Here is a 288,358-nt window from a genome sequence, read left to right on the forward strand (position 1 = left end):
GACAATCTAAAAATTGGACCAGACATTCTGTGCGCTATTCAGTTTACCATGCCTGATGTTTTTTTCTAGCATGTGTCATACCCATTTTCACTCTCACATACTTTGAAAGCTGCAACTCCTTGCAAAACAACTAGGAGAACATTGTAACAGCTTGATCATTTTGCATTTACTGCAAAGAACACTGCTGACATTATGAAACCATACTCATCACATTAGAGCAGCTTTTACATTGCTCAGACAGCTTTCAACATCCACAAAATGTGCTATGACAAACTGATACACTTCTCCAGCATTTCGCTGCAGAGATAGTTGTTCAATAGTTCCCTTGGTGCTGACATTTTTGGCAACAATCTGTTATTGGAAGTGTAATTTTCTTCAAGATCAGCCCATTGGAATGGGTTATTAATACTGCTGAACTATATTTTTGTCAACTCATTGAGATATACAAAATTAGTTGGGGAGACATTCAAGTTCAGTACTTTGTTTTCTCTATTGAGGTCATGCTATAACACCAGAGTGTAGTCACATCTCCCAGTTTGCTGCTGACTGCTCCATTGGAGCAGTCAGCATCTATATATCATACCAGTGCAGATATGATTGCCATTATCAATAAAGAAGAAATAACGAGGCACTTGGAGTGAAATTGATCCATCAGGCAGATGCAGGATGGATTCAGCAAAGGGAGGTCCTGTTTGAAAAACTTACTGGACACAATTAGAGAGGGGGAGTAGATGGATGTTGCTTACTTGGATTTCCAGAAGGTGTTTGATAAGGTGCTACATTAAAAAAAAATCCTTAGACGCAAGATAAGGATATATAGAGTTAGGAGTAATTAGAATGGATAGAGAATTGATAAAAAGCAGGGAGTTGGGTTGCATGGGTGGTTTTCTGCTTGGCAACCAATGGTGTGGGATGCCATAGGAGTTGATGCTGGCCCCATAACTATTCACAATATACAATAATGTTTTAGAAGATGGGGCAGAGACTAGTGTATCTAAATTTGCTGAAGTCACTAAATTAAGTGAAAAAGCAAACTGTGCAGTGGATACATAGAGTCTGCAAAAAGATATTGATAGGTTAAATGAGTGGACAAGGGCCTGGCAGAAGGAGTACGCTGTTGGTAAGTGTGAGGTTATCCATTCTGGATGGAAAAATGGAAGATCAGATTATTTTTAAATGGCAAGTTATTGCAGCATGCTGCTGTGCAGAAAGACTTGGGAGTGCATGAATCGCAAAAAGTTGGTTTGCAGGGTCCAGCAAGCTGTCAAGAAGGAAAATTGAATGTTGGTCTTCGTGGCTAGAGGAGATTCCAGAGATCAGAAAGTTAGCATTTGAGGAGAGATTGAGTCATCTGGGACTGTACTCCCTGGAATTTAGAAAAATGAGAGGGGAATCTTAAAGAAATATATAAAATGATGAAAGGCATAGATAAGATAGAGGTAGGTAATTAGTTTCCATTAATAGGGGAGACCAGACATAGTCTCAAGATTTAGGGTAGTAGATTTAGGAAGAGATGATGAGGATTGTGAATCTATGGAATTTGATGCCTATTAAGCAGTAGAGGCTATCTCATTAAATATATTTAAGACAAGGTAGATAAGGACTTTCAGTTAGCTGCTCACGGATTAACAACAGCAGCAATCTAACGCTCCTAATTACTTTTCATCTCTTCCTTATTTTACAACTAAAGTGCTCCATATTACTTGCCTTTCTTTCTTCTACATACTGAAATGGCTACAAGAAGTAAATCTAAGAAGAAAGAAGAAATGTTAGCAAATCTGACCATGGAGATACTCAATTAGCACAGACAGGTAATGTTAAAGAAGTCTTGAGTCAGATTAACAATAAATTTGACCAAGTACAAAAAAAAACTGAAGAACGTGGTGAATGTTTAACAACAGTTGAGGAAGAACTGAGCAACATAATTCAATGAGCTCAAGAAGTGAAAAATACATGTTCTGAATTAAATGATAGTAATTTGAAACTTGCAATGAAAGATGTTGATTTGGAATTTACCAATCCTGGGCTTGCTTGAATCCACAGAAATTGGACAGCCTACTAAATTCTTTCCAAAGTTGATTAATGAGGTCTTTCATAAGGAGTTTCTATCAACTCCCCCAGTGATTGATAGAGCACATCACTCTTTATTACCTAAATCTGATCCTGGGCAGAGAGCTCATTCAGTTATTCTTCAGCTACATCTTTATCAAATTAAGAAGTCTTTGATTTGAGAAGCTTGTCAAAGAGGGAACACTTGTATATTGAAGTTAACATATAAGAATTGTAGATGATTACTGTGCTGAAGTCATGAAGTAGTGTAATGAATATGAAGAAGTAATGTCAGAGCTATATAAAAATGGGTTAAAACCTTCTTTGTTATAAGTTGTATGGCTTCATATTACACTTTCTAATGGCCGGAGGAAACAGCTGCATTTAATTAATGAGGCTTAGAGCTTCCTGGAAGAAATCACCACTCCATCGTGCCCTGCAGGTACTTCGGCTTGAAGATTGAAGATGATTGATTATTATTAACTTTAAAGATTCCTACATTTATTACATAATATTTGATGGTTGCATATTGATTGGTTCTTTTTATCTGGGTAAAAATTATATTGCACCAGTCTATATCTTACATTAATTGTACTAGTCATGCAATCATGACATGTGTTCGACCAGGTCTTATCATTAATACTGATATTCAAGTCTGATTCCCATCTTTGTTTTGATTTATATATCTCTCACTTAGGAGTGCCTGATTGAAGTAGAAAGTATATCACTGATATAAATGTCTTTGTGATGTCCTTGTGAATTATAATCTCCATTTCACTGCACTCTGGTAAAATCATGGTCAAACCTACATAGCAACCTTCTACATATCTGATCCTTTTGCGGTACCAGGAATGGAGAATTAAATTGTCCATAGTTAAAGGAATTATTCTATTTTGAGTTTTTGGAGTTACCTTTTTTCCTTGAAACAATTAAATTATTAAGTTTGTGCCAGATATTCAAAATGTGCTTTATTAATAGTGCCTCCTTTTCATCAGAAATAAATTTAGTATACCATTTGTATATTTTGTGGTAATTGATTACTTTCTTATTGATAATCTATTGATCCCTCCTACTCACTCCTTTAGTTATCAAACTATAATAATACCAGATCATTCCGCTGTTTTGCTGACTATAACTTTTACTGACTTTCCGCAAATAAGGAGATATTGGCGTTTTAATTTGAGTTTACTTTCAGATGATTTTTTTGAAATTTATGGAGAAGCAGATAACATTTTTTATACAAACAATTCATTAGAAATGTCCAGTCTCATATGTAAACTTATCTGAGGGGGAAAGTTTTCTCTTATACTGTGAATTTAAAAAGGAAGACCAATAAAGAAAGATTAGAATTACTTAATCAGATTAAACAAATAGATCAACAATATGCTCAAATCAGAAATCCTAAGTTATATAAAAATTGATCTGAACTTCAAACTAAATTTGATCTTATTTCTACATACTGAATTGAAAATCATCTGTTAAGGTTGAGATGTCAGTTTTATATACTGGTGATAAATCATGCAAGCTCTTAGCTAATGAGCTGAGAGGTTTTGAAGCTAAGTGGCAAATGAAAAGAATTCAAATGGAGGATGGCAACTCTACTACAGATCATTCTGAGATAAAAGATATATTCATGAAATAATGTAAACAACTTTATACCTCTGAATTCACAAATGATATAATTCTATGGAAAATTCCCTGGATTGTTTAAATATTCACACGCTCTCTTTGCATGAACAGATAAGACTAGATGAACCTATTCTTTTTTCTTCTTTGGCTTGGCACAGGTTTAATATCAATTCTTTATGATAAGCTACTGGGTTTGAGACATGCCCCTTTAATTAAAATTAAAAATGCCTAGGAAGAGCATTTAAATTTTACTTATCAGATGAAGTTTTGGATTTGATTTTTAAGATGGTTAATATTACATCCTTATGTGTCCGTCATTGCTTATTACAATTTAAAGTTATACATGGGGGTTATATGTTTAAAGTGAAATTATCTCATATCTATACTTATTTTTGAAAATTTTATTTATTTATATGTTATAAATAAGACCCTGATATATTTTTATTAGGGAATATGCAACCGTTGATTGATTTAGAATTAGATAATTACCAGATCTCTTTTATTTACTTGGCAGTGGCCAAGAAATGTATAGCGATTACTTGGAAGAATAGAAATGTATTGTCTTTAGATAGGTGGTATTCAGAGATGAAGTTTTGTTTGGTTATGGAAAGAATATCTTTTTCTATACAAGATAAGATGTCTTTTTATGAGTTAAAGTCGACCCCATTTATTGATTATATACAATTTAAATAAGTTTGAATTAATCATTTTTTTTCTTTAAAAAACTTTTTTTTATTATATATTTTTTTCTATATATATGTTTTCTTTTTTTCTTTCTTTTTTTCTTTTTTTCTTTTTTTTTAGTTTTTTTAAATTATTAGTTGTTTTTTTTTCGTTTAAGTTCTTTTTGTTTTTGTTTTTTTCATATATATTCTTATATAATAAAAAAAATTTTGATTAATAATTAATACTTAATTAATAATTTTTTGGTTTTTTTATATATATCGATCTTTTTTTTAAGATATATATTTTTTTATTATACTAATAGTATTAATTCTTCACTTTATCGTGGCGGTGGGGAGGGGGGGTTTAGGGGTTAAAAATAGTTTTTTTTTAGTCTTAGTTTTTAGTTGTTAGGGGGAGATGCCAAGATTGGTATTGTATTAACTATGTTACTTTGTACTTGTATTAATTTATTTTGTATTTTTTCTGTACGTGAATTACTTACTTTCTTCATATGTTAAAATTAATAAATAAAGTTTCAAAGAAAAAAAATCATCAGTTTATTACCATGGTCTGGAGTAACACCGCTACTGTGCAGCAAGGAGATTTAATAATTCAACCCGATATAATCCTAATATTGGCTCCAAGTTTTACGATAAAAAAGATAATTATCAAATAAATTATATGTTATCTTTTCCAATGGAATACAAGATCTAATTTCCAAATGCCATCTCTGAATATTCAAATCAGTCTCATTTTTCCAAATAATTAACAAACATTTTCTGGCCACAGCTAAAGCCAATCTCAAAAAAGTGATTTGAAATCTATTTAATTTCAATTCCAAGCTAATACTCTTAATATTACCCAACAAAAACACCACAGGATCTAATAGAAATTTCACTTACAAAATAACTTCTAGAAATTCCTTAAGTTTATTCCAAAAGGGTTTCACTGTCTCACATGGCCAAGTGGAATGTAGAAAGGAACCTACCTCCTTATGACATCTAACACATAAATCCGAACAAATAAAATTATATTTCCTTATTTTTTTTCTGGAGTTAAATATAATTGATGAATAAAATTATAATGAACCAATCAATAGCTTACATTTACAATTGTAGTCATACTATCCCTACATAAATTCATCCAAATCATCCTGAGAAATATGTATATGTACATCTAAATCTTTCTCCCATTTCAATTTAGATGAATGCATATCCAGCTTAAGCATTTTATTCTGTAGTAAAGCATACATCTCAGATATAAATCACTTCTTTCTACCATCAGTAAGTAAAATTTCAAACTTAAACCATATAGGTAACCGTAAGTATCCCCAAAATTTTCCAACAGTAAAGCTTTAATTTGATAATAATAAAAAAAGAATATTTGAAGATATATCATATTTATCTTTCATTCTTTAAAAAGAAATAAAATATCCTGCTTCATAACAATCTTGCACCAATTTAATACCCTTCTGATCCCATAACTTCAAAAGTTGATTATTAAGTGTAAAGGGAAAAAGCTTATTTTGGTACAATGGAGTTTTACCTGAACTCCTACCTTGAGTACCTATTACTTCAATTTTTTTTTATATACCATAAACCAATTAAGTGTTTCAAAACAGTTAAATTATAATTACTCAATAACTTAGGATTCCATCTATAAATAAACTGATCCATCTTCTTCTCACCAATTAAAGGTTAATATATTTCAAACATCCTATTAATAAATTAATAAATTTCAAGTATGATATATCATAATAATTTTGAAAATTAGGAAATTGCAAATCTCCTAATGCATATTTTTAAGTCAATTTATGTAATGATACCCTTACTATTTTATCCTTCCATAAACATTTCCTCACCAAAGCATTTAAATCCTTAAAAAAATTTGAAGAATTTTACAATGAAAATACTGAATTCAAGAAAAAATATTCATTTTAATACAATTAACTTGTCCTATTAATGTAATTGGTAAATATTTCCATCAATTCAAATCATATTTAATTTTAAACCATAAGGGCAAATAATTTAATTCATATAAATGACTATCATTAAAATCTACCTAAATACATAATCTGATCCGACTATTTAAATTTCAATATATGCCTACATGAAGAATAATCCATTTCAGCTAAAGGCATAATCTCACTCTTTTCCCAATTAATTTTATAACTAGATATCTCACCATACTTTTCCAATCCATCATGTAAACTCCTCAACGAATTCTGTTCTGTTAAATATACCAAAACATAATCTGCAAACAAATTTATTTTAAATTCATCAGATTTCACATTAATACCTTTAATATTACTATCTTATCTAATCAACTGAGCCAAAGGTTCAATAACTAATGCAAATAGAACTGGTAACAAAGGGCAGCCTTGCCTAGTTGATCTAGTCAACATAAAAGCTAAAGATAAAAGGCCATTGGTCACAGCTCTAACAGTGGGACTTCTATATAAAGCTTTAATCCAACCAATAAAAAAAATCTACAAAATTTTAAATAAAAAAAATCCACTTTACTCTATCAAAGGCCTTTTCTGTATCCAACAAAATAAACATTGGTAGGTTGGATCCCTCACGAGAAACACTAATTAAAGAAATTAACTTTGTAATAATATCGCTGAATAATGATTTTTAATAAAACCCACCTGATCTAAATGAATTATATCTGGTAAGTATTTAACCAACCTATTAGCTAGAACCTTCACCACACTTTTATAATCAACATTTAATAAAGAAATTGGTCTATAAGGTGCTTTCAATGAATCCCTATATTTTTAACTGTAATAATTGCTTGAGGAAAAGAATCTAGAAAAGAATGAACCTCTGTTGTCTATTTCAATATTTCCATCAATAAAGGAATTAATAAATCCTGAAATTCTTTATAAAATTCAGATGTAAAACCATCATCCCCTGGAGACTTCCCATTTGGCATAGCTCGAAGGGCATCTATTACTTCTTCAGCAGTAAAAGAAACATCTAGATCTTTAATATCTTTACCACTCAAAAAGGGTAAATCCAAATCACATTAAAAAATTATCAGTTTTAACCTCATCCTCCACTACTTCAGAAATATACAATTTTCCATAAATTTTTCAGAACACATCATTAATTTCCTGAGGTTTATATGTAATAATTGATTCATGTCAAATAGCATTTATTGTTCTTGAAGCCTGTTCCATTTTTAATTGCCAAGCTAATACTTTATGAGCTCATTCCCCTAATTCATAGTACCTTTGTCTAGTTCTCTGCAGTAACTTCTCAAATTTATGTTTGTAATGAATGATAATGTAACTTCATATTAGTTAAACATATTTTTTTAAATTTCTCTTGAATTTTGCTGTAAATCCTTTTCTAAAATCTCTATCTCCTTCTCCAATTTACTTATACCAGCTACTTGTGGTTTATTAATTTTAGCAGTAAAACTAATAATTTGTCCCCTCAAATATACTTTAAAAACATCCCACAAAACAAATTTACTATTAACTGAATCCATATTAAAAATTCAACATTTTTCAGTAACATAGAATTAAATTTCCATCGATAAATATTATCAATTCTCTGCAAACCAGTACATTTTATTAATAACAAAGAATGACCAGACACAATCCTACTCTTATATTCAGCTTTCAATAACTGGCCTTCTAATTGTGCTGATACCAAAAGTAAATCTATTCCAGAATAAGAATCATGTCAATATGAATAAAAAGAAAAATCTTTCTCTTTAGGATTTAACCTTCTCCATATTTCTACTAAATTCATATCTTTCATTAACACCATCTCATATCTATCCTGATGTAAATCCTTATTGTGATAAATGCAAGAGAGAAGAGGCTTCTTTGATTCATATGTTATGGACAGGTCTTAGCCTTGAAAAATACTGGAGAGAGATATTTCAAACTCTATTTTTAATTTTAAAAGTAAATTTGGAACCTAAAACTCTGATTGCTCTTTTTGTCATAACTGGAGAAGATGACATTCCTCTAATTCCAATTAAATTTTGTATCTCCCCTGGCTAGATATAAAATACTGTTTAGATGGAAGGATGCTGCCCCACCCACTCAGAGACATTATCTTATTTAAATTTAGAAGAGATATGTTATTCAATTAACAATTCAAATATAAAGTTTCAAATGTTGTGGGACCATTCTTGAATTACTTTCTTAACCTCTAGATATATTTTTATTTTTTTTTATATTTGCCATTTTATTCCATGAACAAAGTAGCTATTTTCTTTAGTCATATACCGTGCTTAGGAAATAGGGTTAGAATTTACACTGTAGATGAAAAAAATTCTTTATCTCTTTCAGTTATAATTTTGATTTCTGGTTATATTGTAGTGGCCCACACATGATGACATGGACTGGCTCACAAAATGGCAGTGAGGGCACAGATCTAGGGGTGATACCGGCCATCATCCCAGGTGACCTCCTACATGGCAGGAAGTTGGGAATTGCGGTGGGAATGCCGGCCAATCCCAGGCTGGTGTCCAATGACACAGGGCCCTGATGTCAGCTCCTGGGCCCATAGAAACACAACGACCACTGCAATAAACCAGTCTTGACTTCAAGGCTTTGGTATGCCCACATAGTGCCAATGCTAAAATATGTGTTCTATAGCTTGAAGAGTTATCAAATTTCTCATTTGTTTTTAATATTATATATTCCATAAATGGTTGTTGTATACAGGATAATATTTGAAATTAATGAAAAATGTTGAAAAGAAAAAAGGATGGATAGATTATTAAATAGTAAAAGAATTAAGGGACATGGGGAAAAGGCAAGTAGATGAAGATGACCCTATCATGAGATCAGCCATGATCTCATTGAAAGGCAGAGAAGGCTTAATGGGCTGGAAGACCTACACCAGCTCCCATTTCTTATGATCTTACATACCTATGATCACTTATTCATAGGCAGAAGATCATTTGGAGGTGAAAGAGAGATGACTGATGAACACAAGAAAGAAATGACTTTGATCCACAGCCTCTTCTCCCAAACTGCACAGACAAGACAAGCATTGACAACTTAAAAACGTTACGTTTATTTATCACAAAGTACTTCACCCGAGGACAGACTAACAGATTATCTCTGATGTTCATATCATCATGTAAAGAGCACACTTTACAGATAAAGGGATTGCAATGAAAAGATCAAGGAAGGGCAGGATGAGAGCCCTGTTCTGGGGTCTAGCTGTAATTGCTATATGGTTATATATATATATGGTTAATAGCTGCAGGGAAGAAACTGTAAGTCAGCTAGTGCATACTTTCACACACATAGCCTCCTCTCAATTGGAGGAGTGAGGATATTATTGACAAAGTATGATGGGTTCTTTAACATATTGGCTGCTTTTCCTTGGTAGCCAGAGATCTAGTTGGAGTCCAGGGAGGGGAGGAAAATTTGTCTTATATTTTGAGCTACATTCACTGTCTTCTGTAGGTCCTTCCAATCTTGAACTAGGCAGCTCACATACCATGTGGTGATGCATTAAGTAAGTATATTTTAAAGGTGCATCAGTAGAATATCTATAGGTGATATTTAGTCCTAAGAAATTGAAGCTATCATCTCTTTCGACTTCAGTTCTTTTAATGTCGCAGAGGTGTGGACTCTGCCTCCTATCCTGGTCAATAATCATCTCTTCGATCTTAGTGACTGTAGGCCTTTTCACACTGCAATGTAAAATGAAGATTCCTGGGAAAATTTCCCGGGAACCTTCCCATGAACCTACGGTGTGAAAAGGTCGGCCTGGGAATTTTAACCAGATCTATGGATCTACCTTGTAGGTAGGGTCACGGACCCCAGTAATTTTCCTGGATCATCCTCTCTCTTTGATGTGAAAAGGCAAATGGCCAAGCAGGGGAATCCTCGTGAGGTCAACACTTGTGATTAAAATTAAAAGATTCATGCCTCCTGACAACAGTGGGCCATTTCGGGATGTCACGACAATAGCACAATGTGGGACGATTGGCCATCATTGTTGACCATAATCCCTAATGGAGCTGGAACTGCTCTCTGTTTCCCAGAGTGGTTACAGCTGTGTGAAGGATTATGGGAAATAATGTCAGCCATTCATCTCGCATTGTGATGCAGTTGTGATGTGCAAAAGCGGCCCCAAATCATGGCGGGGGGTGGTGGGGTGGGGTGACCGACTGTTGGATGGCCAGAGGGGAGGGAGGGATTAAACAGATGGCCAGACAAGTGACTATTGGACAGGTTAGGAACTTATTCTTACTCCTGTGAATGTGTAATGCATTATCAGTTGGAGTGGGGACCCCCCCTCCCAAATTTTCCAGGGAGGGCAAATTCCCAGGAACTTGGACTGTGATGTGAAGGGCCCGGGAGGTCCTTTGTAGCTAAATAGCATCCTTCCAACAGCAAGGGATCCAGAAATGCATGTAATATTCCAAATATGGCCTTACCAACATCTTGCATATCTCTCTACCATTAAATCCTAGCTACTGTACTTATATACCTGAAGCATTCCAAATGCCTTCCTCACAACCCAGTCTACTTGCCTACCTATACATGTATTCATGACTCCCTCTGTTCTTCAGAATTCTGGGGCTCTACAAATTATTATGCATCTCCAGCTTGGTTTGTCTTAACAAAATACAACACTTTATTAACGCTAACTGCCATTCCTCAGCTTTCTTACCCAGTTGATTAAGATCCCATTGTAGTCTTTGATAATCTTCTTCACTCTCTACAATTCTCAATCAAGGTTTGTTTCATCAACAAACTTACAAACCATGCTACTGTTCTCATTGAATGTGTTAATATAAATGGCACAAAAACAGTGTATATAGCATTATCTCTGCAGCACACCACATGTCATAGGCCTCTGTTCCGAAAAAAAAATCCTCCGCTACTCCCTCTGTCTCTAACAACCATGTCAATTCTGTCCAATTGCCTCACTCACCATGGCTCCCAATCTGAGATTCCAGACAAACTTGCCATGTAGTTGCTTGTCAAAGGCCTTGCTAAAGATAATACATACAATGTCAATCATCTTGCCTTCATCAATCTCCCCAGTCAACTCATGAAGGAAACCTCCATCAAATTTGTGAGGCACCATTTCCCACACACAAACTCTTGCTGACTATCAACTCTTGAGTTCCCAAATGTATAATGATCCTGTCTCTCAGAGTCCCCTCCTGTAACTAATCCAACAAAGATAATAACTTTTAATTTATTTTTATTTAAACAGTAGAGCAAGGTGGAAGGTGTTTCTGGCCCATTAAATACATGCTGCTCAACTGCACCTAATTAACCAATCAACGCCATTCGCTTTGGAGGGCAAGAGGAAACCCGAGCACTAGGAGAAAACCTACACAGGTCATGGAGAGAAGGTACAAGCTCCTTAGAGTCAGTGATGGATTTGAACCCAGTTCTCTGGAACCATAAGAGCCTTGTGCTAATTGCAACATTGATCTTGCACATTGATTTTTGTTTCCTCAGGCTTTTCTTTTCTTAAATAAAGCCTGAACATTAGCCACCCTCCAGTCTTCCAGCACATTATCATGACTGCTGAGGATACAAATTTACCTGGCAGGACCATCTCAAATTCTTCCTGAGCTTCCCACAATACCAAGGCTACATTTTGTCAGGTCCTGGTGATTTAGGTCTGGAACATCAATGAAGGATGGTTGACTGTTCATTTCTGTCCACAGATTATGCCTGACTGCTCAGGATATTATATGCATTTTATCAAATGGAAAAATGGCACAAATGTAGCAAATAAGAGAGGTTAAGGCTAAAATAAAAAGCAAAAGGGAAGGCATACAAGGAAGCAAAAAATTAATGGGAAAGCAGAGGATGAGGGAACTTATAAAAACTTACAGAAAGAGACAAAGAAAGTCATTAGGGAAAAAAAAGTGAATTATGAAAGGAAGATTTTAAAGAAATATTTAAAAAGTAAAACAGAAACGCAGGTAGGTATAGGACCAATTCAAAATAATGCTAGAGAAATTATAATGGGTACAGAGATGGCAAAGGAACTAAAATTAAATGAATATTTTGAGTTAGTCTTCACTAAGGAAGAAAATAGCAATATATCTGAAGTCAGAGGTCTCAGGCAATAGAAGTAAGTCCAGCCAGGATTACTTGAGTGATAGAGCTTAGTAAGCTGAATTGACTAAAAATAGACACGTCTCCTGGACCAGATGAGGTGCACCTATGGGTTCTAAAGGAGGTGGCTTTGGAGATTGTGGAGGCATTGGAAATCATTTTTCAGAAATAAATAGACTCTGGCATGGTTCCAGATGACTGGAAGGTCACAAATGTAGTTCCGTTATTTAAGAAAGGAGGGAGCTAAAATAGGAAATTATAGGCCTATTAGTCTGAGGTCAGTTGTTGGGAAGTTATTGGAGTTGATTCTAAAAGATGTAGTTATGAAAAACCGAGAGGTCCATGGCATGATAGGTCTAACCCAGTATGGGATTATGAGGGGAAGATCATTCCTGACCAACCTATTGGATTTATTTGAAGAAATCTCTGGTAGGATGACAAGGGAGAGGCTGTGGAGTTTGTGTATTTAGGTTTTCACAAGGCCTTCAATAAACTGTTGCATAAGAGGCACCTTCAATAAAGTGTTGGATAAGAGGCTCCTAAATAAATGAGAGCCCATGGAATTGCAGGAAAGATATTAGATTGGGTGGAGCATTGGATGATAGGCAGGAAGCAAATGGTGTGAATGAAAGAATCCTGTTCAAGTTGGTTGCCATTTACTAATGGTGTTCTGCAGACGTCAGTGTTGGGGCCACTTCTTTTTACAATAAATATAGATGATTTAAATTATGGACTAAATGGTTTTGTGGCTAGGTTTGCAATGACACCAAGATGGGTGGTGGAGTAGGAAGTATTGAATTAATCGAAAGGTTTCTGAGAGACTTGGACACCTTAGGTGAGTGGGCAAATAAATGGCAGATGAAGTACAATGTTGAGAAATACACAGTTGTAGATTTTGGAAGAGAAAATAAACAGGCAGATTATTATTTGGATGGGTAGAAAATACAAAATTCAGAAGTGCAAAGGGACCTGGGGGGGTTGTGCTGCATAACCTAAAAGTTAACCACCAGGTTGGATGGGCAGTTAAAAAAAAGTGAATGCAATGTTGGCACATTCATTTCAAGAGGAATAGTGTATGAAAGTAGAGGTATTGATGAGGCTCTATACAGCACTAGTGAGACCTGATTTGGAGTGCTATGTGCATATTTAGGCCCCTTATCTTAGAAGAGATGTAGTAATGTTAGAGAAAGCACAGAGAATATTTACCAGGATGGTCCCTGGAATGCAGGGGCTCAGATATGAGGAACATTTAAACCAGTGTTTGTCATCCTTTTTCTTTCCACTCACATACCACTTTAAGTATTCCCTATGCCATAGGTGCTCTGTGATTAGTAAGGGATTGTTTAAGTTGGTGTGTGGGTGGAAAGAAAAAGGTTGAAAATCACTGTTTTAATCATACCTAATTGACTCATTATGTGCACGGTTTCATAACTCTGAAGGAAATGGGCCAATAACAATTTTTCTCAAGCAAAATATACAACAGACTCGCCAAGGCAAATAGCGCCTTTGGAAGACTACACAAAAAAGTCTGGAAAAACAACCAACTGAAAAACCTCACAAAGATAAGCATATACAGAGCCGTTGTCATACCCACACTCCTGTTCGGCTCCGAATCATGGGTCCTCTACCGGCATTACCTACGGCTCCTAGAACACTTCCACCAGCGTTGTCTCCGCTCCATCCTCAACATTCATTGGAGCGACTTCATCCCTAACATCAAAGTACTCGAGATGGCAGAGGCCGACAGCATCGAGTCCACGCTGCTGAAGATCCAACTGCGCTGGGTGGGTCACGTCTCCAGAATGGAGGACCATCGCCTTCCCAAGATCGTGTTATATGGCGAGCTCTCCACTGGCCACCGTGACAGAGGTGCACCAAAGAAGAGGTACAAGGACTGCCTAAAGAAATCTCTTGGTGCCTGCCACATTGACCACTGCCAGTGGGCTGATATCGCCTCAAACTGTGCATCTTGGCGCCTCACAGTTTGGCGGGCAGCAACCTCCTTTGAAGAAGACCGCAGAGCCCACCTCACTGACAAAAGGCAAAGGAGGAAAAACCCAACACCCAACCCCAACCAACCAATTTTCTCCTGCAACCGCTGCAACCGTGTCTGCCTGTCCCGCATCGTACTTGTCAGCCACAAACGAGCCTGCAGCTGACGTGGACATTTACCCCCTCCATAAATCTTCGTCCACGAAGCCAAGCCAAAGAAGAAGAAGATATGAGTGGAAAGAAAAAGGTTGAGAATCACTGAGTTAGAGTCTCTTTGACTATATTCATGGGAATATAGAAGAATAAGAGGACATCTCATAGAAACATATGCAATGCTGAAAAGATTGGACAGTGTAAATGTGAATAGGATGCTTCCCTTGGTGGGTGACTCCAGGACAAGAGGGCATCGTTTTAGAATTAGAAGGTGCCCATTAAAAACTGTGATGAGGAGAAATTTCTTTCGCCAAAGGGTTATGGATTTGTAGAATTCTTTGCCTCATACAGCTGTGGAGGCCTAGTTATTGGGAAAGCTCAAGGAGGAGATTGATAGGTATCTAATTAGTCAAGGTATCAAGTGATATGAGGAAAAGAACAGAATTTGAAACTAGGTGTGAGAACAGTTTAGCTCAAGTTGGAGATGCGGAGCAGACTCAATGGGCCGAATGGCCTATTTTGTTCCTTGATTTTGTGATAAAAGAAGAGGACATCATGGAAGTACTCAACAAGTTTGGCAGAACCTGTAGAGAGAGAAAAAAACACAATATTTTGTTTTTGTCCTCACAGTTTTTGTCACAGATCTAAAAAAAATACCTACGTATTTTTATGAATCATCTGTTGAAAATGATTGTTTGGGGCAATGGATCAAGTAGAGATAAAGCTACTGCCCTTCTTATGGTTATCATTTCACCTTGTTAGAGTTTAATAAGCAGAATAATCTATTGAAATTCACTTGCATAAAAATGCAACAACATTTATGTGCTGTGGTACAAACTTAAGAATCTGAGATGTATATGCTGGGAATTACCCAGCATCTGTGATGTTAGCTTGATCTGTTTGTGAATTCAGAAACTGAAGAGCTACTGTTTACTCCATCCAACATCCAAACATATCAGTGAAGATCAAAAACATTAATGGAAGGCATGCAGCATTCAAATTGTTCTCATGTTCAGCTCATATAGCCTTATTTTGGCACCATGACAAACATTGCAACAGCTGGTAGTATAGTCAATACATTTGAAAGATTTGATCCTGAATAATGACTGTAAGACATGCGGTGGAAGCTAAGCCATTTTCTCTGAGTAATGAAAGTAGGTAGATGTATTTTCTTCTCTGAAGTACAAGCTGATGTTAAGTACTCCTATCCTTTGCTGGAGTGTTGATGAGTTATTCTGTTGTGTAAAATCTCATAGCCTCCTTCATCACCTATTGTCAAACACCACAGTATTGCTCTTTAAATCCACTTATATTAGTTGTAATAACTTTATATCCTGCTATATTTGTAAATATGGTTACAGACAAATTCAACTTTAAGGATATAGAAAATAAAGATTTAGGACCTGGAGTAGCTCACATGTCCTCTCAAGCTTTGTCTGCATTCTATTTAGATCATGGACTCAGCTCCATTATTCTGGCAAATTTCTGATTTCCTTAAAATGTAAAAATAATTCCAGTCTTGAATATACTAAAAGTCACAGCCTCTTTACTGATTTGGAACAGTGAATTCTAGAAACTCTCAACTCTTCAGTTAGAAATTCCTCTTTATCTCATTCTTTCCTGAATGACAAGTTATCCTGTGGTAATAACTCTGCTGGGACTTCAAATGAGTCACTTAGAGTTTGGAGCTCTCTATTCAGTTCAAGAAGACATAGCAGACACCTGCTGGAAACATCTCCCCAAACTCAAAATATATCGAGTTTTTATGTCTGCAATGAAATACTTTTTAATAGCTATAATCCAGTGATTTTTAACCTTTTTCTTTCCACTCACATGTGAGTGGGAAGGGAAGGTTGAGAATCACTGCTCTGGACTCAATTGTTGCTGAAATATTTTGCTTGAGAAAAATTGATATTGGCCCATTTCCTTTGGAGTTATGAAACCATGGACATAACAAGTCAATTAGGTATGATTAAAACAGTGGTTTTCAAACTTTTTCTTTTCACCCACATACCAACTTAAGCAATCCTTTAGAGGACCTATGGCATAGGGAATACTTAAAGTGGTATGTGAGTGGAAAGAAAAAGGTTGAGAACTATTGCTAAAATGCAAAGTTTACTTCAATATTTTGAGTGTCATCCAAGCTTGACTGACAGAAAACATATCATTTCTTATCTGCCTAGATTTAATATTGACAACATTAAATAAATAACAAAAAAATCATAAGAAAGAGGTAACATAGGACCAGGATATAAAGAATCATTGTGGCTTGAGTTAAGAAATAGTGAGGGTTAAAGAACACTGTGGGCAGTTATATAGAGACCTCCAAATTGTAGCTGAGATGTGTACAACAATTTACAACAGCAAAAAGAAATGAGCAATGTTTTAGTAAACATGGGAGATTTTAACATAGTGTAATGCGCGTCGAAAAAACCAAAGACTTGTTGATCCAAACCAAGGCTTTTATTAACTAAAAGACTGGAGCATATCACAAGTAGGTCGACCAGTCCAGAATGACCTGGTCTGGCGAGGAGCAATCCTTTAAGACCTGCCAGTAGGTGTGGTTACACTCTCAGCCAATCACAGTCATCCTATACTACCATCTTGTACATATGTGCATATACACATTGGTGATAGAATCTGTACATGGGAAAACTTGATTGGGACTGAATCTCCAGAGAGAAAATTTGTAGAATGCCGACAATATGGATTTTTAGAGCAACTTGTTGCAAAGCCCATAAAGGGATTGGCTGTATTGGATTAGGTGTTGTTTAAAGCACCAGAAGTGGTTAGAGAGCTTAGGGAAAAGGAATTGTTAGGGGCCAGTGATCACAATATGATTGAGTTCAATTTGAGATTTAACAAGAATGTGTCAGTATTTCAGTGGAGTTAAGGGAATTACAGTGTTATGAGAGGGAAATTTGTCAAAGTACATTAGAAGGGAGCACAAGTAGGGAGGAAGAACAGAGCAGTGATGGATGGAGTTTCTGCAAGAAATGAGGAGTGTGGTGGATAAATTCAAACTAAAAAAGAGGAAATATGCAACTGTAAAATTGTCACAACTGTGGCTGAGAATGATAAGTCAAAGGCAACATTAAAGCAAAAGAGAGGGCAGACAAGGAGACAAAAAATATTGGAAAGATGGAAGATTGATAAGTTTTTAAAAACTTGCAGAAGGCAACTAAAAAATCATAAGGAGGAAAAAGATGAAGCATTAAAGTAGGCCTGTAAATAATATCAAAGAGGATACCAAAAGCTTAATAAAAATATTTAATAAAGAAAGAAAAAGCTTCTTCAAGTATATAAAGAGTGCAAGAGGTTAGAGTAGAAATAGAACCACTAATGACACTGGAGATATAATAATGAGAGATAATCAGATGGCAGTGGAACAAATGAGTATTTTGCATGAATCTGTCGAAGAAATTAGCCATGTATTAGATATCAAAGGGTTTCAGTGAAGGAAATTGAGTGCAGTTACTATTTCAAGGGAGAAAGCTGATCGGTCTAAATGTAGATAAGCCTCCTGGACCAGATTTATTTCACCCTTGGTACTGAAAAGAGTAGCGGTTTAAATTGTGGAGGTATTGGTAATTATATTTCAGAATTAGAATCAGAATTTATTCTCACGAACAAGTCACTAAATTTGGCGTTTTGTGGCAGCATCATCGTGCAAACATTTATATTATGAATCACTTTCCAATAACAATACATAAAAATAAGCCGAGATAGGTAAACTGGTTGACCGTTTTGAGTTTTGTGTGCCCGATGGAGATGTGGGGGGGCTGGTAGTCATGGTGGGGAGCTGGCTGATGGAGGACCTCAGTTTTCTTCAGGCTGACTTCCAGGCCAAACATTTTGGCAGTTTCCGCAAAGCAGGACGTCAAGCGCTGAAGAGCTGGCTCTGAATGGGCAACTAAAGCGGCATCATCTGCAAAGAGTAGTTCACGGACAAGTTTCTCTTGTGTCTTGGTGTGAGCTTGCAGGCGCCTCAGATTGAAGAGACTGCCATCCGTGCGGTACCGGATGTAAACAGCGTCTTCATTGTTGGGGTCTTTCATGGCTTGGTTCAGCATCATGCTGAAGAAGATTGAAAAGAGGGTTGGTGCGAGAACACAGCCTTGCTTCACGCCATTGTTAATGGAGAAGGGTTCAGAGAGCTCATTGCTGTATCTGACCCGACCTTGTTGGTTTTCGTGCAGTTGGATAATCATGTTGAGGAACTTTGGGGGACATCCGATGCGCTCTAGTATTTGCCAAAGCCCTTTCCTGCTCACGGTGTCGAAGGCTTTGGTGAGGTCAACAAAGGTGATGTAGAGTCCTTTGTTTTGTTCTTTGCACTTTTCTTGGAGCTGTCTGAGGGCAAAGACCATGTCAGTGGTTCCTCTGTTTGCGCGAAAGCCGCACTGTGATTCTGGGAGAATATTCTCAGCGACACTAGGTATTATTCTATTTAGTAGAATCCTAGCGAAGATTTTGCCTGCAATGGAGAGCAACGTGATTCCCCTGTAGTTTAAGCAGTCTGATTTCTCGCCTTTGTTTTTGTACAGGGTGATGATGGTGGCATCACGAAGATCCTGAGGCAGTTTACCTTGGTCCCAACAAAGCTTGAAAAACTCATGCAGTTTGGCATGCAGAGTTTTGCCGCCAGCCTTCATCAGATGCAAGGATCGACAATGAGATAGACAACAGACTCGCCAAGGCAAATAGCGCCTTTGGAAGACTACACAAAAGAGTCTGGAAAAACAACCAACTGAAAAACCTCACAAAGATAAGCGTATACAGAGCCGTTGTCATACCCACACTCCTGTTCGGCTCCGAATCATGGGTCCTCTACCGGCACCACCTACGGCTCCTAGAACGCTTCCACCAGCGTTGTCTCCGCTCCATCCTCAACATCCATTGGAGCGCTCACACCCCTAACGTCGAGGTACTCGAGATGGCAGAGGTCGACAGCATCGAGTCCACGGTGCTGAAGATCCAGCTGCGCTGGATGGGTCACGTCTCCAGAATGGAGGACCATCGCCTTCCCAAGATCGTATTATATGGCGAGCTCTCCACTGGCCACCGTGACAGAGGTGCACCAAAGAAAAGGTACAAGGACTGCCTAAAGAAATCTCTTGGTGCCTGCCACATTGACCACCGCCAGTGGGCTGATAACGCCTCAAACCGTGCATCTTGGCGCCTCACAGTTTGGCGGGCAGCAGCCTCCTTTGAAGAAGACCGCAGAGCCCACCTCACTGACAAAAGGCAAAGGAGGAAAAACCCAACACCCAACCCCAACCAACCAATTTTCCCTTGCAACCGTTGCAATCGTGTCTGCCTGTCCCGCATCGGACTGGTCAGCCACAAACGAGCCTGCAGCTGACGTGGACTTTTTACCCCCTCCATAAATCTTCGTCCGCGAAGCCAAGCCAAAGAAAAAACATAAAAATAAAATAGTAGTGAATAAAAGTAAGAAGTGTCTTTGAATCATTGATCATTCAGGAATCTGATGCCAGTGGGGAAGAAGCTGTCCTTGTGCCATTGAGTGCTCATCTTTAGGCTCCTGTACCTTTTTCCTGATAGTAGCAGAGTTAAGAGGCATGACCTGGGTGGATGAGGTCTTTGAGGAAAGGGGCTGCTTTTCAGGAATCAATAGATTCTGACATTGTCCTGGAGGACTGGAAAATAGAAAATGTCACCCTACTCTTCAAGAAGAGAGGAAGGCAGCAGAAAGGATATTATAGATTGGTTTACTCTTATGTCAATATTTGGGAAAATGGAGTGAATTGCCAAGGATGAGGTAGCACAGTACTTAGAGACACATAACAAGATAGGCCAAAGCCAGTATGATTTTCTTCATGGAAAATCTTGGATGGTAAACCTATTGGAATTCTTTGAAGAAGTGACAGCACACTAGATAAGGATGATGGAGTGGATGCTGTGTATTTGGATTTTCAGAAGGGCTTTGACAAGTTATCATATATGAGGGTATTTCATGATAAGAACCACTGGTATGACTGAGAAAAAAAATACTAGCAAGGGTGGAGCATTGGCTGATAGGCAGGAAGCAGAGAGGAAACTTTTTTTTTTAAATTTACACATACAGCACGATAGCAGGCCCTTTTGGCCAACAAGCTTATGTTGCCCAATTACATCCAATTGACCTACAACCCCCAGTATATTTTGAATAGTGGGAGGTTTAATGGATAAATATTGGGGGAAATTTTGGTAAGATTTAGAGTAGGTTACATACATACACACATTTTAAAACAGATCTTATTTGAAAGACTGAATAATTCATATTCAGTAACATTGCAGGATCTTTGGAGACTTTTATGCATGTTTCACAAGTAGGTGCTAATTGAAATGATGTCATGAAATGAATGACCATTGTTTGGAGGAGACAAACTGGTTGTTAGAAAGTACTTACAGTGAGCTCACAGAAAGATCACACCTGGGTTTTGTTTATCTAAGACAACAGCTTGACCAAGGAGAAGAACTCCTGTTGTTTGCTGAAGAAGGTGGGGTTTTTTGCAAGGGAGAGACTCACATGGGTTTTTTGGCAGTCATCAGTTGGAGAGAGAGAGAGGGAGAGAAGATAAGCCCTCTCAGCTTGTGTGTGTGAAACTGAAAGTGACTGAACAGTGCAAGCCAGGAAGAGTTGATTGGAAACAGAAAGTTCCAGAACAGTGAATTGCTGGAAGTGCTATCTGTCTGATGTTTCTCTTGGAATAAGTGGAACAGAAAGGAACTCTGTGGTGGTAGCCTGAAGAAAGACATTACCATCTGGAAAACCCTGATGGGGCTAGTTTTATCAGAGAGACATTGAGGTGACTAATGGTGGTACCTCAGTTGTGGAAATCCTGGAACAACAAAATCTCTCTCTGCAAACCCTACAAGAACTTTCCTGAGCAGTAAACATTTACCTTTTGAGCACCAAAGCCTGGTGAACTTTATACATGTTAAATTCTATGCACAGTATAAGAATTGTCTGCATCCAGAAAACTTGGAAGAAGGAGAAGTGAGATTGAACTGTGAACCAAAGAACTTTTCTGAAATTTACACACACATTAATATACATGTATAGTTAGAATTAGAAGGGGGTTAATTTGGGTTAGTTAAGTATAGAGTATATAAGTTAAGTATATAAGTTAAAGTTTGATTCTGTTTTCATGTTTAAAGTTGATTAAAAACAACTTTTGTTTTAAAAACTACTTGTCTTGGTGAATGTCTATTACTGCTGGGTTTTGGGGTCCTTTGGGCTTGTAACAGAGGAAACCAGAGCTCACAGACACAGGGAGAACCTACAAACTCCCAACAGACAGTGGGGGCTTTAAACCCCTGTCCCGATTGCTAGCACTGTAACAGCATGGCACTAACTGTTACACTAACTAAGCCACTTCATAAACTTGTTGGCTTCCAATTGCTAGTGGTGTTCCACAGGGGTTGGTGTTAGGACCGATTCTTTTTATGTTCTATATTAATTATTAGGAATATGAAATGAATGGATTTGTGGCCACATTTACATATGATATGAAGGTAAATGGAGAAGCAGATAGTGTTGAGGAAACAGGGAGACTGCATAAAGACTGAGACAAATTAAGAGAATGGGCAAAGAAGTGATATATGAAATACAATTTCAGAAAGTGTACAGTAATGTAATTTGGTATAAGAAATAAACAGGCATTTCCTCAAAGTATGTTTAACCACCTGATTATTAGTTTATTTATTTAGAGATATAGGAAGTGTGGATCCAAAAAGAGAAATGAGAGAAAATTTTGTAACAGAGATTCCAGAGATATCTATATTGGACAGTGTTCATGGTTTCTATAATATAACCAAAATGTAAGATTTTGTATATTGACTGCCCAATAATAAAAGTTTTGTAAAGCTAAACCACCATTCTTTTTAAGTTTTTGTAAATGGACTTTATTTAGCGAAGGATGTTTATTCTTCCATATATTAGAAGATAAGATTAAGTCAAGGGAATAAAAAAATGACAGGAATAAAAACAGACAAAGCCTGAAAAATGTATAACAATTTAGGTTGTGGTGAACCATGCTACTCATTATCAAACTGGTGCTCGTAGTTGTGAGCCCCTGCAAGATTAGGAGTTCCCAATGGCTGGGGGCGGGGGGGGGGGGGGGGGTGTTGCACAATGAACTCTGGGAGCTTCAAAGGACAGGTTATTGAGGTAGTGCCAACTGTAATTATTTAAACTCCTGTGAAGATTCCATTAAACAGTTGTCTTGGTTCAGCTCGCATGCAACTGCTATTGTGCACCACTCACTACATTGGTGACTTCAATGTCCAAATGACATTTTGGACTTCACTATGGATATTCAGAATGCTGTTGTGCTCAAACTTTCAGTATTTTGCTCCTAGCAGCCACAGGTCTGGTTCAAGCAGGCTGAGGCCCAGTTCCATCTATGCCAGATTACTGCTGACGCAACAAAATATTACTATGTTGTTGCATCGCTGAATCAAGACACCATGGGGCATATTATTGATTTCTTATGTAGGCCTCCAGCCAATGATTGGTGTGAAGGCATCAACGTCCTACTTTTTCGGCCTTTCCCAATGCAACAGGGCAGCACAACTTCTCCATATGGATGGCCTGGACAACCACATTCTTTCCGAACTAATGAATGCGATGCTGGTGCTCATGGATAGGTGCAAGCCTTATCTGCTTTTTGAGCAACTTTTTCTCGAGCAAATGCCAGAAGACACCTGTTTGCTGCTTGCAGACAAAGACTTTAATGATCCCCGTCATTTAGTAGTCCATGCTGATATAAGCACCGCACCATGGTTGACTTTTGGTTGGGCACATGGTGGTGCCTCGGCAGAGGGAACGAACCCTGTCCACTCTGAATTGAGGTGTGTCATCAGACTCAACCAGACGCAGTGCAAACAGAGCAGCGGTGCAATAAAGATCAGAGATGGAGAGCTGCAGACTGCCACTGACATCCCCACTGCATGCACCCGGAAAATGCCAAGGCCAGCCGTTGGTAGTGGCCGTGATGGCTGGCCTCAAGAACAACCTGCTTTTCCTCTGGGATTGATAATCAGGCAATTGGTTCTTGGACAACACTGGAGCAGAGGGTACTGGGTTTCCCTCCTCTGGCCCAGACACGTTCAGGAAAGAAGGACCTTCCTCTCAAGGGTGCCAACAACAGCAGCATCTAGACGTACGGGTCATGGACAATTCCACTCAATTTCAGTTAGTTGTGATTCAGCTGGTTCTTCACCATGGCTGATATATCACAGCCACACCTGGGGGTTGATTTTTTGCAAGTACACTCCCTTTTAGTAGATCTCAAAGGTTGCCACATAGTTAATTTGAAGACTTCTGAGTCCCTTGCCTTGCACCCCTTGGCATTGTCCGCATCTCACCTTGACTTGGTGATGCTCTTGGACAATAAATACACCAGAATCCTAATGGAATTCCCCATCATTATTACTCCTCAGTTCTCAATGGCCCAAGAAATACATGGAGCACAGTACCATATTCTGACTCAAGCTCGAGCGTGCAGTCTACCTCTGGATAAATTGCAATTGGCTAAAGATGAATTCTGACACATGGAGGAAATGGGAATTGTTCACCGCTCCAACAGCTCTTGGGCATATGGTACCTAAAGCGTCTGGAGAGTGGAGATCTTGTGGGGACTATTGGCATCTGAGCGACATCTCTGTGGCAGATCACAACCTGGTTCTCCATAATATGTATAGGATTTCTCTGTGATTCTTCACAGTGCTAAGATTTTCTCCAATTGAACTGTTGCGTGGATACCATCAGATCCCATTTCACCCAGACGACATTTCTAAGACTGCCTTGATTATCCTTTTGGGCTATTTGAATTCCTCTGTATGCCTTTTCATTTAAAAAATGCACCCCAGGCATTTCAATGCTTAATGGACACAATTACCCAGGGCCTGGACTTCTTATTCATTTATTTGGCAACATCCTTATCACTAGCTGCATGCGACAACAGCACCAGGCCCATCTCCATCAACTATATCAGCAACTAGATGACCGTGGGTTAGTGATCAACCTGGCAAAATGCCAGTTTGGCCTCACATCAATCGATTTCCTTGGCCACCATATCACTCAGCACAGAGTGGTTCCACTACCTTCCAATGTCGAGGTCATTTGCAAATTTCCAAGACCCTCTACCAATAAAGACCTGCAGGAATTTGTTGACATGATTAAGGTTTACCATTATTTCGTTCCAGCTGCAGCCATTTTTCAAACTCTTGTCCGGACATCGCAAGGAACTGAAATGGAATGATGAGGCCAAGGCCACATTCGAGAGTGCCAAAGGAGCGCTAGTGACAGACACTATGCTCATGAACCTGAGGGTTGATGTGCTAACGGTTCTGATGGTAGATGCATCAGGCACTGCGGTAAGCGGGGTCCTGGAGCAGCTCATCAACAGTATCTGGAAACCCCTAACTTTCTTCATCATTTGAGACCACTGGAGCAAAAGTACAGTGCTTTTGACAGGGAGCTCGTTGCCCCTCTACGTGGCCATATGCCATTATTTGCGATTTCCTAGAGGGCAGAGGGTTCACGGTCTACACGGATCACAAGCCATTGACTTTTGCCTTCTCCAAGATGTCAGATCTGCGGTCAGCACAATAAAAAAATGACAAATCTACATTTCAGTGCTTATGACTATGATAAAACACATTGCCAGGAAGAACAATCTAGTTGCCGACATGCTATCTTGCTTCCCTCCATTCGCCTGCTCCCAGTATATACTACATGGTTCTGGCTTTGGCAGCAACTCAGCATGAAGATGAAGATGACGAGATGGCTGCGTATCACACTGACATATCGAGACAGAAAGTTGAAGACATATTTTTTTTGTAGAGCAAATGCCTCCCTTCTTTGACTCACCAGAATCCTGATACGTTGTCACTAAATGCTTGAGGAAATTAACAAATCAGCATCAATAAAAGAAAATAGTCAACATCTTGGGCTGAAACTGTCAGAAATAGCAAGAAAAAGGCAGACACTGAATAAAGGGATAGGGTTGGGGATGAAGGGGAAGAGCACAGCTTGGCAGACTGATTTTTGTGTCCCTGAGTTTGTAAAGTTTGTAAAGCTAAATTACAATGAGAATTCATGCATCAAATTTCAGAGAAGGTTTCGCTTAAATTTGAACAATATTTGCCCAATTTTGGAAGAGCCACCTTATAGGTAGATCTTATAGCTCATCTCGGACACGCCAATATTGATGCTGTTTATACTGTGAAACTGAAGCTGACAGAATGAGGAAAATGAACAATAACAAGAAGCTCCAGTATTTAGAGCAGCAGCAAAATATGGAGAGGCTCAACAATGCTGGTCACTCTCACCATGCCAGCAGTAGAGGAAGAGGCAGTTTCCTTGACATAACTCAACTTAAGCTTCCAGAAGGCAAAAAATTACCTATGGGTCGTTGGTGCTGCAAAATGTTGACCTGACCACTACACTAAATGCACCACCATTTTGTAACAGGTCCTTAATTCTCATGTTCACGATTCATGAAGATCCAATGAAATTGGCCAAGGACACAATTGTATGTATCCAATCAATCTTCCATTCCTTCACAAATTTACCTTCAACATTTGCTTAGTGCCTGTCTTATTTATTCACTCTCAGTAGAGGAAGTTGCAGATTGTCATAAATGTGATGTGAGGAATTCTGGGATTAATTATTCCATTTCAGACTTAATCCTATTACCATTAACAACAGCAGTCTGACCTGGCCAGCTAACCGACAAAAATGTCGGTCTGACATGAATGCTGGCATCCCTGGAGATCAGCAGGCACTTGCCTGAGGCAAGTAACTCTGCATTTGGACTGCCAGTGTATCCATTCCTCTGGGTGTAGTTGCAATTCTCTCACTGCTTCTTAATCTCCATGTATTGATGAGGATGATGAAGAAGACATACAGTATGCTTGCCTTCATTGTTCTGGCATTGAGCACAGGTGTTGGAACAGCATATCATGGCATAACAAGACATTGGTGAGGTAGCACTTGAATTTTTGTGAGTAGTTCTGTTCACCATACAATGTTGATTGAAGTGGCGAGCTTGAGTTACAGGGAGGGTTTAGACAGGGATTGTATTTCCTGGAGCAAAGGATAATCCATACAGATTTATAAAATCTTGAGGGACATAGATTTTATGGTACAGGTCCATGGGACTAGCAGTTCACCATGGACTAGATGGGCCAAAGGCCTTGCTTCTGTGCTGTTGTGTTCTATGGTTCTATAGGTAAGTTGCACAATAATTGTTTTCTTTCCCCAGAAAAGGTGAATCTAAGATTAGTGGCTAGAGATTTAAGATGAGAAGGGAAAGATTTAAAGGGGATTTGAGGAATACATTTTTCAAATAAGAGAGTGGTGAGGTTGTGGAGCAAGCACCAGAGGAAGTGGTAAAGCCAGGTGCAATCACAAAGCTTAAAAAAAACATTTGGACAGGAACATGGATAGGAATGGTTGAGGAAAACAGGCCAAACACCGACAAACTAGGATGCAGCAGTTTTGTTGGAATGGATGAATTGAGCCAAAGAGCCTGTTTCTGACCCCATGGCAGTTCTGATTTAATCCATCCTTCATTGCTTGTGAAGCCCAAGAATCTGAGCTGGTGTGCATGAATTTCACATGTAATAATGCATTATCTTCCTCGTATGTTCATGCTGCTCACCAGCTGGAACCACCAATAATTAAAGTTATATGAATTTGACACATGGGAAGGGAAGAGGTAAAAAAGGAACATTTTTGCATTGAATAAGGCAGATGGCTTGTGTGCTGAAGGGAAAGTGGAATTTGAGAGGGGGATTACATCCGGACACTTTCGAAGAGATCCATTCCTCATGAGCCACAGATGCTGAGTCAGCAATCGGGGGAGTCAGTGGGAGCCCAGCCACGCCCATTACTAATCTGCTGTGACAGGTGCAAGCCAAAATATCCTGCAAGAGACTGGAAACAGTGTTGGTGAGGGTGTTGTGTGTGTGATATTTCTGTGATTGGTGAATAGCTGGATTTTTGAAAGGTAGGGATGCATGTGATGATAGAATAGTGCCAAGTGAATGAATGCAGTGGATTATTTGTTGGTGGATGAGATTTGGTGCTGCTCCCACTCACCTTTCCCTGGTGATTGATGACATTATGCTTTTATCTGCATTGGGTTAAGGTCTTCAGGGCATCAAACTGAATATTTTCAATGAGCAATTTATCTCATTACCTGTGCACCTTAACATTAGATGGCTCCATGAGTAAAGGGCAACTTTGGTTATCCTCCTCTTTTATGCTGGTATGGTTAGCATCTAGAAAAGGATGCCCATTCCTTACACGAGGCTACTTTATTGTAATCAGTGCCCAAGCTGCACTCTAACATCCAGCAACAGCTATAGCGATCAATGATCATACCTCTTCATGAGGGAGAAATTATTGGAGGTCAGCAAGCTGTGCTTCTGAAATTACTCACAGTGAAACACTTAGCTCATTGTGTGAGTGAATCACATGCAGGGTCATTCTCTGTAAAGGTTAAAACCTTGTGTTTTCGATTCTTAGTTAATTTTGTTCCTGTCTCTTTAGGAGACTATTGTTTATAGTGTTACTATAGAGACTATGATGTAATATGTCATAATATCTGCCCAGGCTAACAGGTTGCCTCTTATTCCATAAGATGTGAAGGAAGCCTGAGCACGGAAAAATTTCTTTGAATTTTTCTTTAAGATTGTGTATCTTTTTTAAGATTTTGTATCTTCATACATTTTTTTATATCTCTATATATCTTTGTACAATTATACAGTAAATGCTTTATTATTCACCATTATGAAAGTCTTAATGCGAAGCTATGCAAAATGTTTATCTGTTCTATCAACAAATTAAAACTGCATAGAGTGACAGCCACAGAGATTGTTTTATTAGATTAAAGAGATTTAAATTTGGGATATCTTAGCTGACACTTTGGAAGATTATACTCTGAAATTAGGATATATTAGAATATATTCAAATATATTCTCATATATCCTAATTTCAGAGTATATTCAAATATATTCTCATTCTACCTCAGCTAACAATGCCCTTACTGCAAATATTTCTCTGCAGTCTTGTGCTCTCACTCTATTTTCAAAGGTGAGTTAATGTCTCAACACTCACATTCGATAACATCCAAGCTTCAGGACATTTTCTTAAAACTTCTTCTATGCATCCTTTCATAACATCTGTGTTGGATGGATGCTGATTGTATCTTAATATTCTCAAATGACTCCATGCAGATTTAACACTCAGAAATTAAGATAAATTATGTGAAATGAGCCCTGACCTATGTTACCAACAAGGAAATGGAGGTAAATCTAAAACTGTGATTGAATATTTTAGTAAGGTTAATGAAGGAAAAATAATTATTTTAATTTTTCAGTCATTTCTGCACTTTGTTTGTTTCAAATGATAAAAAAAAAGACAAAAGGTATATGCTATCTAAGCTGCTCTTAAAGCCGGTCCTTTTTATCAACAATTGTGAATTCTCTATTCTTTAATAGCGCCTTTGGAAGACTACACAAAAGAGTCTGGAAAAACAACCAACTGAAAAACCTCACAAAGATAAGCGTATACAGAGCCGTTGTCATACCCACACTCCTGTTCGGCTCCGAATCATGGGTCCTCTACTGGCATCACCTACGGCTCCTAGAACGCTTCCACCAGCGTTGTCTCCGCTCCATCCTCAACATCCATTGGAGCGCTTTCATCCCTAACGTCGAAGTACTCGAGATGGCAGAGGTCGACAGCATCGAGTCCACGCTGCTGAAGATCCAGCTGCGCTGGATGGGTCACGTCTCCAGAATGGAGGACCATCGCCTTCCCAAGATCATGTTATATGGCGAGCTCTCCACTGGCCACCGTGACAGAGGTGCACCAAAGAAAAGGTACAAGGACTGCCTAAAGAAATCTCTTGGTGCCTGCCACATTGACCACCGCCAGTGGGCTGATATCGCCTCCAACCGTGCATCTTGGCGCCTCACAGTTTGGCGGGCAGCAACCTCCTTTGAAGAAGACCGCAGAACCCACCTCACTGACAAAAGGCAAAGGAGGAAAAACCCAACACCCAACCCCAACCAACCAATTTTCCCCTGCAGCCGCTGCAACCGTGTCTGCCTGTCCCGCATCGGACTGGTCAGCCACAAACGAGCCTGCAGCTGACGTGGACTTTTACCCCCTCCATAAATCTTCGTCCGCGAAGCCAAGCCAAAGAATTTCAACAATAACTGAGAGTTAAGTAATAATGTATTAGTTGTAAGCACTTTGGTTTCTCCTGAGATTTTAAAACATAATTGTGTAGAAACTTGACATGTGATCTCCTTACTTTTCAGAGAATATAAACATAGATCAGGGGTGGCTAAACAGCGGCTCACGAGCCACATGTGGCACTTTGACATATAATATGTGGCTCGCAACAGTAGCGTATATGCCATTGAATAGGACGATCGACTAAACTTCAAATTTTCATCTTAAATTGGGTCGTCCTATACAAAGAGTCTAAAATTCTTACCTTGACAATGAAGTTGCAACTCCGCTGCATCTTCTTGCTGGCTCCAATGTAATCTTGCTCATGCCCCGTTAGTTATTTGCGAAGTCTCAGCGCTCCTCCGTGGGATCCATCCGCCCTATCTCAGTGCTGTCGGCTTTGTACTGGCTTTAAGTGGCCTGTCACTGAAACCGACAGCGGTTTATTTTACATTATTCAAATAAAATTTAAACCTTTAAGTAATAATTGTTATTAAAATATTGTGATATACTTTTAACAGCATCCACTGGTCAGCAGTAAGTATCAGATTTTTTTTGGGGGGGATGCATTTTTGAAAGGGTATCACTCATAACCAACATTTTAGGTGGAAATTCCAGGGTCGTCCTGTACATCGTCGTCCTATACAACAGCATATACAGTATGGAGGCTGAGACAGGAATCATACCAGCCACTGCTCACAATGGTAGTTTTAGACAGCATGGTTGCGATCACGTGATTCCGGCTCTCAAACTTCCAAAGTTTATTGTTTGTGGCTCTTATGTTAAGCAGACTTGGCCATCCCTGGCATAGACTAAGTGGCAACCTAATCTACTCCTGAATTGCACAAGCATTAATCCCAATTTTAAATTTACTTGGCCAATTTTTACTTGTCCTGAATGTACAGCAGAAATGACTGTGGCCTGCTAAAGTCAGTGTCCAATTCCTTGTCTACAGGTGCACACACAAACATGCACGCACATTCACACACACTGGCTGGTGCGATGGGGGGGGAGGGCGATAAAGGGTAGGTGGAACGCAGTAGGTGATTCGAGAACTGGTTACAGACAGTGAAGGGTAGATTTTTGAAAGGTAGGGATGCATGTGATGATAGAATAGTGGCAAGTGAATGAATGCAGTGATTTATTTGTTGATGGATGAGATTTGGTGCTGCTTCCACTCACCTTGCCCAGATGATTGATGACATAATGCTTTTATCTGCATTGGGTCAAGGCCTTCAGGGCGTCACAGGGAGGAACTCAGCGATTTGATTCCCAGGGTCACTACTTTTGGGTCCCCCTGAAATGCCTGCTGTAGACTTTGTTAATCTTTCGTAGGTACTGGCCCTTTAGATTGTTCATGGCCTCCTGAAATGTTATGGTGTCCCTGATCATTGAGTACACCAGGGTGGTGACTCAGTACCTATAATCCGTTGAACTCCGACCACTCAGTGGCTGAAGAAACCTGCAGGAATGCCTCGAAAAAGCATAGACAGAGTTCGGTTGGGAGATGCCTCAGGTGACTGAGGATTGATTTCCAGCTCCTCTGGCATCAGGATCTGCTCCATTATAGAACTAAAGCTAAAAAAAAAAAGATAATTCCAAAAGACTGAAGTTGAATGAACAGATCACATCCATGCTGCTCGGCTGTTCTGCACTGGGCAAGGAACTGGGGATCATTCTAGACCCTGTGGGAGGAGCTCAAGGTTATTCGAAACTACCTCCTGCTTTTCAGGAGCAGTTGCTGTAGATTGACCAAGAGTGATCAGTTTTTCTCCTTTGGTAATTACACACTCTCCTCTTCTCTTTATCGCCACATCATCTTCCAGTAATGTTCCTTCTTCTCTCAAAGCCAGCAGCAAATAAACAGTAGACCACAAACGTGTCTCATTTGTTGTCCGTCGTGATACCATTTGGATAGAGAATTCCGTTAGAAATAAAAATGACATCAAATTCTGAGTGACTCTTAAGGAGGGAGTCATTTGGAATTATAAAGCTCAAGTGGCAACCTGCACAGAGAACAGAACAACTTAAAATTGACTCTTATATGATAGCTTGCTTGGAGAAAGCTCAAATGCCAGTCAGCAAGAAAAGTGTGGAAAATGAAGACATATTATGCACAATGTACTGGAAATTGTCTTTCTTTTCTCTTTGGCTTGGCTTCGCGGACGAAGATTTATGGAGGGGGTAAATGTCCACGTCAGCTGCAGGCTCGTTTGTGGCTGACAAGTCCGATGCGGGACAGGCAGGCACGGTTGCAGCGGTTGCAAGGGAAAATTGGTGGGTTGGGTTTTTCCTCCTTTGTCTTTTGACAGTGAGGTGGGCTCTGCGGTCTTCTTCAAAGGAGGTTGCTGCCCGCCGAACTGTGAGGTGCCAAGATGCACGATATTGAGGCGATATCAGCCCACTGGCGATGGTCAATGTGGCAGGCACTGGAAATTATTTCCAGGTGAAATTATATTGATTAGGAAATTGGCCTGCCCATATTTTGTGTACAGTTCACCTTAACACAGCTGGTGTTTGCTCACCTACAGTGAAAATGTCATTAGTTAGGCAGTGTACATTTTCTTTGAATTAAAAATACACCAAGGTAGCAGGTCCTTTAAATCAGAATCAAGATTTATTATCATGACATTCGATGTTTCATGGCAGCATTAGAGTACAAATATTCATATTATAACCATCTTAAGACATTACTATATAAAAAAATAATAACAATAATTGTGCACAAAAAAGTTAGGCAGTTCATTGATTATTTAGGAATCTGATGGCAGTGGGGAAGAAGCTGTCCTTGTGCAGTTGAGTGCTCGTCTTTAAGCTCCTGTACCTTTTGTTCGATGGTAGCAGAGTGAAGAGAGCATAGCCTGAGTGGTGGGATCTTTGAGGATAGAGGCTGCTTTTTTAAGACACTGCCTCATGTAGATGTGCTTAATGGAGTGAAGTCTGGTGCCTGTGATGTTGCAGGCCGAGTTCTTTGTGATTGCATCAACATGGCTGCCCCAGGACAGATCCTTGGAGATGTTGACACCCAGGAATTTTAAATTCTTGACCTTCCACATGACTGAGCCCTCAATAAGGACTTGGTCATGTTCCCCTGACTCCCATCTGAAGTTCACAATCATCTCCTTGGTTTTGATGATGTTGAGAGCAAAATTGTTGTCATATCATCACTCAATAAGCTGATCTATCTCCCTTGTGTACGCTTCCTCATTGCCATTTGTGATTCTGCCGACAACTGTGGTGTCATCAGCAAACTTGTAGATGGCATTGGAAATCTGCCTGGCCACAGAGTCCTGGGTGTATAATGAGTAGAGCAGTGGGCTAAGCACACATCCTAGGGGTGTGCCGGTGTTGATGATCAATGAAGAGGAGAGATTGTTTCCAATTCATTCTGACTGTGGTCTTTCGATGAGAATGTCAAGGATCCAGTTGCAGAGTGGGGTGCAGAGACCCAGAGTTTGTAGCTTCTTGACCAGCACTGAGGAAATAATTGTATTGAAGGCCGAGCTGTAGTTGATGAAGATCAGCAGTATGTATCAACTGTTGTCTTTGAGGCGATCCAGAGCTGAGTGAGGAGCCAGAGATATTGCATCTACTGTGGAGCAATTGTGACGATGGGGGAATTACAGTGGGTTTTTTTCCGATCTTTACTTAGATACATGTTAATTCTGGCCATGACCAGACTCTCAAAGCATTTCATCATAGTAGAAGTTAGTGTTACTGGGCAGTAGTTGTTGAGGCAGCTCCCACTGCCCTTCTTGGGCATCACGATGATTGATGGCCTTTTCAAGCAGGTGGAAACCTCTGACTGCAGCAATGAGAGATTGAAAATTCCGTGAACTCTACGGCTAGTTGGTTGGTGCAGATTTTCAGTACACTGCCAGGTACTCCATCATGGCCTAACACCTTGTGAGGGTTCACCCTCTTTTTTTTTTTCAAAACTTTATTTATTAATTTTAACATATGAAGAAAGTAAGTAATTCACGTACAGAAAAAATACAAAATAAAGTAATACAAGTACAAAGTAACATAGTTAATAGAATACCAATCTCAGCATCTCCCCCTAACAACTAAAAACTAAGACTAAAAAAAAACTATTTTTAACCCCTAAACCCCCCCTCCACACCCCCACGATAAAGAGTGAAGAATTAATACCATTAGTATAATTTTAAAAAATAAAAAATATATATCTTAAAAAAAGATCGATATATATATTTTAAAAAACAAAAAAAATAATTAAGTATTTATTATTAATCCAAAAAAAAATTATTATATAAGAATATATATGAAAAAACAAAAACAAAAAGAACTTAAATGAAAAAAAACAACTAATAATAAAAAAACTAAAAAAAAGAAAAAAAAAGAAAAAAAGAAAGAAAAAAAGAAAACATATATATAGAAAAAATATATAATAAAAGTTTTTTTAAAGAAAAAACATTGATTAATTCAAACTTATTTAAATTGTATATAATCAATAAATGGGGTCGACTTTAACTCATAAAAAGACATCTTATCTTGTATAGAAAAAGATGTTATTTCCATAACCAAACAAAACTTCATCTCTGAATACCACCTATCTAAAGACAATACATTTCTATTCTTCCAAGTAATCGCTATACATTTCTTGGCCACTGCCAGCGCTAAGTAAATAAAAGAGATCTGGTAATTATCTAATTCTAAATCAATCAACGGTCGCATATTCCCGAATAAAAATATATCAGGGTCTAATACAATATGAAGATTATATAGATTATTAAATACAGATTGAATACCATTCCAAAATTGTTGTAACCGATCACACAACCAAACAGCATGTAAAAAAGTACCAGAAACCTGATCACAACGAAAACAAAGATCTGACTTACTAAAACCAATTTTTTTAAATTTTTCGGGTGTTAAATATAATTGATGTATAAAACTATAATTAATCATCGCCAATCTAGTATTAATCAATTTTCGAACACTATTACGGCAGATTTCAGACCAATCTTCTTCAGTTATTGTTAAACTTAAATCTTTTTCCCATTTCATTTTATCTTTATCCCAATCTATTTTACTTTCACTTTCCAACAAAATATGATACAAACCTGATATATAACCCTTTTTTGGAAATGAGAGCACATATTTCTCAAAATCAGTTTCAGACAGTAAATTCATTTGACGACCGCATACCTGTTTTACAATAGATCTTAACTGATAATACACAAATATAGAATGACCACTTATATCAAATCTCTTTTGCAATTCTACAAAAGAACAAAAATGACCTTCTAAAAAACAGTCAGATAAATTATGTATTCCTTTCTCCTCCCATTGTTTCAAAATAGTATTAGATACCGTGAAAGGAACAAGTTGATTATTATATAATGGTAATCTTCCCGACCACTTATTTTTCAATCCCATTTTATGTAATTTACTTGTCCATAAATTTATTAAATGTTTCAATATTGGTACATCATAAGTTCGTAACAAATTTTTATTCCATCGAAATAAAAATTCATTCGAAAATTTTTCAGAAATAACTGCCAATTCTATCTGTGCCCAACTAGGCGTATCTTGTGTGGCCATTAATGCGCTAAGCAGAAAATCTTGTGATTGCCTGAATTGAGCTGCTTCATAATAAAATTGAAAGTTAGGTAGCCGTAACCCTCCAAATTGAAAATCCCACATCAATTTTTTCAACGCCACCCTAGGACATTTTCCTTTCCACAAAAAATCCCTAATTACTTTATATAAATCCTTGGGTTCACCCTCTTGAATGATGTTCTGTTGTCGCCCTCAGAGACAGATATCACAGACTTCATAAACTTTTTAGGGATAATTATATATGGGTGGAGTGGGCCACAAGCCTTCTCCACCAAAATACACGCATGTAACCAATTAACCTACTAATTCTGTAGGTCTTTGGAACTTAGGAGAAGACAGGAACATCTGGAGAAAACCCATGCGGACATGAATAGAGCATTCCAACTCCTTACAGACAATGTGGTGGCTATGTAGTAACTGCCACGCTAATCATGCCGGCTGTTATGCTAACCCTGCCATCCACCCTGCTGCCAGAAAACAGCAGCAAACTATGAGCATTGGCATAACTTACAGAAACACTGAGAATCAGGATCAGCCATGAGGTGTCAATCAAAACTGTGACATTGATGTCTTGTGCAGTGCATCGGCCAGCCTCAGTTTGCAAAGATCAACTTTGTGGAGAATGCCTCTTATGTTCACGGATTAGAGCCTTGTTATTCGATAAAATTTCAGCCCAACTTTGCAATGCTCTTGATTACCCTACACTTCTCAGTGGCTTGGGGCCATCTGTGGTACAAGAGGTGATTAGGCTAGTGCATTGTCTGGGTGCTCCCAAGCTTAGAGCAAATTGCCACCTCCTCACACCCTTCTACGATTATCTGCACCACGGTGATGGTCTTTTCTGATGTTGTCCTATAAAAAAAAACTAACATATCCTCCCTAACTTGCAAAATAAATTTATTCTGAACTTGCAGTAAAACCTCTCCATCTGATTTTCTGGAGAAATGCATTTTGAACATTTAATCATTGGAAAATATAGAAAGAAATGTTGATATAGATTGTTGTATTAGGCCAAAGAGTAAGGTGAATTGGGGAACAGCAAGCAGGCCAGATCCAAACATTCTATTTCCATGATATTTTATGCATGCTGATTCTATCAACTTCTATATTGGGACAGGGAACTAGAAGATCCATATTAATGAAAATTCATCTTGATTATGAGGCAGTCATTTTTGAATATTTTTTTTCTGAACATTTCATTTTTATTGAGGTTGATAGCAGAATGCAATTAAAACTTTATTTCAGTTATTTGAAAATAAATTCTGAATTAACATGGAAGTGAAACATGAATTAATTATACTTCTTCAGCAAATTAGTGATATCAGATCAACATAAAGATAATTGAATGATTTAAAAAATTGGAATAAAACTGTCAATGACAGTTTTATTTTTAATTATGGTCCCAATTTTGGTGGGTTTTGCCCATAGTTCCATACAATACGCTGGGCATTTGTCAAAGTAAGTTAAGTCATGTTTTTGGACTCTGTATTAATTTTAATTATTTAATTTTGTTTTTAATATATTTTAAGATTTTTTAAATGATTTTATATATTAATGTCGTACATACCTTATTAATAGTTCTTCAATGCTTTTGAATTTGATGTAATGAAAATAGATTTGAGATTTCAGGTTGATCTTTGATAAGCTTCAATATTTCCTGTTTTTTTTAATTTCAGTTTTTCAGCATCTGCCGTATTTTTCACTTTGAGTGAGAAACCTTGGCAGCTTTCACAACTGCAGGCAATAGTATGGTCATTCCAACTGTGGAGAAAGCTGCTACAGGAAAAACTAAGCTGATGTAAAGCATTCTACAAGTCCATCCATGTAGCATGTAAATTTGTACAAAAATATGGAAATGAGGTCTTTTCAAGTTGGTTTTGAATAAGCAGAAAATCTTGTGATTGCCTGAAGCTCAGAGTTTATTAACCTCTATTTAATATTTTACTTTTTAAAAAAAGTGTAGTCTTGAATCCCATTATTCACTTTATCCCAATATACCAGGAACTTTGAAACATCTTGAATATTATAATATGGATGAAGGTCATTTGGTCCTTTGAGACCATGCTGGCTTTAGTAGAGAAATTTTAGCTATCTTTTTCCCTCTTCATTCATTCCTCTGTGCCCTATCACATGCCCATCAACATCATTATTTGGTTCCATTGCCTTTATGATGTGGGAAGAAAGTGAAGTACCAGAGTAAACCCATGGGGTCAGAGGAAGAACATGCAAACTCTCCACATATAACAAGGTCAGGACTGAACCCAGGTTCCTGGAGTTGGGAAAGCAGCAGCCATCCTTCCAAATGTGTCATGTAACCACAGGATATTCATGGCAATTAAGAAGCCATTATTTTAATTGCATAGAATGAATTGAGTTAGTTTGAATTTAACCAAAATGGAATATCTGAAAATATAATGGATGTTCCATATTTTTCCGACTATATTGATAAGCATGATGATCTGTCATTGGACAGACTTTCTGTTCTATGCCAGTCTCCAAGGTACAATTGTAGTCTTGGCATTTGATGAATCGTAACCTTGAACCTGTAGTCCACCACAGTCTGCAATAGAAATTTGCAATCACTGAAGTGCCAGTCTTATATTTTTCAGTCTACTACTGATGCCCTTACCATGGCTATGGAAGTAGAGTTCATAAAATATATGTACAAAAATGAATTAACCAACATATTCCTGCATTATTTAGTTACACATCGAGCACATGGTTCTAAAAAGAAACAAAAAAATAAACTTTAAGGACAGTATACATTGTTACACAGTTATGCTTGAGTAAATTATTTTTACAGCAGTCAATTTTGTACTGTTAATGTTCTGTGACTTTTTTTAGGAATAGAAGTTATCCATGAACATTGAACAATGATTTAACATTTAAATTAAAATGAAAGCTTTTCTGTCATACCACACTTACCTTGATTAATTTTCATCAGTAATTCTGTTGTACAGTGGAACCCCATTATAATGCTATAATTTGGGGTCCAAATAATTGCATCGCAAAAAAAGAAATGTCGCACTAAATTGGGGTTTCACTGCTGTGTACAATATATACACACATCATTCATAGCAGCACTCACCCCCTTCCCCCATTCAGAGCAGCACTCACCTCCCCCCAAGGAAAACTAAAACAAAAATTATTTATTCTTTCGGATAATTTGATGTTACATGATACTCTGGTAGCCTTTAATAATTAAAAACCAAAATAGTGTTATGATCAACAAATACAGATTAACAGCAAAGCAAAAACTGCACATATTGTAATTTTTTTTTTAAATCAAGAGGTCAAGCTACATCTATGGAAAGAGAAACTGATTTAACACTGAGATTGAAGACCCTTCAGCATACTACATACTGAAGTTGAGAGCAACAAAAACATAGGTAAAAGATGTGAAATCCAGTCAAAACTGTTGCAGAATTTGAAACTTAAGAGAGAATCTTGAAAATGCCCACACATCAACAGTGTTTGTGGAGAGAAGAAAATTGAGTTAAAATCACACCCAATAGCAGAAATAGCTATGTCAGATATAAGGAGAAAGCAAGTTACTTGAAATCATTGCATGGCTGTCATGTTCCCAGGCAGGTGATAAGGTACTATTCTTTGGGACAATGCAGGAAGTCACAAACAGGTCAGATTGGGAATCCAAGGAAAGCATCCAGCCTGGACAGAGTTTATGACTGAGTATTAAAGATCTGTGTTGAACAATTTACCAATGTATTCATGGATACCTTCAATATATCACTCCAGCAGGGTACAATACTCACCAGTTTCAAACAGGTGTTAATCATACTGGTGCCCAAGAAGAGTGTAGTTACCTGCCTTAACGACTATCGACCAGCAGCACTTACATCAACAGTGATGAAGTGTTTTGAAAGACTGGTGTTGAAGCATATCAGCTCCTGTCTGATGGTGATATGGTACATTTGAGTTCATCTATAATAGCAACAGGTCTACAGCGGATGCCATCTCACTGGTTGAAGGCAAAGCCCTGGAACACCTGGACAGCAAAGATGCATTCATCAGGATGCTGTTTATCGAATACAGTTCAGCATTTAACACCATCGTCCCTCAAAACTGATCACCAAACTCCAAGGGCTCAACACCCGACTCTATAAATGGATATTGGATTTCCTCACCTCCAGACCACAATCAATGAAGATTGGAAAAACTTCTCCACAATCTCCATCAGTACTAGAGTACCAGAGCACCACAGGGCTGTATCCTTATCCCTTTGCTCTACTCAATTTACACCTACAACTGTGTGGCTCAGTATGGCAATAACACCATCTACAAATTTATCAACGATGCCATGGTAGTGGGTTGCATAAAGAAAGGCAGTGAGTCAGCATTCAGGATTGAGATTGAAAACTTGGCTGAATGGTGCCAACAACAACCTTGTACTCAAGGTCACCAACCGTAAGAAGCTGATTGTTGACTTCAGAAGGGAAAGCCAGAGGTATACAATCCAGTGATCATTGGGAATCAGAGGTGGAGAGGGTGAGAAAATTTAAGTTCTTGCAAGTCACTACCTTGGAAGATCTTTCCTGGACCCAACAAACTAATGGCATCATGAACAAAGGATGCCAGCACCTCTACTTTCTCAGGAGTTTGTGGAGGATTGGCACCAGCAACCCTGCCAAATGTTTACAGATGTGTGGTGGACCAGCTGCATCACAGTCTGGGATGGGGACATCAATACCCCTTAGCATAAAACCCTGCAAAAGGTAGTGAACACAACCCAGGGCATCACAGGTAAATATCTCCTGACTATTAAGAACATCTCCAGGGAACACTGCATCAAGGATCTACACCAATCAGAACACACTCTCTTCTCACTGCTGCCATCAGTAAAGAGGTATAGATGCCTCAAGACTCACACCACCAGGTTCAGGAACAGCTGCTAACCCTCCACCATCAGACTCCTTAACAAAAGACTCAATCAGTGACTCACTTAAGGATTTTTACTTGAGCACTTTAGAGAGTTTTTTATTCTTTCAAAATTGCACAGTCAGTTTGTTTACATTCATTATTTGTTTACAGTTATTTGTTTGTTTACATATATACACCAGGTACAGTTTCTTTTTGAACTACCAGTATGTGGTAATTCTGCCTCACCCACAGAAAAAAGGAATCTCTGGGTTGTATGTGATGTCATGTATGTACTCTGACAATAAATCTGAAATCTGAAATGTGAAAAAAAGGAGGATAATTAAATTGACAACTGTAAATTTAGGTTATCACTTTGAGGTTCTCTACAAATTCAGCATCCAATCAGTATTTATTGTTTACAGTATAGGGGAGATCATATTGTGACATGCTTGGAAGAAGAGCCAGGATGGACTACTCAGATCCCTGGATTGGTTGGAAGGGATGAGTAAAAGAGCAGGTACTCTGTCTTCCACATGGGAAATTGACCCTTGTTGAACAAAACAAAACAATTTGCAGATGCTAGACATCTGAGAGAAAAAAAAACAGAAAACTTGGAAACATTCAGAAGGTTAGTCAGCATCCCTGGAGAAGGAAGTAGACTTCCTGTTTCAGGACAATATCAGGAGCAAAACAAGAGATGTCCATGTTATTGCCATGCAGTTGATGAGGGCCAAGATGGAATATGAGATGTTCCTTCAATTTGCGGGTGGTCCCTGACTGGCAGTGCATGAGACCATGGACCGACATGTCAGCAAGGGAATGAGGTGTGGAATTGAAATGGGAGGCCATTGGGAGATCCCTGCTATTGTAGTGGACAGAGCTAAGGTGCTCAATAAAGCAATCTTCCAGGCTGCACTCAGTCTATCCAATTCAGAGGAGACCTCAACGGGAGCACTGGACACAGAAGATGATCACTGCAGATACGCAAATGAAGTGTTGCTTCACTTGGAAAGATGGTTCAAGGCCCCCTATGGTAGTGAGAGTGGAGATGTGGGTGCAAATGCAGCAACTTCTTTGGTCACATAGGTAGGTGCTGGGGGGGCGACTGGTGTGAAGTAAGGGAGGCATGGAGGGAGCAGCCTCTGTGGAAGGAGTACAGGAAAGGAGAAGGAAACATGTGTCTGGCAGTGAGACCATGTTGTAGGTGGCAGAAATGGTGGAGGATGATATGTTGGATGTGGAGGTTGATGGGGTCGTAGGTGATGACATGGATAATCCTGGTCTTGCTGCGCATGGCGATGCAAGGGGCCAGGGCAGATGTATGAGTAATAGAGGATATGAGGGTAAGGGCTGAGTTGATAATGGTAGAGGGAAATGTTTCATCTTGTATTCATGTGTGTGAGTTCTTAGATAACACATGGATGAAGGAAAAGGTTCTTTACTCTAAATTTGTTGTAAACAGCAACATGAGGCATCCCAAGAAGCTGCAATCCTCCATTATAGATCTCTCTTACAGCAGTCTCTCCATCTGTGTGATCTCCTGCAGGCAGCCAAGTCTATTCAGACATGAATTATGATCCTTAAAACCTTGGTAGTAGCAAATGCAAACATGGTCACTATCATTACATTTCCCTTTCTTAAAACAAAAGTAGCTTATTTTTAACTAATAGATTTTCTTTGTATAAGTCTGCAATTTTAACTTTAACACCAGGAACAAAAATTTTCATTATAATCAACATTGTTAACATTTTTTAAACTTGTTTTCAGTGTTCACATTTACATACAATAAAACTTGAAGAGCAAATAAGATAGCACTATTTCATTCTATATCAGGAGTCTTTAAGTTTTCTCAGTGAGTCTCTTAGGGGAATTCACATGTCTTGATGATCTCCTGATTGATTGTCCCTGAATCTAAGTTATTGCCTCAAATGATGTCTTCTCAGATGTGTATTCAGGTTGTTCAACAGTATCCGTCTTTCCATCAACTGTGGCTGGACCCATTTGAAGTTCTCGATAATTTCTTCACAGAACAGCACCTTCATCAGTCTGAATGGTGTGTCATCTTGTCTGGACTTCACTAAGGACAGTTCCCTTCTGAGTTCATAAGTTTGTTTGGACTTTTAGCCTTACTTGGTCACCAGTGTGGAGTTCCGATAGGTTTTTTTTCCTCTTTTCTTTCTGTTGTTCTTTGAAATTACTCACTTTATCCCCCTCTTTTATTTTTAGGAAGTTCTCCTGAATGTGTAGATTTGATCTTAGTCTGGGTCCCATGAAGAGTTGTGGTGGTAGCATAGCAAACTCAAGCTGTGTTGTGCGGTATACTAGCATGCTCTGGTAGAAGTCCATTCCACTGTCTTTTGCCTTGTTCATCAGTCTTTTCACTCTCTGTACTGATTTTTCAACTAGACCATTTTAACTACAAATGCAGACTTGACATGGTATGTACAAAGTCCTAATCTTTTGAAAAATGTTGGAACTTTGAATTGCAAAACTGGTGTCCATTGTATGTGAAGATATCATTTGCCATGCCATGTCTGGAGAATATGGCTTTCATAACTGTAATTACAGCATCTGAATTGATAGAGTTCATTCTACACACTTCTGGATACAGGGAGTAACAGTCTGTGACTACAAGATGGTCCTTCCCTTGACATTTGAATAGGTCAGTGCCTACCTTCTGGTAAGGTCTGTATGGTGCTGGGTGTGGCTTTAGTGGTTCTGCAGGATTGCTTGGTTAATATTGTGCAGTTTGACACTTCATTTGCTATATCATTGTTGATTCTTGGCCAATACATCACCTCTCGTGCTCTTTTCTAACACTTTTCGATTCTGAGATGTCCTCCATGGATCCTATTTAGCATCTTTTCTCAGATTATTTGGGATAAGGATTTTACTTCCTTTGTAGATGATCTCTTCAGCCTCTGATAGTTCTACCCTGCAGTTCCAGTACTCTGAAATGTCAGGAGAGCAGTCCTGCTTCATGATGGGCCATCCATCCAAGATGTTTTTTTCTCAGTTGTCTCAGTGTTGCATCTTTGTGTGTCTCTGACTATATTAGCTCCATTTTTGCAACTGATATGTGCAGTGCACTTGTCATCCTGTTCACATCTTCATCTATTTTGTTGTTTGTGGGCTCTCTCATGTCCACAACTTCAGATAATGTGTCTGCTGTGTACATTAACTTACGTGGAGTATACCCCACATAGAGTGTATAGCGTTGCAGCCTAATCATCATTCTTTCTATTCTAAGTGGACATTCATTTAATGGCTTTTGGAACAATGCAATCAAGGGCTAATGGTCAGTCTCTACACTGATATCTTGTCCTGACACAAACTAATGAAATATGATGCTAAGAAGCTCCTTTTCAATTTGAGCGTATTGCATCTCTGCATCTGTCATTGAGCGTGTTACATATGCATTCATCACATTTTTGCAGAAGAACTGCAAAAACTGCAGAAGAACCAAGCCCACTATGTGATGCATCTGATGATATCTTGATGAGTCTCGTTAGGTCATAAAACCTCAGAACTGGTTCCTCTGTGAGCAGTTTCTTTAGGTCCCTTCATGACTTTTCATGGTCATGATCCCACTCCCATTCAATGTTCTTTTCTGTTCATCTTCGCAATGAAGTCATCTTTTCTGAGAGGTTGGATATGAATTTACCCATATAGTTGACCATTCCATTAAACCTCTGTATGCCCTTTTTACATTGTGGCTTTGGCATGTTCCCAATTGCAGACACATTTCTGGGATCTGGTCCGATGCCCACACTGCCAATAATATCTCCTACATATGTTAGTTTGGTCACCCCGAGCTGACATTTCTCTCTACTCAGCTTCAGGTTTGCTTTCTTTGTTGCTTCCAGCACTGTCCTTAGTTTCTCATCATGTTCCATTCTCATGATTCCCCATACTATGATGTCATTCATTGAGTTATCAACTCCATTCAGTTCTCATCAACCATGTGGATAGTTTTGTGATATACTTCAAGAGCTGAGGCAATTCCCAATGGTAACCTTAGGAAATTGTATCTGCCAAATGGATTATTGAACCTACTTTATCCAATTTTAGTGTTAAAACCTGCTGAATAACTTTGCATTGGCAAACTGTCACAATTTCTTTGTGCGTTTGAAGCTTAAAGTGTTCTTTCTCTATTGCTCTCTTTAGATCTCTTGGATCCAGGCAAATTCTAAGCTTTCCATTCTTTTTGTCCATAATGACACGTGAACTCACCCACTCCATTGGGTCATCTATCTTCTGAATCACTTTAAGGCTTTCCTTCCTGTCCAACTCTGCCTTTAGTTGCTTTTGAAGCGCAAATGGAACTTTTCTGCATGGATGTATTATCAGTGGCACATGTTTATCCACTCTGATTGTGTGTTCTTCTGGAAGGCCGACAAGACCCTAAATAGGTCATTGGACTCCTTGATGACTTCATCATAGACTGTCTCTCCTTCACTTTCCACAGCAAGGATTCTTTATACCAGTTCAGTTTCTCACAGGCTGTGAAACCTAGTATGGCCTGTACATCCTTTGGTACCACGATGAATGCTAGCATGTGCTCCTTGTCCTTGTATTTCACTTTGACCATGCATTCTCCTTGCACTGGTATATTGGTACCTGAATATCTTGTCATCTTCAATTTTGTTCCATACATCTTTGGTCTGGGTCTAATCTTTTTAAAATCAGTCTCTGATATGACAATAATTTGTGCTCCAGTATCCAATTTAACTGAAATGTATTTGCATTCTCTTTTAATCTCAGCATCCAGTTTCTGTTTCCTATCTTGTTTTCAATCACAATGTTGAAATAGAATTCCTTTATCTCCCTTTCATCTACTGCATGAACTTTGCTTTGTTGTACTTTGTTCCAAAAGTGACGGGCATAATGGTTGCATTTGTTGCACATAAAGCATGTTTTACTATATGTAGGACACTTTTTTGGTAAGTGTGTACCACATCTCTTGTATTCGTATGTGTGAGTTCTTAGACAACATGTGGATGAAGGAAAAGGTTCTTTACTGAAAGTTGTTGTAAACAGCCCATGAGGCATGCCATGAGGCTGCAAGCCTCCATTACAGATCTCTCTTACTGCAGTCTCTCTGCCTGTATGAGCCCCATTTTGGAAGCCAAGTATAATCAAACAGGAACTATTATCCTTAAGCCCTTGCTAGTAGCAAATGCAAACAGGATCACTATAATTACAGGAAAGCTATGTTGTTTGAAGAAGGAGGACATCTTGGTTAATCTGGCCTGGAAGACCTCATTCAGGCTGCAGATTCGATGGAGATGGATGAATTGAGACAAATAAATGGAACTGCATGTAAAGGCGTATAGTCAAGGTAGCTACGGGAGTTGGTGAGTTTGTCAAAGATATCTGTCTCCAGAGATGGAGACAGAGAGATTGATAAAGGAGGCAGTGTTGATAGAGAGATGGACCAGGTAAATTTGAGCTTCGGGTGGAAGTTGGAAGCAAAGTGAATAAAATTGGCGAGATTGTCATGGGTGCATGAGGCAGCATCAAAGTAGTTGTCGATGTAGCGAGGAAGAGTTAAGGAGCCTTGCCAATGTAGATTTATTGCATGGATTGCTCCACATACCCAACAAAGATGTAGACAAATCTACGTACCCATGGCTACCTTTTTGACTTGGAAAAAGTGATATGTGTTAAAGAAGAGTTATTGTGGGTTAGGACAAGTTCTGCCAAACAGAGGAGGGTGTTAGTGGAAGAGTCTGGTTGGTTCTGTTGTCGCAAAAGACTTTAGAATGGGAGATGAAGGAGTATACTGATTGAATGTACATAGTTAAAATTAGGTGGTTGACTTCAGGGAATTAGAAGTTGCTGAAGTGTTGGATGGTGTGTGAAGAATAACAGACATAGGTCCGGAAGGACTGGACCAAGGGTAACAAAGTAGAGCTGAGTGATAGGATATTTTACAGATTCCAGTTCATTATTTAAGAATCATTGTGTGATATTTTTGAGACACATTCATTAGAAAATGTAAACAGTGGATACCAGTTCAGTGGGGCAGAAGCACATGGAAATGATGGGCCTGCTGGGACAATTGGGTTTGTGGATCTTAGGTAGGAGGTAGAACTGGGCAGTGTGGGGTTTTGAAACAATAGGTTGGAGGCTGTGCCAGGGAGAAGACCGGAAGAGATGAGTTCAAAAATCATTTTACGATTTTTTTTTCTACAATCATAACGTGTTTCACTCCATGCTAAATTACCAAGGAGAGTTTGTCACAATCTCATCTCAAGCATCAAACAAATAGAAAAATAATAAGATAATTTATAGACTGCATCACGGTCAGCTCATTCTCTGTGTCATTTAAAATATAATGTTTATATTTTCTCAATGATTGTGTCTTTAAAAATATAACACAACGATTCTTAAATAATGAACTGGAATTTGTTAAACATCATATTTCCAATGAAACTCAGTAACAAATATGTTAAGGAATGTGTAAATAATCAGATTGCTTTCTGCACAATATTTTCTTCACAGCAAATATGACAATGCAGGTGATTAAGAATCTGTAATCTTGTTGAGAAAAATTTGAGCTGAAGGAAAAGATGACTCCCCTGAAACTATATCAGAATCAGAACTTAATATCATTAACAAAATAAATACAGAATTTTATTTTATCTCTTTTAATCATCTGCAATTTGTAATACATCTAATTGGCTTTAATTCACAAATAATTATTTGCTTAATTATTTTTTTCATGAACTGGACTTTGCTGCAAGTTTAGATCTTAGTGTTCATTCTCAAATGGGATAATACTGAACTCAATCCTTGAATCTTTGCAATCCTGGTGAAAGTGTTCCCACAAATCCGGTTAGAAAATTGCAGCATTTAAAACTAGGTATACTAAAAGATCGATGATATAATTACCGTAATATGTTAGGATAGTGTCCAAGATGCATGACAACCTTCAGGTGGGCTTCCCACTGCCTTGTCCAATTTGCAGGCTAAAGTTAGGAGTTCAGGACGTATTGCTGGATGATGCTGGGCAAGTAACAGAAACTAGTTTGCAAATGATATCACATTCTTCATGCAGTAATGGTAGAATGAAGGAATGGTTAGGCTGGTGAAAGTATTGACAATGTAGTATGTTTGTTCTCAATGGTGTCAAGTTGCTTGAGATTTGTTTAGGCTCCACTCATTAAGTCTGATCGAAAGTATTTCTCCACACTCGTGACTTGCATCTTGTAAGCGGCATAAATAATATGGAATATGAGGGGACAATTTAATCCTTGATGAATATCCAGTCTCTAACCTCCTCTCATCCTGTGGGATTAGAACCATAGAACCATAGAATATAACAGCGCAGAAAAAGGCCCCTTCTGCCGTTCTTGTCTGTGCTGAACAATTTTTTTTGCCTAGTCCCACTGACCTGCACCCAATCCATGGAATCTGCCAAAGCAACCTTGTGTCTTTTTTTTTCTGTCTTTATAATTTATTTCTTGAGGTATTTCTTGCATTTTTATACTCCTCAAGTATCTCATTTGCTCCATGTTGCCTACACAACTCTCTCTTCTACCAAACCAGATCTCCAATATCCCTCAAAAAACCAAGGTTCCCTATGCCTGCTAACCTTGCCTTTAACCCTGAGAAGAACATACAAACACTCTACCCTCAAAATTTCACCTTTGAAGATCCTCCACTTACCTCACACATCCTTGCCCGCAAACAACATCGCAATCCACATATTCTAGATCAGTTCTCATTTCCTCAAAAATAGCCTTTCTCCAATTTAGAATCTCAACCTAAGGTCAAGAACCATCATTCTCCATAATTAACTTGAAACTAATAGCATTATAATCACTGAAACCAAAATTCTCCCCTACAAATACTTTTGTCACCTGTCCTGCCTTGTTCCCTAATAGGAAATTCAGTATTGCACTCTCTATATATTAACTTAGAAAACTTTCTTGAACAAATTTGACAACTCCAAGCCATCCAGCCCAGTATGGGAGTCCTAATCAACATGTAGAAAGTTAAAATCTCCAATTATCACAACTTTATGTTTCCAGCAGCTGTCTGCTATCTCTACAGATGTGCTCCTCCAATTCTTGGTGACTATTAGGCAGTCTATAATACAACCCCATGAGTCTGGTCATACTTTTCCCATTCCTCAGATCCACCCATATAGCCTTAGTAGGTGACTTCTCTGGACTATCCTGCCTGAACATAGCTGTGATATTTTCCCTGATGAACAATGCCACTCCTCCCCTTTCCATCGCCCCCCCCTCCCACCCCGAGTCCCTTTCTATCACATCTGAAGCATTGGAAGCTCAGAACATAAAGCTGCCTGTCCCACCCTACCTGCAACCATATTTTATTAATGGCCACAATGTCATAACTCCACATGCCAATCCATGCTCTAAGCTCGTCTGCCTTTCCTACAATATTTCTTGAATTGAAATAGATGTACCCAAAGACATTTCCACCACAAAAAAACCTGCTGACTTCTAACAGTGCATGCAATTTTCACATCATCTTTTACCTCCTTCACTCCTCTATCTGCTCAAGCACTCTGGTCCCCATCCTCCTGCAAATCTAATTTAAACCCATCGGAGCAGAACTGGCAAACCTTTCCGCAAGGATATAAGTCCACCTCCAGTTCAGATGCAAACCGCCCCATCAGACCAGATCCCACCTTCCCTTGCAGAGAGACCAATGATCTTGAAACTTGAAGCTCTCTCTCCTGCTCCATGTCTTTAGCTATGTGTTAAGCTGCATTTTCCTCCTATTTCCAACCTGGCACAGGTAGAAATCCCGAGATCACCATCCTGGAGTTCCTGACCTTCAACCTGGTGCCTAATTCCGTGACCTCTCCTTGCAGGACTCCTCATCCTTCCTACCCAGCTCATTGTTCCTTACATGGACCATGACATCTGGCTGCTCACCCTCCCTCCTGAGAATGCTATGAACTCAATCTGAGATATCGCGGACCCTGGCGCAAGGAAGGCAACATATCACCCAGGATACTCCATCTCTTTCACAGTAGCTCCTATCTGTACGCCTAACTATAGAATCCCCAATCACTACAGCTCTCCTCTTCTCCTCCCTTCCCTTTTTTGCCATAGGACCAGACTCCGTGGCTTGTCCCTGGTAGGTTGTTTGCCCAAAAAAATCAAACATAGTATCTTGCTATTGAGGACTGTCTGTTTACTTTTCCTCTCCAGACTGTCACCCATTTGCACACCTCGCACCTCCTAGGTGTGATAGTGTCCTTGTAACACTTGTTTATCACCCCTTCTGCCTCCCAAATGATCCGGAGTTCATCCAGCTCCAGCTCCAATTCCTTAACAGTTTGATAGGAGCTACATCTGGATGTACTTCTCACAGATAAAGTTGTCAGGGATACTGCTGGCTTCCGTGATGATCCACGTTGTGCAAGAGGAGCATTCCCCTACATTGGCTGCCATTCCTACTGTCTATATCAAACCTGCCATACCTGTTTTTACCTGCTGAATCCTTTTTGTTCCTCGAGTAGGGTGGCCTTTCTTACTTTATTCCTACACCACCACCTCAGCCTTCTTGCTGAAGCCTTTCCACTCTGGCTTAGCCCACTCTGCTACAGTCCCTCACTTTTATAGTGATGTTTGGGTCACCTGACCTCGATTGCACAATCAACTGCTATCTGCAGAGTGTCTCCTTTTCAACCCTTTTGTCTTTTACTTGAACTCGATTGCCCAATCAGCTGCTCCTCTGTGAAACTTGCCGGGCACCTGCAGGTGATTGTTCCATGAGCCTTATGAACGTTTGGATTTGTTACATGAAATTCTTTTTAGTTTTTGTGCTATTGGGGAGAATTTAAACTAATATGGCAGGGGAGTGGAAATCTACACAGAAAGAGAGAAAGAAACAGAGTGGTTAAATCAAGTTTAAGACAGACTTGAGGAGGACTTCACAGAAGGTGTTCATGCTAGCTTTCTTGAACAACATGTTATCAAATTGATAAAGGAAAATGCTCTCTTGGAGCTGATCCTCCCCAATGAGACATGTAAAATTAATAATCTTGTGGTTAAGAATTCTCCTAGAAAGGGTGATCACAATATGATGGAATTTCTCATACAAATGGAAGGTACAATACATTAATTAAAAAAAAACATGCATTATGTTAAACAAGGGAGACTACAATAGAATGAGGGAATAATTGTCTAGCATAGATGGGGACCACATGCAATATGGTGGGAAACTAAAAGAATATTGAAAAACATTCCAGGAGATGTTTCACAATGCTCAATAATAGTATCGTCATCATGGCTTGGATTTGGGAATGAAGATTTAGGAAGGTGACTGTCCACATCAGCTGAAGGCTCGCTGGTAGCTGACAAAGCCAATGCAGGACAAACATGTCTGGCTGCAGTTGCTGCAAGGGAAAGTCTGTTCTGGATTTGGTGATGCTGTGTCATGGTTCTACCTCCATCTCCTATTGACCTCAAGGCCAGCCCTCTGTGCGTCCCCGGAGGAGACAGAATGGTGAATGGTGTGTCACCATCTCAGAGACTAGAGTAGACCACTGGTGATGGTCAATGTGATAGGCTCCAAGGAATTTCTTCACTGAGTCTTGTACCTCTTTTTTCGGAGCCCCTCTATTACGGCCGCCATACAGCACAGTCTTGGGCAGATGATAATCCTCCATCCTAGAGATGTGCCTTGCCCAGCATAGCTGCGTCTTCAACAGCATGGTCTCAATGCTGGTAACCTTTGCCTGTTAGAGGACTTCAATGTAGGTGATGAAGTATTTGCTCCAGTGGATGTTGAGGACGGTGCAGAGGCAGTGTTGATGGAATGGCTTAAGGAGTTGTAGGTGGTGGCAGTAGGTGACCCACGACTCAGAGCCATACAGGAAGGTGGTCAGTATAACGGCTCTGTACACAATTATCTTTGTGCCTTTCTTCAGATGTTTGTTGCAGACTATTTTGTACAGTCTGCCAACTGTGCTGTTTGCCTTTGTCAGTCTGTTGTCAACCTCTTTATTGATCTTGGCATCTTATGAGATAGTACACCCCAGGTAGCTGACTGGTTGAGTGTCTTCAGCTCAGTCTCACCAATAGTAATGTGGGGTGGGTGGTAATCTTCTAGAGGTGTGGGCTGATGGAGAACTTCTGTCTTCTTCATGGTGACTTGCAGTCTGAAGAGCGTTACAGCCTTTGCAATGCAGAATGTAATACACTGCAAGGCTGTCCCAGTATGGGCAACAGGGCAACAATGTTGGCAAATAGTAGCTCTCAAATGAGTTGCTCCAATGTCTTGGTGTGGGACTGCAGTCACTTCAGGTTGAACAGGCTGTCATTGGTGCGGTACCGAATGTAGACACTGTCCTCGTCGTCAGGGAGCATCGTGCTGAAGAAGGTAGTGAAGAGAGTTGGCATGAGGATGCAGCCTCGCTTTACACCTTTGGCTATTGAGAAGGGCACTGAGAGGTTGCTGTTCTGACTGACTTGGTTATGCTGATCTTCATGTAGCTGGATGACCAACTGAGGAACTTTGGGAGGGCATTCCAGCCATTCCATGATTTGCCACAAACCTATCCTGCTCACAGTGTCAATTGCATTGGTAAGGTCGAGTGTCATGTGCAGTCTCTTGTTCCAGTAGTATATTCCTTCTTCCAGTAGTATATTCCAGTTAAAATCAGAGACAGAAGTGGTGGGGAGGGCCAGCCTTGGAAAACTAAGAAAAAAATTTATGGCATCAAACTAAAAACTTATGCACACAATGTCTTCCAGTGGGAAACTGGGTAAAATTTTAAACAGAACAAAGAACAACAAATCAAACAAATAATAAAGAGAAGATAGATTGTGAAAGTAAATAATATATTGAACCACTGTGAAAAAGGTAAGAAGCAGGAAAGGTTTATTGGGACTGATAATAGCAGAAGGGAAGAATGAATGTTAATGCTTTATAAAGGAAAATTTAAAGGATGCAAATGAGGTTAAATAGAAATGGTTGAATCATATGTGAAACTATCAACTTATTATTGATTTGCAAAGCTGTGGCATGTACAGTCGGAAAATGAGTTAAGAATTTTTCTGGCTTACTGGAAACATATGAGCCAGAAGATGAAGAAGTCAAATAGGGATGGGGTGCATTGAGTATTAGTAAAAATTCTAGTGAACAGAATCGTTGGATCATATCTGTGGGTTAAACAGGTGAACTTTGCAAAGCATTTGATCATTTTCTCTACTTAGATGAGAACTAGTGTCTTTAAGGTAAACTAGTCAAAAATAGGGATTGAAATCTGAATTAAAAAGAAAAAAATATTGAGAACTTTCAACATCAGAGTGGAAAATGGTTCAAGGCATTGAACGGAGGATGAAAAGTCATCAAATTGAAACATTATGTCTATTTCTCTCTCCACAGAAGCCGACTGACCTGTTGAGTATTTACTGCATTTTCTACTTTTGCTTCCTAAAATCAAAAATATATAGTTATCATTAAATTGCATTTTATAGGATTTTACCATGAACTATGCAATCACCACAATTCTTGCACTTAAAGTGTTTTAATTGGTCATGTCATCTGTAGGCCTATCAAGTTACAAAACGTTCTCTGTGGATTGTAGAGGAACCTTAAGTCGCGGCTCTTACAATGTGATACCAAAGTTCCTTTCACAATAAATTCAAGGATACATGGGAATGGGAAGTCAATGCTGCTCTTGACAGGACACATCTTGAAAACAAATTTTGAATCATATTTTTACTTGTATGACTCATTGTCATATATAATGTTTCTCCAGTCCAACATGGTGGAGAAAAGAAAACGATCTCCTCTGCCGATTCCCAGACATCACACTGATTCCTCTGGTCAATTTGCCATGGTTCACTTGCGTGATAATACTGACTTCTGAGCTACCCGGTAATTTGAAACCAATTTACCTTTCGAATACACATTATATGCATTTTTGTTTACAAGCCAGGTAATATGCGTGTGCAAGGTATGAAGGATTTTTTTTATATAAGTTGAATATAAAAGTGAACTTAATTGAATAGCCACTGGTTCTAAATTACATTGTTCTTTTAATCCCTTTAATGTAAAATAACCATATAACATCTTAAATAACAAGTGAAAAAGCTGAATGATGTTAAAGTTAAAAACAAAAACCATATAACAACTAAAAATACACCAATTAACCTACAAATCACTGTACATTCTTGGAGGGTGAGAGGAAACTAGAGCACCTGGAGAAACCCACTCAGACACAGGGAGAATGTACAAACTCCTGACGGACAGCAATGGTTACTGAACCTGGGTTAGGGTTACTGGTACTGTAATCTTCTTTGGCTTGGCTTCGCGATCGAAGATTTACGGAGGGGGTAAATGTCCACATCAGCTGCAGGCTCGTTTGTGGCTGACAAGTCCGATGCGGGACAGGCAGACACGGTTGCAGCAGTTGCAAGCGAAAATTGGTTGGTTGGGGTTGGGTGTTGGGTTTTTCCTCCTTTGCCTTTTGTCAGTGAGGTGGGCTCTGCGGTCTTCTTCAAAGGAGGTTGCTGCCTGCCAAACTGTGAGGCGCCAAGATGCACGGTTTGAGGCGATATCAGCCCACTGGCGGTGGTCAATGTAGCAGGCACCAAGAGATTTCTTTAGGCAGTCCTTGTACCTTTTCTTTGGTGCACCTCTGTCACGGTGGCCAGTGGAGAGCTTGCCATATAACATGATCTTGGGAAGGCGATGGTCCTCCATTCTGGAGACATGACCCACCCAGCGCAGCTGGATCTTCAGCAGCGTGGACTCGATGCTGTCGACCTCTGCCATCTCGAGTACTTCGACGTTAGGGATGAAGTCGCTCCAATGGATGCTAATAGCACTATGCTAACCACAACACTAACCATGCCGTTCAAAGGAGTTCATTGTTCATTTTAGAAGGAGACCTCGAGGGACCGCACATCTGTCTGTGTTAGTCTTCTTTATTATCCTCTGTAATCCCTTCAAATCGTTCAAAGTCGGATTGTTCACTCCCTTCATTAAAATGCATGAGGACAGGCTGTAACCGTTCTTCCGTCAGTGTTGTCGATACTGACACATCATTGCTGTCACTGCTTTCCTCATCAGTGGTGGAACCAGCATGATCATTATATACTCTGCCAGCTTTTATGAATCCACTGCGTATCATTTCTGGTGTTATCCTACGCTCTGGCAACCCATTTGCAAAGTTCAGTATAGGTTGCTCTTTTCAATCAGCTGGCTGGGGTGAATTCATGAATGTCATTCTGCATCCATTCCTCCTATTCTGAACTGATGAACATCTTGAATGGATGATTAATGGAAATATCAAGTGGCTGCAGTTTATGTATCAACCCACCTGGAATTACTGTAACGTGGGCGCCAACAGAATTTATAGTCTTTTGTGTCGAATGCTCTTTGTGAGCTGCCATGGAATCAAATACAAGTAATGATTTGTTTTGAAAACAAAAATGCCTGGTCTCGGCCTGTAATTCCTTTCCACCCTCAGTTTCATAACAATGGAGTCCATCCAACCTTTTTGTTACAGTACACAATCACAGTATTGGGCAGTTTTTCTCACGGCAATGTTACTCTTCAATTTCGTGCCCTAGCAGTGCATCCAAGGACTACAGTAAAGCACCACTTTTCATGTCCTATCATGGTTGTGGCCAAAGTTTTGTTCCAGAAGCAGCCGCAGTTCTTGTGGTGGAGATGTCAAAGGCCATTGGAACTTTGTCCGCGTTAATGATGTCCATAGGTGTCATTTCAAGTTCACAAATTTCATTGGTAATGAAGCTGTGAAAATCAATGATTTTCTTTGTTCCCACTATTCTGGAAGTCACTGACCTCAAGTTGTTCTAGCTCTTACCGACAATCCGTTTCACTTCATAAACTTAGATATCCAGAGGAACCCCACCTTGAAATTCAGGATGCCTCTATCACATGTTAGTAGACTTGCTTTCATCTAAATGGTGACTGTAGATACAGTCTGATTTTGATCTCTATGACTAAGAACCCATTCCTTCCAGTCAGACTAACTGGGGCCATTTAGCAATGGGGCCATTTAGCAATCGAGCCACAACATGCATGTTTTTAATGGATTCATCCTCTCAAGCTCAAATTTCTCTTTCCTCCAATTGCGGATGGATGATTTGCCAATCTTGGACTCTCTTGCTACCACCCTCTTTCTGGTTTCTTCTGCTCTGGTAACAATGTTCAGTTTGAAATTAGCAGTGGAAGATTTGTGTTCGACTCCTTGCATTGTCAAAACTACCAGTACTCTAGATCTCAAATGCAAAGGCCTTTTATACTGATTAGGCTAGATTGAATGTAGGTGATAGCTATACAGGCTGATACCATTATCTGTGAATGTATTGCTTTGATTGTGATTTTTATAGGACTTTTTATGAAGGTACTGAACAGGACTGCTGCACCCACATTATTTGTGTGTATGCGGTATATATGTACGTGTGTATTATACAAAAATATTTTTACTTAATTTAATATTTTCTGCACATTATTTGCATGTGTGCATTACATAAGTGAAAATACGGTATACATCTTGAAAACAAATTTTACAAAAGCCAATTCTGAATCATAGTTTTACATATATTGCTTCTCCAGTCCGACATGATGGTAAAAGGAAAAGGATCTCTTCTGCTGATTCCCAGGCATCACACTGATTCCTCTGGTCAATTTGCCATGGTTCACTTGTGTAATGATATCGACTTCTGAGCTTACCAGATAATTTGAAACCAATTTGAGGCTTTGAATAAAGCACAACACACATTTGGTGCCAACACTGATATTAACACAGAGATCCTTTGGCTGTAATAATTCCTTATTCTTCCTTTTCTATTTTTTTCCTCTCACTGTACTCCCTCTTGCTTTTGTATGCAGTTAATGACCAAACAAAGTTTCTACCAAAAGCTCTGTGAATGTGAAAGTGACTTTCACATGCAGTATCCTGTGATGAGCTGAAATGGCTTTCCTCATTCTTGGCTAGTCTTAGATGCTGTTTTTATGATAAGAATGTGTACTTTTGTGATATTAGGTGCAAAATATTTACTGCTTTAATTTAGTCCATTATGCCTGATAATTATTTATGTAATTACTCATTTTTTTACTTTAGTGGCAAAGTTTAATGCCAACAATTAATTCATAATGGTAATTACAACTTTACAGTTATAAACAAAGTTAATTTCAACCAAAAATCAATTCTCCACTGAGTGCGTAGACTGCACACACACTGATATCAGGTGTTCCTTGCTGGATAATTAATGGAAAGCATTGCTTGTGTTTTGCGTGTGAACTGCTTTAAAAGGTGTCTGAAAGCTGAAGGACCTATTTCAGGAACTCTCCAACATAAGAGGGACTTCATAATTGCATCTTGACATGATAGAAATATACAGAAATCTGGTTTTAATGGATGCCATTCCTCATTCAGCTTCCCTCAACTAAAAGTAAGAAATTGTTAATAATAATTTGCTCAAGCTCTTGATCATGTAATCCACAGCAATGAGTGATAATGGGAAAATAAATCCCTTCAGAGCTTCTTTCATTTTTCTTTTCTGCCCTGTGTATGGGACCTACAGACTGCTTAAACATGATTCACTCCTCATCTTGCATAATCTTGCATAAACAGCAAGATGATAAACTTTCTGTTTGAGATGTATCTTAATTAGTATTTAACATATCCATTCAATTTATTACTTCACAAATATTTGCAGCATCTACAAACAGGGAATTAATCAACTTAGATTCTAAATTCAGTTGGTTCACACAGAATAAGTAAAAACGCAGAAATGCTGGAGGAACTCAGCTGATCTTTTCAGCGTCTATAAAAGCAAAGATATATTGCCAATATTTCAGGCCTGAGGCCTTCCTCAAGGGGTAAGATTCTTCTTAGGCTCAGGCCTGAAATGTCAGCCACCTATCTTTGCCCTTTTGGACGCTGAAAAGACTGGCTGAGATCCTTCAGCATTTCTGTGTTTTTACTACAATCTCAGCATCTGCAGACTTTCATGTTTCACTCACACAAGTATAATTTGGGGACTGAAAATTATGTGTGATAACGTAACAGTATTTAACATATCTAATTACATGCATATGACATTTTTGTATTAACATTGTTTAACATGGTATTCATATTAATTGTTAAAACTCTGATTACTGAGAGGTGTATTTTGTATTGTCTTATTCAGGAAAAGTCACTGTAACCACATTGACACAATATATGGAGTCAGTGATGCTGAACTGAACAATGGTACTGAGATAAAATAAAGCTGATATGCTTCACTAACTAAGTATGCAGAATGACTGGATTTGTCAGGTGGTGACCAGAGAAAGTCTGTCATTGATTAAAAGAATAAACAAAAATACATTAAGTATACTTGTGGAAAGTATGTGTAATGAGATGTGTGAAACTTAGGCTTTATAGAGGGACCAAAAGGACAAAAGTTGTAATGACTTTGACATGACTCTGAGTACTTCAATATTTAAAAATAAAATTTTTGGGGGAATGATAAACAAACTGTTGTAGGACACAGTGGGTAAACCCCATCGATGGGGTGGAGGGAGACCCTAGTGATCCTCACTGCCACTCTAATGGTCCTGTGAATTGACCTTTGATCTGATTATCTACAGCAACTGTACCACACAGTAATGCAGCCAGCCTGGATGCTCTTGATAGAGCTCCTGGAGAAAGTTCACAGATTTGGGGCCCATAGCCTTTCCTCCCTCAATCTTCACAGGAAGTGAAATTGCTGTTACCCCATCCTGACATGTGAGAAGACATTTTGTGATCAGGGTAGGTCACTTAATATTCACGACCTGAACGTCGGTCTGCCCTCATTGCACATGAACTCCTCAGACTTGACATCGACATAGCCGCTCTCAGTGAAGTCCGCCTGGCAGATGTAGGCAGCTTCAAAGAACGCGGCGCGGGCTACACACTCTACTGGTCTGGCAAGCCTTCGGATGAACGACGCCTATCTGGTGTAGGCTTCATGGTCAAGAGCTTCATTGCCTCCAAACTCGAAAACCTTCCGACAGGCCTCTCGGACCGAATCATGTCCATGCGACTCCCACTTCAAAACAAGCGTCACAACACCCTCATCAGTGTCTATGCTCCAACCCTCCAGGCAGAACCAGCAGAAAAGAACAAGTTCTACACCGACCTGCGCAACCTCATCCAACGTACCCCTACAGCCGACAAGGTTGTCATCCTGGGCGACTTCAACGCTCGTGTCGGCAAAGACTCAGAAACCTGGCCAGGAATCCTGGGCAAGCATGGCGTCGGCAAGTGCAACGACAATGGGCGCCTCCTGTTGGAGCTCTGCGCAGAACAGCGGCTTGTCATTACAAACACCCTTTTTCAGCAGAGGGACAGCCTTAAGACCACCTGGATGCATCCCCGATCCAAACACTGGCACCTCCTGGACTACATCCTGGTGCGAGAAAGTGACAAACAAGATGTGCTCCACACCAGGGTCATGCCTAGCGCGGAATGCCACACTGACCACCGGCTGGTTCGCTGCAAGCTCAACCTTCACTTCAAGCCAAAGCCCAGGAACAATAAAGCCCCCAGAAAGAGGTTCAATGTTGGAAAACTGCAGTCAGACGAAGCGAGAGGAAACTTCCAGGCAAACCTCAAAGCAAAGCTCGACGTTGCAACCCGCCTCACGGACCCGTCCCCTGAAACCCTCTGGGATCAGTTGAAGACTACCATACTGCAATCCACTGAAGAGGTACTGGGCTTCTCCTCCAGGAAAAACAAGGACTGGTTTGACGAAAACAGCCAGGAAATCCAGGAGCTGCTGGCAAAGAAGCGAGCTGCCCACCAGGCTCACCTTACAAAGCCGTCCTGTCCAGAGAAGAAACAAGCCTTCCGTCGCGCATGCAGCCATCTTCAGCGCAAACTCCGGGAGATCCAAAATGAGTGGTGGACTAGCCTCGCCAAACGAACACAGCTCAGCGCGGACATTGGCGACTTCAGGGGTTTCTACGAGGCTCTAAAGGCTGTGTACGGCCCCTCACCCCAAGTCCAAAGCCCGCTGCGCAGCTCAGACGGCAAAGTCCTCCTCAGCGACAAGATCTCCATCCTCAACCGATGGTCAGAACACTTCCAATCTCTTTTCAGTACCAACCGCTCAGTCCAAGATTCCGCCCTGCTCCAGCTCCCTCAACAGCCCCTAAGGCTAGAGCTGGATGAGGTTCCCACCCTGGATGAGACATATAAGGCAATCGAACAACTGAAAAGTGGCAAAGCAGCAGGTATGGATGGAATCCCCCCAGAAGTCTGGAAGGCTGGCGGCAAAACTCTGCATGCCAAACTGCATGAGTTTTTCAAGCTTTGTTGGGACCAAGGTAAACTGCCTCAGGATCTTCGTGATGCCACCATCATCACCCTGTACAAAAACAAAGGCGAGAAATCAGACTGCTCAAACTACAGGGGAATCACGTTGCTCTCCATTGCAGGCAAAATCTTCGCTAGGATTCTACTAAATAGAATAATACCTAGTGTCGCTGAGAATATTCTCCCAGAATCACAGTGCGGCTTTCGCGCAAACAGAGGAACCACTGACATGGTCTTTGCCCTCAGACAGCTCCAACAAAAGTGTAGAGAACAAAACAAAGGACTCTACATCACCTTTGTTGACCTCACCAAAGCCTTCGACACCGTGAGCAGGAAAGGGCTTTGGCAAATACTAGAGCGCATCGGATGTCCCCCAAAGTTCCTCAACATGATTATCCAACTGCACGAAAACCAACAAGGTCGGGTCAGATACAGCAATGAGCTCTCTGAACCCTTCTCCATTAACAATGGCGTGAAGCAAGGCTGTGTTCTCGCACCAACCCTCTTTTCAATCTTCTTCAGCATGATGCTGAACCAAGCCATGAAAGACCCCAACAATGAAGACGCTGTTTACATCCGGTACCGCACGGATGGCAGTCTCTTCAATCTGAGGCGCCTGCAAGCTCACACCAAGACACAAGAGAAACTTGTCCGTGAACTACTCTTTGCAGATGATGCCGCTTTAGTTGCCCATTCAGAGCCAGCTCTTCAGCGCTTGACGTCCTGCTTTGCGGAAACTGCCAAAATGTTTGGCCTGGAAGTCAGCCTGAAGAAAACTGAGGTCCTCCATCAGCCAGCTCCCCACCATGACTACCAGCCCCCCCACATCTCCATCGGGCACACAAAACTCAAAACGGTCAACCAGTTTACCTATCTCGGCTGCACCATTTCATCAGATGCAAGGATCGACAATGAGATAGACAACAGACTCGCCAAGGCAAATAGCGCCTTTGGAAGACTACACAAAAGAGTCTGGAAAAACAACCAACTGAAAAACCTCACAAAGATAAGCGTATACAGAGCCGTTGTCATACCCACACTCCTGTTCGGCTCCGAATCATGGGTCCTCTACCGGCACCACCTACGGCTCCTAGAACGCTTCCACCAGCGTTGTCTCCGCTCCATCCTCAACATCCATTGGAGCGCTCACACCCCTAACGTCGAGGTACTCGAGATGGCAGAGGTCGACAGCATCGAGTCCACGCTGCTGAAGATCCAGCTGCGCTGGATGGGTCACGTCTCCAGAATGGAGGACCATCGCCTTCCCAAGATCGTATTATATGGCGAGCTCTCCACTGGCCACCGTGACAGAGGTGCACCAAAGAAAAGGTACAAGGACTGCCTAAAGAAATCTCTTGGTGCCTGCCACATTGACCACCGCCAGTGGGCTGATAACGCCTCAAACCGTGCATCTTGGCGCCTCACAGTTTGGCGGGCAGCAGCCTCCTTTGAAGAAGACCGCAGAGCCCACCTCACTGACAAAAGGCAAAGGAGGAAAAACCCAACACCCAACCCCAACCAACCAATTTTCCCTTGCAACCGCTGCAATCGTGTCTGCCTGTCCCGCATCGGACTGGTCAGCCACAAACGAGCCTGCAGCTGACGTGGACTTTTTACCCCCTCCATAAATCTTCGTCCGCGAAGCCAAGCCAAAGAAAGAAAAAGAAAAGAATTGGGTCTTAATACATTTACTGGTAAAGTTACCATTTTTATATTATTTTCCCTTTCCAAATAAAGAGCATTATTATGGATTTTATGTCAGGTCTGTAGTGTGAGATACTGGAGGTGGTTTTCATTCAAAATTAGAAAATATAATTTTCCTAAACAATCAGTAGGTCTAGACTATTAAGTGAGTCGTCAATACTTCTTGTATTTGATGAAAATAGTATGGTTAACCAAAGAGAAAGTATCACAGCCACACAGCAATCAAAATTGATACAGCAGATAATGGCTCTCTTTTCGATATTTGAAAAAGAAAAAGCATCTGTGGCAAGATCACTCTATCTCATTAGCCTGAACTGAGCTTATGGGAAAAAAAAATTACAAGTCATCATAAAATTTGTTTATGATGTTTCTGAGAGAGCTGAGCTTACACTCAGTCTTAGAAAAAATATTATATATCAACAACTGACAGATCTCATGTTAAAATTTAACCTCATGTTAAAATTGAACAGCAGAAGTTGTCTCCAGCAGTTCACCTAAGTATGAAGCACCATGACATAGTGATGAAGAAGACAGCAGGTTATCTAAAGCTAGTGAAGCTTGGTGTGATATTAATGGACAAAGATGACAAGGCAGGAACTGTCACATCTCCATGCATGCAAATGATAACATGAAATTACTAATATTAATTTGGAAGCTTTTAACCATATGGCTAAATGTTCTGTAGCTAATTAGGCTTTAAATGTGTCATGTCTTGGTAATAATACAGCAATAGTGTCTCTATTAGAAAATGGTACAATGACAAAAATAGAAGAGCTAATGTCTCATAATGACAGAGACTTGGGTTCAAATATGACCAAGCACAACCAATCCAATCAGGAACCTTTCAACTCCCGAGGCCTTTTAGGAGCCCCTCAAATCCCAGTTCAGATTCCTGATTCCCATGAGCCAGTCTCCAGCAGCCCGCAGCCTTTGTGAGACCTTCAACCTCAAGTCACCATCATCCTGGTCACAATCTGTTTTTTGCTGCTACCTTCAGGCAGAAAGTACAGAGGAACCGTGAGCACTCTGGGTTCAAGAACAAGTTCTTTTAACCAACAGCTATCAGCTCTTGAATCTTCTTAAACTACCCTAATCATAAGCTACTCCAAGACAATCAAAAGATTTGTTGGCATTATTGAAACATCACATTTTCCCCACTAAATGGAACTGTGAATATTTATTTATGTAGCTATTAAAGGATTCTTCAAATGCTGGGAATCGAGAGCAATGCCTGAAACATTAGCTCTCTATTATTTCCATAGATGTTGCATGATCTTCTGAGTTTCTCCATCACTTTTGTGTATTGCTCCATTTATTTTTATTCATCATGGTGATTGCAGTTACTTTGTTTATACTATTGTTGTTGGTGGATCCTACATACCTGTACAGCTACATCAAGTGAGAATTTTGGTGAATCCATACATTATACTTATGTATTTGACAATAAACGATCATATCATATCATACCATATTGCATTAAAATGCCAATTTTTCTTATCACCATGCTTTTGTTGCTGTACCAATGATCCCTCAATACCAACGGATGAAGAAAAGATATGAAGCATCTCCTTTGTGGTTTCTTTTATTGTAATAAAGGAACTTGGGTTCTTTTAAAACAACTATGTGTTATTAGCTAAAGAACTCATGTCTGTGTGGTGGCATCCATCTTGAATCTAATTGAAGCTGCAAAAAACTAGTCTCTGGGTCCTTCTAGTGGTCAGGAGTATCACTAGCACTCCATCACTACATCCACTTTCCTTGAGATGTTTAATCTAACAAGACATAGTAATACATTATTCATTTCAATTTAAAGTTCAACACAAATATAAACACAATGTCAGCAGCACAAAAATTTTAAGTGTGCAGTTCTTTTCCTTTCAGAGATTCAGTTTGGCCGGTGCTTTGACAACACATGTGGATCTTCTTAGCACAAGTACCTGTGTTGGCTCTGCTGGTGGTTTTTCCTCTGCTGCTGTGCAGGTTGGATCTTTTGCATTTGTCTGTTCCTGCAGCGTCTCTTACATTTTCAGCAGGCTCTTTAGATTCATTTTCAGTATTTGACCATCCTCTGTTCTGACAGTGTAGGATCTTGTATTTACTTCCTCCAGAGCAGTGGCCTTCTTGTCCCAGCTGTTGGAATCTCTGAGTCTCACTGTGTCACGTTGTGCCAGTGGCCTTCAGCTTCTTCCTGACTTGTCATAGTTTGTTTTTTGTCTCCATTGCAGAAGCTTTTGTTTCCATTCAACATCCTCAACATCTCTGCTCTTGTATGGGTCTGCAGGGTAGGGAAGTGTGATATATAGTCTACGTCCCATCAGAAGCCCAGTGGGTGGCTTTTTTAAGCAACTGTTTAACTATGTGAGCTCCTTTCTCTGCTTTACTGTTGACTGTGGATCCAGAGGATTTGAAGTCACATGTCTAAATCATAATCTTCTGCAAAGTTCTGGCATTTTCTACAACTGCAGCATGGTTCATTGTCACTGTAGACAATTTGAGGAATTCCATGTCTTGCAAAGATAAATTTCATATATTTGATCACACAAGAAACAGACATATTAGGAAGTTGTAAAATGTCTAGATAGTTTGATAGATAATCAATAAGCAGCAAGTAATTCTTCCCATCAAGGTGGAAAAGATCAGTACCAACTTTCTGCCATGGCTCTGTTGGTAAGTCAGTTATGATCATTGGTTCCTTTGCCTGTTTTGCGTGATGTTTCACACAAGTCTCAGCTGGAAACCATCCTGTTAATGTCAGCATTTATCACTGGCCAATAAGCAGCAGTTCTTACCCTCCTGATGCATTTTTCCATTTCAAGTGCCCCTCATGCAACCTTTTCAGCATCTCTTGTTGCAGTGATTGAGGAATGAGGAACTCTGTCTGAATAGAAGCCCATTGACAACTCTCAGATCAGCTCTGATGTTGTAGAATGGCTGACATTCACCTCTGGGCATTCAGTTTCTTGATGACCTTCTGTTGAACTGTGCCCTTTTCTGTTTCAGGCTGAGATCTCCTTTGATTTTATGTTAGATATGGGAAGAGATTCAGTGATCAGGTTCATGTGGAGATTTATATCTTTCTCTGTGGAACTCTCATTATGTGTTTCAGTTTTCATTGTTGCCCTGGATAATGCATCAGCTAAGACAATAGGTTTCCCTAGTGTGTTTCATCCCTAACGTCGAAGTACTCGAGATGGCAGAGGTCGACAGCATCGAGTCCACGCTGCTGAAGATCCAGCTGCGCTGGGTGGGTCACGTCTCCAGAATGGAGGACCATCGCCTTCCCAAGATCGTGTCATATGGCGAGCTCTCCACTGGCCACCGTGACAGAGGTGCACCAAAGAAAAGGTACAAGGACTGCCTAAAGAAATCTCTTGGTGCCTGCCACATTGACCACCGCCAGTGGGCTTATATCGCCTCAAACCGTGCATCTTGGCGCCTCACAGTTTGGCGGGCAGCAACCTCCTTTGAAGAAGACCGCAGAGCCCACCTCACTGACAAAAGGCAAAGGAGGAAAAACCCAACACCCAACCCCAACCAACCAATTTTCCCCTGCAGCCGCTGCAACCGTGTCTGCCTGTCCCGCATCGGACTTGTCAGCCACAAATGAGCCTGCAGCTGACGTGGACTTTTACCCCCTCCATAAATCTTCGTCCGCGAAGCCAAGCCAAAGAAGAACATCCTCTTGAATAAGCTTAAGTTTTCACATGCTTTGTCACCAAGCAGTGATTCATGTCCATCTGGGACTACTGAAGACTGAATATGCAGAGGAAATGGGCTGCTTTATGACAAGAGACTTGCTCAGTCATTTTGTGAAGAATTGTTTCAGTATAAGTGCTGCCCAGAGCCAAGACCTGGTGTAGTGTTATGGTTGTGTGTACTGGCTGGCCCCCCTACCTGCTGACATCCTTTCCTTGATTCCTCCCTGATTCCCCCATGTGACCCAGGCCATAAAGGTGGAGTCCCCGCTCCCTCTCCTCATTTTCCCTAGCCTTGACCCGGGGCAGCAGTCTCTTGCATAATAAAGCCTATCGTTCCCCTCAGTCTTTGTCTCAGTAATTATTGGGGCAACTGGTAGCACCCAACAATTTATTATACCAGAATTTGAAGGTCTCTGGTAATGGAGAAGTTGCTGCACCCCGAACAGCTAGAGGTAGACCTTCAAGTCCCGGGTGTGTCAGTACTCTTCGAACGGTGAGTGAATTGTTTTATAATTTCCTCGACGCCACTGCTGAGGTGGTCAACTCCGATGAAAAGAATTTGAAGATCCTATAGGCGCGAGTCGGCCAGAGGGACATCCTTGCCATCCAAATCAGCGTTACCTATGACGAGGCAATGGCTGAGCTGCAAGCGCTGTACAAGTTGAAAGTGAATGTGGTCTACTCCCATTACCTGCTGGCACCTCAAAAACAACAGCAGTGTATGTGTGCCAGAGGAGCTTCTGGTTGACCACGTGCATCTTATCAGCTACTGCTCCTAACCTCTACACCACGGCCTACCACACCAATGATGTCAATTCCGCCCGCCATGACTCCACTTCCTCCTTCTTCTTCAACGAGTGCTCTGTGGTCAACGTGGAGATCGCCATCTTGGGCATGCCTCCCCACTGACGATGATGATGGAACAATGCCTGTCCTGGCATCGGTAACACTGAGCCAAGCCAGCTCTCACCCGATCTCGAACTCCATGATGCAGATTGAGGTGAATGGGCATAAGACGAACTGCCTTTTCGATAGTGGCAGGACTAAAAGAATCCCGACATGGTCCGCAAACTCTCCCTTCCTGTCAGGCTGATGACTGGCTCGGTATCGATGACAGCAAAAGACTAACAGACTTGTATCCAGGGTTATTGTGTAGCGTCTCTGTTGGTGGGGGGGGGGGGGGGGAGTGTTACAATGAATTTGTACTGTTGATTACGCCCCATCTCTGCGCACTGGTCCTCCTGGGCCTCGACTTTCAGAGTCAGTTCAGCAGTGTGACGATGGCGTTCGGAGGCCCCCAACCACCACTGACAGTCCATAACCCCCAGCTCTTGTACTCCCAGTCTCCAGCACATCGTCCTGTGGTCTCACCACCTTACAGGAGGACCCCCGTCACTATTCGCGAACCTCACCCCGGACTGTAAACTGATCACCAACAAGAGTAGGCGCTATAGCACGGGGATATACAGTTCATCTGGGCTGAGGTTCAGTGACTCCTGGTGGAGGGGATCATAGCCCCTAGAACCACTCCCTGGAGAGTGCAGGTCCTCGTGGTCAGAGGGGCGGGTAAGCCCCAGATGGTAATCAACTATAGTCAAACCATCATCCGCTTCACCCAGTTGGACGCATACCCACTACCCCAGATAGCCGACTTGGTCAATAAGGTCGCGCAATACAGAGTTTTTTGACCATTGACTTCAAATTGACTTATCGTCAACTTCCCCTCCTCCGAGCGATCGAATCTACATGGGATGGAAGGACAATGGAAAACTATTCTATTTCCTGCAGGTGCCTTTTGGTGTTACTACCAGTGTCTCTGCTTTTCAGAGGGTAAGTGGAGGAGCACAAGCTGACGGCAATGTTACCATATCTTGAAAATGTCAGCATCTGTGGCCACGACCAGCAGGACCACGGCGCTAATCTTGCCAAGTTCTTGCTTACGGCCAAGTCCCTCAACTTGATGTACAATAAGGACAAGTGTGTGTTCAATACGGATCGCCTGGCACTTTCTGGATACATCATAGCACATTGTGTCAATTCCCTGAACCATGACAGCATGCGACCACTCATGGAACTCCCCATCCCAAACCCTGAAACCACTAAAGAGGTGCCTGGGGATATTTTCCTATTATGCACAATGGGTGCCCAATTATGCCGATAAGGCCCATCCCCTAATTAAATCCATAACTTTCCCATTATTGGCGGAAGCCCAGGCTGCTTTTCACCAGATCCGAGGAGACATTGCTAAGGCCACAATGTATGCCGAGGATTAATGCATCCGCTTCTAGGTGGAGAGCGATGCCTCTGACTTCACACTGGCTACCACACTTAACCAGGCAGGCAAGCCAATAGCATTTTTCTCCCGCACCCTGCACAGTCCTGAACTTCGGCACTCCTCTGTCGAGTAGGAGGCACAAGCAATCGTTGAGGCAGTGCGCCACTGGTGGCACTGCCTGGCCGATAAGTGGTTTACTCTGCTGACTGATCAGAGGGCAGTAGCCTTCATGTTCAATACTAAACAGCTGGGTTAAATCAAAAACGACAAGATTCTGAGGTGGAGGTTTGAGTTGTCCACCTATAATTATGATATATTGTATCAGCCAGGTAAACTCAATGACCGCCCAGATGCCCTATTCCAAGGGACATGTGCCAGTGCACATCTTGACTGTCTCCAGACCCTGCATGATAACCTGTGCCACTCCGGAGTCATGAGGCTGTACCATTTCGCTGCCAGATCTGCACCGAGTGTAAAAGGCACACCTCATTAAGGCAACATGCCCCTTTGAACAACTCAGTGTTGATTTCAAGGGCCCCCTCCCAAACTCCAATAGGAATGCCTACTTCCTAACGGTGGTGGATGAATTCTCCAGGTTCCCCTTTGCTATTCCCTGCCCAGATATGACCTTGACAATGGTTATTAAGGCACTGCACAGCATCTTCACCCTGTTCGGTTACCCCAACTAAATTCATAGTTTCCGGGGGTTCAGTACTTCCTGGCCAGAGGCATAGCCACCAGCAGGACCATCAGCTATAACCTCAGGGGTAATGGCCAGGTGAAAAGGGAGAATGGCACCATCTGGAAGGCGATGTTCTTGGACCTCAGGTCCAAAAATATGCCAGTGTCTCGCTGGCAGGACGTTTTGCCTAAGACTCTCCACTCCATCCAGTCATTTCTATGTATTGCTACTAACACCATCTAGCATGAATGCTTCTTTGCTTTCCCTAGGAGATTGGCAAATGGTTTATCCATCCCTCCCTGGCTGGCAACCCCAGGGCTGGTTCTGCTTCGGAACCATGTCAGAGGCCAAAAGACAGACCCACTGTTTGAAGTGGTGCACCTCATACATGCCAACACCCAATATGCATTTGTGAGGTACCCGTATGGCCACTGCGCTGATACGAGATGTGGCCAGAGCTGGAGACCCTGATACTGCCTTGCCGGCCACCGACCATGCCGAGGATCTGATTGTGCTGCACTAGAGCACGACCCTGGTGTCCGAGCTGCCTGCCTCACTGCCGGACGTCCAGGAATCTACTTCCTGCGAAGCAGCGAACCCCCCATCACCCCGGAAGTCCCCCTCCAGCACCCCAACCATGACAGTTCAAGCCACAGACTCTCCCCCGATGGTCCCCTCTCTGGAGGAGCACCGCATGGACACACCAGGCCCTCGGCGGTCCGGCAGAAGGAGTAGGTTGCCTGCGCGACTAAACATCTAGTCGGAGGGAGCATCCTCTTTTTCCGTCTACCCTTTGTTATTATTATTATTATTATTATTATTATTATTATTATTATTATTATTATTATTATTATTATTATTATTGTTGTTGTTCTCTACCCCCGGTTCTCTGTTTGTTCCCGGTGGGTTCTATTTTAAAAGAGGGGGTGAATGTGGTGATATGGTTATGTGTACTGGCTGGCCCCCTACCTGGTGACATCTTTTCCTTGACTCCTCCCTGGTCTCCCCCATGTGATCCAGGCCATAAAGGTCGTCCCCTCTCCCTCTCCTCATTTTCCCTAGCCTGGACCCAGGCCAGCAGTCTCTTGTATAATAAAGCCTATCATTCCCCTAAGTCTTTGTCTCCATAATTATTGGGGCAACTGGTAGCGCGCAACACTAGGTTTATCAGAATCTAACATGATATTGAATCTGTAGAGGCATTTCCGAGTTGTTCAATGATCTTACTAGAAAACAGCTCTTGCAGATGGTATAACTTGCAAAGGAATAGGGAGGTACATCACATGCAGTTTCCCATACGAGAGATTTAATAGACTGATAGTCATAGGCAAAATTTCCACAATTTTGTGAAATTAGTTCTTTTAGCTGGACCACCAGCCTGCAACTGTCGGCTTCAGTTAAAAAGACCCTGATCAAAAGAATAATGTGAATAACATGAATATCAGATGCATTGAGATTAAAATAGGGAATAACTCGTTAATCTAAAGTAATCCAAGGTATTACATAAACTGTGATATTCCTCTTTGAATAATAAGTTTGGAATGATTGCTTTTCGATCATTGAAGAAACCATATCTTTTAAACACATGAATTCTGAGGATCTAATTTTGTCAGAGAATAATTACTGGTATTTGAATGTGTTAAAAGGCTTTTTTTTGTCAAACAGGAGTATTTCCTTTACATTTACACAAAATACATTTTTCTTTGAATACAGTATTTTGGTAATTCACATAAATTAAATCCAACGTAGCCATCTCTATACTGTAAATAAGGCATTTTGATTAAGAGTTGTTTATTGCGTAGAATCAGCCCAAGTATCTTGAGGAAAAAGTTTAAGATTCCTTTACTGTCAAAATTGAATAATACACAAAATGTATAAACTTTTATCTGCTGTAAAGGCACACATACATAACATCAAAATGAGCATTCTGTATGTGGCGAGGAAGGCCGTTTCTTGTAACAATTTACGGAAAGATTCAAGAAACCCTTAAAAATATAATCAACTAAAGGAGGAAGGAAGGAAGAACTTTTGAACATTAATCTTCAGTTGTGGTTTAATTCTTAATTTAAGATCACATATAAAGTCTAACCCAACAACCAGCTTGGAACCTTCCATTGCACTTTTATTCTGATATGGACATGACCAAAATACATCACCATAGTAACTGCTGAAAGGTACTATGTTTGAAAAATAATCCTTCATTCATGCAAAACTGTAAAATCTCCTGTACAGAAGTCGGGTGAAAGGATGGAATTCCATTAGAAGTACAAACGTGGAGTCAGCAAGGCCTGGTTAATATCTGGGTTGATTTCTAGCTGTGAAAATGTGAACTGAACATCTTGTTATCATCGTCTGGAGCAGTAATAAGATGATCATTCAGTGGTACTATGAAGATTATTGATGAGATTAAAAGTGGTGAATTAAAATCTTTGCATCGCCCTGAGGTAAATCTGAACAGAAACCAAGGAAGTTTACAGGTAATGAAGTAAGGATATAAACAGGGAAAGAGAGAACACATAGAGAGAAGATCCAAAGATTATAAGTACCATGGCAAATATTACAAGATTATAACAACCAGTGTAATCAGCAATACTAGTTTTCTATATCATTGTGCTATTTTCATATGGATATAGAACAAACAATATGGTTTCAAGAACAATAATTTATATTTATAAATACACTTAATGTAAAATATGAAAAGGCACCATATAGAAGAATCACCATGTAAGATTTGGTGGAACCCCATATAAGCAGTTATTCAATGGGGATTCAAATATTTGGTTAAGGAACGAAGATTTAAGGAACATTTTAATGGAGAAAGGAGGTGAAAGGTGAATAAATCTTTGAATAGAACTTTCACAAGATCATAAGATCACAAGACAAAGGAACAGAGCCGGGCCACTAGCCCCATCAAGTCTGTTCCGTAAATCTACACTAAGCTACTCTACACTAGTTCCAATTTCTGACCTTTTCCCCATATCCCTTGATGTCCTGACTAATGACATACTTGTCTATCTCTTGTTTAAATACTCCCAGTAATCTGGCTTCCACTGCTGTATGCGGCTGTGAGTTCCACAAATCCACGACCCTCTGGCTAAAGAAGTTCTTCCTAATCTCTGTTTTATATGGATAACCTCTAATTTTCAGACTATGACCCCTTGTCCTCGATTCACCCACCAAGGGAATCATCTTACCTGCATCCACCCTATCTAAACCTTTCAAAATACGAAATGCCTCTCTGAGATCTCTCATTCTCCTATACTCCAATGAATACAACCCAAGAGATGCCAAATACTCCTCGACTGATAGCCCTTGCATTCCAAGAATCATCCTAGTAAATCTCCTCTGCACCTTCTCCAACAACATCACATCCTTTCTAGGATACGGGGCCCAAAACTGCACACAGTACTCCAAATGAGGTCTCACCAGTGCCCCATAGAGCCTCATCAACACCTCTTTACTCTTATACACTATTCCTCTTGAAATGAATGCCAACATACATTTGCTTTTTTCAATACCAATTTCACCTGCTCATTAACTTTTAGGTTTTCCTACACGAGGACACCCATGTCCCTTTGCAGATCCGAGGTCTGAATTTTCACCCCATCTAAATAGTATTCTGCCTGTTTATTTCCACTGCCAAAATGAACAACTCTACATTTCTCTATGTTAAGTCTTATCTGCCATAATTTTGCCCCGTCTCCTAATCTGTCTATATCCTTCTGCAACTTTACAGTTTCTAAAAGTGTTTCTAAAACACTTCCACCTATCTTGATGTCATCTGCAAATATGGTCACAAAACCATTCATACCACAATCCAAATCAATAATATAAATTTTAAACAGCAGCGGCCCCAATACCAAACACCAGTGGAACACCACTAGTTACAAGCAGCCATCCAGAACGGGAACCCTATCAGCCACTTTTCTATCCAGTTTAATTTCTTCCCTGTAATTCCCTCATCTTATTTAGCAGCCTAATATGCGGGACCTTATCAAAAGCCTTTTGAAAATCCAAATAGATAACATCCAGAGCCTATCCTTTGTCTATCCTACTTGGAATTTTTTAAAAAAACTCTAATAAGTTGGTCAGGCAGGATCTACCCTTTAAAAAACCATGCTGACTTGGACCTATCCTGTCACGCATCTCTAGGTATTTCATCACCTCATCCTTGAGGATCGACTCCAATATCTTCCCAACTACCGACGTCAGACTAATCGGCCTATAATTTCCTTTTTCTGTCTCCCACCTTTCTTAAAAGGCAGAACCACATTTGCGACCTTCCAATCCTCTGGAATCACTCCAGAGTCTATTGATTTCTGGAAGATCATCGCCAAATGCACCTCATCTGGTCTGGGAGATTTATCAATCTTTAATCCATTTAGTTTGCCTAGCACAATTTTTCTAGTAACCCTAACTGAATCTAACTCTACTCCCTGAAGCCTCTGACTGTCGGGGATATTACTAATGTCTTCCAGGATGAAGATAGGCGTAAAATATTGATTATGTTCCTCTGCTATCTCTTTATAACCCATTACAATTTCCCCAGCATCATTTTCTATTGGTCCTATGTCAACACATGTCTCTCTTTTATTCCTTATATATTTGAAAAATCTCTTAGTATAATTTTTAATATTGTTATCTGATCTCCTTTTCTTTCTGAATGACTTACTTTGTCTCTTTCTGTGAATGTCGAAAGGAATCCCAGTCCTCTGATTTCCCACTAATCTTAGCTTCCTTGTATGCCCTTCCCTTTGATTTTATCTTAGCCTTCACCTCTTTTGTTAGCCATGAAAAGACACAGCTACCAAAGGTGCAACCAGTAATCAGGAAGGCATTAAAATTAGAGATTGCCAGGAGGTCAAAAATGAAGGAATGCAGATATCTCAAAATATTGTAGAAAATCAATAAACTGCAGATGTTCACCTCGGCAAGTCTGCACGCGCAATATCAAAGAAGTTCCCTTTATCCTATCTAGAATCAGAATCAGAATCAGAATTTATTGTCATGTTTATATCATGAAATTAATTTTGCAACAGAATTCCAGCGGTAAAATTACACTTAAAAAATAGTGCGAGGAGAGAAAGTGAGGTAGTTTCTGTGGCTCATTGCCCATTCAAAAATCTGATGGGGAGGGAAAGAAGCTACTTCAGGCTTCTGTACCTCCTTCCTGATAGTAGCAGTGAGAAGAGAACATGGCCTGGGTGGTGAAAGTCTCTGAACTTAAAGGGTGCACACCGCCTCTTGTGGACATCCTCGATGGAGTGAAGACAAATGCCCATGATGGTGCTTGGCTAAGTTCACAACTCTGTGGCCTTTTCCTGTCCTGTGCATTGGCACCTCCATCGAAAGACTGTAATATAACCAGTCAGAATGCCCTCAATGTAGAATTTTGCATGGATGACATCCCAAACCTCCTGAAACTCCTCATAAATTATAGCCACTGGCGAGCCTTCTTTATAATTGCATCAATATCGAGGCGCCAGTATAGATCTTCAGAAACATTGATGCCCAGGAACTTGAAGTTCTTAACCCTTTCCAATGCTGACCCCTCAGTGAGAACTGGTTTGTGTTCTCCTATTTTACCCCTGCTGAAGTCCACAATCAGTTCCTTAGGTTGTTGTTGTGACACCACTCAACCAGCTAATCCATTTTCCTCAGTTCTGTCTCCACTACGCTCTCTGAAACTGACAAACTATTTTTACTGTTCCCCATTCTTATGCAGTGTCTTCAAATTGAAATATTAACTCGGTTTCCTTTTCTGCAGAGGTTGCCTGAACTGGAGAGTGTTTCCAGCATTAGTTCCTCTCATTTCAGAATATTATCAGCTGGAGGCTACAGTAATAGAGAAATGGGAGATTGCAAAGAGATCTGAAAACTAGAGGGAAATTTTAAAATGGAGATTTTACTGGATCATTTTTATAAGAACTTGATGGACCCTCTGGTGTCAAAATTAGCCATGTAGTGCAATCTTTACTAAGATTTAGTTTTGTTGATCTTGCAAGCTTTTCTCATAAATACCAGAAATCTTACCTAATTTGAGAGAACTGTCTCTTAGACTAAGCCACAGGCTACATCTGAGACAACTCCATTACAATCCTCAGTGCACTCTGTCCAGAGGCAGTTCTTGATGAAATTTATTGGGATACTTTGGCTCTGGGGAACCTTAACTTTAAAACTGGACCCCATTAAGCTTCTTGGCATCTGGTCAAATATTCAAATGTGTGTCCTTCTTATCTTGAATATTTTTTCCCTCATGATGAATACGGTGTTTAGAAAAAGCAAGGGTGCAGGGGTATCCTTTATCAAATCAAGCTGGGCCTGCAGTAAGTGATGGAAGAGCCATTAACAATGGCCCTAGTATTCTCTAACTGCAGATGCATCTACCCATATATATTTTTGTCAAGACAGGCAGCATAATCTGAGTTGTGATCAAACTGTCTTTGCACTGAGAACATTCTCCATTATGTTATATAACCATATAGCAATTACAGCACAGAAACAGGCCAGTTTGGCCCTTCTAGTCCATGATGAACACATTTTTCCCCCTGGTCACATTGACCTGCACCCGGCTATAACCCTCCACACCTCTTTTGTCCATATATCTATCCAACCTTTTCTTAAATATTAAAATTAAACTTGCATCTACCACTTCGGCCGGAAGCTCATTCCACACTCACAGCACCCCTCCAAGTGAAGAAACTCCTCCTCATGTATCCCCTAAACCTTTCCCCCTTCAATCTCAATCCATGTCCTCTTGTTTGAATCTCTCCCCTCTCAATGGAAAAAACCTGAATACATTGACTCTATCTATTTCCCTCATAATTTTAAATACCTCTATTAAATCGCCCCACAATTTTCTATGCTCCAGGGAATAAAGTCGCAGCCTGCTCAACCTTTCCCTGTAACTCAAATCTTGAAATCCAGGCAACATACTTGTAAATCTCCTCTGCATTCTCTCTATTCTGTTCATATCCTTTCTATAATTTGGTGACTAAAACTGCATACAACTTGGCCTCACCAATGCCTTACTGTCACAGTGCCAAATGAAGTGAATTTAGAACATGTCAAAATTAAACATCTATGATATGCTTTGGACCATTAGCACCCTCTGTCTCATCTTGTATTTTACGTGTGAGTTCTTGAGCAACACGTGAATGAGGGAAAAGGTTCTTTACTTTAAAGTTGTTGTAAACAGCAACATGAAGCATGCCATGAGGCTGCAAGCCTCTATTACAGATCTAACATACTGCAGTCTCCTGCTTTGTGTCAGCCCCTGCTGGCAGCAAAATAAAATCAAACGGGTCCTATAATCCTTAAGGCATTGCTAGTTACTTTGTAATCAAGATCATTACTCCCACAATGTAGTATTTAATCTCAACTTTTAACATGGCAATGTACTTCAACCATTACCAGCCAGGGAACAATCAGTGATACAGAAGAACAATCAAGGACAGCATAATATGCAATTAAAAAAAAAAGGTTAAACCACAAGTCTGGTCCAGCAAGGTGCGGCAAGTAATCTCACAACAAGACAAGAGTTTAAAGTTCTATAGTCTAGTTACAGCCTGTCAGGGCTAGTTATATACATACAAGCTTACAGAGGGAAAATCTCCATCAATGCTCATATTCTCATTGATGGATGTCCCTTGCTGGTGAGTACAATACAGAGACATATGGCTTGAAGTATAAAAGAAAAAGTCTGAAAACACTAAGCAAGTCAGACAGCACTAATGGAAAGAGAAACACTTCCAAATGGGAAAAAAAAAGAAAGCATGTTACTTTTTACTTTTAAGTTGTAGAGAAGGTGATGGTGGGATGCATAGGATGAAGGAAATATTTTGGAAATGGTATGGTCACTGTCGCCATCAGGATAATATGATGGTAATTAGGAATTGGGTAAATGGGTCAAGGGATGACAAATGGAATTTAATTCAGACAAGTGCAAGGCATGACTTACACAGTGAATGGCAGTGACCTGGAAAGAAGACCTGAAGTTACAGGTTCATAGTTCCATGGAAAATAACAGCACATGTAGATGTGATGGGGAAGAAAACATTTGGGTATATGGAATGAGCTGCCAGAAGAAATGGTAGATGCATTGGCAATACAACTTTTTTTAAAAAGACATTGAGACAGGTAAAGGGATATGAGTTGAACAGAGGCAAATGTGCCAAGTTTGGTCAGCATGTGCAGGTTAGGCTGAAGAGCCTGTTTCCATACAATGGAATGCTGTGACTCCATGACTGTTTTCCTTACACTTACCTGTTATCTGCTCACTCTCTTAACCTATCTATGACCATTTTGTTTCTTTTTATGTCCTCTTCCTAACTTAACTATCTTTGTTTCATCAGCAAGTTGAGGCTCTCCATCGAATCCAAATACACACCAGAAAAGAACCATCTTTGCCTCAACACCCAATCTTCTGCTATTACTAATACATCTCCTCCTCCCTTAAGAGATTGTGCTTTCCTTTGAGGTAGTACCTCATCAAATGCCATTTGTAAATCTTAATTCATTTACTGGTTTCACTTTACCCACAGCACACATCACATATTATATCTGCTAAATCCCCAATTGGTCAAAGATTATTTCTGGTTCACAAAAGTATGTTGAATTTGCCTGATTACTTTGATATTTTTTAAACACCTTGCTCCAATTCCTTTAGCAAATGTGTCTCACAACTTTACAGTGAGAAATGCTCAACTAACTGGCCTGTAACTTCCTGCTTTCTGATTCCCTTTCCTTTTCTGAATAAAGGCATAAGAGGTCTTTTCTAAACTCAGAGAACTGAGATGGTATGTTTAAAACAGGCCTAAAACACTCATTGCATAAAAACTGAATTACATAATACTGTTTTATTTGGGGTAATGCAATTGATCATTTTATTTTTATCCAGGGGGAACTGCAATTTATGATAATTTCCAGCACATTTTGCATCACTCCAGACATCTGATTGGGAACTTCCCCAGAGTGATTTTCCAGTGATTTATTTCCACACACAATGGTGTCATTCCCTATCAGCATTCCCAGGATAATACAGCACCTGAGTTTAATGGATAATATATTCTTAAGCTTTCCGCTAATGCTTTCACACCTCCCTACATTGCTCCACCTCCAGCCCCAGCCCACGCCACCATGACATCCCTCAGACCCTACAATTTACCACCTGTCACTGCCTGTTACTGATCGACCCACCCACTTCCTCACCCTCCAAATGAACAGTATTGGTGCCTTAATTAATTTGCCGTCTACCTCTCTACCCCTCCTATCCATTTTACCGGAAAGACTCCACTGTCTGATTCAACCCTCCACCCTGACATAGCCCAATTGTATGCTGTAACACACTCCCCCCATGCAACTTCCCCCACTGGAATCACTCAGCATGGCCTGTGAAGGAAGACTCAGGCAACGTATTCCAGCAATTGCAAAGCCTGCTTACCTATAAATGACATATTTGGCAGTGGTGGGAGGAACTTGACAGTAGTGACTGAGATGGTTATTGCCACCAGCAGTTCTGCCTACTTGGCACATCCTTGGATCTTGCAGGCAAACTGTACTGCCTGACCTCCTTTGTTTCTGATGTGCAGCTTTTATAGTCATTTTTGTTCATCTAAATCTGAATGTAATAACTTATCTCATTAGCAACTCTGGTCAATTTAGGGAAAATCCATACAATAATACATTTGCAGGTAGATTTCTTCAACATCAGTGGAAACATATTATTTCTTCCACTTGCTGAGAAATCCAGTCAGGGATCAAAGGTTATAGGGAAAAGGCTAGGCTGTAGGGTTGAGTGGGAAAATGGATCAACTCATGATTGACTGGTGGGGCAGATTCAAAGGGCCGAGTAGCCTATTTCTGTTCCTTTGTTATTATGGTTTTATTATTCATTGCACCAATCCTTTATCTTGAAAAGCAAAATACATGGGAATAAAATATGCAAATAACACAAAGAGGAAGCATTCAGTTAACTCACTTCATGTGCATCTATTAATTGTTTTTACTAATGTTCCTTTGGCTTGGCTTCGCGGACGAAGATTTATGGAGGGGGTAAAAAGTCCACGTCAGCTGCAGGCTCGTTTGTGGGTGACAAGTCCGATGCGGGACAGGCAGACACGATTGCAGCGGTTGCAAGGGAAAATTGGTTGGTTGGGGTTGGGTGTTGGGTTTTTCCTCCTTTGCCTTTTGTCAGTGAGGTGGGCTCTGCGGTCTTCTTCAAAGGAGGTTGCTGCCCGCCAAACTGTGAGGCGCCAAGATGCACGGTTACTAATGTTATAGAGTCATGAAATATAGAAACAGGCTCTTCTTTCCACAGAGTCCTTACTGTGGATCAAGATTCAACTTACAATAATTCTACACTACACTTTTTATTCTCTCCACATTCTTGTCAATTCCCCTCAAATTCTACCACTGACTGATGTAATTGGGGGACTTTACAGTAGCCAATTAAACAAGCAACTTTCATATCTTTAGGGCATAGGAAGAAACTGGAGCACCTGGAGGAAACCCGAATTGTCACAGGAAGGGTGTACACACAGACAGCATCCAATGTCAGGATTGAATCCAGCATGCTGCTAGTAATAAACAGCAATTTTAGGAAGTTGGTTAGAACAAGCTATTAAGATGAAAATAAATGAAGGAAACAGGTTTGTAATGTGCTTTGCAAGAAAAGCAGATGTCTTAAATTGTTCAGTAGCCAATAAATAATTATCAAGTCAAGTCAACTTTATTTATCTTTCATACCATGCTCTCGCTGTAGGACAAGATAGCATTTCTCCAGGAACACAGACCATATTCACATAAATATAAGTTGGGAAAGCAGTTAACACTCTAAGACAAATACACTGAAAGTCCATGACACACTATCCACATCTGTACTAAGAGTTCAGGAGCCTGATGGCTTGGAGGGGAGAAAGCTATTTCCCACACTGGACATAAGGACCCAAGTGCTCTGGTACCTCCTGCCAAATGGCAGAAAGGAGAACAGTTTATACGTGGGATGTATGGAGTCTTTCGCAGGTCAATTTGAAATATTTTTATCAAAATGCAAAAACTGCAGTTGCTCAATAGCAGTGGGATAAATAGCCAGGCAATCTCAGTTTGCTTTGTCATGGTTGAAGGATGGCGATTGGCCAATACTGCAGTAAAACATTCACAAATGATAAGTTTGAAATGTTGAAGTATTGAAGTTTGAAGACTGAAGCATTGTTATCTTTTATCCATTGTTCAGAAGAGAACCATTGGTGAATCCCATTTGTGGGTCAGTGGATTCCAGATTTTTATATCATAGACATGGAATTACAAAGCATGGGAAAAGACCCTTCAGTCCATCTTGTCCAGGTTAACCAAGGTGGCTACTTGAGCTTTTTCTATTCACCTGCTTCTGGGCAAAATCCCTCTGAACCTTCCCTATCCAAGTAGCTGTCAAAGTATACTTTAAACATTCTACGACCTCTACTACTTACTTTGTCAGGTCATTGCATGTATTCACCATCCTCTGTGTGGAAAAACTTGCTCCTCAAGTTCACATTAAATCTCTCTGCTATGCTCTCTGGTTCAGACTGCCCTGCCCTTGAGGAGAAACAAAAATTTAGTTATCTACCTTTATAAACCTCTATAAAGTTCCTCCTCAGGCTCTCATGCTCCAAGTAAAAGAGTCTCACCCAATCCAGTTTCTCCATAGAACTTAAGCCCTAGAATCCCAGCAGGATCATTGTGAATCTGTCCAGCACCCTTTGTAGTTTAATATATATTTTTCCTAAGGTGGATGATTAGAGCTGCAAACAATAGGCCAAGTGTTTTCTCACCAAAATCTTGTACAGTTGACCTCCCAACTCTTCTACTCTATTCCCCGTCAAGTGAAGAAAAGTATACCAAATGCTTCCTTCACTGCCCTGCCTACCTGAGTGACCACTTTCAGGATACTCTATTTTAATATATGTTGGCCTTGCTGTTCTGCAACATGCTGCATGGCCTTACCATTAACCACGTAAACCTTGCCCTGGTTTAACTTCACAAAATACACACCTCACACTTGTCCAAATTAACTTCCATCTTCCATTTCTCCAGTTGACCTAGATCCTGTTGTAATCTTTGACAGTCTTCTTCGCTATTGTACCAATTTTGGTTTCATCTATAAACTTACGAGCTATATCTTCTACATATTTCATTCAAATTGTTAATATAATGACATAATGTGCAACGTGGGAAACACCACAGATTTCTGCTGAAAACCACTGATCACAGGCCTTCAATCTAAAAAAAAATCCTTACCACTACCACTCAGTCAAATTTAGACATGCAACACAGTAACAAGCCCTTCCAGTCCCCAAGTCCATGCCACCCAAATATCACAATTAACCTACAACTCTCATACATATTTCAAAGGTGAGAGGAAACCAACACAGACATGGGGAGAACTCATAAACTACTTAGAGATGATGCTGGATTCTTACCCAGGTTGCTCATGCTGTAAAATGTTTGCGTGAACTGTTAGGCTAACCATGCCACCCCATTTTTGCATCTAATTGTCTAGCTTACCTTAGATCCAATGTGATCTGATCTTCCAGGCCAGGCTAACACGCAATGCCTGGTCAAACATCTTGCTAAGGTCCATGGAACCAACATCTATCCCTTGCACTCATCTATCTTTGCATTACCACTATAAACTCAGGAATGTGTAATAGTATCTGACCATGCACAAGCATGTAAAGGTTTAGAGCAAAGAAGGTTATGGGAAGCTTTCCAAGTAGTTCTTGCCAATGGAAAATATCTTGATTTTTCTTACATTATAGTTAATGATCTTTATTGTCAAATTGTTTTTCAGACATTTCAGTAAAAACAAAAATAATATGAGCATTCTTTCAGAAAAGGTGTGTGCTTTAAGGAAAATATCTGAATATTGATTCCTGGTTTCATTGAAAACCATCTGACCACTCCATTTAATGGAGTTAGATGAATAATTTATATGCATTCAAGATAATGATGCATTTACAACTTAGCTTTTAAGCATATTTTTTCAGGAAAGTAATAAACATTGTAATACCATGTAAAATGCCATGAATATCATGACTTGAGAAAGGCAAAGTTAAGTCTCTGTTCAAATATAAATTGCTTACTTATTTATGTTTTACACACACACACACACACACACACACACACACACACACACACACGCGCGCGCGCGCACACACAAGCATGTGCACACGCACACGTTCACACACACGCACGCACACACACACACGTGCACACATACACACACGCACACACACGCATGCACGCACACATACACACACACACACACACACACACACACACACACACACACACACATAAAATGTTGAAATATTGGCCAACACTCAAGAAATATTGTACAGTCCATGATAACCTCAAATTTGGATTTTTGATGTACATTCTATATGAGGGCTTTGCTCTAGTATGAAAAAGTCTTCACCAGAATTGACATAATGTTTTTTTATATATCTCATTGCTTGCTCTGACAGTATCTTTCTGATCTCTCTCTAATCATCCTTGAGACCCACCACTCATTCAATTTTTCTGTTATCCTTCTGCACTGTTATACAACTTGTTGTTACAAAAAAAACAACTTACACTGCCAGTGATGCAGGACATACTTATTGGTCTAAATTGTTTGTTTATCTTGCACTTGAGCAAAATAAATAAGTTAACTGTGGTTTCTTGAACTGACCTAAGAGTAGACTAAGTCATTCACTTCTTCACTGAAGAAGGGTGTATCAATTAAAACACAACTTGCTTATTATGGTTTCCATTGAAAGTTACATGCATGGCACAATTCTGTTTCAGTAATTAAAAATGTGATAGTGTCCTTAAAATGTGAGTTAACTCACTGTCCTTTAAGTAACCATTACTGTCACACATTTAAACAAACAATGCATTTATTCTGTGTAAACTCTGGGTTAAAAAGCATCTATAATATAATGCAGATTGTGATACCAGGAGTATCCCAATGCCCAGTTTCCAAGCATTGAGTAGCTCTTGCAGAGATTATAAATGAAAATAATGGAGGCCAATTCTTTTCTGCCTTTTAAACTAATGGATGGAGGGTCAATGTGTGACATGCTCAATTTTTCATGATGCACTTTACTGCAAGCTGGGATCTACTCTTCCATGCTTTGCATAATTGGTTTGGGGAAACCATTATGCCTGAGCACAAAGCCCTCCAAAAGCTAATGGACACAGCCCAGGACGTCATAGGCAAAACCCTCCCCACTTTGAGAACATCAACAGGGAATGTTGCCATGGGAAAGCAGCAGCAATCATCAAGGATCCACACCCCCCAGCACATGCTCTTTTCTCATTGCTGCCATCAGGAATGAGGTACTGATGCCACAAGACTGGCACCACCAAGTTTAAGAACAGCTGCTACCCCTTCCACCATCAGACTTCTCAACAAGAAACTCAATCAGGGACTTATTTAAGGACTCTTACTTGTGCACTTTATAGATTTTTTTTAGTCTCTCCCTATTGAAAAGTCAGTTTGTTTACATTCATTATCTGTTTACAGTTATTTATTTGTATAACTGTGTACAGTCTTTTTTGCACAACCAGTAACTGGAAATTCTGCCTCGCCCGCACTCTGACAATAAATCTGAAACCTGAAAATCTGAAATTAAATTAATTGTAACCTTTCAAGTTATTACTATCAGTGTTATTTTCTTCTGAGGTAATATTGTAAATATTTAGCAGCATTCTATAAAAATGAGTGGGCATACAAGTATTAATTTAAACTTATTTTATTGCAGTTCTTTGAAATGCTTTGGGACACACATTGCATTGCAGTGTGTGTATATTAAAGAAAGCTCTGTCTCATCAAGAATGTTGACCATTTTACTGTAAGTGGTTTCAATGGTACAGGCAGGACAGCAATTTTTACTGTGTGAATAAAATAAATTTGAAAATGCATATGATTAAGACTAGAAGACTGATCTTCAAATATGATATGAAAAGACACAGACAAATGGGTGTAAAATTTGCAATCAGTGCACTAAATAATGCAATCAACTTCCATTTTACTTTGCTGTAAAATTGGTATGAATTCATGCAATCCCAGGTAACACAATGGTATAGTAGCACCTGGATCTTGAAATTTCAATCTGAACACTTGAAATTGAAATGAGGAATTGCGGAGTCTGATACTTATGAGTTCATATCCCATTCCAGAGTCTTCATTAAAAAAAAATTGGTCTGATTTATCAGTCCGTTGTTTGATGCTCTATCTTGGTTGAGCATCGATGTTAAGGTTCCAGCCACTCTCTCTTGTAGACATAATAAAATTTATGGCTTAATTTCAAAGAAAATATCAATGATATCCCTGAGGTTTTAATATTTATTCCACACCTAAATAATTTTAACAATTTTGTTGTTCGTTATCACATTGCAATTTGTTAGAACATGCTGTGTCTAAATTGGCTTCTGAGGTTCCTATATCAGACTAATGACTGCACTTCAAAAGAACTTAATTAGTAGTAAAACTTTTTTTTTTGAAATTGCAACCACATGGAATCAAATGAAAATAAGAATGTAATCAGAAAATGCATTCTTATTTTATTTATTGATATGGTATTAATTTTATAAATAGTAATGTAGATCGCATTGAACTATATCCTTTATCAAATGCAACATAAAACGATACAAATAGAAACATTGTACTTTCATCTTGTCCCACAGCCTATTCAATAATTCAAGATGTTTTTCTGATGGCTGCATTATATCATGTGTGGGTCAGTTAGAATGCTAAACTCTAGATATTCTGAAAAAAAGACTGAAGAAATATGGAAGCAAAAATAAGATAATATAAATTGACGGATCTTCTTAGACAAGTTTGCTGCCCAGGTTCGTTAACAATCTGGCCTTGGAGCATGTGTTTTCTAACAGCTTGCTGCCAGGCTTTCTCCTCCCAGGGGACCTGTTTCTAGACTCAGACATAAGTCACAAATTCTGCCGAGGGAATGATTTCACTGCACCACACTCAGGCTAATTGACTGTCACAGCTATCAATGAGATTGACTCTTTGTGGATGTCTTTGACATTAACAATCATTCCAAAGCAATCAGGCATGATTTAAAAAAATTAAATTATTACAAAATTAAAAGCATTAAAAGCTCACAAATACTGGGAAGCAAGTAATTATGTTTAAATTAATTGAATTAATTATCAAGAAAATTAACTTGCACTTATCATTCTGTGGACTGTCATTCATTTCAATGGGCCTTCTGGATGCATTGAATCTAACTTGGTGCCAGATGCTGTTGACAGATATTGGGACATCTGAAGTGTATTTATTTAAGTGAAAGAGTTGACTTGAGTCTGTAAATTGAGATCTACCTGTGGAAGTTTGCAAAGAAAGGACCTTGATTGTTTTGTTAATTATAATTGACTTTACAGTCATTTGTGCAAGAACCTTTTAGGGAATCAGTTCAAAGATATTTGACTTGCTTTGTAGGCCAATCATAAACGCCTCATAAGATCTTGCAGTGGAAAATAACAGTATTCCTTCTAGTTCAGGGAACGAGCACTGAATCAATTGCTTTGCTCCTCAGTTATAATATAGCATAGATAGCTCTGATACATGTCCTTTCTCTGATGTTAAAAGGTAATTAATAACTACCTTCAAATCACTATAGCATTTCAGTGTATGTATGATCAAGAAAATTAATTTGTGTTGAAGCTACATCAGTGATTTGCTGACCAATATTGAACCAAATCTGTTTGTTGCTCCTCAGGTTTGCTGTCATTCAGCAATCAACTAATCCTGCTGTTCTCAGTCAGGGTTGCAAAGCTGGCAGCTGAATATTAAACACATTTTATAGAAGATTTACAACCTTCAATGCCTGGTGCTGTAGACTATTTGTTACGCTATAGATTTTACCAAATATTTTTTTAGGTAACAGCTTCAACTGAAATATATCTTGTGATCTCAGCAACAGTATTAATATAATAATCTGGCACATATTATGATTATGGAGAATTATCAACACAAAATAGCCAGTAGATTGCTGACCTCTTTTTAAAACACACACACACAAACACACACACACACACACACACACACACACACACACACACTCACACACACTCACATACACTCACACACACACATTCACACACACACATTCATACACACACGCTCACACACACACACACATTCACACACACACTCACACACACTCACATACACACACACTCACACACACACACTCACACACACACACTTGCACACACTCACACACACATTTACACACACACACATTTACACACACACACATTTACACACACAAACACACACACACATTCACACACACTCACACACACATTCACACACACACATTCACACACACACACACACTCACACACACTCACACACACACACACACACACACACACACACACACACACACACACGCACACATACACACAAACACACACATACACACACACGCACACTGTTTGTCTATATTAATCCCTTTGACATTTGAGTCTGGATCTTAATATCATCTGATTGAAAATCTGTATGATAATTTGGAAGAATCTTTTCAATTAACATTCAATTAAACATTTCTGAGATAAACTAGATATTCGATTATAAAATTGAATTTTATTTTGATAAATTTTGGAAACGTGTACTGTCTTATTTAGTTAGTATGGTTAAAAAAATACTTAGTTCACCTGCCAATAGTTTGCATTTACATTAGTTTATTCATTTTAATAAGACTGAAAGGATGGCAAGTTCATCAACTGCCTTCAGCGTTCATGAAAATTTTGAGCAATATCTTGCCAGAACAGCAAGGACATCATTATAACACATTGGCCAATAAAACCAGAACATTAGGAGAGAAATTATAAATCATGGACCTCCAGGATGACATGGTTAATTGAAAGCTGAACATTAGTTTGTAAGAAGCAGTTCCATTTGCAAAAATGGCATTAGTTTCCTGAGTTATAAGGACTTACTGCTGTTGGATGTCAATTGCCCATTAAACCCACTACATAAAATTTGGGCTGTTAAGTTAGTATCCTTTTAAATTGTTAATTGTTAATCAATACTAATCATTCTCGTTTAACCAGAAAGGGAATGACTTCAACAGTTCAGCCTCACTTTTCAATCTTGGCTATTTTAATAGAAAGTTAAAACACTTCTTGATTGTTTCCTGATTCTCTTCCTTTATTCTTTCTGTCTTAATCCCATTGATCTTTCTCTTTCTACAGCTAATTTGTTATTAATTACCCACTCCATTTGACACAACTTCTCCATGAGTGCTTTATTATTATTGCAATTTTTTTGCAGATTTCATTGGTTAAGGATACAAAGTCATGGCTTTCCTTGAAGTGCCAGTTAGCCTGAGGTCCTCCTGCTGTGGTCCTCAACTTATGCTTCCAGTAAATAGCACTGCAATAATGTTTGGCGCTAGAGGGTGTTGGGAAATGTGATTGAAGATGTATGCTGTCATCTGCCCTGTTCTATCAACACTTAGCCCAATTATTTAGTGCCTTTTCAAGTGCTCAACATCATAAAAAGACATTTTTAACCACACAGTAGTCTTATTTCTATCATGACCCTATCACCACATTGTATAAGGTCATATAATGTCATTCATTTTCTGTTGATCTCAATGCTTTCCATGCTTTCCTTGAAAGGGAAATGTTGTCGTACCATTGTGAGACCCCATAGGCTCTGGCAACTCTGTGCTCCCAGTTTCTGAGGCAGAAATGTAAGGTGACACTCGGAAAGCATCAGGTCCAGATGATGTACTCAGCTCCACTCTTAAAACCCGTGTGAAATAAATGACTGGAGTTTTTGCACACATTTTCATCCTCTTCAGCCAATGGACTAAGGTCTCCAACTCCCCTTGCTTCAAAAGGGCATTCATTATATTTGTGATGAAGATGAATAAGATGACCTGCCTCAACAACTATTGGCTGGTGGCACTGATGTCTTTCCTGATGAAAAGTGAGGTCAGTTATGGAACTCCTGTCTCAGGAAGAACTTGGAGCCACTTCAATTGACCTATCATCCTAAAGGTCAACAATCGATGCCATCCTGCTGGTGCTCCAGTTTACATCTGATCAGCAAGACGACAAGAACACCTACGTCATTGACCAGAGCCCAGCATTCAACATCATCATATTTGCAAAACTGAACAGACGAAGGGATTTGGGAGTCTCTTCATCCCTCTATAACTATATTATAAACTTCCTCATTGGCAGACTCAATCAGGTGGTCCCATGCTTTGTTCCCTGTATGTTCATGGCTGCATAGCCAAGTTGGCTCAAACATAAGTTATAAATTTGCTGATGATCCCACTGCTGTTGGTTGAATAATGGGAAATAGTGAGTGGGAATATAGGATGGAGATCAAGAATCTTGGTGGTGCCAAAACAACTCTCTTGCTCTAAACTTTATTAAGACTTAGGAACCTGACTGTTGATTTTATGAAAGAGGAGGCCGAGGTTCCACACAATAGTCTGCCTTAATAGCATAAATCTGGAAAGTGTTAGAACCTTCAGGTTACTAGAAATGAATAAATCAGAAGGCCTCTCCTGGAGCTTGGACATCAAGGCAACTGTGAAGAAGGCATATCATAGCTTCTTTCTAAGATGTGTGAGGAAATTTGGTATATGGATAAATTCTCCATCAGACTTCTTCAAGTGCACTGTGGAAAGTATATTGATTAGTTCCATCACAGCCTTGTTTGGTAATTTGAGCATCCAGGAATGCAAAAATTAGCAAGCATTACATCTATGTGAGGCACTCACTGCCTCAAGAAGGAAGCCAACATCATAAGAGACTCCCATCACCATGGACACAACCTCTTCTTGCTGCTATCTTCTGGAAGAAGGTGAAGAAAACTAAAGTCTAGTACGTCTTGGTTCTTGAATAGTTTCTTTCCAGCAGAATCTTGAATCTCTCCTTGCTACACAAACCATAAAGTACTTCAACACCACAAAAAGGTCTGTCCTCATTATTGCAACACTTTTTCTTGCACCCATGGTCCCTATCCAACTATCTTTTGTACTTATTATCTCCTTTTTTAAATTTAGTTTCATGTAGACAATTATAATTGGTGTTTATAATAAAGTACCTGTTTGGCTGCAGAAAGTAAGAATTTCAGTGAATATGAACAATGTACAATTCATATGACAATAAACTTATTACCATGATCAAATTTGTCCTTGCACACATTTCTTTGGCTTGGCTTCGCGGACGAAGATTTATGGAGGGGGTAAAAGTCCACGTCAGCTGCAAGTGTGAATTGCCTATTGTAAATAGATAACAGTTTCTTCCTCCATGTTCAAAGGTTGTTTTGATTTTTAAAATCCTACATTTTAAATTTTCTGTGATGTATTTCTTCATTGAGTATAGGTGAAAGCAGAGTTTGGGAAAGTTGGCTTGTGTTGATATTAACTTAATTTTTGATGTCCTCTTTATTTTCTGTGCCAAACAGTATAATTTATTTGCTGTAATGTTTGCTCTTACCATATACCCCATTGTAGTTTGACCTGCAATTGAATTCATTTGGTTCTTATTCCCTTTTCTAACTCTTATTTTCTTAATTTCATTTTATGGATCCATGTATTAGTGGTTAAACCTCTTGCCGAAGATACCAATAACCTGGCATTTGCAAGGTAGAAATATTACTTGCCACTTTGCCTACTTGCAGATATTTCCAAGTTTTTGCTACATGTAATCATGAGCTGTTTCAATATTGAAAGAGATGTAAAGGAAATGAATATCCCCCTGTACCTTCAAAATATTTTTTCCTATATTTTAGACTTCATCCTGAAATTACCTTTGCCTTGCTCCCTCATATTTGCCTGAATAAGCTTCTTCAAAAACTAAGTTTCTGATTATCCCTTCAGTTACCTCCTTTAATTTATCACCTGATATTGGTTGGCATTCATTTACACATTATGATGCACCAACTAAGCGGCATCGTCTGCAAAGAGTAGTTCACGGACAAGTTTCTCTTGTGTCTTGGTGTGAGCTTGCAGGCGCCTCAGATTGAAGAGACTGCCATCCGTGCAGTACCGGATGTAAACAGCGTCTTCATTGTTGACAGCGCTTGACGTCTTGCTTTGCAGAAACTGCCAAAATGTTTGGCCTGGAAGTCAGACTGAAGAAAACTGAGGTCCTCCATCAGCCAGCTCCCCACCATGACTACCAGCCGACCCCCACATCTCCATCGGGCACACAAAACTCAAAACGGTCAACCAGTTTACCTATCTCAGCTGCACCATTTCATCAGATGCAAGGATCGACAATGAGATAGACAACAGACTCGCCAAGGCAAATAGCGCCTTTGGAAGACTACACAAAAGAGTCTGGAAAAACAACCAACTGAAAAACCTCACAAAGATAAGCGTATATAGAGCCGTTGTCATACCCACACTCCTGTTCGGCTCCGAATCATGGGTACTCTACCGGCATCACCTACGGCTCCTAGAACGCTTCCACCAGCGTTGTCTCCGCTCCATCCTCAACATCCATTGGAGCGCTTTCATCCCTAACATCGAAGTACTCGAGATGGCAGAGGTCGACAGCATTGAGTCCACGCTGCTGAAGATCCAGCTGCGCTGGGTGGGTCACGTCTCCAGAATGGAGGACCATCACCTTCCCAAGATCGTGTTATATGGTGAGCTCTCCACTGGCCACCATGACAGTTTGCACCAAAGAAAAGGTACAAGGACTGCCTAAAAAAATCTCTTGGTGCCTGCCACATTGACCACCGCCAGTGGGCTGATATCGCCTCAAACCGTGCATCTTGGCGCCTCACAGTTTGGCGGGCAGCAACCTCCTTTGAAGAAGACCGCAGAGCCCACCTCACTGACAAAAGGCAAAGGAGGAAAAACCCAACACCCAACCCCAACCAACCAATTTTCCCCTGCAGCCGCTGCAACCGTGTCTGCCTGTCCCGCATCGGACTTGTCAGCCACAAACGAGCCTGCAGCTGACGTGGACTTTTACCCCCTCCATAAATCTTCGTCCGCGAAGCCAAGCCAAAGAAAAGAAGATGATGCACCATACTGTGGTAAACAAGTTCTATAAATGAAAGTCATTGGTGATGTGATTGTAAAACAGTTGATTGCAAAAAATCTAACTAAAGATCCTATAAGTGCTCATATGTTTCAGAGTTGTGAACTGTAATATACATTAATGCACAAAAAGGTCACATGATCTATGACTTTTAAAAGCATCAATTTGAAAACATTTGTGAACAAATTCCATTGTTCTCATTGAAAATGGATTTATATGGAACAGTTTCTTTGCAGAAACTGAGAGATGATGGAGTGAGCGTGAAACTTATACAAATCAATCCATCCCTCTAAAAGCTTTCTAATTTCTTAAATTAAATATTTTACTCCATATCTACTTACATTGGATGTTAGACAGTCCATGCTTCAATGTCTGGAAACTAATTTAAAAAGAATATAAATTTCAATATTGATCATTATATTCAACAAAATTCAGATAGTGTTGTCACTTGCTTTTGATAAAATAAATATAATTTGTTTTAGGCCTGTCGCAACTATTTTAATCCAATGGTAATGTTTCAATAAAGAGCTTTGTGGAATATGATAAGTTTATTCATCATGGTCTAATTTACTGTGATCAATAATTTCCTCTCTAGAGTAACTGATATTGTTGCAATGCATACTGCAGATTTCTACAATCACGTGCAATTTACCATCTCATATTATAGTAAATTACCCAACCTGTCTTTCCAGCTGCAACTCATATTTTGAGAGAATAAAAGTAAGACAAAGATCTGGGTGTTGAATAATAAATACCTTAGACCAACCCTTAAAATATCACAGCAAGCTAAAGAAAGTTTGACATCAAGGATAACATCCATTGTTCAATAAAATGTAGAGTCATGAGACCAAACTAAACAAACTTGTGCATCCGATTTCTGCACATGCTCAGCCAAAGATGAGATGGAGGTCAAATGCCAATGTTTCGAGATGCCTGCAGTAGGGAACACATATAAGAGAGTAGGTGTCACTTTTACCACTGGACCATGAGTCTTGATCTTCAAACATTTTTTTTCCATCAGACAGCCAAAGGCTGTGCTGGTGTCATGAAGATAGAGACAATTTCATCACAGAGAATTTAGAGGTGATCCCAATAATCCATCCACATTATCTAGTTTTGTCTATTATTTTCAGATGGAAAGGACAGATTGATAGAGCACCTCTTTTTTGAGAATGCTAAGTGTAAAATGTATGAGCTACATCTTGCATCAAATCCAGTGAAAAGTCAGGGTGCAGCATCAACCATTTCCTTGGTCTTTTATTTTATTTCATAACAGCTTTGGACTGTACCAATCTTGAGGGATGGTGGAGCACTCCTCTGAAACTTAGGTGCCTGCAAGAATTCATCCTATCATTCTTCAGCTACATAATTCAAAGTTCAATGTTCAAATTTATTGTCAGAGAACATACATGACATCCCATATAACAATGAGATTCTTTTTTTCTTGTGGGCCAGGCAGAATTTCAACTTATCAGTAAATTGTACTCAAGAAAAAGATACATGGACAAAAGCTTCAAACATTTATAAAAAAAAGAAAATGCTTATTCCAGCAATTTACTTGACATATTAAAACAATTATCAACAGGTAAATTTGTTGATGTAAGAATTTAAAATATACATTGCCAGGAATTGGATTCAGTAATAATAAATGAGGGAGGAAGAATTAAAATTTTTACAGAATTTAACAGACTCAACTTTTTTGTTTATTAATTTTTTGGGACATGTTCATTTTATTTGTTTACATTAAGTAAACAAAGCAAGAAATGTAAACAAACTGTGCAATACATAAAAATAAATATTCAGTAATAAATAATTGCAAAATACAAGTTCTTAACTGAGTCTCTGAGTCTGTTGGATTTCGATGGTGGGGGGGTGGGGATAACAACTTTTCCTGAACTTGGTGGTTTGAGTCTTGTGGCATCTATACCTCTTTCCTGATGGTAGCAGCAAATACAGACCATGTAGTGGATGGACACATAATGGCATCCAAGCTGTGATCTTAACTGATAGCTTTATGATAAACATAATCTCAATGCACATTTGTCTCAAGCAAGGCTGTATCATCATCCTAACATGTTTCTAAGTCTTTCTTGCCTTTTTTTTTCACCTCATCACAAATTAGTTCTCCATAAAATTAGAGTTAATCTAAAGAACAAATGGGAAATGGTACTATTCATGTCTTATTCACTCCAGAAGCAGGGTCACATTGTTACAGCCATTGAAATGCTCACTATGCAATTTGGTTGTTGAGCTCTGAGTCATTGTCAACTTGTTATGTCACTTGTATATGAGAGAATTGGCCATGTGCTTAACACCTCTAAAACATAGATCCTCCAATGCAGTTTGTATGTGACTTCAGATGCCCACAATGGACTGCTCTGAAATGGCCAAGCAGGAAATAAAATGAACATGTCCCAAAAAATTAATAAACAAAAACGTTGAGTCTGTTAAATTCTGTAAAAATTTTAATTCTTCCTCCCTCATTTATTATTACTGAATCCAATTCCTGGCAATGTATATTTTAAATTCTTACATCAACAAATTTACCTGTTGATAATTGTTTTAATATGTCAAGTAAATTGCTGGAATAAGCATTTTCTTTTTTTATAAATGTTTGAAGCTTGTTAATGTCCTGTGAATATTTGACAATAATCCTGTTTAAATAACCCACTCATATTTGCATTGTCTGCACCAGTCATGGATTGTAAGGACTGAGTGATCTTGGCTTTTAATGATATTTTTTTAAGTCTGTAAAAATCAACTTAAATGGGATGTATAAATATCAGTCAAGATTCTGTAAGTATCTCACAGAAGTTTGGTATTAAAGTCACTGAGTTTTAAGTAACTTTAAGTGAGTGGCGTAGTAGGCAGAGTGATTATGCTGTTATAGCACCAGTGGGTGGGGTTCGAATCTGCCCTTTGCATTACATGGATGTTCTCCGAATGCTGTGGTTTCCTCTCATCCTCCCAGAAAGCATATGGCTGATTGGCAAATTGGGCATAAATGGACAGCACATGTATCAAAAGGCTAAATCAAATTAGGCAGAAAATAAATAATCAAATTCATGGGATTATAATAGCATTTTTTAGAATCAGAGATTTTTCTATTGTGTATTACTCCATAATTAACCTATTTTTGCCTGATTTTAATGACGGTATTTTTATCAAAATTTACACAGTTCATTTTACATCTTTGCTATGATATGTACATTGCTTCGAACCAATGGAAAAGGAACAGAGTTTATATTGCCTCAAGCTCCAGCCTCCATTCATTATCATCAAATTCTTCTTTAAATGATTTATTTTCATTCCTTAATATGTTCATTGATCATTAAAAAAAATATACTGACCTCTGTTAGACATTCAAAGTAGTCATAGAGCTATACAGCACACAGACACTTTGGCCTGCCATGCCTAATACAAATAATCAAATATCTATCATTGCAAACCCTTCTGCTGTTATTGTTCTTCAACTTCCAATAATTCAGCATTCACTGAGCTTCTGGAAGGAACATTCCAGAACTCCATAATACATTGTCAGAAAAAAAATTCCTGATTGTTTCATAGTTGAGAACATTCCTTAATGGAAGAAAGATGGGCAGAAGGGGATGAGGTGCTAAATTATTTATTAAAAACCAACAACAGCAAGCAAGTAAACTTTTGAATAAATAATGAATATCTAATTGGATCCAAGGGGATAAAATTAAAATGAACTAATCTGAAGATTCAAATAAATTATGAACTGCATTAAGTAAAAACCTGTACATAAATAATACATAGTTAAGGGGATATTGAATAATTAAGTTAAAACGAGGACAGTTTTACTCACATCTATTATTACATCAAAATACATTCACCTCCTACACTGGGACTCATGTTTCCACAAGACATATAATTCTTCCTTCACTTGGCAGCGCAATAAAGTTAGTGCTTGACAGACTTTTAATGACTTCAAGGTGAGGTATCCTGGGATAAAAAAGAAACATAAAACGCTGCAAATATTCAACAGGTCAGGCAGCCTCTGTTCTATTACGGCACCGGCGACACGGGTTCAAATCTGGCACTGCCTATAAGGAGTTGGTACGTCTGCCCTATATCTGCGGGTACGTTGTACATTCTCCCCATGGGTTTTCCGTGGGTGCTCAGGTTTCCTCTTACCCTCCAAAGCATAAGGCCTGTAAGTTAATTTGGGTGTAAATGGGTGGCACATGTTTAAATGGCAGGAATCAGCTTCCAACAAGCTGTAAATAAAATTTAAAAAGTTAAAATTTAAAATTTTATAATTTAGATTTAAAATGGAACAGGGTTAATGTTTCAGAATGAAGACCTTTCATCAGAAAGATGAGAGAGTGAAGAGTGAGGATGGGATAGGTAGAACAAAAGCAACATTTCTGACAGGGTTGCCTTGCTGAGTATTTTTAGCATTATCAGATTTCCACTTTTGGAAGTGACAATATTACAGTTGAATGTAGCAGACCATGGAGCCATGAGGGAGGAATTGGTCAAAGTTGACTGGAAAGCTAGCGTAGCAAGGATGACAGTGGAACAGCAGTATTTCTAGGAATAATACAGATGGTGCAGGATCAGTTCATTCCAAAGAGGAAGATAGATTCTAAGGGGAGTAAGGGGACAACCATGGCTGACAAGGGAAGTCAAGGACAGTATAAAAATAAAAGAGCAAAAGTATAACATAGCGAAGATGGCGGGAAGCCAGAGGATTGGGAAATTTTGAAGAGCAACAGATGAAAACTGAAAAGGAAACTGAAAAGATGAGTTATGAAGGTAAGCTAGCCAAGAATATAAAGGAGGAGAGTAAAAGCTTCTTTAGATATGTGAAGAGGAAATAATTAGTTAATATCAAAGATGGGCCCTTTAAAACAGAAACAAGTCAAATTATTATGGGGAGCAAGGAAATGGCAGATGAGATGAACAGGCAATTTGGATCTGTCTTCACTAGGGAAGATGCAAACAATCTCACAGATGTAATAGTGGAGAGGACCTAGGGTAATGGAGGAAGTTAAGGAAATTCACAGGCAGAAAATAGTTTTGGGTGGACTGATGGGATTGAAGACTGATAAATCCCCAGGGCCTGATGATCTGCATCCCAGCATAATTAAGGAGGTGGCTCTAGAAATTGTGGAAGCATTGGTAATCCAATGTTCTACAGATTCAGGATCAGTTCCGGCAGATGGAAGGGTAGCTAATGTTATCCCACTTTTTAAGAAAGGAAGGAGAGAGAAAACATGGAATTATAGACCAGTATGCCTGACATCAGTGGTGGGGAAGATGCTGGAGTCAGTTGTAAAAGATGAAATAGCAGGACATTTGGATAGCAGTAACAGGATCGGTCCGAGTCAGCATGGAGTTACGAAGGGGAAATCAAGCTTCACACATTGTCTGGAATTTTTTGAGGATTTAACAATAAAACTTGACAAGAGAGATCAAGTAGATGTAATGTACCTGGACTTTCAGAAAGCATTTGATAAGATCCCACATAGGAGATAAGTGGACAAATTTAGAGCACATGGTATTGGGGGATAGGGTACTGACATGGATAGAACATTGTTTGGCAGATTGGAAACAAAGATTAGGGATTAATGGGTCCCGTTCAGAATGGCAGGCAGTGACTGCAAGGCTCAGTGCTGGGTCCACAGCTATTTACAAAATACATTAATGATTGACATGAAGGGATTAAAAGTAACATTAGCAAATTTTCTGGTGGCACAAAGCTTGGTGACAGTGTGAAATGTGTGGAGGATGTTATGAAAATGAAGGGTGAATTGGACAGATTGGGTGTGATGGCAGATGCATGGAAGATGCAGTTTAATGTGGATAAATGTGAGGTTGTCCACTTTAGAGGCAAGAACAGGTAGGCAGATTACTATCTGAATGGTGTCATTACCAAAAGGGGAAGTAAATCGAGATCTAGGTGTCCTTGTTCATCAGTAAACATACAAGTACAGCAGGCAGTGAAGAAAGCTAATGGCATGCCGGCCTTCATAACAAGGGAAGTTGAGTGTAGGAGAAAGGTTCTTCTGCAGTTGTACTGCACCTAACCATATAACCATATAACCACTTACAGCACAGAACAGGCCAGTTTGGCCCTATTAGTCCATGCTGTAACAAATTTCCACCATCCTAGCCCCACTGACCAGCACCCGGTCCATACCCCTCCAGTCCTCTCCTCTCCATGTAACTATCCAGTCTATCCTTAAATGTAACCAATGATCCCGCCTCAACCACATCTGCCGGAAGCTCATTCCACATCCCTACCACCCTTATGTTCCCCTTATAATTTTCCCTCTTCAATCTTAAACCATGCCCTCTAGTTTGAATCTCCCCCACTCTTAATTGAAAAAGCCTATCCACATTTACTCTGTCTGTCCCTTTTAAAATCTTAAACACCTCTATCAAGTCCCCCCTCAATCTTCTACGCTCCAGAGAAAAAAGCCATAGTCTGTACAACCTTTCCATGTAACTCAAACCTTGAAATCCTGTCAACATTTTCGTGAACCTTCTCTGCACTTTCTCTATTTTGTTTATATCTTTCCTATAATTTGGTGACCAAAACTGTACACAGTACTTCAAATTTGGCCTCAGCAATGCCTTGTACAATTTCATCATAACCTCCTTACTCTTGAATTCAATACTCCGATTTATGAAGGCCAACATTCCAAATGCCTTCTTCACCACTCCATCTACCTGAGTATCAGCCTTGAGGGTACTATTTACCATCACTCCTAAATCCCTTTGTTGCTCTGCACTCCTCAATTGTCTACCATTTAATGCATATGACCTATTTAGATTTGCCTTTCCAAAATGTAACACCTCACACTTATCTGTATTAAATTCCATCAGCCCACACCTGCAGCCTTCCTGAATCACCTTTTAATCTACGGTAATCTTCCTCACTGTCCACAACACCACCAATCTTTGTATCATCTGCAAACTTGCTTATCCAATTCTCCACCCCTACTTCCAGATCGTTAATATATATAACAAACAATAGTGTTCCCAGGACCGATCCCTGAGGAACTCCACTAGTCACCGGCCTCCAATTGGACAAAAAATTTTCTACCACTACACTCTGACATCTCCCATCCAACCACTGCTGAATCTATTTCAATGCCTCCACCTTTTTTCCTCACCTCCTGTGGGGAACTTTGTCTAAAGCTTTACTAAAGTCTAAATAGACAACATCCACAGCTTTCCCTTCATCAACCTTTTTGTAACCCCCTCGAAAAACTCAATGAGGTTTGTCAAGCATGATTTACCCCTGACATAACCATGCTGATTATGCCCTATCAATCCCTGTACCTCCAAATATTTGTAAATACCATCACTCAACTTACCCACAACTTACCCACCACAGACGTCAGACTCACGGGCCTATAATTCCCAGGTTTACATTTGGACCCTTTCTTAAACAGCGGAACCACATGCGCCACCCTCTAATCCTTTGGCACTACCCCTGTGACCAGTGACATCCTAAATATCTCTGTTAATGGCCCCACTATCTGTCCACAAGCCTCCCTGAGTATCCTTGGGAATATTTTGTCCGGTCCCGGAAATTTATCCACCTTTATCTTTTTCAACACAGCCATCACTACCTCCTCGGTTATCCTTATATGCTTCATGACCTCCCCACTAATTTTCTTTACTTCAACTGGTTCAATATTTTTTTCCCTAGTGAATACCGAGGCAAAGAAATCATTCAAAATTTCCCCCATTTCCTCTGACTTCTCACTCAGCCTACCTTCGCTATCTACAAGGGGTCCAATTTTATCCCTCACTAATCTTTTACTTTTAATGTACCTAGAGAAACCCTTTAGATTTATTTTTACTCTGTCTGCCAAAGCCTCTTCTTGCCTTTTTTTGGCCTTTCTAATTTTTTTCTTAAGATTCCTTCTACACTCCTTGTCGTCCTCCTTCAAACTCTCAGCTCCCTGCTCTTTATACATCTTGTACACCTCCTTTTTTCTCCTAACCAAATTTCCAATATTCCTCAAAAACCAAGCCTCCCTATGACTTCCAGCCTTTCCTTTGATCCTCACTGGGACATATCTACTCTGTACCCTCAAAATTTCTTATCCTCCATTTTTCATTTACATCCTTACCTGAAAATATCCTGTCCCACTCAATACTCCTCAAATCCCTTCTTATTCCTTCGAAATTTGCTCTTCTCCAATCCAGAACCTCAACTTTAGGCCCCTCCTTGCTCTTCCCTAAAACTACCCGAAAACTAACAGAGTTATGATCACGAGACCCAATTTGTTCTCCAACATTTTTCCACTATACCTGGAGTATTGTGTGCAGTTTTGTTCTCCAAGTTTGAGTAAGGACATTCTTGCTAGTGAGGGAATGCAGAATCACGAGGTTAATTCCTGGGATGGCAGGAGTGTCATATGTTGAAAGATTGGAATAACTGTGTTTGATTACACTGGAATTTAGAATGATGCGAGGGGATCTGATTAAAACATATAAAATTATTAAGGGATTGGACATGCTAGAGGCAGGAAACAAGTTCCTGAAATTGGGAAAGTTTAAAAATAAGGGATAAGCCATTTAGAATGGAGTTGAGAAAGGACTTTTTCACCCAGAGAGTTGTCGATCTGTGGAATGCTCTGCCTCAGAAGGCAGAAGAAGCCAATTCTCTGGATGCTATCAAGAAAGAGTTAGATAGAGCTCTTAAAGATAGTGAAGTCAAGAGATATGGGGAGAAGCCAGGAACTGGGTACTGACTGTGGATGATCAGCCATGAACACAGTGAATAGCGATGCTGGCTCAAAGGGCCAAATGGCCTACTCCTGTACCTATTTTCTATTGTCTATTATCGTATCTGCAGTTATCACATTTCCATTCTGATGCCCTTGACTTTGATTACAAGTTAAGGTCACTCGTAAATATGAGGGAGGGTAAAATTCATTGGCTATCATTATCCAAAATACAGTTATCAGAGAAAACTTGCCAAAAAAAGGAAAGTTATCAAGAGAGACAGAGAGGATTACTCTGTTGCTGGTCCAATCCAATAGGTATTATGTGTTTAATATATATGGAGATAAATTGTGGACAGGAAGGTAAAAGCATGTTCAAGGCACACTTCTGAAGGAGGGCAGACAAGTTGTACCATATTGGGATTCAAAATATAGAAAAATACAAGTAACTGCATAATGTAGAATTTGGGCAAGTGAGGAGAAGCTGGTCAGAAGGCATCCATGGAATTAAAGGGGTGGTGAATGTTACATGTGGCGGCCCTTTTTTGAGACTAAAGTTAGGAAAAAAGATGGGAAGAGATAAAGAATGGGGACTAAGGACCTGGGAGTACATAGAGCTATTGGGTTACTGGACAAATGAAGGTTGCTGTGTTAAATAAAGTAGGGATGGGGACCAATGGCGGGGAGGGTGGGATTGAAAGAAAAGTGAATACTGGAATTAGTGAGAAAATTGGGAACATGTAAAGGACAGGTGAACTTGTGGAACCAGATTGAAGGGGAGGAATGAGGTTACCAGAATTTGGAAAATTTAATGTTCATACCACTGGGTTTTAAGCTCCCCAGGCAGAAGGCAGCACAGTTAGTTTCACATTTAATGGAACACTATTCCAGCACCAATGAGACAGGTTTGAATCTGGCACTGTCTGTAATAAGTTTGCACATTCTCCACATGACTTGTGTGGGTGGGTTTTAACTGGATGCTCTTGGTTTCCTCCCACCATCCAAAACATAGAGGATTATAGGCTAATTGGGTGCAATTGGCACCAGGGATATCAATGGCCAGAAAAGATTTCTACTGTGTTATAAATAAAATTTAGAATTTTAAATTTAAATATCATATACTGTACTTCAAGTTTGTGTTTGGCCTCACTTTGACAATGGATGAAGCCAAAGACACAAATGCCATCGTGGGAATTTGTCAAATGGTAGCTCAAGCAGGTTTGTTAAGGACAGACCTGAGTAAAAAATAGTTATCTAATTTGCACCCTTCCATACATTCACCCAGATATTTCATGCTACAATACCAGGAGGTGTAAATCTTCTAGTACATCTCTCCCCTCACCTCCATCCAGGTTTATGAATAAACCTTGGAAAGGCAGAGTTTGCATACACATCATCCAACCTAATCTATTGCATTCAGTCCTCTTGAAAATAGGGTGACTGCTTTGCTGAGCTCTGAGCTCTGCCCTTGTGTGTTGGCTGGAGTGTTCAGTTGCCAGCTATTTTAATTCCTCTCCCCATTTCCATGCGGACATGTCTGTCTTCAGCCTCACCCAATGCTAACATGAGGTGAAATGCAAGCTTGAAGAATAGTACATCAATATCTACTTGGGTTGCCTAAGACCCAATGACACGAACATTGAATTTCCAGTTTCAGGTAACCAACCCCCTTCCTGATCTAGTCCCAGTTATCATTTGTCCTTTACCCCCTTCTGATTTTCTGAGTCCATTCCAGTGCTCGCCTTTCTCTTGTCCACAGTGATCTCCTTCCCTCCCTGACGCCTCTCTCACCTTCATTTGTCCAGTATCCTATTATCTCTTGGCCTCTTTTTTTAGGATGGAAATACAGTTGTTAAAGGGGATTCAAAAGATAGAGCAATAGTTTGGCCCCTCCACAGTCATTTCTGTGGTTTGCTTTTTTTTCTCTTGGAACAAAGGATACAGCCTCAAATGTTATTTTAAAGCAATAGTCTTGCTCTTTGTTTGGGAGCTATAAAAAAACCCTCAGGCTAAAAGAGTCAACTGAAACACTGCCAAGAGTAGGAACAAAATGTACAAAGGAGGCCACTGTGGAATAATGTTAAGATTGCAGCTCAAGCAATGTTTTAATTAGTACAGGGAGAGATTAGGAACTTGAACATATGGCTGTGGTTGGGGGGGAGGGGGGTGAGAAGGAAGGGTTCAATTTCATGGGGCAGAAGCATTCCATCAGGGAAACAAAAACTGCTGATGTTATAATCTTGAGCAGAAAATGAGAGCTGGAGGGACTCACCAGGTGCAAAGCGAGAAGCAGTCAATCTCGATAAAGGGTTCCAACCTGAAATGTGGTCTGACCATCTCTCCACATGGATGCTGTCTGACCTGATGAGCCCTCCAGCTTCCAATAGCTTGCACTAGTCCTGGGATTGGAAGGAGCTGAACTAATCAGTTAACCACAAAATTAATGATACAGAAGCAAAATCCATTTGTTGCGGACAATGTCAGAGCTGTTGGGAGGGTTATACCTTAACCAAGCTGGAATTAAAGTACAAATAAATGTATTAGTCAGGAGATGAAAGGCCTTTAAATCAATACATGGTGAGAAGGCTCTGTAAGGTAAAAATAATTTAAAAAAATACTTTTTAAGATATTATAAAAGTGAAAAGCTGAATTCATGATGCAGGCATTTAGGCTGAAGCAAATCCTTAATGAACTAAACTAGTTATTGCAAAAATGACAAAGTAATACAGTAAATAGTGTGATAAAAGGTGCATTAAGATACAAAGGCACATTAAAGTCTTTAGTCTGCTGAAGAGTTTATTTCTAAAGCACTAATACATTCCAAAAGAAATAATTGAGTGAATTAGAGATCCAAATACAGTTGGTGGGCATAATTTGGTGGGCATTACCATGATACTCCTTTGAGCAGAAAGTCTATGCTTGAAATTGAAGAATTAAAGAGGATTTAAAATTGATATGAGATTTCTTTGCAGCCTTCCTGTATGCAGCATCAAAGAAACAGAAAGAGAGATTATAAAAGCTTGTGCAAAAGCAATGGGAGACTTAACACATTCAAATTGGAAAAAAAAAGCCCTGTAGCTCAAATCAAAGAGATAGTCAATTTCTTGAATTTCATGAAAAATGCTGTTATTGCCAAATATTAGCCCTTAAGATTGACCTCGAAGAAATCCATAGAAAAATGTCCTCATAATATTTAACAGCTTATGAAAGCTTCTCAAAGACAGCAAAGTTTTAATTAAGAGTTTAAAAATTTTAAAGACATCAAAGTTAAACCTGGGACAGTACATAAAAGGGGAGTACCATAGAAATTCTTCTTTGGCTTGGCTTCGCGGACGAAGATTTATGGAGGGGGTAAAAAGTCCACGTCAGCTGCAGGCTCGTTTGTGGCTGACAAGTCCGATGCGGGACAGGTACCATAGAAATAATGTGTACATTATAGCACAAGCTATAAAGAAAAAAGGTTTTAAATTTCTTTTTGCAATAGGCGGATTGGGACAAAATGACCTTCATTCTTTTTTTTTGATAATGCTGCATCTTCTCTCCTTGGGTGTTCAGTTCTCAAAGAATTAACAAATTGGAAGAAATAAAGTATCATGGGGAAAAATAATTAATCTCAATAGGTAATGCAATATCTGATTGTTTATTGGGAACAAGCAAGAAAGTTTTTTTTTTCCCTTCATTCAACCTTCCATTCCTTTACTAATGGACATTTGCCATGGTCTACTTCTGATCCAGGAAGAGATTTCTATTGCTGAGCTGCTAACATGTAACAAAGTTATTTAAAATGTATCTAGCGACTGTACACATTGGCTTTTCATACTTTCTTTTGGTGTTACTTCACAATAAGACTCAATATATTGGCTCAAATTTGTGAAATTGAGTGCTAAGTATGTACCTGGAGAGAGAAAAAAAAAACCTATATTGGGCCTCTATACTCAGGGATCAATTTTCATTGTGGTGTGTAATTTGTTTCAGATGGGAAGATTGCCCTTGTTAACCATTGTCTGGATGATAGGATGCAGTTGTGCCTCAGCCACAGTAACAAATAATTTTGGATTCATTTGAAAATCCAGATTCCATTTGTACTGTAAACAAGCCAAATTATGCATTCCTAATCAGGCAGCTGAGGAATGGAGCTCCTCCAAACAGTTTTAATTTAGATGTTCAGCACAATATATTCTATTCCATGAGCCCATGCCACCCAATTTTACTCTTGTGACTAATTAACCTTTTAAACCCATATATCTTTGGGATGAAGGAATAAACGGGAGCATCAGGAGAAAGCCAATGCAAAAAAAGGGGAGTACCACAGAACCGTAGTACATTATAGCACAAGGCCAAACTATGAATCTCCCTCATCCCAGTGACTTGCATCCAGTCCATCTTCCTCCATACCCTAATGTTCCTGTCTAAATTCATCTTAAATATGAAGATTGAGCTTGTATTCACCATTTCAGTTGGCAACTCAATCCACACTTCCTCCACTCTCTGTGTGGAGCAGTTTCCCTGAGGTTTCCCCTAAACTTTTCCCCTTTCATGCTTAAGCCACGTCCTATGATTTGTATCATATCTACCCTCAGTGGAAATAGCCTACCTACAATAGCCTACCTAGCACTAACTTCTACAGTGTTGAAATGCTTTAAGAGGATGATCATGGCCAAAATTAACACATACCTAAGCAAAGATCTGGACGTACTCAATTCACTTATCATCACAATTGCTCCACAGCTCTCCCCTCAGCTCTGGATTGCCTCAAAAACAGAAATTCATAGACTGCAGCTCAGTCTTCAATACCATTATTCCCTCAGTACTGGTCAAGAAGCTACAAACTCTGGGCCTCTTTACCCTCTTTGCAACCAGATTCTTGATTTTCTCCTTGGAAGACCACAGTAAGTATGAATTGGAAACAACTTCTCCTCCAGGCACACCCCAAGAATGCATGCTTAGCCCACTGCTCTCTTCATTACACACCCATGAATACGTGGCCAGGCAATTCTAATGTTGTCTACAAGTTTGCCAATGACACCACAGTTGTTGGCAAAATCACAAAAAAACAATGAGGAAGCATAAAGGAGGGAGATTGATCAGCTCGTTGAATGATGTAACGACAACAACCTTACACACAATGTCAGCAAAACCAAGGAGATGATTGTGGACTTCAAGAAGGAGTCAGGGGAACACAGTCCAATCCTCGTCAAGGACTCAATAGTGGAGAGGATCAAGAACTTCAAATTCCTGAGTGTCAACATCTCCGATGATCTGTCTTGGAGCCTCCACGTTGATACAATCTCAAAGAAGGCTCATCAGCAGCCAGACTTTGTGAGGTGTCTGAAGAGATTTGGTATGTCACTGAAAACTCTTGATATCTTGTACAAGTGTACCGTGGAGAGCATTCTGGCTGGTTGCATCACTGCCTGGTCTTCTTTCTTTGGCTTGGCTTCGCGGACGAAGATTTATGGAGGGGGTAAAAAGTCCACGTCAGCTGCAGGCTCGTTTGTGGCTGACCAGTCCGATGCGGGACAGGCAGACACGATTGCAGCGGTTGCAAGGGAAAATTGGTTGGTTGGGGTTGGGTGTTGGGTTTTTCCTCCTTTGCCTTTTGTCAGTGAGGTGGGCTCTGCGGTCTTCTTCAAAGGAGGCTGCTGCCCGCCAAACTGTGAGGCGCCAAGATGCACGGTTTGAGGCGTTATCAGCCCACTGGCGGTGGTCAATGTGGCAGGCACCAAGAGATTTCTTTAGGCAGTCCTTGTACCTTTTCTTTGGTGCACCTCTGTCACGGTGGCCAGTGGAGAGCTCGCCATATAATACGATCTTGGGAAGGCGATGGTCCTCCATTCTGGAGACGTGACCCATCCAGCGCAGCATCCTGGTATGGAGGCACCAACTCTCAGGAAAAGAATAAACTCCAGAGGGTTGTTAACTCAGTCTGCGACATCACAGGCACCAGACTTCACTTCTGCATGAGATGATGTCTTAAAAAATCCACCTCTATCTTCTAAGACCACCACCACCCAGGCTATGGTCTCTAATCTGCTATCATAGGGAAAAATGTACAGGAGCATAAAGACAAACACTCAACATCACAATGGCAGCTTCTTCCCCACTGCCATCAGATTCCTGAATAATCAATGAACTAAAGACACTGCCTTGCTTTTCTTGCACTACTATTATTTTTAAAGATCATAATGTTGTAAGATGGTTATATTATGAATGTTTTCACTATGATGCTACCATAAAAAAACGAATGTCATGACAATAAATTATGATTCTCGTTCTAATTTAATATGTCTACACCCCTCATAATTTTAAATATCTCCATAAAATCTTCCTTCATTCCTCTATGCTGTGGGGAGTAAAATCCTAACCTGTTGAACCTTTCCCAGTAACTCAGTTTCTGAAGTCCAGGCAGCATCCTAGTAAATTGTCTCTACGCTCTCTCTTTCTTATAGTTAGGTGACCAAAACTGCCAACAATACTCTAAATTTGGCATTAACAATGTCTTATACAAGTTTAACACAACATCCAACTCCTGTACTCAATACTTTGATTCATGAAGTCCAATATGCCAAAAGCTTTCATTAAACCCTACCACAAGTGACGCACCTTTCAGGGAATTATGTATCCGTATTCCCAGATCCCTCTATTTTACCGCACCCCTTAGTGCCCTACCATTTACCATTTATGTCCTTTCTTGGTTTATCCTTCCAAAGTGAAACACTTCACACTTGTCTGCATTAAATTCCATCTGGCATTTTTCAGCCCAATTTTCCAGCGGGTGTAGATCCCTCTGCAAGCTTTGAAAACCTTTCTTGCTGTTCACCATGTCTCCAATCTTTGTGCAGTCTGCAAACCTGCTGGTCCAATTTACCACGTTATCATGCAGATCATTGATATTGACGACAAACATCAATGGTCCCAGCTCCAATCCCTAAGGCACAGCACTAGTCAGAAGCCTCCAGTCTGAAAAGTAATCACCCATAATCATACCAGTTTGCTACTTCACAATGAATAGCGAGCTCAGAAAATTCTCAGCTAACTTCCTATGTGGGATCTTATCAAAGGCCTTACTAAAATCCATGTAGACAACACCCACAGCTTTTCCTTCATCAACCTTTCAATCTCTATAAGATTGGTTAAACATGACCTACCATGCACACAGACATGTTGTCTATCCTTAATCTATCCCTGGCAACCAAATACTTGTATATCTGATCATTTAGAACACATTCCAATAATTTACTTGCTATTGATGAGAGACTCGCTGGCATATACTTTCCAAGGTTACTTTTGGTTCTTTTTTTAAACAATGAGCTACGTTGTTTAAAAGGACATTTAAATCTATCTGCCATTGCCACTGCAATTTCCATATTAGCCTCCCTCAAGGTCCAAGGGTATATCTTGTCAGTCCCTAGGGATTCATCCAGCCTTAGTTGCTTTAAGACAGCAAGCATCTCCTACACTTTAATCTCTATAGGTTCTATGAACTCATTGCTTGTTTCCTTTACATCCGTAGACACTTTTACTGCCAGTTTACTAAGTAAATGCTGATGCAAAAATCCCATTTATGCTCTCTCCCATCTCTTCTAGCTCCCTATATAGTCAACCACTTTAATCTTCATCAAACTCACCACGAGTCACAGAACTCTGACTGGAGGCCTGTGACGAGGTGTGGCTCTATGATCATGTTGAGAACCATTATTGTTTGTCATCATATCAATGATCTGGACATACAAACTGAAATAACACACAAATGGAGGAGGAACTCAACAGGTTAAACATTGCCTTTATGTAGCAAAGTTAAAGATACTTCACCAATATTTCATACATATGAACTGCTTACAGACACTGGCAGATTTGAACTTGGGTCACTGGCATTGTAATAACATTGTGCTAATTGCTACCGTCTGTTGAAATAATCCAGTTAGCCCTGCCTGAATCACTTTGACACCTGTCCATGGACCATCATTTTTCTTTTGCCCTGTCAATTTTTTTTTATATCGTTTTAATTTTTCACACTGAACCATATCAATCAAAATATATACAAAACATTTCTCATTAAATATATACTAGCATTTTCTCCCTTTTTTCCCCCCTACCCTCCCTCCCCCCTTCCAACCCACCTCCAAAACCAATAAATATTCAACATATACAATACAATAAAACCATAAAACAATGTCTTCACACAATGAAAAATAAACAAGAAAAATGCGTCATCTGTTTTTACACACTGAATCAAATTGTTTTGTCTTCTTATCATTTTAGGGGGTGATGTTCCAAGTATGGTTCCCAAATTTGTTCAAATAATGTGACTTTATTTTTTTAATTATATGTTATTATTTTTCCAATGGAATATATTTATTCATTTCCATGTACCATTGCTGTATTCTCAGGCTCTCTTCCATTTACCAAGTTTACATTATACATTTTTTTTGCTACTGCTAAGGCAATCATAATGAATCATTTTTTGTGCTTTATCCAATTTGCGGCCTAATTCATTATTTTATGTTACTTAAACGAAAGATCTCTGGATTTTTAGGTATGTTATTTTTTGTGATTTTATTTAATATCTGATTTAGATCTTCCCAAAACGTATTCACTTTCGTACATGCCCAAATTGTATGTATTGTTGTTCCCATTTCCTTCTTACAGCGAAAACATCTATCTGATAATGTTGGATCCCATTCTTTTCATTTTTGAGGAATAACTTGTGTAACCAATTATACTGTATCATGCATAACCTTGTGTATATTGTTAACTGATGTGGCTGCTCCTCTAGTTTTTGAATTATATGATGCTACCCAGTCTCTCTTTAATTTGTTATGTTTCACTTCAGTTAGTTGCGTTTCCTGCACAAATGCTATATCTATTTTTTTTTCAGTAAATTTAATAGCCTCTTCCTTTTAATTTGGTTATGTATTCCATTAATGTTTGTAGTCATATAGTTCAATGTGGCCATCTTATATCTTGTTTACACCTCGCCACCTCCATTCCCCTTTTTCACATTTTCATCTCTCAGTTTTCCCTTTTTAAACTCAATGTATGACAACACATTTAAAACATAAAATACTCCAACAATTCCCACACCCAATATTACCTTAACCCCAAATGCCCCCCCCCCCCACCACTCCACCTCTGAATTTCCTCTTATCCTTTGCCAGGCAACCACAACTTCCCTTTCCATTTGGGTTGCAATTTTGCTCGCAAGCGTCAATTAATTTCACAGTGACGGTTATTCTCTCCTCCCCCCAATCCCTCCAGAAAACACTTTTTTTTACACATTTTTAACAAAGCTCTCCCTTTTTTTCCCCTTCCTTCCTTCTTTCCCCTCTCTTTTTTCTCTTTAGTTTTTTTATATATAGATTGTTTTTACATTTCATATGTACACTTTATCACCTTTCTTCATTCTTATTACATCTCTTCATCTCTCCTTCTATCTTGCAAATGCTCTGCGAATTCTTGTGCTACCTCCAGATCCGAGAACAGTCTGTTTTGCTCCCCGAGTATAAATATTTTAAGCACAGCTGGATGTCTTAACATGAATTTATAACCTTCTTTCCATAGGATTGATTTTGCTGTATTAAACTTTTTCCTCTTCTTTAAGAGTTCAAAACTTATGTCTGGGTAAAAAAAATATTTTTTGACCCTTGTATTCCAATGGTTTATTGTCTTCTCTAACTTTATTCCTTGCCTGATCCAATATATTTTCTCTTGTCGTAAATCTCAAAAAATTTACTAAGTTGGATCTTGGTTTTTAATGTGCCTGTGGTTTCAAAGCTAGTGCTCTGTCTGCCCTTTCTATTTCCATTCCTTCCTGCATTTCTGTCATTCCCAGGACCTTCGGGATTCATCCTTTTATAAATTCCTTCTGTGCCTTCTTCACCTTCCTTCAGGCCCACTATTTTTATGTTGTTTCGCCTACTATAATTTTCCAATATATCAATTTTCTGAGAAAACAACTCTTGTGTTTCTTTAATTTTTTTGTCACTTTCTTCCAATTTTCCTCTTAAGTAATTTACTTCCATTTCTACAGCCATTTCTTGTTCTTCCACATTTTCTACTCTTTTCCCTATTTCTGTCATGACCCGTTCTAAACTTTGCATTTTATCTTCTGTTCTTTTCATTTTTCTTTTAATTGCACTAAATTCTAATGACAACCATTATTTTAATGCTCTCATTTGTTCTTCAAAAAAGACTTTATCTATATTCTGTCCATCTGTTTTACCTTTTATTTCTCTGTGAAGATCTTGGTCTTCTTCTTCCTCTTCCTCTGTGTCTGTACCTGTGTTTGTGTCTTCTTCTTCTCTTCTTTGTATCTGTGTCTCTTCTCCTGATAAGTTGCTTGTATCACTTTGTTGGGCCTTTTCTTGCTGGGCCTCTTGTTGTTGATCCTCCCCTCCTGGGCTGCTCATCTGTCGGGCCTCCTTCTGCTGCTCCTCTTGCCATTCACCCCATCAACTTTCTTCCTCTCCTTGTTCCACACTCCCTCTCCTGCCGCCTTCCTCATCTTCCAGCTGAGAGCCCTGGTGTTGGGCATCCCTCAGCCAGTCACGCTGTGGTTGCCCACTCCTCAGCTGAGACTCTCCCATTGGTGTTTCCTTTTAACTTTGATTGCACACTGCGCACTTTTGTTTGGCTCAGAGAGCCATTTTTGCAGTCCACTGGTTGGGCGGTCGTGAATCCGCAGGGCCAGCACCAACCTCAGAGATTGGGCACTCTTCACCACCACGGCTCCCTGTTCCTTCATGCAGATAAGGCCTTCTTCGTTCTTTTCTGGTGACTTTTCTTCTTTTTTCCCCGTTGTTTTTACTTTTTCCTTCTTGGGTGCCATCTTCTTTCTCTTCTCTGCAACTTTATCTTCTATTTCTTATACTTTATATTTGTTAAGCTTTGTCTTTTCTTGACTTTTTAAAAACAATTTTCTTAATAGGGCTGGTTTTACCCTACCGACCACTACTCCATTACGTGACTCCTCCTGCCCTGCCAAATTTGAGGAGATAATTAATTTTGGCTCTTCTATCCACAGAAATTTCTTCGCAATTCAAAGTTTAATTCACTAGAAACAAAGTAGGAAAGGGGGTTAGATGAAAGGAAACAATCATTGCATGAGAGTCATTGGAGCACAAGTAATAATTATTTGTTATTCTTGGTTTGTGAAACATTGTCAGTAAGGATAGACATTTCAATGAACAGGAGGGAGATCTTTTTGTGATTTGATTCCATTTCCAGGGTTGCATTGTTATATATAAGGGATATTGAAATCAAGTTTGAAAATCCTATATAATTAATTAATCTGATTGTGTATTAGAATGGATATATTTATTTGAGAATTATTCTGAGCTCTGTCATAATTTCTTAGGATTTAGAATTACAATTTATTTGAGTTCAATTTTTTTTGTTTTTTTTTAACCTTTCTTTTGATGTTATTTCATTTGAATTTTTTAATTATTGTTTTAAATGTAGATCTATATCACAGTAACAGGCATTTTCAGTCCATGAGTCCATGCTTCCCAGTTACACCAATTGGCTTACAACACCCATTCTTTTTGGAGGGTGGGAGGGAACTTGAGCACCAGGTGGAAACCTAGGGAAGAACAGGGAGAATGTACAAACTCCTTATAGACAGTGCTGGATTTGAATGTGGGTCGTTGGTTCTGTAACAATGTTGTGCTGTTATACTAACCGTGCCGCCATGCTATCTCCAGTCTACTTTTCCATAGACAATGTTAATGAAATGACTACCTCATATATAAAGTTATAGCATTGTTATGGCAGCACTGCATCTCCCTGGAGACAATGAACCACCCATGTGATGTCAGAGCATGATGACATCATTGCATGCCGAGCATGTGATTTGGGCTATTAAAAGGTTGTGCAGGTGATGAAGAGTAAGTCCGTTTGATTCACACTTTCCTAGAATTGGTGATGCCGATGAGTCCATAAACATATTTTTGGACAAACATGAACTCTGCAGATGTTGCTGTGAAGCTATCACCTTTTAGGACAGCTGAGTCTGAACTGTGGCTCCAATAGGCTGAAACTCAATTTCACCTTCGCAAAGTCAAATTGGACACCTCTTGTTATTATCATCTTCTCAGTCCCCTGATAATATTAGGTTCTTGTTATCCAAGTGTTCATTTGAATACCCAAGGGCTATAGCAGCAGAGGCAGACTTTCTATGGCTGGCTAAAAAGCACAGCAAGGAAAAACAAGTCTGCACAACAAACACCTCCGATATTGACCCCGTGTCACACTCTCATGATCTTAGCACATCACTCCCTACAAGCAGACCATGCCCCAAAACAAAAAAACAACCTGTAGACACTTCATCTTGGTGTTTTTTCCACAGTTGTTGGGGAGTAAATGGCCACAAGTTTATTTCATTATTAACAGGCTTACACCAGCTCATGTGGCCAAGTCTTCCCTACTGCAGCAGCCATAAGTCCGTTGCAGAGGTTGATAACCTAAAAGACAGACAAACCTTTCTGCTAGTTCTGAGTGGGGGGGGGGGTCCATGTAGTGGAGCTATGACAGCACTACAACTCCCAGAAGGCATCGAACTGGCCATGTGACATCAGTGCGTGATGACATCACCATGTGTCGAGCGCATAATTTGGGCTTTTAAAAGGTTGCATGGATGATGAAAAGTAAATCCATTTGATTCACTCTAAAAACACCTTTTATAGTTATTTTGTCATGTCCACTGTGATTCTAGCGGCCACAATGTAATATATTGCTTGTTTAGGATTATTTTATTTGTTGATCAAAATGTTAATATGATTATAAAGGACTACATAGCCAACAATCAGATATAATCAACAATTTTATGCATTAATAATGGGGCTGGCTCCACAGATTACAAAATACCTAACTTATGGAAAGTGAACACTCAATAAAGCAGCCACAATAAAGGATTTTGTCTCTGATGCACCATCAATAACTCCAAAGTCTAGGAGTTGCCAAAACAAATGGCTTTTAATTGCTTAAAACTGTATGTACACTCATGTTGCTTGGTCCGACTCCAGAACTCATACTGGGGGAGCAATCAGCATGTAACAGCCTTTATTAGGGGGTTTCCAGGGGAGGACCTACTGATACATTCAGCACAGAGGCAAGCCAGCCATACACACAGAAGTGTCACCACAGGCTTAAAACTTCCGCCATTCTTCTTCTCCCACTGATGCTTTTTGACTTGCTGAGTTCTTCTAGCAGATTGTGTTTGGGTTCAGATCCTAAAATCTGTACTCTCCTATGTGTCTCACAACTGATGTAAATCCATCTTTCCACCAATTCTCCCATAAATCTTTGAGTCATTTTTCAAGATAAGAAAGCTAGCGACTTAAAATGCAAACACTTTCAGGAGTTATTGAATAGGGGTACCAGCTGGTTAATTCAAAAGACAACCTGTCTGCCAAAAAATATATTTACTTCTAACCCCCTCACGGTAATCAGATACACTGTCAGTTCACAAAGGAATGACACTTAAGATTCAAGATTCCTTTGTTGCCATGTAATAATACAGACCATGTAATATTACATGAAATTGCCTTCTGTCTACTGTACCACAAAAAGTTGCCATTAGTATTGCCTTGTCCCCCTTATAGAAGCAACAGAGAGTCCCTTCAGAGTCATTGAATGTCCATGGATTTGCCTACAGCATTCCTGTAGCCTCAGGAGCTGCACGGGCATCTGTTTGATTCATTGGCAACCCCAGCTTCAGATCTAAACCTCTGACACAATCAGGTGGCCTTCAGCCCAAGCGCCTTTGGAAGCCCTTCATGCTCTCGGCACCATCTCAAATCCCATCTGTGATACCTAGTTCCCATGAGCCAGTCTCCAGCAGCCGTCAACCTGTGTGGGCCCTTCAGCAGCTGAGCTCCTTGCTGGTCCACTGTCGTGGTCACCATCTTGTAGGGTCATCTTCTCTGCTATTTTTCTCAACAGAGTGTGCTCGCCTCGTTTCTGGTGCACTGCGCTGTTCCACTGCTCCCTCGGAGTCTGTAAGCCTTCATAGCCACTGCTGAGCACAGGCACTGCCATCTTGGGTACAGACTTCCGTGGTTGCAGGATTTTACCTACAAACACTGTGAGCTCCTTCAAAAGGCCGCTTATAAAGCCTGTACAGAATCTTTGGCAATAGGACAAGGCATTTAAACCTTTCAGAGCAGCACTGTCTCTGCTCTCCACTATGCGGGTCCACACCAGTGCCTGTGCAGCCATTACAGCAGCTCTGGAAATTTTAGAAACCTCTTGACTTTAAAAAGTCAGTTTGCTCTTCCAACATTTAATTTTAAGAAATTTACTCTAATTAAAATGGACTCTGATTAAACACTGGGAAGATAGAAGGCCTTTTGACTCCATCACAAGGCAAATCTCTTCTACTGACACTTATAAAATACTTTTTTGAGCAATGTAACACCTATGGCCATCAAAACAACTATTGAATATGAGACAATCTGATTCTGTGCCATTCCAAATATACAGAAGACAATAGCTTCAAGTTGATCAACACTCAATGAAATTGTCCGATCCTGAAACTCAGTTCCAAGAAGTCCTCAGGAATAAAAACTAATACATTACATAATGATAAAATTGAGCAAGTGATTTTCTCTTTTTTTGTTCATTGAGCTACCAAGATATCAACAAATTTTCAAAAATATAATGACATTGTCAGCATGAAAAAGCTTCATGGTGTGAACAAAGGTTCTTAAAATAACCAAGTAATGCCACTAATCCTAAACATCAGCAGCTTTAATTTCAGATGGAATTAAACTAATCTCAAAGAAGTATTTGAATGACAGGCATCAGGTAGTGAAAGCAACAATTGAATGGCATGATCAAGGTTATGTAATTTCATTTCCACCATAACCTTCTGTTAATTGTCTTTTCTGTTGATGTGTTAATGAAAAGAGGAGCATACTAGCCAAAGCCTGAACTCCAAACAAGGCAACCAATCTTATATTATACATTTCATTCAAATGACCAATTAAAGCCAAGTATACTCTTTGCAGACGATGCCGCTTTAGTTGCCCATTCAGAGCCAGCTCTTCAGCGCTTGACGTCCTGCTTTGCAGAAACTGCCAAAATGTTTGGCCTGGAAGTCAGCCTGAAGAAAACTGAGGTCCTCCATCAGCCAGCTCCCCACCATGACTACCAGCCCCCCCACATCTCCATCGGGCACACAAAACTCAAAACGGTCAACCAGTTTACCTATCTTGGCTGCACCATTTCATCAGATGCAAGGATCGACAATGAGATAGACAACAGACTCGCCAAGGCAAATAGCGCCTTTGGAAGACTACACAAAAGAGTCTGGAAAAACAACCAACTGAAAAACCTCACAAAGATAAGCGTATACAGAGCCGTTGTCATACCCACACTCCTGTTCGGCTCCGAATCATGGGTCCTCTACCGGCACCACCTACGGCTCCTAGAACGCTTCCACCAGCGTTGTCTCCGCTCCATCCTCAACATCCATTGGAGCGCTTACATCCCTAACGTCGAAGTACTCGAGATGGCAGAGGTCGACAGCATCGAGTCCATGCTGCTGAAGATCCAGCTGCGCTGGATGGGTCACGTCTCCAGAATGGAGGACCATCGCCTTCCCAAGATCGTGTTATATGGCGAGCTCTCCACTGGCCACCGTGACAGAGGTGCACCAAAGAAAAGGTACAAGGACTGCCTAAAGAAATCTCTTGGTGCCTGCCACATTGACCACCGCCAGTGGGCTGATAACGCCTCAAACCGTGCATCTTGGCGCCTCACAGTTTGGCGGGCAGCAACCTCCTTTGAAGAAGACCGCAGAGCCCACCTCACTGACAAAAGGCAAAGGAGGAAAAACCCAACACCCAACCCCAACCAACCAATTTTCCCCTGCAACCGCTGCAATTGTGTCTGCCTGTCCCGCATCGGACTTGTCAGGCACAAACGAGCCTGCAGCTGACATGGACTTTTTACCCCCTCCATAAATCTTCGTCCGCGAAGCCAAGCCAAAGAAAAAGAATATGCTATGTAGAACACTCTTTGATTTTGCAAAGATTGCATCAACTACTTAGTTTGCGAAACATGCATCTCACCATTATTCCAGAAATATTCAATGAACAGCCACTAAAAAGCCACATTTTAATGAAGAATTAACAACAGTATCCCTACAGACTATGCACCTACCTCATGCAAGGCAGTTCATTCTTGCAGTTTCCACTGCAAATTTCTTCATATAAACATGAAACAAGAATTAGTTACTTTTTTTTTCTATCTACCTGGCAAAAGTTAATGTGGAGATGAGGTGGAATGGGGTTGATACCCTCTTGACTCCTTCACTGACTTTAAAAAGTCAGTTTGCTCTTCCAACATTTAATTTTAAGAAATTTACTCTAATTAAAATGGACTCTGATTAAACACTGGGAAGATAGAAGGCCTTTTGCCTCCATCACAAATTTCATTCAGTAGCTACCAATTCTATCCCACTGAAGAGGGGTTCAGGAAGCTCCAGTGTGATTTGGATAAATTGGGGGACTGGGCAGATACATGGCAAATGCACTACAATGTGGATTAATGTGAGGTTATCCACTTTGGTAATACAAACCGGAGGGCAAATTACTATTTGAAAGGCAATAGATTGGGAGATGGGGAAGTGCAGAGAGACCTAGGGGTTCTTGTGCACCAGTCACTGAAGGCGAGCATGCAAGTACAGCAGGAGGTTAAAAAGGCAAATGGTATGTTGGCCTTCATATCAAGAGGATTTGAGTATAGGAATAAGGATACCTTACTGCAGCTGTACAGAGCTTTGGTGAGACCACACCTGGAGTATTGTGTGCAGTGTTGGTCGCCTTATCTGAGGAAGGATGTTCTTGCAATGGAGGGAGTGCAAAGGCGATTCACCAGGCTGATACCTGGAATGGCAGGAATAACTTATGAGGAAAGATTGCAGAATTTGGGATTGTACTCACTGGAGTTTAGAAGATTGAGAGGGGATCTCATAGAGGCATATACAATTCTGGCAGGACTGGACAGAATGGATGCGGAAGGGATGTTTCCAATGGTGGGGGCGTCCAGAACCCGGGGCCATGGTTCGAGGATAATAGGCAAACCATTTAGGACCGAGATGAGGAAAAATTTCTTTACCCAGAGGGTGGTGAATCTGTGGAATTCATTGCCACAGAGGGCAGTAGAGGCAGGTTCATTGAATATATTTAAGAGGGAATTAGAATTAAGGGATATGGAGAGAAGGCGAGGACAGGATACTGAACTTTAAGATCAGCCATGATCTCATTGAATGGCAGAGCAGAATCGAAGGGCTGAATTACCTACTCCTGCTCCTATCTTCTATGTTTCTTTGTTTCTGCTCTCTGCAAAAGCCTGCAATTGAACCATTCTGTTCTTAACCTTGGTGCATATTTTGATTCGAAGGTAAACACATCACTTCCTATCAATAAAGTTATCCTTTGCCAGCCTTCACCCTGCCTCAACAGCTGAAAATCTTGTCCAAGCTGTTGAGAAACTCAATAAGCTTCTGCTCCTCTTCTGGACTCCAGTCTTACTGGCTGAATCAGACAAGTAGATTTGGGAATTCCATGTTTATATGCGGAAGTTTGCAGTGTATGAGGAAAAGGAGAATGTTGGTTTTAGGGAACTGACATAACTACCTATAAGAGGTTGAATTTGGATGGCTTCTCAATAGAGAGCCCAGAGGATAGTTTTCACACTGGTTATGTGAAAGTTGAATGGATGAGATTGAAGTCTGAAATAACCTTTGAATGTTTCTTTTAATTGGTTGAGGTAAATAAATTTTATTTCTCTTAATATAATTTTGCAGGAGACCCCAGTCCATGCCTTTTAAGAAGGGTAGTTGCTGTGACACTGGATTTCTCTGTTCCCTGAGGTTTTTGGAAGCCAGATTATTAGATGTGGTCAAGATAGAGGTTAATAAATACAGGTATTTGAAATGTTGAGAAATTGGTGTCATGGGCACGTGAAGAGTTGAGGCCATTTTAGATCAGCCATAATCACATTGATTGGTGGAGCAGGATTCAGGACAGGTAGTGACCAGTATGATGTTGGCTGTCTTCTTGATATAGTGCATCACATTGATGTCTTCAATGGATGAGAGGTTGGTCCCTGTGATAGAGATGCCTAGGCATTATAGTAAGCATTATATTAATGAAAGCAAAGTTCTCCAAATATGATAAAGTATCCTGAGATTAAATTAAAGCTGCAATTATCCAATAGATAAACATTAAATTGGTAAATGATAAATCTATTTTTATTATTTCCAAGAAGAAAATTATGCTTTAACTTCATAAAATAAGCTCAAAACAGTTCCTTTTTCCAAGCAACCATATATGTTGTATTAGCATATGCAAGAGCTATAACAGTATGAAGCCTGGAATAATGTTCAGGAAAGTCATATTCAACATTTTCTGGTAACCAGGAGATAGGTGACAGTCCATTAATTCCTTTCTTGATCAAAGTTTTACAATTATTACCAATACCAAGTTGACAACATTTCAAACTCTTCATGCACAAGACATGACATCTATAAAAAATGTCTTTCTAAAGCCCTGGGGGTGTGTTAGCTCCTTCAACAGATGTGAAAAGAAATCATGAGCTACAAAGTATAAAATGCATTATACAAGATTCAGATTCTGTTTAATATTTGTGCCCTCCAGTCATGTCCTCTGACATCAGAATCAGAATCAGAATTTATTGTCATGAAAGGCAGTGTCTTTGGTTCATTGCTTATTCAGGAATTTGATGGCTTCAGGGAAGAAGCTGTCCTTGTACTACTGAGTACTTGTCTTTAGACTCCTGTACCTTTTACTTAATAGTAGCAGAGTGAAGAGGGCATGGCCTGGATGGTGGGAGTCTTTGATCAATACTAGATCTAAAATAGCATTCTCCCTTGTTGGTTTCTTAACATGCTGCTCAAGAAAGCTATCATGGATATCTTCTGTGAAGTCATCCTCCAGACTCTCTCGACCAACTTGATTTTCGGAATCTACGTGAAAGTTGAAGACCCTCACGACAACTGTCGTTCCATTCTTATATGCATCAGTTATCTCTCAGTTAATTGCCTGTACCACTGTGCTAGTTTTATTTGTGGGAGATAGACAATTCCCACCAGTGATTTTTTTCCCTTTACTATTCTTAATCTCTATCCAGATGGACTCAACATTCTGCTCCTTAGATCATTATTGCTCTGATCTCATCCTTAATTAACAGTGCCACCCCACCTCCTTTATATTCCTGTCTATATTTCTATATTACCTGATTTCCTTGAATATTTAATTCCCAATCATGCCCACCTTGCAACCACATTTCTGTGATGGCCACTAAATCGTATGCTTGGGTACTGATTTGCGCCTCAATTTCACTAACCTTGTTTCTAATACTACAAGCATTCAGATAAAGAGCCCTTATTCTCATTGTCCTTTTAGGATCTAGTGAACTCTACATTCTTTGCTTTTGACTTTTCTGTCCTCTAGTTTTCTTTTTCTCTTTCCTAACTCTATCTTTGGTCTCTGTACCACCTTCCTCATTCTTTCTTTGCAGGTTTCCATCTCCCCAACCCATTAGTTTAAACCTGCTCCAAGAGCACTAGCAAATAATCTCCCTAGGACATTGATCTCAGCCCTGTCCAGATCTAGACCATCCAGTTTGTATTGGTATCATCTGCCCCAGAACTGGTTCCAATGCCTCAAAAAACTGAAACCCTCCCTCCTGGATCACCTTTCAAACCACATATTCATTCTAACTATCCTGGTATTTCTACTCTGACTAGTTCATGGCACCAGTAATAATCCTGAGATTATTATTTTTGAGGTCTTACTCCTTAATTTATCTCCTAGCTCCTTAAATTCAGCTTGAGGGACCTCATCCCGCTTTCTTCCTCTATCGTTGGTACCAATTTGGACCACAGCAGCTGGCTGTTCACCCTCCCCTTTCAGATTGTCCTTCAGCTGCTCTAAGACATCCCTGACCATTGCACCCAGGAGGCAACACATCATCTGGGAGTCCCATTTGTGGACATAGAAGCTCCTGTTTGTTCCCCTTACAATAGAATCCCCTATAACTATTGCTCTACCACTCTTTGTCTCTCCCTTTTAAATATATTTCATCATGTATATTTAAGGAATTGTATGAAATAATGCATGATTATATAGCCAAGTTTGCATATGGTAATAGGTTGGGATTCAGTAATTAGTGCAGCAAGGAGCAGGATAATTACGCTAGATGTTTATCAATATGACAAAAAGACTAATCCACTTTCAATCTGAGAAATTTAAATTAGAATATTTCTTAACACTGATGAACAAAGCTGTGAGACTGCAAAGGCGTTTTTAATTTCTTGTAAATAAATCATCAAAACCTTGTGTTGTGTTATGGAAATTAATCATAAATGGTAATAAAATGTTCACCTTTTTTCATAAAGTTTTGTAAATCAAATGTTTCATGTGCCTTGGTCACATCTCATTTGGAATAGTATCCAGTTTTGGATGCCACATTTCATGATTTAATAGATGTCCTGTGCAGAGAACCTAGAATAATATCAATTTAAATGGATTAAATTATGAACATGGGGGATAAAGGGAAATGCAATGAAAACCATTTACTGAGCTTGCAATGCATCATTTACCAACTGTTGCCTCTGGTCAAGTTGCACATAAACTTATGCATCAAGAGAGAGAGAGAGAGAGAGAACCATATTATTAATTGCAGTGCATACCAACAGAGTATGCAAGCCATCAGTTCAGTTCAGATAGCTTGCATCAATTGAAGATGATTTCCAACATTCCATCTTTTGGCAAAGTGAATGGATGTCAAAACTTAGAATTTTATTGATGCTTTGCCTGATGGAGAGGAAAGAGGTCTTCCACTTGATAAAGTGGCTGGGGATGAGTTCACAGTTGCGTTGAATGCAAAGAATGAAGTTCCAGGAGACTAATAACTTCATATGTGTACTTCAGGTCAGTGAAGAAGTCATCAACTCCCTTTTCTGAACCATTGAACTATTAGTCCTGCACACACCTCCGTACAATGCACTTCCATCTGGAGCTAATAACTCCTCCATCAGCATGACTGAAGATTAATATCCATATACCCAACTAGAATTTCACACAACCAGCAAGTGTAAAAAATCATGCAATCAATGTTTTGGTATACTTTATTATTTAACCTTGATAGATGTAATAAACTAGATGTGTGACAACCTTCTCACAAACACAATTATTCTCTTAAGACAAATGTGATGTGCAGTTGACTATAGCTGCAGTAGATAAGAAGGGAGGGTAATTGTGAGATAAACAGGAATTGAATGGACATTGGTGTTAAAATTTGATCTCTTAATCCACTTTGGTGGATGTAGCTGCTTCTGCAGCCAAAAAGTTTGAATATGACTGTATTTGCTGATAGCCATTTTTTTTCTTTGCAGGTGGGTAAGAGAGGAGAGAGGGTATTAGTGGGGTGGTTGGAGAGGTTGGGGTTTTTTTATATATCTAATCATGACAGGGAGAGCAGCAGCAGCCCCGGCCCCGGTCCGGGCGAAGGGTAGACGGCGGCGGCCCCGATACGGGCAGGAGCAAGGGGGAGACGGCGGCCCTGGCCTCGGTCGAGTGAGGCAGGTGGAGGCCCCGGTCCGGGCAGAGAGTTGGAGGCGGCGGCCCCAGTCCGGGCACAGAGAGAGCAGCAGCGTCCCCGGCCCCGGTCCGGGCGAAGGGTAGGCGGCGGCGGCCCCGATCCGGGCAGGAGCAAGGGGGAGACGGCGGCCCCGGCCTCGGTCGAGTGAGGCAGGTGGAGGCCCCGGTCCGGGCAGGGAGTGGGAGGCGGCGGCCCCAGTCCGGGCACAGGGAGAGCAGCAGCGGCCCCGGCCCCGGTCCGGGCGAAGGGTAGGCGGCGGCGGCCCCGATCTGGGCAGGAGCAAGGGGGAGATGGCGTCCCGGCCTCGGTCGAGTGAGGCAGGCGGAGGCCCCGATCCGGGCAGAGAGTGGGAGGCGGCGGCCCCAGTCCAGGCACAGGGTGAGCTGCGGCGGCCTCGTCACCGGTCCGGGCAGTATGGACCGACCTAAGAGGGGAGGCAGACCCCTCCAGCCCGGGTAAGAAACCTGCATAGGAAAAGGCCACTCCGATATAAAACCTACGACCCAAGGACCTCACTGCCATGTCCCAGCTTGCTCGGCCACGGCACACGAACCATGGGTGTAAAGGGTGGGGCCAGTACTGCGCGCACTGCACTCCACCTAAAAGCTCCTTTGCGCAGGCCCGAGGACAGGTCCACGTCCTCCCCCTCCACATCCTCCCCCTCCACGTCCTCCCCCTCAAAAGATGCTCACAAACTCAAGCTAGCATGCTGGAACATCAGAACCATGCTAGACAAGGCTGACAGCCACCGACCTGAACGTCGGTCTTCCCTCATTGCACATGAACTCCTCAGACTTGACATCGACATAGCCGCTCTCAGTGAAGTCCGCCTGGCAGATGTAGGCAGCCTCCAAGAACGCGGCGCGGGCTACACACTCTACTGGTCTGGCAAGCCTTCGGATGAACGACGCCTATCTGGTGTAGGCTTCATGGTCAAGAGCTTCATTGCCTCCAAACTCGAAAACCTTCCGACAGGCCTCTCGGACCGAATCATGTCCATGCGACTCCCCCTTCAAAACAAGCGTCACATCACCCTCATCAGTGTCTATGCTCCAACCCTCCAGGCGGAACCAGCAGAAAAGGACAAGTTCTACACCGACCTGCGCAACCTCATCCAACGCACCCCTACAGCCGACAAGGTTGTCATCCTGGGCGACTTCAACGCTCGTGTCGGCAAAGACTCAGAAACCTGGCCAGGAATCCTGGGCAAGCATGGCGTCGGCAAGTGCAACGACAATGGGCGCCTCCTGTTGGAGCTCAGCGCAGAACAGCGGCTTGTCATTACAAACACCCTTTTTCAGCAGAGGGACAGCCTTAAGACCACCTGGATGCATCCCCGATCCAAACACTGGCACCTCCTGGACTACATCCTGGTGCGAGAAAGTGACAAACGAGATGTGCTCCACACCAGGGTCATGCCTAGCGCGGAATGCCACACTGACCACCGGCTGGTTCGCTGCAAGCTCAACCTTCACTTCAAGCCAAAGCCCAGGAACAATAAAGCCCCCAGAAAGAGGTTCAATGTTGGAAACCTGCAGTCAGACGAAGCGAGAGGAAACTTCCAGGCAAACCTCAAAGCAAAGCTCAACGATGCAACCCGCCTCACGGACCCGTCCCCTGAAACCCTCTGGGATCAGTTGAAGACTACCATACTGCAATCCACTGAAGAGGTACTGGGCTTCTCCTCCAGGAAAAACAAGGACTGGTTTGACGAAAACAGCCAGGAAATCCAGGAGCTGCTGGCAAAGAAGCGAGCTGCCCACCAGGCTCACCTTACAAAGCCGTCCTGTCCAGAGAAGAAACAAGCCTTCCGTCGCGCATGCAGCCATCTTCAGCGCAAACTCCGGGAGATCCAAAATGAGTGGTGGACTAGCCTCGCCAAACGAACCCAGCTCAGTGCGGACATTGGCGACTTCAGGGGTTTCTACGAGGCTCTAAAGGCTGTGTACGGCCCCTCACCCCAAGTCCAAAGCCCGCTGCGCAGCTCAGACGGCAAAGTCCTCCTCAGCGACAAGATCTCCATCCTCAACCGATGGTCAGAACACTTCCAATCTCTTTTCAGTGCCAACTGCTCAGTCCAAGATTCCGCCCTGCTCCAGCTCCCTCAACAGCCCCTAAGGCTAGAGCTGGATGAGGTTCTCACCCTGGATGAGACATATAAGGCAATCGAACAACTGAAAAGTGGCAAAGCAGCAGGTATGGATGGAATCCCCCCAGAGGTCTGGAAGGCTGGCGGCAAAACTCTGCATGCCAAAATGCATGAGTTTTTCAAGCTTTGTTGGGACCAAGGAAAACTGCCTCAGGATCTTCGTGATGCCACCATCATCACCCTGTACAAAAACAAAGGCGAGAAATCAGACTGCTCAAACTACAGGGGAATCACGTTGCTCTCCATTGCAGGCAAAATCTTCGCTAGGATTCTACTAAATAGAATAATACCTAGTGTCGCCGAGAATATTCTCCCAGAATCACAGTGCAGCTTTCGCGCAAACAGAGGAACTACTGACATGGTCTTTGCCCTCAGACAGCTCCAAGAAAAGTGCAGAGAACAAAACAAAGGACTCTACATCACCTTTGTTGACCTCACCAAAGCCTTCGACACCGTGAGCAGGAAAGGGCTTTGGCAAATACTAGAGCACATCGGATGTCCCCCAAAGTTCCTCAACATGATTATCCAACTGCACGAAAACCAACAAGGTCGGGTCAGATACAGCAATGAGCTCTCTGAACCCTTCTCCATTAACAATGGCGTGAAGCAAGGCTGTGTTCTCGCACCAACCCTCTTTTCAATCTTCTTCAGCATGATGCTGAATCAAGCCATGATAGACACCAACAATGAAGACGCTGTTTACATCCGGTACCGCACGGATGGCAGTCTCTTCAATCTGAGGCGCCTGCAAGCTCACACCAAGACACAAGAGAAACTTGTCCGTGAACTACTCTTTGCAGACGATGCCGCTTTAGTTGCCCATTCAGAGCCAGCTCTTCAGCGCTTGACGTTCTGCTTTGCGGAAACTGCCAAAATGTTTGGCCTGGAAGTCAGCCTGAAGAAAACTGAGGTCCTCCATCAGCCAGCTCCCCACCATGACTACCAGCCCCCCCACATCTCCATCGGGCACACAAAACTCAAAACGGTCAACCAGTTTACCTATCTCGGCTGCACCATTTCATCAGATGCAAGGATCGACAATGAAATAGACAACAGACTCGCCAAGGCAAATAGCGCCTTTGGAAGACTACACAAAAGAGTCTGGAAAAACAACCAACTGAAAACCTCACAAAGATAAGCGTATACAGAGCCGTTGTCATACCCACACTCCTGTTCGGCTCCGAATCATGGGTCCTCTACCGGCACCACCTACGGCTCCTAGAACGCTTCCACCAGCGTTGTCTCCGCTCCATCCTCAACATCCATTGGAGCGCTTTCATCCCTAACGTCGAAGTACTCAAGATGGCAGAGGTCGACAGCATTGAGTCCACGCTGCTGAAGATCCAGCTGCGCTGGATGGGTCACGTCTCCAGAATGGAGGACAATCGCCTTCCCAAGATCGTGTTATATGACGAGCTCTCCACTGGCCACCGTGACAGAGGTGCTCCAATGAAAATGTACAAGGACTGCCTAAAGAAATCTCTTGGTGCCTGCCACATTGACCACCGCCAGTGGGCTGATAACGCCTCAAACCATGCATCTTGGCGCCTCACAGTTTGGCGGGCAGCAACCTCCTTTGAAGAAGACCGCAGAGCCCACCTCACTGACAAAAGGCAAAGGAGGAAAAACCCAACACCCAACCCCAACCAACCAATTTTCCCCTGCAACCGCTGCAACTGTGTCTGCCTGTCCCACATCGGACTTGTCAGCCACAAACAAGCCTGCAGCTGACGTGGACTTTTTACCCCCTCCATAAATCTTCGTCCGCGAAGCCAAGCCAAAGAAGAATCATGTTCTGATTGTATTAATATATTGTAATGAATGTTACATTATGTGATTTAAAATTTTAAATAAAATATTTTTTAAAATGAATTGAATGGTCCAATAGCCTTGAAAGAACATGTCTATGGTTAATATCACAGAAAATATTAATCACATACATGTGGGAGTAGTGTCCATAAGACTCAGAGTCATGAAGCTATGACTACAAGTGTGCTGTAGTGTTCTGTGCTTCTAAGACCATCAGCTGACTGATTTGCTTTCCAATCAGCGCACATTTATGCTTAGAATGACCTAATTCCATTTTATTCTCCCCAGATTTCCATCAACTCCCCCAGATGCTATCATTATTTCACCAAAGGAGCAGTTCGTTACGGGTGGTTAACCAACCACCCTTTATATCTTTGGAATGCGGGAGTAAACCAGAGCACACAAAGAAAACCCATGCAGTTCAAACTCCAACAAGCTAGTACAGTGGTTGGGATCGCACTAAGGTGCTGGAACTGCGAGAAAGCATTTCTAATACCTAGTCCATTAAGTGCCTCTGTAAGACTTCAGTCGTTGAGTGTGTTCAGGTCAAATGTCTCTTAGACATGCCGCTTATTCACAATTAACTTTGATTTACAACTTTTGGGTGATGTAAGCTGCAGCTCTGACTTTCCCCTGCTTCTGCGCTCAGCAAAATCTTATCCTTGTAATTTTTGTCCTCCAGATTCTCTGAAACTTCATCTGGTCATCACCGTCAGTTCAGGTAAGAAAGAAGTAGATATATGCATCAAGAGAACCAATATCCACAACCCACCCACTCTATGAATTGTAGAATGGTGCTTTGATGAGCATGTTGATGGGTGTGTGCAACGACATATTTTCAGCTCCAGCTGGCCTGACTGAAAACTTTTGTGAGGTATTATAAGAACATAAGAAAAAGGAGCAGGAGTCAGCATTCAGCCCACGATGTCTGCGCTGCCATTCAATTAGATCATGGTCGATCTGATGGCAAGCTCGTCTCTACCTACCTCCCTTTTTCCCATATCCCTTAATTCCTACTATATAAAAATCTATCCAACCTTCTCTTAAATGCCATAGATTAACCATCCTCTAGGAAAAGCAGTTTCATTCTATCTTCATCCTAAATCTACTACCCTGAATCTTGAGGCTATACCCCCTAGTTCTAGTCTCCCAGACCAATCAAAACAATTTATCAACTCTATCTTTCTTATCTAAGCCTTTCATAATGGTGTATATTACTATAAGTTCCCTTCTCATTCTTCTAAATCAAGAGGATGGGATGTCCAATTCCAACCTTGCAAATAATTTGGTGCCAAGCCTGAAGTTCATCCTTAATATTGAAACGAACAATGAACAGTACAATACAAGAACAGGGCCTTCAGTCCATTTGATTGTACCAAACATAACAAATGCATGCATATGCATATTCCCTCTATACTGTAGTTTCCAGAAGACTCTTCCAACACTACAATTGTATCTCCTTCTTCCATTATCCCTGACAACTGATTCCAGGCACATACCACTTTCCTCAGAAATCTCCTTGCCTCTTTCACAAACCTGGGATATATTCCATCAGCACTTATTGACTTTAATGCTCTTCTAAAGACCCAGCGCAACCATTTGCTTGATGTAAAAATAATCTAACACATGATCATTCTCCACACTATGTTCCCTGAGTGTAGTGGTACACCACCAGCCTACTGCAGGGGGAAACCTCTGTACCTGCAAAAGTGTAAGGGGACAAGACAACACCTGGCCAGCTGCCAATCAGTCGGCCTGAATGGATCAAGCCCCACCCGTTCAGGTATCAATCACCCTCTGGGATATAAGCCTGTACTGGCCTCCCAGGGCCTCGCACTGAGTTACTGCAGCCACAGCCACCCTGGATCTATGGAGGTTCCTGTGGATTAAAGCCTGTTGTTCAGTCTTTACCTTGTGTGGTCTGATTCTGTCTAACAGCGCACCACACTGAGTTCTTAGCATCAGTATTCATCAAGGTGAGGTGTATGGAGAATAGTGACAGTAGCCCTGTCACTATCTTCCATGTTCCTCACCTTGGTGAATACTGATGCAAAGTACTCAATTTCTTGCCAATGTGGCAGCGCACTCAGTCAGGACGAACCGGCCCCACTGGTAGCGCCACGTGGTGGGGCAGCCCTGAGAAGATGGCGCTGTCGGGGGTTTCTTCCCCAGTCGAATCTCCCGCATGGCACATGTCCCAGGCAGCTTCTGTGATGTCATCACGCACATGGTGACTGAGCCAACACTGTCCTCAAAGGGTCACGCACCAAATTCAAATAAAATAGATGTTAACGACCCTCAACATGGTGGCTGTGTTTCTTTCACTACTCACACTGCCACAGTGGTTACCCCGACGAGCCCAGATGCCTTTCTGGAGTCAAAAAGCCATGGATTTGGCAGAGCTTAACATTGTCTCCATCAAGCTTTCCCCCTTTTGGACCCACCGACCAAGAAGATGGTTCGGGCAGGCAGAAGCATAGTTTCAACTCCGCAACATCTCTGCAGGCGCCACGATGTTTTACCACATCGTGAACGCCCTGAACCAAGATATGGCGGTGATGGTGGACAACATCATCCACCACACCCCGGCTACGAGGAAGCACACCGCTCTTAAAGATCTGCTGCTGAGAACTTTCGGGCTCACCCCCCAGCCCCCCCCCCACCGTCCCCAAGACCAAGCCAGAGGAGGGCCAGATGTCCTGGTGTTTCTACCACCAGTGCTGGGGAGTGCAAGCCTGTAAAGGCCGCCAACCCTGTGGGTTTCAGTGAAATGACCAGGCCAGTCGCTGTTAATGGCTGTGACAGCTGGCTGCACGAACAGCCTCCTTCATGTGATGGACACATCCACCGGCCGCCGATTTCTGGTGGACACAGGGGCTGAGCTGAGCATCCTTCCCCCACTGGATTAGTAACTCGCACCCAATCTCACTGTCCAACCCTGCGAGTGGCCAACCGCTCCACTATCATGACCTACGGCACCTGCAGGGCACAGATCCAGATCGGGAAGGAGAAGTTCCACTGGAGATTCATCCTAGCCTCTGTGGGTACCACGCTGTTGGGGGCAGACTTCCTGAGTGCTCACAGTCTGCTGGTCAACATGAAGGGTGAGAAGCTGGTCAATGCCTGAATGATCCACTCCACATGACTGTACACAGCAGATGCCTGCAGGCCTGAAATCACCACCGTAGCCACCACCACAGATGAGTTCTTCGACATCCTCCACTAGTTCGCCACCATCCTAGAGTCACAGTTCAATGCTGCCATGCCTCAGCATGGGGTTTTCCACCACAACACCATGCAAGGTCCCCCACTGCATGCTAGGCCCAGACAGCTGCCACCCAAGAATCTCCAGCAAGCAAAGGAGAAGTTCTCCAGGCTCCAAGGACTTGGAATCGTCTGGTATTCAGACAGTGTCTGGGCATTGCCACTCCATATGGTTTTGAAATCATCTAGGGGCTGGAGACCATATGGGGACTACCGTCAGTTGAACAATGCAACTACTCCCTACAGGTACCCGGTGCCCCACATACAGGAATTCTCTGCCAACCTCCATGATGCATGGGTCTTCTCCAAGGTGGATCTCATGTGGGAATACCATCAGATCCTGGTGTATCCAGATGACCCATTATCAACAATTATCAGTGGTTAAGCCTCCCATTATCACCCCATTCAGCCTCTTCCAATTCATGCATAATGCCCTTTTTCCTAAATACTGCAGCGCAAATGTTCCAGTGCCTCATGTATGCAGTTGCTAAGGACTTGGATTTTGTGTTCATTTACTCAGACAATATACTCATTGCCAGTCGCAGCCATGATGAACACAAACCCACCTCCGCACTCTCTTTGCTTGGCTGGCGGATTTCAGCCTCACAGTCAACATGGCCAAATGCCAGTTCAGCAAGGAGACCCTCCAGTTCCTGGGGCACACCATTCAGCGGCTGGGGCCGTCCAATGCCAATGTTTCCCCAAACCCCCCACCCTCAAAGGCCTCCAGGCGTTCCTGGGGATGGTGAACATTTACCATCGTTTCATCCCCGGAGCTGCTTGCACCATGTGCCCATTGTTCACGCTGATAGACACCAAAGAAAAGGCTCTATCATGGCAGAAAGGGGTGGACAGGGCTTTAATTGCAATGAAGGAGGCCCTAGCCAACGCGACACTACTAGTACACCCACGGCCAGAGGCACACATGGCACTCTCCGTGGTCGCCTCAGCTATCACAGTGGGGGGGGGGGGTGACCTGGAACAGTGGCTTGATGGACATTGGTGCCCACTGCTCTTTTTCAGCAAGCAGCTGCGCCCACCAGAACTCAAATATAGCACTTTCAAACGGGAACTCCTGGTGCTGTACTTGGCCATCCGCCAATTTCGCTATTTCCTAGAGGGAAGGCCATTCACAGCCTTCACGGATCACAAGTCCCTCACCCATTTACTGGTGATGGCCAAGGATCCGTGGTCTGCCAGACAACAGGGTCACCTCTCATACATTTCGGAGTTCACGACCGACATCTGACACAGGGCCGGCAAGGACAATGTGGTAGCAGATGCACTCTCACATCCCAGCATCAACTCTCTTGCCCTCAGCCTAGATTATGCCCAAATTGGCCAGGCCCAGAGGAACAATGCAAAGATGCAGGCCTTGTGGACCCTTGGGCCGCAAACTCGAAGATGTCCAGTTGTCCAACAGCCCGGACACACTGCTCTGTGATGTCTCAAAAGCACACTGCGTCTGGTAGTCCCGCCGCACTGGAGAGTGAGGATTTTCATCCTAGTCTACGACCTCACTCACGCAGTGGTGAAAACAATGATGCAGATGGTCGCAGAGTGGTTGGTGTGGCATGGGCTTAAGAAAGAGGTGGCAGAGCTTGCCAGAAACTGCACCAGGTGCCAGACCTCCAATGTCCATAGACACACGCAGGCTCCTGTACAGAACTTTGACTCGGCGGCTCGCAGGTTTGATATCGTTGGAACCCTGCCGGTATCAAGGGAGGCTCGTTACATCCTTAGGGTGATTAACTGTACCACAAGATGGCCTGAGGCTATCCCAATCATGGAAGCCTCTGTGGAGATGTGTGCCAGGACTCTGGTCAACCAGTGGATCCCCCGATTCAGAGTCCCAGTGCACATCACTAGCGACAGGGGTGCGCAGTTCATGTTCGCCCTCTGGACCCAGATGATGAAACTCCTGGGGATGGAAAGATTCCACAGACACCTGAAGGCATCGCTCATAGCCAGGCTCTCCAGTCTAGATTGGGTGGACGAGCTACCCTGCGTCCTCCTTGGGATTAGGATGGCACCCAAGAAGGAACTACAGCCTCGGTGGCAGAGATGGTGTACAGCGAACCTCTTTCCCTACCACGTAAATTTTTTGGCTTAGACCCCGAAACCACGGCCACCGTCACAAACCTGCTGGTGGACATCCGCAGGAGACTGGGCTCCCTGGATCCCCCATCCCCAGCTCACCATGGCACCCAGCCAATCCACCTCCCCAAAGAACTCAATTCGGCTCAGTTCATTTTTGTGCGAAGTGGGCCACAGGACTCACTGCTGCAGTGACTGTACAAGGGGCTGTACAAAGTCTTGCACTGGACCAGCGGAACCTTCACCCTAGACATTGGGGGGTGGGAGGAACTTTTTATTATGGACCGCCTGAAGCGGCCCATCTGGACTTACCTTAGCCGGTGCAGACAGCCAAGCCTAAGTGCCCAAGTGGCGGCACACATAGCTGGTTCTAGGGGGGGGGGGCTGTGTGGTGCCACACTCGCTCAGGGTGAACCAGCCCCGCTTGTAACACCGCGTGGCAAGGAAACCCTGGGAAGATGGTGTTGTTGGGGGTTTCTTCCCCAGTCGAATCTCCAACTTGGAGCGCACCCCAGGCAGGTTCTGTGATGTCATCACGCACAGGGTGACTGAGCTAACACTGCCCTTAAAGGGGCACGTGCCAAATTCAAATAAAACAGTCATTAATGACCCTCAACATGGTAGCTGTGTTTCTTTCATTACTCACACCGCCACACCAATTTCCTTTGACTCCGGCATAAGTTTCTTGATTTGTCCTATCCGTTCCCTCATCATCCTCTTGGCTCCAATGAATCTATGAAGTAATTTAGGATTCTCTTTAATCCTGCTTGCTAAGAGCACTTCATGGCCCTTTTTGCCTGCCTAACAGAAACATAGACCAATAGAACACAACAGCACAGAAACAGGCCTTTCTGTGTCTATGCTGGTCCATTTTTTTCTTTCTCATCTCACTGACCTGCATCCAATTCATCATCCTCCAAACCTCTCCCATCCATGTACCTGTCTAAATGGCTGTTAAATGTTAAAATGGAGCCTGCATTCACCACCAACTGGAAGCTTATTCCACACCCCCACCAATCTGTGTGAAGAAGTTCCCCCTTGCATTCCCCTAGATTTTTCCCATTTCACTCTTAACCCATAATCTCTGGCTTGCATCTCACCTACCCTGAGTGGAAAAAGCTTATCTACATTTACTCTGTCTATCCCCTCATTGTTTTAAATGTTGTGAGCTCTGCTGTGCGAAGAATTCAGACACAAAGTTTGTAGATTGCAAACAGGCTTTAATCTACTTAAACTCACACACTCAAGCTCTCTGTACCTTTCTGGCTCTACATACTCAACTGACTACCAAAGGAGCAGGCATGAATCTTTATATGAGCTGGTGATTGACAGCGAGTAGGTGGGTCCAGCCTCCTAGGTTGCCTACTTGCAGATACAGTGATTGCCCCCTGCAATAGGCTGGAAGGTGTGCAACCAGTGTAGTGGATATATAACTACAAATACCTCTATCAAAACTCCCCTCATTCTTCTATGTTTCAGGGAATAAAGTCCTAACCTGTATAACCTTTCCCATTAACTCCGTTCCTAAAGTTCAAGCAACATCCTCGTAAACCTCTGAACCTTGATATTTTATTAATAGCTTTCCAATAGTTACATGACCAAAATTGTGCACAATACTTTAAATTTGGCCTCACCAATGTCTTATAAAAATTTAACATAATATCCCAAGTCCTCTACTCAGCACTTTGATATGTTAAGGCTAATATGCCAAAAGCTCTCTTTAGTAACCCTATCTATCTGTGAGGCCACTTTCAGAGCACTATGCATCTGTATTCCCAGGCCCCTCTGTTCTATCAAACTCCTCAGTTCCCTACCATTTTCCATGTATGCCCTTTCTTGCTTTGAACTTCTCTGCATTAAATTCCATCTGCCATTTATCAGCCCCATTTTCCAGCTGTCCAGACCCTCTGCAAGCGTTGAAAACCTTCTTTGCTGTCCACAACACCTCGAGTCTTGGTGTCATCTGCAAACTTGCTGATCCAATTTACCACATTATCATCCAGATGTAGATGACAAAAAACAATGGTTCCAGCAGTGATCCATGAGGCACATCACTAGTCACAGGCCTCCTGTCTGAGAAGCAATCCCACATCAATACTCTCTGGCTTCTCCCGTCCAAACAATGTCGAATCCAGTTCACTACTTCACCGTGATACCTAGCGCCTGAACCTTCCTGACTAATCTCACATGCAGGACCTTGTCAAACACCTTCTTAAACACCATGTAAATAACGTTCACAACCTTTCCTTCATCAACGTTCCTGGCAACCTCCCTAATCAGTCCATGGCTGTCTAAAAAATTGAATGTCCAATCTCTTAAAACACATTCCAATAATTTACCTATTTCTGACGTCAGGCTCACCGGCCTAATATTTTCAGGGTTGCTTTAAGAGCTTTTATTAAACAATGGAAGAATATAAGCTGCTCTCCAGTCCTCTGGCATCACACCTGTGGCTAAGGGTATTTTAAATATTTCTGCCAGAGCCCCTGTAATTTCTACACTAGTCTCGCTCATGGTTTGGGAAATATCTTGTCAGATCTTGGGGATTTATCCACCCTTATTTGCTTTAAGGCAGCAAGCACTTCTTCCTCTTTAAACTGTATAGGTTTCATTGCTTGTTTTACTTACTTTCTATGAGGACATCCTCACTTGGGAAAGCAGAACTGTACATAATTTTCCATAGTTTCAAAAAGACTATATATTAATGACTTTGCATCTGGCAGGTAACAATCTCAACATGTTTTAAGGAACATCTGGTGATCAAATATCACCCATTTGATCTGCTGAGGGTACTTTACCATCATTCTGGTAGCTGTGTACATTCCATCCCAGACTAACATCAGGCTAGCATGAGAGGGGCTGAATACTGTAATCAGCAGCATTGAGACAGAACATCCTGATGCCTTTCCGATCATTGTAGGGGACATAAACAAGGCCAACCTGAAGAAGTCTCCGACATACCATCACCAACATATTTCCAGCACAACCAGGGTAGCCAACACATTTGACCACTGCGACACGACCATCAAGAACACCTACCCACCTATCACATGCCTGAACTTCGGCAAGTCTGACCACCTGGTTGTACTTCTGCTCTCCAAGTATAGACTGAGGACTATAGCTCCAGTGAAGAAAGGATGGTCGAGGGAGGCAGAGGAGCTGCTTTGAATTCAAGGACTCATCTTCAAACTTGAATGAATATGGCACAGATGTCGCTGACTTCATCAAAACAGATGGATGAATGTGTGTCCATGCTTACATACTGCGAGTACACCAACCAAAAGCCATGGATGAATCAGAAGATTCATAACCTGCTGAGGGCTAGGTTGATGTTGCTTAAGACCCGTGATCCATATTTTACAAGAAACCCAGGTACGACCTATGGAAGGCTATCTTAACAGCAAAGAGGTAATTCCATGGGAAGCTAGAAACAGAGTCAGATACTCACCAGGTATGGCAGGGTTTTCAGGCCATTCCATCCAACAAAGTAAAGCCTAACATCGTAAATATCTGCGATGCTTCACTACATGATGAGCTGAACACCTTTTATGGTCACTTAGGGATGGCACTGTTAGCGTAGCGGTTAACGCAATGCCTTTACAGCACCAGTGATCAGGATTGGACTTTGAATCCTGCACTGTCTGTAAGGAGCTTGTATATTCTCCCTATGTTTACTTAGGTTTTCTTGGAGCTGTCTGAGGGCAAAGACCATGTCAGTAGTTCCTCTGCTTGCGTGAAAGCCGCACTGTGATTCTGGGAGAATATTCTCAGCGACACTAGGTATTATTCTATTTAGGAGAATCCTAGCGAAGATTTTGCCTGCAATGGAGAGCAGCGTGATTCCCCTGTAGTTTGAGCAGTCTGATTTCTCTGTTTTTGTACAGGGTGATGATGATGGCATCACGAAGGTACTGAGGCAGTTTTACTTGGTCCCAACAAAGCTTGAAAAACTCATGCAGTTTGACATGCAGAGTTTTGCCGCCAGCCTTCCAGACCTCTGGGGGGATTCCATCCATACAAAACTCAAAACGGTCAACCAGTTTACCTATCTCGGATGCACCATTTCATCAGATGCAAGGATCGACAACGAGATAGACAACAGACTCTCCAAGGCAAATAGTGCCTCTGGAAGACCACACAAAAGAGTCTGGAAAAACAACCAACTGAAAAACCCCACAAAGATTAGCGTATACAGAGCCGTTGTCATACCCACACTCCTGTTCGGCTCCGAATCATGGGTCCTCTACCAGCATCACCTACGGCTCCTAGAACGCTTCCACCAGCGTTGTCTCCGCTCCATCCTCAAAATTCATTGGAGCGACTTCATCCCTAACATCGAAGTACTCGAGATGGCAGAGACCGACAGCATCGAGTCCATGCTGCTGAAGATCCAGCTGCGCTGGGTGGGTTACGTCTCCAGAATGGAGGACCATCGCCTTCCCAAGATCGTGTTATATGGCGAGCTTTCCACTGGCCACCGTGACAGAGGTGCACCAAAGAAGAGGTACAAGGACTGCCTAAAGAAATCTCTTGGTGCCTGCCACATTGACCACCACCAGTGGGCTGATATCGCCTCAAACCGTGCATCTTGGCGCCTCACAGTTCGCTGGGCAGCAACCTCCTTTGAAGAAGACCGCAGAGCCCACGTCACTGATAAAAGACAAAGGAGGAAAAACCCAACACCCAACCCCAACCAACCAATTTTCCCCTGCAACCGCTGCAAACGTGTCTGCCTGTCCCGCTTCGTACTTGTCAGCCACAATCGAGCCTGCAGCTGACGTGGACTTTTATCCCCTCCATAAATCTTCATCCGCGAAGCCAAGCCAAAGAAAAAAAGAAGACTTAGGTTTTCTCCAGGGGCTCCTCTTTCCTCCCGTCATTAATTGGGTGTAAATTGGACAGCATTGACTTGCGGGTTTGTGTGCTTACATTTTAAAAATTAAAAGGGAGAATTCAGTGGTACCAATAAGAAACCCTGCGGAAGCTGACGATTCTGCAATGTATGTCCCTGAGGCCAATGACAAAACATCTTTCAAGTGGGTGACCCATTCCATTGCAAGGATTTACCCCCTAATGATGTACCAGGTCAGCACCATCATGGGCATCAATCTTCACTCCATTAAGGACATCTACAAGAGGTGGAATCCCCAGAGAGGACCTCAATCATCAAGGGTCCTCACCATCTAAGCCATGTTCTCTTCTCACTACTATCATCAGAAAGGATGTACAAGAGCCTGAAGAAGAACACCCAATGATGTATCACCCAACAGGTTCTTCCCTTCGGCCATCAGATTACTGAATGAACAATGAACCACAAGCACTTTCTCTTTTTTTGTACTAATTTATTTTTAATGTAATTTATAGCAATTTTTCACCTCTAATGCTGTCGATAAACAATGAATTTTATGACATATGTTCTTGACAATAAATTCCAATTCAGAAATTCTGATTCTGTAAAACACCATCTGGATATTACAAACAATATTGTTAATAAGAACCATAACATTTCTGACATTTTAAACTGTTTCTCAAATACTAAACATGGCTTTTTATAGATACACAGGTACAGATATCAGATGTATACATGTTAAGGTAATATTATTGGCAAAATAACTAGTGATGATAAGAGGTTATAATATTAGGGATATTATGGTTGATTGGTGCCAGAATAACAATCTTATTTTCAACATCAACAAGACCATGGAGCATAAAAATGGGACATGGAGGGACATGCACTTGCTTTCATTGGTGGGAAAACTGGAGAGGGTTAATGCCTTCAAGTTCCTGGGAGTCTAGATTTTGGAGGACCTCTCCGGGTGCCAGCATTTTTGGCCCGAAATTGAAAACTCCATTGAACTACTACAGGTGTACTGTGGAAATTACACTGACTGGCTGCATTAACTGAACTGTGAATATTTATTATCTATTTTTAAGTCACATGATGGATTACAGAAACTTAATTTATGTTACTGATGTTAGTATATCATATGTACATGTGTGGCTGCTACAAGTAAAATCTCTGGTGCTTCTGTACCTCATACATTTTACATCTAATATCACACCATATCATATAAAATGGACAGAAGTCCAAGTTAAGATTTCCAAAATAATCCAAGTTAACCTTTCTCATTGTCCACAGTACCACTAATTATTTACTAACCAGACCATCTACATTCTCTTCCAGATTGTTAACATTATTGATTGATAAGAGTGGACCCAATTTCTGTGCCACACCACTTGTCATGAGACTCCAGTCAGCAAACCAAACTTCCATCTCCATCCTTTGTCTTATCCCATTAGCCAGTTGTGCAGTCCAAAGAAACATACACTATTACAGCACAGAAATACATCCTTCTGTGTCTGTGCTGATCCATTTTTCTGCCTCATCCCACTGACCTGCACCCAGTCCATACCTTCCCCTTTCATGTACTTGTCCAAGTTCTTCTTAAATGTTAAAATTGAGCCCACATTCACCACATCACCTGGCAGTTCATTCTACACGCCCCTCACTACTCTCTGTGTGAAGAAGTTCCCTCTTATGTTCCCCAAGCTAAGCATTCAGTTAGCTAGCTCCCACAGTCTAGCCAGATCAATTTGAAGCCTCTTTGGTCAGTGGAGTCACTCTGAAACAAGGCTTTTCAGACTGTTTAAATGTTAATGAAAATAGTTTTTACATATTCTCCATGAACCATGAATATTTTAAAAAATAAATATTTATTTTCACCATAAAATGAACCTACCATCATGATATCCTTCCAACTCAACCATACCTTTCTGTTCATTCAATGCCAAAACTCCAAATTTTAATCATCTGACTAAGTCTATTGCCTGCCATATTGTGCTTGGTGAAAGAATTAACCTTAGTCCAAGACCATTCAAAATTGCCAAGCATAATTGGGATGACATTGATACTGGAGTGCAAGAAAATCATCTTCATTCTTAAATGTTTCTTAAGCAGAAGGAAAAGAAGAAAGTGGTCAGTTGGGTCCATGAGATTTCAATAACCACTTCCACAGAATCATTATCTTATTTCAACACTATTGCTTCCAGAAATTTTCTTCAGTCCAGATTCAGATTTCAGATTTATTGTCAGAGTACAAACATGACATCACAAATAACCCTAAGATTCTTTTTCCTGTGGGCAAGGCAGAATTACTATTTATTCCAAAAAATGTACAGTGTGTATATATCTAAACAAATAAAGAAATGTAAACAAACTGACTGCATAATACAGAGAGAATTTTTTAAAAATCAATAAAGTCCACAAGTAAGAGTCCTTAAATGAGTCCCTGATTGAATTTGTGGTTAAGGAGTCTGATGGTGGAGAGGTAGCAGCTGCTCCTGAACCTGATGATATAAGTCTTGTGGCACCAAGACCTCTTTCCTGAACTGCAGCAAGACAGAGTGTGTGCTGGGTGACATGGATCCTGAATTATTGCTGCTGGTCACCCACAGCAGCATTGCCTGCAGATTTTCTTGATAGTGGGGAGGGTTTTGCCTGTGATATCCTGGATGGTGTCCACTACCATTTGGAGGGCTTTACGCTCAGGGATATTGGTGTCTCCATACCAGACCATGATGCAGCTGGTCAGCACAATTTCCTCCCTACATCTGTAGAAATTTTCCAGGGTTTCTGGGTCATACCAAACCTCTACGGATTCCTGAGAAAGTAGAGACACTGGCATGCTTTCTTTTAATTTTTTTTTTTAAATTTAGACATAGAGCACTGTAACAGGGAATTTCGACCCTATGAGTCCGTGGAGCCCAATTTATGCCCAATTAACCTACAACCCCACATCATTTTGAAGGGTGGGAGGAAACCGTAGCCCTCAGATAAAACCTATGTAGTCATGGAGAGAATGCACAAACTCGACCCAGGTCCAGTCCAAATCACTGGTTCTGTAAAGGCGATGCACTAACCACAATGCCAACCGTGCCATCCTTTCTTCACAATGTCATTAGTCTGTTGGGTACAGGAAAGATCCTCTGTGATAGTGACTCCCAAGAACTCAAATTTGCTCACCCTCTCCACCTCTAATCCCCCAATGATCCCTGGATTGTAGACCTCTGGCTTTCCCTTCCTGAAGTCAACTGTCAGCTCCTTAGTTTTGGTGACATTGAGTGCAAGGATGTTGTTGGTGCACCATTCAGTTAAGTTTTCAATCCCCCTCCTGTATACTGACTCATCCCCTTCCTTTGTACAACCCACTACCGTGGTATTATCAGCAAATTTGTAGATTATGTTATTGCCGTACCAAGCCACACAGTCATAGGTGTAAAGTAAGTAGAGCACGGGGCTATGAACACAGCCCTGTGGTGCTCCTGTGGAGGAGAAGTGCCTACCAATCCTCATTGATTGTGGTCTGGAAGTGAGGAAATCCTTGATCTAACTACACAGTGGGTGTTGCATTGCAGGTCTTGGAGTTTACTGATCAGTTTTGAGGAGATGATAGTGTTAAATGCCTAACTTTAGTCAATAAAGGGCATCCTGATAATGAATCTTTTCTGTCCAGGTTTTCCAGGGCTTTGTTGTGAACCAGTGAGATGGCATCTGCCATAGACCTGTTGCTACAATAGGTGAACTAGAATGTATCCATGTCACTACTCAGGCTTCAACACCAGCCTTTAAAAATTCTTCATCATTGTTAATGTGAGTGCTACTGGTCGATAGTCATTAAGGCAGGTACCTACACTCTTCTTGGGCACCAGTATGATTGACTCCTGTTTAAAACTCCTGTCTTGTTTTATTGCCATGTCCACCCTAAATAATTTTTTTCAGTCTATTTACTGTGAGGTTAGCATGCTTTTCCAGATTCTGAGACAATCAATTAGACAATTAACTGTACCAGTCACTAGATGTCATCACAAAATGCTTCTCCTGTTGTCCCTTTGTTCCAGAATATTTGATACTTTTCTTGCTAGACAACCATCTTTTAAAATTATGGTCTGAAAAAGGAATTAGAATCTTTGAAGATTGCTATGAACATGTACACTTAATGTCCTTTACTCAATTGAGGGATAAATGTGGAATATCTAGGAATATGCTTTTTTGTATTTTCAAATAAAAAGATTTTTTAAGAGGTAAACTCGTATTGGAGAGATTATTGCCCCCTTGAAGTGAAGTGGAAATTCTTATTAGAAGAGGGATTGTACAGAAATTTACTCCTGCAATGTATCTTCAGTTTCAAAGAGCAACTTCCAAACCTAGGCTTTATAAATCTAAACAAAAATAGGAACAGGATTTAAATATATAATAGATGAACACACATGGACGAATTTGAGTTGATACGATATAGATATAGATTGGTACAGTATAACTTTATGCATCAATTATATATCATGCCATATAAGCTGCATAAAATAAAATTGGATATTTCAAATATGTGTTTTAGATGCAGCATAGAAGAAGGTATGTTTCTGCACTCTACATGTCCAAACGTGAAACCTTTTTTGGGTGAAAGTAGAAGAACTATTAGATTATTCTTATTAGGGAACATGCAAGGGACAAATCCTAAATTGAAACATTCTTTAAATCAAAAGAAATCTGTGAAAATAGCATTGGCGGTGGTAAGAAAATGTATTACAGTTACTTGTGTTTAGGTGTAGGTAGATTACATGCAGAAATTCAGAAATGTATTCCATTAGAAAAAATTACCTGTAGCAGTTTCTACACAGACAGAAACACAACACAGGACACGGTGGAGGTTTCAGTTGACCTGTATATTTGAATTTTGCGTGTGCCCCTTTAAGGCCAACAGAGTCCCACCCTGCACAGCCGTGACATCACCATATTGCCTGGAGCAAACGTGCTGTGGCCTAAGCCACGAGGCAATCAGTAAGCCACGATGATGTCATATTCCTGCAGCTGCCCCGCCAGTGCAGCAATGCAAGCAGGGCCGGTTCGCTACAAGAGATTTGCGCCGCCACACAACCTTCCCAGAACTGGCTTACACATCTCGCCACTTGGGCGGCCGACCCCTCTGCTTAGGTTGGGCTGTGTGCACAGGTTGGTCTCTGTTCACATGTGCCAGCTTCTGTCTGTTGACCATGAATAATTCTTCCCTGCTCCCAATGTCCAGGGTAAAAGTCTTTCCTGATCGGTAGAGGACCTTGTACAGGCCCTCATATGGGGCCTGCAATGGGGTTGGGTGTGGGCCACATGGATGAAAATGAACACCACTGAGGCCAGCTCCTTGGGGTCGTTCGCTGTGAGTTTTCCTTGGTGGGTTAGTGGTGGGGGTACCAGTCAGATGAGTCTGTTGCGGAGGTCCACGAGAAGGGTTGGGATCTCACTTCTGGGTTCTGCGTCCACACCAAAGCACTCTCCTGGTAGTGATAGTGGTGCACCATAGATGATTCCACAAATGAAGCTGGAAGTCCACCTTCGTAGCCATTCGAATGCCAAGCAGGACCCACAGCAGTTCATCTGTCCAATTCTGTCCTTTTAGCCGTGCCATGAGAGCCGCCTTGAGGTACCGATGGAAGTGCTCTACGAGTCCATTCACCTGGGGAATGTTAGGCTGTGGTGTGGTGGAGCTTGATTCCCAAGTGGTTCGCCAGGTAAACACACAGTGCAGAGGTGAACTGGGTGCCCCTGTCGGGGGTCATGTGGGCTGGAACAATGAACCGGGTGACCCAGTTAGTGAGCAGGGCTCTGTTGCAGGACTCGGCAGAAGTGTCTCTGATGGGAATGGCTTCCGGCCACCTCATTGTCTGGTCAACCACAGTCAGGAGGTAGCGGTCATCCCTAGACACTGGTAGGGGGCCCACTTGATGTGGATATGATCACACCTCCTGTCTGGCAGGTCAAAATGTTGTATCAGGGGCTCTGACATGGAACTGGACTTTGGAAGCTTGTCAATGCATGCAATTCCTCGCCATCTGGGCCACTTGTTTTTTTCAATCCATGCCAGACAAAACAATTTGCCACCATGTGTACCGATGTCTTGACTGAGGGGTGGGGCATGTCGTGAATCTTCCAGAACACCTCCTGCCTCCACTGTGGGGGAACTATCGGTCGCAGCAAGCCTGTCGAGACATCGCACGGGACCGTGTCGTGGCTGCCCAGCAGCTTCAGGTCCTCGAGGTGCAGGCCGGTGATGGTGGGTCGGAAGGGCTGTATCTCTTCATCCTCCCTCTGGGCCTGAGCTGATTGGGTGTAGTTCAAGCCAGGGGAAAAGTTTTGGATGGTAGGTCTGGAGAGCGCATCATCAACGACGTTGTCCTTAACGCCTGGTACTGGATGTCGGTGGTGAACTCCGAGATATAGGAAAAGTGTCATTGCTGGTGTGCCGACCAAGGATCCTCAGCCATGTCGAGGGCCTGAATGAGTGGCTTGTGGTCCGTGAAGGTGGTGAGCATTCTGTCCTTCAGGAAGTAGCGAAAGTGCCTGAGAGAGAGGTACAAGGCCAGGAGTTCCCTGTCAAATGCATTATACTTCCGATGGGGTGGTTGGAGGTGCTGGCTGAAGAACACCAGCAGGCGCCACTGCCCATTGACTTCTTTCTCAAGGATGCCCCCTTTAGCCATGGCAGACATGTCCACCGAGAGTGCTGTGTGGGCATCTTTCGACCAACTGGGCTGAGATCAGGGCAAACAGTGGGCGCAATATGCATGCGGCCCCGAGGATGAAGTGGTGGTAGAAGTTAACCACCCCAGTGAACTCCTGCAGGCTCTTGATGGTGTCTGGGCTGGGGAACTGTTGTATGGCCTTGATCCTGTCTTGTGACGGTGCTGCCCCATCCGCAGTGATAGTATGGCCCATGAACTGTAGCAACTCCTTCCCAAACTGACATTTGGCCATGTTGTTGGTGAGGCTGAATTCAGCCAGGCAGGTGAACAGTGTATGGAGATGGGTCTTGTGCTCATTGTGATCTCGATAAGGATGTCATCGAGGTAGATGAACAGGGCTCTACCCAATACGTCCATGAGCCGCTAGAAAGTTTGGGCTGTGTTCTTCAGGCTAAAGGGCATCCACAGGAATTAAACAGGCTGAATGGGGTGATGATGGTGGTTTTGCCAATATCATCCAGGTGTAGGGGATTTAATGGTAGCCCCTCACCAAGTTGACCTTAGAGAAAAGCTTGGAACTGTGTAGATTGGCCGTGAAGTCCTGTATGTGGGGGATGGGGTACCAGTCAGCCATGGCTGTGTCATTGAGCTGGCGGTAGTGCCCACACAGGCACCAACCCCAGAAGGCCTTTGGGACCATGTGCAGGGGAGGCGCCCACTGATTGTCCGACCTGCGGATGATGCCGAGTTCTTGGAAGTGGGTGAACTCCTCTTTCTTGAGCTGCAGCTTCTCCGGCAGCAGTCATCTGGCCTTGGCATGGAGTGGTGAGCCCTGTGTGGCGATGTGGTGGAGGTCGCCATGCTGGGGCATGGTGGCGGTGTATTGTGGCTGCAGAATGGCGGGAAACTTGTCTAGGATGCGGGAGTACTCATTCCTGGGCATGCAGACGGTGGCTCTCCCAGGCTGTGCCCATTGGTTGGCTCACATTGGAGGGTCTGGAAGGTATGGGCATGCACAAGTCTCTTGCCCTTCAGGTTGACCAGCAATATCTGTGCTCGGAGGAAATCGACTCCAAGCAGTGCAGTTCTCACGGTGGCCAGCAGGAACTTCCAGCAATACTTGTCTGGCCCGAGGTGTACCTGAATGGTACATGTGCTGAAGGTCTTTATGTTGGTGCCATTCGCTGCCAGCAGGGTCAGGCCTCATGCTCTCGTGCAGGCTGCGACCTTCCGGGGGGGTCTGAGAAATCTTCATACGCTAGTAGGAGCTGGATGTCTTCTGGCATTTGTTCCAGGAAGGCTTGCTCAAACATCAGGCAGGGTTTGTGGCCTTCTCCCAGTGAGAGCATTTTGTCCACTCGCACGGACGGTGCTCTGTCCCTCAGGCCATCGAGGCTGCACACTACCAGTGGGAAAGACCAAAAGTGCCGAGGAGGAGGGCTTTGAGGGCAACATACTTGCCCTCCTTTGGAGGAGTGTGGATCAGGTTGTCCAATTTGGCCGCAGTTTCTTCATCAAGGGCGCTCACCACATGGTAAAACATTGTGGAGTCAGAGGTGATCTGCCTGAGCTGAAACTGCACCTCCTCCTGCCTGAACCACGTGTGAGGTCAATGGAGGGGAGTTCCATGGAGACAGCGCTGATCGCTGACGAATTCATGGTTGGAGACAAGATAACGTCTGGACTCTGTGGGTTGCTACACACACAGAAACACAACACAGGAGATGGTGGAGGTTTCAGATGAACTGTTTATTTGAATTTTGTGCATGCCCCTTTAAGGCCAACTTGATGTCACCAAGTTGCCTGGGGCGCGATCTGTGGCCTAAACCTCGAGGCAATCAGTAAGCCCCGATGGTGTCATCTTCCTGCAGCCGCCCTGCCTGCGCAGCGACACAAGCAGGACCTGTTCGCTCCAAGAGATTTGCGGGTCTGGAAGGTACGGGCATGCACGAGTCTATTGCAGTTACTTATGTTTAGGTGTAGGTAGATTAAATGCAGAAATTCAAAAATGTATTCCTTTAGAAAAAGAAAACCTATAATTTGTGGAATTATTATAATATATTTTTTACAAATATGGAGCCCATATATGAAAAAGATAGGTCCTGTTGTTTAATTTTATCTCTTCCAATCGCTAGATCCTACAACGCCACCGGTAAGATAAGTTAAGATACTTGTTTGTTTGATAAAGTCCTTGGTTCCCCATAGTCCAATCCAGTACAAATAGTACAATCCAATCGTCCTTTCTTGTTTCTTTCTTTTCTATATGTTACTATATGATACAAAAACATGTAAGCATTGTTTTTTTGATTTTGCTTTAATGGCTTGGGGTATAATTCTTTTTTTGTAGTCAGGATTAATCTGTACAATATGATGGATGTATACAAATGATTATATACTACATGTATGAAAACTTTAAAATAAAGTGTTCAAAAAATACTTCTGGTCTTGGCAGTTCATTGCCTACCTGTTCCAAAAGATGGATTAATTTGAATCTTATTTTTCTATGAACCCTTTCTTCATTGGTGTTGAATACAGGCACAATTAGCATGAGTTAAAGGAAGTGAAATGTAGAAAAATGTAAGACATTTTATATCAAAATATAGTGAAGAAATAAATGCAAGAGGATCAGAGGATTTTTAATAATAAACATTCTAAACCAATGATAATGTCTGGTAAAAGAAAAAATAGGATTCACTTTTGGCATATTGACACCAAAAAAAATCAGGAATACATTTTTTAAAGTGTATTTTGTTTCAATTCTAATGAAAGAGACATCTGTGCTTTCCCCCCTCCCCCCCACCCCCCACTGATATCAAAGCACAAACTTCCATGTGAGATAGTTCTGTCTTTCTGTGCTCAGTTGTCTTGAATGTATTTACATTGATCTCATATGGGACAACTGAAATTCTGTCAATTCACCCATCTTCATTCAACACATATTCCTGTTATGCCATGTGAAATCTTCTTTTTTCTTATTATGTACTTCTAGAATGGAATGATGCACCCTATCATATACAATGCTCAGGTATTTTCTATTCTGTCTAAAATAATATTTAATTCCTATTCTGAATTGAAATACTGCATCTATTTACAGTAATAGAGTCAAACGCTGTTCACAGAAGAAAGGTGTGGTAAAAATAGCATTTGTTTATTTTATATGGTTGGATGACATTTTTTCTATAATCTGTCTCAAAATAAACAAAGGTTTATGGAAAGTTCAAAAAATAACCTCTTATTAAACCATCTAATTTCCAGATTTAGATATGAAACTATTTTACCAAGTGAAGTTTTGCAGTAATATAGGGAGGAGCAATAATATTTATTTTAAAATCAAACAACGGGTCAACATTGATTTTCTTTTGTGTGAACAGTTCTCTCAAAGCCATTAGTTGTAGCTGACAATGCTCGCTGCAATGCTTTTAGTGTGCTGGAGAACTAAATAGAATAAAGGCAGGGTTTTGTCATTACTCCAGAGAGAGAGATAAAAAAATCACCTTAGGTTTTACCAGTTTTCCAAAAGCAAAATTAAAATATCCTGATGGGTAATTCAAACTTAATTACACATTTTGCAATTTATCAAAATAAGACTATAATTTCCTTTTGTGTGTATTATAGACAAATTCATTGTGTCCGCATGCAATTCTTCTCATGTTAATTTAGTCTAAACAATAATTTCTAGCCAAGAGTGCTTTTTTTTTGGCATCTCATCAGTTTTATATCCAGCAATGGATCAAGGATTATTTGCACAATTATTTCACTGATGCAATGAGCTATAGATTTTAACATGTATTTTAATGGAAAAGTTAAAGGAAGAATCTACCACAAATGTCAAAATATGCTTCAAAACTGTTGATCATGGTTTAAATGCTGAAAACAACAGTACCATTTTGGGTGAGAAAGAAGAGGTGACGGTACTTTGTTCTGTTATCATCAAATACATTTAATAGAAGAAGAGGCTTTAATAGAAGACTTGATTGCATTTGCAAATGATAGCAGTGCCTAATTAATGCTTAGTCCAGGCAAAAACTGGAGATGTGTAGATTTGTGATTGAGATCATGCTCTCTTCAGATGTTCTTTCACTCCGGCAAAATTTCTTCACAGTAATTAACACATTTGTAATCTTCTATCCATAAGCGAGGACTGAGAATAATTTCAATTCTTCAAATTGCTTAGAATGGATACAAAGGAAGACACACGTTGAGCTAAACGTTTTGCTCTTCTACTTACTGGAATAAGAGAAAGAATTAAACATGAGGTTTTATATTGCTGATCTTTTAATACAGAAACCCAGTAAATAATTAGGTGAACATGAGTATAAATTCCAGCATGCAGTTTCAGAATGTGACTTACTGTATTTTATGGCATATAAGACCCACATTTTATCTAAAAATATTGCTCTACTTACTGGAATAAGAGAAAGAATTAAACATGAGGTTTTATATTGCTGATCTTTTAATCCAGAAACCCAGTAAATAATTAGGTGAACATGAGTATAAATTCCAGCATGCAGTTTCAGAATATGACTTACTGTATTTTATGGCATATAAGACCCACATTTTATCTGAAAATATTGCTCCAATATATCCACCCTAATATGCAAAGTTGAAATTAAGGTGATAATGGTGAGTAACGCCCACAGTGATCAACATCGGAGCATGGCTCAGGCTCACTACCATCATCTATCATTAGGGTCTGGTGGCAGGCTGTGGGGGTGGGGGGGGGGGGCAGCAAAGCAGTGCGATCAGTGTGGTGACTGGTGGCAAACTGACAGGAAACTTTCATGGTGGCCCACTGTCGGTGCCCGCACTGGTCCCACTGCCTCAATTTCCCCCCACCTTCTGGAGAGAGTGGGACAGTGGGATCAATGCAGGGACTGACAGTGGGCCGCCGGGAGAGAGCAGGCAGGGGGACCAGCGTGGGGACTGACAGTGGGCCGCTGGGAGAGAGCAGGCAGGGGGACCAGAGTGGGGACTGACAGTGGCACTTTATTTTTATAAGATGGCTTCTGCTATGGCTAAGATGCTTTTGTTTTCTTGTAAATTACAGCAGTTTTATTATTAAAAAAATGATTTTTCCTGTTGTCTTTGTTGCATGTTTTATCCAAGTTTTTTTCAGCTACACTGTAGATACATATTTCAATAACATTAAATCTGTAAATACACTAAAAAAAATAATATTCCCTGCTCTGCTTGGGTCTTATATGACATCAAATATGGTAATTGCTTTTAAGATAAACTAAAGTTTTGAAATATTTTTTTAAAATAGAATGGTCTCAGTAAAAATGATCATGGATCTTTTTTTACTAATATCAGTATTTTACCAGTATTTGTAAAAGACACTACTAAAATACTAACTAGCTTACTAATATTCCCTGGAATGGAAACTTGCCACAATCTGCATTGATTTGACCTCCACATAATTCCAACCACAAATGTGATTGATTTTTAACTGCCCTCAGAAACAGCTTATTAGTTGAATCAGGTGATTAAAAAATATTAAATGTTTCACAATGTCTATATCTTGAGAATAAACTGCATGACAAGGCAAATGTGCAGGTGGTAGCTTATCTGCTCCCCACCTGATACAGCATTTGTGAATGACAATTTGTTTGCAGAAATGGGTTGAAAAAACATAGTGACACCAGACAACCTTAACAAATTCCTACTAAACCAAGAGTACTGGTAAATTTAATGAGATAGTGTAATAAATATAACTGTCATCTTTCCATTTTATTCAATTACGATGATGACTTACTTAGCCTAAGGTATTGTGCAATGTTGTTATCAAGAGGGATGTATAGTTGTCATATCATATCCAACAACAAGCCAAGGTTCAGTAGAATTACTGCTGCCTCAACCTGCTGTGCGAGGACATTGACAGACAACTAACATTTATGGACACCTGCAGAATTTTGAGATGAGGCTGTTGCTATACTGAAGAAGTAGCATTCTTCCAATTTACACCAGTTAATATTGCACTACTGATCAGATACTGGATGACGTTCAATGTTCCCACTGTCGTTCATTCCTCCCTCTACCTAATTTGAAAAGTAAGCTGTGGTGTGGGATGTTGACAAATCACTTCATTGATAGAAACATCTGCTTTAGAACAGTGGAATGTAAAAGGGAATTTTTTTATGGTTATTGGAAAACACAAAGAGTTATATCTTTTTCTCTTGTAGATTTCAGGAATCTTGTTCTGTGAAAATGGTGAATGGCTGTAAAATAAGGAAACTGAAATCATGCCACAGTTGTTGCCAAATTAGAAAATTCAAAAAGATTGGTAAAATTAAGAAAACCAGCTGAATAAGAAAGCTGCTTTATATGGATACATAATATTTGATGCATAATGTAACAAGAAGATTGAAACACTACTTTCCAAAAATAGAACAGGAAAACCAAATGTCAAGCTGTCACTGAAGATATCCAGTCAGTAATAATGCTGCCTGAGAGCTAAGACAAGCTGCGGAAAGTAATTAAGTTTTAGAAAGGGCAGTGGAAATTTTGTGATAATGACAGAAAATGAAGGAGAATACAGTTACAATGCTGCATGGGATTTTACTGTCAGGGTTCTGTGAGCTTCTTGTTATTTGCTTTGCAAGGTTAAATCTCTTAGCACCTTACCAACGGTGGTGAAGGAGAAACTGATTTTTAGCTGCCTAGTTAACTGGCTTCTTAACCATAGAAAATGGTTTCAGCATTGCCATCCTTAAATGTATCTTGCCTTAACATCTAACTGCTGAATATGTCAAATGGCATAAAGTACATGACTGCTCAGCCACTTCCATACTACTATTCCTTCAGTGAGTGTGGTTATAGTTTGCTGGATTATTTCTTTCAGGTGCTTCTGCAATGGTGTGTATTTTGATCCTTTCTTGTACTTCGCATCAATTGAGCACATTTTGGTGAGTGAACCGAATAATATAAAAGTAATTTTGAGACATTTAAAACCTCATATTGAAAATATACTTCCAAAATTAGGAGGTCAATGTAAGATTCACAGCTGATGCAATATCACTGGCTTTCCACTCAACTCTGGATCACATACAGTTGTTCTTCATCGACAACAGCTCAGCCTTCATCTATTAAAGAAGCTACAAACTCTGGGCCTCTGTACCCTCCTCTGTAACTGGATCCTTGACTTTCTCATCAGAAGACCACAGTCAGTACAAATTGGAAACAATGTCTCCTCCTCACTGATCATCAACGCAGGTGCACCCCAAGGATGCGTGCTTAGCCCACTGCTCTACTCATTATACACCCATAACTGTGTGGCCAGGCACAATTCTAACGGTATCTATAATTTTTCCAATGACACCACAGTTGTCGGCAGAATCACAAGTAGCAATGAGGAAGTGAACAGTAGATTGATCAGCTCTTCGAATGATGTAGCAATAACAACCTTGCACTCAATGTCAGCAAAACCAAGGAGATGATTGTGGACTTCAGGATGAAGTCAGGGGAAAACAACCCTGTCCTCATCGAGGGCTCGGTAGTGAAAATGGTCAAGAACTTAAAATTCCTGGGTGTCAACATCTCTGAGGATCTGTCCTGGAGGATTCATGTTGATGCAATCACAAAGTAGGCTCACCAGTGGCTATACTTTGTGTGGTGTCTGAGGAGATTCAGTATGTCACCAATTACTCTCGTAAACTTCTACACCTGCACCGTAGAGAGCACTCTGGCTAGTTGCATCAATGCCTGGTATGGAGATGCCAACTTCAGGAAAAGAAGAAACTCCAGAGGGATCTTAACTTGGCCTGCGACATCACAGATACCAGACTTCACTCCATCAAGGACATCTACATGAGGTTGTGTCTTAAAAAAAAGCCTCTTTCCTCAAAGACCTCCACCATCCAGGCCATGCCCTCTTCACTCTGCTACCATCGGGGAAAAGGTACAGGACCAGCACTCAGAGGCACAAGGACAGCTTCTTCCCCTCTGTCATCAGATTCCTGAATAATCAATGAACCAAAGACACTGCCTTACTTTTCATGCACTGTTATTGTTATTTTTATAGTAATATTGTACAATAGTTATAACATGAATGTTTACACTGTGATGCTGCCTCAAAGCTCCAAATTTCCTGACTTGTTCATGACAATAAATTCTGATTCTGATTTTGATTCTATATCTATACAGGTTCATGGAGCTGCAGTGTAGTTTGGTTTATTGGTTCCTGAGGACAATGGCTGTAATTGATACTGAAATTATTGCAATTTATAATTATATACAATGTATAAAGAGATATTCGCTCAATTGACTGAGTGAGTAAACAGCAACATGGTTACCTGGTTCAGTTCTGGGAGAAGCTTTGCTTTGTTAACTTCTTCAATACATTAGGATGTCAGTCCAAGGGTGATCTTTTCTTTCAGGTCATCACAGAAATTCCACAACCACTTTTCACCTACTTAGTGCAGACTGCTCTTTGCGCCAGTTTTTAGCACAGGAAAGATTCTGAAACAGAAAAAATTACAGCCCACATCTCACTCTCTCAAAAAGTTGACTGATGGAATTTCCTATGCTTGGAAACACCCCCAGACAACTTTGTGCAAGATTCTGGCTAGTTTTTGAGGAGCAGTGTAACATGAAGGGTCATTTCACTGATTGGAGACTAAGCATTTTATCTCACTCTGCCTGCAGCCATGACTATTAGATCTCCCCACAGCCAACACCACTTGGTCATCCTCCTCACTTAATGTCACGTAAATTGTTATCTGGGACCAACTTTAGATCCCAGGTGTATAAAAATGAGCTCATGCTTGACTCATTTTTCTTTGAGCACCCTCCTGGCTATGATCCACAGGCAGCACTAGAGAATCACTAGTAAGGTGTGCAACATGAAAGAGCTGAGGGCTCAGTCTTGGCACACCTGAGTGAATGGTTTACCCAGTTCAAGTTGTATATTTGTAGGATAGCTTGATAGCTTCTTTAATCCATGTGCTCTACCTGTACATCGGGGGAGGGGTGGGTGATGTGTTGCTTCACTTGGATGAAGCAACAATTCACCTGTCAATATGAAGGGGTTATTTACTGCATGTACTGATCCCAATGTGGCCTCCAATAGTTGAGGTGTCTGGAGGCAAGAGATAATTTCTTTGAGCAAATTCACTCTGCTCACTGAAACAGCAGGTCTTTCCATTGGTCAAACATTTTATTTCTACATACCATTGCCACACTAGCAGGTCTGTCCATGGCTTCATAGACATATTGAGGCCACCCACAAATTGGAGAATGCGACAAATTATGTAATATTTTATATTGTATATAGATATGTTTTAAAGGAGATAAATTGTGGCAAGTTTTTTTTTACTTAAACAAAAGTTGCTTTAAATTATCTTTGGTTGACTTAACCTAACTTAACCCCTTCTAATTCTAAGCGCATGTGTATGTAATTTGTGTGTAAGTTCAGAAACTTTTTTCGATTCACAGTCCAATCTCACTTTTCACTCCTCCAAATTCACTGGTAGCAGGCAATTCTTTAACTGTGCACAGAAATTAACATTTATGAATTTCACCATTGAAATTGCTTGAAAGGTAAATGGTTACCGCCTAGGAAGGTTCTTGACAGTTTTCAGAGAGAGATTTGTTGCTCGTTGGACACAAACTGTTTCCTTCCGATCAGCCACATCAGTGTCTTGCTGAAGAAACTTGCCCCATCACAGTTTTCCAGATGATAACCTCTTTCTTTTAGGTCATCACAGAGTTATTTTCTGTTTCCCTTATTTCAAGTGAAACATTATACAGCCAGCCATCTACTCTTGTATTCACCACAATGGCTTTGAACTGGCTGAACTAAGAATTCACAACCAAAATTGGGTTTTTCCACAAGTTTGCCAGCTTGTCCTGTTCCAGTCCCAGCTGCTGCTGCTGAACTGTAGAACAGAATTCTCTCTCTCTCTCTCTCTCTCTCTTTCTCTCTCTCTCTCTCTCTCTTTCTCTCTCTCTCTCTCTCTCTCTTTCTCTCACTCTCACTCTCTCTCTCTCTCTCTCTCTCACTCAGAGAAAACCACATGACACTCTTAGAACAACCAACTGCACTCAGACTGCATCACTGGACCCAATCTTCTGAGTTTGTTCATCTGTTGCTTTTCAAAACAATAATGCATCACTGTTTTTGCAAAGGCGCCTGGAACCTGGCCTGTCTGGCTTGAACGGAGCTCTGGGATTTTAAAAGAGATCTGTTTTGAAGTGTTTGTATGAGACCAACACTAAAAAACCTGCCACAATTTATCTCCTTTAAAACATATCTATATACAAAATAAAATATAACATAATCCATCATAAGAACAACATCTTTTATTGTATCTCAGCAGTATCCAATCAGACGGCATTAAATTTGACCTCCAATTTCAGTGATCCCCTGGTTTCTTTTTTCTTGCCCTTCTGTTTCCTTTCCTCCAGCTCCCCACCCCTTCCCTTCCTTCTCCTATCAGACAGCAACCCCTCTTAGTCCTCTCCTCTCCCCCTATAGCTTATTTCTCTTCTATCTGATCCATCTATTACCTCTTATTTGTTAGACTGTGCTCCTCTCCCTTTCCTTTCCTCCATCATCTCCTCTCCTCCTTCCCACTCCCCCTTTCCTTTTTATTCAGGCATCTGTCTAATTTTGTAGATTCCTGATGAAGGGCTGGGCAGATTTTCTTATTTAATAACGGTTGGTGGGTTCTAAGGTTACAGAAGGTGCATGAAAAGATGAGCCCAAGACAGCATGGTTTCCTTAAAGGAAATTCATGCCTGACAAACCTATTACAATTTTTAGAAGAGATCAAAAGTAGGATAGACAAAGAAGATGCAGTGGATATTGCATATTTAGACTGTCAAAAGGCCTACGATGAGGTGTCACACATAAGGCTGCTAAACAAGATGAGACTTTGTGGAATTTGAAGAAGGATACTAGCATGGATAGAGCATTGGCTGGTCAGCAGGAAACAGAGTGTGAATAAATGGATCCTGTTTTGGTTGGTTACCTGTTACCAGTGGTATTCACCAGGGATCGGTGCTGGGGCTGCTTCTTTTTATGTTGTATATAAATTTCCAGATGATACCAAAATAGGGGATGGGGAGATGGTGCTGAGGATATCGAAAGGCTGCAGAAAGACTTGTCAAGATTGGAAGAATGGGCAAAGAAGAGGCAATTGAAATACAATGCGCTTTGGTTGAAGAAACAGATGGGCAGACTATTAGTTAGATGGGGAAAAAGGACTTAGCTATCCTCATGCAGGATACTCTAAATGTTGATCTCCAGGTTGAGTCAGTGGCAATTGCAAAATTTGTATTCCTTTCTAGAACAATAGCATACAAGAGTAGGGATGTAATGTTGACATTCTATAAAGCACTGGTGAGACCTCACTTGGAGTACTGTGTACAGTTCTGGTGCTTTATTTTAAAAAAGACATGCCGGCTTTGGAGAGGGTTCAGAGAAGATTTCCCAGAATGATACCAGGAATGAAAGGGTTGGCATATGAAGAACGATTGTCGGCTCTTGGACTGCACTTATTGAAAACTGAAAATCCTGGACAGAGTAGATGTGGCAAGGTTATTTCCCATGAGAGGGGATTCTTGGACATGAGGGCATAATTTCAGGATAAAACGGCATTCATTTAAAACCGAGATGTGGAAAAATGTTTTAGTCAAACAATTGTGAGTCTGTGGATTGTGCTGCCACATGCATCTGTGGAAGTGAGGTCATTTGGAGTATTTAAAGCAGAGATTGACAGGTATTTGATTAGTCAGGGCATCAATGGTTGTGCTGAGTGGGTGGATGGATTGGCTCATGATTAGAATGGCAGAGCAGACTCAATAGGCCAATAACACTACTTCTGCTCCTATAGCTTGTGATCTTGTGAAACTTGCTAGTGTGGGTAGAGCACTGGCTGATTAGCAGGAAGCTGAGTGTATAAATACTGGGATCATACTCTTGTTGGCTGCCAGTTACTAGTGGTATTCCTCGGGGTTGGTTTTTGGGCCCTTTTTTTACGCTGTATATTAATTATTTGAATTGTGGAATGAATGGGTTTATGACCAAATTTGCAGGTGATACAAAGACAGGTTTAGGAACAGGTAGTGCTGAGGAAACAAGAAGAATGAAGAAGCACTTGGACAGATTCTGAGAATGGGCAGAGAAGTGGTGAATAAAACACAAAACATAATGTCAGAATATGTACGGACATGTAGTTTGGCCAATTCTTTAAATGGGGAGAAAATTGAAAATACCCAGATGCAAAGGGACCTACGAGCCCTTCTGCAGGATAGCCCGCAGGTAAGCATGATGATGTTGAAGCTTCATAATGCACTGGTAAGACCTCAGGGAGTACTGTGAGCATGTTTGGGCTCTTCATTTAAGAAAGGATGTGCTGATGGAAAGGGTTCAAAAGAGGTTCACAAGGACAATTTGGGGAATTAAAAGGTTATCATAGGAGTTGAGTTTGACAGTATTGCCGGTATTCATTGGAATTTAGGAAATGAGGGGTGATCTCATTGAAACATTTTGAATGTTTTTTTTTAAACTTTATTTAAAGATTTTATCACATGAATAAAACAGAAAAAAATACATTTAAAGAAAAATGAAAAATAAAGTAATTATTACAACACAACATTAATAACCTAACTTAAATTAGTCTAACCCGCCCCCCCCCCATATATACGGTCACTAAAAAAAAATTATATATTAAAAAAACCACCCCTCCCCTCCAAAATAAAGAGTGAAGAATTAATGAAGTTAATAATATTATATATTAAAAAAAACTTACAGACAAACAAAAAGAAAAATAACAAGTAAAAATACTAATAAAAAAAGTTATCAAATCTAAACTATCACACATAAAACATATTTAAGTCAAACTTAATTACATATACTTAACAAATAGAGTCCACTTCAGCTAAAAGACGTCCTATCTTAAATTGAAAAGAATATCTTTTCCATAATTAAACAAGACTTCATCTCTAAATACCACCTACCTAAGATTAATATATTTCTATCTTTCCAAATAAGCGCTATACATTTCTTGGCCACCACTAAGGCTAAATAAATACAAGAAATCTAATAATCAATTAAACCTAAATCAATTAATGATTGCATTTTCCCTAATAAAAATATATCAGGATCTAATACAACATAGATATTATATAAACTATTAAAAATAGATTGAATACTATTCCAAAACTGTTGCAATCAATCACAAATCCAAACAGTATGTATGTAAAAAAAGCAAGTTGATTATTATATAATGGCTTAATTACTCTTAAATACTTGTCCAATAGAGGCTCCAATACCACATTTAAATCTCCCCCAATCATCACATTAGAATTTACTTGTCCAAGTAATAAAGACATATCCACAACAAAAGCTATATCCTCAACATTTGGAGCATAAACATCAAGCAAAGTCCAAGCCTCGTTAAAGATTATACAATTCAGTTTTAATAATCTTCCACCATCTTTCTCTTCATTCTGTAACTGAAATAGTAGATTCTTGTACATCAAAATTGCCACTCCTTTTGCCTTTGAATTAAATGAAAAAAAAACATTTTGAATGTTGAAAGGCCTGGAGAGAGTAAATGTAGAAAGGTTGTTTCCCATGGTGGGAGAGTCTAGGACAAGAGGGCACAACTTCAGGATTGAAGGGTGTCCAGTTAGAACAGAGATGTGGAGGCATTTCTTCAGCCAAAGGGTGGTAAATCTATGGAATTTGTTGCCAAAGGCAGTTGTAGAAGCAAGGTCATTGAATGAATTTAACATGGAAATTGATAGGTTCTTGAATGGCCAGGGTATGAAGGGTTATGGGGAGAAGGTTGGGCAGTAGGGCTGAAGGAAAAAATTAATCACCTTGTGATTAAATTGTAGGACAGACTCAATGGGCTGAATAGTCTATTTCTGCTCCCATATCATTTGGTGTTATGTTCTTATACATATGGCATGTTAAAAGGAGCTGACAATGTTTTATTTTAAATCCAGATACTTCAGGGTCTGGACCCAAGCTGGAGGAACCTGTATCAATGAGGGGTTGCATACTCCAAGGTAGCAGTGGATTGGTGCTGGGCAAGGGGAAAATGCTCTTCCCCCCATCTTTGAATGAGAAGCAAAATCGTATAATCGAAGGACAGTTACCATGGTGATGGACCAACAAAGGGCTCTGAAGCTGAAGAACACACACAGGTGATGAGCTATTGATGTTTTGTGGGTGAGGAACCCACAGAGGCTGTGGGTTGCTGACAACTTGAAGTCAATGGACCCACACGAGATTCAGGCTGTTGGACACTGGTTCATGAGAATCAGATATTGGAACCAGGATTATAGTGGGTGCTGTGGGCAAGAAAGGCTACCTAAGGTCCCTGGAGTTGAAGATTTTCTCATCATGATAGTGGATTAGATCTGGGCTCAGCTTGTCAATGGTTTGAACTGAACTGGAGTCTGTGCAGCTGTAGTGGCTGAGGGAGCACTGAAGGTGCATCCAGACACTCAGTGTCTCTTAGGGGCTCTCTTTGGCTCTGATGATAAGGGCAATGCTAACAGGGAATGCAAATTTGTGGCAAGAGTTTTGCAAAATGAAAATTTTTGATTTCCAACATTTAAAACTGGTTGGGAATGTGATCAAACAACTTTTGAGTAAAAACACACAACTTTAGAGGGTGTTTATTAATATCAGAGAGGTCATATCCACAGTGACAACTTTAGCCTGAACTACTCAGCTTGTTTGCAACTTGGAGTCTTGCCTCAAAATGTACCCTTCAGCCACTGAAATAAAATGTGAAATATTGCAATAAATTGATATATCTTTAAAAAACAGTGAAATATTGCATTTCTGCTTTATTGCATGACAATAAATATTATCTGAATCTGGATTCTAGTGCAAATTTCCCAAGTTCAGACTTATTTGGAGATTATTTGAAGGTGATTGATAGAAACTCCTCAAGCTCAGTTTCAAGTTCAAGTTTATTATCAGCCGATTGTATAAGCCCAAAGTGAAGAAACAGTCCTTGATGCAAAACACACAATTAGATATAACACATAGAGACAATCAATACATTTGCAATACATATATGTAAATAAATAGTAAACTCTTGGAGGGTAATTATAAGCAGTTTTTTTAGCAGTCTCACTGGCTGTGAAAAGACACTAATGCTCAGCCTGGCTCAGTACTCCTGTATTTATTTCCCAATGAGAGTAGATGAGAGATGCTGTGTCCAGGGTGAAAAGGGTCCTCAATGATTTTGTACATCCTCTTCAGTCAACAATCCCAGTAGATCATGTCGATGGGGGTGAGGGGGGGTGGGGTGCAAGTGGAGGTAGACTCCAGTGATCCTCTCTACTGCTATTATGGTCCTGTAGTTTGACCTCTGATCCATTTCACTGCAGCAACCATACCACACTGTGATGCAACTGGCCAGGACACTCTTGATAGAGCTCCAGTAGATAGGTGACAAGATGGTTGCAGGTAGTCTTGCCCGCCTCAGTCTTCGCAGAAAGTGCAGTCGTCGTTGTGCCTTCCTGACAAGTGAGGAAAGGTTATGTGTCTCGGGTAGGTCACTTGTTAAGTCGATTCTGAGAAACTTAGTGCTCTCCACTACAGAGTTATTGATGTGTTCTGGCGGCGTTGTTCCTAGTCCTCCTTAAGTCCACGATTATCTCCTTTGTTTTGTTCACATTGAGGTAAGGTTCTTTTCTCACGGCATATCATGAGATCTCTTTTGCTGATGAGGCCAACTACTGTTGTGTCATCTGCAAACTTTAGTTCATTATACACACTGTAGGATATGAATTTGAGCTTAATAATTATAACTTCTTTAAGACCACAAGCAATTCCTGTGAATATGTCATGTACTTGGAATTGATATATGCAGTTACCTCTTACATTGTTTCATAATCCAGCTGCAGAACTCTGTGAAATGCATTGGATGCTGAATATATCTGCTCTTAACAACCTTTATCATCAAGATGTCCAGTACATTGAATGATTAAACTTTGATATATTCCCGCCATTGAACAAAGTATACTGGCACAAATTTATCTTTCATACAAGCTCTTGTACCTCCTTCAATCTCACGTCACCTTCTTTTTAAGGCAGCTCAGAAGGACTGCTTGGCACTGTCAATGCTGCCCACTTATGTAGTGAATTTTATGAGAGGTGCTGGTTCTCTGAACAAACATTTAAAACAGCAGATGACTGTTTCACAATGCATATAAACGTCAGGCATTACTCTCCCACGTTCCTCCTTCTACTCTCAAATCCTAATCAATGTGACCTTGATTTCAGAATGTATTGTGGAGGAATTGTTTTGTGATAATAATGTGATGAATATAGAAATTCAAATATTCATGAGCTAAATTTGATCAGCTGTCAACAACCAAAGATTAGAGAATGACAATACAGCTAACTTCATGAGGATTCAGTATCTGCTTCTCTTAATAACACACAAGCAAAGGTAACATGAAGACGTTACATGCATTTTATTGTTATTTACAATATTCACTGTAAAGTGAATGGTGATGCCTGTGTATTCATCATCAAAATGCACAAAAAGGACGAACTGCTAATCAGAGACAGGAATTTGAGACACAATGTGTGTACGCTATTCTGAGTTCTATCCCTCTTGTAGAACTGTACTAAAGTGCTACTCACTGAGGTATGAAAGGAAGCAATGTACACATTGTAGAGCTGAGTTCAAACTGATTTATTCATGCCTTTAACCGGTGCTTTTATACACATATGTTCCCATCACTCGGGCCAGAAGTGACATCAATGGATAGGACAAAAACCCATTGCGTGCATGGGCTTTTTCCCGCATGTAGCAGTGTGTCCACCATTTTGGAAGCTGGTTTGCTTGCTGATAAGTGGGTCACCACATGACCCCCCCCCCCCCCATCCCACCCAGGACCAGCAATCCCACTCCAGGCATCCAAACCCTGTCTCTGTCTCTGTTTGGGTGGTCTGCCCCTCTGCCAAGGTGCCTGAACCTCGACTGCCTGGTGCAAATCCCGGAGGGCCAGTTTTTGAATCACTCTATGGTAAAGGCTTCCTCTCTCCGTCCTACATCTAAAATGCATGTGGAATCATTTGTTGGGCACTACCAGTTGCCAATAATCGCAGAGACAAAGACTGAGGGGAACGATAGGCTTTATTATACAAGAGACTGCTGGCTCAGGTCTAGGCTAGGGAAAATGAGGAGAGGGAGAGGTGACTTGTCCTTTATGGCCTGGGTCACATGGGAGGAGACCAGGGAAGAGTCTTGGAGAAGATGTCATCAGGAGGGTGGTCCAGCCAGTACATACACCCCTTCTTTTTAAATAGAAACCACCAGGAACAAACAGAGAAAACGAGGAGAGAAAAAAAACGAACGGAAAGGCGGAGCTCCCTCTGACTAGAGGTTTAGTCGCACGGGCGACTTCTTTCTTCTGCTGGACCAACGAGGGGCTGGCGTATTAGTGCATCGCTCCTCCAGAGAGGAGACCATCGCGGGAGAGTCTGAGGCAGGAAATGTCTGGGCTAGGGTGCTGGCGCAGGACACCCGGGGGGATGGGAGGTCCGCTGCATTGTGGGGGGGTAGGTTCCTGGATGTCCAGTGGTGAGGCAGGTGGCTCAGACTCCAGAGTCATGCTCCGGTGAAAAATGATCAGATCCGAGGTCTGGTCAGTGGCCAGCAAGGCAGTTTCAGGGCCATATTTCGGATTGGCATAGTGTCCTCATGGCCATCAGGATACCTCACAAATGCGTATTCAGGTTTGGCGTGAATGAGGTGCACCGCTTCCACCAGTGGGTCTGTCATATAGCCCCTGACATGCTTCCATGGCAGGACCAGCCCTAGGGATGCCAACCAGGCAGGGATGGAAGAATCATTCACCGATCTCCTAGGGAAAGCAAAGAGGTGTTCATGTGGGGTGGTGTTAGTAGTGGTGCATAGCAATGACCAGATGACATGGAGAGCCTCAGGCAAAACGTCCTGCCAGTGGGAAAATGGCATGTCCTTAGACCTGAGGGCAAGGAGCACCACCTTCCAGTGGTGTTCTCCCTTTCCACCTGGCCGTTACCGTTGGGGATATAGCTGGTGGTCCTGCTGGTGGCTATGACTCTGGCTAGGAAGTACTGTCGCAGCTCCTCACTCATGAACGAGGACCCCGGTCACTATGAATATAGTCAGGCTACCCGAACAGGGTGAATATGAGGTGCAGCGCCTTAACAACCATCGTCGAGGTCATATCCAGGTAGGGAATAGCAAAGGGGAACCTGGAGAATTCATCCATCACTGTCAGAAAGTAGGCATATCTACTGAAGATTGGGAAGGGGCCATTGAAGTTGACACTGAGTTGTTCAAATGGGCATGTGGCCTTAATGAGGTGTGCCTTCTCTGGCTGGTAGAACTGTGGCTTACACTCAGCACAGATCTGGCAGCATCTGGTCATGGACCGGACGTCCTCAATGGAGTACGGGAGGTTTTGAGTCTTAACGAAATGGTACAGCTTCATGACTCCAGAGTGGCACAGATTGTCATGCAGGGCCTGGAGATGGAGGAGATGCACATTGACACATGTCCCCAGGGATAAGTCATCTGGGGGGATCATTGAGTTTATTCGGCCGATACAAGATATTGAAATTATAGGTGGATAACTCGATCCTCCACCTAAGAATCTTGCCATTTTTGATCTTACCCCGCTGTTTTGTATTAAACATGAAGGCCACTGCCCTCTGGTCTGTCAGCAGGGTAAACCTCTTACCGGGCAGGTAATGCCGCCAGTGGCGCACCCGCCTCAACAATTATTGTGCCTGCTTCTCGACAGAGGAGTGCCGTACATTGGGACCGTGCAGGGTGCGGGAGAAAAATCCTATTGGCCTGCCTGCCTGGTTAGGTTTGGTGGCAAGTGCAAAGTCGGAGGCATCACTCTCCACCTGAAAGGGGACGGATTCATTCACACCATGCATCGTGGCCTTTGCGATGTCTCTTCAGATCTGGTGAAATGCAGCCTGGGCTTACACCGATAATGGAAAAGTTGTGGACTTAATCGGGGGTGGGCCTTATTGGCATAATTGGGCACCCATTGTGCATAATAGGAAAGCAGCCTCAGGCACCTCTTCAGTGTCTTTAGGGTGTTTGGGACTGGGCATTCCAAGAGGGGGCACACAGCCACCATAGCCATTAGCGACAGGTGGCCCCGGCATTTCATTGGACCACACAGGGAGGGTGACAGCAAGGAGCATCTGTGGTGATCTTTGATGATAGAAACAGCATTGGACGTTATCCTTATCCCTTTATCTTCTGGATGACTGCCGGTCTGTTGCTGGGTTTGATCAGGTTTGCTGTTGTTTTCAGGGTCTGGCAATTTGTCCTATTGAAGCCCTGCTTTCCTGCTTAGCCCACTAAAGTATGTCCGCATGGGCTGTGACCCTCCATTGGTCACTGAAATCCTCCTCAGCCAGTTACATATCAATATCCTCCAGCAGTTGCTACAGAAAGGCCTAGTCGAACATCAGGGAGGGATTATGTCTTTCCATTAGTGCCAGCATGTCATTCATTAGTGCAGAAGGCGTGCTGTCTCCTAAGCCGTCCAAGTGGAGTAAGTGGGCCGCTCGCTCGCGCCATGAGAAACCAAAAGTGCAGATCAAAAATACCCCGTACTTGCTCTCCTCTGGGGACTGCAGGAGGAAGTCAGAGATTTGGCCTACTGTCTCCTGATCCAAGGCACTTACTGCGTAGTTGCAATTTGCGGAATCCAATGTTATCTGCCGCAACTGAAATTGGGCTTCTGCCTGATCAAAATGTTGGCAGTTTTAGTGAAACTGCATGTAAAGAAGAAAAGTTCTCCATCCTCAGGTCCAAATATCAATGTAGCAAAGTACTATTCACTGAGCTATAAAATAAAGCAGTGTGCACGTTGTAGAGCTAAGTTCAAAACTGATTTATTCAGGCCTTTAACCTGTGCTTTTATACACATCCGTTCCAGTCACTCGGGCCGGAAGTGGCGTCATTGGATAGGACAAAAACATGTCCCGTGTGCGGGCTTTTTCCTGCGCTTGTAGCAGTGCATCTGGCACTTTTGGAGCTTGTTCACTTTCCAGTAAGTGGGTCGCCACAGACCTTCATTAAATCTGGAAGGATGTAATGAATGGATATTTGTCTCTGCCCACTAAAATCAAGTAGCTATTTCTAGGAGAATTTCTAAGGACCTTCAATAATTATGACCATAATATTTTCAATAGGACTGCTGAAAATTTAAAAATTGATGGCAGTCATGAGTTTTTAAGATCTTTAGCAGATCTTTCTAACCAAAGGTAATTGATCGGGCAGTAGATATAATCCTCAGTCTCAGGAGCAGAGAAAGGCCAAGAATTTTTGTTCTCTCTGTTCCACGGATGGTCCGCGTCAACCATAAACATTACAATTAAATTATCAGATATATTAAGATGACCAAGACTGAAATCTGCAGAGGAATGCTCTTCAAAAGTTAGCAGAAGAGTTTAAAAGATAATCAAAATGGCAAAAGGGTGTCAGAAAATAGACAAAAGGAGGAATTAAAAAAGAAATATGTAAACATTAAGAACTTTAAGGGATAATGTTGGATACAAATTTATTAGGATGTAAAAATATTAAATGGTGAATATTCCAAAAATTATAAATTTTGTAATACTTTAAAGTAACTTCCCTAAGAAAAAAACTCCAGAACAATTTACCTTCATGTCACATCAACACCAAAATCTAAATGTCCAATTTTATGCTTATGCCAATATTCCTAGTATAGCATCGCAATTTAAATAAGAGTTAAAGCTTAAAAATAGATGATCAGAACCATGCCATATTGTGGTTAATGTATACCACATGATTACTCAACATATTTGATAGATTTGCAGGTTTTTTTTCATGTAATAATTGGAAGCTATTAACTGAATTATTTGTGTTTAACAATCACCAACTCTTAAAACATAGAAATCTAAAGTCTTGTGAATAATTAACTTGCACTCAGTACTACTAAACTAATTAAACATTATGCAAGGTGCAATTTTCTCACCACTCTGCAGGGGCATTCAGATAACCCAGTATAAAGAAATTCAATGTTTGGATATTCACTCCATCAGTCATCTATTATGTATATTTGAGCATTCTGTAGCAAGCAGGACTAGTGGCTGCAGAAGCGCTCAAAACAGATGGACGTTTCATTTCATTGATTATTAGACATCAGCTTTGCAGAACAGAGGTCACACCCTGTTTGACATTCCAGACATTGGAAGTGAAGATCTCTGGGAAATGGTTATAGCCAAACAACAAGGAATACACTGGAGCACAGTTTAGCCATTAGGTAACTTTCGGTACTTTCACATTTTTGACTTGAAATACTCATCCACTATTTAAATGGGAATTAAAGTTGTCGTGATTTCCCATCAATTCTAATCGTTTCTAAACTTGCTGGACCGATTATCCACCAGAAACTCACTCCAGGTTAAAATCTGTCCCATTGCCTTAAAGATAAATAATGGTTCTTTAATGTTCATCATTTTTGTTTCAATTTGATTATGTAAGGCAGGCAAAATCATTAGCGAGCATTAGCATTGAACTCTATTTGCTTAATTAAATTTTTTAATTATTTTAACTGCACTATTTGCCCTGAGGACTATTCATTTCTCCCTTGAATGTTTTATCAGTGTGTCTATTGCTTTATAGCTTTAACTTGGCTCATTGATGAAGTGATGAGCAAGTAGTGAGTCTGGTCATAAGTGACATATTTTGTTGAGACAAAATTCTATAACAATGGCTGTGACATTGGAAATGCAGCTGCCAAACAAATGTATGCTGTCAACTAAAGGCAGGATACTTCTGTTTCTAACAATTGGGTTGATTCAATATCATGTGAAAGTTTTTTTTAGTTATTCCCCACCAAGCCAGTAGTTATGACTTCTCACACTGCTCGCACATTGGTCCTACCTTAGCACTCAGAGTGTGTTCTGGGAAGTGAGAGAATTAATTGAATCAGCTCTAAAAGGGTCATTACACACTGCTCTCATTGACAGAATGCTATTGCTGTAATGTGCTCTCGTTGGCAGAGAAAATGTGAACAACTTGGCCATGTTCAGCAAACTGTATCAGTTTTCAACAAATCAGTAAACCATTATGCTGGTAAGTTTTAATTATTTTTTTTTTTGTTTACCTGTATTTCTGAACAAAGGGACCTCTCCTGGATCAAAAACATAATAGCTCATCAGCATTTTGGGAAATAGTGTACATCAGTGTAAATAAGCAATGAAAATATTTTTAGATATTATCACTGAGACAACATTTTTTTCTTATTCACTTTACAATAAATATATTAGGTGTGGAAGTTAATTATATGTTTTGCATTCATTTATTTGCTTCTCTTTTTGTTTTCAATGAGTTTATGCTATCTGTGCTCTATCTATTTTGCTTGTATTGTTCCTATGGCACAGTATCAATCAATATCTATTTTTTCTAATACATAGTTATGACAATCAAACTCTATTCCTGAAACAAACTCAATGTACAGAATTTTCTCTTTTTCAATGATTCAACATAATTCAATTGACCTCAGCACTCATTTTCAATAAAATGAGGAGTTCTGTGCTGACCTTTTCAAGTCATTTTTCACTCAACATTTATAGCTGATTAATTAAAAGACATTGGAATTGGTGCCTAAGCATCAATTAATGTTAAAAAAATGTGCCTTTGATTGGGATTATTGATTCCATTTAAAAGAGCAATTTGGAATTTGCAACAGTGTGAATATCAGTCCTTTCTATGATCGAAACGGGTAAGGAAAGAATAACACAAGTACAATATCACCTGACTAGCCACAGGCTGAACAACTACAGGCTTCTATCACTTCTATTAGGGAAAGGTCCACATCTTTATGTCCTTCTGAGATTTAAGTGCATTTCCACACACATTCTAAATATTGTGAGAGTGCCTGCCTCCATGATGTTTCCAGACAATGTCTTTCAGAATGTAATCAGCCTCCAAGTGATCTTTTTTTTATCAGATAACCTCCAACCCCCTTACTCCTCACCCTAAACCAATGGTATCTAATTTAGGCAGCTTCATTTTGGGAAAATGTTTCTCATTAACCACTCTGTTATAATTTCTTATTGTTTTTAATACCTTTATCAGCTCCCCTCCAGCCTCCTTTGATCTAAGGAAAACAAACCCAGCCTATCCAATCATTCTTGTAACTGAAATGTTCCATCCCAGGATGCATTTGGGTAATTCTCCTCGTGCCCTCCCCCCCAATTTACATAAAATATAAGCAACTCAGCAAAGGTCTGTCGTCAGTGATTTCTGTGCTGACTGTGATGTCAATTTAAACTAACTCCATCTGCCTGAAAATGGTCCATAAATCAAGCCAAGTCACCTTTATTTATTTATTGCTTGCATGGTTAAGATGAGATAGCATTTCTTCAGGATCCCGGAGCATATTTACATAAATATAAGAATAGAAATTAAACACATTAAAATCTTAAGACGTATGCAGTAAAATTCCACGGTACACTATTCACATATGTTCTGGGAATTCAGAAGTTTAATGGCTTGGGGGGGAAAAAAAACTATTGCCCAATCTGGAATATCAGGGCCCGAGTGCTGAAATACCTCCTATCAGATGGCAGAAGGGAGAACAGTTTACGTGAGGGGTGTGTGGAGTCCTTCACAATGTTTATTGCCTTTCACCTGCATCGAGTGTTGCAGATGTCCTTCATTCTTGGAAGAGACCACCAATGGTCTTTTCCACTAATGTCCATACCCTCTGCATGGTCTTGCAGTCTGAGGAGGTGCAGCTTCTAAACCAGGCCGCGATGCAGTTGCATGTGATGCTCGCGATACATCCTCTGTAGAATGCAGTGAAGATGGAGGGTGGGAGATAAACTTCCCTCAGCTTTTGCAAGAAGTAGAAGCACTGCTGGGCTTTCTTGGCTAAGGAGCTTGTGTTAAGGAACCACGTGAGATTCTCTGCCAAATGCACAACAAGGAACTTGATACTCTTGACTACTTCAATGTTGGAGCCGTCAATGATCAGTTGAGTGTGGTCCACCTGGGCCCTCCTGAAGTCAACAACCATCTCTTTTGTTTGTTTTTAACATTCAAATACAGCTTGCTGGTTCCACACCAGTCCATTAGCGACTGCACCTCATCTCTGTATGCTGACTTATCATTCTTACAAATCAGGCTCACCACGGTTGAATCGTCAGTGAACAATGATGTGATTCGAGCTGCGTTTAGCTGCACAGTCATGGATAAGCAGAGTGAATAACCATAGACTAAGCACGCAGCTCTGGGAGGTGATAGTGATGGTTTTGGAGGTACTGTTACCAATCTGGACTGCCTGAGGTCTCCCCGACAGGAAGTCAAGAATCCAATTGCAGAGGGAGGTATTTAGACCCAGCAGTCCTACTCGGTAGTTCCATACGCGGTCTATTGATGAGCTTATTTTAATGCAGCTTGACTATTATCATTATATCTGCTTCCACCACCGAGCCTGGAAGGGCACTCCTGACACCTGCCTCTCTCTGTGTAAAATTAATGGTTCATGAATCACCTCTAAATTCCCCCCCTCACTTAAATCCATGGCCTCTGGTAATAGACATTTCCACACAGAGAAAAAAGACTCTGACTGATGCATGATCACACAAAGATTGAAGTTGCCGAGACCAAAGGCTTTTATTTACAAGAGATAGACAGCATTCCTGTGTTTGTTGCTCACACTGACCTGGACTCCAACTGGGGGCAGTCTTGTGGCATGACAGCCTTTATGGGGAAGAAAGGAGAGGAGTCATGAGCCAGCCAATGAAAGCAAGGTTAACCAGGAAAGGTCATGATATTTACATATGGTGTGCAAATATATACAAGAGTGGCTTCACCATACTGACTTGATAAAAAAAGTGGCTTGGTATAAATAAGGGGTAAGAGGTGTAGAGGAAATTTGAAAAAGAATTTCTTTTCACCCGAACATTGGTTGATCTGAAGAACACACTGCCTGAGTGCATGGTGAAAGCTGGTAATCTCACAAGGATCAGAATGTGGACAAGCATTGGAATGAGTATAGTTGGGTGCTTGATGGTCAACATGGAATGGTGGGCTGTAGGGCCTGTTTCTGTAAAAACACAGAGGATCTCAGCCCGTTTCGCAGCATCTATAGAGAGAAAAATAGATTACTGACATTTTGAGCCTGGGGCTTTCTTCAAGGAATAAGCAAAGAACAGAAAGCCGCAAGAATAAGGACTGAAGATTTGCCAGGGGAGGAGATCAGACCAATAAAAGATGTTAATGGATATGATAAAGAGAAGAGGTGAGAATTTATTTTCGCACTGTGAAAGGAGATGGAAAAGTGAAGAGAGAGAGACTGAGCTGGTGGAAAGGGGATGGGAAATATAAAAAAGGAGGTTTAGCACCTGGGCTAAGCTGACAAAAAGACAACAGTAAGTGAAATCAGCAAGTCTGTTTATTCAAAACAAGCATGTTGACTTTTCAAAGAAATCCTCCCACTTCCGGAGCCCACGCATTGTTCCCTGGACCAACATCGGAATGCTGCAGAGTCACTAATACCTGGCCTTGTGCCTGACAAGAAGGGACAGGTGACCCCCCCCCCACACCTACTGGCTAAGGGCTTCTCCTTTGCACAACCAGGGGCCCAGTGCCATGTTGTGCCCCTCAGTACTTTCAGCGATTAAACCCACTTCGTCATGTGGACAGGTCCGTCACACCACCACCCCAGAATGGTTGGCACCCCAAATGTAGCAGAAACCGCGTGTCATGGTGCTTAAGTGGCCGGCCCTTCGATCGAACTGCAACCTCCGGCAACAGCAGGGAAATATCTAGGTGTGCAGGTTTCAAATGGTCTATAGTATACGTTCTTCCTGCCACCAATGTCCAACATGAAAACTACACCCTCATGACACAACACCCTGAAAGACTCTTTGTATGGGGCACTGTAATGGTGAACCATGAGGGCTCCTGCGTACAAACACAAATTCACAGATAAGGAGTTCCGTGGGCCTTGCCCGGAGACATGTCTTTCTATTCACCAAATGCTCAGGGTGACTCTTATAATGTTGTGAACTGCCTATGTGCTTACCGCAAGAAACCACCACAACTTAGACAGCATGGTTCCCAAGCACAAAAGAGGCTGTAGGCCATGTGTAGATTACCGATGACTCAACAGTATTACGATCCCAGACCATTGTCCACTTCCACACGTCCAGGATTTTGCTGCCAACTTAAGGGTTGCTCCATCTTCCCGAAGGTGGATCTCATCAGGAGACACTGCCCAGACCCCTGTTCAGGAGCAGGACATTCACAAGACAGTGATCATCTCCCCGTTCTGACTCTTTCAGTTCCTAAGGATGCCATTCGGGTTGAAGAATGCAGCCCAACCGTTTCAAAGACTTATGGACGTTGTAACAAAAGATGTCAATTTTTTGTCATGTACATGGACAATGGAGGTCCACTGCCATGTTGGGTCCCTCGGTACTTTTGGCGACTTAGCCCGCTTTGTCAAGCGGAGAGGTTCGCCACACTGGGAGCTTTAACGGAAACAGGAAAACTCAATGTTAATGCCATCCAGTTGGAAGGTGCTCAGACAGAAGATGAGGTGTTGTTCCTCCATTTGTGGCAGTCTGGCAGTGCATGAGGCCATGGACAGATATGTCAGAAGGGATTGTCATGGGGCATTGAAACGGGTGGCCACTGGGAGAGCCACATTATTGTGACGAACAGAGCCAAGGTGTTCAACAAAGTGTGTGTCCAGTCTCTCCGATGTACAGGAGGCCACATGGGAGCATCAGATGCAGATTCACAACTGAAATGTTGCTTCACTTGAAAGGAGGGTTTGGGGCACTGAATAGTGGTGAGGGAAGACATGTGAGAGTGTGGAGCATCTCCTGCGGTCAGAGGAGTAGGCACCAAGGGGACATCTGACATCGAGGGACATGTGGACAAGGGAATCACAGAGCGAGTGGTCCCAGCAGAAAGTGGATAAGGGAGGAGAGGAGAACATGTGTTTAGCTGTGGGAAAGCCGTGAGCCTGTTTCTGTCCTCTGTTACATTATGACTTAAATTATATTGGAGGCATAACTGCCTGGTTAAGTGTGGCAGACAGGGCAAAGTTGGAAGCATGGCTCTCCAACTGGAACGGGATGGATTCGTACACTGTGTGCATCATGGCCTTTGCGATGTCAGATTTGATACAGTCGAATGCCACGTGGACTTCTGCCGACAGGGGAACATCGGTGGCACTGATGAGGGACTGGGCCTTCTCCGCATAGCTGGAGACCCACTGAGTGTAATAAGAGAAAAACCCAAGGCACCTTTTCAAGGCCTTGAGGCATTGGTGGAGTGGGAGTTCTAACAAGGGGTGCATGCATTCGGGGTCGGGGCTGATGACTCCATTCTCCATAATGCAACCTAGTATAGCCAGTTGGTGTGTGCTGAAGACACATTTCTCTATGTTGTACGCCAAATTCAGACATTGTGCAGAGTGGAAGAATTTCTGGAGGTTCCTATCATGGTTCTGCTGATCATGGCTACAGATGGTGACAATGTCAAGGTATGGGAAAGTGGCCCCCAGACCGTGATCATCCACCATCCGATCCATTTCCCTCTGAAAGACTGAAACTTCACTCATGACTTCAAAGGGGACCCTCAGCAAGTGGAAAGCTGCCCATCTGCCTTAAAGGTGGTATATGGGTGGTCTTCCAAGCAAATGGGGAGCTGGTGGTAGGCAGACTTAAGGTCTATGGTGGAGAAACATAGAAACATAGAAGATAGGAGCAGGAGTAGGTCATTCGGCCCTTCGATTCTGCTCCGCCATTCAATGAGATCATGGCTGATCTTAAAGTTCAGTATCCTGTCCCCGCCTTCTCTCCATAACGCTTAATTCTAATTCCCTCTTAAATATATTCAATGAACCTGCCTCTATTGCACTCTGTGGCATTGAATTCCACAGATTCACCACCTTCTGGGTAAAGACATTTTTCCTCATCTCGGTCCAAAATGGTTTGCTTATTATCCTCGAACCATGGCCCCGGGTTCTGGATGCCCCCACCATTGGAAACATCCCTTCTGCATCCATTCTGTCCAGTCCTGCCAGAATTGTATATGTCTCTATGAGATCCCCTCTCAATCTTCTAAACTCCAGCGAGTACAATCCCAATTTGCGCAATCTTTCCTCATAAGTCATTCCTGCCATTCCAGGTATCAGCCTGGTGAATTGCCTCTGCACTCCCTCCATTGCAAGAACATCCTTCTTAGATAAAGTGACCAAAACTGCACACAATACTCCAGGTGTGGACTCACCAAGGCCCTGTACAGCTGCAGTAAGGTATCCTTGTTCCTATACTCAAACCCTCTTAATATGAAGGCCAACATACCATTTGCCTTTTTAACCGCCTGCTGTACCTGCATGCTCGCATTCAGAGACTGATGTACAAGTACCCCTAGGTCTCTCTGCACTTCCCCATCTCTTAATCTATTGCCATTCAAATAGTAATCTGCCCTCTGGTTTGAATTACCAAAGTGGATAACCTCACATTTATCCACATTGTAGTGCATTTGCCATGTATCTGCCCAGTCCCTCAATTTATCCAAATCACACTGGAGCTTCCTGACCCCCTCTTCCGTGCACACAACTCCTCCTAGCTTAGTGTCATCTGCAAATTTGGAGATATTACATCCAATCCCCTCATCCAGATCATTAATGTAAATTGTGAACAGCTCGGGTCCCAGTACAGATCCATGTGGTTCCCCATTGGTCACCGCCTGCCACTCAGAAAACGAGCCATTTATCCCAACTCTCTGTCTTCTACCTGCTAGCCAGTTCTCAATCCACATCAATACTTTGCCCCCAATCCCATGAGCCTTGATTTTGGAAGCCAGTCGTTTATGCGGGACCTTATCGAAGGCCTTTTGGAAGTCCAGGTACACCACATCCACTGGCTCTCCCCCATCTATTTTACCTGTCACCATCTCAAAGAATTCCAATAGATTTGTCAAGCACGATTTACCCTTTGTAAATCCATGTTGACTCCATCCGATCCCTTCTCTGCTAGTCATATGCTCCGCTATTACATCCTTAATAATGGATTCCATCATTTTGCCCACTGATGTAAGGCTCACCGGCCGATAATTCCTGCTTTTTCTCTACCCCCCTTTTTAAATAGTGGGGTAACATTAGCTACCCTCCAATCCATGGGTACTGATCCTGAGTCTATCCTGAGTCTTTATATTGTGCAATCTGATTCACCCTGTTGGCTATGAAGGGCAGGGAGTATGTATCCAGATGGGTAAACCTACTGATGATCTGGGAGTAATCGATGACCATCAGGTGTTTCTCCCTACTCTTCACCACCACAACCTGGGCTCTCCAAGGGCTCGTACTCTGCTCTACCACCCCATCAGTGAGGAGGAATCTCACCTCTGACTTAATAAATGCCCTGTCCCTAGTGCTATATCACCGACTTTTAGTGGTGATGGGCTTATATTCAGGGGTAAGATTGGCAAACTTGGGTGGGGGAGAGAATGGAAGGGTGGAAAGATGACACGTTGGATGCGGTTATTGGGTTTGGGTCTGACAGTCAGCCACCTGGTGAGAGGAGGGTGGGCGGTTTAAAATCAGCTCATTGCAGTCTGGGAGGGGAGGGTGGGGCCCATCGTATTCCATGGTGACACTCTTCATGTTAAACTGGAAGTCTAATCCCAGTAGGATGGATACACAGAGCTGTGGCAGTATGAAGAGTTTAAAGTTCGAGTACTCTGCCCGGAGAGTCAGTGTAACTGTGCAACTGCCATGAATCTTTGCCGAGTGAGATTTGGATGCCATGGAGATACAGTGGCTCACAGGCTTCACCCCACAGGAGTAGTGCTGTATAGTGTCTGGGTGAATGAAGCTTTCAAGCTTCCATTGTCAAATAGACAAGCGGTGGGGCGGCCATTTACCTGAATGTCCATCTTGGCTCTGGAGAATTGATCGGTTACCAGAGTTACCGATGCCAGCATCAGTCATCATCTGAGGAGTTCTGTTGGCTGCTGGCAGTCTGGTCTGATAATATGGCACCCAAGATGGTGGCCCTCATGGCAGGGACGCAGCTCTATCATAGTTCACTGGAAGAGAATGGGAAGAAGGCATAAGTGATATTATTGTGGGTGGAGGTCTCAGTCCTGCATGTGCATGTCCATCCCAGGTCCACGGAAGTGACAGCAGACATGACATCATCGAAGATGGCTGCCCCCACTCACACATGGCATTACTCAGGATTGGTTTGGACTTACAAACCTTCACAAAGTGTCCTTTCTTCCTCCATTTGGAACAGATGGCGCCCATGGCAGGGCAGCATTTCCTTGGGTGCTTAGCCTGCCCACAAAAGTAGCACTTCAGGTGGTCACTAAAACGAGCATTGGTCAGTTCAGAATGGGAGGGTGCTCTTCCTCCTAAGATGGAAGACCCCATGTTCCCCATAAGGCGGCCACATGTTCACTGGAGAATGATTTGACATTGTGGACGGCTACCTTGAGAGTTTTCACCAGTTCGATGGTCTGAGGTAGGCTTAATTGTCTCTGTTCAAGTAGCGTCTACCTCATGTAATCAGAGTAAATGCCTGTTACACAGGCATCTCTGATCAGCAGCTATGTCTGCTGTTCTGCACTGATAGCCTGACAGTTGCTGTCCCTTGTGAGCTCTTACAGAAGGTTTCTCCCAGTTTCTGCCTGCATGAGGGGAGTACATGCCACGCTTAGACCGAGTTCACCTGAACTTTATACTGGTCCTTCAGGGTGTCAAATGCGGCTCCATAGGTCTGGCAGTCCTGGACCATCAGGTATACTCAGTGCCTGATGTATGAGAATAGAAGGTGGAGCATGTCCTCATCATCCTGGATAGTTGTGGAGGCTGTGAAGAACCTTATTGGCTGCTTTGGCTTCTCTTGGTTCAATTTCAAGGTGATCCAACTTCATGTACTTGTCTATGTTCTCAAAATAATTCTTGTAAATAAAACTGATGCACAATCAATTACACAAAGACTGAAGTTTCTGAGACTGAAGGTTATATTTACAAGAGCATCCCTGTGTTGGTCACTCACACTGATCTGGCCTTAAACTGGGAGCAGCCTTGTGGCATGATAGCCTTTATGGGGAAGAAGTGGGAAGGAGTCAAGAGCCGGCCAGAGAGAGCCGAGTAAACCAGGAAAGGTCATGATATTTACATATGGCGTGCAAATATATACAGGCGCCTGCAAGCTCACACCAAGACACAAGAGAAACTTGTCCGTGAACTACTCTTTGCAGATGATGCCGCTTTAGTTGCCCATTCAGAGCCAGCTCTTCAGCGCTTGACGTCCTGCTTTGCGGAAACTGCCAAAATGTTTGGCCTGGAAGTCAGCCTGAAGAAAACTGAGGTCCTCCATCAGCCAGCTCCCCACCATGACTACCAGCCCCCCCACATCTCCATCGGGAACACAAAACTCAAAACGGTCAACCAGTTTACCTATCTCGGCTGCACCATTTCATCAGATGCAAGGATCGACAATGAGATAGACAACAGACTCGCCAAGGCAAATAGCGCCTTTGGAAGACTACACAAAAGAGTCTGGAAAAACAACCAACTGAAAAACCTCACAAAGATAAGCGTATACAGAGCCGTTGTCATACCCACACTCCTGTTCGGCTCCGAATCATGGGTCCTCTACCGGCACCACCTACGGCTCCTAGAACGCTTCCACCAGCGTTGTCTCCGCTCCATCCTCAACATCCATTGGAGCGCTTACACCCCTAACGTCGAAGTACTCGAGATGGCAGAGGTCGACAGCATCGAGTCCACGCTGCTGAAGATCCAGCTGCGCTGGATGGGTCACGTCTCCAGAATGGAGGACCATCGCCTTCCCAAGATTGTGTTATATGGCGAGCTCTCCACTGGCCACCGTGACAGAGGTGCACCAAAGAAAAGGTACAAGGACTGCCTAAAGAAATCTCTTGGTGCCTGCCACATTGACCACTGCCAGTGGGCTGATAACGCCTCAAACCGTGCATCTTGGCGCCTCACAGTTTGGCGGGCAGCAACCTCCTTTGAAGAAGACCGCAGAGCCCACCTCACTGACAAAAGGCAAAGGAGGAAAAACCCAACACCCAACCCCAACCAACCAATTTTCCCTTGCAACCGCTGCAATCGTGTCTGCCTGTCCCGCATCGGACTTGTCAGCCACAAACGAGCCTGCAGCTGACGTGGACTTTTTACCCCCACCATAAATCTTCGTCCGCGAAGCCAAGCCAAAGAAAGCAAATATATACAATAGTGGTTTCGCCACACAGTCTACACTAATAATTTTGTCTCATAATTTTACTTCTATCAAGTTAACTCTCATCCTCTGATGCTATAGAGCAGGGGTGTCAAACTCAAATTCACGGAGGGGCAAAATTAAAAACTTGGACTAAGTCGAGGGCCGAAATAAATATTTATTGAAAATTTTCAACAACATCTGCATGTTTTCTCTTCTTTCAACATATGTAATGTTAAACTTTTTCTTATTAAAATAAATGTTTAATAATAGTTTTGGATAAACTTTTTCCAGAAGCATTAACAAATGAGAAATAAAATATTCAATAAATAATATTTCTCTATAGAGGATTTGTCAAATGTTGCTAGTGTGCTGTCGAATAGTAAAATCTGAGGGCTATTGAGAATGTGGGAGAATAACATGATTTCTGAAACAATCAAATGGGTGACTGATTGTGGGCATGAACTCCAGCAGGGTTATTTGCCATACCCTTTTTCCATTGGTACAGATATCCTTTGATTTACGCACTTTTCAAGTTTTATGCCTAATGAGCTTGTATCCAGGTGCAGGACCATTTTTAACCAGGAATATATTTATCACTGTGACATGAAACTATTGGAAGATTGTTTTATTCTAAGATTAAAGTTCATAATACTTCCTCAGGCCTGTGTGCGGGAGGGCGGGGTTTGCAGGCGATCGGGTTGGACAACGACAGTGCGGGGGCATCGGCTCTTGCTGCAGGGCGGCATCTCGGCAGATCAGCGGCCCCGTCACCGTGATTCGCAGGTCGGCCTGCGGAAGGGAGGGGGAGTGGGCAACGGTCCTGGCGAGGTCAGGTCCAAGGCCTCCGGTTCTGGGCACTGGGAAGCGGCCTTGGCTTCCCCGACACCGGCCAGGCCCCAAAACCAGAGTCCACGGTGAGACCCTGCAACGTAAACAGAGGAGGTGGGGGCGATTAGCGGACTGATGCCAATGCATTCTGGGATTTGTAGTATTAGCTGTGCATGTGCTATACTGGCGCGGCGGCCAGCGGGCCAACTCTAATACATTTTTGAAATGATCTTTTGGGCCAAATATAATTATATCACGGGCCAAATTTGGCCCACAGGCCAGAGTTTGATATGTGTGCTAAAAAGTAATCAATCCAGTATGTCTACTAACTACTAACTACAGGAAAGATATCAATAAGATTGAAAGAGTGCAGAGAAGATTTACTAGGATGTTGCCCAGACTTCAGGAACTGAGTTACAGGGAAAGGTAAAACAGAATAGGACATTTTTCCCTGGACTGTAGAAGAATGATAAAGGTATTTAAAATTATGAGGTGGATAAATGTAAGTAGGCCTTTATAATATCTACTGCTCTAATCTTATCTGTCATCTCCTCAAAGGGCTCAATCAAATTTGTCAATAAGACATGACCTCCACTGCACAAAGCCAGTCTGACTATCCCCCCTGAGTCCACATGAGATGAAATCTTATTCCTAAGAACATTCTCCAATAATTTCCCTATTACTGATGTAAGGCTTACCAGAATACAATTTCTTGGATTATCCCTATTGTCCTTCTTCAACAAAGGGGCAGCATTAGTTATTCTCCAGTTTTCTAGTTCCTCGTCTGCAGTTAAACAAGGTGCAAAGATTTTTGTCAAGCTCCAGAAAACTCATGCAAAAATCACACTGCTGGGGAAGAATATTGGGTCAAGCTATACCGATGGGAGAAAAAGAATGGTCAATAATATCCTATTTTGCCCTCTCTCAATAAAATGGGATTGATTCCTTTAATCACGGGGGGCATCCATCTTAATGTTCTTCAAAATCCCAACAACTTCTCCTTCTCAATATCAGTATGCCCGAGGGCAGCAGCACATTCCTTCTTGATTTCTCCATCCTCCATGATATTTCTTCGATGAATTCTGATGCAAAGTACTCACACACTTCTTCTGCTTTCAGCCACAAATTCCCCCTCTCTCCCCACTCCTCTTTGTGCCCTTTGTGCTTGAGAAATCCTTCCCACTCCCTAGCCAGCATTTTATTTTTAACATGCCTTGGGATTCTTCTTAATCCTACTCAGCAAGGACATTTCATCCATCCTTTCAGGACTCCAGATTCCTTGTTTAAGTTCTCACCTGGTATTTTATATTCCTGAAGAGCACTATTCTTTGCCTAGTCTTTGACCTACCCTTTTGAACAATATTCAAGATCAAGCTCAAGTGATTTGTCAAAATACATGCATGACATCGCATAAAACACTGAGATTCATTTTCCTGTGGGCCAGGCAGAATTTCTACTTATCCATAGTGTAAAATGAACTTGAAAAAAAAGATATATGTACAAAAGAGAGAAATGTAAACAAAGAAATGTATACCCACTGAGTGCAAATTCAGAAAAAAATATTCAGTAATAAGTAATGTGCAAAATAAGAGTCCTTGAATGAGTCTCTGATTGAGTTTGTTGTTTAAGAGTCTGATGGTGGAGAGATAGCCACTGTTTCTGAAACTGGTGATTCAAGTCTTGTGGCACTACTTTTCTGATGGCAGCAGTGAGAACAGAGCATGTCCCGTATTGGAGATGATTCTTGATGATTCGTGCTGTTCTGCAATGGCAGTGATTCCTGTAGATTTTCTCGATGGTAAGGAAAATTTTGACTGTGATGTACAACAATGACAAATCCAGTCTCAGCGTCGATACTTCAAGAGTCATAAAATAATGACGAGTCAGGTCAAGTAGCCTTGAGTTCCTTAATTTCAGAAAAGAATAGAACATCAGAGACAAGCACATAACTGAGATGTCCAACTGAGTCAGGAAGCGAGGCGAAAGGCAGGATCTGCAGGGACTGCAAATAACTGTAATAAGTGTGTTCACACATTTTCTTTAATGAGGAAAGCAGTGTGGTATGCTGCTCTGTTCATTCTTTAGAGTTCTTCCATAACTCAATCAGTTTTAAAACAGTTACAGAAACGGAAATGACTGGTCCACAAGTTAAAGTCCTCATTTGGCCAAGGCTCATTTTGATAATATTAGGCAGAAATTTGTAAAGTTGATTGGGAGAAGTTGTATACAGGTCAGATTCAGAATTAGAATCAGAATCAGAATTTATTGTCATGAACAAGTCATGAAATTCAGTTTTTTTGTGGCGGAATCATAGTGCAAACATGCATATTATGAACCACCTTAAAACAAAAATTAAAAAAAAATTAAAATGACAGTGAATGAAAAGTAATACAGTGTCTTTGGTTCATTGCTTATTCATGAATCTATAGCCAGCGGGGAAGAGGCTGCCCTTGTGGCACTGAGTGCTCGTCTTTAGGCTTCTGTACCTTTTTCCCAAAGGTAGCAGAGTGAAGAGAGCATGTCCTGGGTGTTGGAGGTCTTTGAGGATAGAGGCTATTTTTCTAAACATTACCTCATGTAGATGCTGTCGATGGAGTGGAGTCTGGTGCCCATGATGTCACAGGCTGAGTTAACAACCCTCTGGAGATTTTCTATATCCTGAGATTTGGCATTCCATACCAGACAGTGATGCAACAAGGCAGAATGCTCTCCATGGTCTACATGTAGAAGCTTTCAAAAGTTCGGTGACAGACAGAATCCCATCAAGCAACTCACAAAGTATAGCTGGCGAGCCTTCTTCATGATTGTATCAACATGGAAGCTCCAGGACAGATCTGTGGAGATATTGACACCCAGGAATTTGAAGTCCTTGACTCTCATCACTAGTGAGTCCAAAATGAGGACTGGGTTGTGTTCCCCTGACTCCCTCCTAAAGTCCACAATCATCTCCTTGGGTTTGCTAATGTTGATCACAAAATTGTTGTTGTGACACTGTACACCACTGGCCTACTTCAGGGGGCAACCTCTGTACCTGCAGAAGAGCACAGGGTCAATCAGCTGACCTGAATGGACCAAACCCCACCCGATCGGGTGTCAATCACCCTCTGGGATACAAGCCAGAGCCAGACCAAAGACATTCTCAAAGTTTACAGCAGCTCTCCTCACAGCTGGCTCTGTGGAAGTTTATGTTGAACAAAGCCTGTTGTACAGTCTTTTGGTTTTGTGTGTTTGCTTCTGACCACAATTTATTCGACATGCAATTTTAAAACTGCTATGGAAAAGCTCCTCCACGCTGGGAGTTTCAAAATCGACCCACACCACCTGGAAGCACAAACATGCTTCGAAATCTGAAAGCATGCGGTCAAAGCGATCATCGAGGCACACGCCAATGACATCCTAGACTCTGATCAAAAGAGGCTTATCTTACTCCCACTAAAGCTGGGTCCCGAGCCTTCCAGGCACTCAAAGACAGCACTGGGTACTCAGAAGCAATGAACATTCTCCAGACCATGTATAAACGAATGTAATCTTTGTACCTCCTGAGTATCTGTGCCCTTTTCCCCAGGGAGATGACCGAGTCCTACCTGGGAGCCCTGTATGAGTTGGCCCGACCTTGTCTGGCTGAACCTGGGGTAAATGAAAGGGTGGTCAAGAGTGATCAGAGAAGCCTACGTCCGAGGGCTACGCACGAGGGCCATCAGGCAGAAGCTGCTGGAGGACAATATCTTCTCCCTGGCCAAATCAGTGGAGGTAGTTCGAATCCTGGAAGCAGCATCTCTGCACACTTTGACTCCAGGCTTTCTCAGGCCTCCACATGGTCAGCACATTCAGCTGCTGTGGCCTGAGATCAGACTGGGGAAGCAAACATCGCTGCTGTGGGCATCCAGCACCCTTGTAAGTACTCTGGGTCCTGTTGTGTGTCTGACCATCAATCGCGCAAAAACTGCCTGGCCAAAAACCAGTACTGATCAAGATGTGGCAAGAAAGGCCATTTCACCAAAGTATGCCTCTCAAAGCCAACCATCAGCTCAATGGCCCTCTATGACCTCCCTCCCCCTCACAGTCCCTGCCACGTGCGATTGCCAGGTGACACCATTGCCCCCACAGCCACTTCTGGCCTCCCCAACCATGGCGGCCCAACTTCTGGTCTTGTCGGAAATTATTGCAGCATGCATGCCATCCGCCCAGACCAGCCCTCGCTCTCGCCAGTGCCACCTCCCGAAGACTACAACGACATCACTTCCAGAGTATGAAATGACATCATTTCCACTGCCCATGTTGACATGGCCCTCACTGACAGCTGGCAGCATGATGTCACTTTCCCGTGGCACAACTAGCACAGGCAGAGAAGAAGGCCAGTCATGCCTCATTCTCCCACACGGTGCCGCCATCTTGGGCCAGTCAAGGATGGGCACCACCATATCCCAGGCCCACCCAGGCCTCCAACGATGACAATATGGTCAACACAGGCGCTGAGCAGGCCACCCTACTGACGCAAACCACGTCTCTGGATGTCGCTAACTGCCACATACTACACCCCACAACTATAGAGAGCACCATCGGTCGACACTTACCTCTCCCGATGCCGGCAGAGAATACCGACAACCACGACTCACCTCCACTGTTGGGGAATGACGCCTCCGACCACAGGATGGTCCTATTAGCCACAAACTGCCTAATTGACAGTGGCAGCACAGAGAGTTTCATTCACCTGAGTGGCCCACTCACGAAAGCTAAAATTCCACCCCACCACCTTCTCTATTACCTTTGCCTCCAAGGACTGGACTATCAATACCCTCGGGTGCTGCTCGGCCGATCTGACTGTGGTGGGGGTGGGGGGGAGACATAAACCAGGTTCAGGCTGCTGGTCATGCCCAAACTCTGCGCCCCAGTCTACCTGGGCTTAGACTTCCAATGCCACCTGCACACCAAAACCCTCACCTTCAGGGGGCCCCTACCCCAACTCATGCACCACAGCACGCTGTCCAACCAGCCCTAGACATCCAAAGGCCTTTCCACTCTGCGTATCACCCCCCCTGCTCTCTTATCACACATAACACCAGACTACAAGCTGATGGCCACCAGAAGTAGGTGCTATTGAGCCACGGACAGAGACTTCACCAGGGCAGAGGTGTGGCGGCTTCTGGCAGAAGGTGTCATAGAGCCCAGCAACACCCTTTAGAGAGCCTAGGTCCTGGTAGTTAAAGGGGACAGCAAGCCGAGGATGATCATGGATTACAGCCAGACCATCAATCGGTACACCCAAGTGGACGCTTACCCCTTACCGAATATAGCCGACATGGTAAATGCGATAGCCCGAACTATCACCAATTCCCCATCCACCAACGGGACAAGCTTTATACTCCCTTCGAGGAGGACGGGCATATGTACCAATTTTGTTCAGTTCCATTTGGGGTCACGAATAGGGTCTCCGTCTTCCATCAGGAGATGAATCATATGGTAGACCGGCACAAGCTAAAGGTGACTTTACTGTACTCGGATAATGTCACCATCTGCAGCCACCACCAGCAGGACCACGATGCCAACAAGGAAAAATTTCTCCAGATGGCCAAGGAGCTAAACCTCACTTACATCAAAGAGAAGTGCGTGTTCAACACCACCCGCCACACCGTCCTGTGGTACATCGTGGCGCATGGTGTCACTGGCCCAGATCCAGAATTGATGCACCCATTAATGGAGCTGTCACTCCCCCCTCACGCTCAAAGCCCTCTTCAGGTGCCTTGGCTTATTCTCGTACTCCTACAGTGGGTTCCCCACTTCTTGGACAAGGTCCACCCACTGGCCCAGGCCACCACTTTTCCTCTCTCACCCGAGGCACAGGCAGCCTTCACGCGCATCAGGCAGGATATCACAGATCCCACGATGCATGCCGTGGATGAGGACTCCCCTTTCCGGGTGGAGAGCAATGCCTCTGATGTAGCCCTCGCTGCTACCCTCAACCAAGCCTTCTTCTCCAGGACCCTCCACGGCTCCAAGCTAGGGCATTCCGCCACTGAAAAGGAGGCCCAGGCGATCGTGGACGTGGTCCATCACTGGCGTCACTACCTATCCAGCAGGAGGTTCACCCTCCTCACCGAAGGGCGGGCCGTGGTGTTCATGTTCAACATTTCACCCATAGGGGAAATATCAAGAACGACATGAACTTGTGCTGGAGAGTCAAGCTGGCAATATACAGTTATGACATCCAGGATCACCCAGGGTAGTTTAATGACTCCCCTGATGCCCTCTCCCTGACCTGTCCATCACTCCACGATGACCAGCTGCAGACACTGCACGAGTCCCTCTGCCACCCAGGGATCACCCGCTTATACCATTTCATCAAGTCCTGGATCCTCCCGTGTGTCAGGGACGTCAGGACCATAACCGAGGCTTGCCGGGTCTGCGTGGAATGTAAATCATGCTTCTTCCGCCCACCCCTGTCTCATGTCATAAAGGCCACTTGAATCTTTGAGTACCTCATTATGGACTTCAAGGGACCCCTGCCTTCCTCACAATCATTGACAAGTACTCCTGCTTCCCTTCCGCTATCCTTTGCCCAGATACTTCCACGTCCACAGCCATCAGATCTTCACCATTTTTGGCTACCCCATATTTATCCACAGTGACTGGGGGGTCTAGCTTCATAAATAAGGAACTACTCCAGTACCTGACAGCAAGGCACATCGCGACTAGTTGCACGACTAATTATAACCCAAGTGGAAATGGGCAAGTGGAACGCGAAAATGGGATGATCTGGAGGGCCGTTCTCTTGGCACTTAAGTCAAAGGGATGGTTCATAGAATACTGGCAGATGCTCTTCCCAAGGTGTTCCATGCCATTAGGCCACTCCTGTGCATGGCTACCAATGAGACCCCACATGAACACCTGTTTTCGCTCCCCAGGAAATCAGCAATGGGAATGTCTCTCCCACCATGGTTCACATCCCCTGTGTAGACACATGTGGGCACACAAGTCCGAACCCCTGGTCGAGCAGGTTTTCCTCCTACTCACGAACTACACCTATTTTAGGTTCAGCAGTGGCAGGGTGGAAACCGTCTCAACCAGGGACCTGGTGCTAGCAGAAGCAACCACCACAGTACAGCATCCTCCAGCCTAGGACCATGCTGTCCTAACACACACCCCGACCCTGGACAGCTATGGGACACTCAAGACCACCTTGGGCACCAAGGACTCACTAAACCATGGGGGACTAACCTAACCCCCCCCGCCCATCTGATGTGACACACACACACCTCATCCCTGGCCCCCCCACCCACCCATCAATGCTGCACCATGCCAGCCGCTCTGGCCCCTGACCACAGCCCTCGCATACCCTCATCGACCAGTGACCAGGAGCCAGTACTGTGACGGTCGCAGAGACTCCGACGGCCGCCAGATGTCTCAATTTGTAAATAATGTATATATGTTTTGGGGCTCTGGGTAGACCACAGACTGCAACTTCCCTCTCCACCCCCCAGGACAATTTTAAAGAAGGGGGTGGATGTGGTGGTACACCACCAGCCTACTGCAGGGGGAAACCACTGTACCTGCAGAAGAGCACGGGGACAAGACAACACCTGTTCGGCTGTCAATCAGCTGACCTGTATGGACCAAACCACACCCGGTTGGGTGTCAATCACCCTCTGGGATATAATCCAGAGCCAGCCCTTCAAAGATCCTCTCAGAGCTTGCAGCAGCATAATGTCACAGCCAGCTCTGTGGAAGTTTATGTCGAATAAAATCTGTTGAACAGACTTTATGTTTTGTGCGTTTGCTTCTGTCCAATAGTGCACCACAGACACCACTCAACGAGCTGCTCTATTTCCCTCCCTTCCTCATTGCCATTTGTGATTCTGCCAACAACTGTGGTGTCATCAACATTCTTGTAGATAGCATTGGAATTGTGCCTGGCCACACAGTCATCGTTGTATAGTAAGTAGAGAAGTGTGGGCTAAACACGAATCCTTGTTGTGCGCCTGTGTTAATAACCATTGAGGAGGCGACATTGCTTCCATTTCATACTGACCATGGTCTTCTGATGAGAAACTCAAGGATCTAGATGCAGAGTCAGGTACGGAGGCCCAGAGTTTGTACCTTCTTGACCAGCACTAAGGGAACAATGGTAGTGAACGAATAGCAGCTATATGTATGAGTTGCTGTTTTCGAGGTGAAGTTAAAGGGACATCTAGCAAGTGGAATGTTTTTAAAAGAGGGACAGGCAGAGTTCAGGGATAACAATTTTCTATTAAAATGAAGGGCAAGACTAGTATAATTAGGGAATGCTAAATGTCCAGGGATATTGTGGTTCAAATCACAAAAAGCAAGAAGGCATGTCAGGTACAGAGAGCTGTGATCAAGTGAATCCCTTGAGGAGTATAGGGGATGTAAGAAGAGGGAAATCAGGAAGGCAAAAACTGTACATGAGATAGTTCTGGCAGATAAGATGAATGAGAATCCAAAGAAATTATACAAATATCTTAGAAAGAGTTACTAGGGAAAGAATAGGTCTGCTTAGAGATCAAAAAAGTTCATATATGTTAAATTTCAATTTTATTATCATCAGATTGCACAAGTACAACCCGACGAAACAGCATTCTCTGGTCCTTGGTGCAAAAGATGCAGGAACACAACACTTAAAGACAAAAAAAAACAATGGCAGGGCACATATATAAATAAAATCATTTCATAAACATTAAAGTCTCAGATGGTTAGTGTGAGCACCTCTTTTGATGGGGGTTCAGCATTCTCACTACTGAAGGGAAGAAGCTATTTCTCAGCCTGATGGTGCTGGCTCTGATACTCCTATATCTCTACCGGATGAGAGTAGTTGAAAACGGCTGTGTGAGGGGTGGTAGGGGTCCTCAACAATTTTGCACGCCCTCTTCAGACAATGATCCCAGTAGATCACGTTGATGGAGGGGAGAGAGATTCCATTGATCCTCTCTCCCAGTTTAATGATCCTGTGGATTGACCGCTGATCCAAATTTCTACAGCAACTGTACCATACTGTGATGCAGCCAACCAAGCCGCTCTCAGTAGAATTCCTGCAGAAGGTTGACAAGATGTTCCACCTCTTCTCTGTAGGGTGACTCACCATTGTTTCTAATGATGCCAACTGCTGTTGTTTCATCTGCAAACTTGACGACTCTGTTGGACCTAGATCTTTTGATGCAATGATCCCACTTTGGGCCAAATAGAAACTCCATTGTATCACAGGAATCTCTTCCAACTGATATTACGTTGAATACCATAAAGGTGAATTGAAAACCAGCTTTGCATTGCCCAGATCCATAGAATGCTAGTGTGTCACCTGTCCTTGTACTCTGTTCATGACCCAGATCAGAATCAAGATTAATTGGTATAATTGCGTAGCATTGAAATAAAACTACTTGCAATCATCACAGCAAATTTCCAACAGCACCCCTATGCAGTCAAATTTCTGAATGGACAATACAGACACTACCTCACTTTATCTTCTGTGGCACTAATTAATTTATTTTAAATGTAATTTATAGCAATATCTGGACCTGCAATTTTGCTCCAAAATAAGCAAATTTTGTGACATATTCATGACAATAAATTCTAATTCTGAAGTGATAAAAATGATGCCAAATAGTGCATGTCTATGGAATGGCTCATGAAGATATTTTCTGCACTACACAATTGAGCTGGATTGCTAAAATGGTATAACACAAATGGGAAATATAGGAGTTGAAATATTAATCCCACACAATTTACAGCTATGCCTGTACAAGTGTTTCATCCAATGTGCAGGATGGTAGATGAATGCTGGGTTAGTCATTAGTCTATGGTTATTGACTACTGACATACTTCATTTGGATTTGGATTGTTCATTCCTACAGATTTTAAACAGAGCTGAGAGGATGGATAAAAAAATGATACCTTATACATGCAAAGGTATGAGAAAGGCAGCCATGAGAGAGGGAAAGAAGAAACAGATGAAAGTGAAACAAGTAAAAGAAAGAAATGAAAAGCAAACCAGAACAAGCTGGAGGGTTGTAAAAAATAACAAATGAGATTGGTGTGAAGAACAAGAAAATTGAACAGGAGAGGTAAAATGCTACAAACAGGAAGGGATAAGAAATTAGGGAAAGTGGAAAATTCTGCCATTTGCCTTTCTTAACTCGCAGTCAAAACAGCTTTATGTCAAAGTTTTAATACTGCCATGTAAGAAAAATCAAGAATGCTGCCTTCCATCAATGTTGTTTTACTTACCCTGACTTTAATGACTGACAATAATCTTACATAAGGAAAAACAAAATATTTTTCTTGGATAATGTTATGCACTGGTGGAAATGACCCAACAGGACAGAGACCATGGCAGTGGACCCTTTCAGGCTGTTTGCTGTTGGCGACTTGCAGTCAAAGGACACACACAGGCTGCAGTTTGCAGTCAACTTGCACTTGAAGGACTGACACAGACTATGAACAGCTGGAGACTAATTCATAAGAACCCCCTATATACATGGTTTTTAGACCCCAGGCATGTAAGACCACAATCAAGGATTTTTTTTTCCCACTACACGGGCAGTTTAAATGGAAATGTGCAGGAATTTTGAGTCAATTCCTGCATCGCAATTTATCCTGCAGGACTTCTACAACTTTTCAGAGGAACCCCGCAGTGTAAATCATACGGAAAAAAAAAACTAATTGACAGACATCCACTGTACTGCACGTCCAACCACTGGGACTGTTGCACTCAGGCACTTGCTATCCAAAAAGGCATCCTGTGTGAATGAACACATGGGCAATCATTGTTAATTTTTTTCTGTGATTTTCCTGACATTGCAGTCTAAAAACCATAATGGATGCGATTAGAGAGGATGCTGAGGGTAAGAATAGCTCCTGAAGGGCTTCAGGCACAGAAGTTTGGATCTGGATCTTGAGTTGCTAATATTTGAGCTGGAGTGTATGCAGCAAACAGAAGGTGCAGGAGTGCTGAAGCTAAATGGAGACTCAATGTCTCTGAAGCGATTCTCTTCAGCTTCTACGGTTAGGGGTGCTGGGCAATGCTCAAAGCAACTCTGCCTTATGACAAACAAAAACTGATGTATAATTTATTTGACAATTTTAATACCGATAAAAGGAACCTTTGAAGAGAGTAATTTTTAAAGAAAAAATCTCAATATATTCAAGTCAGGTCGTCAAGTTTATTGTCACAAGTTTTCTTTCTTTGGCTTGGCTTCGCGGACGAAGATTTATGGAGGGGTATGTCCACGTCTGCTGCAGGCTCGTTGGTGACTGACAAGTCCGATGCGGGACAGACAGGCACGGTTTCAGCGGTTGCAAGGGAAAATTGGTTGGTTGGGGTTGGGTTTTTCCTCCTTTGTCTTTTGTCAGTGAGGTGGGCTCTGCGGTCTTCTTCAAAGGAGGTTGCTGCCCGCCGAACTGTGAGGTGCCAAGATGCACGGTTGGAGGCGATATCAGCCCACTGGCGGTGGTCAATGTGGCAGGCACCAAGAGATTTCTTTAAGCAGTCCTTGTACCTCTTCTTTGGTGCACCTCTGTCTCGGTGGCCAGTGGAGAGCTCGCCATATAACATGATCTTGTGAAGGCAATGGTCCTCCATTTTGGAGACGTGACCCACCCAGCACTGTTGGGTCTTCAGCAGCATGGATTCGATGCTGTCAGCCTCTGCCAGCTCGAGTACTTCGATGTTGGTGATGAAGTCACTCGAATGAATGTTGAGGATAAAGCTGAGACAGCGCTGATGGAAGCATTCTAGGAGCTGTAGGTGATGCCAGTAAAGGACCCATGATTCGGAGCTGAACAGGAGCGTGGGTATGACAATGGCTCTGTACACGCTGATCTTTGCGTGTTTCTTCAGGTGGTTGTTTTTCCAGACTCTTTTGTGTAGTCTCCCAAAGGCGCAATTTGCCTTGGCGAGTCTGTTGTCTATCTCTTTGTCAATCCTTGCATCAGATGAAATGGTGCAGCCGAGGTAGGTAAACTGGTTGACCATTTTGAGTTCAGTGTGCCCGATGATGATGGGGGGGGGGGGGGGGGGGGGCTAGTGGTCATAGTGGGGAACTGGCTGATGGAATGACTTCATCACCAACATCGAAGTACTCGAGCTGGAAGAGTCCGCAAGCATCGAATCCATGCTGCTGAAGACCTAACTGCGCTGGGTGGGTCACGTCTCCAGAATGGAGGACCATTGCCTTCCCAAGATCGTGTTCTATGGTGAGCTCTCCACTGGCCACCGAGACAGAGGTGCACCAAAGAAGAGGTACAAGGACTGCTTAAAGAAATCTCTTGGTGCCTGCCACATTGACTACTGCCAGTGGGCCGATATCGCCTCCAACCGTGCATCTTGGCGCCTCACAATTCGGCGGGCAGCAACCTCCTTTGAAGAAGACTGCAGAGCCCACCTCACTGACAAAAGACAAAGGAGGAAAAACCCAACACCCAACCCCAACCAACCAATTTTCCCCTGCAACCGCTGCAACTGTGCCTGCCTGTCCCGCAACGAGCTTGCAGCAGACGTGGACATACCCCTCCATACAAGGACAACCCGACGAAACATCTTTCTCTGGTCCTCAGGGCAAAACACAGACACACAACCAGACATAGCACACATACCAACAAACAATACATAAGCAGGATAAGTATTTTCATATAAAAACATAAATAAATATTATTTCATCAATATGAGGGTCTTGGATGGTTAGTGTGAAAGTTCTAAAATCTAATCATATGCAAACACAAGATGAAATATAACAAACTAGATTCTAATCATGCTGTACTGATTTAGCAGTTAATTTGAATGGATTGCTTGAATTATTTGATTGTTTATTGTCATACAGTATGTACCAAAATAAGTCACAAGGTCTGTCTTATATGCTGTTCAGGCAAGTAAAACCATAGTAAAGTACAGCAGAATATGCAATAATGAAGCAAAAGTGCAGGATGTGTTACAGTGAGTCAAAATACACAGAGTGTAGTGTAACGAAGCAGGGAGTTGAGAAAAGTACAGTTGAAACAGTACAAAGGTATCATCTCTTACTGATGGGAGGCCTATTTATGAGTCTGATAAAAGCCGGAAGGAAACTATTTTTAATGGCTTGCATTATAAAGCTCGTGTATCTTGAGCTCAACAGAATAGGGGAGAAGAGAGAGTGCCTGGAGTGGGATGAGCCCTCTGCTAGGTCAGCACTGATAGATGGAGTCATTGGTGGGAAGTTTGTTTGGTAGACACAGTTTCCAGATAGATTTGTGACAATCAACTTTACTTGTGTATTCAAATGTTGAAGAGAGTTTGTTAAATTACAATCATTTAATATATGGTGGCAGCCAGTTTTAAACTATTTAATACAGAAAATTATATAATTTTTGCTGGATCAGGTTGTCAACTATCATGAAGTATTTTAATTCTATTTCACCCATCTGCCTTTTCCTTGCATTGACTTGTATTTTTGCTGTTGTCCAGTGGTTTCCCTGCACAAGGCTGAGAAATGGCAAGGATGATGTTATATTAGATGCATTTATTAAAATGCATTGTCTAGAACAGTGATTCTCAACATTTTTCTTTCTACTCACATACCACTTTAAGTATTCCCTGTGCCATAGGTGTTCTGTGATTAGTAAGTGATTGATTAAGTGCAGAGAACCAAACAAAGGACTCTACATCACCTTTGTTGACCTCACCAAAGCCTTCGACACCGTGAGTAGGAAAGGGCTTTGGCAAATACTAGAGCGCCTCGGATGCCCCCCAAAGTTCCTCAACATGGTTATCCAACTGCATGAAAACCAACAAGGTCGGGTCAGATACAGCAATGAGCTCTCTGAACCCTTCTCCATTAACAATGGCTTGAAGCAAGGCTGCGTTCTCGCACCAACCCTCTTTTCAATCTTCTTCAGCATGATGCTGAACCAAGCCATGAAAGACCTCAACAATGAAGATGCTGTTTACATCCGGTACCGCACGGATGGCAGTCTCTTCATTCTGAGGCGCCTGCAGGCTCACACCAAGACACAAGAGCAACTTGTCCGTGAACTACTCTTTCCAGACGATGCCGCTTTAGTTGCCCATTCAGAGCCAGCTCTTCAACACTTGACGTCCTGTTTTGCGGAAACTGCCAAAATGTTTGGCCTGGAAGTCAACCTGAAGAAAACTGAGGTCCTCCATTAACCAGCTCCCCACCATGACTACCAGCACCCCCACATCTCCATCGGGCACACAAAACTCAAAACGGTCAACTAGTTTACCCATCTCGGCTGCACCCTTTCATCGGATGCAAGGATCGACAACGAGATAGACAACAGACTGGTCAAGGCAAATAGCACCTTTGGAAGACTACACAAAAGAGTCTGGAAAAACAATCAACTGAAAAACCTCACAAAGATAAGCGTATACAGAGCCGTTGTCATACCCACACTCCTGTTCGGCTCCGAATCATGGGTCCTCTACCGGCATCACCTACGGCTCCTAGAACACTTCCACCAGCGTTGTCTCCGCTCCATCCTCAACATTCATTGGAGCGACTTCATCCCTAACATCGAAGTACTCGAGATAGCAGAGGCCGACAGCATCAAATCCATGCTTTTGAAGATCCAACTGCGCTGGGTAAGTCACGTCTCCAGAATGGAGGACCATCGCCTCCCCAAGATCGTGTTATATGGCGAGCTCTCCACTGGCCAACGTGTCAGAGGTGCACTAAAGAAGAGGTACAAGGACTGCCTAAAGAAATCTCTTGGTGCCTGCCACATTGACCACTGCCAGTGGGCTGATATCGCCTCAAACCATGCATCTTGGCGCCTCACAATTCGGCGGGCAGCAACCTCCTTTGAAGAAGACCGCAGAGCCCACCTCACTGACAAAAGACAAAGGAGGAAAAACCCAACACCCAACCCCAACCAACCAATTTTCCACTGCAACCACTGCAACCGTGTCTGCCTGTCCCGCATCGGACTTGTCAGCCACAAACGAGCCTGCAGCTGACGTGGACATTTACCCCTCCATAAATCTTCGTCCGCGAAGCCAAGCCAAAGAGAGAGATTAAGGTGGTATGTGGGTACAAAGAAAAGTTTGAAAACCATTGTTTTAATTGTACCTAATTGATTCATTATGTGCCTGGTTTCACAACTCCAAATGAAATGCGCCAATGACGATTTTTCTCAACCAAAATATTTCAGTAACAATGGGTTTAGAGCAGTGATTCTACCCTTTCCCTTTCTACCCACATGCCAGGCTTGTTGAAACAGGTTGTGAGTTCTGAGTTCAGCATGTTGAAAACCCTTGTAGTTCTTCCAAGAGGAAATAGCTAGAGTGTTTCTCCTGAAATAAGGGAAACAAGAGGAATTCTGTGGTGACCTAGAAGAAGAGGTCATCATTTGCAAAACTCATGTTGGGGCAAATTTCTTCAGCAAGAGACTAAAGTGGCTGATCAGAGGAAATCAGTTTTTATGTGTCCAACGAGCAACAAATATCTCTCTGAGACCAACAAGAACCTTTCTGAATGGTAATCATTTACCTTTAAGCAGCAAAGCCTAGTGAAAATTCATAAATGTTAAATTCTGTGCACATTATTAAGAATTGCCTCATACTGGAGAACTTGCAGAAGTGAGAAGTGAATGATTGGACTCTTAAATCAGGAACTTTCTTAAACATATACATGTGCGCTTAGAATTAGAAGGGGGTTAAGTTAGGTTGTTAAGTTGATAGTAATAAGTTAAAGTTTGAATCTGTTTTTCTGTTTAAAGAAAACTAAAATAAACTTTTGTTTAAGTAGCTATTTGTCTTGGTGTATTTCTAATCCTGCTGCGATTTGGGGTCCTCGTAACAAAGTGGGGATTTGTCCTTTTCAGATTGAAATATTTGGAGTTTTGGTATCTTAAACTTTAGGAGTATTTGTGATTTATTAGTTAATTGGGTTTTCCAAGCTAATTTAAAGCTTGTAAGTGTAGAAAAACAGCAGCATTGGATAATAGTACATTTTTGTTACAACCATCACCTGTGGAGCTGCAGAGCAAGAGAAAAGAGGAACTGATGGTTATTGCTAAGGAATTAGAGCTGGCTGAAGTCAAGCATTGGATGAAGAAAATAGAAATACAGAGGATTATAGTGAAATATTATATAGGTGAGGGAAAATTTGTTGAAAAAGACAGACAATTTTCTGGAGGATAGATCTTTTGAATTGCAATTAGAATTAGAGAAGTTGAGGGTGGAAGAAGAAAGAGAGAAACAGGAATATAAATTGCAGAAACAACAAAATGAGGCAGAGGAACCTGAAAAACAGAGGAAATATGAGTTGGAGGCAGCTGAAAAACAGAGGGAAAGACAGAAAAATGACTTAGAATGAATTGAAAGACACAGACAGTTTCAATTAGAGAAGTTAAAAATTAAGATGCAGGAAGGTAAGAGAATTGAGGCTATAAATCCTGGGGAGAGGTTTTTAGCTAGTAGAGAGGTAAATCTAGTTCCTCCTTTTTATGAAGGAGATATATATACATATTTTTAACTTTTTGAAAAAGTTGCTGAGAGCTCAAGATGGTCAAAAAAATGGCCTCTTATGCTTCAAAGTGTATTGACGACTTGACTTGAATATCTGCATACTCTAGTTTGACTACATATAAAGTGACAAACTATGATATTATTAAATAACCTGTATTAAAAGCCTATGAATTGGTTCCAGAAGCATTTAGACAAAAAATTAGGAGTTTGATGAAAACATGGAACCAATTTTATATGGATTTTGCTTTAGGAAAATCTATGTTTTGATCATTGGTGCAGTTCAAAAGGAATAAATTGTAAATGGCAGCTACTAACTCTGAAACATACCAGAGGACACCAAGGGATTTCAGTTGAACTGATTATTCAAATGGTGCACGCCCTTTAAGGGAGGCGTGAGCTCCACCCCGCGCTGGTTGTGATGTCATCATGTTCACCTGAGGTGCACACTTTGGCGTAGGCCATGAGGCACTGATATCCCCCAATGGCGCCATCTTCCTGTGGCTACCCCACCGGCACAGCAATACAAATGGGGCTAGTTCGCCATGATAGATGAACCATCTATCGCTTGGGCGGCCGACCCTGTCATTTAAGTCAGGCCGTCAGTATTGGCTGCCTAAGATCTAAGTGTGCCGACTTGAGTCCATCAACCGTGAATATCTCCTTCCTGCCCCCAATGTCCAAAGTGAATGTTTTGCCTGAACATTTCAGGACTTTGTAGGGGCCCTCGTAGGGGTGCTGCAGGGGTGCAGGGTGTGGGCCTCGCCGGATGAAAACAAAGTCTGTCGTGGTCAGTTCCTTGGGAGTGCAAAATGGGAGGCTGCTGTGGTGGGTCAGTGGTGGGGGTGTGAGTGAGGTGAACTTCTCCTGCAAGTCTGTCAATAGGGTCCAATTCTCAGTTATAGAACCAGTGCTTGGGCTGAAGAACTCCCCGGGTAGCGACATTGGTGCGCAGTAGACCAGATCTCTAGACGATACCTGGAGGTCTTCCTTTGGGGCCGTCCTGATGCTGAACAAGACCCAGGGCAATTCGTCCATCCAGTTGGGGCTTGGGGCCAGTGAGGCGTGCAATGAGAGCTGACTTGAGGTACCGGTGGAAGCACTTTATGAGAATGTTGGCCTGGGGATGGTACACAGTGGTATGATGGAGCTTGATCCCCAGGACGTTTGCCAGCTGTGACAAGAGGGTGGATGTGAACTGGGGACCCCTGTCACTCGTCATGTGTGCTGGAACGCCGAACCTGGCGATCCAGTGGGCGAGCAGAGTTCTGGCACAGGACTCAGCGGAAGGTCTTTTAGAAAGGTGGATTCTGGTCACCTTGTCGTACAGTCCACCACAGAAAACAAGTAACAGACATCCCTGGACACTCATAGGGGATGTGGACCTCTTGGCGCTGGTCTTTAGAGGCCTGGCACTGTGTGGAGTTTCTCACTATCTGGGCCACTTGTTTCTAGAGACTGTGCCACATAAAATGTTCCGCTACCATGCGCACCGAGGCCTTGACCTAGGGGTGAGCCAAGTCATGGACCATGCTGAAAGCCTACGGCCTCCATTGCGGTGAGACTACTGGGCGCGGCGAACCAGTGGAGATGTTGCAGTGTAGTGTGTCAGGGCTGTCCGGCAGCTTAAGGTTCTCGAGGCAGAGGCCCGTGATTGCGGTGCGGAAAGCCTGTGTTTCCTCGTCCCCCTTCTGTGTTTGCGCTAGCTGGGCATAGTCCAGGCCAGGGGACAGATTGTGGATGATGGATTGTGAGAGCGCATCTGCAATGGCATGTCCTTACCCATTTGGTGTTGGATGTTGGTGGTGAATTCCAAGACATAGGACAAAAGTCTCTGTTGGCACGCGGACCATGGGTCTTTTGACATGGCGAGTGCCTGGGTAAGTGGTTTGTGGTCAGTGAACACCATGAATGGCCTGCCCTCCAGGAAATACCAGAAGTACCTGATGGAAAGGTACAGGACCAGGAGCTCCCTATCAAAGGCACTGTACTTAAGTTCAGGAGGGCGGAGGTGTTTGCTGAAGAACACAAGTGGGCGCCACTGGCCATTTACTGACTGCTCTAGGTTGCCCCGATGGCCGTGGCTGAAGCATTAACTGAGAGTGCGGTGTGGGTATCAGGCTGCATATGGGCCAGTAGGGTGGAAGCTCGCTAGGGCACCTTTAGTTGCATTGAAGGCTGTTTAGGCCTCCTCCATCCACTCCAGCATCTTACTTTAGGCGGCGATCAGTGCGAACAATGGGTGCATGATGTGAGCCACCCCGGGATGAAACAGAGGTAGAAATTGACCATCCTGGTGAATTCTTGTAGACCCTTGAGGGTGTCGGGCTTCGGGAACTGGCATACGGCTATGACCTTCTCTGGTGATGGGATGGCCCTGTCCGCAGAGGTGGTATAGCCCAGGAAATGCAGGGATTCCTTGCCAAACTGGCATTTTGCCATGTTGACAGTGAGGCGGAACTCTGTCAGGTGAGCAAATAGTGCACGGAGGTGGACTTTGTGTTCATCATGGTCCTGACTGGTGATGAGAATATCATCAAGATAGATAAACACAAAATCCAAGTCTCTGCCCATGGTGTCCATTAGCTGTTTAAATATCTGGGCTGCATTTTTAAGGCCAAAGGGCATCCACAGAAATTTGAATAGGCCAAACAGGGTGATGATCGCGGTCTTGCCGAAGTCATCAGGATGGACCAGGAACCCCATACTATGTCGAACTTTGAGAAACTTTGGGCGCCATGCAAGTTGGCCATCAAGTCTTGTATTTGTGGGATGAGGTATCGGTCCAGCATGGTTGCATCATTCAGGTGGTGGTAGTCTCCCCATGGGCACCCAACCCCAAAAGCTTTTGGGACCATGTGGAGGGGGGGGGGGGGAGGCCCAAGGGCTATCCAACCTGCGGACATTCCCCAGCTCCTGTAGTCGGGAGAACTCCTCCTTTGCCAGATGTAGCTTCTCGGGGGGAAACTGTCTGGCTTTGGCGTGGAGGGGACCCTGGGTTGAGATATGGTGGTGGATGCCATGCTGGGGCATGGTGGAAGTGAACTGAGGCCGCAGGATAGTGGAGAATTCATTGAGAGTATGCAAGAATACTCATCCTTGCGGGTGCTAATGAAAAATATCCCTGGTCAAACCTGTTTGTGGAATCAAGTCAGATGGTTTGAAACGTGCGGGCATGCACCAACTGCTTGCCTTTAACGTCTAGCAACAGGCTGTGCGCCTGGAGGAAATCGGCTCCCAACAGCACCGTGCCCACTGTGGCCAGTACGAACTTCCAGTGAAACTTGTCCTTGCCGATCTGGATCTGGCTGCTGCATATGCCGAAAGTCTTGATGGTGGATCTGTTGGCTGCCCATAGTGTTGGGCCTCATGCTCGGGTGCGGGTCTCGAGGGCAGTCAGGGGGAAACACACTCAGATAGGCTCCAGTGTCCACCAGGAAGCATCGACCACTTGTTTTATCTGTTATGTGCAGGAGGTTGTTAATGTGGCTAGCTGTTGCAGCCATTAACAACAGCTGGGTGGGTCATATCCCTGAAACGAACAGGGCTGCCTGTACTTGCGGGCTGTGTCCCCCCCCAGCGTTGATGGTAGAAGCATCAGTTGGGGTGGGGCTCTTCTGATTTGTGCTTAGGGGGCACCTGCAGTCGGCTGGGTCCAGGGTGGGTGACCTGGCTGAGGACGGCCTTGTTTTCTAGCTTTGTCCGCCAGAACACGTATGCGCAGGCTGTGACTCTCCGTGGATCTGAGAAATCCAGCAGGAGTAGGATGTCTTTAGGCATCTGCTCCAGGAAAGCCTGTTCAAACATCAGGCAGGGTCTGTGGCCCTCTGACAGTGCAAGCATCTCGTCCATGAGGGTAGATGGGGTTCTGTCGCGCAGACAATCCAGGTGTAGGAGCCTGGCGGAGTGCTGCTCGTAGGAGAGGCTGAAGATCCCAAGGAGGAGGCTTTTGAGAGCAAGGTATTTACCTTCCTCCAGTGGGTTGTGGATCAGGTCATCCACCCTGGCTGTGGTTTCTTGATCGAGCATACTCATGATGTGGTAAAACATCGTAGTGTCTGAGGTGATGTGTCATCTTGGTGTAAAGAAAACCATGAATAAGATTTTGAAACAATTTTTCTGGCCAGGTTTGAGGAAATTGGTGTTGTACATGTCACCTTTGTAAGGTTGTGGGGAAACCTAACCATGGTCCTCTGGTATCTCCCTTGCAACCTATTCCCATGGTTTGGGAACCTTTCACTGGGGTTATTGTGGATTGTGTGGGTCCCCTGCCTAAAACAAAAGCTGGGAATTGGTACATGTTAACGATTATGTGTACAGAATCCAGATTTCCAGAAGCTATACCATTAGATAATATTAAAGCAACAACAGTGGTAACAGCTTTGGAAAAAAAAAAATCACAGTTTTTGGATTACCTAAAGAGATCCAGAGCAATTAAGGACTAAACTCATGTCCGGGTTGTTTCAACAAGTATTTGTGAGTTAGCAAATTAAACAGATCACTTCATCTTCATACCATCCTGAAACTCGGGGAGCTTTGGAAAGATTTCATTCTACTATGATGAGGATTTATTGTCTGGAGAATGGGAAACGTTAGGATGAAGGTATTCTTCTTTTCTTTCTTTGGCTTGGCTTCGCGGACGAAGATTTATGGAGGGGGTAAAAAGTCCACGTCAGCTGCAGACTCGTTTGTGGCTGACAAGTCCGATGCGGGATGAAGGTATTAATTTGCTGTTATTTGCAGCAAGAGAGTTTACGCAGGATTAATTAGGTTTCAACCCTTTTGAAATTGTGTTTGGACAATTGTGTTTGTTAAAGGAGCAGTGGGTTAATGAGGATGTACCATTGAACTTGCTGGATTATGTTTCTAAATTTAAAGAACTACTCTTTGCAGACGATGCCGCTTTAGTTGCCCATTCAGAGCCAGCTCTTCAGCGCTTGACGTCCTGCTTTGCGGAAACTGCCAAAATGTTTGGCCTGGAAGTCAGCCTGAAGAAAACTGAGGTCCTCCATCAGCCAGCTCCCCACCATGACTACCAGCCCCCCCACATCTCCATCGGGCACACAAAACTCAAAACGGTCAACCAGTTTACCTATCTCGGCTGCACCATTTCATCAGATGCAAGGATCGACAATGAGATAGACAACAGACTCGCCAAGGCAAATAGCGCCTTTGGAAGACTACACAAAAGAGTCTGGAAAAACAACCAACTGAAAAACCTCACAAAGATAAGCGTATACGGAGCCGTTGTCATACCCACACTCCTGTTCGGCTCCGAATCATGGGTCCTCTACCGGCGCCACCTACGGCTCCTAGAACGCTTCCACCAGCGTTGTCTCCGCTCCATCCTCAACATCCATTGGAGCACTTTCATCCCTAACGTCAAAGTACTCGAGATGGCAGAGGTCGACAGCATCGAGTCCACGCTGCTGAAGATCCAGCTGCGCTGGATGGGTCACATCTCCAGAATGGAGGACCATCGCCTTCCCAAGATCGTGTTATATGGCGAGCTCTCCACTGGCCACCGTGACAGAGGTGCACCAAAGAAAAGGTACAAGGACTGCCTAAAGAAATCTCTTGGTGCCTGCCACATTGACCACCGCCAGTGGGCTGATAACGCCTCAAACCGTGCATCTTGGCGCCTCACAGTTTGGCGGGCAGCAACCTCCTTTGAAGAAGACCGCAGAGCCCACCTCACTGACAAAAGGCAAAGGAGGAAAAACCCAACACCCAACCCCAACCAACCAATTTTCCCCTGCAACCGCTGCAACCATGTCTGCCTGTCCCGCATAGGACTTGTCAGCCACAAACGAGCCTGCAGCTGACGTGGACTTTTTACCCCCTCCATAAATCTTCGTCCGCGAAGCCAAGCCAAAGAACAATAAGTGTGGACTTTGGCTTAAGAGAATTTAGGGTAAAATGAAATGGTTATTTGACAGGAAAGCTCAAGTGAGGAATTTGAAGCCAACACATGACAATCCTCTAAGAGCAAACTTTTCTGGACCATATGAAGTGAGATCAAAACTGAATGATGTTAACTAGGTGATAATCACTCCAGATCATAGGAATAAAACTTAGGTTTGTCATATAAATATGTTGAAACCTTATTAAGGAAAAAGGTAGTGGAGAACAGGCTATAACAGAGATATTGGTTGTTGACAGGTTGAGAAAGTTATGGATCATAAGATTATGGAAACAGAATCTTGTGAGTGTAATTTTAAAGAAACCATGGATACTGTGAATAATATTGGAAAATTTGGAGGGAAAGTTGGACCATCTTAAATCACATGAATATAAACAGTTGAAGCAGTTGCTTTTGAAATATACAAAATTTGTTTCCTGATGTGCCAAAAAAGACATAGTGATTTGAAATGAAATGGATGTGGGAGAAGAAAGTCCCATAAAATAACACCCCTATTGTCTAAACACTTAGAAGAGTAAAATCATGGATCAAGAGGTGAAATATATGTTAAAAAATGATATTATTAGACCTTCAAACTCAGACTGGAGTTTTTCTTGTGTTCTGGTACCTAATCCAGATGGAATCTTTATGTTCAGTACAGATTCAGTAACTAAATCGGATGCTTATCCTATTCCTAGAAATGATGATTGTATTGATAAAGTTGGGAAAACTAAATTTCTTACTAATGTTGATTTGTTGAAGGGCTACTGGTGTGTGCCACTAAAAGATAGTGGAAGAATTATTCTGCATTTGTGACATCATCTGGTTTATACAAATATAATGTGCTACCTTTTTATATGGAAAAATGCCCCTGCAATATTCCAAAGGATGATAAATTCAGTAATCTGAGGTTTAATACATACAGATGTTTATATTGACGACTTGGTCACAAAAAGTGACACTTGGGAAGAACATCTGAGGGAACTGGACACATTGTTTGCAAGATTATCCAAAGCAAACTTAATTGTCAATTTAGCTAAAAGTGAATTTGGACATGCTACTGTGACATTTTTAGGTCATTTAGTTGGTCATGGCAAAGCTAGACCTATTCAAGGTAAAGTGCATGCAATTTCTGAATTTCCTATTCCCAATGACAAGAAATCATTTAGAAATATTCTAGGAGTGGTAGGATATTACAGGAAATTTTGCTGAAGTTGCTCTTTCTTTATCCAATCTAATGACCAAGGGGGAGAAATTTGTGTGCTCGAAATTTTGTCAGAGAGTTCAGAAAATTGAAAGGAGATGCTATGCTATTACTCTGTTTTAAAATCTCCTGATTTTGACAGACCATTTTCTTTAGCAGTGGATGTTAGTGAGGGGGAAGCAGGTGCAGTTTTGTTAAAAAAAATGAAGAAATTGACCATTCTGTTCCCTACTTTTCAAAAATAAAAATCAATGTTTGTCAAAGGAACTATTCCACTATTGAGAAAGAACTGTTGTCTATCATACTTGCTCTGCAGAATTTTGATGTGTATCATGAACTAGTTGTGATTTTTACAGACCACAATCCTCTGGTGTTTTTGAATAAAATGAAGAATAAAAACATTGTTAAACTGGAGTTTAATATTGCAAGAATATAATCTGCAAATGAATCATATCCAAGGTACAAATGGGTGATAGCAGATTGTTTGTCAAGATGTTAAAATTGAGCATGTAAAATGTAAACTCTCAAGATTGGGATACATTGTTATAACCTGTTATATATTGTGTATTGTTATCATTTCAGACATTGTAAAGTCAGTTTATTTATAACAGAATTTTAACTCAAGGGTTAAAATTCTTTTGTAGAGGGAGTGGGCTATGGGTTATATTATGTTATAACATATATAACTATGTTTTTTAAAAGTGAGATTGTGGAGAGTTTAGTGTAGGTCACTTCACAAACAGATACTTGCACTTTGCATCTCATTTAAAATGCAAGAGCTTTGCTGAAGTTAAACATGCAGACAAAAGACAATGGAACTGCTTTGGAAGGAACTGCAGAAGTAGGTGCAAATTGAACAAAGTCCAGGCTCAAGGGCTGATAAAGATTTTTCAAGGTTTGGATTTAGAGCCTTGGGGGGGTTCTGGTTTTTACAAGCAGAGAGAGAGGAAAGAAAACAGGATTCTTCTCTTCAAGAGAGAGGGAGAGAGAGAGAGAGAGAGAAGTCAGTTATACAGTGGCTTTTGAGGCTGCAACATGACAGGCTGCTAAGCTTGTTGAAAACGCCATTTTAAAGACAGGTTATGAGATCTGAGTTCAGCCTGTTGAAAACCCTTGTAGTTCTTCCAAGAGGAAATAGCTAGAGTGTTTCTCCTGAAATAAAGGAAACAAGAGGAACTCTGTGGTGACCTGGAAGACAAGGTTATCACTTGGAAAACCCATGATGGGCAAGTTTCTTCGGCAAGACACTGAAGTAGCTGATCGGGGGAAATCAGTTTGTATGTATTCAATGAGCGATATCTATCTGAACCGAACAACAATCTTACAGAGCGATAACCATTTACCTTTAAGCACCAGAGCCTGGTGAAAATTCATAAATGTTAAATTCTGTGCAAGGTACAAGAATTGTCTGATGTTGGTGAACTTGGAGAAGTGATAAGTGAAAGATTAGATTATTACAGCAAAGAACTTTCCTGAATATATACACGTGCACTTAGAATTAGAAGGGGTTAAGTTAATAAGTTAAAGTTTGATCCTGTTTTACTGTTTAAAGAAAATGAAAAGCAACTTATGTTTAAGTAACCATTTGTTTTGGTGAATTTCTATTGCTGCTGGATTTTGGGGTCCTCTGGGCCCGTAACACCTTACTTGAGAAAGTATATATTGAGTTCGGAGGTAGAGTAGAAGAGGTTCATCAAGTTAATTCCACGTTTAGAAGAATGAGCAGGGACCCAAGAGAAACATGCAAAATTATAAAATAAATAGATAAGATTGAATCAGGCAGGTTGTTTCCAATGGAAAGTGAAATTAGAACTAGGGGATAGTCTCAAGCTTCAGGTAAAGAGATTCAAAATAGAGATATGGAGGCACTGCTATTCCTAGAGAATAGAGAATCTGTTGAATATTTTGCACAAGGAAGCCTTATTGAATGTATTTAAGACACAGTGGGATAGATTTTTGCATGGTTGGAGAATTAAAGTTCATAGGGAGAAATGATGCTGTGTCCAGGACCATATCAGCCACAATTTTATTGAATGGCAGAACAAACTTGATGGGCCAGATCACCTATTCCTGTTTCTATTTCTTATGTTCAATTTAATTTATTTTTATTTCAGTAATAAAGCAAAATAACAGGTCCTTTGCACCCACAAGCCCCACTTTCCAAATATGTTCACGTGACCAATCCACATACGAACCCAGTACTACTTTGGACAATGGGAAGAAACCTAAGCCAGAGGAAATTCTCGCAGGCACTAAGAGAACCAAACGTACAAAATCATTTCACAGTGGTGGACTTGAACTTGGATTACTGGTACTGTTTTGCTAACTGCTACGATAATTGTGTTGTTTTGCAAACACCTTTTTTAAATTTCCAGTGCTAAGGACATTTAGTACTGAAAAAGCTGGTCTCAAGTTCAAGGATGACTTTCTTCCACTCCTGTTCTGTGGCAATGGGGAAGGGAGCCAAAGGGTAATTAATGGGATGACTGGGCATGCAGTCAGAGAATTCTGCCATTGATGCTGACCTTCGATGAAAATGTAAGGCTGCGTAACCATAGGTCTGTGTAAGGGGAGCTCATGCTAAACTGCACAGACAAATTTACTGCAGCTTGCAACTAATAAATAGAAGTAAAACTGGTTAGAAATAACCTTGTGCATCCAAAGAATGGTCTTTTTGCAAGTAGTTACTAATTTTGGGATCTTAGGAGGCACTTTGAACAAACTATATTTTTTCATCAGTTTAGTCTCTGTCCATGACATATATTAAAAATTTACTCAATTAAACCAAGCTTCTTTTTAAAAAAAAGTTGTTTGGAAAACTCTCGTGTAAGTGGGCTTAAAATTCAGTCGCATAAATGTCTTTTGGTGTTGCAAGTGAAAATGTTTAACCTAAGTAAAATGTTATGTCAGCATCCCTGGTCTTTTCCATCACTTCAGAAATTTGACCAGGTATTGTACTTTACAAATCAATTCACCCTTGCATTCCTGAAGCAACTTTTGCTTCAACCATGCATGTGATGCAGAAATTTTCCAGGCCACATATCTTTTGGAGTAGTGTAGAAGAAAATAGTCATCCTGGAAATTACTATCTTTAAGCATTGTCATGGCTTAACAACTGGGTTTATTCCTACAAAACTGAATGATTGAATTAGGATCCAAGGTGTACATTTGACCCTTTAGGGAATTCCCATGCAATTTCCATGTCTACCATACTTTACTTTGAACTAAACCTCTGTCCATTTCAACTCCTCAAAGCCCAGATCCTAACCCTATAATATTTTTACAGGATCTTTGGCACACTCTGATATCCATTCTACAATTCCAGGATCTGATTCTCAGCCACATACCCTATCACTGCTTTGACCCTAAACCACTTATCATGAATTCCATTTCTCCATTTGTAGACATTGATATTTCAGTCATTCACTTGCTGAGCTTCATCTTGAGTTATTGATTCCACTGAAACTAATGATTCTACTGAAATTTGCAACTTTTAAATTTCCAGGTAACAGTGACCCAAATCTGAATAATTTCAAGATGATCTCAGTCCAATTCCTCTAATTTGCTGATTTCCTCTGTCTACACTTGTGAATATATCAGTAAATGAACTATAAATTTGCATCTTGACAATTTTGATTTACCTTCAATTTCCTCAATATTTTCATTCAAATTGATTTCCATTTCCCCTTAGTTGTAAACTTGGGCTTGAAATGTCGACACTTACTTTTTTTTTGAGAAAGGAGAAACTTTGGTTTTGATATCTTTGATCACAAGATTCCAGGAGAATCTTGCCCAAGGTGAACCTACACAAGATAGTGATATCAGACAACATGATGGAGAGAGTGGTGTGCACCAAATTCCTTTGAGTTCACTTAAGAAGTAACCTATCCTGGTCACACATCTCATTTGTCAGGAAGGTACAATAGCAATTGCACTTCCTGAGAAGAATGAATTAGTCAAGGCTAACAGTAACCATCCTATCAACTTCAAGAGCTCTATTGAGAGCATCCTGACCAGTTGTATCACAGGTTGCTGTCAAGTATTAAATCAAACTCAATCCACAGGAACACAAGAGTGGCAGAGAAGATCACTGGGGTCTCCATACCCCTCCCATCATCATGATCTACTGGGATCACTGCTTAAAGAGGGTGTGCAAAATCTTTGAGGACCCTCACAACACCTGCCAGGACCACCAGGCTGAGAAACAGAATCTTCATATGGCTGCTGAATGGTCTGTTCAGACAAACCCTCTGAGACCCTACTATTTAATATACAATTTTTATTTATATTATTACACCTATATCCATTGTATGTGTGTGTGTTAGGCTTGGATGTGATTTGATATGTTTTTGCACCAGGACTAGAAAACATTATTTCATTGATTATACTTATACAATATAATTATACAATCAGATGATAATAAACATGAACTCTAACTTGACAATTTCTCAAGAGAAGAAATGAATTATAATCTTTATATAATCATTGGGAGTTTTCCTTTTCATCTTCAATGGGGCAGTCAAAACCTGTAGGTCAAATTTTTAGAGGGGGAGACACAGAGGGTTTATACCCTTCATTTCTACCCCTTGTTGCTCCCTCTCATTTGATATTCTTAGGGAGACAAGATGGTCTTTGAAATAAACATGATGAGAGGTTAAAGGACAATTTACCAAGTGGACAGGTATAATATAGAGATTATGCTTTGATCTGATTGCTCTTTACAGTTAAATACAGCATGGCAATCTGGGAAATAGGAAAATAAGAATCTTCATGGTGCAAAATGAAAAGTTGGAAAATGCAAACCTGAAGAACTATAGAGAATGAAGTACTTGTATTAATGTAAGATTTCTGTTAAAGATGCAGATTTAGGACAGTGATTGCAAAAATTCTAATCACAATAAATCAAGGTTACGTAATGAACCAACATACAGTTTGAGATTTTCAATATACACAGTATAAATAATCCACAGTAGATTACAGGTTACCTTTATTGAGGGTGGAGTTTGTATTTTTACATAGTTGGTGAAGCACTGCATGGGGGAGAGATAATTATTTTCTTTATTTTAGTAGTAAGGTCATAAACTTGCTTAAAATTTTACATCGGATAATTTCCGTAGTTTTATAATATTACATCAAATGAAGCATTTGAACAGAACCTTCCTATTGTATGGTAATCTTGGTAAATGTATATTTTACCTCCTGATAAAAAAAAATATGCGTAGGTAATACCTGAACTGCAAGGGCAAATATGAACAAATAAAAAGCTCAGCTTTTTAAATTTGACACAATATTGGTTTAAACATTAAGAGTATCACATGGGCTTACTTTATTTGTCACCACCATTACTTCACAACTATGCATCTGTTGCAGGATAAGATTTAAACCTTGGTGTTTAATTCTCATGCATTTAACAGGAGGTAAATTGCTTTCAAAATTGAAGATTGAATACAATTGGTATGAAAGCAAATGACTTTTCATTCAATGTTTGCCTATGGTCAAATAAAACAAAGAATATTATGACACAGTACAGGCCCTTCATCCCTTGATGTTGTGCCAATCTATATTTTACTATCAAAAAAAGTTCTAAACCACATAACCCTCTATTGTTTTTCTATCATCCATGTGCCTGTCTAAGAGTCTCTTAAATACCATAAATGTTTCAGCCTCCACCACCACATTATGGGTAAATATTTCATGAAGGTATTTATTTTTGGTACATCTGTGTGAATTTTATGGGAAGGTCAAGCGATATTGTATTTTTGGGAGTTGCAAAGCACCGCCAATACTTTTCTTGCATGTTCAGGACCTATCCTCATGTTAAGATAGCTCCAGTAAACAGAATTTCATTTTGATAGGTTTTTTGATAGCAACCAACTGAAAAACCTCACAAAGATAAGCATATACAGAGCCGTTGTCATACCCACACTCCTGTTCGGCTCGGAATCATGGGTCCTCTACCGGCATCACCTACGGCTCCTAGAACGCTTCCACCCGCGTTATCTCCGCTCCATCCTCAACATTCATTGGAGCGCTTTCATCCCTAACGTCGAAGTACTCGAGATGGCAGAGGTCGACAGCATTGAGTCCATGCTGCTGAAGATCCAGCTGCGCTGGGTGGGTCACATCTCCAGAATGGAGGACCATCACCTTCCCAAGATCGTGTTATATGGTGAGCTCTCCACTGGCCACCGTGACAGAGGTGCACCAAAGAAAAGATACAAGGACTGCCTAAAGAAATCTCTTGGTGCCTGCCACATTGACCACTGCCAGTGAGCTGATATCGCCTCAAACCGTGCATCTTGGCGCCTCACAGTTTGGCGGGCAGCAACCTCCTTTGAAGAAGACCGCAGAGCCCACCTCACTGACAAAAGGCAAAGGAGGAAAAACCCAACACCCAACCCCAACCAACCAATTTTCCCCTGCAACCGCTGCAACCGTGTCTGCCTGTCCCGCATCGGACTTGTCAGCCACAAACGAGCCTGCAGCTGACGTGGACATTTACCCCCTCCATAAATCTTCGTCCGCGAAGCCAAGCCAAAGAAAGAAGAATCTACCTATTGCCTCACAAAAATATTTCCATTAAGAAAGCTGTGATTTAACACACGGATCACTTTCTTTCTGTGCTGGTCAGTAATTATCACTCAATCATAGCTACTGAAAGATATTAGTCATTGGAACTTGTTGGTTCTGAAAACTTGCTAACATTTCTGTGATTTTGCATTTGAATCACCTGCTCATTTAAAACAGAGGAGGCGAAGTTTCTTTAGCCAGAGGGTCATGAATTTGTGGAATTCATTGCCACATACAGCTGTGGAAGTGTCATCATTGAGGGAGTTTAAGGGGGAGATTGGTGGTATCTAATTAGCCAGGATATCAAAGGATATGGGGAAAGGCCAGAATATTGAACTAGATGTAAAAACAGTTTAGCTCAGGGTGGATTTGCAGAGCAGACTCGATGGGCCAAATGGCCTATTTCTGTTCTTTTATCTTGTGATCTTGTGAGATGTTATAATCACAGATCAAATGAAGTCTGCTTTGCCATTAGTTAAAGGGAAGCTACCTCAGCCTTTATCTCTTCAAACCCAGTTACAAAGAGATAATTTCCCCATCTCCCAATGTAAGCCCAAAGGTTAATCCTGGCAGATATTCATCAATTATTTTTCGGTCCCAAGAACCAGCATTAACTTGAGGTCCTGATGAAACCACCATCTACTGACAGAATATTCAAAGAGAAAATATCTCACTGGACAACATGTACCATGCCAACTGAAATTCAATATTTGGGAAGAAAACTTCTGACAGACATTCTCTCTGCACCATCTGGGATTTCTGGGCAAAGACAGTTAATTTTGGAAGCCCAAGCTATATTGAAGTTTCATCTGATAGTTTGCATGGGTGGACATGGATAGGATGGCAAGAGAGAAAAGCTGAGAATTGATTGGCGGAGGGTGTAGCTCTGTGAATGCAGAGCTGGATGAAAGAAGATAGAGGGATGGGGAAAGAGAGAGAACCAAGGGGAGGAGAGCTGGACCATAGCACACATATGCACAGGAAACAAGTGATGACAAACATTACCCTCTTTTGTGTGGGATCTTTATCCCTGTACAAAAGTTAAATTATATATTTTATCTTATTTTAATGCACTATTGATCAATTTATTTCAAAAATTTAATATTACTATTTTAAATGATCCAAATCTATGTGTATACGCTTTAAATAGCTATGAGAGACATTTAAACCTGTCCAAAGACATTTCACCTACCATTTTCCATTTCCTTGGGTACAGTGGGGATGGTGGGAAGGTCAGTGGGTGGTGTTCTGACAGCTTGAATCTGATTAATGTAATTGTATGCATGGGTGGCAAGTGCAGGAAGCAGGAAGGAATGTTTTGGTGAATCCTCCAACCCAAGGTCTGGCATGCAGTAATGAAGTAACATGTCTTACCTGGCACCTATGAATGTACTGAATGCTCTTCATGACATTTTTTCTGATTTAAATCCTTCCAGAAGACAGTCCATTATGAGACATTAAATGTAATAATTGTTGCATTTCTTTTAGGGGCGGGGGAGAAAGGTGGTGTGTGAGTGGTGATTGTAAAGTATGATTCTCCAATTATAAAGTAATTGTGCTTGTGTCCAGATTTCTGGAAAATCACTTGTACAGATATTGCTCAGTTCCTCCCGCCCTCCCCACCCCCCACCAGTCAGGAAGGTGAAAGAATAGAAAAAATATGTTAACTTATTTCTCAATCATAAGTTATTATAAAATAATAACCTCAAGTTGGTTTGGAAAATTCTGTGCATGGATATACTTAGTTTCAGTTAATCAGCAATTATAAAGGTTTAAGAAATTAGTTGTCCACATTTGTTAAGTGAATTAGTATTGGATAAACGTTAACAATCCAGCTGTGTTCGTAGAATAACCCCCACTTCAATTCAACTATAATATTATTTGGATTGATCAAATGCATACTAAGAGCATTTAAAATAAAAAGATAGGAGAATAGGATAAAATTATGTTATAGAATGCTTTTGTATTATTTTCAAATTGTTTTCTTACTTTTTCAAATTTATTATAGCAAGTGTAGCTGATTTTATCACTAGTAAATTGATACAGTTCATCATTCTAAATCAAAGATTCTGCTGCAATGGTATCTATCACATTAAACTCCTTTGCTTTTTCTCACTGACTATTATCCATATAAATTATGTGAACATTTACTTTGAAAAATTAGTCACTATGAACAAAAAATATGTGCCAATTTTCAAATCAGGTCACCTCTATTTATTTATTTATTTATTTATTGCTTGCATGGTAAAGACAAGATAGTGTTTCTCCAAGACCATAGAGCATATTTACATAAATATGTTAGAATAGAAGTTAAACACATTGAAATATTAAAATATTAAGACTTATACAGTAAAATTCCATGGTATGTTCTGGGAATTCAGGAGTCTGACGGCTTGGTGGGAAAACACTGTTGCCCAATCTTCATGCAAGGGCCTGAGTGCTATGGTACCACCTACCAGATGGCAGAAGGGAGAACAGTTTACATGAGGGGTGTGTGGAGTCATTCACAATATTTATTGCCTTTTGCCTACATTGAGTGTTGTAGATGTCTTTCATGGTAGGAAGAGAGCCCCAAAATGATCTTTTCCACTGACTTCTCTATCCTCTTCAGGGTCTTGCAGTCTGAGGTGGTACAGCTTCCAAACTGGGCTTTTCATGTTCACTGCACAACAGGAAACCTGCAATATCCAGTGATGATCAGAAGTACATTTGGTACCAGTCTCATTAAAGTTACTTGCTTCAAGAAAATGGGAGGATAAATTCAAGAATTTTGCGGATATAATTTTTGATGTATACACTACTGAGGACTTTTTCTCCAACAAGCAGTATCAGAATTGTTATATTATCAAGAAGGAACCAAGACTAATCTGATTCCTTTCAATTAGAGCGAGTTTCAGAGCCCATGAATTCTGTTTTACCCCATCCATCTCCAAAGACAACCCGTAATATTTCTATTTCATCTTGACACAGTAGTATGTTTACATTTATTCTAATTCTCCCTCAGCTTTGTGACCCTCAGCATAAAAAAGAGCAAACTGTTTTATCATATTTCTTATCCAAATTTAATGTTAACTATTAACTAAATTGTTGAGGAGGCAAACTTGCTTTTATTCTGCCAAGCAAAATACCATGTTACCATTTACAGTAACAGATATTCTTGTGGGGAGTCTCTGATTGAGTTTTTAAATCCACTTTGGAGTCAAGCCCAACGTAAATTAGATTGAAATTTCCCTTGATCATTTCACTTATGATGTATTTTCTCTGTAGTTGTTGGTTTGTGACCAGTAACTGCACATGTTTCAGCATAGCACTGTCTAATTTAGATTGCTTGACTCTGAGTGGAATTGTTCTGTCTGGTAAACTGCAATGCACAGGTACACTTGTGTTTCCTCATATTTAGGGCTTCTTCCAATGATGTGTATTTATAAGATATAATGTCTATCTTGCTAAATTTTGGTGTGTGCTGAGAAAATTGCTGAGTTGTAGACTACTATCCAAAAATTTATTGAAACATAGAAACATAGAAAATAGGTGCAGGAGTAGGCCATTTGGCCCTTCAAGCCTACACCACCATTCATTATGATCATGGCTGACCAGTACCCGGTTCCTGCCTTCTTCCCGTACCCCCTCATCCCCTTTTTCACAAGGGCCAAATCTAAACTACACTTAAATATTGACAGGGAACTGGCCTCAACTACTTCCTATGGCAAAGAATTCCACACATTTACCACTCTCTGAGAGAAGAAATTTTTCCTCATCTCAATCCTAAAAAACTCCCCCTTATCCTTAAACTACAGCCCCCGGTTCTGATTTTTTCCAGCATTGGAAACAACCTTTCTGTGACTAGTCTGTCTAAACCCTTAAGAATTTTATAAGTTTCTATAAGATACCCCCTCAATCTTCTAAATTCCAGAGAATACAAGCCTAGTCTATCCAACCTTTCTTCATATGCGAGTCCCTCCATCCCCAGTATCAGCCTAGTGAACCTTCTCTGCGCCCCCTCCAAGGCAAGGATATCCTTCCTCAGATAAGACGACCAAAACTGCACGCACTACTCCAGGTGTGGTCTCACCAAGGCCCTGTACAGCTGCAGCATGATCTCCCTACTCCTATACTCAAATCCTCTCGCTATGAACGCCAACATACCATTCACTCCCCTCACCATTATGGGTTATTCCATAGTCATAGCATTTGATATTCAGCATTCCCCAGAGTTGACCTTCTCAATAGGTAGAAAATGATAATTGTCTGTGAGAGCACTGTAAAATATTCTGGATAAACTTGGAAATCAAGAATGTTACCTCATTATCAACAATGTTAATAGAGTGATTCTACCTTTACAAAGATTATAAATAAATTCAAATAGATCAAATCCAGTAGCACACAAAATCAATGCCAGTCTAATTAAAAGTGCAAGCAGTGGATGGAGCACAGGCAAATAAAGCAACTTGCAGCACACAGTGCATGTGCATAATGAAGTCCAAAGTTGGCTCCATAGCTTGTCACAGGTGGGTTGTGGCTGATTGAAACACAAAAGTCTGCAGATGCTATGATGATAGTAAAAAAAAAAACCATCGGAGACAAAGATATATTGCTGATGTTTAAGGCTAGAGCCCTTCTTCAAGGAATAATCAGGATGAGAAAAAAAGATTGCAGGAAATCTCAGAATACAGAGAGTGCTGAATGGGGGAGGAGTCCAGACCAACAAAAGGGTTAGACATAATCAATTCTTACCTCTCCCCTTATCATAACTGTGTAATAGGAGAAGGGGGGAAAGGGAGAGAGAGATAGAACTGGGGGAAGGCAATGGGGAAGAAGTGAGAGTTGGGGGGGGGGGGGGGGGAATGGGGAGGTTTAACGAAAGCCAGAGAAGTTGATATTAATGCCATTTGGTTGGAAGGTGGCCAGTCAGATGATAAGGTGTTGTTTCTCCAATTGTGGATGGTCTCAGTCTAACAGTGCACGAGACCAATGATAGACATGATAGCAAGGGAATGGGATAGAGAATTGAAATGGATGGCCACTGGGAGATCCATGGTATTGTGCCGGACAGAGCTAAGGTGTTCAACAAAGTGATTTCCCAGTCTGCGCACGATCTCTCCGATGTAGAGGAGACCATAACAGGGTTGTTGTTGCTGATGAGTTGTCCTTCCATGTTGGAAGGGAGTGCATATCTCCTAAAGTACAAGCTTCAGGCTTTCAATGTCTTTCCAGAGGCCCTTCGTGCATTTTGAGATTAATGATCCAGAGATTTCAATGATTTGACCATAGGACCAACAGACTATAAAACAAGGAAGGAATAGGCTATTTAGCTAAAGTCTGCCTGCCATTCAATCATGAGCTGATCCATTTTTCCCTCTCAGCCCTAGTGCCCAGCCTTCTCCCCATAACATTTGATGCCCTGGCAAATCAAGAACCTATCAAATCTAGCCTTAAATACATGCCCTCCACAATTTCCTGTGGCAAGATTCACCATGTTTGGCGAAAGAAATTTCTCTATATCTCTGATCATCTAAGTAAATGCCCTTCAATCCTCAAGTTATGCCCTCTTGTCCTAGATTCTCCCACCATTGGAAGCAACCTTTCTATACCTACTTTGTCCATGTCTTTCAACATTCAAAATGTCTTAAAAAGATCCCCTCTCATTCTCCTAAATTTCAATGAGTACTGGCCAAGAGCCATTAAACATTCATCATATGATTATCCTTTCATTCCTGGAACCAACCTTGTAAATGTCCTCTCAACTCTCTTGAACGTCATTGCATCCTTTCTTAAATGAGGAGCCCTAAACTACTCACAATACTCTAAGTGAGGTTTTACCTGTACCTTATAAAACCTTATCATCCTTTTTATTTCTGCTACAAAGTGCATGGCTGTACACTCTCCAATATCATATTTCATTTGTCATTTCTCTGCCTATTCTCTAAATTTGTCTGAGTTCTCCTGCAACCTCCCTGTTTTCTCAACACTACCTGCTCCTTCACCTTCCTTTGTATCATCTGCAAACAGCCACAAATCCATTCATTCCATAATTTAAATCATGGATATTGATGAGTACATCACTTTTTTGTAAGGATATTGGAAGAACATTCATGGACCATTTTTCCTGTCCTTCATGAAATCTCTTGCCATGATGGAGCTTAGAGGAGAGTGATTTTATTTCAGGAGTCAGTGACACAGATGGTGTGCTACATCCATTGAAGCTGGGTGTGCATAATCAGGGGCTTGAAACTGAGTTCTGCCCTGAGAGAGGCCACCAACATTCCAACAGCCAGTTTGTCAGCTGGTGAATTTTTTTTATACAGAACCCAAGTTGATAGAATTTTTTCCAGTGCTTTGAGGTGCCAACTGTAGGATGTCTAAGCACAGCAGGAGGGTGGCAGTTGTGGCCACTTGGTCGAGCATGAGCTTCATGATGAGGTTGAAGCTTTGATCTTGAAGCAATCAGTCAACGGCTCTGTTGGTACATTGGAAGTAGTGGCAAATGTTGTTCTCAATTCTCACTTTCAGGAAGAGGTGGCTACTGAGATATAGAAACACACATTCAACTCATTATATACCTTGATTATTGCGACAATTATATTGTATAGCTGGGTTACATTAAAAAGGGATCCTTTACTTCTGGACTTGTAGGCCATTGCCCATTGGTCTCCAAATAAACAGCACAATGGGTACATCATAGTTAATGTTGGAGAGCTACTTGTCATAACATAGAATTCAACAATAACCTTGTATATACATGGAACAAGCAATTTACAAATACATAGTCAGCAAAATAATCACCATGATAAGTCTATCATTCAATGCTAAGTATTCTTGTGATGAATATCATGTTGGCATTTAATTATATCATCACATTACATCATGTACTCCAAAAAATTATAGACAGATAAAATAAGAAGCTTTTCTGTGTATCATAAATTATTACCGAGCTGACCTTGGTTGTGGGTTGGACTTGACATTTTTAATTCTCAAAAGTATCACCTCAGAAGGCACGTGTTGAGCATGCAACTTGTAGCAATTATGTGCCCCATGTACTTTACTGGCAACAGACATGGGAGAAGACAACACCACTTAAAGGAAGCTGCATAGTAAAGCTGTTGAGTGGTGCCACACACCACATTGCATAAAATATTGCCTGAAGCCATCCCCACATGGATTGGCAGATCACGCTTTCAGCTGATTATTTGCTGCATTGTATTTAGCAAGGCACACATTTAAGCCACAGCTTACAATTGATTTACAACTGCACAGGACTTTACACAAAAAAAAATGGGAGGCTGTAAGATAAGATGCAGATTATATACACGTTTGGAATTGTAAATGTTCTTCAATTTAAGTGACAAAATTCCCTTCCAAAATCCATCTGATACAAAGAAGGTTTGAACTGCATGCAAGTCAAATGGCATACGTTATTGAGTCCTTTGAAGGACATCACCTGCCAAGTCCTCATTGAAATTGAAATCACAAGTCCATATCAACCTCAGGATTTGCCCAGTTTATTTCCAAAATGTGGCTCTCCATCTCAGTCAGTCCCACGTAAACATAAACACAACCACATGCCAATTACACATTATTAATATATTGTATGAAATATTGTAGAGGTTGTGTTTATAGCTTACCTAGAAATATTAACTATGGGAAAATTTATGTTATAATTGATATTTCTAGGTAGGCTATAAACACAACCTCTACAATATACCATAGCAAGCCTTGTTTACACCGGAGCCATCATTATCTGTTATCAGAGAGGAGTGGATTTCTGATATTATTGAAGCCACTGGCTCTCAAAGCCTGGCCTCCTACCCACCACAACTGCAAGATGAAATTCATGGGATTGATAGTGTAAAGCTTGGTAAAGTTAATATTTCAGAAAAAACAAGTGTAAGTATCCAAAGAGTTGACATCTCCACATTTCTGAAAACAGATGTACAAACAAATGGCTATAAACTTTGTTACACTCCAAATTCTTCCTCAGTAGAAAATATCCATGGATTGTAATAGAATTTCACACTGCATAATCTGGCCTTTTCACTTCCTGAAAATTAACTTTAAATTTAAATTTAAATTAATATAATACCATCTATTTCCCATTCAGCCCCACTGCCTAGTCTTCTCCCATATCCTGGCTAATCAAGAACCTATCAATCTCTGTCTTAAATACACTGAATGATCTGGCTTCCTCAACCATCAGGGGCAAGAAAATCCACAGATTTACCACCCTCTGACTAAGAAATTCCTCCTTCATGGTGAAATGCAGACACTTCCACCTGCCTAGGTGATTGTCGCAATTCACGTTCCACCTGCGGCTAATGAGTGTGAAGCCCAGACATCTCACTTTGACAGTGCCTTGGCCCAGACATCTCACCCTGACAGTGCCTTGGCCCAGACATCTCACCCTGACAGTGTCTAATGAGTGTGAAGCCTAGACATCTCACCCTGACAGTGCCTTGGCCCAGACATCTCACCCTGACAGTGCCTTGGCCTAGACATCTCACCCTGACAGTGCCTTGGCCCAGACATCTCACCCTGACAGTGCCTTGGCCTAGACATCTCACCCTGACAGTGCCTAATGAGGGTAAAGCCCAGACGTCTCACCCTGACAGTGCCTAATGAGAGTGAAGCCCAGACATCTCACCCTGACAGTGCCTTGATTATAGCTGGTCACTACAACCAAGTCAAAATGAAAACAGTCTCACCATGGTTTGAAGAGCATATTATCTTCACCACCAGAGGACAGAATATCCTGGATCAGTTGTACACCAACACCTGCTGATGGATACAAGGCTTCCAGTTGCAATGTTGCTCACATCACATATTTGTCCTGCTAACCCCAGCATAGAGACAACTGGCAAAATTAACTTAACTATTTTGCAGGGAGTTCAGGATGTGGCTAGATGGGGTTGGGGCGGGGGGGGGTGGGTGGGTGGAGGCAGGGGGCACACCAGAGCTACGGTCTGCTATGAGTCCATGGATTGGAGCTGTTTTAGGGGAATAACCACCTACAAAGGTCATATAAACATCGGGGAGTACATTAATGGGCTACATGTGCATTGAGGGTGTCACCAAGATCAAATGCTTTATAATTAGGGCTAAGCAGAAACCATGGTTGGATGCATATTTCGAGGCACTTCTCACAGCTTATGATGGCACTTCTCACAGCTCAGGACAGGAGACAAGATCAGCCAGAGCTGATGTTTTCCATGCAATCTGAAAGGCAAAACATGTGTGTGTACAGAAAATCCATTAAGAATCTATGGAGCACTGAGGAGTCACGTGATGGAGTAGTGGCCGGACGGTGAACTCCAGCCCTCTCCAGAAAAGTCGGGAAAAACAAGAGAAAATACAAAGGCACAGAAATACAAGTTAAAGAAAAGTGAGTATAAAGGTGGAAAGAAGATGGAGACAAAAGGAGAAAAATCAAAATCAACGGAAAGAAGAGAGGAAGAGAAGACAACGGAGGAAAAAGGTGAAGGCCTTACCTGTCCGAAGAGGCCCGCTGTGGAGAGAAGACCCCACTACCTCAGGTCGGTAGAAAGAGAACTACAACAATGGCTCACAGAGCCGAGTAAAAGTGCGCAACCGCGCATGCGCGAGGAGTCGCGCATGCGCGATGCGCATACAAAAAAACACACCGACGGGAGGGGGGACCAGCTGGGGAGTCGATCTCCACAGCCGGCAACGACAGCTGCAGAACACCTGCAGCAAGAAGAGACCACAGAAGACAATGGAAACAAGAAAGAAGAGGAGGAAAGGGCAGCAAAGAAACAACAGATGGTCAACCTAGAGGAAGAAGAAGAGGAAGAGGAAGAGTACAGGGAAATAGAAGAAGAAAAGAAAGGCAAGGTAAAGGAGGTACTTGCTCTTGTTAGAGGATACATGGAGTCATTTAAAGAATGGCAAACACAGGAATTCAATGATTTAAGAAGAAGAATAAACAACACAGAAAAGAAAATAAATAAAATGGATATGACCTTAACAGAAATGGGGAAAAAAATGGACAAGATGGAAGAACGGGCAATAGCAGCAGAAATGGAGGTAGAAGACTTAAAAAAGAAATTGGAGGAATCTAATAAAAAAACTAAAGAGACACAAGAATTACTAGCCCAAAAAATAGATATAATGGAAAATTATAACAGAAGAAATAACATAAAGATAGTGGGCCTTAAGGAAGATGTAGAAGGCAAGAATATGAGGGAGTTTATAAAAGAATGGATCCCTAAGGCCCTAGGATGTCCAGAATTACAGCAAGAAATGGAAATAGAAAGGGCACATAGAGCATTGGCCCCTAACCACAACCACAACAAAAACCAAGATCTATTGTAGTAAAATTCCTAAGATATACTACAAGAGAAAAGGTACTGGAGAAGACAATGGAAAAAGTAAGAGAGGGCAACAAACCACTGGAGTATAAAGGGCAAAAAATCTTCATTTATCCAGATATAAGCTTTGAACTCCTAAAGAAGAGAAAAGAGTTCAATGCAGCAAAAGCGATTTTATGGAAGAAAGGATATAAATTTACACTGAAGCATCCTGCGGTATTGAAAATATTTATTCCAGGACAACAAAACAGACTATTCTCGGATCCAGAAGAAGCACGAAAATTTGCAGAACAATTACAAAAATAGACTGAGGGATGAAGACGGGTAATGAGAGCAAAAATTATCACGATTGATATGTATGTGGGTAAAGACAAAAATAGACTGAGGGATGAAGACGGGTAAGGAGGGTAAAAATGACCACGATTGATATGTATGCGGGTAAAGAGGTATAAGAGTGAATAGAGACAATGGGCATATGTGAAAGTATCTGTAATTAGAGGAAAACATAGAGAGTATAGACAAGAATTAATAAGGGAAGGTAATGGAATAGAGAGAATAAGGAGGGAACTAAAAGAGTGACCTTTGTGACATATAAAAAATGAAATCTTTTCTGGGGGGGGCTGGGTGGGGGAAAAGAGCGGTCACTGCAAAATCAGTTGACGCTTGCGAGTGGATTCGCAAATCCAAATGGAGAGGGGAGATGTGGTTGTCCGACAAGGGATAAAGGGCAACTCAGGAGGGGAAGGGGAGATTGGGGATAAAGAAGATAGAAATAGGAGAATAAGGAAAATGTTGGATGTTGTAGGAATGTTGTCTGGTAAAGAGTTGAAAATAAGAAAACAGAAATGGAAAAGGAGGAAAGGTAATGATGGAAAAACGGAAAGAGAAGATAAACAAAATATAAAATGGCTACGCTGAACTATATGACTCTAAATATTAATGGAATACATAACCAAATTAAAAGGAAGAAACTACTAAATTTACTGAAAAAGGAAAAAATAGATATAGCATTTGTCCAAGAAACACATTTAACTGAATTGGAGCACAAGAAATTAAAGAGAGATTGGGTAGGACATGTAACAGCAGCATCGTATAATTCAAAAGCAAGAGGAGTGGCTATATTAATTAGCAAAAATGTGCCATTTAAAATAGAAGAGGAAATAATAGATCCAGCAGGGAGATATGTTATGATAAAATGTCAGATATATTCAGAGCTTTGGAATCTACTTAATATATATTCACCTAACGAAGAAGATCAAAAGTTTATGCAAGATATCTTTTTGAAGGTAGCTAATACGCAAGGGAACATACTAATAGGAGGGGATTTCAATCTGAATTTGGATCCAAATATGGATAAAACGGGGAAAAAAATTAACAGGAAGAACAAAGTAACCAAATTTATAATTAAATCAATGCAAGAAATGAAACTTGTGGACATATGGAGGAAACAAAACCCAAAAGAAAAGGAATACTCATACTACTCGACTAGACATAAAACATACTCAAGGATAGACCTATTCCTGTTATCAGCCCACATACAAGGGAGAGTTAGGAAAACGGAATATAAAGCTAGACTATTATCGGACCACTCACCCCTGTTATTGGCAATAGAGCTAGAAGACATCCCTCCAAGAATGTATAGATGGAGATTAAACCCCATGCTACTTAAAAGACAGGATTTTAGAGAATTTATTGAAAAACAATTAAAAATGTACTTTGAAGTAAATACGGAATCAGTGGAAGATAAGTTTATACTATGGGACGCAATGAAAGCATTCATTAGAGGGCAAATAATAAGTTATGCAACCAAGATGAAGAAGGACTATAATCAGGAAACAGAGCAGTTGGAAAGGGAAATAATAAACATAGAAAAAAAATTAGCAATAAAGGAAGATACAACCAAAAGAAGAGAATTGGCGGATAAAAAAATAAAATATGAAACATTACAAACATATAAGGTGGAGAAGAATATAATGAAGACAATACAGAAATATTATGAACTAGGGGAAAAAACACACAAAATCCTAGCATGGCAGCTTAAGACAGAGCAAACTAAGAAAATGGTATTGGCAACAAGGAAAAAAGACAAACAAATTACATATAATCCAAAAGAAATTAAGGAAAACTTCAGAGAATTCTATGAACAATTATACCGAACCGAAAACGAAGGGAAAGAAGGGAAAATAGATGAATTTTTGACTAAAATTGAACTACCAAAACTACAAATAGAGGAACAAAATAAATTAACAGAACCATTTGGAACAGTAGAAATACAAGAGATAATAAAACATTTACCAAATAATAAGACACCAGGAGAGGATGGACTCCCAATAGAATTCTACAAAACATTTAAAGACCTAATAATACCGCCCCTCCTGGATGTAATCAACCAGATTGATGAGACACAAAACTTACCAGATTCATGTAAAACAGCAATAATTACAGTGATACTAAAACAAGGGAAAGATCCACTCTCACCAGCGTCATATAGACCAATATCTCTGCTAAACACAGATTATAAGATAATAGCTAAACTATTAGCGAACAGATTAGCAGAACAGGTACCGAAAATGGTAAATTTAGACCAAACTGGATTTATCAAAAAAAGACGCACAACAGACAATATTTGTAAATTTATTAACTTAATTCATGCAGTAGAAGGAAATAAAGCACCGGCAGTAGCAGTTGCTTTAGACGCAGAGAAGGCCTTCGACAGAGTAGAATGGAATTACTTGTTCAAAGTATTGCAAAAATTCAGTTTACCGGAGAAGTATATTAATTGGATTAAAGCATTATATAAGGGACCGTTAGCGAAAGTGACAGTAAATGGACATGTATCAAAGCAATTTAACTTAAGCAGGTCAACGCGGCAGGGATGCCCACTATCACCATTATTGTTTGCGCTAGCTATAGAACCACTAGCAGAATCGATAAGAAGAGATAATAATATAAAAGGAATAAAAATAAAAGACAGGGAATATAAAATCAGTCTGTTTGCGGATGATGTGATAGTGTACTTAACAGAACCAGAACTATCAATAAAAGAACTATATAAGAAATTGAAGGAATATGGAGAAGTGTCGGGATACAAGATAAACGTAAATAAAAGTGAAGCAATGCCTATGAATAACGCGGATTTCTCAAAATTTAAGGAGGAATCCCCATTCAGATGGCAAACGCAGGCAATAAGATACCTAGGTGTGCAAATAAACAAAAATCTAGGCCAATTATATAAACTCAATTACAATCCACTAATGAAAAAATTACAGGACGATTTAGAGCATTGGAAAGAGCTACCACTAACACTGATAGGAAGGATAAACTGTATTAAAATGAACATTTTTCCAAGGATACTATACTTATTTCAGGCATTGCCAATACAACTGACAGAAAAATTCTTCAAAGAGTTAAAGAAAATAATAAGGAGATTTTTATGGAGAGGGGGGAAACCGAGGATAGCACTAGACAAATTAACAGAATGGTATAAACAAGGAGGCTTACAATTGCCAAACTTCAAAAATTATTATAGAGCCGCACAATTAAGGTACCTATCAGATTTTTATCAAACAAGGGAAAAACCAGACTGGACGAGACTAGAATTAGATAAAATAGGGGAAAAGATACCTGAACACATATTATATAAATGGGACGAAAAATTGGTACAACATAGAACTTCTCCAGTATTACACCATCTCCTCAATATATGGAAGAAGATTCATGTAGAAAGAAATAAAATAAATTACCAAATACCAAAACTAATATTGACGCAAAATAAGCTACTCCCTTTTACAATAGACAACCTTGCCTTTAGAAAATGGGAAAAAAAAGGGATTAAAAGAATAGAAAATTGTTTTTCAGGAGGTAGATTCTTATCCTTTGAACAAATGAGAGATAAGTACAATATAACGGGAGATACAGCGCTGGCATATTACCAACTGAGATCCTACTTGAAAGATAAATTAGGAAGCAACTTGAGTTTACCAGAGGGAAGTAACCTTGAATATGTGATTACAGATACAATGTTAATCAAAAGATTTATAAAAAATATGTATATTAAACTGCAAGAAAAGGAAAATGAGGAAACAAATGGTAAAACTAAACAAAAATGGGAACAAGATTTAAATATAAAGATAAAAAAGGAAACATGGGAGAAGTTATGCTCTGGAACGATGAGAAATACAATAAATACGAGGCTGCGTATGATACAATATAATTGGTTACACAGACTATACATTACACCGCAAAAGTTAAATAAATGGGACCCAACAGTATCTGATAGATGTTTTCGATGTAAAAAAGAAATGGGAACAACAATTCATGCAATCTGGACATGTGAGAGAGTAGAAAAATTTTGGGATGATCTCAATCAGATATTAAATAAAATAACAGAAAACAATATACCAAAGAATCCAGAGATCTTTCTCCTAAGTAACATAAAAAATAAAGAATTTGGAATTGACTTGGAGGATGCACAAAAAAGATTTGTTAAGATAGCCCTAGCTGTAGCAAAAAAATGTATTATGTCAACCTGGAAATTGGAAGATAATTTGAAAATACAACAATGGTATATAGAAATGAATAAATGTATTCCATTAGAAAAAATAACATATAGTTTAAGAAATAATATTGAAATATTCGAACAAGTATGGGAGCCTTACATTAAATACAATAGTGAAAACCTACCGGGAACAAACATTACCTAAGTTGATGGAAGGAGAAGAAAAGAAAAGAATGGACTCAGTAGAATTTCTGGTGTATTTTTGTTGAATGACAACATTGTCTAACTGAATTAATGCAACCTAGATTGTATAACTAAAATGGATGAGGGGGGGGGGGGATGGGGGGGTGGCTTGGGAGGAGGGAGGGGGGAGGGAGAAAAAGTCACTGTAAATGTGTGGAAAAGAAAAAGTGTATATCATGGCTATTGTGATTTATGGTGTGAAAAATAAAAAATTTAAAAAAAAAAAAAAAAAGAAGCTATGGAGCACTGGTGACACGAGGCACATGAGGCAAGGGATCAAGACAGAAACAGATCACAAGTCATCTTTGTGAGTTAAAGACTATGACCCTCCATTTCAAACAGACTGAATATCTTCTATGCATGGTTCAATGAAAAGAACAGGCCAGTGCTGAAGAAAGCTCCATAACCCCCTGATGAACGGGCCCCCTGCATAGCCATGGCCAAGGTGAAGAGAACCCTATCCAAGTTGAATTCACACAAGGCAGCGGGTCCAGACAATATACCTGGTTGGGTACTGAAGGACTACATAGACTGACAGAAGTCTTTATGAACATCTTCAACACCTCACTACAGTTGTCCATCATCTCCACGGGTTTCAAGATAGCCACCATCATCCCTGTACTAAACAGCCCTCAATGGCTACTGCACCATGGCATTAACCTCCCCCAATATGAAATCTTCAAATGTTTGGTGATGGAGCACATCAAGGTGTACCTCCTAGAGTCTTTGGACCTATTTCAATTCACCTTTTGCTGAACAGTTGTACTGATGATGGTATGGCATTGTCCTTAACCATGTGGAGAGCAAAACCTCATATGCCACACTACTGTTCATTGACTTCAGCTCAGCTTTTAAAATGATAATTCCCCAGAGCCTAGTGGAGAAGCTGTCCTCACAGGACCTCAACACTATGCTCTGTTCCTGGAATGACCACAATCTGTCCGAGTTGAGAGCAGAACATCAAGCACTGTCGCTTTGAGCACTGACATACCATCGGGTTGTGTGTTCTGCCTATTCCTGTTCACACTACTGAACCATGACAGCAACACCAAATCCAGCTCTAACAGAGTCATCAAGTTTGAAGATGACACAGCAGTAGTTGGCCTCATTAGCAAGATCGATGAATAGCATTACTGAGAGGTGGAAAATCTCATGATATGGTGTGACAATAACAACCTGAGTGTCAATGTGAGCAAGACTAGAGAGATTAACATAGACTTCAGGAGTACCAGGAACAAACATGAGAGTGCAATCAATCTGGTCGAGGAGAGAATTCCACTATTAAATCATTCAGCTGTGTGAGCACCTTCTCCCAAGAGATAGTAACTGCACTCATTTCCCTTTCCTGACACCTTTTGATATCTTACACACCACAGTGAAGTGATGCAGAAAATAATTTAGTTCCTCTGCCATCTCCCTGTCACTCATTATTTCTCCAGCATAATTTTCTAAAGGTTATATATTTGCACTCACCTCTCTTTTACTCTTTATATTCTTGAAGGAGTTTTGTGTATCCTCTTTGATATTACTTGCTTTTGTATTTTCATACTTCATCTTTTCCTTCCTTATGTTTTTCATTACCTTTGCAAGTTTTGAAAAACTTCCTAATCCTCTAGCTTCCCTTCCCACTAATTTTTGTTTCCTTGCTTTTATGTTGGCTTTGACTACCCTTGTCAACCACAATTGTAACATTTTTCCATTTCCTCTTTTTTTGGGTATGTACTTGTAGAACCATAGGAACACAGAATATTCCCGCTGAGAAACAGGCCCCTTCAGCCCTTCTAATCTGTGCCAAACCATTTTTCTGCCTCGCCCCACTAATCAGCATAAGGCCATAGTTCTCCATATCTCTCCCATCCATGTACCTGTCCAAATTCTTCTTAAGTGTTAAAATTGAGCTTGCATTCACCACTTCAGCTGGTAACTCGTTCCACACTCCAACAATTCTTTGTGCCAATAAGCTTAATAGAACAAAGAAAATAGAACACAACAGCACAGTACAGGCCCTTTGGTCTTCTTTGTTGTGCCAACCCATATATGGCTTTAAAAAAGTATTAAATCCTCCCTACCCTGTAACCCTCTATTTCTCTTCCATCCATGTGCCTGTCAAAGAATCTCTTAAATGCCCCCAATGTTTCAGCCTCCACAACCATCATCCCTGGTAAGGCATTCCAGGCACGCACAACTCTCTGCATAAAATAAAACATACCCCAATGCCTCCCCTAAACTTCCCTTCCTTCACTTTGAATTCAGTGGACTTTCCATCTACAGTCCCCTCCCTATCTATAGTTATGATACTACCCCTGACCAACAATGCTACTCCCCCCACCACTTTTCTACCTCCCATCCTATTCCTTTTAAAACGTCTAATCCCTGCTACCTTCATCAGTCAATCTTGCCCCTCCTCCAGCCAAGTCACTCCAATGGCCACAACACCATAATTCCACATACTGTTCCATGCTTTAAGTTCATTCCTTTATTCCTAATACACCTACCATTGAAATAGACACATTTCAACCCCTCTAGCTGGCTACCTTTATGTTTTGTTCCCTGCTGGTCCTGCCTCAAAAGCTCAGAACACATAGCATCATACTTTTGACCTTCTGCCCCATTCTCTGCACTCACATTCTGGTTCGCAACCCCCCCCCACCCCAACCCATCCTGCTCCAAACTAGTTTAAACCCTCACCAGCAGCTCTACCAAACCTGTGTGCCAGGATATTGGTCCTTTCCTGTTCGGGTGTAGCACATCCTTTTTTCAACAGGTCAGATCTTTCTGAGAAGAGATCCCAGTTATACCTGCTGTTCCACTGTCATCCCTGCTAGGGTATCTTTCCAGTCAACTTTGACCAACTCCTCCCTCATGGCTTCATAGTCCTCTTTGTTCAACTGTAATATTGACACTTCTGATTTTCCCTTCTCCTTCTCAAATTGTAGATAAAAACATCATATTCTGGTCACTATCTCCAAATGGCTCCTTTACTTAAAGTTCCCTTATCAAGTGTTAATTCGAGGTTAATTCCCAGGACGGTGGGACTGTCATATGTAGAAAGATTGGAGGACTGGGCTTGCATACCCTGGAATTTAGAAGGATGAGAGGGGATCTGATTGAAACATACAAGATTATTAAGGGATTGGACATGCAAGAGGCAGGAAACATGTTCCTGATTTTGGGGGAGTCCAGAACCAGAGGCCACAGTTTAAGAATAAGGGATAAGCCATTTAGGAGAGAGTTCAGGAAAAAACTTTTACACACAGAGAGTTGTGGATCTGTGGAATGCTCTGCCTCCAAAGGCAGTGGAGACCAATTCTCTGGATGCTTTCAAAAGTTAGATAGAGCTCTTAAAGATAGTGGTGTTAAGGTATATGAGAAAAAGGCAGGAACTGGGTACTGATTGTGGATGATCAGCCATGATCACAGTGAATGCTGATGCTGGCTCAAAGGGCCAAATGGCCTGCTCCTGCACCTATTGTCTATTGTCTGCTTTTTCTGCAATGCTTTTGCATTGAAATGGATCCACCTGAGAACATTTTCACCATGGACAACCCATTGACTTCCATCGTTGCATGCAATTTTTACATAATCTTTTCTCTCCTCCACTTCTCTATCTGCTCTGGCACCTTGGTCCCCGTCCCCTTGCAAATCTAGTTTCAACTCCAAAGCAGCACTAGCAAACCTTACTGCAAGGATATTAGTAGTTCACATACAATTTGTCCCACCTTCCCTGGAAGAGAGCCCAATGATCCAGAAACCTGAAGCCCTCTCTCCTGCACTGTGTCTTTAGCCATGTGTTATGCTGCATTATCCTTCTATTTCTAACCTCACTGGCATATATAGGAATCCTGAGATCACAATCCTGGTTATCCTGTTCTTCCAATTAGTGCCTAACTCCCTGAACTCTCCTTGCAGGACTTCCTCACCCTTCGTACCCGCACCTTCCTCATTTCTTGCAGCAACTCCACCCATTGCTGCTCTGTTGTTTTCCCTTCTGTTGCCCCCTTCCAATCTACTTTGGCCAGTTCCTCTCTAATGCCAGTATTTCCCTTTACTCCACTGAAATACTGACACATCTGACTTTAGTTTCTCCTTGTTAAATCTCAAATTGAACTCAGTCATATTGTGATCACTGCCTTTATGCTATGCTCTCTCTCATCTCTGGTTCATTACACAACATCCAATCCATTATATCTGATCCCCTGGTGGGTTCATCAACAAACTGTTCTAAAAGCCATCTCATAGGCTTTCTACAAATTCTCTCTCTCTTAACATTCAGCCTCTACCTGGTTCTTCCAAATTACTGGCATCTTATAATCTCCCAATACAACCATGACATTGCCCTTCTGATGCATCTTTTCTATTTGCTGTTGTAATTAAACATCCACATCCCGACTAAAGCAAGGATGTATTTATATACATGCCAACAGTTTATTTTCACCTTGCCATTTCTTAACCCACAAATACTCTATGCCTTCTGATCTTATCTCACCTCTTTCTATTGATTTAATGTTGTTCTTTACCAATAGAGCCATGCTACTCACTCTACTGACCAGACTGTCCTTTCAATTCATTGTATATCCTTGGACATTCAACTTCCAATGTCATCCATCCTTTAGCCATGACTCTGTGATGCCCATAACATCATACCTGACAAAGTGTAGCTGAACTAAAAGGTCATCCAATTTATTTCTTATTTTCAAAGGCATTTTAAAATCTCTCCAGTGTATCTTTGAAACTGCTCTGAAACTTCTTAAAGTTTTGCAAAAGTTCTTGAAAGTTTTATCAAATTGACAATGTGTTTTATCATTTGATCTTTGTCTTTCTTATTTTCTAAAAAGGAGCTTGACAAATTTTCTATACACTGAATAGGCACAACATTTTGCCCCATCCGTTCAATTGCAAAGCATACCTTAAGTGGGATAATTTTCGATATGGTGAGTTGTTGACTGTCATTTGATTCCTTATATTACCATGGATACTAGGGATATTAATAATTAAAGTTGTATATATTTCCATTGTATATCCTGCAAATATTCTTTTCTTATTTCCTGTAATATTATCTTTGAAATATAATATGTTTTATTAATGAAAATGGAGAAGTTTATAAAGGGATATTGAAATCTTTATTTTTCAGTAGCATGAGAATTGATGATGAAATTTACTCATGAATAAATCAACTGAGACACATATGCCCAAAAGGAATTTTGAAAAACAAAATGAATTTGACGGTACTTTTTACAAACCCAATTACTAAAACCCAACATATTTTCTCAAATAATAATAATTAGTAAAATTAATTCCATTTACCTTGACCATTACACAAACAGTCATAAACTCTGCGCAGCAACTCAGTCTTGATGTGGTCAGAGAGTTATTCATCACAAAATAGGCCTTTTGCCCCAACTCATCCACGCCAACCAAGTTTTCACACTGAGTTAGTCACTTGTTACAGATGCAGACCATCGTCTGAGTGAAAAGTTTCCTCTGATGTCCCCCTTTAATCCCTCTCCTTCATCTTACACCTATTCCCTTTAGGAAGAACAGTGTAAATTTGCATTATCCATGCCCCTCATGGTTTTATAAACATCAATAAGATCACACGTGAGCCACCTGTGTTCTACGCTCTTATCCTTTCAATAATTTCTCGAGCTTTTCTAACTTCTTTTCCATTCTATCTCAACGTGCTGTGTTTGAAAGAAATTGGGCCAAATTTTATTGGGTTCTGCTGACAGACCACAACTTGACATTTCTCAGACTCAATGCTAAGAAATTTGGGGTAGGCAGGAATGGGGTATTCACAAATTGAGTTCCACCTACAATCTCCTGCTTGTTCTCTGCCATCAGACTTGCATGGGAGTCTGATGGTGGAAAAAGAGTTGCTGATATTCTCCAGCACATATTGTAGGGAATTAATTTTCAGAACTTTCAAACCTTGGGATCTTTATAGAATCTGTGAACCTACATATTTGTATGGATAGGATTATAAATATACATAAGACTAAGTTCAAGTTTATTATTACATAAACAACCAGACAGAACAGCAATTCTCTGGAACACAGTGCACATACATACATATAATATACAGCACATCAAGATTATCTTTATATATTTTGATGCTTAAAGTTTTACTTTTTTTGTTTAATTTTAATGTAATTGGATTGTACTCAATCTAATCGACTTGAAAGAGTGCCTATTTTTTTCTCCCACTAATGCTGTTCGACCCACTGAGTTCCTCCAACAGATCGTGCTTGGTCTCAAATTCCAGCATCTGCAGTCTCTTGTGTATTCCTGTGCGAGTTGCTCAACCAGAGACCTCAGTCTGATTGAGCAGAACAGGTCATGAGCGGTGACACAGCTCCATCCGACTAATTTTCATTGAAATTGATTTGGACACTGTGCTGGTGAAACTCAGAGCAACAAAGCAGCCGTTGTGAGAGAAAAATGTTTAGGATCAGAATCCAATCTGAAATGTCAACCATTCCTTTTCTCCCACTGATGCTATTCAACCCTCAGTCTTCCTCCAGCAGAGCATCCAGAATAATTTTCATTGAAGTTAGTCATATAATATTTGGCTACCATGGATGAGCTTTGAGGTAGTGAACAACAGGAAGCATGCTTTTCTTTGAGAGTCTTTTCCCCAGGGTGGAAGTGTCAAATACTGGAGGCCAAATCTTCAAGGTGAGACTGGAAACATTTAAAAGAGATTTACAATGGATATATTTTTTGTGTATAAAAAAATTTGATAGATGCCCATAATGCAATGCCAGGGGAATTGATAGAAGCCAATATAATAGCCATGTTCAAGAGGTAATTCGACAGACACAAATTTTTTTAGAGTTTTTGAGGAGGTTTCCATGAGAGGAAAGGCTGTAGATGTTGTCTACATGGACTTTATTAAGTTAGCAAGAAGGCTCAGACAGTCGGTATTCTTGGTGAGGAAATTAACTGGATTTGACATTGGCTATATGAGAGAAGCCAAAGAGTGGTAGTGGATGGATGATTCTCAGATTGGAAGCCTGTGATATGTGGTGTGCCTCAGGGATCTGTGTTAGGAGCATGTTTGTTTATCATCAATATCAATGATCTGGATGATAATATGGTAAATTGGATCAGCAAGTTTGGAGATGACACAAAGATTGGAGGCATTGTGGACAGCGATAAAGGCTTTCAAAGCTTGCAGAGGGATCTGGACCAGCTGAAAGAATAGGCTAAAAATGGCAGATAGATTTTAATGCAGGCAGGTGTGAGATGTTGGATGATGGAAGGACAAACCAAGAATGGACTGAGGAATGCAGTAGAACGGAGGGATCTGCGAATACAGATTCCCTAAAAGTGGGATCACAGGTGGATAGGGTTGTAATGAGATCTTTTGGCAGCTTGGCCTTCATAAATTGAATTATTAAGTATAGTAGTTGAGGTGTTACAGTAAAGTTAATTAAGACATTGGAGTTTTGTGTGCTTTTTGGTTAACTGATGACAGGAAAGATATTAATAAGATTGAAAAAGTGCAGAGAAGATTTACTAAGATGCTGCCAGGACTTCAGGAACTGAGCTACAGGGAAAGGTTAAACAGGTTAAGATTTTATTCCCCGGAGCACAGAAGATGAGGGGAGATTTGATAGATATATTTAAAATTATGAGGGGGATAAACAAAGTCAATGTAGATAGGCTTTTTTTTCCCACTGAGTGTAGGTGAGATACAAAGCAGGGGAGCTGGTTTAAGTGTGAAAGGGGAAAAGTTTAGGGGAAACATTTGGTGGAATTTATTCACACAGAGAGCGCTGAGATTGTGAAATGAGTTGCCAGCTGAAGAGGCCAATGCAGGCTCATTTTTAACATTTAAGAAGAATTTGGACAGGAATGTGGATGGGAGAGGTATGGAGGGCTATGGACTAGGTGCAGGTCAGCCGGACTAGGCAAAATAATAGCAAGGCACATACTAGAAGGGACCTTTTTCTGTGCTGTAATGTTCTATGGTTCTGTTCTATGAATAGACAGGGAACAGAAAGGAAATGGAGGGATATAAGCCACATACATGTAGTTATGCAGTTTGAATTAGTCTCATGATCAGAACAGTCAGTCAGGGCCAAAGGGACTGGTGCTGTGCTGTACTCGTCCATATTCCATGTTCCATGTTCTATATTGTTGAATACTTTATTATTGCATAAAATTATTGGGCTATATTTCCACTAAAAGACATGTCAAGATTTAATTTGCTGCCTGACACTGGAAAATACCATTCAAGTCGAGAATGATCTTATACTGCTAGTCACTTCTAAAGCCAAAACCTTGGCTGCCATATCCACCTACTCAAATAACGTCCTTCGAGGAAAGTGACAAGGTCTCACAGTCAACACATTTTCGGTAGCTGCATTGGAAAGAGAAATCCTAACAGGAATCTGAAATATACTATAACTATTGTTAGCCTAAGGGTTGCATGTATCCTTGTTGAATGAATGATGTGACAAGCACAACTTATAATAGTTAAGCCTTTTTGTTCTGCACACAGCAGAGAGTACAATTGCTTCCTGTTCATGTTGAATAATGCCACATGTAAGTTAATTGACTGCGACAACAGCAGATCACTCAAAGCTAGGGAATGCAAATATTTCTCACAATGCCCTCGGTATATCTGCAGTGGTTCTTTTGATCCTGTGACTGAAAATCAAAAGCAATATTGTGGATGCCTGAAATCCAAAATAAAAAAAACATAAGATGTTCAGGTCAGGCAATATCTTCAAATGTTTGGTCTGCTTCTCTCGCCACAGATGTTTACCGACCTGCAGTGACCAGCATTTCAGAATCAAGAATTTATTGTCATGAACAAGTCATGAAATTTGGTGTTTTGTGGCGGCTTCTTAGTACAAACATTCATATTATAAAGCATCTTCTGACAAAAAGTAAAAGTAATAGAGTACAAAATGTTGGCAGTGTATGTGGTTCACTGATTATTTAGGAATCTGATGGCAGTTGGGAAGAAGCTGCCATTGTGTTGTTGAGTGCTCCTCTTCAGGTTCCTGTATCTTTTTTCCTGATGGTAGCAGAGTGATAAGGGCATGGCCTGGGTTGTGGGGGTCTTTGAGAATAGAGGCGGTTTTTTTTAAAGACATTGCCTCATGTAGATGTCGTTGATGGAGTGAAGTCTGGTGCCTGTGATGTCACAGGCCGAGTTAACAGCCCTCTGGAGTTTATTCTGTTCCTGAGAATTGGTGCCTCCTTACCAGGCAGTGATGCAACCAGCAAGAATGCTCTCTACGGTGCACCTGTAGATGTCTTCGAGAGTTTTTGGAGACATACCATATCTCCTCAGGCACCTCACAAAGTACAGCCGCTGGTGAGCCTTTCTTTATGATTGCATCAACGAGGAGGCTCCAGGACAGATTCCTGGAAATGCTGACACCCAGGGATTTGAAGTGTTTGTCGCTCTCCAATACTGAGCCCTTGAGGACTAGATTGTGTTGCCCAGACTTCCTCCTTTACAGCTTTTATCTTTTTATCTCTGCATTCATTAACCTTGTATGCTTTTAACACACTTGAAATGAATGCAAGAAAATAGAGAAGCTTGTTTTTTAAAAGCTATTAAGGAAAAATAAGCAGCTTTTATTAACAACAATAATTTTGAGATGGGTGACAGCAAGATACAAGTCAGATTTATTGACATCTGACTGCACACGTGCGACCCGACAAAACTGTATTTTCTTGTCCTTAATTCTAAACATGCAGACACATAAGCTGACATAGCACATGTATAGACAAACAATACATATGCAGGAAAAGTATTCATGTATACAAATAAATCAAACAAATATTGTTTCATAAATATGAGTGTCTCGGGTGGTTAGTGTGATCAGTTCTTTGGTCGTTCAGCATCTCATTCCCAGTGCGAAGAAGCCATTCCTTAGCCTGGTGTTGCTGGCTCTAATACCCCTGTATCTCTTTCTCGACGGGAGTAGCTGAAAGATGTGTTCAGGATGGAAGGGATCCTCAATGGTTTTGCATGCCCTCTTCTAACAATGATCACAGTATATTGCATTGATGGGGAGGAGGGGAGGGAAACTCCACTGATCCTCTCTGCCACTCTTATGGTCCTGTGGATTGACATCTGATCCATTTCTCTTAGCAAGCATACCATACTGTGATGCAGCCAGCCAGTACACTCTTGAGACGCAATGGTGGTTGGTAGCCTCGACCGCCTCAATATTCTCCGGAAGTTCAGCGGCTGTTGCGCCTTCTTAACGTGAGGAGATGTTGTGTGTCCACGATAGGACACTAATTAAATAAACTCAAAGGAACTTGGTGCTCTTCACTCTATTGACTACAGAGTTATTAATCTGTAGTTAAGGACGATCATTCCTGGTCCTCTTGAAGTCCATTATTTTATAATAATGCTTTCTAGTTTGTGATATAGTGAATGATAAAAGAAAAGTGAAATTTGGCAGTTGCCAGAAATCCAAAAATAAACAAAGAAAGTAGTGAAAATATTCAACAGAACAGGCAGTATATTACTGAAAAAAATTAGAGAAGGACAACAATATTTTAGGTCAATGACCTTTCAAAATCAAGATTCAAGGCACACAAAAAGATGCCACCAGACTGTTGACATTACCAAAGCAAGAAAGGGGAGCAAAAGTGTCACTTCAGAAACATCAAATAAATTCATGATATAGGAGCAGAAGTAGGCCATTCCGCCCTTCAAGTCCGCTCTGCCATTCCATCATGAGCTGATCCATTCTCCCACTCAGCCCCACTCCCCTGGCCTCACCTCATAACCTTCAATATCCTGACGAAACAGATAGCTATCAATCTCTGCCTTAAAAACAGTCAACAACTTGACCTCCACAGCCACCCATGGGAACAAATTCCAGAGATTCATCACTCTCCAGCTAAAGAATTCCTCTGCATCACTGCTTTAAATGGGCACCCTTCAAATGTGAGGTTGTGCCCTCTTGCTCTAGACTCTCCTACTATGGGAAACAATTATGCCACATCTACTCTGACCATGCCTTTCAACATTTAAAATGCTTCTATGAGGTCCCCCATTCTTCTGAACTCCAAGGTGTACAGTCCAAGAGCTAGCAAACATTCCTCATATGCTGATCCCTTCATTCCAGGAATCATTCTTGTAAATCTCTGAACCCTTTCCAATGCCAGCATATCCTTTCTTAAATAAGAAACCTGTACTTCAAGTGAGGCTTCACCTGTACCTTACAAAGCCTCACGGAATATCTCTGCCTCCTCCAATGACATCAATGTTCATGGCCATTTTCAACCTCTCATTGCTTCAGTCAGAGGTTCCCACCAGCTTCAAAAGGGTATCAATCCTCCCAGTACCCGAGAAGAGTAGTGTAAGCTGCCACAATGACTACTATCCAGTAGCATTAACTTCAACTGTGATTAAATACTTTGAGAGGCTGGTCATAGCCAGAATTAACTTGTACCTAAGCAAAGGTCTGGATCCGCTGCAATTCAACTATCATCACAATTATTCCACAGCAGATGCAATATCGTAGACTCTCCACCCAAGTCTGGATTACCTCAAAAACAGGAATTCACACATGCAGCTTCTCTTTATCAACTACAGCTCAGCCTTTAATAACATTATTCCCTCAGTGCTAGTCAAGAAGCTACAAACGTTAAGCCTCTGTACTCTACTCTGCAACTGGATCCTTTACTTTCTCATTGGAAGACCACAGTCATTACGAATTGGAAACAATGTTTCATCTTCACTGATTATCAATACAGGTGCTCCCCCAGGATGCGTGCTTAGCCCACTGCTCTACTCATTATACACCCATGACTGCGTGGCCAGGCTAGGCTGTCTACAAGTTTGCCGATGACTCCACAGAATCACAAACAACAATGAGGAAGTGTACAGGAGGGAGACAGGTCAGCTTATTGAATGATGTAATGACAAAAACTTGTGCTCAACGTTAGCAAAACCAAAGAGATAATTGTTGACTTCAGAAGGAAGTCAGGGGAATGCGACCCAGTCCTCATCAAGGGCTCAATAATGGAGAGAGTCAAGAACTTCAAATTCCTGGGTGTCAACATCTCTGATGATCTGTCCTGGTGCCTCCATGCTGATCCAATCACAAAGAAGGCTCGCCAGCGGCTATACGTTGTCAGGTGCTTGAGTAGATTTGGTAAGTCACCAAAAACTCTCAAAAGCTTCTACAACTGTACTGTGGAGAGCATTCTGGCTGGTTGCATCACTGTCTGGCATGGAGACACCAACTCTCAGCACCAGAATAAACTCCAGAGGGCTGTTAACTTGGCCTGTGAAATCACAAGCTGCAGACTTCACTCCATCAAGGACATCTACAAGAGGTAGAGCAGCCTCTTTATTTATATTTGTTTTCTTTAAGTACCTTAAGGGTCTGTGACTCTATAGATTTTTGGTTCTTTATGTTTGCTTAATTTAAATAATCTTTTCCTTGTTGGGGAGGGAAGGGAGCATGGTGGGCGGGGGCAAAAATTGACTCAGAATGTAATATAAAACATTGTTGAGAAAGATTGTTGTTTTGGATTTGTGCAAGTTTTGGAAAATCAAAAATAAAATATTCAATAAAAAGCAGCCTCTTTCTTCAAAGGCCCCCACTATCCAGGCCATGTCCTCTTCACACTGTGACTGTTGGGGAAAAAAGTACAGGAAGCTAAAGATGACCACTCAGTAGTACAAGGACAGTTTCTTTCCCACTGCCATCAGATTCCTGAATAATCAATGAACCAAAGATACTGCCTTACTTTTTGTGCACTGTTATTGTTATATAATTTTATTATTTTTTGTAATGCTCATTGGTTCGCTAATATGAAATCCCATCTGCGCATGTGCGGCCAATTCATCTGTTTGATTTGGAGCAGGCAGCACAGGCTCCATTTTGAGCGCCGACAAAAGGTTGAAAAAAGTCAGTAAATCGTGTTTAAGATGAACCAACCAACATATGGAGGCTGAACGTGAACTCCAGGGAGGCTCTCCCTCGAAGGAGGTGAGCAAAAAACAATCCAGGGCAACCAGTGGGAGGTTGCTGGGCCCTGAGGTGGGGGAGGAGTGCAGCAAAAAGGCCTCAAGCTCACAGAGCTCCTACAGCACAATTGAAGCACTGAAGAATAAGCGGGCCTGCCGGGGAGCAGTCAATCCACTGAGAGGCAGCAATGCCTACCTATCTCCATTGGGGGGTTGGGTCAGTGCAAGCCAATCTACCTCCACTGGGTGTGGGATCAGGCGACAGTGGCCTACCCTCGTGGAGGATGGGATCCAAGTCTGGCTGCACTGACCTAGCTTAGCTGAAGTTGAGATCTGACATGTCTGGCAATGATACAGAAATTCCGCGGCAGGAGGTGAGCTCAGTGAGGTCATGTCTCCTCAGTTCTAGTGACAGTGAAGAGGAGGTGCCTTCACTTAGTAAGAAAAGGCCTACCCGCTCTGTGACTTGTCGGGTGTAGTTAATCCACCCATTCGACGGGCGAGGATGGCCACCAGCCACATAAAAAGTCTGAGAAAAGGCAACATAAGTGTCTCTGATATAGGGGCACCCACTCGATTGGAGTCTATTACAAAAGCCTGCTGCAGTGCAGAGCCTACATCCAATGAGGAGATCTTGCTAAGACTGAACAAGTTGGAAGGCATGATATCAGCAGTCGTGAGTAAACACAAGTGCTTTCTGAGCATGGGGAGGAATCTTATTTCCAATATGAATGGGATGAGGAAGAGCCCAAGGGGCCAGATGTGGAAATTGAATCCCCTAACCCCCCAATACTCTTCTCCCATTGATCGGGAAGAAAGAAAAGTTCCATCAATCGCAGCAAAATTTGCAGTACCGAGGGGCATTGGGCAACCCCTTGATGAAGAAATTGCGGGGTCATTATCTTATCTGGTATCTAATGTCTTTGAAGAGATGATGCTAGAGGACTTGTTTAAAAAATACCCGTGCCCAGCCAATTGCTTTCTGCTGAATGTACCAAAAGTAAACACCACAATTTGGGACAATTTGAACATCCCCACGAGAGCCAAGGACATGAATCTGCAAAAATTACAGGGCTCTCTAGTTAAAGGTATCCCTGCATTTGCCCAGACACTGTCATCAGATATAACAGAGATACAACAAGATGCGCTGAGGTTGCTCTCCCATGCCAATTATAAACTTAAAACCTTCCAGAAGGAGCTGATAAAACCTGATCTAAATGTTCGGTATCCTCATTTATGTAAACACGCTAATCCTGTCACTAAATTTTTCTTTGGTGATGATCTAAGTAAACAGGTAAAGGACCTGAATGAGCACCAATGAATGGTCAGAGGCTCGAGAATACAGACAAGAGCAGCTATGTTTCATCTCTATAGCAGGTATGAGGGTGACTTTAAGAGAGGATATCCCTCTCAGGTGGCACCACCACGCAGGCATTTTTAGGGCAATGTCCTCTGTGGAGACAGCGGTAGCAGAATTTTCCTGCCCAAAGCTTTTCGCAGAGGTCGAGCCAGATTGCTCAACCACGTCGGGCAAGTATGCTGAAAAAATAAGCACCACCTATAGAAAGCTGAGTGCATTTTCTAATTATAATGATAAGATTGTGGGCAATTGATTAACAATGTCCTTTAGCCAAGATGTAATCTTACTACTGATGCTAATGTACAACATACAGTGTCTGGGTAACAAATTGAGTTTGATCCACAGAAATTCCCTCTGGTTAGGAGTAAGGGCTTATACAATTATATACGCAATCACCAACTCATGGAAGCTACACATAAAGAGAACGCAAAAATGTAATCGAACGCTGCTGCCAGGAAGAGAATGAGTTTGCATCAAACATATTCACGAGACTTAAGAGAACCAGATGAAGAGAGTGATCTTAGATTATTCTGACTTAAATGAGTGTCTTATACCAACATTTTAAAATGGACATGATTCACTCCATTTTGCCATTATTATGTAAGGGCTATTTTATGGGATCTGACGATTTACAAGATGCTTATTATTCATTATATATACACCCGGTCTCTAGAAAGTACCTGAAGTTTATTTGAGAGGGCAAGTTGTAGCAATATAAGGCACTACCTAATGGACTTAGTTCGGCAGCCAGAACATTTACAAAACTGCTGAAACCTATTCATCGTTAAATTGTGGGGCACACTTGATGGATTGAAAGACTTTTTCTGCTCCTATGTGTTATGGACTGCACTAATTATGAAAGCAAATTAGTCATTATTTGATTGTTGGAGGTCAAAACAAATCTCTCAAGAGGAATACAAGATTGGGATTAGAACATCAAACATTACTGACCAGTACAAGCCCTTCAGCTCCAAAATTGTGCCGACTTTATTTTCCAACCAAAAAAAGATACTAAACCCTTCTTTCCCTGTAAACCTGTATGTTTCTTTCATCCATGTGCCTGTCTAAGAGTCCTTTAAATGCCCCTAATATTCAAGCCTGCACCACCATCACTGGCAAGGCATTCCAGGAACCCACAACTCTGTGTTAGTGTCTTCCCTTCACTTTGTACATATGTCTTCTGATGTTTGCTATTACTGCCCTGGGGAAAGAGGTCCTGGTTTTCCACCTTATCTTTACCTCTTAGAATCTTGTAGTCCTCCATGAAGTCTCCTCTCATACTTCTGCGCTCCAGAGAGACAAGTCCCAGCTCTGCTCTCCTTGCCCTCATAAAACAACTTTTTCTAATCCAGGGAACATCCTGGTAAATCTCCTTTGCTTTCACATCCTTCCTGTAATGAGGTGACCAGAAGTGAATATAATAATCTAACTGTGGTCTCATCAGAGATTTGTAGAGTTTCAAAATAACTCTTAAACTTAATAGCCCAACTAATGAAGCCCAACATCCAATAGGCCTTCATAATCCTCTACGGTGAAGCGCTCCCTCAGTATAGGTGTTCATGTTTTGGCTGACACCTTGACTGAGGGAGCACTGCACTGTGGAAGGTTAATCTAAAATCCTGTTAACTCTCTGAAGTAGGAAGTGTCATACATTATTTGAGAAGAGCGAGGGTGTTATCCTCACATATCCCAACTCATATTTATCCTTTATTCATTCCTGAAAAAGATGATATGGTCATAATTATATTTCTGTTAGAGAGAGCAAACTCTACACAAACTGCTAGCTGTATTGTTTACAGTAGATCAGAGATCACACTTCCGAAAAAAAAATTTCTTCAGCGATGAAACACTTGGGGATGTTCCAAAAGGTTACAGAAACTTGCTCTGTTAGTTCTTTTTGAAGCAGAAATATTGAGAAGTTCCAAACCATTGCTTTTGGTTCCTGCCACAAATCCTTGGTGGCTGTTATCTGGCATTGACCCAGATAGTTAACAACATCAGGCACATTTGACATTGAGAAGAACCTTGCTCCACGTATTGGTGATATTTACATCTGCCTCCATGAATCCAGCCCTGCTGTAGCTCATTTGCTGTTGGGATGATCAATTACATTCATATCCTAATTTGCACCTAAAGTAAAATCCTTATACAGATGTCAAGCAACCGGCAAAAGAAAAATCAGAGAAAATAAATGGCATGACATCTGACTGCTTACTCTCCCCTTCCAGAATTCTGTGTACTCGATCAGAGACATCCTTGACCCTGGCATCCAGGAGACTTGATCTCATCCAGCCAACGTCCTATCCACTTGTCTAAGCAAAAAGACCTCAATCACTATCGCTCTCTTCTTCTCTCCCGTTCCCTTCTGAGCTGGGAGCAGCCTCTGCACCAGAGACATGACCACCTCAAATTGTAGGTCTCCACTAACAATATCCAAAATAGTATACCTATTATGATGGGAAAAGCTACAGAGGTACTCTGCACTGTCAGCATCTTGCCCTTCCCTCTCCTAAAGTTCACCCAGCTACTTGCCTTCTGAATTATAGGGTTGACCACCTCTCTGATTGCCACTACCTCTGCCTCCCTCAAGATCCACAGTTCATCCAATTCCTACTCCTGTTGCCCAACTTGGGTTGTAAGGAGTTGCAGCTGGATGCACCTTCTGCAGGTGAAGTTGTCCCAGGTTCCCCACATCCTGCAACTGGAGAAAAGGATTAAACTACCTCACCTGGCCTTACCACTCTTAGCTCTTTCTCAGCCTCTGCTCATCGAAGCCTCTTGAGCCAAAGCCTCAAAGCTCCACTTCTACACTGAACCATTCACTCACTGGGTGCTCCTTCAACTATCTCTCCTTTTATTGGTCCCTGCAATGAACTCAATTATACATTCCAAAAAAATAACTTTTAATTGGCTTAACTCTTAGCCCTCAATGATCTTTTTTAAACCATCCAAATCACTGGTACTCACCAATCACTTGCCCCACCTCCAACTCCAACTCGATTGTGAACATACCTTCTTAGGTCTTAATGTTCAAAAGGGAGTTAAATCCACCACCACTGTGCAGTTAATAAATCAGCTTACAAACAGAATCAAATCCACCTCACCCAAGAATGGACTTTTATGAAATGTAGTATTAATTGTAACATTTTAAATTCAAATAGGAAAAAAAATCCAAGGCCATGTTCAATTATTGGATATATAAAACAAAAGTGGCAATCAAGCATCCCAATGCTTGGGCACACACAAAAGACTGACAAATGAAATCTGCTACGCACTTACTGGTTTGTTGTGTTTTTTTTGGGAGGGGCTGAATAGAGCCATTGTGTATTCATTTCAGTGATTGTTGACTGTGGTTTGAAATGGAACGCCCGTGTAGGCCGAGGGGAAGGTTCGAAGTTGGGACATGGTGAACACAGGCAGCGGGACCTTGGTGACTGGAGATCCCGACACTGACTCTGAGTTCAAACTCTCCCTTCGGTCTACACCGGAGCTCCCAATGCTGAATCCGAACCCTCCCCTCAGCCTATGGCACACACACCGTTCGGGTGTCGGGAGCTCCGGAGTAGGCAAGGGATTCAGGCGACAACAAGGCATCTGTGGCACATGCCATGGTCTCACAGCACAGTTCAAAAATATGCAATGTGGGAGGGCCATGGGGTTGGGGGTGCTGCCAAGCTGAAAAGGCAGAGGAGCAGTTGCTCCCCCCGTACCCCTTCCCCCCTGGCTAGGCCTCTGGTATTAGGTCTCAGAGGGAATAGAAAATGAATCTAATCCTTGCGTGACAGGTACATTTGTTTTAAATTATGGCATGGGCCACCCTTTAACAGGTACATAAAAACAATGAGATTCGTGGAGAGGAACAAAGGGTAGGCTTCTTTAGTGTCAGGAGTTAACACATGATCTGGTTGCAAGAAGCAGAGAGATATCAGAGGTACATCCATCATGAGTAAAGCGATGGACCTAAACAACACCTTGATATAGGTACCTGTCTAGATTCATATCTATCTTCTAAAAATGAAGACCACTTAGCTATCTTTCGATGCCAAAACATATCAAATTTATATTCAATGTATTACTCATTACTATCACGACATCTAACTTGCATAAGCAAACAAAAATCTAAAGCCAGATTAAAATTTCAATTATTTACAAGGAACAATGTAATATTTTGTATAAAGGAAGCACATTAAAATCATAGAATTATACTGGTTATTTGAATTATGATTACTTAAAATCTGTTTTGAAATCAATTATGATAGAACATAGAACATTAGAGGCCATTCGGCCCTCAATGTTGTGCCAACCTATATATTCCTTCCAAAAAAAAGCTTTATACCCTCCCTACTCCATAACCCCCTATTTTTCTTAGTGCCTGTTGAAGAGTTTCATAAATGACTCTTAATGTTTCAGCCTCCACTACCCACAACTCTCTGTTTAAAAAACTTAATCCTACTGTCTCTCCAAAACTTCCTTCCCTTCACTTTGTACATAAGTCCTGTGGTGTTTGCTGTTCCCACCCTGGGAAACAGGTGCTGGCTGTCCACCTTATCTATGCCTCTCAGAATCCTGTAGACCTCTATCAAGTCTCCTCTCATCCTTCTGCACTCCAAAGATCAAAGTCCCAGCTCTGCTAACCTTGCCTCATAAGACGTTTTCCAAACCAGGCAACATCCTGTAAATTTCCTCTGGACCCTCTCCATAACTTCCACATTCTTCAAATAATGAGGTGACCAGAACTGAATACAATACCATAAGTGTGGTCTCACCAGAGATTTGTAGAGTTGCAACATGACCTCTCTACTCCTGAAATTAATTCCCCTATTAATGAAGCCCATCATATCATAGGCCTTCTTAACTCTCCTATCAACCTGTGCAGCAACCTTGAGAGATGTATGGATTTAAACTCCAAGGTCCCTCTGCTCATCCACATTCTTGAGTAACCGACCATTAACCCTATGCTCAGCTTTCTGGTTTATCCTTCCAAAATGCATCACCTCACATTTATTGGGATTGAATTCTATCTGCCATTTTTCTGCCCACTTTGTATCCTGTTTCTATCCTCTTGTAACCTTCAACAACCTTCAGCTCCATCCACAACTCCTCCAACCTTTGTGTCATCTGCAAACTTACTGACCCATCCTTCCAACTCTTCATCCAGGTCATTTATAAACATCACAAAGAGCAGGGGTTCCAGAACAGATCCTTGTGACACTCCACTAGTAACCAACCTAGAGGCAGATTATTTTCCTTCCACTACTACTCTCTGCTTTCTTCTTACAAGCCAATTTATTTTTATCCACACAGCCAAGGTTCCCCTGATCCAATGCCTCATGTCTTGTGGATGAGACTCTCAAGGGTGACCTTATCAAATGCCTTGCTGTAATCCATGTAGACCACATCTACAGCCCAACCCTCATCAATTTATTTTGTTACTTCCACAAAAAATAAACTCAATTAGACTCATGAGGCATAACCTTCCTTTCATAAAGCCATGCTGACTATCCATGAGGAGATAGTGCTTCTCCAAATGCTCATAAATCCGATCCTTAAGAATCCTCTCCAATAGTTTGCACACCATTGACGAAAGACTCGCTGGTCTATAATTCCTAGGATTCTCATTATGACCTTTTTTAAATAAGGACACATTTTCAATTCTTCAATCCTCTGGCACCTCCCCTGCAGCCAAAGAGGATTCAAAGACCATAGCTACTGCTCCAGCTGTCTCATCACTCATTTCCCACAGCAACCTGGGGTATATCGCATCCTGACCCGGGGACATCAATCTTGATGTTTTTATGAAGATCCAACACTTCCACTTCCTTAATCTTCCCATTGTCCAGCACACAGACATGTTCAATTTCAACCTCACTTTGATCAAGGTTGTTTGATCTTGTGAATACTGATGCAAAGTATTCATTTAGGACCTCCCCAACCTCCTCTGCCTCCAGGCACATGTTGCCTCCTTTAATCTTCAGCTGCCCCACCTTCATTCTCATCATCCTTCTGTTCTTCACATATGCATAGAATGCTATATGCCAAGGTCTTCTTGTGCCCTCTTTGAGCTCTCCTGAGCCCTTAAGTTATTTCCTGGCTACCATACATTTCTTATGTATCTAATTTATTCTCACTTGTTCCTGCCAAATCCATTCATAATTAGCCCTTCCCCAGTTAAGCACTTTCCCATTTTGACTGCTTTCATCCTTTTCCATAGTTGTGCTGAAGTGTGTTATTGTCAGTCTTACCAAACTGCTTCCTCACTGAGAGGTGCACCACCTGACCAGGTTCATTGCCCAGAACCACATTCAGTATGGCCTCTCCTCTCATTGGCCGATCCACGTACTGTGTCAGGAATCCTTCTTGAATACACCTGACAAATTCAGCTCCAGCTATCCCTCTTGCAGTCAGGAGGTGCCAGTTAATATTAAGGAAGTTGAAATCACCCATAACTATAGCCCTGCATTTCCTGCAACATTCCAAAATCTGCCTGCTTATCTGCTCTTTGGTGTCCAGAGGACTATTTGGTGGCCTATAGAGGACTCCCAGTTCAGCGATAGCTCCCATCCTATTTCTGACTTCCACCAACACTGACAGTGGACTCTCCATCTGCAGTTGTGATACTGTCCCTGACCAGCAATGCTACTCCTACCCCCCATCTTTCTACTTCCAATCCTATACCTTTTAAAACACCTAAACCTGCACCAGCCAATCTTGCCATTCCTCCAGCCAAATTTCATAATTGCCACAAAATCGTAGAACATGGATCAGTACATGGAACTAACCTAAGTTCATCCCCTTTATTCCTAATACTCCTAGCATCGAACAAGACACATTTCAACCCCCACTAACTGGCTACATTTATGTTTTGTCCCCTGGCTGCCCTTCCTCATCAACACAGAGCACACAACATCATGCTTTTGACCTTCTACCCTAATCTCTGCACTCAAATTTTGATTCCCACCCCCATGCCAAACTAGTTTAAACTCTCCCCAACAGCTCTAACAAACCTACAGCCAGGATATTGGCCACCCTCCACTTCAGGAGCAGGCCCATCCTTTTTGTACAGGTCAGACCTTGCCCAGAAGAGATCCCAATGATCCACAAATCTGAACTCCTGCCTCCTACACCAACTCTTCAGCCACACATTCATCTGCCACAACTTTCTGTACCTATCTTCTCTGGCTCATGGCACAGGCAGCAATCCTGAGTTCACCACCCTTGAGGTCCTGCTTATTAACTTCTTTCCTAACTTCTCTTATTGCTTCCTGCAGGTACAGAGGTTGCCCCCTTCAGTAGGCTGGCGGTGTACCACCACATTATATGTGTAGTGGAAAGTGTGATGACTGGCTGCATCACAGTCTGGTATGGGACACCAATAGCCCTGAGCGTAAAGCCCTCCTAAACCTAGCCCAGGACATCACAGGCAAACCTCTCCTCACTATTGAGAACATCTACAGGGAACGCTGCCATCAGAGAGCAGCTGCAATCATCAAGGAACCACACCACCCAGCACATGCTCTGTTCTTGTTGCTGCTGTTAGGAAAGAGGTATAAATGACAACAGATTCATACCACCAGGTTGAGGAACAGCTGTTACAGCTCCACCATCAAATTTTTCAACAACAAATTCTATCAGGGACTCATTTAAGGACTCTTAATTGTGCACTTTATTGATTTTTTAAAAATTCTCTCTGATTGCACAGTCAGTATGTTTACATTTGTTATCGGTTTCCATTTCTTTATTTGTTTACATGGATACACTGTGTAAAGTTTTATTTTGCAATAAATGGTAATTCTGCCTCACCCACAGATAAAATATTCTTAGGATTGTATGTGATGTCATGCATGTACTCGGACAATAAATCTGAAATCTGAATCTCAAATCTGAAATCAACTGCACATCTAAATCAATAACGTAGCAGGTTTGTGAAATAGTTATTTGGATTATTGGTCTAATGGTGTGCACTACACATGTATCAATTTCTGTCTTCACATTAATGAATGATGCTTTAGAATAACTTTGCGGATATAATTTAGTGAACAAATGAGAACAATTTTAAACAGTATTTTGCATTAATTATAGCAGAATCATCTTTTCAATCATCTTAGCCCATTATATTTGTCTTGCATGATATCTTCTCAAAATAGCATCATATCTTCAAATAATGAATAATGTTAATTGAAGTTAATCATGTAATTTTAAAAAATCTTAATCAATTTGAAGATATATTAATTATGCTGCAGCAATATATATAAATTGGTATTTTGATGTTTGAGCACAAAATCAGCTGAATTACAACTATAACTAGAAAGGCAGCACTGTTATTTGTGATGGGAGGGAATGCAAGGAGTCAAAATAATCATTTCAAATTTACTGTCAGAGGACATACACGATATCACATATAACCCTGAGATTCCCTTTTCCTGCAGGCAAGGCAAAATTACCACTAATTGGTAATACAAAAAAAAACAAATTGTGCACAACATATATGTGTTAACAAATAAATAATTGTAAACAAACTGGCAGAGAGTACAAAAGGTAAGAGCCATTAAATGAGTCCCTAATAGAATTTATTTTTGATGAGTCTGCTGGAGGTGGGCTGGCAGCTGTTCCTAAATCTGATAGTGCAAATCTTTCCTGGTGGTAGTAGCGAGAACAGAACATGTGCTGGGTGGTGTGGATCCTTGATGATCGCTGCTGCTTTCTGACGGCAGTGTACCCTGAAGACGTTCTCGATGGTGGTGAGGGTTTTGCCTATGATGTCCGGGCTATGTAATTCATGGAGATTATGCCATTTTGAGAAATTATAGTTTTTTTTTCATTCAAAGATTGTTGTGTTCTGGCTAATTTTCCTCCATTTCTACTTGGCTGTGCAGAAAAAAAACAGCAATGCACCTGCACTTCAGATATATTGCTATTTGTCAACAGCATGAGGAGAGGTCATATATGTGTAGAATCTGTAGCTGTTGGTTGGAACAGATCACCCTGAAGGGGAAGGGTAAGGGTAAACAGAAGAGGAAACGGAAAGGCGAGGGTGAGATTTCGTGATCATGGTAACAAAATCATAAGTTGAAAAAAGGATGATGTCTGGCAAGATGGAACTCAGGGGGTTGTGAGATAAATTAGAAAAGCAGAACGTGAAAGTTATTAACCTCAAGATTACTTCCAGTGCCAAGTGAAAATGAGTGGAGGGACAGGAGATCAGACCAGATGAATGCTTGGTTTAAGGAATGGCAGTGATGGGAAGGATCCTGGTGTATGGTGGGCAAAGTGGCAACTGTTCAAGAAGGATACCTTGCTCCTGGTCAGGACTGGGACCAGACAACCTAATGGGGGTATATGCTGGTGCTGTTCGGGAGTGATTCTATCAGAATGTAAAGAAGTGTTTATGATCTGATATTTTTACAGAGAAAAGAATGAAGAGAGACAAAACTGGGAACTTAATATTTAGGAATATTTGATCTTTTTTTAAAGACTGTTGGAAAGGAAAAGATAGTGGGTAATACTGTTCATGAAAAATGAAATGAGTGCAGTTGTGGGATATGATCTGGCGACAAAACATTGGAATCATTTGTGTGGAGAAGCAAAATACTCAATTGAAAGATGACAATGGAGCAGTGTATAGATCTCAGCAGTTGCTACATTGTTGAAAAGGGAATGAATCAACCAATAATGGAGGACTGTAAAGAGAACACTGCAATAATGTGTAAGACTTCATGTAAATTGCATTAATCAAAATGGAAAGAATAGTTAAGAGAATGAGTTCAATGAGTGCATTGGGGGTTGTTTTCTAGGCAATATATTATGGAGCTAAACAGGGAACACGGTAACTTGAATCTAGTAATGGATAATAAAGCAGATTTAATGAAAGAGCTCAGAGCAAAAAAATCCATCAAGTGATCAGAGAAGGATAGAGGTTTGCATTCAGATTGAGAACAATGATGAGAATAAAAATGTTGGGCAAAAATAACTGTGTCCAATTTAAACCAAGGGAATAATAATAGGACGAAGATTATGTTTATCAAATTGGACTGAGCAAATAGATTAGCAGGCTAGGCTAGCAGTGGCAAACAATTAAGGAGGGAATTCAAGATCCTCTGCAAAGGTATAACCCAACAAGGAGGAAGGGGTGAACAATTGTGACTAACCAAGGAAATGAATGAGAGCTTCAAGCTGAAAGTTATAAAATAAGGAGTCATAAGTTAGCTGCAGATCCAAAGACTCGGAGAAAATCAGGAGAACAACTAGGAATAAGGAGAAAAAAAATAAACTATGAGGCAAAGAACAAATATCTGCAAGAATTCCATGGCCAAGCAGGAAATGGACATTCGATAAAATAAATTTGTAATGAGTAAAGATTCTGTGGAGAGGGGAAGGATGATGTAAGAATCTCAGATCAGCCATGATTCTATGAGCAGGGTTGAATAGCTGAAGGATTTACTCCTGTTCTTGTAGTGTCGACACTCACACAATTAAGACTCATAGAAGTGATGCTTTCTTATCCTTTACTTCTAATAGACTAACAAGGCTACTTTCACACAGGGTTATTTATATGGAAGGGTGACATCATGATGTGGGTGTCATGATGCTCAGCAGAGTGCATGCTTATACCCAACACTCTTCCCCCACCCCCTGTGTGATAAATGCTGACTGGGCCCCTTTGAACTAATAAGATTACATCGGGCCCAGGACTATAAATGAGAATTAGAATATATCTCATGAGTGATTATAATTATAAAAGGGAAAGTATTTAATAATAATCAGGCACATAGTAATTGAAGCATTCAGGTGGCCTTCTTTCTCTTTTTGACTGCCTCAGCGTAGTTTGTTGTGCCAGACTTTGCTCTGGACCCGTAGATAGTTGGATTGGCGATTGAGTCGGCGGTGACTGCCTCCCTTCGCTGCCCATCTTGGCTGCCCTCTTGGCTGCATGTCTCAGTTACTGGACTCCTCACTAGACTCATTGGCTCTGCAACCATCTCTGCCCCCCCACCCCCTCTTGGCCTGAGTGGTGGGATGGTCAGGGCAGGCCATGGCAGGTATGTTTCCACCTCCTCCAGGTCAATGTGTCGCTTCCACAATCTGCCCCCACTAGAACAGAGTATGAGCAGGGACGTAATTTTTGTGAGATTACTCCTACCACCCATGTGTCTTTATATTGTCTATAATCTTGTACCAGAACTCTCTCGCCCACTTCCAATGTTCTAGGTGAGGTTTGAGGCGATGCTGTTTTTTGCAATCAGAGACCCAGGTCTGGATGAACTGTGAACGGTCTCATCCGCAGGCTGTGGTCAAAAAATTGTTCCACTGGGTAGAATGTAGTGTGTTTCTATTTCCCAATAGAAAATCTGTGATTTTGTGTGTCCAGGAAGCATTTAGACGCTTCATGGATTTCATTGCTTTTTTGAATGTTTGTACAAAATGTTCTGCTTCCCTATTAGTACTTGGGTGGTAGGGTGCAGATAAAATATGTCTGATATTGTTGTCACACATACATTTTTAAAAATATTCTGATGTAAATTGAGGCCCATTGTCTGTAACTAATTCATGAGGCAATCCATAGGTGGCAAGGATAGCTCGTGGACAGTCAACCGTGGGATCTACTTTGGTGTTTTTCAGCTGTGAAACTACTGGCCATTTGGAGTATGCATCCACAGCGATTAGGCAAGTCTCACCTATGAACGGTTCAGTGAAGTCTACATGAATTCGATGCCAAGGTTTGAATGGCCATTTCCATGTGTTAACTTTGACTTGCGGCATGTTTGACTGCATTGACTGACGTACTTTGCATTCTTCTACCTTTGATTCAATGTCTCTGTCTATGACATACATCCAGGCCAGTGCTTTCATTCGTACCATTCCTGGATATTTGTGGTGTAATTCTGATAACATGGTAGTTTGCCATTTGGCTGGAATAATTGTACAGGTAGCCCATAGTAAACATCCTTCTTCAACTAATATTTCATGGCAGCATGTGTGGTGAGGTTTTAGATTTTCTGAAATGACTTCAGATTTGGGCCACCCATTAAGGGTGAAGTATAGGATCTTGCTTATTGTTCCTTCTTTTCAGGTTTCCTTTGCGATCATCTGGGCTGTAATGGGGAGTTGTTGAAGTTGTTCCTCGTTGATGGGTGCTGCCTCTGCTGTCCACTTAATAATTTCTTCTCGTTGTTCTGTCTCGGGTGTTAAGGCATCTGAATGGCTTTTGAGTGTTCCTGGTTTATGCTGTATATCATAGTTATACGCCGCTAGTAGCATGGCCCATGTTTGAATTCTGGCCGCAGCTAATACTGGTATACGTTTATGTGGCCGCAGGATTAAACTAAGAAGCTTGTTTACTGTGATCAAGGTGAATTTTATTTCATAAAGATACTGATAAAAATTTTGTACACCAAAAATTATTGCCAATCCTTCTTTTTCTAGTTGGGCATAATTGCTTTCGCTTGTGGTTAATGTTCGTGAAACATAGGCTAATGGTTTCTCACCTTTTTCTGTGATTTGGGATAGTACCACTCCTAATCCCACAGGTGAAGCATCCACGGCTAGTGTAACTTCTTTACAAGGGTCGTAGTGGATCAGCACCTTATTTTTGACGTTAGTATTTTCTTTCGTTGATTGACTGTGTTTTTAGTTTCTGTGTTAATGTTTGATCTTTCTTGAGTAATTGGTTCAGCGAGCTGCATAGTGTAGACATATTAGGGATATGTTTTCGGTAGTGATTAACAAGTCCTAGGAAGGAACACAATTCCAGTTTGTTGGTTGGGTATGGGGCCTTGCGAACGGCTCTGTTGCTGCTGGATTCATGCGCATGAAGACATTTGTCCTTTCGTAATCATGTATTAGCCTGTTGTAGTCTGGTTTTCAAGGTTTTGTAAGTGTTCACTGTCGTTTCGGCCCGTGATGATGATGTCATCTAGGTAACACCCAACTGAGAGTCCATGTAGAAATTTGTCCATCGTTGCTTGAAAACTCACAGGTGCTGTTGAAATTCTGTAAGGCAGGTGTGTAGAGGTGAACAGTCCCAGATGGGGATTGGTTGTCACATATTCCCTTTTTTGTCCAATTCTATCTGTTGATATGCTTGTGACAAATCTAGTCTAGTGAAATTTTGCCCTGTTTAGTGCTTGGAATAATTCTTCTGAGTGTCTGGGTATTATGAGTGATGGATTGATGGTGACTTTGTAATCACCGCAAATATGAATCTCACCATTTGCTTTTACTACGATGTGTTCTGCCCAATCACTGTATTGCATTGGTTCTAATATGCCTTCATGCTTTAGTCTGTTTAATTTAGCCTCAGTTTTCCCTTTCATAGCAAATTTTGGTTCTGCATTATCTTTTAATTGTAGTTTGGCTTGAACACCTTTGATTTTCCCCAATTCTTGTTGGAAAACCACTGTGTGGTTGTTGAGGATTTGGTCAAGTTTTGGCTGGGAGGTGCCCGTGTGGTTTTCATTTAGTATTGAATCGATCTCCAGCCAGTCTAGGGGAATGTGTTGTGGCCAGTCTCTTCTGAAAAGTGCTGATTCCTGGGTATCTATAATGTAGAGAGAGTGTTTTTGGTTGCTGTTGTTTGTATTGTACTTGGACCGTGCATTTTCCAATCACTTTGATTCTGTCTCCTGTAACAGACCTTAGAATTATTTCTGTTGTTTTTACCAGGAAGCATGGTAGCAAACTTTCCTTCACATGTAATGATATTAGGGACACTTCTGCCCCTATGTCTAACTCCATCTTCAGGGGGTGTCTGTTTATTTTTAGCTGTATAAAGATTGCTGTTTCCTCCATTTATTCCTCGGATGTGTATTATCTCAGGAGTTGAAATTTCAGGAGCTTGAAGGTCAGGCATTGGACTGTTGTCATCATCGTTGTTAGGTTGCCTCTCTCTCTCTGCAATTGTTTTGACTTTAGCTGCCTGATTATTTGCAGGTCACCTGCACTTTAGAATCGGACATTTAGCTTTGATATGTCCTTCTGTTTTGCAATGGTTTCATTTAGAAATTTTGAAGAAACAGTTTTCTGGTCAGTAGTTATATTTCCCACAATGGCAGCATTGTTGGCGGGAAGATCTCCTGAGTAGTAGGTCTGGTTGACCCACATCCTAACTTTTATCTGCCATTTCAGAGCTGCAGGCAGCCCTGTATGCAATTTGTAACACAATATCTTCATCCATTGCTAATAATTTTTGCCTTGCTTGGCGATTTGCCAGCCCCATCACTAATCTGTCTCACAGTGCCTGATTTAGAAACTGCTCAAAGTGACAGTGCTCTGCCCGTGTGCGCAACGATGCCAGGTATTCACTTACTGTTTCTCCTGGTCCTTGTCTCCTTTCTTAGAATTGTTGCCTTTATGCCATAACTGGTGGTTTGGGGCTTAAATAGTTCCTTAATTTGTTGAATTTCCTCATCCCTGGATCCTCCATGGCCAGCAAAGTCTTAAGGAGATTGAATATTTTGCTGCCCATTATACTGAGGAAGAGGACACGTTTGTGGTTTACTGGACCTTCCACAATATTGTGGTCTATGCAATGGTGGTTAAACCATTTTTTGTAGTTATCCCAACTTTCTTCTACTTTGATGAATTGCCCAAACTTTTCCTCCACCAACTTGGTGCACTTTCACCTTGATCTTTTGGTGGAATTTTGTTGGATTTGTTAGGTAGCTGTTTTCTGCCTTTCTTCTGTTGTTTTTCATCTCATGGTTGGTGCATAGAATATGTGTAGGGTTTGTTTCATTCCTCATCGCCACTGTTGTGTAGGCACTCGCACAATTAAGACTTAGAGCCATGATGCTTTCTCATCCTTTACTTCTATTAGACTAATCTGGCTACTAAAACACAGGGTTTTATATATTAGAGTGATATCATGACGTGGGTGTCATGATGTCCAGCAGAGGCTGGGCTTATACCCAACAGTTCCTACCTTCTCTGCTTATTGTAAGGAGCTCACAGGGTCAACCTTAGTGAGAAAAATTTCATTTATTTTTATAAGAATAAGAACTTGTCCATGGGTTAACATTTTACATCAAAATCTTCCGTGAGCTGAAGAGTTTTGACGTGAATTGCAGACCATTTCTCTTTCAACAGATACTGCCTGATGAGCTGAGATTTTCCAACATTATTTCAGATTTTTACCATTGGGAGGTTCTTAATTGTTGAGCTTGTGGACTATTTTCTTCAATACAGAAATCAGAATGAAATCCATAATTTTAATTAAAGTTTACATTAATTGAATTGAATGCTAATACTTTATAATGTATGTTATGTCAGACTAATGTTAATATCCCTTATTTCACTCCAGGGACTTGCTGCCTAGACTTTGTGGAGTAGCCAAGTGAGTGATGGCATCTTCTGGGTTATCAAGTGGGCACCCTCCTTCCTCAGGATTTCACTCAGGTGTTCAAGCCAAACTACAATTAAAAGATAATGCAGAACCAAAATTTGCTATGAAAGGGAAAGTGTCTGAGAAGCAGTTGAAGGAAAGCAGTAATAATGAGAAAGGTAACTTTCAGAGTATGATGGTATGAGCATTAAATTTCTGGATTAAGCTTTAGGGACTTGGTCTCCTGGTACTGAAATATGAGCTGTGAACGATTTTGATCCCTATATGTATGAAAGGATGTGCTAACCTTAGAGAGGGTTCAGAATATGTTTACAAGAACAATCCTGGTGTATGAGGAACATTTGATGGTTGTGGGCCTGTAGAATCTAGAGTTTGAAAGAAGAAGGTGGGAGGGTGGGGGAAAGGATTCATATATCAGTGCTGCATCAACCAGTTGTAGACCATGATGAAGGGCTCTAGCCTGAAACATTGGTTATGTATTTTTATTTTTGTTATATGAAGGACATTGTTTGACCTATTGAATTTCTTCAGCTTTGTGTTTTTACTTCAACCACAGCATCTGCAGAATTTTGTGTTTTACTTCTTTCATTTTAATGCATCTGTTTCCTCAGACAGCAAATAAAAATTCACAGCACACTGAAAATCAATGGCAGGTCTCTGCTACAGCTATTGATCCATGACTTTGCGTGTTTAGATTGTCAGAGGCCAGTGTTGTACAGTGTAGGTAGGGAACCTTGGTTTTGTGAATAATTGCAAAGCCATCCTCTCAACCCTTTGTGAATTCTATGTATTTTAAATGGCTTAAATGAGGATAAAAAGCCACATATTCAAAATTGCCAGTGATCTAAAGATGGATGGAACCATAAGCAGTCCAGCTATTAATGTGACCTTGGAGAAATGGAGAAAGGAGCAAGTCAAGACACCATAAGTCAACCTCCACAACTATACCATAATGTACTTTGTCAAACCCTATAAAATACTGGTGTTGAATCATCAGGCAGAGTTGAAATTATGTGAAGCTCAAAAGTCTGAAGACATTGTGATTGTAGTAAAAACACAACAAAATGCTGGAGGAATTCAGCGTCTATAGTAGGCAAAGATATATTGCCGACATTTCAGGCCTGACCCTTCTTCAAGGAAGAAGCAGAATAAGCCAGAAGCAGGAAATCTCAAAAGTCTCAGAATTCAGACTAACAAAAGATGTTAAATGAATGTGAGAAGGAGCAAAGTAAGAATGCATCATGTTTGTGTGAAAGGAGACAGAACTGGGGGAAGGCAACAGGGGAAGAAGTGAGTGGGGGGTGGGGGGGGGGAGTGATTAGTGAAAGCCAGAGGAGTTGATATTAATATCATACAGTTGAAAGATTCCCAGTCAGAAGGTGAGGTGTTAGATGAAATTGTAACAGTTCTTGATGATATATTTATTACAACCAGGAAGAAAAACAAGAAAAATATAATAAAGAAAAACATTTGAAAAATGCTAAAAACCATTTGGTCAGTAAATTTATGTCATCATGATTCTAACACATTGTAGCATATGTTAAAAGTATACAAAGTGAATATCTGGGTTCTTTCTACAAGCTACAGAAGAATAATGCGAATTATGGAATAACTGACAACGTGTTCCTGGACTCCAAATCGGTTCTTTAGAGGGAATAATTAGTGAACATTAACATTCATATACAGTTAAGTCTGAATCCATTAGCAACACTTTTTGTGTGTCCATTAAAGGAAGAAAGGAGAAAAGAATCAAAACCAGCTTAGTTTTTTTTCAGTGGAATTGACACGAAATGTGGTGGACACTCTCATGAACTGATCTCAGAAATGCATTTAGTGTATGAATCCAAATGGCTTTGGACTGATGCTGTGAATGTTGAGGTGCATGATCCAAGAAAAGAAAATGCATTGACTTTGCTGCAGGTTGTCCACTGTTGAGGATAAACTAATCCAATTCAGTTGTGAAATTACTCTTGAATGGCAAATCTAGCTAACAACTGATATGTGACAAACAGTAACAAACAACCAATTTTTGAGGGATAATTTGTGATGCTCTTCACCTTCATTGAATCCTCACTGGATGATTTGAAGCTGGCTGAAAAGGAAGGTAAGAGAATGGGCTCAGCATCCAATCCTGTTGCCCTTCCGTCTCCAGTGGCAGAAATAAGGAGGTTGCTCTTTTCACTGATAACCAATTTGGCCATCAGTTACTATCAGACAAGGTTGGTTGAGCCTTCTTGGATGTTTTCTTTAAACTGCTAAAACTTTAATCCTTTAAAATTTCATCTGGCTTCTCTCATAGATTTTGCATTTAAAAATAAATCATTCATTTGATGTGGTCTTCACAGGGATGCCAGCTCTTTTTGTCCATCCATAAATACCATTGAACTGAAGAAACAGAGTCAAATAAATTGGTGGGAATGGAGTCACATACTGGTCAGATGGGATAAGGATGGCGGTTTTCCTTGGTTTAAGTACATCAGTGATCCTGATGTGCTTTTGCAACTTCACACTATTGCCAAAATCAAATCATTCCTGTCACTGAAAGACCTCAAGAAAGTTATCCACACCCTCACTTTCTCCCATTGGAATTACTCTAAATCTCTTTACATGGGAATTGATCAGTCATCATTATCCCATCTGCAACTGGTCCAGAACTGGTCCTAAAGGATCCAAGAAAAGAGACCATATTCCCCCTATTCTGGCCTCCCTTCATTGGAGGCTAGTACAGCTCAGGATAGATTTTAAAGTTTTTTCAGTTTGTTTACTAAGCCCTTAATGGATTAGCCCCCTCCTACATCACTGATCTCCTAACACCCTACTCCACTTCAAGACCCCTCAGATCAGCCAATTTAGGTTGTTCTGCACTCAAATTGCAAACACCGGGGAGATTGCGCGTTCGTGATAGCAGCCCCCAAACTGTGGAACAATATTCATCCCTCCGTCAAATCAGCCCCTTCCTTTAATTCTTTTAAATCCAGGTTGAAGTTGTATTTTCACTCACAAGCATTTTAAGGTGATTATTGATTGTTACCATGTTGTATGTACAAATCTGAACCTCGGGTACCCATTTTATACTGAACTTTACATAGCTGCTTAAGTTAAGATGAAATTTATGATCACTTTGGTCAATGTGAGCGGCTTTAAAAGTGCTTTATAAATAAAATAAACTAAAAACTAAAACCAAGCTACCCAATACTTTCCTGATTTATTCTCAACACCAGACTTTAAAAATCTTAATTTACTTTCTCAATTGCCATGGGATTATTTAAGTACATGTCACTAGACCAAAGTTCTGGCTGCTAGACCATTGACAGCCATTGTATTACTGCGTTATCTGCTGATCTGTATTGGTGCTGATTTTTAATCCCATGACTAACTACGATCATCCATTTATGTTGTTGTTAATAGACCTTCAGCAGTGGCCATCTTTGTTTGATCTTTCTTCCTGGAATTAGTAGGGCATTACTATGATTTTTGTTCTCACTTATTATTACAATAAAGACTCCCAGATCCTTATCAGCCCATCACATTTTGTCAGTCCATCTTTGATTGACACCATCATTATTCCCACCAATCAAGTAACGCAAGCACATGATGTCTATCACAGCCCAATTAGTCACCAAGCAGCTGCACACTGCTCAGTTCAAGCTCAAACAAGAGCTGAGATTGGTCTTCATTTCTTCTAATGTCTTTTGATTGTCACACTAAAATTTGTGGCAGTGGATTCAGATGTATCTATACATTTGGCAGGCCTTCAAAGTGCACGAATGTCATCAAATATTTGTAAATCATTGATGGAATACTGCAATGAGGCAATGCTGAAATGTTCAACCGTGGTATAATATTTTTGACCAATCACAAGCAAAGGTTCCTCTTTAAAACTATAGTGAAAATATAAGCTGATCCTATTATGCAAGAGTAGAAATAGAGAAGTTTGTTTCTAACTTCAATGTTATTACTGTGTTCTCTTAATACCTTCTGCATCTACAATTTTAGAAAAGAGTAAATTCATAGATTGATTATTTTCATGTTGTAGTTTCAAGTGATTCTGATTTAAAACGCATTAATAGTGGGGAACTCACACATTAATTGTTAATTTGATGATTGCTTTTAATTTAACAATAAATAGAAAAGGGCAGTGCAAGACATATAGAATGTATTTATTCTATAATACATTTAAATAATAAATTCCAATTCTCACTATGGCAGAGCTCTTTGTAGCTTGGAGGCATCTTCAAGCAGCATTGTAAAAATTGAGATCTCATTTTGTGTAGATATTGTATAGGAGCTGCATTCTATCTTGCAGAAGATGGCCTTATTTATGTAAGGTTTTATTAATTAATTAAGTTGGTAAATTAAGATGCTTATTCAATGTGTCAGTAGGTTCCTGAGATCGATCAAACTAGCATGTAGCTCTTATAGAGCTTCTTAGGCTGAATGCACATAGCATTTAGTGAATGAGGAACAGTTACTGCTTGATATAGTTCAGTAGAATACTGCAGTATGAGATATATTTGCAACCCAAGTATTCCTTACACCAACTTTTATGGTAGAAATACACAACTATGATAAACATTCAATATTGTGGGTCAAATTCCGATGTGATTTTATGGTGTTCAGCTGCGTCTGTACAGTATGATTAAAGTTATTGGAAACAAATGTGTAGAAGCACTTTCCTTACTGAAACAAGAAAATGTGGGCAAAAGATTGTAAATCAAAAGAAAATATATAACTGGTGCTTCCTCTCTTGCTGTTCTCAAGTTGAAAAACAGACATCTGGCATTATTCTTCTGTACAACACATTGAACTCAAGGAAAACATGAGGAAAAACACTATGAGTCTACAGCAGATCAATCACCATAATATTGAAAAGACAGCAGAGCCCTCAATGAACATTGAAGATTCAGTCCAGTTTGCAACAACTACACAATCCAAGTAATCCTTTCCCACCATCTCACAATTCATTTCAAAATTATAAAATTTAAAATATAGGTTCTCCATCATCTTGCCAGTAACTTATATTTATCCCAATATGCAATTCCTATTCATTGCACCAGAGGTGCTTAATGAGAGAAATAGATGTTGTGCATACAGTTAATGCCAAATTTGCAAAACAATATCATAAAATTGGCATATACTTACTTTCAGAAATCATGGTTTCCTTTAAGAGTATTAAATCCTGGCCAATACATTTTATGGGTGAGCTGTTTGTCAGGCAGGCAGTTGACTATCAATCTGGTCATGGGAACAGGCTTTTAAAAGGCTGCTCATTTGCATCATAATGGTGGAGATAGGTAAATAGGGGTATGAGTGTTTGGTGCTGTACATCGTTCTGCTGGTTGAGACCCCACTGAAAGTGGCACAGGGCCAAAGGTATTTCATAATTTCAGGTGACCCCAAGTCTCTGAAGATAAGCAGGGCACATATCAGACTGACAGACTCTGTGAAGGACAAGAGTTCATAGAAGCATCAATCTTTACAGAGGGATGCCAAAAACAAACTTTTTTATAAAGATTTTATGGCAAAAAATATTTGAATACAAATGTAAAATTCTGGGCAAACCATTGTAAATGATTCATAGTTCATCATTTTCAGGATATTTTTCTCTTTGTTTCAGTGAGTTAGCTATGCAGGGCATAATACATGATCTTTTTTAATCTTCTCTCATTGTCCTAAATAATTATAAAGAACTTCTCTTAAGGTGACTGATATACAGAATGCATATTTTGGTTTCCCAGTGTTAAACATAAAATTGTCAAAAATACTTTGAAAGATAAAAAAAATGAAGGGATTTAGATTTCTGGGATAGGGTTAGCATTAGGGTTAACCCTCTCATTGAAGTCCCACATAAGAGATGAACATACAATGTTAAAGCATGTATAATTGGGAGAAAAAACATGACATTGATAGAAAATTGGTTGCCATTGAGGAACGTGATGTGGGCCAATGCGAGTCATGCGCTTTCGTTGGAGGAATCAAAGACTGATTGTCATGGATGTAGAGAGGCTGCAAGTGAGTGAAGTTTAGATGAAACTGAGTGTTTTCATTAATGTACTACAAAAAGTTATAAAAGTTATAAAGGAGATACAACAAGAAGTTAAGATGGCAACTGGTATTCTGGTCTTTATTGTAAATGATTTAGAATGCAAAAATAGAAAAGTTTTGTTACAATATTACAGGTCATTGGTCAGGGCATAGCTGAAGTACTGATCATAGTTTTGATAACTAAAAAGAAGAATATTGCTACATTCAAGATTCAGCAATATGTTCTGCCATTAGAAGGGTATCCTATAAAGAGAAGCCAAAAACACTGAGGTGTTTTTAAGAGTTTGGAAGGATGGAGACATCCAACATCTTGAGGGGGAACTACAGGGTAGATGTTGAGATGTTTTCACAAGTGGAACAATCTCCATAAGGCCACATAGTTACAAGATAAAACGTGTGTCAACATCTTTTTTCAGAGGTGCTGCATCTCTGGAGTTCTCTGCTCGAAAGGTTTTTGGAGAGTAGATTATTAGAACTTTTAAAAGTGGATGAAAGATACATTTTTTGAAAGATTGGAAAATTAGCATATGGGAAACTGGCACAGAGAGGAGCCACATAGATCAACCACGATGATCTGAATGGCAGAACAGATTTGAGGTACCAGGTAGCCTATATGTGAGCAGTTTTAGTCTCATGCTATTCAGTTAAGATTCACCAGACTGATTTGTGGAATGGCAGCACTGATGTATGAAGAACATTTGTTTGAATTTAGAAGAATGAGAAACAGACAAATGGACAAGATGGAGGAAGAATGTCTCCAATAAGGGAGGCCAGCAACAGGAGTAAAGTCTAAGCACAACAAGAAAACTATGTTGAACTGAGGAGAGATGATATTTTAATGCAGAAAATGGGTTCTTCTCCTACATAAAGCAGGCAAAGCTATTAAATATATTCAAGAATGAGACAAATAGAGTTCTTAGGGCACAAGAGATCAAGGGATAAGAGCCATGGAGACAGGAACAAAGCACTGCATTTTGATAATTAACCTTGATCATGTTGAATTGCAGCAGACTCAAAGAGCTGGGTTGTGTATTCTTGCTCCAATTTCCTATTTTTTTATGTTCCCTTGAGTCAATCAGATTTTTATCCCAATTATGACATCCTCAAAACAAATCAAATGCTTGGAACAATAAGATACAATTCTTTTCAAATGTTCTCTAAAATATTTCACAAATATCCATAATGAGTATTTCTTAATTACAAGATTAAAGAGACTCTTTTCATCTTTTCCAATTAGTGGTATGAATGGCAGACTCACTAATCTTGATTCCCTCAAAGGGAAACTGCTGAGAATGGACCAATTGCCCATGATCATACCACTTCCAATTTAATTCACAAGTAAAATCTCTGTTGCATTTATTGAAGAGCTTTTATGAATGAGCATACCACTGGACGTATTTCAAAAAGGTTGGGTTTTATTCTGATGTTTTGGCCAATATCGTGGTCAAGGTCTGACCATGATATCAAGATCTCTTAAAGCATGTGTAAATTGAACTGAATTGTTAATTGACATGTGTACAGGGGTTATCAATTCCTTGTGATACCTCTGTGGATGAGAGCTTGCTGAGTGAATATTATTCTGAAGTATAAATGGCTCTATATTAATGTAAATCTTTCTTTAAAGTTACAAAAAAATCTCAAATTGTTCAAGCAAATAAGGCACTGAATCACTAAAGCAGACAATATACAAATAACACAGAAATAAGAAAAAAAAAACTACAGACTCTAAAAAGTTGAAATAAATACAGAAAATTGTAGAAAACCTTATCAGCACCCATGGAACAAGAAACAATTAATATATTAGATTTGGGACCTTATAACAACAAAACTACCATTATCATTTTTTTTTAATTGCATCATAACAGACTCGTTTGGACTGATGACCATTAACTTTCACAGAGTTTTGAGGAGTGCAGCTTCATAAGTTTATTGGAGTGTAAGATATAAACTCTTAGTCAGTGCCTCCATGGAGATTTACTGGCAATGTCATTTTCACTCAGCTGCTTGACTTGACTTCCATGGTTCTCCACACAACAGTGCAAGTCAGAGTTGAGGTGGAGATTAGCTGCCACAGCACTCGAATTCCAATTCCACCACTGGACTCATAACCAAGTTCAAGTGCAAACATAAATGCACTTAATCATCTGAACCATCAACATTATACCAGCCACAGTTGGTGTTTGTAGAGTAAACCTATTCAGTTATGTAAGTTCATTTTCTTTCCTTCATATTTAAATTTAAATTTATTTTACATTTTAAATGTTTAAATTTTCTATTTTTTTTTGCTGCTCAATACCATCTAATTGATTTACAATCCCCATATATATTTGAAGGGTCGTGGGAAACTGGAGCACCGGGAGGAAACCCACCCTGGCAAAGAGAGAACTTAAAACTCCTTGCAGACAACACCAGATTTGAAACCCAGTCACTGGCACTGCAATAGCATTGAGTTAACCGCTACCCTAACCATGCCACAGTATTCCTAGTTGCTTAAATTATTTTAAATAAATATATTAAAATATAAATATTTTTAAATTAATATATGTTTCTAAAACTATTTAATCTGTTTTGAAACAGATCTGGTCATAGAAGTTTAAATGTTAATTGGAATAAAAGCAAGAGGAAGACAGAAAGATATGGAGGTTAGGAAATGAAACATAAGGAGCTAAAATCCTTGCCATGAACTATTACCAGCATAAATGTCTTGTTTGCCAGAACTGGAAGAGAACAGACAACCCTTGAAGAACTCAAAAGAATTAGATAAAAGGAAAGAAGGTACAATGTTTCTCACTACTACATTTGGTAGAAGTTACAGAACCTCTCAGAACAACACCCCTAGGTTCAAGGACAATTTCCATGCAATAGCTGTTAGGCTCTTGAACCTTCCCTTGTTTCATTAGTTTTGGATTGCTCTGAAACCATAGAAAAACCTGTGTAATGCTACTTTGGTAAGATCTTAAGAACATAAGATATCAGAGCAGAATTAGGTCATTCAGTGCATTGAGTCCACCCCATCATTCCATCATGGCTGATTTACTAGGCTTCACAATCCCATTTTCCTGCCATATTTCCATAATCCTTAATTACCTTCTAGATCAAGAATTTATTTAACTCTATCTTAAATATACCCAATGACTTGACCCCCACAGTTGTCCACAGGAAAGAATTCCACAGAGTCACTGCCCTCTTGGTAAAGAAAATCCTCCTCATTTTTGTTCTGAAAGGGTATTCTGTGCCTCTAGTCCAAGACTCTCCCACCATATCCATTCTATTTCGGCCTTTCAATATTCAATAGGTTTCAATGCGATCCCCGCTCATTCTTCTAAACTTCAGCGAGTCAATTTCCAGAGCTGTCAAATGCTCCTTATGTGATAACCTATTAATTCCAGGATCCTTCAAGTGAACCTTTGCACCACCTTTAATGCTAACATATCTTTGATCAGATAAATATCCCAAAATTACTCACAATACTCCAAATATGGTCTGAACAATGTCAGCATTACATTCCTGTCAACAATGTCAATGTCAACATTACATTCCTGCTTTTAAATTCTTTCCCCCCCCTTCGAAATGAATGCTAGCATTGTATGTGCTTTCCTTACTTAAGGAGTCTTATTTGAGGCCTCCCCAGACCCTGTTATTTCTGACCTCATTGCCCATTGTCCAAAATGGACTATAGTCTATTTCCATGCCTTTGACTAAAATGCATGATCATGTACCTCTCTAAACCAAATTCCATCTGTCATTTTTTTGTTGAATCTCCTAACCTGTGGAAATCCTTCTGCTGACTGAGTGATTCCTCAACACTACCCACTACCTCTTCTGCAAGCATAGTCACAAACCTTACATTCCATCATCCAAATCATTGACATATCTTCTTTGGCTTGGCTTCGCGGACGAAGATTTATGGAGGGGGTAAATGTCCACGTCAGCTGCAGGCTCGTTGGTGGCTGACGAGTCCGATGCGGGACAGGCAGACACGGTTGCAGGGGAAAATTGGTGGGTTGGGGTTGGGTGTTGGGTTTTTCCTCCTTTGCCTTTTGTCAGTGAGGTGGGCTCTGCGGTCTTCTTCAAAGGAGGTTGCTGCCCGCCGAACTGTGAGGCGCTAAGATGCACAGTTTGAGGTGATATCATCGAAAGAAACAGTCCCAATGCAGAGGCCTGTGGAACTGGCCTGTATCTAAGAATATTTTTATCTATCTTTTATATTTATTATTCCTTTTAATTTAATTTTATGGATGCTCTTCTTGTTATTTTTTTTTAACCAAATAATAGTTTGGCTTCAGCAAATAAGAATTTCAGTGCTTTATGTACGTTGAAAAATGTAAATGACGATAAAGACATTCATCAGCAAATGATGAAATTTTATTTTAAATCAAGTGCAGCAACACTGGAAGCTGATGCCAGGTCAGAAAGCGTAGGTTGTTGCATAAACCTTAAGCAAAATTACTCACCTTTGAACCTTCCCTTCCCTCTTACAATCCCACACTTCCCTTAAATCCATCCCCTACAGTTTCAGTTGCAATGTAACCCCCGGTGCAAATGCAACCGACTTTCATCTCACGACACTTTTGGCTAATGAAGAGTGGAATGTAAAATAAATGTGATTAGAAAGGTTAATTGCCAGTATTGCTATGATTTGGTGTACATTTTTGGCTTTTATTTTAACTAAGTTCACAAATTTAACATTCTGACTGCACGTGACCTTTCCGTGCATGGCTAAATGAGAAATTGTGCTGAATCAAGCTCTAAGCACGAGGTGATGCAAAGTCAGTATATACAGGGCTGAAGGAAGTTCCAAGCAGGGTTTAATGTCAAATTTACCATGGGGAAACCAACGCATTACTTCTTCAAACTTATGACTAATGGGAATGACTTAGTAGTAGTACCACAGCAAAAGGATATGATTAATCATTTAATGATAAGCAACCAACCGGTGGGAGGCAAGTTGTTATTTAAAGATACAAGATTCCATCCTGCGACTAACAGGCAAAGATTGATGGGTTACAGTAGAAAGTGAAGCTATGCAAGAACAGACAAGAAAATAAGTAAAACATTTGAATGTTCTGCCAACATTCTATAGGATCATGGGCAATCCAGCCTTGATTTTAACATTATTGTCCTGCTTTTCACCCCATATTTTGACTCTCATCTTTTAAAAATATCTGCCATTCTCTCCCTAGATGAAACTCAATGACTCTGCCTCCAATACTTAGTGAGATGGAGAATTTTAAGGGGGGGGGGGGACATTACCTCCTGACTCCCTCATCTTGGACGAACTGGACCAACTCTAATTTGGAATCTAAATCTCTTGTTCCACCTACCCCAAGGAGAGGAAACATTCTCAGCATCTATAATGTTGATACCCATTGTAATTTTATATGATACAATGAGATCACCTCCTCATCTTTCCATACTCCAATGAACAGACATAACATGCGCAGCTTTACTTCATTTGTTTATCCTTTCATCCTAGGAATCCACATGATAATTTTTTTTTTCTGCACTGCAACATTCTTCTCTAAACATGAAGACTTAAACTACCCTTAATATTCCAGGTACAATCTCACTGTTCCCCTCTAAATTTGTATTTCTCTACTATTATTCCCCATACCCCTTGCAATAAAGACCAAACTTTCATTAGTCTTCCCAACTGCTTTATCTTCATACAGTCTTTTGCTTCATGCACCACCACCTGCAGATCCCATTCACAACAATATTTCATGGTACCATCAACAAAAATTATTTTAGCTTTTTATTTTATAAATATTTTATTCAAAAATAACAATAAATTGAGGAAAACAGAAAAAGAAATTATTTTGAAGCTTTCCTTACCTAATTTTTCATTAGGTGGCCAAGACACAATGCAACAGTAATGAAACAGACTAGAGGGTGAAAGCACCACAGGAAAATGAAACAAAATGTTTTCATGATGACAGAAAAGAAAATGAGGATCTTGTCTGGAAAATAATTTTGTTAAAGCCTGAACTCGTCTTTAATTGTTGTGAAGCTGATTTAGAATTTTTTTTCCTCCCTTACATAGACAACTGGTTAAGTGCATCTCTTGAGTGAAAATTTATGCAATAATGAAAAATGGTTGATAAGCTTCTAATTGGGAAAATGTGGTTATCCATTATTAAGATGACTGGAGGAAATGAAAAATAAAACATGATTAGAGAGAATTAACATGGATGAATGGAAGGAAAATTGGAGAAAAGAAGAAACAATAAATGCAGAATATTTTGATTTCCAAAAGGTATTTGATAAACTAGCACTGAAAAGTTAACTGCATATGTAAGAGCAACTACAATGGGGACATGAGATATAAGAGCAGGGGTAGGTCATCCAGCCCATCGAGCCTGCTCCTCCATTTAATAAAGATATGGCTGTCCTGCTATGGATTAAGCTCCACTTACCTACCTTTCCCCCATGATCCTTAATTACACTATCTAATTCTGCTTTAAATATATTTAATAAGGTAGCCTCTACTGCTTCTGCAGATAGAGAAATCTATAGACTTACTTCACTCTGTGAGAAACAGATTTTCCTAATTTTCATTCTAAACATACACCATTCAATCTGGAGCTCCCTTGTTCTAGTCTCACTTGCCATTGCAAGTGACTTTCATGCCTCTATCTTATCTATTCCTTTCATAATTTTATATTTTTATACAAGATTCTTCTGAATGCAAGTGAGTACAGTTCCAGCTGATTCTAACTCTCCTCATAGGCTAACCCATTTATCTCAGGAATCAACCTGGAGATCCTCCTCTAAACTGCTTCCAAAGCTAGTATATTCTATTTCAAGTAACAGGAACTGTTTGCAGTAATCCAGATGCTGCCTTACATGGACACTGTACAGTTGAGGCCTCCATGCTTTCAAATTCAATCCTTCTTGCAATGAAAGTCAACATTCAATTTACTTTCTTGATTTCTTGTTGCATCTGAAAACTAACCTTTTGTGATTCATGCATAAGCTCTCCTGTCATTCTACATAATAGCATAATGCAATCTTTCATGATTTAAATTCTAATTTGTTCAATTATTTTTGCTTCCAATCCGAATGACTTCAGATTTACCAATACTGTAGTCCATCTGCCAAACCCTTACCCATGAACTTAACCGATTTATATGTCTCTGCAGACTCTTTGCACAATTTGCTTTTCCACTTAACCTTGCATTGTCAGAAAACTTAGGTATGCTACACTTTGTCCCCTCTTCCAAATTGTCAAATGTGTATCATGAACAGTTGTGGACCAAGCAGCAACCAATGTAGCACTCTGTTAACCATTGATTACCAATGCAGAAAAGGTGCATTTATCCCAAATCTCAGCCTTCTTTTGGTTAATCAATCCTCTATTCATGCTGATTCTTTATTCCCAATTTCATGCATTTTTATCTTTCGTTTAAATCTTTTATGTGGCACCTTACTGAACGCCTTCTGGAAATCCAAGCATTCCACATTCACTTTTTTGCATCTATTAACTGCTCTCATTATGTTGTCAAATGACTTCAGTAATTTTTTTTTTCTGAATCCATGCTCAGTCTGCAAAATGAAACAATATCTCTCTTTAACATGTTAGATGCATCTTCAATTGTGAAGAATGACACAAAATTATCATTCAAAGCATCAGCCATTACCTAATATTAATTCCTCCTTCTCATCTTCCAAGGGGTCTATGTTCATCTGAGCTACCCTTTCTCCTCTTTACATAATTAAATGGTGGCAGATAGAGTTCAATCCAGGAGAATGTGAAGTAATACACTTTGGAAGATCAAACCCAAAGGTAAGACAGAAATTTAATGGCAGAATCATTAGCAGTGTGAAAGAACAGAGGCATCTTAAAGTCGAAACCCATAGATTGCTCAAAGTTGTCATGCAAGTTGATAGGTGGAGAGATGGAGAATGAGACAAGACTTAATAGGGGTTTATAAGATTATGAGAGACATAGTAATGTGTTAGGCATCACCTTTTTTCCTTGGGTGGCAATGGCCAATATTTGAGGATATCTGTTTACGGTGAGTAGAGGAAAGTTTAGAGAAATTTCAGAGTTAGATTCTTTTTTTTACACACAGAGAGTGGTGGAGACCAAGAATGCACTGCCAGGGGGTAGTGGATATGGCTGGTAAAACAGGCACATAAGTGGCAGAAAATGGGGGTTTAGGGACTATGACAGAGAAAAGTGTTTATCATAGAGTAGGTTTACATGGGTCAGCACAACATTGTGGGCATCTTCTCTTTCTTTTATTACTTGATTAATGATTCTTTATTGCTTTAGTGTTTTCCTAATTTTCCAACCATACTTGGCAACTTTTTTTTTAAACATAGACATACAGCACAGTAACAGGTCATTTCAGGCCACAAGTCCGTGCCACCCGATTTTCACCCCAATAATCTATACCCCTGGTTTGTTTTGAATGGTGGGAGGAAACTGGAACCCCTGGAGAAAACCTATGCAGATACTTTGTATTCATGAGTTTTAATTTAATGCCTTCCTTTATTTCCTTCACTTTCCTAAGTTAAGACTGGCTGTCCCCATCTTAACTGTTTTGCTTTTAACTGGAATATGCTTTTATTGATACTGTGAAAAATCTCTTTGAAAGCCTTCCACTGTTCTTCAACTGTCCCACTATATAGTATACACTAGCCAACTCTTCTCTCATCTCATTGTAGTCTCCCATTTTTCGGCATAATACAGTGATTATAAAGCAAACAATTGTCTCTTCCATTTGTATGAGAATTCCCATCATACTGTGAACACTCTTTCCAAAGGGATTCATCTTACTGTCTCATCACCTATAACCAAACCCAGGATAGAATGTTCCTTTGTATTTTTGGTAGCATGTTGTTCAAGAAAGCTATCATTGAAGTTCTCTGCAAGACTGCCTCGAACAACTTGATTCACCCAATCTCTGTGCAAGTTAAAGTCCTTCATGTCAACTACAGTTCCCCATTCTTAAATGCATTAACTCTTTCTTGGTTTATTACCTATAGCAATATAGTGCTATTTTTTGGTGGTCCCTTGTCAATTCCCAACAGTGATTTTCTCCCTTGACTATTTCCAATCTCTGTCCAGATGGATGCAACATTTTGATCCTTAGAATTTATATTAACACTTACCGTCAACCTGATCTCATCCTTAATGAAGAGCACTACTCCACTCCCTTTACATTCCTGCCTAAACTTCTGAATTTCCAAACACCTTAGATATTTAATTCCTAATCATCTCCATCCTGCAACAACGTTTCTGTAATAGCTGCTCAATCATACCCCTTTTTACTGATTTGATCACTGAATTCACTGCCTTTTCAAGTCATTCTGATAAAGTTTCCTTACACTCATTGACCTTTTAAGATCTAGTCATTGTTTCTTTTACCTTTGACCTTTCTACATTCTACTCTTTTAATTCTTTTCTAATTTTTGCTTTGGTCTCCGCAGTTCTTCCTTTTGTATTTTTGCATGATTCGCATCTCCCTGCTATATTAGTTTAAACTCGCCCCAGCAGCTCTCACAGACAAGCCCCCTGGGACATTGGTCCTGATCCTGTCCAGGTGCCAATCATCCAGTTTACGCTGCTCCCACCTCATATGCCCTAGGAATCTGAAACCTTCCCTCCTGCGGCACTGCCCAAACCTCATATTCATCGTAATAATTCTATTATTTCTTCTATGATTCGTTTGTGTTACAGAAGGTAATCCTGAGAATCCTACCTTTTGCCCACTTTTAATTCTCTCCCTTTTTTTGTATTTTGTTGGTATCTATGTGTACAATTTAAAAAAAAAGTATTTATTCATTTCGACCATTTCAGAATTCCCCGAAGTTGTTCCAAAACATTCTTGATCTTATGCATCCAGGAGACAACGCACCAATGGGAAATGCAGTTTGTGCCCACAGAAGCGCCTGTCTATTCAGGAATCAAGGATGATGGGAAGACAATGTTGAAGCCAAAATAGGATCAGCGTTAATCTTATTGCTTAATGGAGCAGGATCAACAGAGACATTTCTCAGCATATCTAATCGACAGCAAAATGCTGAACTGGCTATATCGCCAAGATTCTGTGACATTAAAAAAAAGGTATTAGTTCAGCCAATAATGCTCAATGGTGTATGGGTTAGAAAATAAAATGCAGTCCTTGATAATTAGATGAAAAAACTGAAGAACCAAGCCTTTTAATAAACATTGATATAACTCTCATAAAGTAATGGAGAGAAGTAGGAGATGTGTTATAAAGGTTTACAACGATATGGCAGAGGAATTAATTCAATATTTTACATTTGTATTCACTGTGGAAGACATTAGTATTATCCCTGACAGACAGCCAGAAGCTTTAGGGAGTAAAGTTAGATACAGTTAAATTACTAGTGAAATTGGGCTAGGTAAATTGAAAGGATTAAAGTCAGATGAAAGTCCCGGACCGGACGAGTTATACCCACGGGTTTTGAAAGTGGTGACTTTGGAGATTGCAGATCCATTGGTGACAATCTTCCAGAAATCATTAGTTTCTGGCATGGTTCTGGGGGATTGGAAGGTTGCGAATGTGGTCCCGCTGAACAAGAAAGCTGGGAAGCAGACCTACAAGTCTGATGTCGGTGGTGGGGAAGATATTAGAGTCAATCCTCAAGGATGAAGTTATGAAATACCTGGAAATGCATAACATTTCCTAATCATAACATGTCCTAATCAGCATGTTTTTTTTTAAAGGGTAGATCATTTTTGACTAACCTATTAGAGTTTTTTTGAAGAAACCTCAGGTAGGAGAGACAAAGAGGAGGCTGTGGATGTTATATACTTGGATTTTCAAAAGGCTTTTGATAAGGTGCTGCATGTTAGACTGATAAATAAAATGAAGGCCCATAGAATTACAGGGACGCTATTAGATCAGATTGAACATTGGCTGATAGGCAGAAAGCAAAGGGTTGAAATTAAGGGATCCCATTCAGAATGGCGGCCTGTAACGAGCGGTGGTCCGCAGGGGTCGGTCTTGGGGCTGCTGCTGTTTACAATTTATATTAATGATTTGAATTGTGGATTAAATAGTTTTGTGGCCAATTTTGCAGATGTCACCAAGATAGGTGGCAGAGCAGGAACTAAAATTGCAGAAGGATATAGACAGATTGGGGGACTGGGCAAAAATATGGCCGATGAAGAACAATGTCAAGAAGCATTCAGTTCTACATTTTGGCAGTGGAAATCAACAGAGAACTATTTGGATGGGGAGAAAATTCAATCCTTGAAGGTACAAAGAGACCTGGGCATTCTTGTGCAGAGAAATCTAAAAGTTCATGCCCAGGTGGAATTGGTAGTGAAAAAGGTAAATGCTACGCTAGCATTCAATTCGAGAGGAATAGTGTTTAAGAGTAGAGAGGTGTTAATGAAGCTCTTTGGGACACTGGTGAGACCCCATGTAGAGTAGTGTACAGTTTTGGGCCCTCTATCTTAGAAAAGATGTGATGTTGTTGGAAAGGGTTCAGAGGAGATTTACCAGGATGATTCCTGGAATGCAGGGGCTGGAGTATGGGGAATGTTTGGAAGCTCAAGGATTGTACTCATGGAGAATAGAAGCGTGGGGGGGTGGGGGGATCTCATAGAGATATTTGGAATATTGAAAGATTTTGACAGAGTGAATGTGGATAAGTTGTTTCCCTCATGGGCAAGTCAAGGACAAGGGGTCATAGTCTTAAAATTAGAAGTTATGCCATCAAATCAGAGAGGAGGAAAAACTTCTATAGTCAGAAGGTCGTGGATCTATGGAACTCACTGCCGCACAAAGCAGTGGAGGCCAGATCACTGGGAGTATTTAAACAGGAAATGGATAGTTATCTCATTAGTCAGGGTATCAAGGGATATGGGGAAAAGGCTGATAATTGGAATTAGGGGTAAGTTTAGTTTAGCTTAGTCATGGAACAGACCCGATGGGTCTAGTGGCCTGCTTCTGTGTCTTTATCTTGTGATCTTGTGATGTGATGTCTCCGGCAAAATGGAATAGGAAAAAGTGAGGACCTTCTTCCTCCAAGAGATTGACTGGATTTGTAGTCAATTAGTAGCATATGTTAATCAATGTAGGACCTCTCCTGTATGACACCTTTGCATTAATATTCTGCTGTAAGGGTTCTGTAGGTATCCTTGACCTCATTGTACTTCCACTCTTTATTATAGATCGAATTTTAATATGCTTCTAGGGAATAGAATTAATCACAGAAGAGAGGCTTTCCTTTGTTCCCCAGAAGTACCAGCATTTTTCTGCAATTATTTGGAATTCACTGAAAATAATAAATGTGGAAAACTAGTGAATGCTAAAAGTGGAATCAGAACAAAGATATGAGTTCTGTCAAAGAAAAATCAGATCAAGCTGGAGCAACTTAAACCCTGCTTGATTTGTTTTCACTTAAGAGTGCCTTTCATTTTATCATACGCCCTTCAAATTCCCTCTAAAGTGTTCAGATAAGAAATTAAAACAAGTATAAGTGGGATTATGATGTCTAGCTTATCGTGACCTCCTGAGGCAAATTATCGGCACACATATCGTGATTTATCATACATTTTATGAAAGTATAAAAATGTGGCTGAACCTAATTGCCTCAAATAATTTCAAGAGAGAATTTTAGTGCATATCTTAGGAAGTCACAACTTCCCTTCCCCATTATTTGCCAAAGGAAGTATTTTTGAAGCGCCGGCAAAGCAAGGGAAATGTGACAACAATGCCATTGAGAGAAATGGAGGACTCACATCTATATTAATAACACTGCTCTTTGGCGTAAATGTTTTGGAGGATATTTACACCTGCCTGAGAAAGCAAACAGAATAATTGCTGTTCTGATAGACAATGCCTTCAACAGTACAGTATTTTCCCTTTACTGTACTTGAAACATCTGCACTTTTGAGTCTTTGGAATAGAGCTTACTGATCCAGAAGAGAGAATGTTGCTACTGAGGCAAAGCTTCAGTGATACCTTAAACATGCAGTGGAGCTGCTTTCTGCATAGAATGTATTTGAAAGTCATAGACTCAAGTACAAGGTACATACGCACCAAAATTCTCACTTGCTGAAGGTAAACAGATACTTTTGTACACATTAACTTACCCTAATCAAGAGATCATGTAAAAGATAAATAGATGACAAATATTCACAGTTCCAGTTAGTGCAAGGAAAAACATAAAGTAGTGCTCACAGATATTTTGTGATCCTAGAGTAGTTTGAAATGGGTCAAGATCCTGAAAGCCATTTGGGAAAATAACTGTTCTTAAGCCTAGAGGTTCTGAACTTAAGGCCAGAAGGTAACATTTAAAAGAGGCTGTGACCAGGGTGAAGGAGGTCATTTATGATGATGGCTGCCTTCTTGAGTCCTCACCTCTTCACTGGATTTGAGGTCTGAGCCCTGAAGGACTTGCTTATGTTGCCTTCTTTCTGAAGATTTGTGCATTCCTGGGCACTTGAATTGCCAAACCAGACCATGAAGAAATTAATCAATGTATTTTCACAGTATAGCTGAAGAGATTTGATAGAGTAGCCAATAGCAGAAAAAATCTCCTTTGACTTCTTGGAAACAAGATGCATTGGTGAGTCTTCTTCATGGTTGGCTCCAAGAGAGGTCCAAAAATTATGCACTCCCAGGAACCTGAAGGTACTAACCCTCTCCATCTTCAACCCAGCAATGTGGACAGGTGCATGGTACCTCGGCTTCACCTTGCTAAAATCCTAAATAAGCTCCTTGTTGACGTTGAGGGCATTAATTTTGTCCTGCCATCACCCAACCAATGGACAGGGTGGATTAAAATAATTTCCTAATATTTTCCTGCAAGCAAAATCAAATGTCTCTCAGGGAATATTGCAAAGATATTTTAACTAATTTTAAGGTTCCTGCAGCTCTGAAATACGTCAGGATTCCTTTATTGTCATGTATTAGTAGAGAACATATCAAACACATGAAATTGAAATTGCCTTCTGCCTGGCATAAGGCAGACAAAGAGTCACTATTAATATTACCGGTGCCCCTTACAGTAAGAGAAAGAGAAGTCAAAGAGTGCCTCTTCAGAATCATTGAATGTCCATGGATTTGCCTACAGTGCTCCCACAGCTTTGCAGCCTCACTGTTTGATCCATTGGCAACTCAAGCTGTAGTTCTCAGGAATCCATCATGCCCAAGATCCTTTGGGAGCCCTTCTTACTCTCAGCACTCTCTCAAATCCGATGCCTAGTTGCCATAAGCCCATCTCCAGCAACCTGCAGCTCTTGTGGGATTCCTGACCTCAAGTTCCCCATAGTTTGTATGGGTCCCACAGTGGCTGAGCACCTTGCTGGTCATCTCCTCCACTTCTCTTTCCCAATAGGTGACCTTCTCCCTGATTCTGGTGCCTCTATATAAATGTTTTGGATGATGAAATAGATGGCTTTGGTGCTAAATTTGCAGATGATAGCAAAATACGTGGCAGGGCAGGTGGTGCTGAGGATACAGAATTGCTGGAGTGCTCAATCAGGATAACCTAAAGATGGTGAAGAAGGTCAATGCAAAGTTGCCATTCATTTCAAGAGGAATAGTATACAAGAGCAGGAATGTAATGTTGAGACTCTATAAGACACTGGTGAAACCTCACTGGAGAGATGTGTACAGTTTTGAGAGCCTCATTTGAAAAAGATGAGCTGGCATTCAAGATGGTTGAGAGAAGATTTATGAAAATGATACCAGGAATTAAAGGATTAGTATATGCTGAATGTCAGCATTTGGACTATACTCGTTGGAGTGCAGAGGATGAGAGGGGACCTCATGGAAATAATTTGAATGCTGAAAGACTTGGACAGAGTAGATGTGGCAAGGTTGTTTCCCATGGTAGGGGAATCTAGGACAAGAGGGCTCAACTTCAGGATAAAAGGATATCAATTTAAAACAGATATGCTGTAAAATTTCTTTAATCAGAGGGTCGTGAGTCTGTGGAATATTGTAACAAGTGGCTGTGGAAGTGAGGTCATTGGGTGTATTTAAGGCAGAGATTGACAGGTATTTGATCAGTCAGGTCATCAAGGGTTACAGGGTGAAAAGCAGGGCATGGGGCTGAGTGGATGGATAGAATGGCGGAGCAGACTCGGTGGGCCGATGGGTTGACTTCTGCTCCTATATCTTGTGATCTTGTGATCTACTGCTTCAGCTGGGCCTGCAAACCCTCGTGACCATGGCCGAGAATAGGCACTCCCACCCTGAGCGCAGATATCATTGTTACAGGATTAAAAAAAAACACTGTCAGCTCCTTTAACAAGCCATTTAAAGCCTGTACGGAGCTGTCAGCATTCAGACTGACAGGTTGATCCACTGGAGCAGATCTGTTTCTCCGCTGCCCATTCTTCTGGGTCTGTATCAAAATCCAAAATAGGCTTGCCTTTATCGACCAGGCCATTGAGTGCAGACATTAGGACATCATGTTACAACTATGCAAGAGATGACAGCACACAAATTATTGTGTGCAGTTCTTGTCACCCTGCTAGAGGAACAATGTCTTGAAGGAAGAAAGGATGCAGTAAACATCCATAAAGCTGTCATCAAGGCAGGAGGGGCATAAAGTATAAGGAGAGGATGGATTGGCTGGGACTTTACTCCCTGGAGCAGAGAATGGGGGATAACCTTTTAGACATATAGAAAATCACGAGGGCATTGATAAGGTAAATAATCAGTATAAAACTAGAGGGCATAGATTTAAGGTGAGAGGGAAAAAAATTTAAAAACATTTGAGGAGCAATATTTTCCACACAGAGGATTGTGGTTATATACAATGAGCTTCCAGAAGGGGTAGAGGTGGTTATAATTTGGGACTAATTTAGGGAGACAACTTGGTTAGCATGGACAGCCTATTTCTGTGCTACTAAAACATGACTCAAGTATACATTTTTAAGATCTTCTCCTTTGTTCTGTTCCTTTTACAATTTGATAAGATAGCAAAATAGAATGCAGTGTCACGGAATGAAATTATTTGGAAAGGTATTTCTAAACTAAAATGGACCTTCTCACCCTTATATTCATTACACAAATCTGAGCAAATTGGTTAATTAAAAAATAGTGCTGTACAGCAGGATTTCTGAAATCTTTGGAACACACACATTGGTCTGAATTGCAATAGTTCTGGCCAATGCCTTATGATCAAGGTGTGAGAAACAGAAGTACCTTCACAGATTTCGCTCGAGACAAAAATTGAGAACAAAGAACATTTATTGTACAACAGTGCAAAGTTGGGTGCTTCCCCTTACCCTGGGAACACACACACATACTGGGGCTCACCCAACTTTTATACAGTTCATTTCAGTGTAGAGGTACCCTCCCCCCCTTAACAGTCTTCTGCCTCCTGGATTGGTTTGGCATTTGATAATTCTGTCTGCCTACGTGCAGTTTCTGTAAACTTGAAAGACCATGGGGTATCCTGTCTGGGTCCCATCATGTCATTGTCCTTATTCATGAATCTGCCTTTATCCTTATTCACACATCTCAACCCCCAGGACTTACTAAAATTCTATATGCAGAACTTGCAAATTATTTCTATCACTATAAGACCCTTATTCTATTATACTTGCGTAACCCTTCCTCACGCTCTTATAGGAATTCATCCCTACTCAGCACTTACTTAACTTCCTCTAGTCCAGTCCAGTATTCCTTATTTCATTCATACTAGCTTTACTTCCTATATTCTATTATCTCACACAATCCACACATTTTCTTTAGCTACGCTTAGTAAATTCTCAACTGGAAGCTTGGTCTTTTTCCCAGCGAGTCAGCAAACGAACTGCAATCTCAGCATCATCAGACGGAGCTTGGGAAACATACATCCTTTGGATTGTAGTGATCTGACGAAGGGTCCGTTGAATTAAACACTGCACACAAGTTATTAGGCAGGGAAGTATCATGATGGCTAAAATAACGAGTCCAACTGCTATAAGTCACCAGTAAAAAGTTCAACCGCTTGACCATTGTGACCGTTGTCATCAATCGATCTTCCACAAACGCCGCCCTCAGCAGCCAAAAAGTAATCGAGAGCCAGGCGGTTTTGATGAGCTGTAGCTCATATCTGTCATTGTTCTTCAGCCAATAAATCCAAGGCCGTCGCTGTCTGTTTGGTGATAATCTCCAAAACTGCCTGGAGTCTGATTAAACGGTTTAAATGCCAAACAGCTGTGGTACTCTGGAGCAGCTTGAGCCGATTACAACTGGAATCCCCCTTATAGTGATGGCCTTTAGCCTTCTGAATGTATTTGTGACCCAAAGGTTGATTTACAAGATGCCAAATTGGGGGGGTGTTTATTGTTACCTAACCTGTGAGTAGCAGTTTGTCTGCGAGCATTAGCATATACACCCCCTTTATCCCTACTCCAGGTATAGCCCTGTCTATCATTTTCCCACCATCTTCTTTGTACCATATTTTTAGCACTCATCTCTTTAATATCTGTAGAGGCCGGAACGCAAACCCAATCCACTCCCCTAGGGCAGTTCTGTTTCCCTGGTCCATGTTGGGATCCAAAATTAAACCATACTAAATAAGGTATCCCACTATGAATACACTCTATACCTGTGCCCTGTCTGCATTCTAAAGGTAAACTTGTACATTTCTCAAAGTAATTATCACCTCTGCTGCCCCTATTCCAGGAGGACTTAATACATTGTGTACAATTGGGTGGTTTCCCAAAAATTGGGAACCAGCAGAAAAACAATACAGCAAATAATAAAAATAACATTACAGCACTTTTTCCCGGCATAGCATAACTTTCAGACCAGAAGGATGCGAGACAGCACGCCAGGTGGAGGGTATATTATCAACATCTTTAGTCTGTGGATTAAGTTGTTTAATGCGTTGTATGTGAGTCCACCCCTTTTTTTTTTGTTCGCACTGCAGTGTCTGTAATCAGAAGTACACAATAAGGGCCGTCCCATATCGGTTTTAGTTTATGGTCTTGCCACGCTTTTACATATACCCAATCACCAGGTTTAGCAGAATGAATAGGATAGTCCAGGGGTGGGTTTTGAGCTAATAAACCCTTCTGTCTTAAGTCATACAGAGAAGTAGAAAGTCCCTGTAAATATTTAGATATGTACTGGTCATTAGCCTCAGGGGTAGGGGTATCAGTGTGGAATCCCATGTAAGGAAGACCAAACATCATTTCATATGGTGAGACAGCAAGGTCCTTACGAGGAGCTGTGTGAGTCCTAATTAAAGCTAAGGGTAAGCATTTAATCCAGGAGAGGCCAGTTTCCTCATGAAGTCGAGTGAGTTGATTTTTCAGGGTCTGATTCATCCGTTCAACATGGCCTGAACTCTGGGGGTGCCATGGGGTATGTAACTGCCAATCTATTCCCAGGATTTTACACCCACCCTGGAGTACCTGAGAGGTAAAATGTGTACCTCGATCTGAGTCAATGGTTTGAATAATGGCATAACGCGGAATAACAGACTCTAGTAATATCCGGATAACGGTGCTAACAAGATCATTAGGGGTCGGGAAAGCCTCAACCCATCGAGTAAAATTATCCACCATCACCAGGAGGTATTTATAAGCCCCTGTCTTAGGTAATTCCGTGAAGTCAATCTGTATTCGTTGAAACGGGCATATGGTTATATCACGACTGCCAGGCAGTACCTAGCGCATGACTTTCTTATTCACTCGCTGACAGATTGAGCACCCCCGAGTACTTTGCTTGGCTATGGTGTATATTCCCGAGCAATTAAAGGACTGTACAAAAGCATCAACAAGTGCCTGTGTTCCCCAATGTGTCTGCTGGTGGAGCTGATCAATAATCTGACGAGCCAAGGCTTTGTTCAATACTTGGCATCCCTCTGCCGTCCACCACAACCCATCGGCAGTTTGACGCATTCCCTGGTCTTTCATATAAACCTCCTCTTCCCCTGAAAAGATGAGAGTCTTTTGAACCTCATGTGGGGTGGGGAGTAACAGCTGCATGTCTATTTTTTCTGTGAGTGCAGCCTGTTTGGCAGCTTCATCTGCCCATCTGTTCCCCTGTGCTTCAGGACTGTCAATAATTTGATGGCCCCGTACATGAACTACAGCTATCTCCTCAGGTAACATAAGAGCATCTAAGGATTGAACAATTAAGTTTTCATGGATCAACTTTTGTCCTTTCCCAGTTATCATTCCCCACTCTTTCCAAATCTTTCCAAAGGTGTGCACTACACCAAAAGCATACTTTGAGTCCCTCTAAACCCTGGAGAGCTCTACAGAGGGCATATAATTCACAGGATTGTGCCGACCAATTACCGGGAAGACGACCGGCTTCAATCACAACTCCTTCATTCCCATCCACTACACTATACCCGCTATACCGAATGCCGTCAATGCAACGGGAAAATCAATCAATAAATCATCTTTCACCCTCCCATAAAGGTTCATCACTTAAATCATCTCTAATTTTTGTCTGTAAATCTATCACTTCTAAACATACATGCTCTAAATCATTGAGGACAGTATCAGAATCTGGAGAAACCAAGAAGGCGGCTGGATTCTTTTCTTTGTTTATAATCAGTGTCAAATCATGAGAATCGCTTCATACTTTAAAATTCTAGAATCAGTAAGCCACCATCCAGCACGTTAAAATTGGGGTATTAAAAGGTGACATTCAAGGTTCGAGTATACCATTTTTCACCAATTGGTCAATTACTGGCTGCAGTCCCTTTTGGCCAGCCATAGGAATTGGATACTGTTTTCATCTAATTACTTGGTCAGGGTCTTTTAAAGTAACTTGCAGGGGAGGAACATCTAACCCTCCTCTATTGCCTCTTTTTGCCCATACTCTAGGATTTATTAGTTCCCGATCCTCCTCTGTTAGTACATAAAATTGAACCCCGATACCTGATCCCTGTGGTCTGGTACCGATAGCCAATTGGTCCTGTAAATCCAGTCCCAACAAGCAAACTCCAGCTTGGGGAACTAGTAAAATATCCTCTGTTATTATCTTTTCTCCCATTTGTATCCTTACATTTTTTAGTATAGGGACCGTAAAATCTCGTACTCCCACTCCTGAAATCATCACTGTCCCTTCTGTTTTAACACCCTCGGGCCATTGTAAAATACTAGACCGGGCTTCCCCAGAATCTACTAGAAAAGTCATCTCGTCACCATGGGGTCCTATGCTTAAATTTACCAGTGGTTCTCTGTGCAGCCCCATGGTGTATATTGACTGAGAACCGTGACCCCCCTATTCATAATCTACCTCCATCAATGCATAAGATTGCGTCTCCCTGGCTTGCATTGGGCATTCCCTCTTAAAGTGTCCCTCCTTTTTACAATAATAGCAAACTAATGCTCCTGTTTCCCAATTTCTACCAGGGTCTCCACAGGGTCCTGGGAATGGTCGTCGTTCACGGAATTCTCCTCTACCCCTGCCTCTGCTCTGTCTCTACTTCCCCACTCCTGGCGCTCCTCCCAACATCCATGAGCTGGCACACAGCTCCTAACATTTCCCTGCTGTCCCTCCACAACTTCCTTGACTGCCAAGGGTCCTGCCCTTCCCTCCCGAAGGGTCTCACACTGTTCTGAATGACCCTCATAATCAAAGTCTCCTCCCTCTCATGTCAATTGAGGCGGTAATCTTGTACTCTGTGAACGGGTCATCATACCACCCCTACTTTCTTCTTCTTTCTCTAACTGTGGAGGAGGAGGGGAAGGTAAAGAAGGGTAAAGCGTAGGTGAGAGGGGGGAGATAGGAGCTGGCACAGGGGGAACATAAGGTGGAGGAAGGGAATGTAACACATCCCATCCTTGTATTTGAGGGGCAGAAGGTTCCTCATCCTTCATGTTCTTACATTCCTTTTCGCTCAAAATCATTTCATCAAACGATCCACTGAGCCAACAGGCTGCATATTCTCTGCTCTCGGTATTATCTCCTTGATTTTGGTAGAGCCAGATGTTCAATGCCTGACACATCCAGTCCTCGTCGGATCTGAACTTTGGCCAATATACCTAACTCCCTTCTATCGGATTCTTAATCCATTCCTGACAGCAATACCTGACCATGGTCTGTTTATCTTTCCCACGGGTTTTCCCCGCACCCCAATCAGATAACATTAATCCTAACAAACTATGTTTAGGTATCTGATCTTCCCATCCTTCATTAGGACTGTTTCCCTTGCTACTTACTCCTCCCATACTAGCAGGTAAATAAAATTCCTCTTACCGGGATCCAGTATCTATTCCTAGCGCGCTTCCTTAACGTTCTCCCGTTGTTTGTTCTCAATGCCTCTTCTCGGATATCATTCGCTTCGTCCGCTGACCAGTCACCCGTCGTCCGGGAGTCCAGCTGAATCAGCCGGGGTGCACTTAACCCCGCCGTCGGGCACTCTGTCAATGGAGGGAGTGCGACCCTGGACGAGCCCCCGTTTGTAAGAAACAGAAGTACCTTCACGGATTTCGCTCGAGACAAAAATTGAGAACAAAGAACATTTATTGTACAACAGTGCAAAGTTGGGTGCTTCCCCTTACCCTGGGAGTACACACACATACTGGGGCTCACCCAACTTTTATACAGTTCATTTCAGTGTAGAGATACCGCCACCCCCCCCCCCCTTAACATTCTTCTGCCTCCTGGATTGGTTTGGCATTTGATAATTCTGTCTGCCTACGTGCAGTTTCTGTAAACTTGAAAGACCATGGGGTATCCTGTCTGGGTCCCATCATGTCATTGTCCTTATTCATGAATCTGCCTTTGTCCTTATTCACACATCTCAACCCCCAGGACTTACTAAAATTCTATATGCAGAACTTGCAAATTCTTTCTATCACTATAAGACCCTTATTCTATTATACTTGCGTAACCCTTCCTCACGCTCTTATAGGAATTCATCCCTACTCAGCACTTACTTAACTTCCTCTAGTCCAGTCCAGTATTCTTTATTTCATTCATACTAGCTTTACTTCCTATATTCTATTATCTCACACAAAGGTTCCACAGACATACTCTGCCTGGCTCTGAACACAGAGCCTTCATTCACAATTTTCTAGATGCATCTGATGTCAGTTCACATGGAAAATGCTGGGGAAAAAAACCATAATGATCCAAATAATATTTAAAACTGTTGAACTGTGATTAATTCATTTAAAAATGTAATTGCTGTCAATTAATTAAAATGAATATACAATAAACTAAAGAAACAAACACAAAAGATACCTTTTAACTGGTCAGTGTTATGAGCCCAGAGGACCTGAAAACCCAGCAGCAATAGACATTCACCAAGACAAGTGGCTTTTAAAACAAAAGTTATTTTTAATCAACTTTAAACATGAAAACAGAATCAAACTTTAACTTATCTCTACACTTAACTAACCCAAATTAACCCCCTTCTAATTCTAAGTGCACGTGTATGTAATGTGGGTGTAAATTTAAGAAAAGTTATTTGGTTCACAGTTCAATCTCACCTCCTTCTTCCAAGTTTTCTGGATGTAGGCAATTCTTTTACTGTGCACAGAATTTAACGTGTTTAAAGTTCACCAGGCTTTGGTGCTCGAAAGATCAATGTTTATCGCTCAGTAAGGTTCTTGTAGGGTTTGCAGAGAGAGATTTGTTGTTCCAGGATTTCCATAACTGAGGTACGACCATTAGTCACCTCAAGGTCTCACTGATGAAACTTGCCCCATCAAGGTTTTCCAGATGGTATCCTCTTTCTTCAGGCTACCACCACAGAGTTCTGTTCTGTTCCTCTTATTGCAAGAGAAACATCAGACAGATAGCACTTCCAGTCATCCACTGCTTTGGAATTTTCTGTTTCCATCCAGCTCTTCCTGGTTTGATTCAGCCGTGATTGTTCAATCTCTTTTCAGTGTCACACACACTAGCTGAGAGGGCTTGTTTTCTCTCCCTCTCTCTCTCTCTCTCTCTCTCTCTCTCTTTTTCACTGAACTGCCAGAAAGCCCATGTGACTCTCTCATTTGCAAAACCCTCATCTTCTTCAGCAAACAGCAGAAGTTCTTCTCCTTGGTCAAGATGTTGTCTTGATGGTGTCTCCAGTCCATTCATTTTATGACATCAGTTCAATTAGCACCTACTTGTGAAATGTGCATCACATTCTCCAGATATCCTACAATGTTATTGAATATGAATTCTTCAGTCTTTCAAATAAGATGTTTTAAAATGTGTGTATGTATGTAACCCACTAATCTTACCAAAATCCCAAATATTTATAATCCATTACATCAGCAATTATCTTCATAAGAATGGGAACATTTATGTCAACCAGCAATGGTTGACATAAAGCCGAGTGCTCAGATTTGAAGTCAATGTTATCCCTTGATCATCAAAAAGACAGAAGGCCTTTTGATCCAACACTGAGTCTGGGAGGAATAGTTAGGTACATAAGCTGCTGATCTCCAGCACATACACAGCTTCCCTGCTGCAGTGTGAATTATGGAAGGTCATGTAGCCTTTCTGTCTGGAGCCTTGTCAGAGGTATTCCCTATGCTATAGGTGCTCTATGATTAATAAGGGATTACTTAAGGTGGTATGTGCGTGGAAAGAAAAAGTTTGAAAACCACTCTTTTAATTGTACCTAATTGATTCATTATGTGCACAGTTTCGTAACTCCAAAGGAAATGGGCCAATGACAATTTTTCACAAACACATTATTTCAGTAAGAATTGGGTTTAGAACAGGGATTCTCAACCTTATATTCCCAATCACATTCGATCTTAAGCAATCTCTTACTAATCACAGATGACATGGGGATTTCTTAAAGAGGTATCATCAGATGCAAGGATTGACAAGGAGATAGACAACAGACTCGCCAAGGCAAATAGCGCCTTTGGAAGACTACACAAAAGAGTCTGGAAAAACAACCAACTGAAAAACCTCACAAAGATAAGCGTATACAGAGCTGTTGTCATACCCACACTCCTGTGCGGCTCCGAATCATGGGTCCTCTACCGGCATCACCTACGGCTCCTAGAACGCTTCCACCAGCGTTGTCTCCGCTCCATCCTCAACATCCATTGGAGCGCTTTCATCCCTAACGTCGAAGTACTCAAGATGGCAGAGGTCGACAGCATCGAGTCCACGCTGCTGAAGATCCAGCTGCGCTGGGTGGGTCACGTCTCCAGAATGGAGGACCATCGCCTTCCCAAGATCGTGTTATATGGCGAGCTCTCCACTGGCCACCGTGACAGAGGTGCACCAAAGAAAAGGTACAAGGACTGCCTAAAGAAACCTCTTGGTACCTGCCACATTGACCACTGCCAGTGGGCTGATATCGCCTCAAACCGTGCATCTTGGCGCCTCACAGTTTGGCGGGCAGCAACCTCCTTTGAAGAAGACCGCAGAGCCCACCTCACTGACAAAAGGCAAAGGAGGAAAAACCCAACACCCAACCCCAACCAACCAATTTTTCCCTGCAGCCGCTGCAACCGTGTCTGCCTGTCCCGCATCGGACTTGTCAGCCACAAACGAGCCTGCAGCTGCCGTGGACTTTTAACCCCTCCATAAATCTTCGTCCGCGAAGCCAAGCCAAAGAAGAAGAAAAATATGAGTAGAAAGAAAAAGATTGAGAACCACTAAGTTAAACCCTCATTTCTCTGTATACCATGCTTGTGGGTAGTGGGTATTGAACGTTTCACATTTGCCTCTCAGTATATTGTGCCGGTGGGTGGTGGTACTTAACAGGTTATACCCTCATTTCTCGATATACCATGCCTGTATGTGTAAGTGTGTGTCCATTTTTGTGAATTCTCCTGTGTGTAAATAAAGACCACTGTTTGTTAATAATGTGTCCAGTCTTGATTCTCTTAGAAACTGTCAAACCTATTCTGAACACAAAATGTGTTGCAGTGTGGAGACATGGAATCTCAGAATGCATTGCTGTATGCATTGCAGTCAGTGTATTTCCAGAGAACTATTTAAACTTTATCACTCATTATCTTGATGCTTAAATCTTAGATTATATTCCACATTTCATTTATTTTCAGTATGCCAGTTCTCAGTCAACTGTATTGTTATTTTTTGGTTATCTAACTTTCTCCTTAAATTATGTACCAGTGTGAGAATGATTAACATAAATTGAATCGAGGAATTTCATCTGATTGGGTTTTACTAAACTTATATTGAATTCTCCTGGAATAAGATGCAGGGTATATGAATGCAAACAAACAAAAAATAAAATCAGCTAGAATTTAGTTACGTCTTTGGGCGTGCAGCAGTTTACTGAAAAATAACTATTAAAGTGTGACACCATCAATGATAAATTCTTTAAATAAGCTCAATATTTTCAACAGATGCCCACAGAGTGAACCAATGCTTGATTTATGAACCAACAATAGTTAACATCACTTTTCACAGATGATGTCATTAAAATTATAATAATTGTCATTTCATAATAGAGAAAAGATTGGTACAATAGAGGCATTGAAACTCTGTTTCATTTTTTTCTTACCTGAAAAATAATAGTTTATGAGCTAAAAATTATTAAATGGACAGACAAACACTTGGAAGAAGACCTTCAGTGGACATCCAATAGACTGAGGACTGAACAGGCAGGGAGCCCCTTAAAATTGGTAGAGTTGTGCGAGTGTAGAGGGTTATCAAAGAATACAAGAGGATATAGATCAGGTACAGATCTAGGCTGACAAATGGCAGATGAAATTTAATCCAGACAAGAATGAAGTGTTTCCCTTTTGGAGTTCAAATGTAAAATGAACATATAAAGTAAATGACAGGTCACTTAAAAGCAACTTAAAACGGATTTGGGAGTTCAATTCCACTGCTTTTTGAAAGTCACTAGACAAGTAGATAGAATGGTAAAGAAGATGTCTGGTATACTTACTTTCATTGGCTGAGACATTGAGTACCAAAGTTAGGAAGTCATGATGCAGCTACATGAAACTTCAGCAAGGTTGCACTTGGAAAATCATGTTCAATTCCGGTTAATCCATTATGGGAAGGAGGTGGGGGCTTTGGAAGGGATTTAAGGTATTTATTGCATTGTTTATTGGATTAGAGCATACAAGCTGTGGGGAGGGAAAGGGATCAAAGCAAATGTGTGGGGTAAGTTTGTTCTTACCCACAAATTGAGTGGCAAGTGCAGGAAATGGTCTTCCAGGTTTAGTAATAGAAACACTTACAACAGTACTGTTTAAGAAACTCCTTGTTAAACTCATGAACATTCGGGGCTATGTATCATATCCAATTGGAGGGGGACCAATATCCTGCTGGATAAATTTGTTTGAGCTGTTGGGAAGGGTTTAAACTAGATTGGCGGTGGGGGGCGAGGGGGGGAGGAATCAAAATGTGAGTGCAGAGGTTAGGGGAGAAGGACAAAACCATGATGCCATGTGTTCTGAATTGAAGAGGAAAGTTAGGCAGGGGAGAAAACATGAATGAAGACAGTTAGAGGGGTGGGGGGGTTGAAATGAGTTTATTTTAATGGCATTTGTATTAGGAATAAAGGGAATGATCAGTACATGGAACTACGATGTTGTGGCCATAACTGAAATTTGAGGAAGGGCAGGATTGGCTGATGCAGGTTTAGGTCTTTTAAAAGGAATAGGATGAGAGGTAGTAAAGGTGAAGGAGTAGCATTGCTGATCAAGGATAGTATCACGGCTACAGAAGTGGGAGTGTCTACTGAGTCAGTGTAGATAAAAGTCAGAAATAGGAAGGGAGCTATCACTGTGCTGGGACTAGTCTATAAACCCTCAAATTGCCTCAGGACAATGAGAAGCAGATAAACAGGCAGATGTTGGAATGGTGTGGGAAATACAGGGTTGGTGTTATGGGCGATTTCAACTACCCTAATAACCATATAACAATTAGAGCACAGAAACAGGCCAATTTAGCCCTTCTAGTCCACACTGATTCAAGCACCCTCCTCTAATCCCACTTACCAGCACTCTGCACATATCTCTCCATCCCCCTCCCATCCATATACTTATCCAACTCTTCCTTAAATGACAAAATTAAGAGAATTATTTTAACTTAGACATCAAACTTGGAACAGGCATGTTCTCTGCTTAAATTGTCTATGGTCTATCTCCCATTAATATAAAATGATGCCTTGCACTGTTTAATTGCACTTTTCTCTTGATTACTGCACTTTTTTAAAAATTATGCTATTTTTGTTCTTGCGCCCTTTGCTATACGATGGAAAGGATTTTGTGCCTTGAGATCACATAAAATAAAGGTTTTCCACTGTACGTCATGACAGGGCATCAAACAATTCCAAAACACTCTTAATGTGGTCACACAAGCAATGAACACTTTATGGAACTTAACTATTGAATAAATTTCAGATCGGATTTCACATTTAGTCAGAATACATATATGATATCACATACAACCCTGAGATTCCTTTTTTCCTGTGGGCATGGCAAAATTATCACTAATTGGTAGTGCAATAATTAACTGCGCACAGCATGAACATGTAAACAATCAAAAGAACTGTAAACAGATAACAAATGCAAACAAACTGACTGGAATACAGGGAGAGCAAAGAAAATCAATAAAAATCACAAGTGAAAGACCTTAAATTAATCGCCAATTGAGTTTGTAGTTGAGGAGTCTGATGGTAGAGGGGTAGCAGCTGTTCCTGAACTTGGTGGGGTGAGTCTTGTGGCACTGACCGTCGGAGAAATCACCCAAATTGTTCCTGATGATGAGACTTTATTCACTTTGTTTACAGGGTGAGGGAGGTGGCATTGTACAAGGTCACCAGCATTGTCAATTTATCTTAGCTTTCCAAGGCCCAGCCTGTTATTGCATGCATTAATACATCTTTAAGGAGTTCTCTCAAAACTCTCGAGTTCTTTATCACTCAAAATTTATTTCTATTTACCCAGTAAGTCAAAAGACAGAAACTGGGTGGCTATTAGGAGAGGGAAAAGGAATATGCAGACAGTGCAGAGCACCCCTGCAGCCTTACACCTCAACAATAAGTATATTGTCTTGGATACTGATGGGGAAAATCTACTGTGGAGCAGTCATGATGGTCATGTCTCCAGTGCAAGTGTTGGCCCCTTGGCTCAGAAGGGAAAGGGGGAGAAGAGAAGAGTATGGACATTGAGAGCTCATTGGTTAGGAGAGCAGATAGGAGGTTTAATGAATGAGATCAAGGATCTGGGATGGTATGTTGCCTCCCAGGCGCCAGGGTTAGAGATATCTCTGCTTGAGTTCATAGCATTCTGGAGGAGGAGCAGCCAGAGAGAGTGGATGATACCCTGAAGAGGGAATATAGGAAGTTAGGAAAGCAATTTAAAAGTAGGACCTTAGGGTGGTAATCTCAGGATTGCTGCCTGTGGCACTCACTAGAGAGGATAGGAACAGGAAGTTTTGGCAGATGAATGCAAGGCTGAAGTATTGGTGCAGGGGACAGGGGTTCAGATTTCAGGATCGTTGGGAACTTTTCTGGGAAAGGTCTGACCTGTACAAAAAGGATGGGCTGCACCTGAATTGGAGGGGGACCAATATCCTGGTGGGTAAATTTGTTAGAGCTGTTGGGAAGGGTTTAAACTAGTTTGGCCAGGGGAGGGGGGTTAGGAATCAAAATGTGAGTGCAGAGATTAGAGGAGAAAGACAAAAGCATGATGTCATTTGTTCTGAATTGGTGAGGAAGGACAGGGAGGGAATAAAACATGAATGAAGACAATTAGAGGGGTGGGGGTTGAAATTAGTCTATTTCAATGGCAATAGTATTAGGAAAAAAGGGAATGAACTGAGCATGGATCCGTACATGGAACTACAATGTTGTGGCCATTACTGAAACTTGGCTGGAGGAAGGGCAGGATTGGCTGATGCAGGTTTAGGTCTTTTAAAAGGAATAGGATGAGAGGTAGAAAAGGGGAAGGAGTAGCATTGCTGATCAAGGATAGTATCACGGCTACAGAAGTGGGAGTGTCTACTGAGTCAGTGTAGATAAAAGTCAGAAATAGGAAGGGAGCTATCACTGTGCTGGGACTAGTCTATAAACCCTCAAATTGCCCTCGGGACAATGTGAAGCAGATAAACAGGCAGATGTTGGAATGGTGTGGGAAATATGGGTGTTATGGGTGATTTCAACTTCCCTAATAACCATATAATAATTACAGCATAGAATCAGGCCAATTTAGCCGTTCTAGTCCGCACTGATCCAAGTACCCTCTGCTAATCCCACTTAACAGCACTCTGCACATATCCCTCCATCCCCCTCCCATCCATATACTTATCCAACTCTTTCTTAAATGACAAAATTGACCCTACCTCCACCACCTTTCCTGGAAGCCTATTCCACACAGTAACCACTCTCTGAGTAAAGAAGTTCCCCCCTCATGTTACTCCTAAACCTTTGACCAATCTTGTTGAATTTTTTGAAGAGGTGACTAGGAATGCTGATGAGGATAGAGCAGTGGATGTTGTCTATATGGACTTCAGTAAGGCCTTTGATAAGGTTCCACATGGGAGGTTAGTTAGGAAGGCTAAGTCCTTGGGTATTAATTTGGAGATAGTCAAATGGATTCAACAGTGGCTGAAAGGAAGGTGCCAGAGACTTGTAGTAGATAATTGTTTGCCAGGATGGAGGCCGGTGACAAGCGGTGTACCTCAGGGTTCAGTATTGGGGCATTCCTAGTCACCTCATTAAAAAATTCAACAAGATTGGTCAAATACAACCTTCTATGCACAAATCCGTGTTGAGTGTCCCTGATCAGACCCTGTCCCTCCATATACTATCTCTAAGAATCCTTTTCATCAATTTACCTACCACAGACTTCAAACTTGCAGGCCGATAATTGCTAGGCTTGTCCCTCGAACCCTTTTTAAACAAAGGGACCACATCTGCCACACGCCAATTCTCCAGCACTATGCCTGTCTCTAATGACATTTGAAAAATCACTGTCAGAGCCTTTGCTATTTCCTCACTAACTTCTCTCAAGGTCCTGGGGAAAATCCTGTCAGGACCTGGAGATTTATCCACCTTTATATGTTTCAAAAGCTCCAGTACTACCTCTTTCTTAATCACTATAGTCTCCATTTAGTGATTACCCCCTTTGCTTCCTTTACCCTGCACAGTTCAATATCCTTCTCCTCAGTAAATACTGAGGAAAAGAAATTGTTCAAGACCATCCCCATCTCTTTTGGCTTCACACACATTTGTCCTTTCTGATTCTCTATTGGACCAATTTTATCTCTCACTTTCTTTTTGCTATTTACATATTTGTAGAAACCCTTTGGATTTATTTTCACACTGCTTGCTATAGCCACCATCATGTCTTCTTTTAGCTTTTCTAATTTCTTTCTTAAGATTCTTTTTACATTCAATATATTGCCCAAACATCTCCTTTTTTCCCGTTTCTTATATTTATTGTAGTACTCCCTCTTTTTTCGAACCAAGTTTCCAATATCCCTTGAGAACCATGGCTCTCTCAAACTTTTGACCTGACCTTTCCACCTAACAGGTTTATAAAGATTTTGTACACTTAAAACCTCTCCTTTAAAAGACCCTCCATTTCTCTCTTACATCCTTCCCAGAAAACAAATTGTCCCAATCCACTCCTTGTAAATCCTTTTGCATCTCCACAAACCTAGCTTTTCCCCACTCAAAAACTTCAACTCTGGGCCCAGACCTATCCTTTTCCATAATTACTTTGAAGCTAATGGTACTATGATCACTGGACCTGAAATGCTCCCCCACACATACTTCTGTCACCTGACCCATCTCATTCCCCAACAGTAAATCCAACACAGCTCCTTCTCTAGTTGGTACCTCCACGTATTGATGTAAAAAGCTATGCTGCACACATTTTACAAACTCCAACCCATCCAGCCCTTTCACAGAATGGGTTTCCCAATCAATATTTGGAGAATTAAAATCCCCCACAATCACTACCCTGTGCTTATTACAAATATCTGCTATGTCCCTACTAATTTGTTCCTCTAATTCATGTTCCCCATTCGGTGGTCTATACTACACCCCTATAACTGTAACTTCCCCTTTCCCATTCCTCAATTCCACCCAAATAGCCTCCCTGGATGAACCTTCTATTCTATTGCACCTATGCACCGCTGTAATATTTTCTCTAGGTAGTGCAACCCCACTCCCTCTTGCCCCCCCTTGGTTCTATCACACCTAAAGCAACTAAATCCAGGAATATTTAGCAGCCAGTAACATCCCTCCTGTAACCATGTTTCACTAATTGATACCATGTCATATTTCCAAGTGTCAATCCATACCTTCAGCTCATCCACCTTCCTTACAATACTCCTAGCATTAAAATATATGCATTTTAGAGATTTCCCTCTTTTTACTTCATGTACACCCCTATCTTTACCAACAGCTCTCTTATAATCTTTTGCAATCGACCTCTGTTCATCTTCGTATAGAGCATCCCCCTTTTCTATCACCTGCCTTTCCCTCCTCAAACACTGTCTACAAGCTTAATCTAATTGCAATCTAACCTTCTCCTTGCTGTTCTTCATTTGGTTCCCTGCCCCCACTGATTCTAGTTTAAAGTCTCCTGAGTAATCCTAGCAAACATCCCTGCCAGAATCCTTGTACCCTTGGGGTTCAAATATAACCCGTCCTTTTTGTACAGGTCACACCTACCCAAAAAATGGTCCCAGTGATCCACAAACTTGAATCCCTGTCCTTTGCTCCACCTCTTCAGCCATGCATTCATCCTCCATCTCATTATTCCTTCTCTCACTGTCACGTGGCACAGGCAGTAATCCCAAGATTACTCCCTTTGCGATCCTTTTTTTTAAACTCTCTTCCTAACTCCCTGTACTCACTTTTCAGGACCTCTTCTCTATTCCTCCCAATGTCCTACATAGTACCTACATGTACCATGACTTCTGTCTCATCTCGCTCCCCCTTTAGGATGTCCTGGACTCGAGCAGCAACATCCCGGACCCTGGCACCAGGGAGGCAAACCACCATCTGGTTCTCCTTTCTCTGTCCACAGAATCCTCTGTCTGTACTCCTGACTATCAAGTCCCCTATGACTATTGCCCTCCTCTTCCTTTCCCTACTCTTCTGAGCCTCAGAGGGCATCCCAGTACCAGAGGCACAGCCACTGAAGCTTTCCCCAGCTGGGCTGTTTCCCCCAACAGTACCCAAACCTCTTGTTGTTGACGGCCACAGCCATAGGGGTCCTCTCTACCGTCTTACTCTTCCTCTACTCTCTCCTAACCATGACCCACCTGTCCTCCTCCCATGGCCCTGGCGTGACCACCTAGCTGTAACTCCTATCTATGATGACCTCACTCTCCCTGACCAGAGTGAGGTCATCGAGCTGCAGCTCAATTTCCCTCAAACGGTTCCTGAGGAGCTGCAGCTCAGCACACCTGGTGCAAATATGGACATCAGGGAGGCTAGAAAGACATCATGACTTCCCACATCTGACACAGAGAACAGCAAACTGCTCTCACATTCATCCTGTCTCTCTCCTCCTTCCTCAAATAAGTAGAAATTACTAAAGAATACAAAGGCAATTAAACAGTCTTACCTTAAATTGACAAGCTCAACCTCCGCCTCTGCTCGTCGAGTCCTCTTAAGGAAAAGCTAGAATTCCCCACTCCTTCCCTGTCCACTCACTCCCTGGCCACTCCTCGCTGGCCGCTCTTTTACCTTACCCTCTTTCTATTTGCCCTCTACCAGTTAATCCTGTCAGTCACTCCTCGCCCCACCTCCCCTGGATGCCTCTGAACTCGACTTCAATGGCTCCCTGCTCGATCTGCTAGGCCCGAGCTCTGGTAAGTACTTTAATTACAGTACTTATCTCTCCTTGGACCTCCTCACTGCAAGATGGATAGATGGGGCTGAATTTGTCAGGTGTGTTCAAGAAAGATTCCTATCACAGTCTGTAGATTGGCCAATGAAAGGAGATGCCATAATGGATGTGGTTCTGAATAATGAACCTGGTCAGATAGCGGTCCCTTGGTGGGGGAGCATTTTGGTGAGAGTGATCGCAACTCCCTGAGATTCAGTATAACTGTGGAAAAGGATAAAAACAGATAAAATAGGAAAATGCTTAACTGGGGAAGGACTAATTATGATGAGGCAGGATCCAGTGAGAGTGAATTAGAAACAGATGTTTAAGGATGTTTCAGTAATGTGCAGGAAATTTAGGGAAGAAGAGGAAGAAGGAAGCAAATATTAGATATAGGAAGCAGGAAACCGGAAGTGTTTATGAGAAATATATGGTAGCCAGGAAGGAAGTTAAGAAA

At 41.2% G+C, this 288,358-nt stretch overlaps 3 long non-coding RNA genes across 6 annotated transcripts; 1 reads left to right on the forward strand and 2 right to left on the reverse strand.

The window, feature by feature from the left end:
• Positions 1-37,809: 37,809 nt before the first annotated feature.
• LOC138756214 (uncharacterized) lies at positions 37,810-110,466 on the reverse strand. 4 transcript variants are annotated; one of them, XR_011352869.1, is made up of 7 exons: positions 110,429-110,466; positions 108,142-109,801; positions 101,021-101,262; positions 93,892-94,000; positions 90,790-90,967; positions 90,376-90,413; positions 37,810-37,965 (listed from the first exon to the last, which is right to left on the reverse strand). It is a non-coding gene; the product is annotated as an uncharacterized lncRNA (long non-coding RNA). The 4 variants fall into 4 exon arrangements; XR_011352871.1 differs by having other exon boundaries at positions 93,864-94,000; XR_011352872.1 differs by lacking the exon at positions 37,810-37,965 and adding an exon at positions 79,437-79,534.
• A 105-nt stretch (positions 110,467-110,571) lies between these two features.
• LOC138756215 (uncharacterized) lies at positions 110,572-155,251 on the forward strand. The gene is made up of 3 exons (XR_011352873.1): positions 110,572-110,633; positions 125,022-125,060; positions 155,168-155,251. It is a non-coding gene; the product is annotated as an uncharacterized lncRNA (long non-coding RNA).
• A 55,328-nt stretch (positions 155,252-210,579) lies between these two features.
• On the reverse strand, positions 210,580-254,373 carry LOC138756216 (uncharacterized). Its single transcript, XR_011352874.1, has 3 exons — positions 254,301-254,373; positions 235,061-235,212; positions 210,580-210,960 (listed from the first exon to the last, which is right to left on the reverse strand). It is a non-coding gene; the product is annotated as an uncharacterized lncRNA (long non-coding RNA).
• Between the last annotated feature and the right edge of the window lie 33,985 nt (positions 254,374-288,358).

Source organism: Narcine bancroftii, chromosome 3 (assembly GCF_036971445.1).
Source record: "Narcine bancroftii isolate sNarBan1 chromosome 3, sNarBan1.hap1, whole genome shotgun sequence".
NCBI classification, from domain to species: domain Eukaryota; kingdom Metazoa; phylum Chordata; class Chondrichthyes; order Torpediniformes; family Narcinidae; genus Narcine; species Narcine bancroftii.